The 246,175-nt window shown below is 34.3% G+C and overlaps 7 protein-coding genes across 15 annotated transcripts; 4 read left to right on the top strand and 3 right to left on the bottom strand.

The window, feature by feature from the left end:
* The first annotated feature begins 2,692 nt into the window (after positions 1-2,692).
* Positions 2,693-138,473, top strand: LOC128672118 (axoneme-associated protein mst101(2)). Of its 4 annotated transcripts, XM_053749041.2 has the most exons (23): positions 2,694-2,930; positions 14,362-14,887; positions 18,082-18,195; positions 19,178-19,261; positions 94,885-94,941; positions 113,394-113,462; positions 115,067-115,144; positions 117,714-117,863; positions 127,931-128,323; positions 128,508-129,029; positions 129,111-129,217; positions 129,628-129,760; positions 130,446-130,550; positions 131,049-131,218; positions 131,901-132,111; positions 133,193-133,402; positions 133,642-133,878; positions 134,124-134,309; positions 134,982-135,512; positions 136,064-136,249; positions 136,761-136,829; positions 137,384-137,462; positions 138,082-138,473. In XM_053749041.2, exons 2-22 carry the CDS (start codon positions 14,501-14,503, stop codon positions 137,438-137,440), a joined length of 4,056 nt encoding a protein of 1,351 aa, XP_053605016.1. In that variant the 5' UTR covers positions 2,694-2,930; positions 14,362-14,500; the 3' UTR covers positions 137,441-137,462; positions 138,082-138,473. The 4 variants fall into 4 exon arrangements, with proteins under 4 accessions (XP_053605018.1, XP_053605016.1, XP_053605017.1 ...); XM_053749043.2 differs by lacking the exon at positions 134,982-135,512 and having other exon boundaries at positions 2,693-2,930; XM_053749042.2 differs by lacking the exon at positions 94,885-94,941.
* Positions 14,889-17,107, bottom strand: Ir85a (Ionotropic receptor 85a). Its single transcript, XM_064436091.1, has 2 exons — positions 15,676-17,107; positions 14,889-15,572 (listed from the first exon to the last, which is right to left on the bottom strand). Exons 1-2 carry the CDS (start codon positions 16,918-16,920, stop codon positions 14,949-14,951), a joined length of 1,869 nt encoding a protein of 622 aa, XP_064292161.1. The 5' UTR covers positions 16,921-17,107; the 3' UTR covers positions 14,889-14,948.
* Positions 138,474-138,844: 371 nt separating the features above from the next.
* LOC128672031 (uncharacterized) lies at positions 138,845-146,983 on the top strand. Its single transcript, XM_053748921.2, has 7 exons — positions 138,845-139,036; positions 139,359-143,893; positions 144,379-144,552; positions 144,748-144,840; positions 145,589-145,717; positions 146,292-146,414; positions 146,749-146,983. Exons 2-7 carry the CDS (start codon positions 139,493-139,495, stop codon positions 146,968-146,970), a joined length of 5,142 nt encoding a protein of 1,713 aa, XP_053604896.1. The 5' UTR covers positions 138,845-139,036; positions 139,359-139,492; the 3' UTR covers positions 146,971-146,983.
* Positions 146,984-150,253: 3,270 nt separating this feature from the next.
* Positions 150,254-153,704, top strand: LOC128672026 (uncharacterized). 4 transcript variants are annotated; one of them, XM_053748914.1, is made up of 5 exons: positions 150,254-150,427; positions 151,023-151,193; positions 151,705-151,933; positions 152,494-152,739; positions 153,250-153,704. In XM_053748914.1, exons 1-5 carry the CDS (start codon positions 150,359-150,361, stop codon positions 153,672-153,674), a joined length of 1,140 nt encoding a protein of 379 aa, XP_053604889.1. In that variant the 5' UTR covers positions 150,254-150,358; the 3' UTR covers positions 153,675-153,704. The 4 variants fall into 4 exon arrangements, with proteins under 4 accessions (XP_053604889.1, XP_053604890.1, XP_053604891.1 ...); XM_053748915.1 differs by having other exon boundaries at positions 150,255-150,427; positions 152,494-152,718; XM_053748916.2 differs by having other exon boundaries at positions 150,283-150,419.
* On the bottom strand, positions 153,690-157,228 carry LOC128672028 (uncharacterized protein). Its single transcript, XM_053748918.2, has 6 exons — positions 156,953-157,228; positions 156,607-156,701; positions 156,022-156,135; positions 155,461-155,611; positions 154,838-155,040; positions 153,690-154,198 (listed from the first exon to the last, which is right to left on the bottom strand). Exons 1-6 carry the CDS (start codon positions 156,968-156,970, stop codon positions 154,096-154,098), a joined length of 684 nt encoding a protein of 227 aa, XP_053604893.1. The 5' UTR covers positions 156,971-157,228; the 3' UTR covers positions 153,690-154,095.
* A 462-nt stretch (positions 157,229-157,690) lies between these two features.
* On the top strand, positions 157,691-166,460 carry LOC128672023 (uncharacterized). Of its 2 annotated transcripts, none has more exons than XM_053748910.2 (12): positions 157,691-158,027; positions 158,803-158,909; positions 159,394-159,538; positions 159,756-159,968; positions 160,171-160,407; positions 160,492-160,677; positions 160,779-161,297; positions 161,459-161,554; positions 161,723-161,869; positions 162,094-162,336; positions 162,421-162,445; positions 163,846-166,460. In XM_053748910.2, the coding sequence occupies exons 1-12, from the start codon at positions 157,830-157,832 to the stop codon at positions 166,311-166,313; spliced, it is 4,584 nt and encodes a 1,527-aa protein (XP_053604885.1). In that variant the 5' UTR covers positions 157,691-157,829; the 3' UTR covers positions 166,314-166,460. The 2 variants fall into 2 exon arrangements, with proteins under 2 accessions (XP_053604885.1, XP_053604886.1); XM_053748911.2 differs by lacking the exon at positions 163,846-166,460 and adding an exon at positions 162,548-162,749 and having other exon boundaries at positions 157,694-158,027.
* An 8,067-nt stretch (positions 166,461-174,527) lies between these two features.
* On the bottom strand, positions 174,528-193,261 carry LOC128671975 (spondin-1-like). 2 transcript variants are annotated; one of them, XM_053748833.1, is made up of 7 exons: positions 192,949-193,261; positions 187,637-187,848; positions 187,228-187,332; positions 186,519-186,698; positions 178,765-179,033; positions 177,362-177,522; positions 174,528-175,798 (listed from the first exon to the last, which is right to left on the bottom strand). In XM_053748833.1, the coding sequence occupies exons 1-7, from the start codon at positions 193,133-193,135 to the stop codon at positions 175,605-175,607; spliced, it is 1,308 nt and encodes a 435-aa protein (XP_053604808.1). In that variant the 5' UTR covers positions 193,136-193,261; the 3' UTR covers positions 174,528-175,604. The 2 variants fall into 2 exon arrangements, with proteins under 2 accessions (XP_053604808.1, XP_053604809.1); XM_053748834.1 differs by having other exon boundaries at positions 177,362-177,510.
* Positions 193,262-246,175: the final 52,914 nt, after the last annotated feature.

Below are 246,175 nucleotides of genomic sequence, written 5' to 3'. Positions count from 1 at the left end.
CCACTTTTCTCTCCTCCACATTTACACAAAAACTATACTCGTAACTCATTTATACATCGTTCCACCACCATATATAATAAAGAATATAGAAATATAGATCTATTAAATACTACTCTAAAACGATTAAAACTCATTTTTCAATCTAGTTCATAATAACTGATAGTAATATAATTTTATAACAAACTTATAATTATATAACAAACCTAATTAACCTAACACTGTTATGTTCCCAGCAACAGCGGAAAGCTACGCTAAGTTAATTTTATTTACAAATTCCTGCCATGTAATTAACCCTTTTTATTATATAAATATAGCACTTTAGGGCACTATAGGTCTTTAAATTGTACTCATAGTTTATGTAAATTTCTATTTTTGTAAACGACTGTTTGTTGCCTAAATAAAGATAAAAAAAAAAAAAAATAAATAAACGCCCTCGTTAAGACTGATATTTCGTAATACAAACACTTGCTTGAGTGCATCTGTTTTGCATCACTTGTTTCCTACTATTCAAAGCATTCAACCACGTGGCCACTCGTATCAATTAATTTGTTTACTATAATGGGTAAGTATTTATTTATTTTGCTTTTCAAATTTCACAGAAGCGTCTGAACTTTGCCGTCGAAATCACCTTTATTTCAACTAGTTAGAGAAGTTTTTCAATAGTTCGAGAGGAAATTAATATTTAGCATTGTAAGGTGTTTATTTTAATTTTCACTTTGGGAAAGCTCTGGGGTAAAATTAAGGAGTTGAGTTTAAAAATAGTGGTGGGATGAGTAACCTATTGAGCGATATTTTTTTAAATCGTATGTAACTAATATACGATTTAAAAAATTGTGATGTATCTAAGCAACAAGTGCTTGCTAATTTGCTATCTAATCTTAAATCATGACAATGAATATTTGGTTCTCGCCGTTATGATAACCGACTAACAGAATGGTTTAATTGACTCATAACGGAGTTCCAATCGGTATTATTCTGCAAACATAAAAAACCGCACATTGGCTAGCATGGTTTTCACTTCGTTCGTCTTTGAGTATTGGGAAAGAGTTCAAGACATCTAGGTTAGGACTAAGATGTCCTAGCTAAAATTTGACTCTGAACTTTTTAAAAGCATTTTTTTAAATCATAATAAATTATACTTACATACACCTAAACCTTCTTCAGGAATCACACAATTTTACTTTTTTATAATATGGAATGGAATGAAATTAACGTATTCCTGCTCTTCCTCAGCCATTTGCTTTCCTACATAGGTACTTACTTGCTGCCATGCGGATTTCTGACCAAAATTGATTGGCAGGTATTATTATTCTTCTATCGCAATGTGCGTTATTATTATTATTATTATGATTTACTTATATCAAATGAAAAAGCAGAAAATCATAACTTTTTATCTTTTACTGTTTCTTACAAGATTATATTAGATAGACTAGAAAAAGCAAACATGCCACTTAGGTAAATGTTAATTGTTTTCATTTCGCGTGTGTTTTTTGTTGTCTGTTGATCTGTCACGCTCTACTACACTGTACTACGTTATTATTTATGCGTATTCTCAAGTTTAGACCACACGCCTACATTTAGTTCACTGTGTTTTAGCTGGCTAAATGATGTAAAACGGATTATACAGTCATGATAAAATATGTAACGAAATAAAATAGGTAGACATTCTTTCGATACATAAAATAAATAGGTACTTGCTCAAATAGTGCCGAAATAAATACTTAGGTAACTGTTGGAAAATGGTAATTTTAAATATGTATACGGGTAAGCACACAGACCATTTAGCCTTAATGGTCTGTGGGTAAGCACGACCATTTGTTATTCAACCTAAATATTTAATTATAAATCGGCGACATTGATAATATTTCCGATACTGCAACTTATAATTTTCAGTTATCTGTGACGGAGGGAGTGATGTCGTGACAATATGAGAAGCCATGAAAGTTGTATGGTAACGTTTACTGTCTTATGTATGAACTGTTGAGGCTCTTTATCAACATCAGCCATTTTATTGTCCCCACTGCTGGGGCTCTGCCCTTCCTCATAATATTATATGGATGATGTGATACAAAAAGAGCATATTGAGCCAGCCGCCTATATTCTTCGAACCTAATAGGAAAAAAGTAAAGTCTAATTTAAGGCACATCGACAAAGAAATTCCTTTTAATCCCTATTTCTCAGAATATTGCTAACATCGTTACGACGAAGCTCACCAGCACGATAGTAAACAATTCTTTCTCGCACACGTTATTTTTAGGTCAATAGCTTTTGAATTCGCTCATCGGCTCAGTTGTACCAATGAAAATGTTTAGTGTTAAGCAGAAACTAGCCACGCCACAGGAAACTAAACAATATAGTTTATGTGCTACTAGCTGCACCCTGGGGCTACGCTTCCGTGGGAATTTCGGGATGAAAACTACCCTGTGTGTGTGTGCTATCCAGGTTATATTCTTCCCGACTACCAAATTTCATCAAGTCCGTCCAGTAGATTCCTCATAATCTATATCAAAATCTATGAGCGAGACAGGTCCCCAGCCTCAAGACAACTCTACCCAGGGCATGAGACTCCATCGATGTGACCTTTTCTCGATCTCTTCAGGAATGTTTCATCTATTTTTCTCCCTGCTTCACTACCGAATGCCCCCGTCTTGGCTCGTCACCGGCGGCTGGGCGGCGCGCCGCCCACTGAAATTCGAAATTCGAATCAGTCTCGACGTCCACTCCGCGCGGTCCGCCTGTCGTTTACCGCGAACAAACTAACTAACCCTTAATAACATTCGAATTTTAAAAGTGTGTTTTTTTTATTTTTTTATTTTTCGGTTTTAGAGCGGCAAACGACGAAACGCGAGTTGTGTTTCGGTAGATGTTCGGTAGTGATCATTTTGGAGTATTAAAATAAAGGATTTATCAAGGATTCTTTTTTTTACAAGGTGATTTTTTTTAAATTTGTGCATGCAAATAATTTAACCTTAAAAAGATAATGTAAATAAGAGAAAACATATAGCACTATCCATAAGAAGTTTATTGGTTTACAACTTTAGGCGTAAAGTTTTAAACCCACGAAGTTATTTTGAACTTAAGAAGGACATAACCAAGTAGTTAGCTCCCTACTGTATCTAATTGAATCAGGTATTGGCTAAAGAAATGATAATTTTCGCTACTCAGTCAAGCGGTATCGGTACTAAGTATTTAAACTTAAGTATGGGATTCTTTCATAAGAGGAAGTATATTATTTATAAGATTATTATTATTTCTTGGTAAACTGAACTCGTAAACGTAAACTGAATCATATACGGTGATGGGTAACTCAGGTTAGAACCTCAGTGTGAACTAAAACCCAGATACGAGTATAACTAATATCCAGATTGACTTTCTAGCTAAACTTAGCTTTAAATAAAACTTAGCTTAAAAGCCAAGATTTGATCGCTACTCTTGGCTCTGTCCATCCGAAAGGGATGAAGACGTGATACTATATTACTCATCTCTCTCTATCGAAATATCATGCTCATCTTGAAAAAAGTCACTACATTCATTCTTCTCAACTACCATTATTACTTTGTGGGACACAGGTCCCACAAAGTAAAAATCCAAGGGTCCAACTATTATCAAACAAAATTAAAAAATGTTTTCGAATTTAAAATATTTTACACTAATATTAAATTAAATTTCGATTCTGTATGTCATTGGGCTGAAATTAATAAAGGTCAGTTTGTCAAAACGCGATATTATAATAAAGTTAGCAGTTAGAGGAATTTGTCACGAGGATTCATTACCATAATGTAAAGTGTAGATTTGCATATTATTTTTTAAGTTTATAACTTAAAAAATTTGGATATCGACAGGTCCTGCAGGTCAAACAGATGTTGGGATGTAGGTGAACCAGTCTTGCAATCAAAACTGATTAAAGTCCGCCTAAATTATGATAACATGTATATGTTACATTTTATTCACTAAAGCGCTAGTTTGATTTCACTATTTTCACTGCACTTCCTATGGTTTCCTTTCGCATCTGGACCATATGTGTAATGTGCCTAAGATAAACATATTATGCCGGCTACACATTATTGCCGAACTTAGGCAGAGGAATGAATGGATGAACGAACATTGAGTAGTTTGTATGAGAGTTTTTATTTGCCGCAATGAAAAACCAGCAATGTATACCTAATACGCCAAAGTTCGGAAAACTGTATCGCGATAATGTAGTGTTGCCATTAGACATAGCTATTATTATAAAACTGGCCAAGTGCAAGTCGGCGTCGCGCACGAAGGATTCCATATCTATAAAAACGGCAAAAAGCCCTGTTTGTCATATGGTATTAATGTTATCATGTTTTTTATTATTATGTATGTTGTTATAGCAAATATCAGAAATACTTACACCATTTTAACTATCACGGTTCATGAGATACATCCTGGGGACAGACGGACAGTGGAGTTTTATTAAGAGAGCGTCATTGCTCAGTCGTGCTATGATGTTTTATGTCCGGACTACGCAAATAATGCATAAATACCTATATTGTTAAAACCTATGGAAAATAGCACAACGGTGCGGCACGACGCAATGTAGCAATGGCTCTAAAAAGGTCCCGTATTTTCCTTTGGGTACGGAACACTTAACTAAAAGTGGCATAAAGTCTAAAGAAAATAGTAGAATCTTTACTGTGTATATTGTGAATGTGTATTCAGGGTTTGAGCACTTCGCGTGACTGCGAGTAGGGTTGTATGCAACCCTTATTTTAGTTGGCTTTCCCCACTTTTAATTTAGTGAGGTAGCGCCCCTACTTTCATGACAATCGATATTTTACGAGCCTAAACAAAAGTTTCTTAGATATTGAATTTTCTTCTCAGAAGTAAGAAACAAGTCTCGTAACAATTTTCCATAGTAATTTCGTATTCGGCTCAATCAGAAATCGGGAGTTGTAATTTTTGCGCTATCTATTAATAGACTTATTCATATATGTTTAATGTGAGCAACGTTTGAGTAAGATATGGTAAAAGTAGAATTTTAAATAAAATTACCCTACAAAATTAACATAAGTAGGTAGTTATAATAATTTAAATCCAGTCGGCTACAGGCCAGGTTTGACTACCAAGCTCACATGCCACCAAAATAAATAGAAAAAAGTAAATAATATAAAGGCACAATAAAGATAATTAATTCAGTGCCGACACAGTAACGTCATGACTTGATACTATTTTAACAGCTACAATCATAATTATACAAAAAAATAATTACACTCTACCGGTACTCGCCAGAATATGACATCCAAAAATCGTGCATAAGATGGAAAATCACAAACAAACGATTTCAAACCTTATTGTTTCATAATAAGGTTCTTACACTATCTATGATCACATTAATGTGATAGGTAAAAGCAAGAAGATTCAGCAGGTCGTTTGTCCACTGGCCGTCCGCCACGCCGAATCCGTCATTCGGTAAAAAACCGGAGCAATGAGCTAATATTCAATATGAACGTTTGTCTACGCAATCCGTTACAAGTTCGGATGCCGTTGCCGTTGCCGGATCAGGGAAGCGTTCTCTTATCACAAAAAAATGTAAATCGCACTAATTCAATTGATCGACTGAATATTCGAAAAAAATCGAGAAAATTAACATATTAACTTCTATTGCGTGATAATAGAATAGAGAGGATCAGTTGGAAAATTTCCGTGCAAACTGGATATTAACCCGGGCAAATTGCCAATACTTCCGTATTTTCCGGTTAATTCACGAAAATCTAGAATGAAACGTTTCAACTTCCTCGGTCCGGTTTTTTCTCAGTTGACGGATTCGTCGCGACGGACGCCATGGACAAACTCACTAAGGCATAGACCACGCTATAAAGTTAGTATTACGTTGAATTCCCGATGCGAAAGTTGTTTAAACATTTGAACACAGTAATGAGTTATTTCAATGGATTATTATTTTATACGCAGTATGGAGAAAGATAGGCTGGTGGTAAGTTTACTTATACATTATATATACGAGTATCATGCTGTTTTTAGAAGTACCTAACTTTAATTTGTATCATACCAAGCTAGATACCTACTTTTATAGCAATATCTATGTCTGCAAAAAATAAAGGCTCTTTTTCAAAGGGTTGAAATTTTCAACCCTTTGGGTTCTTACATATATAGGTCTTATTATAAAAAAAAAAAAACAAAAGTTGTAAACAAGTACTTTCAGGCTTTCATAATTGTAAACTTCAAATTTCTTTTAGCGTTCCATCCACGTCACTCGTGGTCGTCTCGAAATGTCCTACCATCTACCTACTTAGCATTTACGGGTTTCGGACGAAAGCTTTTTTTATAAACAAATAACGAAAACACATGCATGTATATGAAACATGTTTGATGTGCTGTGGTCAAAACACATGCATGTATCTGAAACATGTTTCATGCGCTGTGGTCAAAACACATACATGTATCTGAAACATGTTTCACGCGTTGTGGTCAAAACACATGCATGTATCTGAAACATGTTTCACGCGCTGTGGTCAAAACACATGCATGTATCTGAAACATGTTTCACGCGCTGTGGTCAAAACACATGCATGTATCTGAAACATGTTTCACGCGCTGTGGTCAAAACACATACATGTATCTGAAACATGTTTCACGCGCTGTGGTCAAAACACATGCATGTATCTGAAACATGTTTCACGCGCTGTGGTCAAAACACATACATGTATCTGAAACATGTTTCACGCGCTGTGGTCAAAAGACATACATGTATCTGAAACATGTTTCACGCGCTGTGGTCAAAACTTATTTTCTCTATCAAACAAAATCGCGCATCTTATGTCGGAAAGCATAAACATAGATTATTGCCAACAAACATGTGTAGTAAAACAATCTGTCATTGTATTGTAGACGATTTTGTTGATCGTTGATTTTGTTGATTGTGTAGGGCAAAACACGCGCTGTGTATTTTCGTACACACGCTATTGAATAAAATAAATTTCAGTTGAATGATGTGACAGAACTCAGGCAATTATATCTACCAGATCGGTTTTCGATTGTATATAAGTACATGTTAATTTACATTGACGGAAACATTTTACTATAATTTGCCTCCAGCATCCATTTCGGCTTTTGGCCTAATGCCACGAGGTTTCAGAATCGCGACGTTTCAAGGTCGTTCAGCCAAATTTGTGTAGGAGAAGCGATTTTCCTTAAAATAAAACAGTGGAAACATTAATTATATTTTATCACGGTTTTTCTACACGAATAAAGTTTTCCTAAATTAGTTCTTGAGGTTTTTTGTTCATCTGCTTTAAAATTGAGTAGTCATCACACAAACAAACCAAGTAGTAGGTACCTACCTATATAGTCATTCATCATATTAATTGCAGCTGGTCTGAATTCTTTTTTATATATGTAGGTATAGGATTGTACCGCCAATACTGAATTAATGAAAATTTATCCGTGTGAAAATTATCGCTGCCTTCAAACGAATTGTTTTGCCTTTTGGCTGTTGTTATTAGCATTATCCAATAATCCCAAAAAACATTGAGTTCATTGACCGTCCACTTTAAAAAAAAAACCTCGGCTAGTGTTTGTTTGTGTTATCCAGTTGCTCAGCAACACGGTTCGATGAACTATAGGTTCTGAGTAGAAAATGTAATTTACATAACGCATATACATAAACTGGTACCTACCTACTAAACTTGATAATAAATAATAACAAAAAAAGGGTACACTTGAAATTACATTATTTACCTAAGTAAAGCAATGTAGGGTTGTGCCTGCAGGCCTACCATCAACTTTTACAGAACGATTCCAATGCAACTCAGTTCAATTTAGGCACCTAAAATGAATCGCATTCATACAAAAAATTAAGTCGATGGTACGAATTTGCGATGCAGTGCAGTTTAGGTCGTAAAGTGGATCGCGTTACGAGATGATGGTAAGCCCCCTGGACTGGTCTGGTTTCCATGGACTGCATCAGGCAATCCGCTAGCTCGTTTGTGCTAATCCTACATCGTTCAGTATAGGATCTGCTAAGCTCTCTCATTAATTAATGACTCCCTTCCATACTAAATTTATTCGCGTGGATATTGTGGGCATCATCAATTATTGCGCATTTTTCACAATTTGGAATGGAACTTATCAGGTTTCCAAATTTGCCAGATGGACAGAATATTGTGTGTATAATTTTAATACATCTATAATTTAATCAAAAAAGTAGTTTACTTTGAAACTAAATATTGGACTTATTTCTGCCTCCCTTGAAGATGTTGACGAATGATAAATAGAATATAGAATAATAGGTATGATGGCGAGAGGCCGCGATTAGACTTGGACATTTTATGGGCCGTCTGCGGTGTTAACAGCTGATGATGTGTTCGATGGTGATTGATGGCCGTATGGGGTGGGGCCAGACCCGGGTTTTTGAACCAGGCAATAACATTTTGCAAATAGATTCAAACTTTTACGTGCCTATAAACTTTACTAAAATAAGATTATTAGGTATGACATCAACCAAGAAAAATTTGCTATCGAATAAAAGAAACCGCATCCAAATCATCCGTTGATGAGTTACGGTGCCAGCCAGACAGACACACTTAGCGGTCAAACTTATAACACCCCTCTTTTTGCGTCGGGCATTATGTAATCTGATTCTGGTAATTTGTAACTGATACTCATTCAGTAATAATTAATTATATTATGTGGTTTTCATAGCGGTAAATAAAACCACTCATACAAACTACGTAATGTTCATACATTCGCGTTGGCCTTCGAGGATAGTGTGGAGCCGGCATTAGAACTCTCTCCCCGTCTCGCTTTTTCCCGAAAAGAAACTCATTCTTCTTGTTTGAGACTCGAGTCGATACATGTTTCTATCATCGTAAGATTGTTTCTTCCTTCCTTATCCTATTGACGACCTCGGTGGCGCAGTGGTAAAGTTCTTGCCACTGAACCGAGAGGTCCCGAGTTCGATCCCCGGTCGGGTCATGATGGAAAATGATCTTTTTCTGATTGGCCCGGGTCTTGGATGTTTATCTATATATGTATTTGTTATAAAATATAGTATCGTTGAGTTAGTATCCCATAACACAAGTCTCGAACTTACTTTGGGGCTATCTCAATATGGTGTGTATTTATCGCAATATATTTTTTTTTTATTCATTTCAACTGGAACTGGATTTTCATCATTAGAACGTACATCATATGTAATGTAAGTAGGCAAAATAACAATGTTAGAAACTATTCTAGAAAGATAAGAGTAAGAATTCTAGAAATATATAATTTTAGACTAGACATTAATGCCACCGGACACTGCACGGGGACATCGTAACGTCAGCTCTGGTATACTTAGCGTATGAAGTAAGACGAGACGATATATTTAGCGTGACTTTGAACCCCTCTGTGCAGTAAAGTACGAGCGACCACAGTAGGTTACCTACCTTTTTAAGAATCATCGTTGAGTTAATATCCCATAACACAAGTCTCGAACTTACTTTGAGACTAACTCAATCTGTGTGATGGAATGGCTTCTTTACTTTTACTTTGAAAGATATTCGGCATCTTAAGTATGTCCATTGGCATAGCAAGCATATAAATAAATAAATATATAGGGACAAATCACACAGATTGATTTAGCCCCAAAGTAAGTTCGAAACTTGTGTTATGGGATACTAAATCAACGATATTATATTCTATAACATATACATATATAGATAAATATCCAAGACCCCAGGTCAATCTGAAAAAGATCATTTTCCATGTTGACCTGACCGGGGATCGAACCCGGGACCTCCAGTTTAGCAGTCCGGCGTGATGACCATTAGGCCACGGAGGTCGTCATATCCTATTAAATCAACCGGCTCCATAGCCTGGAACAGTTTTGTGTATGTTCTTGTGTTGTGAGATTACCTTCTGATTCTTCCAGATACGAGTCCTGTATTCCCTGTTTTACATTGATTCCCGTACTATTACGGGCGCGGCCGCGTCATGCTAACTGCATTTAAAATAAAGCAAACAAATCCGTTTCACTACTTCCTTGAGAAGGTCTGTGTAGGATTGCTATCTAATGAAATAAAAAGGCTAATTTCACGGTACGGGTCGTTAGTCAAACATAAAATGTAGTCGCCTGATTTAGATATTACTGTTGGTCGAAGGAAGATAATTACATTTAAGAGAAAAACAAAATTTGTCCCGAATGGGAAGTTAAGGGCTTCTGAAAGTATTATAAAATATGTGAAAGGGCTCATAAAGAATTAAGATAATGACCACAAAGAGGCACACCGACGTCACCTATTTTGATGTGAAGTAAAAGCTAAACAACGCAAAAATGCTACATAAGATAATCTTAGATAATCTTGTTATAGACACACAATAATCTTGTCATAAATACAACTCATACACTCTCTCTTTTTTATGAAAGGTCGAAATAGTAATAATATTATTATGTATTAGTCATGAAAGTATTTATTGGCTATGAGGAAAGATATTAATTGGCTTACTGAATAACCACTATCAGTAGTGTCTTTTTATGCTAGATTACTAGTCGCCCTTTCGCAAACTTAAATAATAATTCAAAGATACTAACTTAGATAAAAATTTAAATGATAAAAATTACGGAAACACATCATTACACTGCCACACTAGGACTGGCTTGTCTCGTGGGAGTCAAAATAAAGACTCATAAGTATCAAATTCGTCTGTGAAAGAAGTAGATTTTATTTACGATCTCATCTATGAAGCCGGCAGGATTCGCCTTTGACGGATACGTCAGGAAGGACATGATGATAAAGAAAGAATGAAGAACAAAAGAAGAAGTATCGTCGCAATTAATGATTTGCAAAATTTCACTCGTGGAAAATTAGAACTAGGAAAGGAAAAGCTTACTAGCTATTCACTCAAACAAAAAAAAGTGACAGAATGTCAGAAAAAAAAGTTTTGCTGATCAAATTAATTAAATTATTGTTTACTGTAATGTTTTCATTCGAGCACGAAACTCCAGACATCTGTCAAAGTAATCGATACAATGGTATAAAACATTAGTGCTTTTATCAATTAGGTCACTCATTCCACCAGGCGATGTTACAGACATACGTAGTATCACGTGTACGGGGAATACAGAGCCTAGGGTTGTGAAACTCGAGGGCTACATTTAGCTGTATGGCGTTATACATTTTATGATGTTCTCATTCCGCTTATCTATCAATATCGAAATCCTCACATGCTTATTACGTGTTATTAGTAGAATGATCGCGTGTTTTTAACCCCCGACGACAGGGGATGGAGTTACAAGCTTAACTTGTTTGTGTTAGTCCGTCCTGTCCGTGGCACCGTATCAGCCAAACGGCTGAACCGATTTTGATCTATTTCTTCTTAGTGGAAAGAGAACTTAATCCCCTAATAGTGATTTTTCTTAGCTGTGTTTGGAAAATGTTCGTTCAGCCGTATGGTATTCGTCAGCTCTTTTCTAGTCGATGACGCCAGCAACTTCGGAGTGGTTTCTTAAATTTTATTACATTTTTATTTTAGAATTAAAGGATGTTGCAATACATGAACTTAGTATACAATATCAGAATCGTTCAACAAGTTTCATTATGTTCTGCATGAGAGATATTTTAGTGTGTGCCGGACGAGTGGGCAACAGGAACGCGTGGATGACCTAATGCTTGGGATGTTAGTATCTCTTATAATATGTATATGTTGTGATGAGTAATTTTTATAGATAGAAGTTTTGTTTCTAAACGCTTGAAAATAATTTAGATTCTTATATAGATTAATTTAATTCAAGCCCAAAATATACTATTAAAAAATATTCTGTTGCTACTAAATATTTATTTATGGAATAGTATTTAATATCTTAATAGTTAGGTACTTACTGTATTTTTTAAAATTAATTCTCTATCTTTTGTTTAAAAAAGTTGTATTCTAAAAAAGTTCTGTATTCAAATAATGTTACCCTAGTAGTAATACAAGGGTTGCCAACTTTTTTAGTTTTCAGTGATGAGTTTTTTAGGTTAGATAGAAAGAAAGAAATGCTTTATTCGGCAAAAAAATTAAGTTATAGTTTTTACAGTTAGGATCAGTAGGAAGTAGGATCTCTCCTTATCACAAACTCGATCTATAATCATGCGAAATATCTGGCTGCACAGAACGCGGCATCCAATCCTCCAGGTCGCGGGTTCAATAAAGTAATTGACACAATTGTGAGCGTCCTCTGCATGAGTTTCCTGATTAAATTGTACCTTATTCTGTCATGGATCGTGAAGTTTGTCATTTATTATAGTTTGCAATATTGAATGGTTATGAATGGTGGATAAAGATGGCAAAGAAAACATTTCACTAATAGAGAAAATAGAACATAGTTGGTGTGAATGAATAAAAAATATTATTCAATTCATGTATATAATGAGATAGGGAGATGAAAGGTGTAAAGGCAATTAAAACTATTATCATTTAGAACTACCACAGTGCCTTCGAGTACTGAGACTTCATTGAGTATTTCCATTTCTGGAGTCAGAGGAGGAGAAATGGCATGAATACACAAAACAATAGCATTTATTAAATATTTATGTTATATAAAAGAATTACAATTAGGTAAGAAAAGTCTGATATCAAATTCAAAAAATATTATACAACAATATGTATTGTAATTAATTACAACCGAATTTTTATATTTATCTTCAAAGAAAAAGATGGGTTGTTAGCCAATGTTACAGAATTATAATTCTTAATTAGAATAATTATAATTCTTTGTTTGTAGATTTTTATTCTGACGGATAAATACATAATTATTGTCACTTATCGACTAAAACCATGCAAATATAATTCATAATCGATCTGTTATTACCATAGGAATCTATTAATTAATTCGATCGTAACATGGAACGCTGAGGCTGTATTTAAAGGTCTGGAGGCCCTGGGGCAACGAAACAGCGGTGGCCCCTAAATTTTCGAATAACGAAACAATTTATTCCGTCAAGTATTTTACATAGTAGCAATTAGTTGAAGTCACATTTAGAAACTAAATTACTGCGTAAACGAATATAACTTTAGGAGCTGTTTTCGGATGAAAGTAGCTGATTTTTTTTTATCGGTGTTATGTTATGTCTATCTCTTGTTTAGGTCTTACATCAGTAGTAGGTCTTTTTCCTCAAATCCGGCGCTGTGGAGCGCTGTCATTAAACTAATGAGGCTGGGAGGTCGGTGTCGAGTGACACGAACACGACTGGCCTCATTTAAATTAGCTCACTATTTTTGCACTTATAATCCGGGGCGACAGATCAATACATATAATAAAACAGTAAATCCTATATTTACATAAAAATAAAATTAGGCGATAGAGTCATAGTAACAGAGAAAGAATTTGAAAAAAGAAACTGTCTGTATGTCTGTTTGTACACGCTAATTTTCGGAACTACTGGACGGATTTGAATGAAACTTTTTTGTTATATGGCTATTAGGCCTGGGCATAATATAGGGTATAAATGATTTTGAAAACTAGAACACCTGATGGAGAACAATGATGATACAGCTAAAGTATAGGGAATATAGAAATTACGCCTTAACAAAAGTTGTTCAGCCTGATGAGCATTTCCCGTTGATGTATAAAAATCGAAGATCTGGAACACCTGAAGAAGAGTCACAATGGTTCAACTAAACTATAGGAAATATGTATTTCAGTCGTATGAGCATCTTCTGTATAGGTATCGTTACGCTTTGTCTGTACAGTCAAATTTCTCTAATCATTTTGATTCATTACTAAAAATTGTTCGGCCACGCGAAGGTAGTCGCGGGCATCAGCTGGTATATAATAAAACTGTAAGTGAACTATGTCTGTATATAGGAATTATTTGTGAACAGTAAGTATGTGGGGTCTTTATGGGACTAATAAAAGGCAATTTTTTTTTATTATGCATAAATTACTGCATGGAATTTGATGCGTTGTTGTGTTGTGAAGCCTGATAGGTTCATTGCCATTATCTGAAACCGTTTGCAACTTCTAACTCTAATGTAGATCGCGGTCGCGGTAATCACTTACCATCAGTTAGCTATGTCGTCCTATGACGTAAAAAAATTTTTTTTCATATCTTGAAAGAGTCCCAAAAAAATAATAATCACATATATTTAGCTACTTACCAGCCAGTACTAGGTAGTTCTAGAGATCGCATTCCATCAATTAATTTAATATACAAACTAAATTCATGATGTCGAAGAATAGTTATCTTCTAAGTACGCATAATGCCTATAAAATTATTCTATTTTAGAATATACCCACGCCTACACGGCTACTTTGCCATGACCTGGTTGGAATTACAGCTGGGTTTAAACAACTTGATTATTTATAATTTTTATTATTCCCTGCCCATTTTGAAATAAAGTTTTATCAAATTTCAGAATTGGCAACGCGTCACTCAACCGAAACGAAGAAACAGACAAACGACTGTAACGCGATCCGTACGAAATAGTACGAGGCCAAAGACCGCGGACGCTCGGGACGTCCCGAACAGAAGACACGAGTCGGTGACGTCACAACATGGCGTCCACCGACACTTCGACCTCCAGCAGCCTCATCTCCGCCGTCCAAGAGGACTCCAAGCGAACCGTCGACGAGGCATTCCTTAACAGACTTAAGTCCCTCGTCGAAAGGTTAAGACTGGACAATGCGACCTTGAAGAAAGCACTTGACATCGAGCGGAGCGAAGTCAGAGCGCTTAAGGCACAACACGAAGGAACCTTGAGAAATTTGAAGACAGAGTACAAAAAGAAAGAAGAATACTTAGAGAAGCAGCTGAGAACAGCACCAAAGGCTGATAAAAATGATGATTCACAAGTCAGCAACAGACTAGTGGAGCTAAAGAAATTGACGACTGAAATACAAGCTTTAAAATCGGCTAACAAGGGTCTTCAAGAGAAACTCAAGGTAAATTTCTTATTTTTATTAGTGGTAACCCCTAAAATTTCGTGGTAATGGTAATAGATAACTATTTTAATAATACGTTTTTGATGTGCTTTTTAATAAATATTTGACGAAAATGTGGCCAGAACAGTTCTACAATGAATACAAAAGAACTCAATAATAATGCAGACAGCCACACATAAAATATTTCTGAAAGGTTTTCGAAACTCAACGCTTTTATCTCTTTTTCATTCCGATATAGATTCTTATTGAGCTTATATTCCTCTGTTTTGGACCAGTACTCTAGAATTCCACTTTGACTCAGGCGGTGCAAGATATTGTTCAATTTGTCAAGATATGGGCTTCCATATCGCAGACCGTATACAATAAAACAAGGCAATGGGCAATCGTTCGTTGTGTGGTATACAGGTTTTCCATCATGCATATTTGATGGTTTTCTGCTTATATACATAGCGTCAGATTTTCTCAACAGTATTGCATACTCAAACCTTCTGTTGACAATTAATTCTTTAATTTTTTTGTCTGTTATAATTTCTATTCGATTTTTCAAAGCCGTGAATTCTGACTTGGCGAACATATTGATATGTCTGTTGTGGATCCCGAGAGTCAAATTTAAATTTTGCAAGTCAGAACGTGTATTTATTTCTGGTTTGTTTCTAGGGTATGTAATAGCTGAAGTTACTATACCCTGAAATAAAAGAGAATAAAAGTATTAAATATAATATACTAGAGGAGCGGTAAGAAAAGTTAGATTTATTGATTAAAATAAAAGAAGTAATAATAATACTTACATCCATAACGCAATCGATGATCAAGGAATAAAGCACAACCATCAAAATCATGCATCTCGATACAACACCACTAAACTTAATGTTAGCTGTTTGTCTGATAAAGCATTTGATTAAAATCATAACTGTGTCACCTTTTGACCACCTTTGCTTGTTTAAATTCTCCTCAATGCCACGAGCTAGCATTGACGTTAGAATCAATATGATCATATTAAACATGAAAATCATAAATATCTTGAATGATATAAGTTTCATGATAGTTGTAAATACAGATTGTTTGGTAGCTTTTTTGACTAAAAAACAAAGTTGATCTTGTGTTAGAGGATAGGTCGTGTCTATGTAGCCGTAATAAGTGTTTTTGAGGATTCTAGAGTTCAGTTCCATATCAGTGTAGCCATCCATCAAATCTCCTGTTACTCCAGTAGCAGTGCCATTATCTAGAAGATCTCCAACTGTATTTCCATCTCTAGGTGATAAAGCTTTACACGATGCGTTCAGTTCCTTAATAATAGTGGTAGTGAGCCTAGAACTACAATCGACTGGACTAGTTTCATCATAGATAAAAACTTTTCTAAACACACTAAGTCGCAATTCATGTTTACAAAGATCATTATACCGATGAGACAAAAAGCGGCCAATATTCTCCACATTTGTTATATCGATGACTTGATCATTAAAAGGATTATAAGAATAAACTTTCAGACTAGCAGATGACACAATAACTACCGAATTTGCTATATTCCTACTCCATAATAATTGGAAATGTGTCTTCATAGTGTAGAAAAAATAATTATCCATTGTAATCGCAACATTTATGACGAATACCACTGCACTTCTTGGTTTGAAAACTCCAGTTCTGACTAAAGCTTGTATAACATATTCACTGACTTCAGTAGACAAAGCATCAAAAGTAATAACATAAGCTGTTTGACCGTGTTTATCTATTCTTGGTTTAGTTTTTGTTCTATTAGTATCTGGACAACCGTTTAGCAGAAGAACTGGATATCCATCACCCATGTTTTCAGTATATTTGAGGATTCTATTTTCAAAGTAGGTGAAATCACAGAAGGTGATGGTAAAGAACCATTGCTTGAAGGCGTTGTAGATTTTACTGACGACCTCGTTCGCATATTCGGCCTTTTTGCGCGTTTCTTCGTGGTATTCGGAGACTTCTTGGAATAGGATGCTGGAAGTGTTGATACATAATGCTTTTTGGAATAATAATATTAGCAGAAAGAGCAGTACCATTTTTGCATCAATTAATTAGTGATTTCGATTTTATTTATGTATCAAAGTAATCTCGTCAGTATTCATATAAATGAGACTTACTTTCTCTGTCTCACATAATATTGGCTGCAATTCCAATGAAATATGAATAAAAAAAAGATAATTTTGGATAGCTCGACTCGTAATTTTACAATTTCGCGTGCTTTCCACGAGGTATTCCGAACTCATACTGTACAGTTATTGCTTCACAGACCTTTACTTTAGTTTCCCGTCCACACCATTAACTCTGACTCCATCAGCGACCATTGTTTGCTTATAAAAACATGTCAATTAGCGACTGCAAGACTAACATTCGCCTGTAATTTTGTCGTTGACATAATCAAGGTGTAGCAGGAAATTCGGTTAAAAATTGGCGAGCCTTCATTAAAAGTCAACAGAAATAATTGTACTTACATGAGCGAGTTATTCAAGTTCGTAGTATATTTAGTAGCCTCATCGAACTTTGTGTTTTTTTTTTGTTTGATTTTCACGATTACTTACACATTTAAGTTTAGCTAACACAAATATTGACAAATATTGGTTACCCGTTATTAAGTACTAGCTGCGCCCCGGGGATTCGCTCCCGTGGGAATTTCGGGATAAAAAGTACTCAGTGTGTTGTTCCAGATTATATTCTACCTGTATACCAAATTTCATAACAATGCGTCGAGTAGATTTCGCGTGAAAAAGTTAGAAACATACACGCGCACATATATCCTCACAGACTTTCACATTTATAATATTTAGTAGGATATGAATGGACTAACATAAGTAGTATTTCACATCTTGAAAAAAGTACTAGGTTCTGATTAGGCACCAGGACCACGAGGTGTGGCCTAGCAGTAGAAAAACTCCGCAGGCAAAATGAAAATATATCCAACGGGTACGGAATCCAAAAAGTGTGTGTAATACGTCAGATGCAATGCCAGGCCATCATTTAAATTTAGAGTTTATTTTGAGCCTTCTAGTACTATACGCCATTCTCTTTGGTCTTGTGGTTTCGTCACTCATCTCATTCCTGCAATCTTGACTAGATCCTCTGTCCATCTACTTAGTGTTTACCCACATTTCGGCGTCTGAGACTCTGAGATTTTTTAATATTTATAAGTAAATAAAATAACAAACAACTGTATTATTCGTCAGGTCGCACAGTCGGCGGAGTGCGCCCGCGCGGCGGAGCTTCGCGCGCAGGCGGCGAGGCATGCCGCCTTGGAGAACGCCGCGCGGAGAGATGCGCGTGCGCAGTGTCACAAGCTGGTGGGTATTATAAGTAGTTCTTATTAATGTATAAGATTCCAAGAATTATGTTCATCATGATATAATAAAAAATCTTTTGACTTGTTTTGCTCAAAAAATGTTCAATGGTTTGACGAAAACGCAACATAGGTAAAACAAAAACTTTAATTTCAGTATTTTTCAGTGGCTGTGACCACAATCTTTTTTGAGGCCTGGATCCGCGTCGGTATTTAATAGGTAGTATTTACACAATTTTTTTGACGATTATTCAACATTGTCGCTTGTCCAAAATATGTCTTCAGTCAAAAAATATTTTTGAATACCACTTCATTTTTTGATTTAACGTTTGTCACCTAAATCGTTTATAAATTACTGATTAGAAAAAAAAATCAATCAATATATGTAAGTCCTAGACTTGAATAAAGACTTGGATGTTAGGCGTAGGATGATAAATTTTCTGAATTATGATAATTATAGACTGTTTTAGTAGCTAGATAAATGTTAATAGCATAATAGTGAATAGTTTATATATTTTTTGAATAAGCGAGATGGGTTTCTAGTTTCCATTTGAGTTATATGATCCTACTAATGTTAATATATACCTATACCGTCACTATATTATTTATCGAAGCTTAAAGTTTTAATACTAACTAATAGTTACTAACTTGATAAGATTGAAGATGAGATATTCGAGTAGTGAAGGAACATTCAAAATCCTTCAAAAATTGTATTAGCAAAAACACGCATCTAAGTTTAGTCATTCTTTAGGCATATTTGGTTATAAAATATTAATGAGATGACACAAGTTGACACGACATGAAACGCGGTTCGTATTTAGTTATATTGAAAATTATAGGCCAAATTAATGATACTTCTATTCCATAAACTAACGTTAAAAGTAGTTCAGCTTACAAAAATTAATACAGCCGAAACGATAGAAGTATTTGCTATTCGTTATGTCAGGCGCTTTAATTTGCATGCTTTTTTTCTAAAATTGTTTCAGTTGGAGGAAATTAAATCGAAAGAGCGGGTTATTATACAACTAAGGAGAGAAGCGGCGCGAGTGGCTACGCAGCAAAATGATCAGGTAGGATTACGATAGAGTACCTAGGCAATATACTTCTTCAAATCTGGCGTGTGGTTCCGCCCTAGTATAGGACCACTCTATATCCTCCCGTGGATGATGTACGAGGCAACTAAGGGAAAACTTCATATTAACGGGTGTGATTCACTCAGGGTGTTTAACCTAAGATAAAACAAGTTATTTATTATTATTTTCATGTACATTTTTATGATTTCCATAAAAGCTCAAATATTTCAAGTCAGGATTTATGTATGAAACTTAACACTGACATTTTATAGCTTCACTTTATTGCCTCAAAACAAAGTACTTACTTTATCCGCTATTTGTATGCTTCGCGTGTTTACTTTGATAATGGTTTGAAGATCGGTTACATTTTGTAAACATGGTAAAATAATATCATTGTCGTATACCAGACACTCATATTAAAAACCTGCTTTATCTACACGAGAAGCTCAAAACCGATAACGTTCAAAATACTTAGGTATGTCTAACCCATATCTAACCAGTAAAAATACTGGAAAAGACGTAGTCAACATCTTACATTGTTCATTTCCACAAAACCAAATAAAAAATAAACAAATGGCTTCAAATAAAAAACACATTAAAAATTGGGATGGTATTTTTTTTTTACGAGGCGCGGTAGATGCGATGTGAACCGCCCCAGGGCAGCTCTCGGGGCTCCGGCCAAGCCCCGAGGAATGCCAGAAATTATTCCTAAAATTGTTAACCTGATGCACTAATTTAATGATTTAATGTTTCTGACACAGGTTAGGTTATTAGGGACATGCATATATAAAATATTTATAATACTCATTCATATTTTGGAAGTGGTTTTTTTTATATAATTGTCCTTATATAGTGTTACTGGTATCAAATGCAAAACCTCATAAAGACTTCTTGGGGTACATCAAAACAAGCAACTTGTATTCTACGACTTTTCGCGATTCGTAGTTTTTTTTTCAAAAAATACAATCTAATTTGCGATTCTACACATCTTAACTCTATGTAGTAGCTAAGCAACACGAGACAGTACAGTAGCGTTATGTAGCGGAGTCGAACATAGAGTTAAATTTTTATCCTTAATCCTAACATTCTTTAGTTCTATATTGTAGGGACCAACACCAACACTATTTCCTTTTTCACATTTCTTCAAAGCAGTTGTTGTTAAAAAAAGCTGGCCATAAATTAGTTGAATTTTATGACATACTTACTAGCTTTTGCCTTGCTTTTGCAGCTATACGGCTGAGAAAACCGCATCAAATTCCAACCAGTAGTTTTTACGTTTTGTGTGAACAAATAAAGCCCACTTACAGTTTTATTATAAGTAATAGATAATAGATAGTTATACATAGATAGTAATGATATAATATTTCGATATCCATAGCAAGGGGTGGTATCTGAAAATTACTATAGATGAGTCAGATTGGTATATAAGGTACGAATAGGGTTTGATTTTGGAAACCTTCACAGTCTGAACCACTAAGTTATTAGTAAGATTAAAAGTATTCGCATCGATCGCGGTGAATCGAGAGTATCGAGACACAATAGATAAACAATTGTTTGATCGGCGCATTTGCACTTCGTAAGGTAGACGTTAAGTAAGACATAGGAACCAGATTTGATAGGAAACATAAACCAAAACTTGAAATAATGTCGCAAACGATGATTCACCAGGGTCCCAGCAGCAGCACTCAACAGGAGACAATTAATTTTTTTTTTTTTTTTTTATCTTTATTTAGGCAACAAACAGTCGTTTACAAAAATAGAAATTTACATAAACTATGAGTACAATTTAAAGACCTATAGTGCCCTAAAGTGCTATATTTATATAATAAAAAGGGTTAATTACATGGCAGGAATTTGTAAATAAAATTAACTTAGCGTAGCTTTCCGCTGTTGCTGGGAACATAACAGTGTTAGGTTAATTAGGTTTGTTATATAATTATAAGTTTGTTATAAAATTATATTACTATCAGTTATTATGAACTAGATTGAAAAATGAGTTTTAATCGTTTTAGAGTAGTATTTAATAGATCTATATTTCTATATTCTTTATTATATATGGTGGTGGAACGATGTATAAATGAGTTACGAGTATAGTTTTTGTGTAAATGTGGAGGAGAGAAAAGTGGAATTTTACGTGAGGGACGTACAGGTAAACGCCTAGGAGTAACAAAGGAAATTTTACTCAGAAGTTTTGAAGAATCAATTAAATTATTAAGAATTTTATATAGAAACACCAAATCAAACATTTTTCGCCTGTCATTTAAGGAAAGAAACTTATGATGAAGCAAGGCCTTATTATATGATTCAAATTGTGTACACTCACGAAAATTTAAAGATTTTATAAACTTTTTTTGTACTCTTTCGATTCTATCTATGTGTACTTTATAATTAGGATTCCATACAACACTCGCAAAGTCCAAAATAGAACGAACAAATGCAAAGTATAAAATTTTCATTGTGATGGTTTGTTTAAATGGTTTACTAATTCTTAATACAAAGCCTAATTTTTGAAAAGCTTTTTTTATTGCGAAATCAATGTGTTTCCTAAATGAGAGTTCAGAATCCATAATTATACCTAGATCTCTAATTTCTGTTACTCTCTGCAAAATTTCGTTATTTATTTTATATTCGTATTTAACAATATTTCTTTTTCGTGAGTAGGTAATAATATAGCATTTATCTGTATTAAGATAAAGCTGATTAGAGGTACAGTAGTCTTGAAGAGCCAGCAAGTCCTCCTGTAATCTGTTACAGTCAACCACAGACCTAATTATTTTATATATTTTATTATCGTCAGCATATAAAAGGTGGTGACTGTTATTAAATATGTGTCCTATGTCATTTATATATAAGGAGAAAAGCAAGGGCCCAATATGGGAACCTTGTGGGACCCCGGAAGGCACAGGTAAAAATTGCGAACAGTATCCTTTAATACAGACGGCCTGACTCCTATTACTGATGTACGATTCAATCCACCTAAGGAGGCAGCCATGTATGCCGGCTTCTTCGAGCTTCAAAATAAGGAGTTTATGATTTAATTTATCAAACGCCCGGGAGAAATCGGTATACACGACATCCACCTGTTCATTGTTATCCATAGCTTGTGATAAAAAGTCAGTAAAAGTTACCATGTTACTTTCAACACAACGACCCTTGAAAAACCCGTGTTGTTCTTCTGCAATAAAATTTCGAACTGACAAAGAAAGATGATGAGTCACGAGTTTTTCAAAAATTTTGCCTAGAATAGATAATTTTGAGATTGGCCTATATTCAGTTATTTGTTCTTTGTTTCTATTTTTTGGAATAGGCGTAATCAAAGATTGTTTCCATTTATATGGAAATACACCTGTATCTATTGATTTTTGAAAAATAATTAACATTGGAATTGCAAGTTCTTCGGCGCAATTTGATATAAGCACAGGATGGATGTTATCGGCCCCGGCCCCTTTGTGTATATTTACTTTCTTAAATTCACAAACTATGGTTTCTAACTCGAATTTTATGTGACTTATATCAACAGTTGTGTCATGTGTTTTATCTTGTGATCTAGATGAAAAAGTGGTTTGTGAACTTACACCATTCGAAGAGATAAAAACAGAACCAAAACAATTATTAAATGCGTCACAAATTTTGTTTCCATCAGTTAAACACTCATCTTTATAGAACATATTTTCTGGAATGTCGTTATGATTCTTTTTTGATTTTACAAATGACCAAAATGAGTTAGGGTTTTTTCTAATATTTTCTTCTGAGAATTTAATATACCTATCATAGCAAGACCTTTCTAATTTTTTAAAACGTTTTCTTAAAATGGAAAAAGTATAATAATCTTGCAAATTTCCAAAGCACTTCCATTTTTTATGACATTTTTCTTTCTCTTTATCTAATTTTATCAAGGGTTGCGTGTACCAAGGAGGGAATTTATGTTTGCTATTAAATTTAGAAGTAGGTACATATTTTTCAATAAATTCGTCAAAAACACTATAAAAGTAATCTACCATAGAATTAACGTCAGACAGAGTGTTGAACTTACTTACCCAATTAATGGCATTGAGTTCCATTTTTATAGACTCGAAATCGGCTTTGAAAAAAAGTTTTCTCTTACTTTTCGCATCACTTAAGGAAGATGGAGAAAGAAAGTTAGTGTTTAAAATAATATTTAAGGATTTATGATTCGGATCTTCTTTTACTAAAGGAAAATTACAAGAGTTAACAGTGCATAATTCATTACTAAAAACTAAGTCTAACATTCTATTGTTTAAATTAAATTGATTATTATATTGGGAAAGCAATGAAAAGTTCAAAATATTTCGTAAATAATTTCGAAACTTCGTAATAGACACTGCGTTAAATATTGTTTCTTTGTTGTTGTAAAGGATCTAATGCTATACCACCCCCAAGAGAACTGAGATAAGTAGGCGGATGATGGAAACAGTTTATGTAATACTAGCTGCGCCCCGGGGATTCGCTATCGTAGGAATTTCGGGATAAAAAGTACCCTATGTGATATCCCATCTTATATATTACCTGTATATCAAATTTCAAAACAACCCGTTCAGTAGATATTCCTCGTACTTATACTCGTGTGTACTCTACTGGACAAACATACAGAACAAACACACACACATCATCACAAACTTTCGCATTTGTATTAGTAGGGCTCATAATGAGGAATGTACTCAAGTTTCTGTTTAATTTTGATTTTGATTTCGTACTCAAAATAATGGACAAGATTTGTGTATGATTATTACGCCGGCCCGTTATAGTCAGTACAAATTTAGTGTTATAATTAAAATTGGCAATCAGCATGTTGCCCTGACTCATACTTTCCAACAGAGTTATAATTTTACTTCTCAGAAAGCGATAAAGCTTTGTTTGTTGCCGTATTGTAGCTTGTAACTGCAACAATCACAAATGGCTGCTATAGACCTAAGTGGGACACGTGAAAACTTACCACGGAACAAAGTTGCGAAAATCTATGTAAATTATGGCCCGTATTACGCCCCTTAGAAAATTTAAGTTAGCAGAGAAAATTGGAATAAGAACTCTTTTTCTGCATTTTTTGAAAGAAAGGAAAAAAAAAATCTGTTTATATCGACCGTATTTTACAATATTAATGTCACAATACACATTACAGTTTCTTCATGTTGTCATATTCCTCATGGTTAAGGGTCGTGATCGTGATCGTTACGTGGAATCAAACATACACAACGACTTTCTTGACACAATTAATGGAGTGGTTTTCCCTTCACCACTTCACACACAAGTTAATAATCAACCAGAGTGCAGGTTTCCTTACGATGTTTTCTTTCACCGGAAGCCTGTGGTGGACTATGAAAACTACTATACATGATTCAGATTGGTATACAAACTCATATGGCACGAGTAGAGTTCGAAACTGCGACATTTCGGTTCATAGATGGAAATCTTAACCGTCACCACCACCGCTTCATTCATACATTACTTTTTACCAGAAGCAAATTGGCTGCCGCTCTGAATAATGTCACTGTTTAAGGTAAACATGACGCAGGTCTTTCACGGGTATAAACCATAGTAAAAATATTAAACTAAATTCGCATCCTCGGGTCATTACTCAGCCTCAAATAGTCGATCCAACTTTTTCTTCTTGACAATATCGACAATATCAAGCAAGCACTTCATGGATTTTCCCCTTTTGTCAGGATATGGTCGGAAGCGGCATGCGGAATTTGTTTAGAAGTCAGTTATTAAAAAATATATGTCAAGTAATGACAAGGTATTTTATTTAAAAACCCTGATGATATTATTACCTTCATAATAATAATTAATATCCGCTTTTAAATATATTTTCTTGCAGTGCCTTCCTGTCTGACAATATTTCTTCTGCTATTAGTGGTGTTACTATACCATAAATTAGTATTTGCCATCTTGTAGCAAATGTCGTCCTTCCTGCGGTTCTATTTTCGCATTTTATCCTCTTGCGGACTCATAATATCCTATAAATAATTTGCCACCTGCACCTTTAGTTGCGAGAGTCAGTGACATCTTGTAGGACATTCAAATGCATTTCGAATTTCAAGAAAGCCTTTGTTGAAATGAAAATATAATACTACTTTTCTAAACGGGCGTGTGAATAGTACAAAATTCATTACATATGCTTTAACTCTTTAAATCATAATCATTATAATATGCGGATGGATCATTGCCTGTGTAGGATTGTGACCTACAGGATAGCTTTAATTTTGTGCGTCCAAAATTGTATGCGATGTAAATTATTAGTTTTATTTTTCACAGCCTCGAATGAAACCGGGAAAACAACAGAGGAGAAAGAGAGAGAATCAGCACTCGGATCACAATCATAACCTGCTTTGATATACTTTTTGACTATGTATATTATGTACTTTTATATATTATTAGAAAAAAACATTGTAAGAAACAATAATGGTAGGCCGATCTGGCATGATAGGGGACCAACACTGTTCAAATGAGTTTCTTTAGGCATTTCTTCACAGCAGTGGTCGTTCTGAAATGCCAGTAGTTTATAGCTTGTGAGAAATAACTATAAATATAAAAATTGACGAGAACAAGTGCCTGTGAAGGGCTAATTTCTGAATAAATGGTTTGAATTTGAACTAGAGAGCATTATATTGAAACGAAATGTCATATACTGGTAGATGATATGCGTGGTTTATATAATGTCTTCATTCTCGTACGAATTCACCGTAGCCATAGAAACTGGAATTTACACCGTAGCCATAGAAAAGTGCAGTGTCCTGGCTATAGAAAACTAAATAGAATATTTTATACAATTACTAGATACTTGTATAAAATTTGTTTTTACCACATATCTAGTTTTGTTACTAATGAAAACATTGAAAAAAGGTAAGAAGATCTTCTGTTATGTCATAAGTTTTATTATTGTTTATTGTACTTGGTGTTTTTTTACATGATTCCAATTTTACCTAACGCGCCCCCCGTAATGAACTAAATCTTTAATATTAATGATAGAGACTAATGGCAGTACAACAGTACAAGGTCAGAACAATGACTCTCAATGTAGAGTTTAAGTAGAGTAGTATTCAATACACTCTACTGAAAAGAACTGATGATAGAGAAATCACGAAAATTTATAATTAAATTACAATCCACAGCGTCTTCGCATCAACTATTATTGAAACAACAATAATTGACATTTAAAGTAAATTTAAATGTCAATTATTAACATGATAAAATTGACAATATACTCGATAAAAACACGAGTACACATGTAACTGAAAGCGGACTATTTGCCCAGCTGAGTCTGGTTTCCTTCGCGCTTCACTGGACTAACATTCAGACCGAAGACCTGATATTATGGTAATCACCCTGCAAAAACCAACTACGGAATTGCTCTAGTAATTCTTGAAAAGTGATTTATGAATACAATAAAATTCATGACACGTTAGAAATACACTCTAAACGAAGACATTAACATCGTATTTGCAATAGTTTTGTGCATTCGACTGTACAGAAATTAAAAAATAAATAAGGATTAATAAATTAAAGAAGATATGTTTCAATTTTTATCCAGTGGAGACATACAAATTTACATGCTATGTGTTGCGTGATTTTTATTTTCAGAATCTGTGAAAATACTTTGGGCCCTTAAAGGCTATTGTAGAATATTACTTGACAAAATATTATCCGTACGTACTGAAAGATAAATCTAGGACCATTAGAGCTTTTCCATGATGTTTGCAAAAAAAAAAGTAAAAAAAAAGCTTGTGATAAGCAGAGCCTAGATCGTACAATAAGGTAGAGTCGAATATAAAAAATATCACAAAGTTTCTCTTAGATATTGCATACAGCAATAGAGCGAAAGGAGGTACAATTTTTATTAGATCTTTTTAGTACACTTACTGCGTATCTTATAGACCATGAACACAAAATGCAAATTTCTTTTCTTACAAATACTATACAACACTAAGTATATGCCTTGACCTAACACAATATTCAATCACTTCAACACCCAAGTGCTTAATCTAAGATTTATTGATGCCCTAAGTGCCATGGGAAACACAGAGGGGTCATGACGTCCACACACCGCCCGGCTCGATTCACACCAAGGTTCCATTTGGTGCATAATAGTTTACAATATTTTAAACGATGCGGCATCGAGATAAAAACTGTGATTACCATGGATCGGTGTGGTCGCTATGCGCGACGCAAGTTCATTCTGTACGCCAGACTGCCTCTAGTTGCCGCGCGGTGCGCACGCGTCAGCCATCTTGGAATCCCAACTGTCAATTTGGCATTCCAATTTTGAATTAACGTACGACTCGACCGTGTGAATGACTTGATTCGCAATTTAAAAAGTGAACAGTGACGTTCGTGTACTTAAGTGACATAGATAATATTATCTATTTTTTAAATAACTCTGTGACTGTGGAATCGTGATCTAACGTACTGCAGTGGGACTTATTTCGGATTTACTTTCTATCTCTGTAAGTACTTTACTTTTATTGTTTCTATTTACTTCACATTACGTTTAAAATCAGTGACGACTAAAGAAAGTACATCCGCTTCTTATTGTCTAACTGTTCTTGTTAATCACAGATAAAACAGGATTAGTGTTAGATTCTAGTTTAAGATAATGTTTAATTAACTCCGTCGTCGTCTAATAACGGAATTTTGATTTATGATTTAGCTTATCACAGGTCGATAGGTTAGCTAGAGGCCTAGCTTCTTGAATATCAGGAATTTCAAACTTTCTCTAGATATTTTATTACGATTCTGTTTATCTATTTTTTGTTTATCTATGCTTGTTTTATATATTAAGTTCTGATTAAATTTTTAAGTCCCTATAAATTTTATCAGATCATCTAGACAAATTAGTTTTAATTAATAGCTAAATGAAATTTGTATATAATTGAAAGTTTATACAAATACAGACACAATAATCATCAATTAAAACTTGTAATAGTTTCTAGGAACTTATAAAGTCGAAATTGCCAGTAGGTAACCTAATTACTCACACGTATTGCACGCAATTAAACAACAGTAATTTCAATCATACAATTATAAACGCCAATTGGATTCCAACAGAACAAAATATTTATCGGCAATGTAAGTATTTTGTCAGGAAACATGATACGATCTTTATCTACTTAAGTTAGCGTCTATCCCACTGTGCATATTATAACCCCAGACCCCACTCTCACAAAAATATTTCAGTGTTCGAAATTACATATATGTTCTTTATAAAATGACAATTCTAAATCAATTACTCTAATGACGAGTAGTTTGTAGCATTGGTAAATATGATTTAACTAGCATTTGCCTGCGTCTTCGCCCGCGGAAATTTCCCATGGGGACAGTTATTTTTCCGGAATGAAAGGTATCCTGTGTCCTTCTCCATACTTCAAACTATATGTATGCAAAATTTCAAGAAGATTGGTTTAGTAAATAAAGCGTGAAGAGATAACGAACAAACTTATTTTTGTATTTATAATATCAGTTAGAATTAAAATATAAAAATTGCTTGTGAAGGCCTTATTTCTGAATAAATGCATTGATTGTGATTTGTTATATGGCAACAAGATCAAAAGGTCGATTAAATTTATATGACAGAATTGTACAGAAATAAAATACACATAAATACCTATGTCTGTCTTTCTGTTGTCACGCATATACCACAGTATAATACTAAATGTACTTTACAACGCCTAAACCCATTACTCGAGATGTTCAAAGGAATTTGTCAAGTGTTGTTAGTTAATAAGAATATGGCAAATACTAATACTAATTATTATTTTATTAACAGTGAGGCCCTAAAAGAATATTGCTGTACGAAATTGGTTAGCCAGTTTTCCGATAACAGTACTTACTTGACGCGAATTCGATATTGGATTTTCTTTTCTTCTTGTACTTTATTATAAGCTTTTATTTTACTTGCTATGTATGGAAATGTATGGAATCTTGTAATACAATTTTAAAACAGATATCTTCAATCGGTTAAGCTGAATTTAATTTAGTTTACACACGTTTAAATGCAAATTATATAAATAAGCATGACTTGATGGTGCACCCAGGGACGGACCGACGATGGAACTCCTCAACGGTTTTTATTGTCCTCAATAATTTTTTTGTCACAACATTAAAAGCTTGTGTAAAAAATGTGATTGAAGTAAGAAAAAATATTTATTTCTTAGATTTGATAATTATTTCGGCAATTTCTTTTTGCTTCATTTCCACAATTTTAACAAAACACATTTAAAAATGTTCTATCCTAACCTTGCAAAGCAATCATATTCATCTAAAATTAACTATCGTGTGTATATAGTTATCATAATTTACATTTAATTACAAAGTTAGTAGTGCCTGGGTCGGGCAACCATTAACTAACACGAATATTCATGTTACTGGCAAGGTTTCAATTCGGAAATTATAATGTATGACTAGTAATGAGAGGTTCAAATGGACGGGTTATCAGATATACCTATTATGAAATTATTTAAGAGTACATAGTAAAAGTAGAAGTGTAAGGGAGAAGTAATAGGTTGCTCTCTCACTAGTCAAATCCAGACACTTTTTTTCTAATGTCAAATATAAAATGTTATATGGAGCTTGTATGACAGTAATGTATGGTGACGTCACGGATTTTTGAGTCAAAAAGTATTTAATATACTTTAACGAGACTGAAAAGTAATCTATACTATTATTATAAAGAGATAAGCGTTTGTGAGTTTGTATGTTTGAGGCGGGCAATCTCTGAAACTACCCAACCGATTTCAAAAATTCTTTCACCATTAGAAAGGTACAACATCCAAGATTGCTATAGGATATATTTTATCTCAAAATTCTCATGGGAGCGAAGCCCCGGGCAACATCTAGTAATTAACAAAACTGATCAATTAAAGTGATGTTTAAGTATTGTATTTGATTATTTAAATGCTTATATGCATTTTATTTTATAATTGCCGGACTCTATAAACTAACTGGATTGCTCTACTCATTATAATATAATATAATTTTATTTCTTTAAAAACACGTTTAATTTGGTTGCAATTTTTATATACGGTTCATGTTATGGTATGCATGCATCACATGAATATACATTATCGTCAACAGCCATTTAAACTTCCCCACTGCTGGGGCACAGGCCTTCCTTATGGATGGATAAGGAGTATGCCGCCATGCAAGTCCATTACGGATTGGCAGGATTAAACGACTGCAAACACAATCGAGAACAACAGCTTAACGTGCCTTAAGTAGCACGGAGGAGGATAGTGACAGTGACTTAACCGCCTCTGTCACAGGCCGAGCGCCTTAACCACTGCGTCATTAATTCCTTGATTGATGTATACTATATAAAAGTTAATTATGTGCAAAAAGGTACATAGGTATACCTATATGTAGTGGGTAAATATTGCTGATATTATATTTTGCGCAACATGCGAATTCCATCGGCAATTTCACATTTGCGTACACAAAATAATTGGTATTATAAAACTTTCTGCAACTAAAATGCTAACAACGCCTGTTCTAAACGCGGATTGCGTAAGTGGCCGTAAAACTTGACGCCTTTGTTGTAAAACATGGCATCTGACATAATGGCTAGGATGTGTTCCTTCTTGTTATTTGCCAATTTATTTTTATAAAATGTCTTATTCTGTCCGTGACAGGTTTTAATACTTTGTATTCTTTTAATTGGTTAAATTAATCTTGTTTTCCAAAACGCTATATTTTACTGCAATGAAGGCCCAAAACAAATGATTTTCTATTGTGTCTATGTAATTTATTTCTCATCTGGGTGCTTTCTTGGTTGCCTCCACAGCCAAAGAGCGACATCGGAGCTCAAATTCAGCATTCTTCCTTTTTTCGCCTCCGCTTGGTTTTTATTAATATAATGTGTACTATTTAAATGTTATTATTATTGTATTTATTTTATCCTAAAAATACAGTGGACCCCGAGGTTCAGTTAGTACAATTATATAATTTTGTCATTTATCGATAGAGAAACTTAATTTAAAGGTAGTTAAAATGTTATAACTGTAGTAAACATTTTATTGCCTGTATGACATTAGGTTACGCATAATAAAAATATCCACAATTTCATTAAAATATTTATTTTTAATTATATCTTGAAGCACATATTATTTGGCAGGAAATAACTTATTTTTTTTTGTTATATTGGTATTTCCTTTATTTTATTTGATAAAATATGTCACACATTCAAATACATGACATATATCTATTTATTTTTAAATTTCTTTTCTAAATGAAATGTTTTGGAGAATTAAAACTCGAAAGTTGATAGTGTGTGTATGGATATAAAATATATTTTATTTGGATTAGGGATAAAATTAGGCATATCTTATTACAGGCTAAATGCAATTAATATACCAAATTCGATGGATATAAATAAACATACATCAATTCTCACAATTTTTTTCAACTTTTAACTGGTCAATGCCATTTTCAAATTAGAGAAATATGCCTATGTCCTCAATACATATCATTACCTATATACATCGTACGACTCTATCAAGTAAACAAAGTTAAAGCTGTAACCCTAAATAGGTAAAGCGGTTACCAATATAAAAACTAGTCATAAATTACTCAGTAAGTAGTTAATGTACTGCGGCATACGAGTATATTATACCACGATAACCATTGTATACCACTCAGTCAGAGCGACCGTAAAGACTTTCTACATGAAGGCGCTATTGATTATCTCTGCATTCATAAGCTTTTACTCTATGGTTTTACGTGAGCAGCTTGTGATCGTAAAGTACCATAGACTATAATATTTAATGAATATGAATATAAACTATTCTCTTTGTATTTGTATGTCTATGTAATATTTGATTTTTGTATATTTGCTAGCATTGCCACGTGGCTTCGCTCTCGTGCGAAATTTGGGATAAAACGCATACTCTGGGATATTCCAGGTACTGTTATGCTACCGCAAAGTTCTTTATAATCTGTGGTTCTGCTAAAATACCAAAAATCTGAATTCTGTAATCGATTGAAGCCAATTTTGGGACCGACCACCGACCAAATTTTGGGATAAAAGTATCTATCCCAAGTTTTATTCTAGCGTTCTACCCGTTACCAAACTTAATCAAAATCTGTTGAATAGTTTTGCCTGAACCCTCGCTGCGCATAAAAACTTCGCGGAAATTTTAGGATATAAAGTAGAGTTTTGATCATCCTTACTCATGTCCGTATTTTGACGTTCATAATATTTAGAAGTATTAGTAATAATATAATGCATAATAGAAATTCATAAAACAGTACATTGGAATGCAAACATGTCAAACATATGAACACAAGAAAGCAAAATATTTTCTTTTTCGATTGTTTGCATATCGTATACAATACATACAATGAATCGAGTTTTATTAAACTCGTGAATCATATTCTTGTTGAACCCGGGTGAAAGTAATGTGCCGTACTTACTGAAGAAGACCATAAGACATCAAATGCGATAAGCGAGATAAAAAATAGGCAAGAACGAATCGGTTTTTCACACCGGGTTTTCTTTAAATTCGTTTATCAGTATATTTTTTTTTGTTACAATCAAAGTTTTGGAATCTTTCGTTACATTAAAACTTGAATTGAGCTAAGTGTTAGAGGACACCGCTTCAAATGTGATATAAATAGCCCTTATATTTGTTTTAACTGCATCCACGAGTATTTAAAATTAATTGTCAAGATTGTCTATCAATCTACGGATTTCTGAAAAAAAGAGTCTTCATAGACAACGAAATAATTCTAGAAGGGTTTTTACCTTATGCGGTACGGAACCCTAAAAATAATTAATTAGAGCCGTAGATAAAATGCAGCGTTACATCATCGTTGTATCTTATGCCTAATGTGTTGGAAAGCAACGAGGCACTAACCCGTTTAAGAGACAAGTTAATTAAAAATATTTAGAAATACAAGTATCTACTTTTACCTGCCTTTGTTATGATATCAAGTTATGTACTGTTTTATTAACATTTTCTAACAAAATATAAAGAACACGTGTATGTATGATACGCTCAAAAAAAAAAAAACAATGTCGATTTGCGAAATTTCGCTTTTAAATATTCAGCGCGATTCCATTGCTCAGTCGTTCGTGCTCCGTTATTTAGACGTCGGTGGACAACAACGTAGAAATTGTATGGGGATTCGACGTACGTCAAGCACACGTCAATTGCAAAACCTATGGAAAACAACTGAGCGGCACGACGCATGGGCAGCATGTAGCAATGGGCCTGGCTCTAAAACAATTATACACAATTTTTAAGATTTCAAAATCTATTTGTCATCATTTCAGGCGATTTGGCATGTATAAGTATATCGCATTTTGAGTTATTCCTTTTACATGTGTGATGTACAGAAATTTACGAATAGAAACACATGATTTGTACAAGAAGTTGAGCTAGAACATTGAGGTTACCATTCTCTCGACACGACCTCGTCAAGCGATTGTTATATCGGAAATGTATGAAAACACTTATATTGTTCTTTTTGCTTGTTGACTGTAATTGTTTGTTTATTTGCATTCAATGGGCCGTTTGATGGGTCGTTTGTTGTGGTATGTAGACTGTTTACAAAATTATATTTGCATTATTATTCTTGCTGTCACCAACTATAAGTTTATCAGATCGTCCGTAAAAATCACTTAGTTGTATAACGTATTTTTCTCACAATGTAGCGTTCGCTATTACAATAAAATTTGTCGATTTTGAAAAGATTATTTTATATAGTCATGATTATGATTGACTGAATTGAGAGTGATTCTACAAAAAGCAATAGCGTAAATCTATTTTCGTCTGCCGAAATAGTTTTATTTACTTGTGTATAAAGACTATAAAGACTAACATATCCACGTCACAGTGTGATAAAAAGTACTGGCCACATAATGATAAGTAAAAAAAGTCTTGGTTTAAGAGGAAAACGTGGGCACAGATTGGAGAAATAGTAAATCCGGATAAATGAATACGGCTGGGGAATTGAAATCAATCTGCCGCGGACGCACGGTGATTCCGTTACAGCACGGTACTCGGGTGATGCTGATCTTTCAACGACTGGTTTATAAGTACGGGTCTATGGCGTGGTTTCGCGCTTCTTTGGAACCATTAGCACGTTTGGCGGTGTCTATGGGCTGGGCACACAATCAAATTCTTTATTTTAATATAAATGTACAATTTGATAACATGTTAAAATTCACATTTCGCGCATATAACCAGACTATTTATATATAGCGAATCACTGTGTTTAGTGTTAGACATAAATGCTTTTCGAGTGTGTTATTGCTAACACTGGTGTCTCATTTTGTTTAAGTATCCTAAAGGCATCTTAAATGATTTTAAGACTTTCGACGTCCATTTAGTGTCAAGTCGAATAAACACTAGTGAACTTAAACTGTCAACCAGTGTGCAGGTTTCCTCACGATGTTTTCCAAATACAACTACAGTCTAAGATTGTGGTAACACAACACCAATAAAAGATATTCTTTACTTAACTCAATACACGATTTAAAAAATTGTAAAAAACTAAATCACGTATTTTTAATAAAAAATTGTAGAATAATATTAAACAGTAGTAAATTCAAAGTCAACAACCGTTCGCATTGGTTGGCGGAAAAATGAGCATCGCTAATCTTTTTACAGTCGACTCCGCGTCAAATAAACCTATAGATCTCTATGTGGCAGTAATAGCGACGAATTTTCACTGAACTCGAGTACACTTGTTGCGCTGACGACCGTACATCCAAATCAATGGCGATATAAATCGGGCGCAATAGGAACAAAAACTTTCGGTTGGTTCTATTGTCGCTATTCTTGTTTGTAATCGAGTTTTAGATTCGATTTTTATTTTTATATACAAGTAGGTACAGAATTATTGAGTTGTTTATGGTCTTGTAAATTTTTGTTCATTACTATCTGGTTTTTAACTATAAGACCACACGGAGCTACGTGTGGAAAAATGATTACTTATCATTATTTACATTACAATGGTCTTATCCTCTTTATCCTCCTTATCATCCTTATCCTCCTTATCCTCATTATCATCCTTATCCTCCTTATCGTCCTTATCCTCATTATCCTCCTTAGCCTCCTTATCATCCTTATCCTCCTTATCCTCCTTATCCTCCTTATCCTCCTTATCCTCCTTATCCTCCTTATCCTCCTTATCCTCCTTATCCTCCTTATCCTCCTTATCCTCCTTATCCTCCTTATCCTCCTTATCCTCCTTATCCTCCTTATCCTCCTTATCCTCCTTATCCTCCTTATCCTCCTTATCTACAAACCTTTTGGTAAAAAATACTATTCCCATGAGAAATACACGCGAGCGAATTCGCGGGGTAAAGCTAATCATACAAGAAAACACATACAGCGAAGCGTTGAAAATACGCAAGATATGTACAGTATGCGAAAATTATTATTGTTGATTCTAATTACCAACCCCGGTATGTCCGTTTTCCAACCGATTCTGAGTAGAAACGAAATTTGTGTTGCACGCAACCTACGTGAATGTGACTTCCGCAGGTTTAAGGATTAATACTAGTGTTGCCGACCATTAGTATGATAATACTTGATAACACTTGATAGACTATCGATATTGATCTTCGAAGATCGACATAATTACATGAGTGTTCCTGAATTTATAGTTATACCGGTCTCCTGGGAGAAATTGCTTTTGCGATAAGTACGCCTTTGTAAGTATGTTTCTTCTATAAACGATGCATTAAATAGTTCATCTACTTTCCGATTTCCATTTTCCATTATTATTCTTACATGGGATAATGCATGCCTTTTCAGTCAGTGAAATTCCACCTTACCTTGTACAGTCAAGGCCAATATGTAGGAAAATACATCTCAAGTACCTCAAGATAGATGCAGCTGCTGCATCGTCTCCATCCATCACTATAATTAGACTAGTCGGGCCAATCGGGTAAGATCGATTGTTTTAGAAATAAAAACACTTTTAGGTGTAAACATGATAAGCGTGCGCGTACGAGTAGCAAGAAATTCTAATGCAACTGTAAAATGTTGAAATTACATGATTTCGTAAAAGCGATAAGCGACAAAACAACTTTTATGCGCACAAAAATAACCGTTACAAGTTTTAGCGTCTGTGTTGTGTCTAGGTGCTAATTTCTGTGTTTGATTACTAAAGTTATGGAGTCGCCTATGAAGCTAAGAAAAATGATTACATTTTTGCCAGTGAATTTTCTTAAAACGAAATCCCTACAGATTTCTTTATATAGGTGCTTCATATTTAGTCCTTCAAAGCATATATTTTTTTCGTTTCTTTAGAGGAATGTTATAAAATAAGATTTAAGAAAAGGAAAATATTATTAATTCGTTTAAAATTAATTTAATATCGCGGTGGACGTCCCTCTTTACTGTGTCGTTACTAATGTCTACATGTATATATTATATAGTGTATATTAATTAAAATTTTAAAATAAAATTAAAAGTCTAAAATAGGTATTTTTCGTCTTTATCGTAATTTCAATAATTTCTCCCTCAGCGCTTCCCTAAACTCCTCGAGGAACCTTCATGTCAAATTTCAGATTTCCACGCTTTTGTGCATGCGATGTCTGTCGGTCATTTGGTCAGATATGGAATCCATTAATATTGATGATATTTAAACATCTCCCGATAGGAAAGATAATTCCTGATTATCTTTACGGCAATATTGAGACATGGTAAAGTCTATTCTCGGAAAACACGCTGCAAATATAGGTTCCATATACGGATTATTATAGGGTGTGTTTAGTGCCCCTGCGCCCATAATCTGTCGGCACTTGGCGCTTGTCAAGCAAACCAGGTAAGAAAGTTGTTAAACACATATCTATGTTAAACAGCGAGTTACACCACTTTCCACTTAGCTAGTTGTAGCAGGCAGCCGTAAATATTTTTTTTTGTTGTTGTTTTCATATTTTTATTTAATGCAACTATGTATGTTATATACCTACTGAGATATACTCGATCTGTGTATTTATTCTCGGCTGTTTTTAAGCGCAAGTTCAGTAATTAAATGATAATAAACATTTTAAAATGAAATGTGTAGGAAAACATCCTTAGGAAACCTGTAAATTAATGACTAACTACTAAGTTCACTAGTGTGTATGCTACTACTTGCCTCTAGATGTATGTAGGGAGTCGTAAAAGTCACGTCAGATGCCTTGAATATAATTATATTTGATGATGCGCCTTGAATATAATTTCAGTGTTAGCAATAACACACTCGGAAAGAAAGAATATTTTTAAAAGGAGGAATACTTCAAATTATTGAACACGCCAATGTAACTTGTTCGCGTTCATTTGTTCTATTCTGTTGTTAAAATAATTTAACACATTTTAAAACCATTATACACCTCCCTAACAACCACCTAACTACAACGAATCATTACATATATCAGCAACATATCTAAATGTCGAAATGCCATCGCACAAGCCCGATATATCACGTGCCTTCCATTCGAAATACGTCGATGACATAGAAATGAGTTGTCACTTTCTAGAGTTTGTATGCCATATGCCACTAACACTTTAATTTCCGTCCATTATGGTCATGGACATACTATTGTGGTTGATAGGACGGCCTTTTGCCGATTCGTAAAGTCACACTTTCGCAGTATCGACCTCGTCAGAAATGGCGATCTCCTAAGCGGTGCGGTACGTGCGCGTGCGGTTTGTAACAAGTTTTTGGCGACTGAAAAAGTAGCTTAGATAAGATGAAATCTTTCAGTTGTATTTTAATTTTCTCCTCTGCTTGTTCGCACTAACGCTTAACAAATATATATATTTTTTTGTATTGATCAATCAAAATCAAACCTTTATACTAAGCTATACATTTATTTAATTTATTTCTATCAATTTGTCTAATATAAGTTTCCATCATTGCATTACTTATTTATGTGCCAAAAAGAGTACAATTTTTGGCCACTTTTTGCACATTCCAGTCGTGTGTTTTGGAAGAGCTCTTAACACGACAGTCATTTTCTAAATCGTATCTGTTTATTTTATCATTTATATTGATGGTAATTATAATTACCATCAATATAAGTGATAAATTTTGCCTATAACCAACTTTTTGTAACGCCTAGTGTCGACTAGGGGTTACTCTTAACACGACAGTCATTTTCTAAATCGTATCTGTTTATTTTATCATTTATATTGATGGTAATTATAATTACCATCAATATAAGTGATAAATTTTGCCTATAACCAACTTTTTGTAACCCCTAGTGTCGACTAGGGGTTACAAAAAGTTGGTTATTACATAATCCTTCCATTCGACCATCGCAACCATTGCAGAATACCTGATGATTAAAGAACCAGGAAACAGTTATCGGACAGACAGTCAGCCAATTAGACTGATGTTACATTCCTCGTAATTGTCTAACACATCATTAGTTAATCACAGGTTTAGCCAATAGGAAACTATCACTTGTCACTACAGATTTTAGGGTTCCATGCTTCCTATGAAAGAGCGGAACTATTTTGAACTCTTGGTTTTAATACACTTAATAAGATCCACATTTGTCAATCGATGTCTTTATAGAAATGGCTGCGGTGAAGTTTGCTGCTCCTGGGTTACGCTGCTTCATATTCTTCACATGCTCTTTGGAAGTCGGCAGTAGACAAAGTTTAAAGTAAATTTTTGACCATCCTAAGTTGAGCAAAGAATTTTGAATTTGACTAGCTGAGTTGTTCAGGATTTCGTTCACTTGGGAATCATATTATAGTGAAGACAACGCAAGGCGACAGCATGTGTGCCACAATTTTATTGGATTTATCGGACACTTGGATATATTTTCTTTACTAATATTGGTATAAAATATTTTTTACTCCGTATTAGTACTATAACATTATTATGCGGATTATTTTTTAATGGGGATATGTCATTTTGAACCCACCAATCCACACTAATCACGTAGTGGGTCATGGCCAATACACCCTAACTATCCATATAGACGGCCCCTAGCTGTGGAGACATTAAAATGAAGGCTGATGAAGATCACCTGTGAGAAAATTCCCCAAAAGCAAAACATAAGTTTAAACTAATGCTTGATTTTCTCTTATATTGTTACTCGTGTATCGATTTAATGAATTGTTCACATGAAAAGTGGATAATTGATACTTAACCCAGATATGTAGCTGCCAATTCATGTATTTGCATGCATGCATGTATAGATTACTTTTGCCACTTAAGTGTTACTCAACATTTAAAAGGAAGTTACGGTCGTAATTTAAATTTTACGAGTTGCTGAATTATTAAACATATTATGTACTAAAATATATACATATTTACATTATATGAATTATAAGGCAGTGCAATATGATACGGGCTATGTATTTTCACCCGTAAATATAAATATATTCCAGTAATTGGCTTGGTTTTTTGATATGGCCGTGATGCGCTATGACGTCACGATTTTTGGAATCAAAATGCATTCTTAATATACTTTAATGAGAACAAAAAAATAGCAAATTACGTAATTAATAAAACTGATCAATTAAAGTGTGTGTATTTAGAAATCCTATTCTAGGGCGCCACCACGCGCCACCAAATGGGTTATTCAAAAATTGGTTTTGTCTAACTATTGATGGCAACTTATTCAATGTTATCAAAAACTTAGGCTGCCTTGTCATCGTCAATCATTTTCATCGGTAAATCAATTTTACGTAGGTAGGTATGTCCAACAGAACCCAAACGAAAATGCGAGTACGGCTAGTGTAAGTAATGATTGACAAATAAAAATTAATAAAAAATATAATAAATAAAATTAATTAATAAAAATTAGAAGCAAAAAATAATCTTCAGCATTATTTTTTATTTCTATTTGTTATTTAAACTAAGATCAATGTTTTAAACTGCCAATTTGCAGGATGAATACAAAATAATGATTGGCTTACATTATCTGTATCTCAGACATTAAATTAATCTTCTCGGACGTCCGTTCTATAGTTCATTACAACAGTGTTACATAAAGTATATTATTACAATACACTAGTTCTCCAGCGAGTGCAATGTACACCGTCTGATATTGAATTACACGCATAGCTTTAATTCACACTGGGCGAGTTATTTGGCGAGTAACGATTTTTTAGGCTATTCAAGTCTCATTGCCTGGCCAACCCCTAATTTGGTTAAATAAAATTAGGGGTGGCTACCCCTAATTTCCTCCGAAGGATACAGGAAAAGGGGAAGACTTAGGTCAAAAGTAACTAAGTTACCGGTCATCACCACAACAAATACAACATACAAAAGTTTGTAACAAAAGTTTTTTGTTAAATGTTTGTAAACTTTTTTTTACATGCAAGTAAAAATAGGTTTTTTATTGCGAGAGAGAGAACTAACAAAACTAATTAAAATAAGAAACACTTACGGAAACACATCGTTTTCATCTGGCTGAGATTTTATTTTGATTGTTGGATAAATATACTAGTTTTTTTATTTGCGGAATCTAAAACATTATTAGGCGAGGCCACATTTAAAATTGTATTGGTACAATTCATATGTGGTTTCTATTGGTAAATTTCCACATCGACTGGACTCAACTAAAAATTAGGTCCATTACTTCACTCGCCTATTATCTCCACTACACCAATGTGAACTTCATTTTAATATACAACAAAATGGTGTGAGAATATTATAATTACAACGGACGTATTGATTGATTAGGTTTAGCTAACACTTGTTTTACACTTTCGTAACAAATGGTGATTCTTTTACCTTTACGTACTTCGTAGATTAGCGTGTAAAATATGATTTTTGCATGCGACGTGAATTTGATATTATGATTGTGCAATGGTGATGGTGAGTTGCACTTTATCATTTACAATCTCAAATTCAAAATTCTTTATTCAATTTAGGAAATTATTATTGACGTCAAAAAATTACTTAAACTAAGTCTACTGCCGACTTCCAAAGCGCAGGTGAAGAAGTGCAAAACTTCACCGCAGCCTTTTCTCCAAGGACGTCAATTAACAAATATAGGCCTTATACATATATTAAAAATTAAGAGGACAATTTACCTGATGAATCTGATTTCTATATTAAAATAACTATATTAAAATGCCTATTCATATATGACAATGTTGCAATTTATAACAATATATTTGTCATTTTATGTTTTCCTTTTGTATAAAAACAACGTTTCCACGAATCATCAATTTTCTATAACAATGAATACTTATTGCTTGTAAATTCTAATCAAAATCTTTTACAAAGTTCATTGACTTGCTGTGTGGGCTTTTATGAATTTTTTGTTCCACTTGCTTACCTTCTGTAGAAAAAGTTTGAGAATTATTGTCATTGTCAAGGAGTCTTTAAATTTCTTGATAATTTAGAGGAGCCACCACCTTTATTGATTCTTTTTTTGTAGAAAACAAATTGCTGAAGAATTATCTTCTTTGAATATTTAAAACTATATAAAAAAATCAAAGCTGCCATTAAGATCACGGTGGGATGCTAATCACAACAGACCGTAAAGATATTTGTAACTTCATTATTGACAAATCTTACCAAATCTTTTTTTAATACAAGGGCTATTATTATCAAACACCCGGGATTGTCACATCTCAAAAATCGAGTTAAAATTAATCTTATCCGAGCGAATAGGCAGATCATGTCAGACCTTGTCCACAATACATGCAATATAAATCAACGTTGCAACTATTATACCAGCATAAATCTCATTTGATGAATGTCTCCCATGATCGACTGCTACGTTGCAAGCATCGACGATTTGATTGCAACCTCGCTCCAGTCTCACGATCAAACATTCCGATATAACAATAACCATTTGTTCCAACAAGCCACGTGTAGAAATAATTTAGACCAAATTTGTTTTGTGTGTAATTCGATGCGTGTAGTTTATTAAAATTAGTTATTGTTAATTAAGTACTGTTATTAGTAAACAGATTTTATCTCCTGAATATAATAAATATACTGAATGCAATAAATAGTATTTCGTTCTATCCTCATTTCTAGCATGAGACAAAAATATTTTGGTTCCGCGTTCTTAACATTTTAATTGAAACCGAACTGGTGTAAAATAAATTTTAATACAGTGATTACGACATCTCGGATCATTTTCCACCTGTCTCTAGCCATAATTTAAGTTCAATTATGTGGTCAGGTAGTAGTAACTAACAACCCTCTGAGATAACGACAATTTCACTTTTATGCTCCGTCAAATGGAACGCAGAACAGTGGTCTATAACATATTATAAAACAGATCGAAAGCAATATTTTCTTTCATAGAAAAAGGGGATCAATTTTGAAGATATGACGCAACAATAAGAAGAAATAATTATGTTTTAAAATGGAATGAAACATACTTAGGTGAAAGTGACGGTTATTCAAATCGTGCATCGTGTTTTGGGTGAATGAAACGAAGAAGGTATTAGATCAGTCAGTCATTCATAAAAGTACAATGGAAGTACAAGTTACGATTGCTATTCGTTTAAATGAGATCGGGCCAAACTTGGGAAGGTATGTGAGGGAATTAATTTAAGGTACTAAAGTATTTTAAATTAATTCCCTCACATATTTTATCTTTTTGGTTAACACAAATTGGTTTGATGTGACACTTTTAAGATAGCGAAAAATGAAAGGCCTATTAGGAAAGATAAAGACGATATGTTTTGAGGTTTAGAGTTGCATATCATTTGGACAAGCAGTAGCAAAGCAAAAGAAACAAGACCTAGACAGATCAGTGGAAATAAATCCTCAAATTACCGCAATCAGAACAAGGTTAAAATGCACACGTATAACCGTTTAAACATTTAAAACGTCTAATAAAGAAGACTTGAATTTCGAAATCAATTAATCGGTGTTCCATTGCAACATTCATAGATCCTCGGGCTTCCCATAAGTACACAAGACCTTGAAATGTTAGAAATGAAGTAACACCAAGAACTGGTCCAAATACTGGATGTAATTTGAATACAATGCATGTAATGCTTGCGACCTGTCAGCTTTGGTTTCGTAACAGAAACTCGTTTCGGATCCACATCTGATCGCCCCAGATATCCTTTCAATATAACGAATACCAATAATTAATTTAATTATACGGCACTACTTAAAAGAGGTGACTATGAAGTTATTGAATTTTAACAAGTTATTTTAAATGTGGAATGAAAAACAGTATTGAAACTGGTTATTCTTTTTATATTGCTAGTTGATAATGATTGTGATTACATAAACGTACATAGGAATCTATATGCAGGAACTAAGTTTATCCTAGTTTTTCTAAGTTTACTCTATAACTCACTCTTGTAAATAAGAATATAAGCGTGTTTTATTTTTATTATAAAAAAATTGGTTTAGAATTTAGAAACGAAATTTAAGCAAACAATATAGTGAATACAACTGAAATGAAAAAGAATTCGTATTTTCCAAATTGCAACAAACGAGTAAAATTATTATTAATGCTTTGCAGAAATGCTAAAAATTGTTAATGTTAAACATCAGCAGATCTAGATCAAGAACATCAACAGCAGAGGTTAGTTGGTAATGACGCCACTTTTCCTCATAACACTAATAATAAATTCATCATCATCATTGACCTTTCACTGCCTTCTAAAACGTTTTCCTTGCATATTATGAATGGCGCCAAATGACTTTGTCCTAGATGCTTATATCAGAATATAATTAGGCAGTTGAATTAAAATGAAAATTTTATGAAAATTTGACTTTTGAATTTTTTTTTTGACGACCTCGGTGGCGCAGTGGTAAGATTCTTGCCACTGAACCGAGAGGTCCCGGGTTCGATCCCCGGTCGGGTCATGATGGAAAATGATCTTTTTCTGATTGGCCCGGGTCTTGGATGTTTATCTATATATGTATTTGTTATAAAATATAGTATCGTTGAGTTAGTATCCCATAACACAAGTCTCGAACTTACTTTGGGGCTAGCTCAATCTGTGTGATTTGTCCTAATATATTTATTTATTTTATTTATTTATTAGGTAAAGTGTGACGATTGTGAAATATAATGTAGGATCTTGAGATAAAATGTCCATTATTTCCAAATTACCATTTTCCATAATTTAAAATGATCGAAATTATCTAATAAAACGAGTTGCATTTTTAAGTCGATGTTTTATGCAAGAAATTACGAATCAAAGATGTGAGTTCAGGAAGCCACCACAGACTGCGACAAGCGGATGCATTTCCTGCAATGTTTGCACCAGCGCAGTACTAAGAACCAACTCATTAAAAAACACATGTAATAATTGCTATAACAGTTAACCAATGTCGAGTGTGTGCTATTTACAGAAAGGTTCATCAGTAGACAGCTAGAGATATATATAGCCTCCTTTATACTTTACAAATACACAAATCAAGGTACATAACAGCATACAAGAGATAGCTATAGAGAAAATAATATAGACGCGTGATAAAAAAAATATTCCTCGTGACAAACAATAGAAATTACTTTTTAAAATTGTAATTAGGATTACATGCGTGAGAATTTGCCAAAATTACTAGTTGATGACGATAGGATCAATGATTTAAGGCCGGTTTCACGATCTGAATGTAGTTAATATCGTGTACCGTAAATTCTACAGATGTAGAATCAACATACAGTACTGTATTATTTACTGTTCGATTACAATTATCAGGCCTTGATTTTCTAATAAAAAATATACTTCAAAATTTTTTAACAATATAGATTACAACTTGGCATACTATCCAATATTTCTTTAGTTCTAACATTAAGCTTTTAACTTCCATAGAAATGTTATGGACAATCAAGGGACCACAAACAGATGGTAGTAGTTTCGAAATCGAGTCAGGTGTCTATTATGAGTTCCATAATGTGGTACTTCGTGACTGAGACCGAATGGCTATCGACGATTCGTCCGACTATTGAAGAGAAAGTGTGAGGTGAAGTTATATTCCAAATTGGTACAGTTAGAGGCAAGTGGTTTATTACAAACTACAAATCTTATTACTAGCTGATGCTGAATACATTTTGATGGTTTATTCCATTTCATACGGATGTATCCGTCAAAACTTTGGCGTAAATACTTATTAGACAATTGAATTGAATTATATATTTTGTTTGGCTTTTTTGTGTAAATTGATCTAGAACTAGACAAATGTGAAACAGGTCTATAGAATACCGTAACGTTGCTATGAAGTAAATGATTTTCTCAGGGTTAATTAGTGTTGTTCGTCAAACCTTGACGGATGTTATGGTATTAGTGCGTGCTTCGAGGATTTTGAAAGTGATTTAGTTTTATGACCTAAAGCTTTACAGATATGCGTGTTCTATGTTCTAAGTGAAGTTGTTAAGTCGAACCAATGAAATAATAAATGACCGGTTTTCGTCGAATGAGACGTTAAAAATATCGTCGTCTATGCAACCATGCCGTCGACCTTGCTATTTTACGATCTTTACAAAGACAATACGTCTCTAAAACGTAAACGTGTTTCCTTTAGAATTCTACCAGTGAGCAATATCTGTGGGAACAAGGGAAATATCATGAGACAACCTGTAATTTAGATGCAAAAGCAGTGTATGAATGGAGAAGTAAATGGTAAAAAAAATCCATCTATATCAACATTACCAACAATGTCGTTCCGGTGTCTTAACCCATCGACATGAGCATAAAATAGAAAGAAGAACAACTTCTAGTCTTTGATAAAGCTGAAATATGATCCCTCAATTCTATGCTTTTTAAATTAAGAAGCGTACATGATTATGTAAAGTGAACTGGTCCGTAATCTAGCTGTTATAGTTTCAATGTCACTTCGGGTCATCGGCCGCAGACATCAGTAATGGTAGCGCCTTAGCTATTTATGGCTGTATGTAAACATTTGCTTATTTAAGTACTGTTTATGGTATTAGTAGCGGTTGACTGATTTTCAATGAAATTGTGGTTGTTTTGTAAATAAGCGCTTACATTTTTATTTGTACTTTCTAGGTTACTATTATTTTCATTACTAGAGATATCTCTTAAATTTTCTTATCTATCTGTTGGGACTTCCTAAATCACTATTTTATGGTTGGTTAGTCCGGTGAAGTAAACATCAATGATTTATCAGTTATTGTGTGAAATGGAGAAGACCGTGGAACTGGACCGATTGTTAAGAAATTTAGTACACAGATAGAATATAACCTGGACTAACACTTTAGGGTACTTTTTATTCCGAAATTTCACGGAAGTGAAGCCCCGGGACGCGGCTAGTTCTACATAATGACCACCTTCAACCCATCCATATCAGTCAGTTAGGGTCCAATTTTATTGAATATCAAAAGAATCCACCGGAACTAACTATGGAATCCAAATGGACGCGGAGTCAGGTGCGAATGTGAGTGTGACTAAACGTAATGCGCGTTCCGTTAGTCGGCGCGTGCGCATCTCCTGTTATGGGAACTTCTCGTTGAAGTTTCTGGAACATCTGCTGTATGTTACTTGTTTTACTTACAAATATAGATCTGTCTACCCTACACACAAGGGTAGACAGAGCCAAGAGACGCAAAAATATATCGTGTTTCGCTGTATAACGGGATTATTGGTGATATGGTATTCTGAAATATGATAGGTCGCGAGCCCATCGCCTATGAGAGGAATCTCCAGTTTTTAGCCCTTGTTTTTATTAGTGTATAAATAAATAAATAAATAAGGACAAATCACACATATTGAGCTAGCCTCAAAGTAAGTTCGAGACTTGTGTTATGGGATACTAACTCAACGATACTATATTTTATAACAAATACATATATAGATAAACATCCAAGACCCGGGCCAATCAGAAAAAGATCGTTTTCCATCATGACCCGACCGGGGATCGAACCCGGGACCTCTCGGTTCAGTGGCAAGAACTTTACCACTGCGCCACCGAGGTCGTCAAAGTGTATGTATTACTTCTTTAACTCTAATAGTTTCTGTTTCGGTTTTGTAATCTTGGGTATCATGAAAGAGTGGAATAGTTTTAATATAAGTCCAAGTACTACACAAGTTGTTAGTGAACTTATGTCTAAACGTTACATTAATGACTTTTTTGTTGAAAGGATTATGGTCTATAACCTCTTCAATTGCATACGAATAGACTTGTACAAGGCTATGGACAATGTTTTGACAGAGTTGAGGTACTGGTTCTCTCGTAAAATGATAACAAGATAGACCTAAGAAGTTCAACCATTAAGAATATTGTAGCCCTTCATTATTTATTAAGTTCGACCAGAAAACTGAGTTGAAAAAGTGTCTAACTAGTGAAATATATCTTGTAGCTTAACGATGTACTTGAAAGTAATTAGAAACGAAAGCTTATAAAATGTAAATTAAAAACGTGATCAAGTTATTAAAAGATGCCATAACAAGATATTTCCCTTTTGTAACCATTATGTAACGAATTATGACTAACCGCACATTAATTTAACTATTAATAAATTTCCGATCCACGATTTTGATCGAGGCACACGCCTGGAAGCTAAATTAAGAAATAATCGATGGATGTATGACGCTCTTTAAAATTAAAGATGAAAATTATGATCTAAGATTATTTGCCATCACACAGACACAAAACTGACCTGACCTGACAATCAACCGCATTTTAAGGCTTTAATTTTCTCGCACGAACAACCAAACATACATCGGTCTAAATCAAGAACAGCATAGTATTATCTGTGCTTTTTTTAAGAAAAACATAACTGTGTAGTCTTCGGGTTAATGGAGCAAACAGAACAATGCATCAATGGTTTCAATGGCAACACTGACTTAGTAACGGTGAGGTTTGCAACACTGGGAAACAAAAACGGTCGCATTGTTATAATTTCGGAATTCATTCAATGAGAATTTTAATTAATTAACTGTATATCGCATTCTTATTCTTTGTATTACTATTATTATGGAGGCTGTTATAAATTTTATGTCTGAATCTATGTATCGTAGTAGGTGAGGCCTTGTAAAACCGGGTTCACTATTCTTGTTGGTACAACGCCATAACACTCCAAAAGAAGGTGGCTTGCAGTTACGTCAACTTCCATGTTTGACAGACTGGAGGAGGGATTTTGTGGTTTAAGACGACAAACGAACAAACATCTCACTTGATTAGTGAATGTTGCCTCACTGATGCCCCTGGTCAACCAGGGGCATCAGAGGAGAGTTGCCGGTCTTTTAAGAAGCTATAGACTCGTTTCTTGAAGGTTCAAATTTCGGATTGTATAGTTTGTTTATGTTACATTTAACCTTGACCAGTATATGTATAATTAATAATGAAATTATTTTTTTTTTCAGGTAAGTCAGCTAAGATCATAGCGAGCCGTAAGTATGGAAAATATTGCTGAAAATTTTATTGATTTGTATCAAATTCATAAAAAATAATAGTAAGTTATGGCCCCGGGGCTCCGGTACAAATTTCGAGATAAAAGTGCTTTTATGTGTTCATTGAGGTTTCAATCCTTGGTGCTAAATGTCATCCAAATTCGTCCTGCGATTTTGTCGGCGTGTGATTTCTGAATAGTGTGATTCTGAGGTAGGTCTATAATTTGTTATGAATTTACCCGAGCGATGCCGGAGCTAGTGAGGTAATAAAATAAGCTACGTTACATTATTACACGGCCCAACCTCTAACGAAACACACCCACATAAATATTCCAGTTTTTACGAAACTAGAACATTGCACGGCATGTAGGCGCAAAGTACTTGTAATTTTTCACCGGTAACCACTTAACGTATAGATTAAGCATAATGTCTCTCTGTTTACTGTTGACGGGTTACGAAATCCTTTCTATTGTTGTGACATTGTCAGTGTTACGCGAAGTTAGGTTAACGTTAACTGTAGGTGATTAAAATTTAGGTGACTTTAAAGTCCTCAGGAGTAAAACGAAGATTAATATTTGCATATTTATTTCTAAATTGTGTGACGAATTCAGGGATATTTTGTAATATAAGGCATCATATAGTTTAAATTGAAATAGGTTTATTTTTTTTCTCATCTGAGCATTTATTCTTGTTTGTGTGTTTGTAATAACTTTATTGCACGAAAATAAGTACATTAATCGAAATTAATACAAGAGAGATACATTGTACAACGGCGGACTTATCCCATGTAGGGATCTCTTACAGTCAACCGGCGATAGGTTGAGAGGACGTGTATACAGTAGCAGGCTAGTCATTATATTCTTCTTCTTGGCGAGTCGATGCCAATGATATATTAAAATCTTCTCTGAAAAGGGTTCTTAATAATAGTTAAGAGGATCATTATAGTTGTTTAGACTAAAAACGTAGAAAATTCCTAATTTTGGTTTGGAATCATGATTTATAAATTTTAAGATCAAGAAGTTTGATAATTGAAATATAAATTGTAAAAAATACACTAACAAAACTCGAACCCAGACTGAAAATGTACCTTTTAGGGTAAGTCGTGGAAAAACAAGTTTATTTAAGAATCCAGTTATAGACGTAACGCGTAATAATTAAATTAGTAGCATAACAGAACAGAAAGTACATTAAAACAGTAAGCTCTCCGGTCTATTAACCAGTACGTTGCTTAGCTACCAGAAGATTGACACCACTCTAAAGCCAATGATGCGTTCACGTATAGAGCTATTACTTTATAGAGGATCATCGTTATGTAAACACAACACAACACACACACTAACTGGAACACAAGAGTGAAAATCTAGAAGAAATAAATGCTGTAGATCTCAACAAACACTTCCAATAACTTTAGTTGTCTTCAAAAATCTAAGTAATTGGTACTTTAAGACAATTATTATTTTACTTTCTTTGAAATGGAATTTGGAAAGGGACATGAAGAAGAATATTTATATACTAATTAGCTTCGTCCTAGGGCTTCGCTCCTGAGGCAATTTCGGGATAAAACGTGTTATACCAGGTTATATTCTACCCGTGTATCCAATTTCATAACAATCCATCCAGTTGATACATACATTTTCATAAACTTTCGCGTTTACAATATTAGTAGGATCTGCTTGCTACTCGTATCCTTTCATTTAGCGAGCGAGAATTTAAGTATGAATTATAATCTCTTGTGTTAAATGTTGCACAACACAGCTATAATGCATTATCCTAATTAAACTACTTTGATATTCGATAAAATTGCGTTCCGTTTCACGCATTCTTTCGTAACTTAAATGCAACAGAAAAACCGATTGTAAAGGTGCATTAGAAGTTAATAATCATTGTTTCTTTTTTAATATAAAGTAAAATTTTTACACTCACTTATGACACGATTAAAGAATATTACAATTGCGTCAAACAATGGTTATGTTTATTTATATTTTATTTCATATATATATAATAATTTCTTATAATGTTGTTACAAAAAAAAATTCAAACAATTATTCTGTCTTTACGGTAAGAACTGTTAAGGAAAGTAGTAATTTTTAGTACAGATAATGTTTGTTGTCTATAGCTAAGCAAAAGAAGTAAATAAATAAAACATAAAGTGCTATATTCAGATCATAAACGTTCCGTTACAACATGTCTCACGAAGCGTGTATCCGGTCGGATGCTGCGCCTAGAGCGACCATTGTTCTGCCTACTCTATGGTAATCACTCTGTGATTGCTCTTGCTCTGTGGTCTATGTATGAACCATATTTTTAAAATTTATTTTATAGTTGCAAATGTTGTTTTTGGGTATAAAAAGTAGATATACCAGACTTTACGTTTAAAAAATTTGATTCGCTTATTTGCGTGAAAAAAAGAATAAAATTTCGGTAGTCGTTATGCCAAATGATTTTAGGCCACTGAGAGAAATTTCACGTATCTTAGTAATACACTCGTAATAGGAAATAGTAGCTCTGTCAAAAACAATTAAACATTGCAATTAATATAACGAAATATTTAAATTATGTACTCTAATTAGGTATGCATCATTCATAATGTTACGCTAAACAAAATCACAAACATAAATCTTGTTTGCAACTCATTACGGAGTATTACATAAGTATAACGATATCCGATAATCCATCACGTATTACTGTAATAACGTTACGATTATTGATTTAAATAAGTTGATCGCTGTAGGGCTCATAGCAATTGTAAATGTTTTATATTTTATTATTTAACATTGCCTTTGTGGGTAGTGGGTTATGTAAACTATTATACCTCTAGGTAAACATAGCGATAACGCAAGATTATGATGTAAAGTATGACATTACATCCTGCCTATATCACGTTTTTAAACTCCATACAACAATTTTGTCCCATATGATTTCTTATTTATGATAAATCTAGTGATAATATTTAACATTTACTGAATAATATTATAAATATTGTAAGTATTACCTTATAATTGACCGAGCGAGCGAAGCGAGCCAGGTCTACAATTCGACTTGGGGCAAAATTTCATTTTTTGTATGTATGTATATAAAGCGATAATTTTCGATCCGTTTGTCTGATTTTGTTGAAAATTAAAAAGTATGTAGAATCTGTCAATAGATTTTTTAAGTTCGTGGGGCATCAAAATCGATTCCGTCGTTTTTGAAATATTCACAATTTTGTAAAAATTTATTATGTTCGCGAGGTCTTAGTTCGCGGCGAATAACTAGTATTATAATTTGGAAAGTGTATTCGATTTGTTGACTTCTTTCACGTGAAAACGGAGCATGATTTAGTGAATTTTGGTGTGACAGTTGCATAGCTAAAAAGTGACTTTGGGCGGCAGGCGAAGACTTAGGTATATAACCTTTTATATACATACCTACACTTAGCGATAACATTATTACATAATATGTTTTTATATTCTGAATTGGTACAATTTTTACATAAATTATTATACTCATGCCTCGTGAGTTTATAGTATACATCCATACATACATATCTACAATCTGATTCATGTATAGTTTTATAGGTTTCATGGAGCAGTATTTGCTTGTGACGAATAAAACCATCGTGAGGAAACCTGCACTAGAGTTTTATCAGCTAGTGAGTAAAATGGAGAAGGCGACATGTGTGTTACATATTCCTATTATGTGTGTTACTAATTGTTACCGACAAAAGCATTATCACTAAATCCAAGAAGAGTTTAATGGACATAATAGGCAACGATATATCGCTTTATTTATCTATGTAATATCAAGAAAATACATAAATCCATGTTCAGTGGTTTGAAGATCATCAACTTTTTTTTACAGCAGAATTATTTTTAAAGTTTATTGATTCGATCGCTGCGATAATCGTTCTTCATAACAAGTGCAATAAATAAAGGCATGTTGAACGCTTTCTATAGTTCAATGAAGGCACGAACTGACCATATAAGTAGCTGGGGCCTTATCAGCTCTGATAACGATCATAGCAACTTTCGTCGACTGCTCTCTGACTATTGCTGCGAAAAACTGGTAACATTATAAAACAAGATTAATAATGTGGCTGCTATAATAAATAAATATATAGGGACAAATCACACGAGATTGAGTTCGGCCCAAAGTATGTTTGAGACTTGTGTTATGGGTTACTAAGTCAACGATACAATATTTTATAACTTATATAATATACTAGCTGCGCACTGGGGCTTCGCTCCTGTGCCTAGTTTCGGGTTAAAAAGTACCCTATGTGTTATTCCAGGTATGTTATTCTACCCGTGTACCAAATTTCATAAAAATCGGTCCGGTAGATTTTGCGTGAAAGAATAACAAACGTACATACATACACACATCCTCACAAACTTTCGCATTTATAATTATTAGATAAACATCCAAGACCCAACTCAATCTGAAAAAGATCATGTTATATCAGGATATTCTATCTTGACCTGACCCGGGGACCACTGAGAACCCGGGACCTCCTGTGTGAACAGTAAGGCATGATGATGATTAGGCCATAGAGGGCGCCAAAATAATAATGTTTTTAGAGCGGTTATACTTTAAATAATTTCAGGTTACTTAGTTTCGTATTGGGTGGGTGATTCCCCACCAATCAGATTTTCAGATCAGATCACCAATCAGTTTGGACCGGGTGGTGAGTCAAATCACCATTATCACTATACCAAAAATCATCTGAAAACAATGTCTCGTTTTGACGTGAAAGAAGGATAAATGAACCAATGGTCTGACAAATAGGGAGCCACGACCGTGTGGAGTGGAGACGAAAAAGTAGAAAGCGGATCCTGGGCAGCGACACTTAGCGGTTGAGGATGGGGAGGAGAAACTAAGAAAACGCTCCGATGAGAGAGAGAACGAGAGAAGGACAAACGAACACACTTTCACATTCAAAATATTAGTATGGATGGATACGCAGTCCATTCTTGAGTGGTCTTTGCACGGATTGTATCGATGTAATTTTCCGGTTTACGCAAAGCTGCCGACGACCGTGCGAAGTGGACGTTAAAGTGGGAAAGGATCATGGGCTCTAACGCTCAGATGCTAAGGAAGAAACCGGGAAAACGCCCAGAGAGAGAAAGATTGTAAATCAATAAAACTATCATGTTACCTTTCCTAAATACCTTTTAGGGCTAAACACTTAAGTAAATAGTTAATCTATCACCCAGTTAGTTGACTATCAATCACTATCACTATTTAACTTAACGAGATTACTCTATCATATCTCAGGAAGTAGTTAACGAACGCTTAAATTGATGGATGACGTGTCGAATTAAACGTTTTTAATCATGCAAAAATATTTTAAAACATCTCATTAATGTGAAAAATGTTTGTTTAAAAAATTACCTAGACTAGAACTGCCGTTAAAATGTCATGTATTTTATATTAGTAATAAAAATTTAATGTGTAAAGAGTATACAAGTGCTGTTATAGAAATAATAAAAATAATTCTAAGTATCGATAATCGAACGTAAACGAATTTGCCGGCAAAGGTAGTAAAAATAATAAAGCTATTGTTTTTTTTAATACGATTCAACACTGTCAAGTCACGGTCAAGTTGTCAGTATAATCTAGGTATTAGTATAATATACATATGTAGTAGTACCTATCATACCTATTGTAAATATAACAATGTATAATTTTCGATATCTGTGCCATTTTCTCACCAATAAGTAACCCTCACCATATAAGTATAACACATAAAAGTTTATGATCACTTTGTCATAATATACTCTTAGATATTTCACAATTCATGTGTAATTTTAGTTTAACCTCAATGTTTTTAATTGAGAAATACTTATTTGTGACAATGCGTGAGATACGTGGTCATTTTCTAAATAACTCTCAGGTTTGATGTTATCACAAAATGTTGTTAATAAAGGTCATGTAATAGCCGTTACAAACGTCCGAATATCACCATAAAATTCTCAAATACATCACATTACCACAGTGTAATCATGATATCAATGAATACGACAGTGTACCCATTAGTGCACTAAAATACAGTGACACAATATTCTGTACTGTGTGCTGTGTTGTTGCATTTGTATTGTGCGAATTCGGAATTGCGTTAGTTTCTTAATTTGAAATTTTGAAATCTGCGACAGTAGGCACCATTGCGTCGACCAGTATTTATTTCGTTCGAATCGAATATTAAATTGAACAAAAAATTCATTGAATTCCAATGTTTAGTTAAACGACATTATTAGAAATATGGAAGCTTTTGTAAATACATTTAGCACCACTGAATTTTTTTTTAATTAACAGTTTTTCAAGCTGATGGACAAGTATATACCAAAAAAGGCAGCCAATTTATGTATACCGTTACGAAAGCAGCACGTGGGTATGTGGCACAATTGGACGGACGAACGGACCGACAGACGCTTGCTTCATTATAGTGATTACAGCTAATTGTTGTCTAAATGTTGTCAACTTATATTCTTGTGAGGAAGCTGAAATTTCTTCTTTTGTAGTCAAATTTTTGTGGCCAGTGTTATTGCCGAATTTATTTTTTATATACATTTATAGATGAGATGGGAATATTTTAGTTACCGTTATTATATTTTTTACAGCTAAACAAAGACTAGAGTCTAAACAAAGGTTAGAGTTATCAATACATATTATAAAACAAAGTCATTGCCCTGTGTTTGTCTGTCATATGCTTACATCCTTAGAACTACGCAACCGAAATTAATGCGGCTTTTTTGAAATAGATAGTTTGATTTCTGAGAAAGTTTAAGGTTTATAATTTATTACGGTTTTACCCAAGGATGAATAATTTAATTTATACAGGTGCATTAAAGACTTTTTATGATACTTTGTGCATTATTCTTTTTTAATCGCAAGGATGCAGGACATCATGACATTCTTTTTGTTCCAGGTGAGGATATTTTCTTAAAAATGCGTTGCGGCGACGCGGAGCAAATTACCTAAGGTAACTTAAATATTTTTATTCTTGATTCACGGTTATTAAGGGAAAAAAGCATGTTCATAATAAAATTGCTATTGAGCTCTACTATACTGATGTTTGATGACTGATGATGTTTGTAAGTAAATCAATATTTGTTAATGCAATTGGAGAATATTTTGTTTTTCTGAAAACGATTTTCATATTTTGACATCTTAGATCAAAACGTTATAATAAATTGATGTGATTCTTGGTGAGGAGAAAATCAAAGGGCTGGAGAGTGACAGTTGATGTAAAACAATTCGAGCAATAATATTATAATTATAGGTATAATAATATCTGTGAACTGGTATTAACTACTAATGTACGTAATAATCTTTGTAACATAACTACCACGCAATCGAATCTAAGGATATTTCGATGACAATTTACACTGATTGGAAAGAATACGAATGGACAATCGAGTCGTGTCCGCTCGTCACGTTTGAACGATTATTTTCATTCGAATGGATTTCGCAAACATGTAAACTGATGTTACAGACAGAATAACAAACAAACTGATGAGTAGGGAGTAATGTTCACGTAGTCAAGCCAGTGGTTTACGTGAATTAGGTATACGTGTGTTGAAAAAGGTATTCGATTGGAGACTTGTGCGGTGAGTTTAGCGTTTTAATACTACAATATATTTATGTTGGTTTAATTATATAAAAATACTTTACACTATGCTACTTTTTACTTGCAAAGTAACTGTGAAATTGCAGTGTATGTTCGGATGGAATTTTGCAATTAAATATTGAAGAAGGTTTCTTTATGATACTTGAACTTGTTTTTATTTTCCTACTAGCTACTCAGCCCGGCTTCGCACGAGGTCTGTAAAACCTGCAGTAATAAATTGTCTAAGTAACATTGAGAACTGAATGAAAATCCGATGCGTTTAAGAGGAAAAAAGCTTAGAATCAGACATACGTGTAGAGTGACTTTGTTTTATACCTTTGTTGTGATGAGAAAAACATTGTTTTTTCAACAGATGAGCGAAAATTTCTTTTAAAACTGAAAAGAAATTTGCATAAACCCAAATAAGAAAAATTGAATAAAAACGAGCTGATAGACAGCATGCGGTTAATTAGGGTCGCCGTCCATGTTATTAACATGTAAAATGCATGTTTACTCAAAATAAAGTAGATCGCAGATTATTTCATAATAAGCACGTACGTAATAGGCGTAGCTAGGTAATCAAATGCCCTGGTGCAAAAAAGATCTGGGCCTCCACCCCAATTAATCTTGACTATGGTTATAAAGACGTGACGACACAAATATCGTAGTAGGATGGCTGTCAATGAGTTCAAACTCAGTGGGGCAGATCACGTGGGATGAAGGACGAATCCTGAATACACTTTATTGAAGGTGACTGAAATCTTGTATAAATATATGTTTAGTTTGACTGACAATACATTTTTATTTATGCATGATCCGATGGTAAACTCAGGATTGGCTCCCGATGAGGTTACTCCACAGTGGTTTCCTGCACGAACATGTGCTGGACGGATTATTATGAAATTTGGTACACGGGTAGAATATAACCTGCAATAACACATAGAGTACTTTATGTCCTGAAATTCCCACGGGAGCGAAGCCCCGGTGAGCAGATACCGATAAATAAATAACATTTTCAGTTTTATGTGTGGGAAAATTATAACCTTTGTTACAATTTGTTTTCAAGTACTTATCATAGGGCCTCTGACATTTACCGACAGCCGAATAAAGAGGTTGCGTGTTCTTCGTGGATATTTAGAATGGTTTCCTAATAAGGTATTAGGGCATGACTGTGTAATTTTGTTGTCAAGATTTTGTGCCTTAATGATCATTATTTGATCTGTTTGTTTGTTAAGCAAGTGCAGTTGGAAGAAATCATTGAATGTGATTAAGGTTATTTTTGTATTAATATATTTTTGGCGTACCTTTCGCATTCTCTGTATGACACTATGTTTAATTGTCGGATAATGCTTTTAGTATTAAATCCATCTCGATTTGTACCTTTACGAATTGTATTTTGTGGTGCAATGAGATTAATAAATAAATAAAAGTGCAGCTTAAAAAAATAAGTAAGATGCAAATAAAATTAACAATACTTAGCTCGGGTAAAATGATAATAAACACACATAAACATTCTTCAGGAATGACACTATCTATTAGGGAAAACACTACGATTACAGAACTAACAAATTCTGTGGGAAAAACGGGGCAAAAATCCGTCCGGTAGTTTTTGACCGAAAGACCCAGACGACAGACAGAATGATTTTTCATCGATTTGAAATAAACTTTGATTGTCTTAAATGTCTAGTGACAAAATATTCACTACAATAATGACACTACTTGCCAATATATAGCGGTAAGTAGTCGTAAAAGTCATGTAAGATACCTTTAAGCTACTTGAATGTTAGCAATAACACATACCTATACGATAACAAAGATTTAAGCATTTTACGGTCAACCTTGTAAAATATTAGAAGAATACAACGATCATTTAATATTAACCAAATGGGATGTTACGTCGAAATTTCTAGGCAGGTCCATACAGTTAATAACCGCTGTAGTTAATTAAAAAAATAATGTGTTATTTCAACTATTACTCAATTATCGTGTCAAGGACGCAAATTAATGTGTTTTATACATGCGGTGACGAGATAATAACATTAATGCAGGAGTATGGTATCACTCTTGTAACGTGACAAATAAATATATTAAATATATAAGTATATAAATAAATATATAAGGACATTACTAAATCACACAGATTGAGTTAGGCCCCAAAGTTCCAGACTTGTGTTACGGACTAACTCAACGACACCATAGGTATTTTATAACAAACCAGCTATTGCCCACGGCTTCGCCCGCCGTAAGTTTATTTTTCCTTGATGTACTGTACTAAAAGTGCTTTGTCCTTCCTGCATTTATGCAAAATTTCAAAAAGAATGGTCAAGCAGATAATTGTTTGCCCGGTCTTGGCCGAAATGTTCTCGGGTGTAAAGCAAGTATTTTTAAATTAAATCTAAAGTACTTTTGAAAAAAATGTTGTGTTGATTATAAATTTCATATTACTAAAAAATATAGCACTAGCTTAAATTCATTTCAATCAAAATTACAACTGCAAGAAAATAGACATACACATAGGTAAGTGCCACAAATTTGGATGAATACATCATGTATATCAGTAACACAATCGATCATATTTACGTACGTCCATATTTCTATTGTGATCAGAATGATCTTGACCTCAGGCTGGTGACTCACGACGTCAGGCAGACAACCTACACACCCATTTTTTCTGAACAGATGTAGCTGTGACTCATAAACATAATTCTCATCTTAAATAGAAAAACGCAAGATGCAAAAATCACATATATTTGTAAATATTGTCTTTTTATCAAATAAGAACAAGTTATCAAATAAGATCATGAAAGAAGAGTTATACGCTCTCTCTCTCATCTGAGCGTTTTCCCAGTTGGAGCCGTGGATCTACTGACCTACTTTTTCGTTACTTCGCACGGTCGTCAGAATCACTAGTTGTCTGACTATTGGCGGTCATATCATCCATCGAAAGCGTATTATGATAATATCAAACTAGCATTTTTCGGATCAGCAGTTTTTAACTATTCACGCAGAATAAAAAAAAAGTCATATACTTCTTATACATTCATAAGAAAGGCCTGCGACCCAGCAGTGGGGACGTTTTCTGCTCCAAATAGATCTAGTAATTGACACAGTATTCGCAAATGATATGACAATTTACGGACGTGCCGATGCCGACGAACGAACATGCCATTCTTATACCTCACTATCGGATTGACTATGACTTAAACCAACAGTAAGATAACTGTAAGACATTATATGTTTAAAGTTATTGTGTGTTTGTTTGTCTAATTATCATCAATCAGTCTGTGCCGGTATTTTGTTGATTCTCGTGCTGGTTATCTGATTGAGGTATTTAGCTTATGCAAAGTGGGATTTTAACACAGTAACAGCTTTGCTGTTACTGATAGTGTTGGTTAGCCCAACCAGATTGTATTTTATTTTGTTCACAATTTTAAAATGTTATTCTTCTCCAAGATCCAATCAAATTCTATCTATAAACTATTAAGTATCCATAACATAATTAGTGTCCATTAGATTAAATGAAAGTTGCAATTTGATATCAAAGAGTACACATACTTTTTCCCTATCCCAAATATTGTCCAATGTATTTAATGAACTTGTTTCTTTATTTCATATCCTAGTAAGAATTATCGTTAGCAAGTTACAGCTCAAAAGAAATAAGAGACCTTTAATTTCCTGCCTCTCAAGGCGCTGCCGCTGCCTCATTTCTCATCACCTGTATTGAGATCTTCTCGCTTGGCTGGTCACGTCTCGATCATAAAATCAACAGTGAACAGGAATGCTTCACTATAGAATCCATCATTATTATTGGTCAAAAAATTACAGCAAAAGTCATTGTTAAATCTTTTCTAAAGTGATAAGAATTCTAAAAATTTTACGTAACTCTTCACGGGAGTCCAACTTGCACTTGATCGGTTTTTTAAAATCTGTTTTATATTCATTGTATCCACAATAGCGCTATGTTTCTACTGTGGCTGTTGTATGCCAAAGCCTCGAGCAAGCCTTGGCCGAGAAGAATCTTTGTGACGTCAATGTCTGTTGATGTAGAAGCGGTCGTTATTGTGATTATTGTAAATAGATCTCGTGACTCGTAAATAGACGTCTTTCATGATTAAAGAAAGTGGCTGTAATGGTCCCATCCATTAGAAGTATTGTATATTTACTGTCTTTTAATCAGTGGATGTCTAATATAACTTAAGTTATGTGAGTGTTGTCTGTTGGCCCACTTCTTAAAATCCTATTGGTGGTACTAAATTAATTGTTTCTGATTCATAAACTCGTGTAACGCATTTCCCATCTTTAAGGCTAATAGACATTTTCACTTTACAAAATTCACAATTTTTTTCTGAAATTAACTATTTAATACTTGATTTTAAAGTGGTTAGTAGTGAGTAGATTAAAAACATATGCCTACATAATCCCGGATGATTTTATCCTACGATCTGAGGCTAATTTAGCTAACTCACATCTTAATGGGACGCCCTAGCTTCTAGTTTTGGTATGATGGCGCTTCGTGACTCCAAAATTACGGTATTTAACTAAATCTTAGAGATTAATCGCTTGGAGATAAATACATTTTGCTTGTTACTTAGGTCCACTTGCATATCTGGTCGGGATAAATAACCTACTTAGGAACCATTAAGGAAAAATCCTATCTAACTTGGCGGTGAGGGCATTACTACCACTAGAGAAGGACTTTGGACTTAAATAAATTCAATATTTATATATCTTTGTTTCTCAAAAAGTGCCCACTTTCCATTTATTGACTTATTGAACAAGTTATACAACAGTAAGTGATATTACGAGAGATATTAAACCTATCTCAGGTGTAGATCTAGCCGTGATTATAGTTTCAATTTCCATCCGTAGCGCAAAACATCTAAAATGCAGAATCCTAAAGTTTTTATTACTTGCCTTCTCTTAAATTTTTATTTTGTTTCATTGCATTGCAAAAATATAGGGATTACTCTACCTTACATATTCTCAAAAGTTTGGGAAAAAACTGAGCGCAACCCATATTTGATTGTACGATAATTTTGGGTTTCTCACTTGTCGATTTGCTGAAATTTTGTAGCATATTTAAATCGTATGATCGAACGACAGCGTATTTACATTAGGAAATTAGTAATATGTGATCATAGATTCTCATAGTCTGCTCGTTTAGTTGATTTTGACGAAGTCTCTTGTCTCTTAGGTCAATAATAATTCAATAAACATTATAAAATACCAGGGATTGTGTCCGTCTAATGTTTGTGTTTGCGTTCACATTACACTAATAATGCATCTCCCACAGAACTTGGATTATTTTATGCCTCTTCTGCACCTTCAATGCTGTGTACATCTGGCGTCGCGACTAATTTTAAATTAATTCCCATACTTTCTCGTCGCATCCTCAGTGCAATTTCTCCCTCGTCTATCCACAAGTGAAATTTATGTCGTGTACATTCGGCTTTATTTTCAAACTATCCGCTCTTACTTTTGTATTTTGGACTGACTAAATAACTCACATCATTATCATCTACAGCCATTTAAACGTCCCCACTGCTGGGGCACTGGCCTTCCTTACCCATCCGTAAGGAGTTTGGGCCACGACCCATCACGCGGGCCCATTGCAAATTGGCGGGTTTTTACAGCTGCAAATACAACCGGGACCAACTATATTTTTTTACAAACTTTTTAATTTACGTGATTGAATTAAAAATTAAAACTAAAATAATAAATATTAAATAAATTTAAATAAAAAATTGACACTAAATCGCCGTCGTCGTGCGGTAAAGTTCCCAGAAGGCTGGCGACATTTCCTCTTTGTATGGCCAAACTCAAACGTTGGCCAAAATAGTCACCAGCCCTTGGGTCCCCAGAGACATCGACCAGGTGTGAGGAAATTTCCTAGGAAAGGTCCCAGGGTCTCTACAGCAAAAAGCATAAATATGTATGGCTCTCCCAGAGATGCATATTTACGCCTTTTGCCGGACTCTGCCGCCAACAAAAAAGCGACTCGTCCCAGTTTTGTATCGATCTTGAATTTTTAATGGAATTGACCAGAATGCGGAATTTATTTCAAATGTAGAAAAACAGTTTACAGTTTTCACCATTAAATCTTCAATCAATGGAAATGGTTGTGACTGAGGAACAATTAGTTTATTTAAATCTCGGAAATCTATACATAACCTTGTTCTTCTATCATTTTCTTTTTTATATGCAAGTGTGACTGGTGCAGCAAAAGGGCTATAAGATTCCTCAATAAATTTATTTTCTAAAAGTTTTGAAATTTGATTTTCTATTTCCTTTCTATCCTCAGTTGTGCATCTATATGGTCGTTTGTGACAGTATTTATCCACCATCAAGTCTATGTGAGCTTCATAATCTCGAACAGCGCCAACATCATATTTATCCTTAGCAAAGACTGGTTTATAATTTTCTATCAACTTATTAATTTAATTTTGTTGATATAAATCTAAATGGTTAACCGACGTTTCAAACATTTCCGAATTTTACAAACTATTGCGTTTATAATAACTAGAATTAAAATTCCTGTATTAAAACCTGTCTCGCGTGCTTTAGATGTGATATACCCAGTTTCCATATAAGTTGTTCGCCATTTTGAGCACCGGAGTCATCCTGGTTCAATTGTATCGGCACATCGTTAATCAACTATCTGTGGGTTGACGGTCGCTAGTCTCAAGGTTGGCACTTAATTTAGCTAGGCATGGAGTTCTTTGAATTAGTTATGGAGATGAAAATAATTACAACATTGGAAACCATGCCACCTGCATATAATCTAAAAATCTGAATCTGTTGGTGACTAAACAATATATCAATGATAAAAACAAAATGGTAGTCCATTCTTGTGTATGATGCAATTTTAAGTTGCATCTACGAAATAAATAACATTGTAAAAGAATTTTTAAAATTCATAACGGTGACAAATTTAAGGTTAAACTTTTTGTCCCTCATTGAGCTAAACAAGAAATATAACAGATTAAAAAAACTTTAAATGTTGAAGATTCGGCTATGATTTTACAACCGACCTGCCTGAGGTCAATCCTCCTTGAGAATACTATTGTTGCCTATCAGCTGCCAGGCTGTGTCCCTTAGTCACCTCGTACGACAATCATGGTGGTCCTATTCCAGGGCGGAAAAATCCGAGGCTTCAAGAGTCTGAGGTGAAGCGTTACTTGTATAAACAGCAAATTTAATGATGATATCGTGAACATCCAGTTGGATAATGCACTGTTCACTTCGCAAATCATCAATAGTTTCACATTAGTTTTCCACGCCGTCATTGTCATCTAAAATGGTCAACAAATCAACAATTGCATATCAATGCGGCTATAAATTAGTACAGTCGGTCGCTCGCTTTCATTGCCTGTAGCCACGTCGTAAGGAGCGACTTTCGTTTGATTTCTATTATCTACTGATCTAATTGTCTGATTATTTGTTACGCAATCGATGCGATGATTATATTTGTGTTCATGTGTCCGGTCAGTTTTACTCGGTTGTTTTGTAGTATGATTATCGGTAGACAGATTTCAGTCACATAATCTTTTGGCATGACTTCATACATGTTCATCTCAATTCATTACATTTATTTGATGCATTCATTTTATCTAATGATGATGATAAGATAAACATTATTAATTAATAATGTTCTGTTTAGATTAATTTGCATAATCAATAAATATTTAATAATAATTTGCTTAGACATTTAGAAAGTATTGAAATCGTGTTTGTTATTAACGTTACTGTGATTCGGTCATACTCTGTTCTTACTATAATTGTTGAGAATAGCATGACTGGAGTCATCCCACCATCGTGCTATAAGGTCAAATATGATGTTAGGTTTAGATTGGAGTAAGATTTCATTTCACTTGAACGAGATGCATCGTGAAACTGTACTTTGGTATCAGGCTAACGCAAGAATTTCACAACTGATCACACACAAATACACGTTAAATTTACTTTGAATAACAGACATTTCAATAAACCTTGTATCAATTAAAAATATTGCTATGCAACCTTCACATCCAGTTACATTAACAAATAAATTATAGTTTTTTGAATACATTTTAGTTATTAAGTTCATTTTGTGAATCATTTAATTAGTAATAAATGACATACATCTGCAGAATATCATAATAATAAAATATAATGTGTTGTTTAAACATTTAGGTGTTTCTTTTTTCTTTTGCTTAACCAATTGCCAATAATAAACTTTTTAAAGACTGTTCTACAATATTATGGCTAGTTGCTACAAGCGACAAGCATTTGAAACTTTCCAACAAAAGGTGAAACAACCCCTTCGACTTCGCTACTATTTGTCGAGTATTTTCATGAAATTAAAATCAAAATCAAAATCAAATCATTTATTCAGAAATTAGGCCTTCACAGGCACTTTTTCACGTCATAATCTAAATTAAATTATGTTTATCAAAGCTACAACTACTAGCATTTCGGAATGACCACTGCTGAGAAGAAATGCCGAAAGAAACTCATTCAAACAGTGTTGGTCCCTATTATGCCAGAAGGGCTTACCATTTTTTAAATATAAATATAAATATAAATATGCAAGTGGCATTTAGATATTGCGAATCAAATCTTAATTAGTTATAATAAACTCGTTCGACTTGCCATGACTCGCGCCCACAGTTAGCCAGCACACGCATGTTTTAACATAATTTAGTGCTAATAACTTCAGAGGTGCTGTATTGACGCAATTACATATCTAGGTCAGTTTGTGGGCTAGATTTTACTACACTAACTAGCAAAAACTTACCTATAATATAATATTTAGTGAGGCTTAATCGGCATAGCATTCTGTCTATAAAAAATAAATAAATAGATACAAATAACACAGATTGAGTTAGCCCCAAAGTAAGTTCGAGACTTGTATTATGGGATACTAACTCAACGATACTATATTTCATATCATACTATATAGATAAACATCCAAGATCAGGTCAAGAATGATATTTTTCGAATTGGCCTGGTCAATTCGAAAAATATCATTCTTGACCTGAGATCGAACCCGGGGCTTCCAGTATAGCAGTCCGGCATGATGACTATGCGAACTAACACAAGCCAAATTATTATAGAAATTACCTCAACTTTGATTAATTATACTCAGAGAGTAATTACTTTATATGAAATTATTTGGTTAGTACCAAAGTCATTAATCTTTTAATATATATTAAGTTCATTAAAGAAATTTTAATTTTAGTTATTCGGTACGGTCACCTCACGTTTGGTGTGACTGTGTGGTAGGTGTTTACACTTTGGTACAGCTGACCACATAATAAGGGTTGCAAGACTGGCAAATTTATTTCCATCGACCTGATTTCTTTCCTGACTTGCAACCAGAATTGACAGGGCAGTATAATGAATATGTATTGTATTAGCAGTCATTGTTACCGACCTGTTGACCTGCAGACGTCTTAATTTGGACCGTTCAACATGTTCGGCAAACTGAATCACTTGATCATATATATATATGTGCATTGTCGAAGTGTGAAGATAACACTATATTTATGTAATACTTGGTATGATATTGTTTCAATTTATGTAGGTTTGTAAAATATTTGTAAAGAAACAACGACCCATAAAATGTAATCCTTAGATATAATAAAACCTTAGTCCTTTTGTCGCATTTGTCTGTCTGTCAGTATGAACGCGATAAACGAAATTCACCCGAGCGAAGCAGGGACGGGCCGTTTTATATATCTAAATGTGTTTTTCTTTTGTTTCAGGTAAATGTTCAAAGTAATTCTTCAGTGGTGTAAAACAAGGATGTTCAATATAGGTACCTCCAAAAGTAAGTTTTTAATGTGTCTTTAGGTATTGTAAAATAAAATAGGCGGTTAAGGATTAGTTACTGTGAAGAAGATTAGAAAATAGATAAATATAAACCCGACTTAGACATATAAGGTAGAATCTCGTTGCGTTTTTTTTACATATCGCTAGTAAATCATAAAGTTTTCTTTGCGAATTAGTCATTATTACCACAACATAGAGGCGTTAGAGTAGCTTTACATGTAGTTTGCTGTACCTAGGCTTGCTGGCTATTCCTGTAAAAGTAATAATTACCTGTCTTACCGGGATATTGAGGACCAATACTAATGACTTCACTTAGCATCAGCCGTGTCTAATAGTCAGAGTAATTGCTGGACGTCCGGTCGAACCCTGTGTACTTAAAATAGACTTATAAATGTAACTTTTTTAGATATTTATCTGGAAGTGAATGATCTTTGCCATATAAAGTCGACGGCGCCGCGCGCCGCCATATGAAGGCGAAGCAAGTGCTCAGAAATTTCTTCTATCATCTCTTATACTCAAATCTAATCAAATCAAATCATTGTATTTGCTTAAATAGGGTTGGTAATACAATATTCACATAATGGTTTAGAACAAGCTTATTTAGCCGTTGTCAACAGCATGCATTGCATATGTGATATTTAAAAAAATATAAAATGACATCAGATTAAATTAAGATAAAATGTCACTTACAATCTACATGTATGTCAATTAATGTCATTGTAATAAAAAAAAATCTTTGATTGTGTAAAAACATTTATCCTGATAAAGCCATTAATTTAATACATATATGTTCCCATGTTGTATTCGTGGCTGTCATGCCTGTAGCTCGGGGTCCCGTAGATCGACAAAAAAAGAAGAAATAGAGGTCCGTGAAGGAAACAAATGAAGATTCTTCTCTGATTGTATGACCGCCTGGGCGACACGGCGACTTCTTTGTTTGGGAACGCTGTTGTGGTTTATCAGCTGTCAACGCTTTATATCCCTTAGTCGCCATGGATGGACCCCACATAGAGCTGGACATGATATATGAACTCTCATCAAAGCATTTTAATTAAACTTCTGCGAACTATAGAAAGTCAAACAAATAGGCGAGTAGAATTAACGAGGGATTTGCATAGGATTCGCAGGGTTGTCCAGGATCGTGTGAGAATGATGCAGATTTGCTGATTGAATAGTCATTCGTCCCGGATTAGGATCTACGAGTGTTGTGACTTTGTGGCGCCAAAGCTCGGAGTGGCAGGATATGCAAATATGCGTATATATAGATTTTATTCGTTCGTTTTAATCCTAATGGTGAAAAGAGGTTCTCAATTTAACCCTGTTGTAGACTATAGTTATTTAGATCTTCCAACGTCGTCACAACCCTTTGCGGGTCTTGCTTTACCTTTTCTATGAATTTGTTCACCGATCGCGCTTATTCACCTTCATTTTCTTCTTATATGAAATTTGGCCAATTTCTTTAGGTTTTCTGTAATACAATACATCCAACGCTTCCTTGGTCTGCCTTTAGGTCGTTTCTGCTGTGGTTCTTTATATTTGTTAGTTTAAAAAACTTCGGTCAGATTACTGTAAAAAAGGAAAATTAAATTTCACTTTTTTGCTACTGCTAGTGAAGAAAAAGTACATGTTCCTTGACGATCTATGAAGATAAAATTCACGTACAAGAAACTAATACAAACTAACTAATAAATATTACAATGTACCTAACTAAATAAATAATTTTCATTTTTTCGTTGCTGAATTGTCATACAACTGTATCGTTTGTACATAACCTAATTATAGGTACATACAATAAGAACTTAGTAGTCATAATTACAAATTATAATTACAGTGACATTTATGCGTTCAGTCACGGCTTCTCAAACTGTCACGTACTTTCCTAATGAAATGATTGGCTTGACTAATCGCGCGCATGTCACGTCGCTTCGCAGCACGTTGCTTTGTTTTATCTCGGGTCAATGCATAGATCACATTAAAAATACGAGGGTAAATCAAAAAGTTCTTAGAATCACTATAAAAAAACCAGGAGATGTGTACAAAAATATTTTATTTTTCAACGTAATCTCCTTCTAATTCAATACATTTAGTATACCGCTTCTCTAACTTTCTAATTCCTTCCAAAAAAAAATCATTTTCTTGACTCTCAAAAAAGTCGTCTACGGCAGCCATAACTGCGTCGTCATCACTATATTTAGTTCCACGGATGTGCTCCTTTAATTTTGGAAATAGGTGAAAGTCACTAGGGGCTAAGTCCGGAGAATATGGTGGGTGATCAAGAAGATCGAAGCCAGCACTGCGGATTGCCGTGAGCGCAACTTCGGACCGATGCGCAGGAGCGTTATCGTGAAGAAACAACACGCCCAATGACAGTTTTCCTCGCCGTTTTTCCTTTATATTTTCACGCACTTTTGGAAATAAATTAGCATAGTAGGATCCAGTAATGGTCTGTCCTTTCGGCATGTAATCGATAAAAAGGATTCCTTCACTATCCCAGAACACAGAGGCCATAACTTTGCCGGCGGTAGGAGCAACGCGAAATTTCTTCATTGGTGGCGATGATGGCCGTTTCCAAGACATGCTTTGTCTTTTAGTTTCGGGATCAAAATGGTGGACCCATGTTTCATCCATGGTAACAACACGACGGCAAAATTCATCCGGATCGGACTGTAATATTTCAAGATTGCGCTTTGAAATTTCCAAACGACGTTTTTTGTTTTCTTCTGTTAACATTCGTGGTACCCAGCTTGCCGACACTTTTCTGAACCCCAAGGAATCTGTTAAAATGGATTGGATGCTTCCAAATGAAATCTTTAGGACCTCGGCTAAATGTTTTATAGTTATTCTTCTGTCTTCCAGAACTAACTTCTCGACCTTTTTGATATTTTCTTCTGTGATGGAGGTTGACGGCCGCCCGGAACGCAGATCATCTTCACAAGTTGATCTACCCCTTTTAAATTCCGAAACCCAGTAAGCTACTGTAGAATAGGGTAAAGCATTATCCCCTAATGTCTCCTGAATATCCAAAAAAATTTCCTTAGTGGACATTTTTTTTAGGCACAGATACTTTATCACCGCACGTAATTCGTTTTTTTCCATATTTCAATACGTTGGAATACCCTTGGCACTTAATAATTTATTGCTTGTAAACGATACGACCGAATCGATTGTAACTGAGCATAAACATTATACGATAATCACTCTTTAAAAATAATAATAAACTACCCACAAAAAAAATATATCAATATGTAATTCTAAGAACTTTTTGATTTACCCTCGTACATAGCTAAATTAATGGACAGGTCATACGCGTGAGCCTCGTGTTTTATCGAGGATACCATCGGAAGCCAACATTTATAATGGCCACCTTGCTGGGAATAATTAGTCCTAACGCCATTGAACTTATTGTTGATCGAGGTTTTCTTTCAAAATATTTTTTACTGATACTAAATTTTTCATTTTGTACCATATCACATAAAAATGTGTATAACTCCATTACAAACACTCGCTTCAAATACAAACTCACTTTCAAATAAGATGTAGTTATTGGTTGAATCAATTTGGCCGTGCGGCCTTTATTGCTCGTTTTTCAGAGCTGGTTTGGAAGAGATGTGGTTTCGAATCCCACTCAAATCTGAATATTTTCTTATACCTCTGCTTCTACTTCTTACTTGCTACGTCTTTCCCAAGAAAATAGATAATTCCCGCGAATAATAGACAAACTATTGGCTTGTGTCACTTTCCACTTAGTTTATGATATTGAAATGGTTTTACTCTCAAAATTCAGATATAGATAAAGCTTTTGTCATACCTGTTCGTTGTAACTTTATGACTTCTGACTGCTCATCAAAATAACAATTACAATGAATTGTTTAAAACGTCAGTATCGTCAGATAAACGAATGCATACAGCCATCTTACGTGGTACGATTGTTAATTTCTGATTATTATTTATTCATAGCGAGCAAGTATTACGTAGGTACTAAGAAAGTCGGCTGTCTGTTGAATAACAATACGATCGAAAGTGCACTTGGACACCGGAAACAGCGAGTAAAATCTATAGATATAACTATTACTGATGTACGGTGAATGATACGACACAAATATTTGGTATTATGATTGTTCAGACAGCCGAGCAATATAAAGGCATGCGAAAGCTTGGGAACCGTTGGAACTTGCCATTGTTATTTTATTAAATTGAAAAAATAAAATATACTTTTACTAAGTACTTTTTAATTTATATAAATAGAGTGTTTTATGAACTAAGGTTTACAGAAGTATATCCGCAACATAATTGGAATGTATTTCAATCAATGATTTTTTTATAATATGTTTAAATCGATATCTGTTTGTAAAACCTTTTCTGTTCCATTAATGTACCTAATCTTTAGTAGTAATTCATAACTTATGAATCTATCTATATCTATACAAACAATAAAACTGTAAGTGGGCTCTGTGTGTTCGCCTGGAATAACACACAGGGTACTTTTTATGCCGAAATTCTCACAGGAGCGAAGCCCCGGGGGCGCAACTAGTTTTTTAAATAAATGAATAATTAATTTCTAAACTTTGAACCGGTACTGTACTTAGTTTGTTTCTAAAATTAATTTTAATTTTATGCAAATATTCGCATGACTTACTAACATAAACCGTGTAAACAATCAGTGAACCTTCAATTTTTATTTTATTTTGAGTATTTTTAGATATTCATTGGAGTCAGTGAGTACCATATCAGAATATTAAAAAAGGTTCTAATTCATTGACTTTATTAATCTGCATTTTACCGTACGCTAGTGTGAAATATTTACTTGTTTCTATTGTCCATTGAATTCATTTGTAATTACGTATACAATACAAATCAGTCGCTGTTACAAAGATGAGAGATCTCATCGTTATAATATCTTACGATGTTTTAATAACAAAGGGTCGCGTCTAAGAACTAGATCTCACGGAGAAAAACCATTTCACAACAACCAGGAGTAGCTTAAAAATAATTTATAAGTGATTCCTAGGGCTGTGAAGTGTATATAATTATTAGTTGTGTGAGAATGTATGGATACAATCGTAGGGTCCAATTGTAATGCTAAACGGGTGTACACATAGTTGTGTAACTGCGAATGTCTTCCGCGTTTTTGATGAGTGCTCTGACCTTGCTCCATCATCAGGAAGAGCATACGGAACATTAAAAAGTGATCTAATTATATAGAGTGTAAAACTACCTCCGACAATAGCCGTTAGGTATGCGTAGGGTATTCCAATTAAAGTCACTTCAGAGTAAAAATAATTTGACTGGGAAAAATAATAAAAATATTTAATAAATAATAAAATAATCAAAATCATTTTTGATAGGGAATTCTTTAAAATTTTTATGAGGTTTCTTTGGATGAAATTACATTTACACGATGCAAAAAAATGAGAATTTTCAATTCAACTGTGAAGTTTATTATCCAGAAAACTACTGATTTCCCAGGCATGGTTTCTTGGGGGAAAATGTTCATATTAATGACTCCCCATTATTACGTGGGTTTTGGTTATGTCGGGGGTAATTTTACATGTACCTGTATATCGTAGTGAATTGTTTTTTGCGAGTGTCTTTCAGCATTTCTCAGCAGTTCCTTTTGAGATAGACTTTTTGAAAATAATTTGAAATAGGAATTGAAAAAGAAGGTCTAATTTCTTTATTTGAATGCTTTAACGTTGACTTTAATAAATAACTTAGATAATATTGGTTACTACTTGCAAAGTCTTATGATTTCAAAATTATACAGTTTCGCTACCCACGGTACCGCCCGCGTGTTCTTCAGGGATGGTTCTTGTCCACAAAGAGAACCCTCTGTGTACTTCTACATAATTATGTATTTTGCATGATAGGTATATTGCATGATTTAAAAAATATATATATTTAGATAAAATTAGTTTTTATTCGTATGTGGGCTGCACAAATAAACCTACTTATTTAATTTATTTACTTGCAAGTGATATTATCGCATACATTATAACCTTATCAGTATTATGAAATGGCGCCAACAGTGATAAATTAGTTTATATAGGTATGTCCTGGTTCCATGCTGTCGACATCAACTATGTAAGTTTTTTAATTTTGGGTTATAGATAAGCTTTCTTAGGTTATAGATAAGCTCTCTACCTCCTCAATATCTTTAAGTATGTCCATAACATGCTTTCAAACAGACAGACTTTGCATACTTATACCAACGCATGATCGATATCCGGTTTAACTGTTATTGTAACTATTGACAATTGAGCAGCTATTATCTAAATAAATAATCAAAAGTCACATGATGTAACTGAACTGGGACATGACACGTTCTCGGCTAAATTATACAATGTTAAGCCTACGATAAATGTTATAGCTGTATTTTAAGAGGAGTGTACACAATATTCTGTCAAGAGATTTAAGAATTTATTGTTAAATGCCTTAGCATAGGATCCCTTCAAAATCTTTTAAAAGACTCAGACACGTATCCAATACAGCTCATAAGCAATAACAGCGTCCCCAAGGACAGGTGGCCGACAGATAGTCAGCCGGTTGTAAAAAAATTCTAGGTTAATCTGAATCTTCTTCAAATTTTTTTGGGTTGTTTTTTAGGCTGACTATGGGCTCCATCACAGCGATAGAGGTCCGTAAATAGCCGGCAACATGTGAAAATATGGGAAATAAGATTTTGTACGTACGTATACTAGTTAGGTAAGTGTTCCCTAACGAGTTACCAAGATAAAAAATAAAACTTACTCTCGTGGTGTGGGAATTTAGAAATCTCTATTTAGAAATTTAGTATCTCAAGTTTTCACACACGCAATCATTCTAAAAGTTAACGTTTATATAGGTCGGTAGGATAAAATCATCGAGATAACTTTACGAACATTTCCTAAGAAGTTTGTAAAACGAATAACCAAATTCAAACACAAACTTATGCCTCCCTAAGGTTGATAACTCACGAAGCTGCGTGGACCATGCGGGTGGAATCGCTTACCACCAGACCACCATGTGCCATTGTCTGCATTTGCATAGAAAGGGACCACCTACTCGTATGTCTACAGGGTGTACTCACTTCTTCAAAATTAGACCCAATGGCATTGAGATCATCAACAAAAAAGTAATTTACAAAAATGTCATTTTTGACATAAGCTTTTATTGTTGTCAGAGAGATCTCAGTAACCCGATGAGGAGTTCGAGTCGCTCGAAATCTTTGAGAAAAGCCTATGGACTTCCTGCGCATGATGACGTTATTTGATAGTACAATAAAAATAAAAAAATAGAGAAAGTGTCAAAATAAATTTTAAAAATTTATTGGCACAATAAGAAGGTTATATGAATAAATTGTGCCTTATGCCCGATGGATAGCTAGTTAGACCAAATGGGTGATGAAAATACTTTTACATGAGAGGTAGATGAATGAAAGAAAGAAATCATTTATTCGGCAAACATATAAAATGCAAACATACAAAAGAGTAACGAATATAGATCGAATACAATATGTAAGCCGAAATGGCGACCAGCTCAGCATGGTGCCATGGTATCGAGCCAAGGCGCTGATTTTCAGCTGGAATCAAGTACAAAAGTAGGTAAGGTGGCAAAATAAACAAGTTAATATGTACGGAAACAGAAACAAACAACAGCAAACAATAGTATTAAACATATACTGACTTAGGAAAAAATGTAAAAAAAGGAAAGGAATAAAGATAATATATTGTTGTATTGATAATAATGTATTGCCCTCAATTTGCCGCAATAAAGTAAACTCTTTGATGCGTTTACGGAACATTGATTATTATAGATGTTTTATCTTATAAGTACGTCTTGTAAGTACAAAAATCTATGTACTAATTATTTTCTCATTAATAAAGCATTTGATGAGGTCGGACAAAGAGACAATTACGAAACACAGTCGGTGAAGATTAAAGAAGGACAGTAGGTGAGGCCAGGTCAATCACCGTGGGAAATCTAATAACAATAAAACATACTATGTACTCGTATAAGACACGAATCGTTCTAGCGGTTAACGTTTAAAATTGCTACTAGTTACATACAATGTTTAAATGATTCTACGGTAAAGAGGTTATATTAAAGATGTTAATCTAACAGTTAAATTAGATGATCACAAAAAACTAACATTCTGTACTAGTGCCTAGTGGCTGGAAGGTTGGACGAAACCTACTATTTGTAATAAACAAATAGTTACAAACATTCAATTCATAGTTTTCGATTAAGAAGAAAAAGAATACGAAGAATTTAAACAATAAAATGAAATCACTGATTATATTCCCGATCACGTTTTAAATCTGTCTGAAGTTGCTGCATTGTTACGCAAATAGCATTTGTATATCAGCGAAAAACAATAAATTATGATAACTAAGATCAAACAATGAAACTACGAAATATCATACTTATAAATTTTTTGTAGTATTAGAAGTCTTTGAAGTTATGTGCCTTGATTCCGCAAATGTTTACCTTAATTTTGATATTAACTAAATAGTTTGACAGTATGTCAAGTCAATTACTTAATTTGCCTGAGGACTAACAATTCAAAGAAAAGTCACATGTAAGCTGAAAAAATATTACAAGCATATAATGCTATAACTTTTCTTTAATAATTTAGTGAAGTATTAAAAATGTAGACGCCTATAGTTATCTCGTTTCAATGATTTATTTATCCCTTGCAACAACGACTGAGAGGATACAAACGATACAATACTGTACTACTAATTACCTGACCATTATGTCTATTGATTAATAGTCTACAGAGGATTCAATGAGCAGAATTATAGCCCCGATCTATTCCCAATCACGCGTGTCTTGTCCGTCTGTTCACCTCAAAGTTATTGCACTCTTGCGCAACTCTTGCCGTCATCTTGGTGTCTGCATAATACAATTTAAAATTGAAACCTAAGGTTACAAATATTATGTTCCGTATTTTTAAGTTCTCGTGCTCGTTGGCTGTGCTCTTAACTTTATTTCGAAACACAATATTCATATTGTGTTTGTTTATCCAGCTTTCACATCAACTCGAAGTATATCTATAGTGTGATCACAAATAAAAGCTCGTAATAACCAGTGCCATGTTCTCCCACCTATAAATGACGTTACTTTTACAACCTTCTCTTTTCGTATTGAATGTGTTATGAGTTATTCACTTCAACGGTTGAACAAGCAACTGAGAAAACATTCAGATGAGAGAGAGAGAGAGAGAGAGAGAGAGATCTTTCAAACATAGGCGGCCGTTTTACGCACTGAGCCATCACGGTTCGTCCTGTTATACATACTTTTCTTTTCTTTATTCTGTTGACGTTGTAACATTTATTCTAAACTAGTAAGGAAAAGATAACAAAAATGACTTCGTTACAAAAATGACAGAGATTAATTTTAGAAAATGTAATAAAAAGGAAATGGAAGAATACCGTTTAATAGGTGGGTAACAAAATATTAACACATCCCGATTGATAAAAAGGTCACTAAACAAAAACACCACTTCCTTTAATCCTCCAAATCAGCCAGACATCAAGAATATCTTTAAAGTGCGGTCGTAGGATGAAGGGGAATCCGGTACCGGAGCGTAAATCCCTATGGGAAGAAAGTAATTGCATGCTATTAATTAGCTACATGCTATTTAAAATAAAGGGATGGTAAATAGATAAGATATTATAGGTGATTTGCTTACATATAATATTTATCTATGATGAGGTTTTTCACATAGAACTATATTTTAACAAAATAACAGCTTCTATAATAACAAAGAATAAAAGTAGCTCTTACTACAAAATATTAAAATTTATTTTAATCTTTACACATTAGAATATAATCTACCAATCTTTCAGTTTGACATACAAGACCATGACAAGACATTATCAAGAACCAAAATAATAGACAAACATAATGAAAGAGTTCCGAAATGAAAATAAAAAAATAAAACGTTAAAACATAAAAGTGTTACAACGTGAATGCATCTCTCTCATTAAAGTCTGGTTTCTTTATTCATTTTGTGAAGCTATTGATAAACAGAAGCTACTACGATGGAAACAGTAACCTGGATGCCATGTATTCATGAATGATCAAGACTCCTGAGGCTAGATAGTTTGCTTGTCGGGCCGGACGTGGGAAGGGCAAATAGAGAGCCTGTTGGCAAACAACGCCTTCCTAACTGCTTGGCAAAACATCGTGACACCCATTCACTAGAACACGTGTCCGGGCCGTACTTTTAAGGGCATGAGCTATCTCCAATATATACTTCTACATCAGATGGTATTTAATATTTTGGCTTTACGATTTTTTTTTAGAAAAACAATGATCTCTTCATCGTCAATGCTTAGATAGACAATGATATAGACAAGAAAATATTGATGTCTTAAAATTTTACTTATTTGTTTTATGCTATGAGAAGTGTCTATAAAATCAATAGACTTACGACGGACGAGTTTCAATGGTGAATGGTCAGGCTGTATACGATATAATTTGTACTGAGTTTGTTGTTGTATTATGGTTCAGTTTTCTTTAGTTATCCCCTATTTGTATTCTTACAATGATTCGAAAGAAAAAAAAAAATTTACAGAAAGCCTTATTCATAAACCACGATATTAATTATAAATATTAATAAATAAATAAATAAATATATTAAATATAAATATATTAGGACAAATCACACAGATTGAGCTAGCCCCAAAGTAAGTTCGAGACTTGTGTTATGGGATACTAACTCAACGATACCATATTTTATAACAAATACATATAGGTAAAAATAAACATCCAAGATCTGAGCCAATCAGAAAAAGATCATTTTCCATCGTCACCCAACAGGGGCTCGAATCAAGTCAAGCACTTTACCGCTGCGCCACCGAGGTCGTCAAAAATTATGTTGTACTTAATCTCAAATACTTCATTACAATTTCATTTTATTTACAGTCCTGTTATAATGCTATGTCATAACACAGTAAGTTGTATAAGCTTTCACATAAATTAACGGTTTTCTGATTTATCATAAGTCGTGAATCAGCCTCTATATTCTCTTCGCACCTACAATAGTGTGTATTTATCACAGTTTCTTACAATTTCCGACAAGGTGCCACATTTCTAGCAACTTTGAATGGGTCTACGATTATTTGGCTTGTTCATTATGAGTGCTCCATCGATTCCTGGTTCAATATGTTTTTCTATTTCGAGATGGTTTATTTAGGGATCGAGAGAACTATAAACACTTCTATGCCCAAGAGTGATATAGGTTCACACTTTTTTAAAATCGCAGGATTGAATTTCCAAAACTCATAATAAAAAATCAGAATATTTTTGAATAGAAAGAATATAGGGTGTTGGTGTTGAGGCTTGATTAGATGAAGTTGATGATTTGGACTGCATAAGGTGCTGAATTATGGAAAATAATTTGTTTCAATTAGTTACCGAAATGCGTAAATTGAGCAAGGGATCCACATGAAGTCGTCGAGTATCCGTCGCGATGCCTCCCACGGCTCTGTCCAGGTTTGGTGTTGCCAGGAATTGGCCGTATCGCAGGGAATATTTATAAATCTATGTTTACATTGTTGTCCAAATTTTTCTTAGTTTGTTGTTTCGTGAAAGCTAGTGCTGCATGTGTGATCTACGTTATATATGTATGTATGTAATCTAGATAGTACATACACCATTATTTTGATGTTTTAAATAAATATCTTATCGTTGTTTCGATGTTTTAAATAAATATGTTTTACATCCTTATCTAAAATTACAAACATAACCAGAACAATAATTGCAATTGTAGTGTATTTCTTTATTTCTCATAAAGTGTAACAATTAAACAGATTCTGTCACGCAATTCTGAGCTAGAAAGTTAGTGACCGGCTTTAGAGTTCAGACTATTGAAATAGTTACTGTATTTATCTATGGCTTATTTATTTAAAAATTTGGATACCTACTAGCCTTGTCCAGGAAACAGCTTGGTGGTGCTTCAGAGGTTAAGACCATTTGATCAAAAGGTCCAAGGTTCGAATCCTGCTCCTGCATCCTGCTGAGTTTGTGTACAAATCTGACTCGTGTAACATTCCTAGATCACTCGATACCCGTGAAGGAAAACTTCGTGAGGAAAACTGTACACTGGCACTCACCAGCGTGCATGCGACTACTTTCCACAATTATAGTCGTAAAAGTCATGTGAGATACCTTTAGGCGACATGAGTAAAATCTGACACCAGTGTTAGCAATAACCCACTTGATAAGAACGCGGCCCCGTTGCTCAGTCGTGGTCCGTTGAAAGCAATGCAGAAATTGTGTTGTGAAAATATTCGACGTACGTCGACGCACGTCAATGTGAAACTATAATAATGTTTATCTTTAATAAACTATGGAAAACAACGTAGCGGCACGACGCAACGTAGCAATGTGGTCTGGCCTGTGGGTCTGGCTCTAAGAAAGAAATAAAAAGATTTCGATGGATTATGCCCATATGAATCCATTCCTAGAAATACATTCGAACAAAAACATAATTATGAATAGTCAAGCGTACTTTTCAATATGAATATTACGCATGTCAACTATTTGCACTTGACCCAGTGACGTGTACATTGTTTCTTAAACTTTGTAGTATGAGACAAGTTGACTGTTTGTATTATGACATCATACTTTCGGTTTTATAAATCTTTCTCATGAAAAATTTAAACATAACGAAGTATGTATTACGACAATACAAATGTTTAGATAGATGGATGTATTTTACACAGCAAAATCTATTGGAGGAATTAGATTAAATTTGGCAAAGAAAAAAAAACATATATATAATATTATGTTCTGTTCAGTATTTATAATAATTCTACATGTTCCGTTCCTGGTTTAGCAAAACTACCACTGAAATAGCATCTCGGAATAGTAATGCTCCGTCAATATTTAAGTATTTTTCATCCAGTTTTGTATTTAACACCACGATTGACTACTGGATCAAGGGCGTGTGAGTGGAGTCCACACCTATGATGTCGTGTGACCGCAACGATCACACGCTTGCCATCTCGACCTAACATACTTTGATGGCGAGATGAATCTGTGAGTTCAGGGACATTCCTTTTCTATTGTTGGTTCTTTTTATATTCATGTAACAACGTATTATGCGACATTGGTAGGTTGTTGTTGTTCCGTAAGTGCCAGTAGTTTGTAGCTTTGGTAAATATTGTTTAATTTAGAATATCACCTGAAAAATGATTTGATTTTGATTTTGTAGGCAATGAAATCGATATCGTCTCAGGAACATGTACCTTTTAATGAATATAAGCATGAATTTAGGACTGAAAAAAGAATATGGTATGCTAAAAAAATCTTGAAAAGAAACTCGTCTGGAAAATTGTATTTTGATTATATAAACTTTCCAACGATAAATAGAACAGTGTTGGTATGTATATTGTATTTACGAAACCATTGAGTTGTTCCCATGCTCCGTGAGATGTCAACAGTTTTAGCCAAACAAAGAGAGAAAACGTCAACAATTTCTCCTCGAAGTATATATCTATATAAGACCTACCTGATTTTATTGCAAATTCGCCGTTAATACCATTGCATATAGCTCCAATCGGCAGTTGACTGTAAGAACACCCAGGTATTTAGAAATTTTGTTCCGTCAAGGTACACATGTAAATAGTTATACATGGCATCTCTTATGCTATACACCTATGAAATCAATTTGTATAACACACATTCTCATTTCTGTTTCTCTAGTAATATTTATTTCACCACACATATTATTTTTATAACTTCATTTATGATTAGGTTGATAACGGGGGTCATTGTTGTGTAAGGCTTGTGTTGATTTTAGATATATCCGATTCCTCGTTTCACTTTTATTTTTATCATGCCCTAACATTATATTATTCAAAGTTATTTATAATTCCAACTATTTTGTATACTATGACTGGAAACTAAACTTTGATATTTCAGTTTGTGTTTTAATTTCATTTTAATAATTCTTTTAACTAATATCATTGTCTTGCCCGGTGCTTCACTATGCGATTATACACCTAGTGTTTATATAAGTTTGGTAAATATAAAAAATAGATATCAATAAGTAGTATTGTTTGTGCTATTTATAATACCATACTACAGTTTTTAACCTGGTCAAATGCGTGGGTCGTTATAATCATTACGATTACCATAAGTTTCTGTTACGTGCAATATGTTATGCAGATTCAAAATTAATTCATATGTTTATATTTACAATGATTGATGATCACTAGCTTTCATATTATTTATTGTAAAGACACAATTTGTTGTATTGTGTAGTGTACTAGATTTTTATTATGTTAGAATACATTAATATTTAAAATGCTTTATTAATGGTCGTTAGCTCTTTTCATGTTGCGTTTATGTTAAGTTCCTTTTGTGATTTCGTTATAAGGTCATAACTATAATTTTATGATTTATTTTATTGCCTTTTCACTGGCATTATATCGTAAGCTTTTGCGAGAATATGTCAGTTTCCTTCATATTCCATGTGATCTTCTGTTAGTTAGTTGGAATCGACTAGTTAAGCTCAGGGCTAAATCTACTAGTTACCTCTTTATCCATCCAGATATGCTGTTCTAAGTAGAATCCTATAATAACAGAACTTTATGTAACTGAAATTTCGTTAAAATGGTCAGTAATGACCACATCCAAGCCAGTGTTTTAGTCATATCGTAACAAACGTCATCATCATCATCAGCCTACCCTTATCCCAATTTATGTGTGGTCGGTACAGCATGTCAGATGTTAACCGATCTGTGACTTCCAAACAAAATGTTGCGTATACAAATAATCAATTGAAACTGTGTTTTTGCTAGTGTTTGAACGTTAATTTATTTCTCTTATAACAAAATACTTAGAAATAACCGTGCGAGTTGTAGTAAAATACTACAGGTAGTCACACACATGAATTAACAAGAATGCTCATTCAGAGTTCACACAAGGAATAAATATTCAATGGCCGTATGTATTGTAATGTACCTGTCTAGTCCATATGAATGGCGCGCAGAGTTAGGAGAATTTCTTGTACTTATAGAAGACTTGCTTCTATTGTTTTGCTTATTGTCCGCTGAAAACTGTTGATGATATTGTAATGGAAATAACAAAGCGCTATAGTGATCTCATTATCAATGTTCAAATGAGTTTCTTTCGGCATTTCTTCTCAGCAGGGATCGTTCCGAAATGCCGGTAGTTCGTAGCTTGTGAGAAATTAGTATTTAATATAAAATTTAACGTGAAAAAGTGCCTTAAAAGGTCTAATTTCTGAATAAACGATTTGATTTGATGTGATCACTTCTTACTTAATAACAAATTTATCAGAATTTAAGATTTTATATTAAAAATGACAGTTGGTCCTTGATTTTAATATTTGCCACACATTTGAGACTAATTAAATATTTTTTTTATATTCTAATCAAGATCTCTTACTAATTAATAAGTAATAAACTAGTTTATACAGTCTCTTTTTAAACAGATAAAAAAAACTGCTGATACTAGTCATTTCCAGAAATACTATAAGAAAACCTTAGAGCTTTATTACCATCAAAGTACTTTGACCATCAATTAGAAAAATCGCTATGTGGAAAGAAGCCTATTCGACCAACGGAATTTATACGGATGAGACGGCTCTCTATACAAGTTAGTCTATACGATGTGAATCATTGATATGCGACCAAGGAGACAGTCGGTCGACCGACAGACAGATTTACCGAAGGCGATGATTATAGATCATATTATTTACACGTGTCTATTGTGACGCATCTATATTGCACTTTTAGTCATAGCCATTCTATTGTCTTGATGGGTGCCTTGTTTTAAAAATGCGGATGAGGTTTTTGGAACAAATGATGAAAGAAACAGGTTTCTTTGGTATGTAGATACCTAGTTGCATTTGTATAAATTATGTTTTCTATTTCTGCTGTCGCTTAAACATTTTTCATGTTGCTAAATATTTTATTCTAACATGTACTCTTTTATATTCAGTCCGTGGCTAGTCCTACTAGTGCTCCTCCCAACTAGTTGGACCACTGGTCTTCACTAGGGGCAGTAGTGGTACCAACTTAAAAAAATAGTTTGATTACAGCACCATAGTGTTACTCTAATAGATTTATCTATTAAAGTTCATTGTTTGTCTGTCATTAAGGCCATTACACCTGACGTACTTGTAGTACATTCAACTTTACGAAATGCTCGTAGAATTCGCATGCGTAATTTTCAATTCTATCACGTCTCGAAATTCACATGGTGTGCTTAGAATCATTGATGTCGCCATAAGCCAGTGATTTGGCCAATGATCTATGAGGATCGTAAAGATTTTATCTTTAATACTGTCTCAAATTTAATTAACACCAAATACCTAGTTCTTTTTTTTTCTAAAATGTTTCTGGAGAGAGTTTATCGTTTCGGGATAAAAATACCTTACGTAATATGGTCCAATTTATTTTTTCCTTAGTCCTTCCATTCACGTATTTGCGCGTTTAGGTACATTGACATTCACATCGAAACTTTCGGATCTATACACCGGCTCCCGTGGGAATTTCGGGATAAAAAATACCCTATGAACACTAGGGAATAACAATTCCAGGTTATTCTACCCGTGTACCAAATTTCATAATAATCGCTCCAGTAGATTTAGCGTGAAAGAGTAACAAACATACATATATACACACATCCTCACAAACTTTCGCATTTATAGCATTAGTAGGATTTTAGTGAGGATACTATAAGTAGATAATCATATTAAATTATTACAATAATCAATCCATTGGTCAACAGTTATGGATATTAACGATGCGGTCTAAGAGGTGAGGAATACATCAGTGGTTATTTATATTTCCCGTAACTTGATGAAGGAAGGCATTTGATACCTGTGTGACGCGGACAGGTTTAAATGATTGGTTACTAGGAAGAAAGAAAAAAAAAACTGAATTGAATTTAATCGTATTAAGGTATTACATTTTATTTTATGCTTTGCCTTGCATTGCACTGTATATATAGCATTTAACATGCGAGAATATGTAATTATTTAGTTTCTTGTTCTTGGTATTTAAGACTGTATATTCTCCGAATAAAATAAAATAAATAAATAAATAAAGATTTGCTGCTGCAATTATCACAGTTGAACATCAACTGTAATCGCTTCTTAGTCATTACATATAGCTCAGCTGGAATCCATTTAGGCACGTTGTTATTAGTATCAAGCAAACTGTATGCCTAACAATCGAAATTTTTGCCGAATATAGTTTTTCTTTCTTTGGTCAGCCGTAAAATTTCTTTGACTGAAATGATGTATTTTTATTCCCCCAAATATTTGTTTTGACAGATTGGATTTTCACTTGCTACGGTGCTTAGAGAATTCTCTGAATCTCGCTTCCATCTACCTTCTACTTTACTACTATTATATCTACTGCAATAATTTGCTGAATTTCCCCTCCTTCAAGTTCACTAGTCATTGTCCGTCGCCTTGATAATAGCACACACACCACACTGTTTTATAACATTCTATTTCTACGAAGAGAGTGTTTCACTCTCTAACTGTGTTTTAATGGAGCCATGCTGTGCTCATCGACTGTTATAATTCTCTTAAACTATTACGCACAGTGGTACTTTCTGCCGGGTTATGTAACACTAAAATCATTTCTTGTCACAAATGGATAATTAAATAGTTGTGATTTCAATAAATGACTAATCGTGATTTGGACACAAAAGTGCTGATTGCTGACTTATCTTATACTAGTTCTTCAATATTGTTAAGTTTAATGACTGTGTTGAAAACTTCACAAATTATTATAATATATCTTGATATCTTACTACTTGGCTGTTTAATATAATCTTATTCTATTTTCCATCCAAATCCTGAAACTATTGGTTCCACTTGTTATAAATGAACCAATGAATTATGAACAGGTGAACATGAGCATGTTCCTGACATTAAACACATGTGCCTTGAAAATTGTAATGCCTGAGAACTGGTATCTACCGTTATGAAACCGTAACCTTTGCCAATATTAAATTGTTGGTTTCTTTCAAGAACGAACAGCTTATAATTGCTGCCCGTGGTATTTCTCAAAAAAACCTAATGATCTATTTTCTATGAAGAAATAAATAGAAACCACATATTGATGATTTTTTTCGCGATTCTGTCTAATCATGGATAATGGTAATTACAGATTTTCTTATTCTTGTCTCATCACTTTAGATTCTGAAAGTTCTTTACTTCATCTAGGCTTTTATATTTAGGACAAATGTGGTGCAATCAAGTTAAATCAGAAATTGGTTCTAGAACTTCTAGGACCAATTTCTGATTTAACTTGATTGTGACCAGAAGCGGCGTACATCTGAAGTTGTTCTAGCTGGATGGCTATTGGTTTTAACGACGATTTTTAATGGAAAAGGCAACGGGCAAAATCACCCCATTAACATTAACAAGAGCATAACTTGAGTGTCATGACTTTAACGAGAACATAACTTGAGTGTCATGACATTAACAAGGGTAATACTTAAATGTCATGAAACTAACAAGAGCATAACTAGAGTATCATGATATTAACAAGAGCAAAACTTGAGTGTCATGACATTAACAATAGCGTAATTTGAGTGTCATGACATTAACAAGAGCATAACTTGAGTGTCATGACATTAACAAGAGCATAACTTGAGTGTCATGACATTAACAAGAGCATAACTTGAGTGTCATGAAATTAACAAGATCATAACTTGAGTGTCATGAAATTAACAAGAGCATAACTTGAGTGTCATGACATTAACAAGAGCATAACTTGAGTGTCATGACATTAACAAGAGCATAACTTGAGTGGCATGACATTAACAAAAGCATAACTTGAGTGTCATGAAATCAACAAGAGCATAACTTGAGTGTCATGACATTAACAAAAGCATAATTTGAGTGTCATGAAATCAACAAGAGCATAACTTGTGTGTCATGACATTAACAAGAGCATAACTTGATTGTCATGACATTAACAAGAGCATAACTTGAGTGTCATGACATTAAAAAAAGCATAATTTGAGTGTCATGAAATCAACAAGAGCATAACTTGAGTGTCATGACATTAACAAGAGCATAACTTGAGTGTCATGAAATCAACAAGAGCATAACTTGAGTGTCATGACATTAACAAGAGCATAACTTGAGTGTCATGAAATCAACAAGAGCATAACTTGAGTGTCATGACATTAACAAAAGCATAATTTGAGTGTCATGAAATCAACAAGAGCATAACTTGAGTGTCATGACATTAACAAGAGCATAACTTGAGTGTCATGACATTAACAAGAGCATAACTTGAGAGTCATGACATAAACTAGAGCATAACTTGAGTGTCATGACATTAACAAAAGCATAACTTGAGTGTCATGAAATCAACAAGAGCATAACTTGAGTGTCATGACATTAACAAGAGCATAACTTGAGTGTCATGAAATCAACAAGAGCATAACTTGAGTGTCATGACATTAACAAAAGCATAACTTGAGTGTCATGACATTAACAAGAGCATAACTTGAGTGTCATGACATTAACAAGAGCATAACTTGAGAGTCATGACATAAACTAGAGCATAACTTGAGTGTCATGACATTAACAAAAGCATAACTTGAGTGTCATGAAATCAACAAGAGCATAACTTGAGTGTCATGACATTAACAAGAGCATAACTTGAGTGTCATGAAATCAACAAGAGCATAACTTGAGTGTCATGACATTAACAAAAGCATAACTTGAGTGTCATGAAATCAACAAGAGCATAACTTGAGTGTCATGACATTAACAAGAGCATAACTTGAGTGTCATGAAATCAACAAGAGCATAACTTGAGTGTCATGACATTAACAAAAGCATAACTTGAGTGTCATGACATTAACAAGAGCATAACTTGAGTGTCATGAAATCAACAAGAGCATAACTTGAGTGTCATGACATTAACAAGAGCATAACTTGAGTGTCATGACATTAACAAAAGCATAATTTGAGTGTCATGAAATCAACAAGAGCATAACTTGTGTGTCATGACATTAACAAGAGCATAACTTGATTGTCATGACATTAACAAGAGCATAACTTGAGTGTCATGACATTAACAAAAGCATAACTTGAGTGTCATGAAATCAACAAGAGCATAACTTGAGTGTCATGACATTAACAAGAGCATAACTTGAGTGTCATGAAATCAACAAGAGCATAACTTGAGTGTCATGACATTAACAAAAGCATAATTTGAGTGTCATGAAATCAACAAGAGCATAACTTGAGTGTCATGACATTAACAAGAGCATAACTTGAGTGTCATGACATTAACAAGAGCATAACTTGAGAGTCATGACATAAACTAGAGCATAACTTGAGTGTCATGACATTAACAAAAGCATAACTTGAGTGTCATGAAATCAACAAGAGCATAACTTGAGTGTCATGACATTAACAAGAGCATAACTTGAGTGTCATGAAATCAACAAGAGCATAACTTGAGTGTCATGACATTAACAAAAGCATAATTTGAGTGTCATGAAATCAACAAGAGCATAACTTGAGTGTCATGACATTAACAAGAGCATAACTTGAGTGTCATGACATTAACAAGAGCATAACTTGAGAGTCATGACATAAACTAGAGCATAACTTGAGTGTCATGACATTAACAAGAGCATAACTTGAGTGTCATGACATTAACAAAAGCATAACTTGTGTGTCATGAAATCAACAAGAGCATAACTTGAGTGTAATGACATTAACAAGAGCATAACTTGTACGTAAGAAGATATTTTTTCTAATTATTATTTAAATGAATTAAAGATGCTCGCCAATTACACAAATTCTTACAACCAAGATGCTTCACGTTGGAAATTCTATAATTATAGATAATTTAGTGTTTGCGTGTCTGTTTTTAAGATCGATAAACTACATGTGAGCTAGACAGATGCACTTTCACCTGCAACTGTTTGACAGATGCAGGTATCATGTGCTTAATTATTGGTCAATGGGATCGATTAATTTCAAAGAAATACTAGTTAAAGTAATATTAGTAGTACTATCTAGTATGTCAAACTTGCAATACCCTTTCTGGGCCCAATATATTTCACAGACTCATCGGAATATCTCAGATCCATAGTTGGGTTTAAGCCCAGTATATTCAGAATTTATTCCCAAAATAAACTTGAGAAGAAACTGGCAAATTATCTAAGTCAGATATCATTCTAAATATTTGACTCCTTTTTAGTTAAGATGTATTTGATTATAGATAAAGTAAGCAATTAAAGCGAAATTTACCAATGAAGTCAAAATGGAAACGAAAAGCTAATTGTTAGCAGATTTCTTCCAATGGTCCAAACAAACTAGGTTGGTTTGGATCCTGCATCCGATGTGATAAAAACAATCTGGCACAGACATAGCGAAAGTGAGGAAAGTTGCACAGGAAGTACATAAGCATTATCCGAAGTAGGCAACATGGAAACCCTTTCAATATTTTTTGTAGACACATTATAGAGTCAAGCCACTTAAATCCTGCTCGGCACTTCCTCAGTGTAGGAGAATTAATTTGTGACTTTGATTATACTTTTAATAGAATAAACTATCTAAAATTTCTTGTTTAGTGGCATAGGTACCATGAATGTCTTATCGATGACCTTAACTTAGACTGTTTTAATGAAAACATTACCAAAAATTTGCTAAAGATATTCGTTGCAGCGACTCAGGCTAAGGTTCGTTCCAATTGGGAGAGTCTCAGAGGATGTCTCAATTCCGTACACGGCTACAGATTTGCTCGAATGATATTAACAAAATATCATTTGAGCAAATTTTATTAGAATTCGAGTTGTAATTGACTGAGAACTTACTAACATCAATTTAAAGTCATATAACTGACTACTCATTGACAAAAAGTAATAACTTAAAGTTACCGTTAGGGAATGTTTTCAATTTGAATATTATATAACAGAATATATTTGATCATTCAATATCAATTTAAATAAAAGCAGACCTTAATAAATTTGCATTACGAATCATGATTGAAGTGCTGAATCAGTTGTGGTTCAAATTGAAACCTTATTGTGAATGATATATAATTTAAATTATCAAAAGTGAATAATACCGGTGTGTGAGAGGAGTTCATCTTGGAGTTCAGTGAAAAGCATACCATGGTAGTAATTTGTAATAATGATTCTCATGATGTGTGGGATTTGGATTTGCAATGGTGTTTGGTTTTGTTAATAATAATCCATAATAATATTTTAAAGAGAAAAGTTTGTATTTTTGTTTGATATGATTAAACTTAAAACTACCGGACCGATTTTGATTTGATGAAAGGCACAGAGACAGACGAAACCTTCAGGAGTGACATAAACTTCTTTTTTTATTATGGTTTTACCCGAGCGAAGCCGGGACGGGCCGCTAGTTTTCTAATATTTTTGTTACCTAGGTGCAACTAACAAATAGGGATGATATTACGCCCGGGGTCAAACTTGGCATAAACTTTAATAGAACCAATTAGATTTGATTTGTTTTAAAACAATTTTTGCTCACAATTGATGATTACTAGCAATAAACAAGTAACAAAGAACACCATTGATTTGTCAGAGACCAAAACATCCATGGAGAAGACGTTGAAATGGATCCTATCATTATAATTTTACCCTTATTATTATAGTTTGACGAGCTCTAAATATTTATATTTAAAAAATGGTAAGCCCTTCTGGCATAATAGGGACCAACACTGTTTGAATGAGTTTCTTTCGGCATTTCTTCTCAGCAGTGGTCGTTCCGAAATGCGTAGTAGTTTGTAGCTTTGGTAAACATCTTTTAATTTAGAATATGACGTGAAAAAGTGCCTGTGAAGGCCTAATTTCTGAATAAATGATTTGATTTTGGTTTTGAGCTCGGTGGCGCAGTGGTAAAGTGCTTGTTTCTGAACCGAGAGGTCCCGGGTTCGATCCCCGGTTGGGTCATGATGGAAAATGATCTTTTTCTGATTGGTTCGGGTCTTGGATGTTTATCTATCTATGTATTTATTATAAAATATAGTATCGTTGAGTTAGTATCCCATAAGTCTAGACTAGAACTTACTTTGGGGCTAGCTCAATCTATGTGTTGTCCTAATATATTTATTTATTTATATTTATAATAAAGTCCATTTCAACGTCTTCTCCATGGCCTTAGAACTGCCGAAAATTATTTCTTCATTCTTATAATTTCCTGGACATATATTAACTAACATCTGTCAGTTACGTTATCGCATCAAAATTATTTTTCCAATGATAAAGTAAACCTACTTCTGTCGTGGGTGCGGTCGCTTTCTTCCTTACATAATTCAGTTTTCGTCACCTCGTGTTGTTGCGGAAAGAGAAATTTATCCGATTGTGTCAGGTGATATAAGGGCTAAAGGTTGTTTCTTATTACCTTGTTGTGGCAAAATGACGAAGACATTAAATCCTGTGAAAACATTATTTACAATGTTATCGAAAATGTTTACTTATTTTACTTTGAATTTTTGTCTATTGTAAATGTTTGAATGACTCGTCTAATCAACTTGACTATTGGCAAATTTTGCAATTTTTCTGGAAGAATGTTATAAATAGTATCTAAAACAGAATTATCTTAGGATTGAGAAAAGGCGGAACTAGGGTACCGATTTTTTATGTCAGGAAATCGACGTATTATATATTTCAAATTCTCGTTCAAATGGTATCAGTTATATATAATTTAAAGAATTCAGTTAATTAATTAAAATAACGGCTGAGAGAATTTCTACTTTCCGCCATTTGCCCAAAACAGACTAAATAAATTAGCTGTAAGTGCCTCGTTTATTTCCGTGAGAATTTCGTAATAATATTTTCCAAATTAAGTATTATATTATTCTAGTATCAATACTTTATAGTACTAGTGGTATAAATAAAATAAAATAAAGTATTTATTAACATAGGACTAGACCTAAAGACAAATGAAAAAAAAATACATTATGTGGATGTTAGGAAGAAATCGAGAGCACCTGATGGACTGTAATAAGAACCCAAACTAGGTCTAGATCTAGGTCTAGGGGGACTCTGTCCTTTCGCCAGGCTCCATCTTCCTCCTACCAACCAAGTTCAAAACTAAAATCATTAGTAGTTCGAACAAAACAAATAATTAGCCGTTTTGTACTTGATTTCTTATTTACTGATTCTTTTTATTTCACTGTGTAAATAATCTGGTAAACTCTAGTGATTTATAATAATAACATTTTAGGCTATCTGTATGTTGACTCTCCAGTTGTTTTGTCAGTATACGACATTATTAGCGACTATTTATGGTGATGTCACCGGAAACTACAATGCATTGTGAATTTATGGTTATTTATACGTTTTACATTATGCTTTATGCACATTTATGCGCGTAACACTATGCTAATGAACGGAAGTGAGCATTCGAGATGTGTGCTCAGGTGTCGTCTTAGAACGGGTTTTTTTCTGGTCTTGTGTAAGTTTTAGATGCTTGCTCTTCATTGTTTGGAATGTTATGTTTAGGGCACAATATTACATTGGTCATAATGTCTCAAAAATTTGAAAGAAACTCTGAAATGTCTGAATCGGTCACAGATATAAAATTGAACGCTGACCAGTTAATAATATAACGTATAATTTTGGAAATGTATAAAAAAGGGGTAATTACGAAACATACATGATACTTATTGCCGCATAAGATCTTTGTCAACATTTAATGAATAGATACAATAAAAGCCGTGGAGCTACTAATATTCTACACTAGATTTTTCCTGCGGCTTCGCCCACTTATTTTGGTCAATATATCGGGCTCTAAGCAACGTATCACTCAAGCTCAACCATTCAACATATCGCGACGATACCTATACCAGATATTAAGTTAGCATCAGCTTTACAACTGTGAAGACTGCAACAAATACTCGTAGTAGCCCACTCACGTTTTCATTATATGTATCGATTATTCTTTTGTCAAAGTTACTGTAGCATTGATTATGAGAACAGATGAAAATGAAATGAAACTATAGTAATTATAAAGTTCTGCTATATTGCTGGTATTGCCGTAAAGATGTATCATCAGATATGTTTCGAAATGGTTGCGTGTGTGGGGACCATAAGGCACGCCATTCCGATTGGGGCCGCCAATTGGTTTCCAGATTTCACGCCTCAGACTAAAAATAAAAAGAATACAGATGCTTTGTTAAAATGCATTGAAAAAAGAATAATCTAGGCGGGTTTCTCTCATCTGAGTATTTTCCCGGTTTCTTTCCAGTCGTGAAACGTAGGAGTCAAAGGTCCGCTAAAATCTTCGCGGATCATCTCCGCATCGATACTGGGATCAGATCGATTTCTTCGCGGATCAATTTGGCCTTTTTAAGCGAAATTCGCACTAATCTAACGTAAAATAAGACACCGCAATACTTTTTATCTCATCTAGTTAGTAGAAAGAGAAAGTATTTGAGTGAAAATCCTGATCTCACATCATTTTGTGTTTAAAACTTATCCAATCTTTTAGATCTCGTATTTCAATTGCCGAAGTTTCTGTTTCCTCCAGACTAGCGTGTTGGAACTAGATTGTTTATATTTATTACTTCCGCATTTAAAACAAGAAACTGTATGATTTCTGCAAAGGAAGTAACAAATGTACCTGCATTGGGTATCTATAATACATTTTTTATGGTGCTTTCAGATGACTAGCGCAATCTCCTGGAATTCATTCATTCAAACTCTTATTATAAAGACTCAATTATTAATAATAATCAATTTAACTTTGATAATTTTCACTAAAGAACTTTAATTGTGGGCCAGTTTATAAAAAAATAATATTTTCAATTTAGATATCATTAGATACAAATAATTTGTTAGTAACAATTTTAATTAACACTATGTTAGTTAAAAAATGCCGTGAGTCAGTCTCACAAGCTATGTGACAGCACCAACCAATACCAGAATGAGAGGACATACTGCTATCACGATGTCGTTGCTAGTTTATTACAGAAATAGAATATAAATATAACAAAAACAGAAAAAAAAGCAGGTGCACTTGAGCAGACCAATGTCACGCACTATTTACCATTACGGCTGATACACTGTAGCTTAATATTGTATAATTAAATTTGGAGATATTGATACTATTGCATTTGTTCCGCTCGTGATGTGATGAAATCTGTGGCCAATATGTCTAGCTTTCTATTCGTTTGTCTACGTTTGAAAAATACTATTTTATTTTATCATTTTAATCTAGTTGGGTAGTATTTTCCTCGGTACGGCGTTTTTCTTTATATTATTTCCAATCTTTTCTCTCAATTATTTACTTTTTGTTGATCTATGAATTTTATCAATGATATATGTATATTAATATCCACTGGAAACTTGACTTTCAGATGAACCAATTTTTTAATAACGATATAAATTATTTCTATCATTTTGATTTGTTACTTTCAAGACAAATGACTAAGCTAAAGCAGCTAAGTTTGCTTGTCTTTGTGTGGTCGAAATGGTTGCAAAGTATGCGCGGTGCATTGTAATTACAAATTGGAGTCTTGCAAGGGTTTGTCACTGTGCAGTCACGCGTATTTTTAGAATCGATTGAATATTAATGATTGTTGTTGTGAAACCACAATGGAATCTGGGATGACCCTGTAAAGTTCGAGAATGAGAAAATAAAAAATATTTTGCTAGCTTAAACTCAAGCTCAACCATTGATTCTATTGCATTTTATGTGTTTATAAGGTAGTGGTTTAATTAAAACTTGAACTCTGTAAGGACACAACAAAAATGAATAGCCAAGTAATGTGCTATTAAATTAATATTCCATCTTCATTCTTATCGCGCGCAGGTTTCTTTCTGACATTGTCCTTTCCGAACCGGTGGGGGTTTATAAAAACTTCTATATATGAGTCAAATTGGTATACAAACTCATATGAGTAGGAACTAGGATTTGAATCTAGAACTTGCCCGTTTCCATAAGGCCCTTATGGAAACGGGCAGGTTCTTGGTTCTAAATAATTTCAAAATGTTGATCCTAATCGTTACACTTCGAGAATCGCCGACCTGTTTTTGCAGCCCATACTGGATATTATGTGAGACATTACTGTGACAATGTAAGTGAAGCCCGATACTTATGATCTAGTTCGCTGTCGACAGTCCTCGGACAAGTTGCTTGGCGTTGTTAATCCAGGTTGCGCATAACATTATCGTATGTTTGCTCGCGTAGACCAATAACGTGTTATTGTCTTTGCACTTAAAATATTTTTGTATGAAATATGATTTATTTTGTAAGTTATTTAGCTCTTGTATTTTATTTATTTATTACTATCTATCTACAAGATGGAAGTTACCCAAGGCTACATTGCAAGGTGATGCTTGATAAATTACATATTTATAAAACTATTCATTGTATATTAAATCAATCGTCAAATTAATCGTGTCGAAACTTTGTTGAAACAATGGTTTAAGTCATCAAATAAAATTGCATTGTATCGTCCGTAATGAAACATGTCGATGATGCCAAGGATATTGATTCGATTGACATTTAAAATCTAAACATAACTTTTCTTTGTAGGTACAACGAAATCATCGTAAACAATGTGATAATATTATAAATGCGAGAGTCTATCTGTCAGTTATACTAATTAATGTATCGAATGACTACGCTATGTCCGACAAAAAATATTTGTCCATGATACTACGTTCCAAAAAGAACTTATAAGACCTATAAGAACTTAATTTTTTGATGCTAAATGTTCACTCGTAAAAGTAGTAAAGTACAACGCTTTTAATGTATGTACTCCAATCATAAGTAATCAGAAACCACACATTTTGTTATATATAAAGTGAAATCAAGCAAAATCAAGAATGTCAAATTGCGCAAAAAACTTATAAAAAACACTGTTCAAATGAGTTTCTTTCAGCATTTCTTAGATAAAGAAAATATGAATGGTCTACTTATATCGGAAGATAGTGAAAATGGTGTCTTCCCTTTTACTCACGTTCCTAATTATCGTACAAATTACCATATGTTATAGGCTATCTTACATAAACGCATACCAATCTCACTTGACCACCATTAGTGACATCTCGACAGTAACTCATTTCTCATCTGCCTTGGCTTTCCATCCTTCCACCGCATATTACCACTCTATTTTCGACCTTATCTTTTCACTTGCAAAGTTCAGATCTAAAGTGCACTTGTACCGGTCAGTTCGGTTTTTTGCAATCTTCATTGCCTCTTATTACAAAGTGATAAAGTTCAAATTCACAGCTGTCAGCAGCCGGATGCATTGGCATGTGCTTTGGAGCGGATGCACCACAATCTACCTTCGCTTTCCTGTATCTCTTCGTTTGATGTGGTCGGTTGTCTTTTTTTGCAGACTGTACTTAATACACTGCAGTCAGAGCTATCGTTCATTTATTTGTACTCGTTTTGTGTGAACATAGGAAATGAAGACCTCAAATTCTATTAGCTTTTGTCAGCGGCAACCCCAGTGGGACACATAATGGGAAGACAGACCTCTAATATCTACAGCTTTTTCCATACTATATAATATTATAAAGATAAAAGATTTGTATTTTTGTTGTATTTGTTCGTAAAGAATAAATTCACTGACAACAAACTCACAACTGGACAGATATTGATTAAATTCGGCACAAAGATGGACTAAATCTTCAGGTGTGATATAGACTACTTTTTTATAGTTTTATCCAAGCGAAGCCGGGGCTGGAAGCTAGTTTGTCTGTAAATGTAATTTTTATACTTCACTTTTATATTTTTTGAGCGGATTATTGCAGCCTACGGACGCCTGCAGCACCAGTGTCACATGCGATGCGCTTTGCCGAGACTTGAGCTAATGCCTGAATGTGTACCCTTTTTGAAGAATTCATGTTGTAGTCTCTGGAGAAAAGTATAATAGAGACTCATTCCACAATCTCAGAGATATAAAACGAATAAATTAAGGTGTAAAATCATGATCAAAGTAATCTGAGGCTATTTTTTTTTATTTCAGGCACAAAGAATGGAGTGCGGAACTGCCGATCTCAGCAGAAAACTGCGTATTGATCAGGTAACAGTATACTTGAATCAGCATAAAATACATTGATGTATAGAAGCTGCAACTGTAATTACTATAATGACAGAGATAATCATTATTTGTGATTGTTATTTTATGCAACAAAAACTATTCGTAATCGGTTGTTATTAGGATCTTGTGATTGTCCAGAGAAGCACTTTTTGGTAACGAAATTTTAGGCACTATTACAACTTCTTAGAACCTCTAATGGAGCTAAGTTAATTTATATTACAAGTATATCACTGCAAGACTCTTTCTAGAGGTATAAGTTTATAGTATTTTATCATTAAGTGTTCCAAATTCCTGACCTTAGCAACAACGACATGTCTGATTTCATTCTAAAGCCTGCTTTCCATCAGTCAAATACGCTCCACGCTGTCATATCAACCATTGAGATCGTTTTGATCAACTCGACTTCAAAGTAGTTTTGCGCACTATTATCAATCAATGTCGCTGACCAACAGATTTGTTTCTCACGTCTCTGCGGATTTCGTTCCGTGACTGGTAATAAAAAATGTGCGTGAGGTTCCACTCTAGAGTAGCTTCATATCGTCCTGTGGGTGTCGTATGAAGCGATTAATAGTAATATAGCATAGACAGCTGACAAATAACAATAGCATTATTAAGGACTGTTGACGTCGACAGGCGGCTGGTTGCAAAATCACAGTCTTCAGTTCAAATCAGAATCTTCACATTATAGGGTATTTTTTTACGATGTCTGAAAAACTCTTGTTTTACAGTACTGACTGGTGCCTGTTTTGGTATAAGAATATAGCATTAATTTTAACGTATTGGCTTCTGAGGTTCTCCCCACCATATCTTGTGGATCCAAACGAAGCACATCAAATCAATCAGTGAAATAATATTCTGACAGGCGTAGATGAAGTTTGGCATCGGCCCTTCGAGTAATGGTCCTGCTTATTAGGACTATAAAATTATATATGTCAGTTGATTTACATAATTCATTTCTAGTCAATTGATACAATTCTAGTCACGAACTTATAAATTCCTAAATATTTTCTGGCTCATACTAAAAAGCCGAAAGATTTGAAGAAATTGAAGAAAGAAGCGATTGTTATTACATTTTTAAGTTGTTAAAAAAAAGAAAATGGCTGTTGAATTATGAGGTTACTTACATAACCAGTTTGATGCCAATACACCTGCATTAAAAAAACAAACATCAGCTGTTCTGTTTTACTTTTAAGAGCAATTATTGTCCGCTTTTTATGACTGGCCAATTACCTCTCGTTATTTTAAATATCGAATGTCTTCTTGGTTCACCGTTATATTTTTTATCTTGGTTATTTATGGATGAACGTATTTTGCGCACTAATTTCCTTTAATAGCATGACCAACTGTAAAAATATGTGTAACTATATTATTATTTTTACAATACCTAGTTTAATTTTTGTCACAAATTGTTCTTGTCGCCGTAGTGTGAGAGAAAATGTTGTGTAAAATTAATATCAATATAAAAGTTTCAACAGGGCAAATTTTTTATAGTGCTAAACAACATAAAGCCATTCAGATCGCATAATATTTAAGGGTAGAAAAAGACTCTCTTTTTGTATTGCAGAATGGCCGGTAGACGTTCCTCTGAATAACGTTGAAGAGTTTAACTGTATGAGATTAATTTAATACGAGTAATAGCAATAATAGCTATGCGAGTCAGTATAATATGCGTCAGTAGAACAAATCGAGTGGCCGGATCGAGAATATCGATTTCAATCGAGCAAACGATTTACGTAACGGTTCCGCTCTACGTGTGACGTGCCGAATCATCGATACATCGATTGTGCTGCCGACAATAAATTGAATCGGTCACAGCACAGGTGTTATAGAAAGACAAGATATTTTTATAACTTTTACATGTGTGGGTGTATACGTAGGTGACCATAGATGCTATGGACATCGGCATAAATACAAAGTGTCTCTTTTTGAAAAATCTACCTATGTTGATAAAATATAACTTGCTTAATAACTTAAGACAGAAGGTCCCTTAAGTAGGGACTAAATAAATAAATCTATTTGGCTAATCATGGATCTCACAACTTTTTACGGCAGAAAAACTGAAATTCATCTTGAGTTAACTCATTAGGGGTAAAGACTTTGTATGTTTGGAAACTGGAATCGAAAGCGGGATGGGAATGAGCACAAACTACTGGTCGAAGAATCTGTCGTAAACCCTATGAATAAGATGAATGCAAGACTTTGTTTAGTGTCGTATTGTACACGTAGAACCTGGCTGCAGTTCAAGCAACGCGATAATTTTAAAAGCAAACATTTTTTAGATTATTTTGGGATGACAAATAGAAGTAGCTACTCATATAATATTATCTTTCTGTAGTATTTCTGGAAAGAAATGAAATAATTATTTTCAATAAATCCCACTAAATATTAAAAATGCGAAAGTTTGAATGTGAGATCGTACTCAATCACACAATTTCTAATGTACAGATTTCTATAAACATAGCACACAGTAGCACTTAAGATACTTTTCATTCCGACAAAATATCTCACGGGAGCGAAGCTCCGGGGCTAAGCTATATTATATTATCGCTTGAATATAGACAACAATCATAAGATGAAATGGTAAAGTGCCGCGATAGGACTTCGTGGGAACCCATAAAGAGCCGACTCACCGCCACTGAGATTTCTCTTGAGAACGAACATTGCTTAGTTACAATGTAATCTACACGTTAGGACAAGACAAAACGACGCAATGTACGGCGATTGGCAGCAACATTTATATGCGGATTTATGTTTTGACCATTTAAATAGAAGTTTTGATAAAATCAGTGGCTTTGTGTTTATTTATCTAGTCATTTGTGTGGATCTAGTAATGTCACGTAAGGATGGATTTTGTAAAAGTACTAGATGCTTTTTGTTTGAGAATGAGGACAATTTAATTTATTGTAATAAACAATATACATAAAAAAAAGAAAAAGAAATTATTTATTTATCGATTCTTAACAAGCTCGTTTGTAATTTTTTATGAGAACGAAAATTAAATCGATTGTAAATTAATCGGCAGTTAGTCACTCGTGTAATCCATCATCGAAACCGGACTGCTGCGAACCGTACAACGCGATTTCGGTAAATCGATTAAGGGAAAGTATTTTCATAAGTAAAACTATTATCACATATTATGCCTAAAGTGGTCGTGAGTCGTTTTGATAGTTTGCACTGCTCTAGTTTATGTTATTACGTGGAATGAAACACGTCCAAAGAGCAACACACAAGACTTCCATGGCAATGTTAATTAGTGATTAACTATAACCTTCCCAATTTTATATGTTGGAAATTTTAAACCTGGTCACTAAGGGTTTCATGAAGACAGGCACATGCCTGTCTGAACATCGAATGTCATATGTAAACTTATTTACCATCTGATCTATTGTTTCTGAGGTTAGCACTTCAATATAAATACACAGATTTACCTGATCTGGGAAGTAGGAAAAACAAAATACAAAAAACGCTGGATATACCCATAAATTAAACCATGCGAAGTGAAGTAGGAAAGCGGACCTGACTCCCCTAATTCCAAAGCTTTGTGTCTGAGGAAAGAACCGAGAAAAAAAACGGGTTGCCCTCCAGGAGTGCCGGCAGAATTGAGAACTTGAATATACGTCGTGCATTTCTGACGTCTTTCGATCGAATTTTCGATCAGTGACGCGAGTTTAACATTTTTACCCCTCACAAAAAGTGTACAGCACCGTTGTACACAATGAAGGTTTCACTTCAAAAACATTTCACTAATAAGTATAATATTCGTAAATTATAGTTTTACGTCTAACATGATAATTCAGCTACTTACTACGCCCATTTATCCGTTAATCGAGAAAGGTTTCCGGAGACTTGCCCTTAACAACCGCTCTGATCAGGTTATACATGTTTGGATATGTGGAGCATTGGGTTAAACGCACCTCGCGAACTTACGAGCATCATATGTACCTGTAGTAGTACCTGTGCAAGTTTTGGAGTGTCCGAAGTATATTTTTGTATCGGTATATATCCAACGTTTCAACTGATACGTAAGATCTTAGTGCTTCGTATCTTGGATGATAAAATTATAAAAAACGAACTTTATTTCACAATACATCAATCAATTTATTTATTTGTAAGTACAAAATTACAAAGAAACAAGTCGAAATCTAAACCCAAGTCATTCATAAATCGAACAACAGGAATCTGTATTCCAAAATCGAACTAAAAAGAACGAGAAACTTCTCTTTTTTGCTTTTTTTTTTGGGTCTCGGGTTCCTCCCAAATCATGTCGCCGAGTCCCTGAACCATACCGGTGGAAACTGGTTTGGGCCGGGTTCATTCAGAGAACTATAAAAAACTCGTTTGTAGTCTCGACATAATTTTTAGGGTTGTGAGGAATAATAATGGAACAGTATTTTTACACGGACACAAAGTCGCGAGCAAAGCTAGTCATCGTCATCATGGGGTGCCATCTTCGAGTTGAAGTTTGGAGGTCAGCATACGGAAACCTTCGCGGCTTTTGGCCGCTATTTTCAGTTGGAAAGTTGGTTAGCTAGTCAAATAGTTAAATAATAATTTAAAAAAATATATAAAAATCCACCATTTCAAATAATGCACGCTTTTTAACATAGCCCTTTGTTGGGATACGACGCTTTAGTACTAAGGGAGAAACTAGGAAATTGCTTAGATGAATGAGAACCCTGTTAGTGCCTTTTCAATAAAATATTTGTAGGGAACCCGTACAGCGTTGATTTGATACTCGCTCGCTTTGTGTATTGTATGGATGCGATTGTTGTAAGAAGAATACAAAATTCTTAAAATTTTATTTCTCTTTTATGTCAGGGTCAAAAGTTAACAAGTCCTTTTCATATTTTTCTTTGTTATATTTTTGGTAGAATTTACATTTTGTTGTTTAGCGAGGTTTTGGTGTTTTTCTAAATATTATCTTGTATTTTTGAATTTCGTTTGAAAGGCGTTCTGTAATATGATTTAATTTTGACCATTATTACTTAAATTATACTCTGTTCCAAATAGATATAATATAATAAAACATTATTGGACACTTGATACTCGTGAGTGAAACGCTTTTAGCAATATCTCAAACCACAGGAATCCGTATGTAGCCCTTTGCAGCCCACTTTAAGTTCTTCAGTCTATACCGGCCGTGTACCACAGCAGATTTAGGTAATGGAGGAAACTTGCTCAAAATTTTTTTTGGTATTTAGGATATATAATTCTTTCCTTCTGATACTGAGCTTAGATCGAGTTTTCATTGAAAAAAATCCTATAAAATATCTCTGAGCTCAGTGTGCCTTTTGGCAAAGGCCTCCTCCACTGGTCTCTGTCTAAGGCCACTCTAGATTTTGAACATAGTATTTCTTTATTTCTATTAAACTTTAAAAGGTTACATTATTTTAATGTTGCTAAACTACTTAGTAGTTAAACGTCAATTGACTACAAAAGAAAGTCCTACGTAAAATGTTAGTTTGCTAATTGAATTGTCTAGATAAAGTCAATAGAATAGAAGAATAAAACTAAATTAAATCATATTCTGCTTAGTTCGATCTTGGGAAAATCGATTTGGGAAATTAAACAAATATTTAAGGTTTGTCTATGTTATAATTGAAGGATATTGTGGGAAGGATACATTTTCGCCTATTATGCAACAGAATTTATATTATGGCACTATCCATTCTGATATTTTTCAACACTCTGATTTTGGTTTCACTAATGTAAATCAAATATTTTTGATTTTAAATAAAACACTGAATGTCATTTTTTAAAAGCACTCAGATAGTCTTCAGTTTGACCCCCAGTCGCACAACTTCTGTACTATCTAAAAATTTTGTCCGTTTTTCTCTTCATTCATGGTAACATTATTCACAGCTGCGTGCGTGTCTTCCTATCTCTTTACACGTATCTGCGAGACGCATAAGGTGCTTATTGCCTTAAACAGCATTAATTATGAACATAACACTCAGTAGCTCTGATTATACAATGGCATTCGCAGTACAGTGATGCGTGTAATTGTCGAGAAATCGCGAATTATGAAAATGATATTGTCGTAATTAAAGCGAGGTTAGTTGTTAACAAGTGCGATTCTGCGTTTCCTTGTAAGAAGAGATATCATCATCATAGTCATCTGCAGCTCTCTGGGACCCACTGCTGGGTATAGGCCTTCTGTTTAGCCAACCTTATCTGTCATGGGCCATCTTTATTTTGTTGTTGTCAGGAATTTCTTTTACATCGTCGATTTATCTAGCTGCCGGATGTCTTATGAAGAGAACTGAACAGACGGTAAAGAGTGACAGAGAGACTTTCGCATTAATATATATTATTAGACTGGATACATACGATCTGAAATAATGATTTAATCACAATGATAGAAAAAAGAACTAAAGAAATTAGTGATAATAACTACTCAAATACGACATAATTGCAAACCTAGTATGTGAACCTGGTTAAATAATGTTCATAGTAGTAGTAACAAATAAATACTTAAGTTTATTTCTAAGTAGAGCATGCTAAATAGCATAGATTAAATTAATTAATCATAGTTACGTATCTAATTGTTATTTATAGATAACATATTGATTCGTAATCGACTTTCCCACAACACAACACTTATGGCTTCAAAATGAGCGCGCGTGACTTTTGACCCACCGAGGGGCCGATCTCTGGGAAAGTGGCTATAGTGGGACGTGACCCACATATCCCACGTGGGTGGGACACCTGCCCCACGAATCAGATGACACGATAATGTGATAGAATTGGTTTGATGTTGACGTTTCAATTGCGTGAAAGTTAAAATGTTTATTCTAAACAGCTTTCTTGTATGATTATTGTAATTATATTTGCGATCGATGATTGTATGGATAGTAATGTATGTAAATAGGTAATAATTATAATAAATCGTTCTACCATTAATCTGATTTTTTGTTTTATTTATTAGAGTGGTTCAGTGAGGTATTTACAATCTTGGACCGCGAGTACTTTTAATGGATCTGCATTTGAACTTTTATTTCTAAAAAGACTGATTCAAATATCCTACGTATGCTTCCGTGGAAATCGTATGGGAGTCGTATTATAAGTGACAAAAACCTTCACAGCTGAGAGGCAACAACAGCACCTCTTTAGGCAGACGGCCGATCGTAAATCTAAAGCAAAATCTTCAAGTTTTTTTTAAAGGACTCAAATGATAGATATTTTTTTGGAGAGGTGAAGAGAGGATACTCTCAGATGACATATAGAGAGATCCTATGTGAGAAAGTGCCAAAACTTAATAAAAGTTTCGATTCTCAGTAATTACTAGATATATACCTAGTCAAGATTCTGAGTATGATGTATTTTGTCCCACAAAAAGGTTTTGTGTGGGTCACAGTTATGTAGCTGAGCTCATAATTAGATACCGTATCCATTCAAATGATCCATCAAGTTGTTTACTGACCAGTCACAGGAAATGAATACCGATGATCTCTCGAATTGCGCAATCGATAGTATAATCGATTCAGAACATCGATGCATTGTGGCCTGGTGAAAGCTGACCACTTGCACTTCAATTTTGGTGATGCGACCCGAGCCTACTTATAAAGATTAACTGACGCTGCGCAAGCGATGACATTTTTGACAGATATACCTTTTAAATTATTGTTGTAAAGTTCATGAGTCTTTCGTTATTGATGAATTTGTATGGAATTTATATTTAGGATTTCGTGGTAATTTTTTTGATACCTTTCTGATTCGTCAGAGGAAAATCGTCGTGGAATAAAAGCAATTCAAAGAGTGATTTGCTGTTGCCTCAGTTATCATGTCCTTTATCTGTGTGCCCCGTCGCTTTTGCATGAATTTCCATACATGTAGTTTGAAGTACGGAGAACGGGTACCTCCTTTTCAACCTAGAAAAATCAATGTTCCAGTGGGAAATTTACGCAGGTGAAGCCACGAGAAAAATCTAGTTGTTATTTAAAATAAAAAAATACTTTCGCCTATTATGCATCAGTAATTTTCTGATACTTTTTTTAAACTTTTGGAAGTATTTACGGCCTGTAAAGTAATTTTAAACTTTTAACCAGTTTTTGATTGATACAATTAATATAATGATTTCTTTTAAAAGTTTCAATCCCACAGACACGGAACCGGATATAGTTTCTATTATCAAATAGATTTTGATGAATTTTTGCAAAAACTTTTTATCATCTGCAGCATCTGTTTAGCATACTCAGTTAATTGACTAATTAATTAGTAAAATCACATTTAAAAAAATGATTTATTGCCGAAAGTTGTTCATTTACTTTGATATCCATACAAAACTCTGTGACGCTTTCATGGCTAAACCGCTGGACCGATTTTGGAATTTGAAATAGATATAGTTAATGGTCCATTAAAATTCCCACGGGAGCGAAGACCCGGGCAACATCTAGTCAGGCATGATTTAGAAAAGATAATCAAGAACTATTCGTATAACCACAGACTTATATATTAAGCGCATTAACCATACTTGAAACTTAAGTGTCTAGAGTCTAGATCCTAGACTATGACATACAGGCGCTGTTATAGTGAACGGCAGGTCAAAGGTGTTTGTCCGTTTGTACGAATTAGAAAGGACATGTTGCCATTCACCTTATATGGAAGGGCGGTAGGGACTGGGCTGCTATCTGAATGTATGGTCTACAATATCTAAATATCTCTCTTAACTCATTAAAATTTGAAACACACAAAAAGAGGGGTGGTATAAGTTGAACGTGTCTGATATCTGTCTATGCCATCGTAGCTCCCAAACGGATAAACCGATTTTCGTTTAGTTTTTATTGTGTGATAGATAATTTTATCTCGAGTGTTCTTAGCCATGTTTCATGAAAATCGGTTCAGCCGTTCAAAAGTTGTAGCGAAATGAATATTGAAAGTCTGGGGTTTTTTAATTAGTCTAACAAATAAACTTGTTTAGATAGTTTGGTTAGCTTTCCAAGACTTTTTAGACTCTAACTAAATCTTATCAAACCGATGGGAAAATCCTTTATTTTTGTGTTAATAGCATTCTAAATACGATACTACAGCCTTTGTTAATTACCTACGTTTAGTTTAGATCGTTGTTAAATCTTAGGGCTGTGTGGTTCCCGCCCTAGAATAGGACCACTCTATATTCTTCTGTTGAAGATGTACGATACAGATTACATATATCGATACATAACTATGGCAACAATAGCATTCTCAAGGAAGATCGACAACACATCCTGAATCTTCGATATTGATGATGAACAGCCCAATGGAATCGCGAATCTGTATCTTTAAATGTAATCAGTAAAAGATATTAAGTTCTACCTTATTGGTAGCTAAATTTTAATACATACTAGCTTTTGCCCGCGGCTTCTCCCGCGTGAATGTCATAGCAAAATATCAGTATTTTTTATCGCAAATTTTAAAGTAAATCTGCTCCGTGGATTTTTATTTTAATTTTCCTACAGGACCCTCCTCATTTTCCGAAATGAAATGTCTATAAGATGTTAGCCCGGGATTCCGAGGCATTTTTGATTCATATCATAATTAGATTCATATCAATCATCCTACGGGAACCTGACCATTTACCGGGATGAAATGTATCTAAAATATTAACCCGGTATATAAGGTACCTACATACCAAATTTCAAGCAAATCGGTCCAGTAGATTTCGAGTGACGCGCGTTCAGACAGACAGACAAATTTTTCCAAAACTTTATTTTCGTTATCTATATCAGTAACTAAGTATATTCCATGAAGAATTTAAAAAAATATCCAATGTACAAATTTGGGCTTTCTTCAATTTTATTATATGTATTGATAACGCTCTGACAAATCATGGGAAATAATAAAGGAATTAATTTTATAGCAAATCAAAATAAATCATTGTATTACTTACCACGATATTACAAATTCCTAAATAGTTTGCAAACGTGAATAGTTTCTATTTCTTGCTTCTCAGACGGATTACAAAACCAGATCCGATACCTCATTATTACAAGCCTGGCGCCTGCTATCGATAACGTTACAATTTACAATCGAGTAGATTTTATCGATGGTCCGGTAAATTTATCGATATTAGAGCTTTATCGCGGGCGGTTGTAATTGAGGATTTTAACATTAACCAACGGTATTTCACACTGATCATGAATTTATATTCGGTTTAAGATTAATTGCTTTAACCATTGCTTCAGATTGTTATTTTTATAATTATTCCACTTACGTAAAAACTTAATAGTACAGTCAACAGTATATAAACCTACTCAAAATCAGTGCAAATTTGCCACTATTGCCCCGGCATAAAACATTTCCAAGTATCGGTCAGAGACGTTCCTAACCGATGACGTCCCTAACCGATACTCGTAAATGATTTAAATTTAAATTACACAGATTGAGCTAGCCCCAAAGTAAGTTCGAGACTTGTGTCATGGGTACTACTAACTCAACGTTACTATATTTTATAATTCATAATTATATAGATAAACATCCAAGACCCGGGTCTTGCCAATCAGAAAAATATCATTTTCCATTATGACCCGACCGGGGATCGGACCCGGGACCTCTCGGTTCAGAGGCAAGCACTTTACCACTGCGCCACCGAGGTCATCATGATGGATCCCTCCATTCTAGGACCATTTCACCTATTTTAGGGGTGAGACCTTTTTTAAAGCTGGTGACTCACTGGTACCACATAATATTAGCTTCAAACTATGTCCCCTATATGTAACGTTCCACGAGAGAGTCCAATCCATATTCTCCCGTGGATGTTTTACTTACTTACTCGTAAGAAACTAAGGAACACACAGCCTTGACAACTGATAATAGGCAAACGATTGCACTCCTAAGGACGGTCGACGTCAGGCAGGCGGACGCTTGTAAAATCAAGGCTGAATCTTCAAAATTTAAAGGTTTATTTTTTACATTAATCTCGGGCTTCGCGGGCTTCACAGCCTCAATAATGTGATCGGAAAGAAAATGAGAAACTCAACATAAATATGATCTACGTATGAGTATGGTTGTTTTTAGCAGGCCCATCATTTGCTACAATGTTACAACACTAGGCGGCATAAGAATATCTTAATTTCCAATCGATATAAATCGATACAGCGGATACGACCATGCGTCGATATATCAAAATTAATAACGCAATAAAAATAAACAATTCAACAACTGTACACGTTTCCTATACTTCCTACAGCCGGGCATGAGAACTGGGGCAGTTTCTGCTGACAATGTGCAGAGGAAATCCAACAGAGTTCAAGCTGTATGTAACATTATAATTAATTAAATAGCGGATATGACAGCAATATCAATTAAGAGTGATGTTGTTGCTCGAAATTAAATTGGATATATACTTAATAAAATACTTATTAAAACTTAATTTTACGTAATTAAAAATATTCTTTGCAACTAGCAAAACGTTCAGATGAGAGAGAGAGTACCTACTTAAAATAGTATTAAATCAGGCATCAAAAAGATTTTTTTAAAATTGATGAAATTGCAAATCTTGAGGTTGGAACTCCTACGGTAATCGATCTCCATAGTCGGCGAGTCTAATTTAATTTGAAAAAATATTTCAACAGTGGGCGGAAAAGGGCTGTACCTAATTATTGATTTGTGCCCTAATTTTAGTGACTCAAATGTTCTTTTGCGTCTTTTGTTAAGAAACGAGCGACTACGACGATACGCAACTACCGACTTAATGTTTTTATCACACACCAACATATTAATCTTAAGTCTTTTCTCTGTATGTGAGATGTAAATTTATTTGATAAAATTAAAGTTCTTTAACTACATTTCAAATTTAAAACGTACAATAACGGTCATCGTGAAACTAAACAAACACAAAATTCTACAACAGCTTGGTCTCTCGCATTCTGTTGTAGTAGGCCCAACAAATAGACAGACAGACATACAAGGACAGTGCATAATTGTGCAAAGAGTCATGGTGAATTGGTGAATGGGTGAACCTAAGTCTTACTTTTGTTGCATATTGAATTGACAGTTGTCCATTAAATAAATTATAAGGGCTTGCGCAGTTGAAGGTCCTTATGTCAGTCTATTAAGGCAGGTGCACAAAGACCGTGCGCGTGCGCATTGTATGGAATTGTAACGCGATGCTTGCTTAAGCGCGAGTACACACGCGTGTACAATTTCACACCGAAAGCGCAAGCAAACGCGAGTCGGTGTAAACTGGCCTTCAGAATGTGACGGTTTGCCAGTTTTTTTATAATATCAACAAACGTATAAGCGTTGGATACCTGAACATGCTAAAAAGCCAGCCGTTTTAGTATATTCAAGATTTTAATTTTTTTTGTATGTAGAATAAGTCCTGGATTTGCAAGCTTTTGTTTAGACACACTTGCAAGTTTTTGCTTGCTCATACTACAGTCGCTTCATGGAAACCCATGGCAATGCATTGATAATATTATTTATGACCTGATGGTGCACCCAGAATCGGGTCCCAACGAGGGAACTTCACCGTTGAGAAGTTCCCTCCTTCCCTCCCTATTAAACCGATATGATATTTTAGGCGTTGAATTCAACAAGATCTCTCTGACGACAATAAAAGATTGCGACGAAAATTACACGTATGTAAAAAACTCTGGAGATCTTGGTGTTTAGTAAACACTTGGTACCTTGACATTAGATTCGCATATTTTAAAGACTATGTGAATTATGCTAATTAAATCTAACAAAGCCAAAACTGTTTCGACTAAGCTAATCCAATTATAATTTGTGAACTACTTGCACTTTCGCTAGTAATAATCTCCTGTTAATTGCAAGAACAATAGTGAAAGTCCCTTACACATTGTAGGACAACATTACACCTGATATTACCACAAACATGTAGCTTCTATTGCAAGGGCATAGAGTTCATAATGGTATGCATGAGATGAGAATTGAGAACAGATTTACTTTCGTTGAAACATGAAGTGGTATCGCTTATTTTGAAACTAATTCATTATTGTAATACATATAACTGTGAAGTTATGATGTTTTGGTTAGCATATTATATTAAATGCGAAAGTTTGTTAGGATGTATGTGTGTATGTATGTTTGTTACTCTGTCATGCAAAATCTACATGACGGATTGTTATAAAATTTGGTATATGGATAGAATATATATGAAATGCCCACGGGAGGGGAGCAGCTAGTTTTTACTAGATTTTGTTTATGTTAATCTGCTATTAAGTCGTTGTCAATGGAACTTGGAAAGAAAATATCATTGTTTTTTGATATTTTCATTATAAGGGTCCCTCAAAGATATATACGTTTATTTGAAGTAATAATATAATATTTGCTCGTTTCTTGGCGGAAATAACTCAAAAAGAAAGTATCTATATGGATCTGTTGATGAATCGCATCGTGTTTTCATCATTCGATTCCTTTGTACTTATATTAGATCAGCGAAAGCTAATAGAAAGCAGAAGTCTTCAATCCCAGTACTTCAATCCAAATCTGAGAATCGTATCTGCTCCACATCGATTCTACCATCTCGAGATGAAATCGATAAGTGGTAATCTATTAATGTATTTTTCGGTCTCATTAAAGTAGGTAAGTATATTAAACATAAGTATACAAACAATAATTTGTCTCAGTATAATTCGGTGAAAAACTCAATGGGAAGAATTCTGGATCTTGTTGTAACTGACATGTGTTCTTGTGATGTTAGTGAATCTGCTGATTCTTTGTGTAACGTTAGTCCACTGCATCCTCCTCTTCTAATCAAGATTCCAACCTCCGTTGAAAATACCTTAAATTACAATGGCAATAGCAGGCCAAACTTCTATAAAGCTAACTATAATGCAATTAATCAACACCTAGCGTCTGTCGATTGGGTGAAACTTTTTTCAAATATCTCGGATATAAATCAAATTGTCGATATTTTCTATCAGCAACTACAAGATGCTATACAAAAGTTCGTTCCAAAAACTAAAAAGCGTAACAACAAATTCCCACCCTGGTTTAGTCGAGAATTGATCAATAGGCTGCGGGAAAAAAATAAATATAGACAAAACTACGCTAAATACAAAAACCCCCGCGATTTATTTTCTTTTAAATTACTGTCAAAACGTTGCAAGACTCTCGCGAATGAATGCTATAAATCATACATAACACGACTAGAAGAAGATATTGCCAAAAATCCAAAATCTTTTTGGAGTTTTGTAAAGCGTAAGCGCGGTGGTGCAGGGTCTTACCCAGGAACTATGTCTAATGGTACTATAACAACTTCAGACGGCACAGAAATTTGCGATCTCTTCGCCTCATATTTTTCATCAGTATATAACGAAGGGCAGAGTACGAGTACGTCTAATAATGCCAATAGTGACAACTCGCTCGGCTCCTTCGAGGCCCATGGTGATAACCTGTCATCTATAACAATCACGAGACAGGAAATTTTGAGTCAGTTAAAAAATTTAGATTGCTCAAAAGGCGCTGGAGCAGACGCAATTCCTCCAATTTTTCTTAGACGTTGTGCAACCAGCCTAGCTGATCCAGTTCAATTTATCTTTAATAAATGTCTCACCCAGGGAGTATTTCCAGAGGTATGGAAATTGGCTAAAGTCGTTCCTATTCATAAAGCTGACGAAAAACATCTTGTCAATAATTACCGACCTATTGCAATACTATCTTGCTTGGCAAAAATTCTGGAACACTTAGTACGTCCGCACATTCAACGGCACTTTGACAAGTACTTAACCGAGAGACAGCACGGCTTTGTTAAGGGCAGATCTACCTGTACTAATCTTGTTGAATTTACTGATGAGCTAACTAAATCTATTGATAATCAAAATGAAACAGATGTAGTCTATACAGATTTTAGCAAAGCCTTCGACAAAGTCCCACATAACGTCGTACTAGAAAAGTTAAGCATGTATGGATTCAGCGGAAATGTACTCAAATTTTTTGAAGCGTATCTGTCTAACAGGTCATTTTATGTTGTAGTAAACGGATTTGTCTCATCACAGTACATCTCTTCTTCAGGTGTTCCTCAAGGGTCTATTTTAGGTCCCATTATCTTCACAATATTCGTTAACGATCTTCCATCCCAGTTTCTAAATTGTTCATCGTTTATGTTTGCTGATGACCTAAAACTTGCCAAAGAGATAAACTCCGTCGACGACAGCTCACTCTTTCAAAAAGACATAGACGCCCTATGTCAATGGTGTTCTAAAAATGGAATGCATTTGAATGCCAGTAAATGCTGTTTGATTAAGTTTACACGTAAACAGAACATCCATAAGACGGAATATCATATCAACGGAAATAAAATACAGGAAGTCGAAGTTGTCAGAGACTTGGGAATATTACTAGACAAAAAACTTACTTACGTTCCCCATATTAATTCTGTGATAAAACGAGCTTCCCAAATGCTGGGCTTCGTAATTAGAAATGGCAAAGTTTTTCGCAAACCGGCAACTAAATGTACTCTCTACAAATCCTTAGTACGCCCAATTTTAGATTACGGCAGTGTAGTTTGGCGCCCCCATTTCGCGACTCATGCATTGCGGATTGAACGGGTACAAAGAAGGTTTACACGCAGATTATACAACGGGATCAGTGGATTGGCAGATATTCACAATTTATCTTTAAAAAAATTCCGCACTTCAATTTTGAGTTGCTTGAGTACCTAATTAACGTAAGTAAAAGTACCTAGTTATGTTGTTTTTAAAAAAAAAAATTTTATTATTTTCTTCTTCATTTCTCATATCTTGTAATACTACCTACACACACATTAAAAATATGGATTGTTACCCATTGCATGCTGGGTTTACCTTTAATTGGTCGATCAATTAGAACTAATTCTTTTATACATGTATCATCTTTGTATAATATGTTGTTTCGATTGTTGGTGAACTAAATAAATAAAAAAAAAAAAAACATGCTTTTTGACTTCAAAATCCGTGACGTCACATTACATTACTGTCATAATAAGTTCCATATAAAATGTTGTTTTTGACATTAGAATAAAGTTAGTGCGGGATTGTATTTCACTTCTCACCATCGAATCGATTCGAAGTATGACGCAGCGAACCAATCATATTGCAGTGTGGTTGTCGTTACGTCACAATAAATAAAATAAATAAATAAATATATTAGGACAAATCACACAGATTGAGCTAGCCCCAAAGTAAGTTCGAGACTTGTGTTATGGGATACTAACTCAACGATACCATATTTTATAACAAATACATATATAGCTAAACATCCAAGACCCGGGCCAATCAGAAAAAGATCATTTTCCATCATGACCCGACCGGGGATCGAACCCGGGACCTCTCGGTTCAGAGGCAAGCACTGTACCACTGCGCCACCGAGGTCGTCAAACTGATTGACAATGGCGCAATGTGATTGGTTCGCTGCATCTCACTTCGAATCGATTCGATGGTGAGAAGTGAAATGTAAACCCGCATTTCGCCCACTGATTTGACTAGTTGGAGAATAGCCAATTAATGACTCCATCAGAACGCCCTAAAATCTTACTAACACATTAACTGTCCATAAAATTGCGTCGTAAATTAGAACCTTAACAGTTTTCTTCGTATGCCGTTGCATAATTTACCAGGCTAGGTGTGAAGGTGTTTACGATATGCGTGTGACCTGGTCCCGGTTATATGGGCTTTTCGTGAGATCGCCGATAAGTATCTATATACATGGCTTCTATCACTCTTTGTATGGTGTTGCTTTTGCAATTCTTAATTGGAGTTGTAATCTATATTGATTGGTGTTAAATTGTCAATATGTCGAAAATATATCGATATGGTCAGATCATACTCCATCGTCCTGGGGTCTAAGTTGGTAGCTCTAAATACTTACTAGATTTCGTGTGATTTGTGTGAGGTCTTGATAATAATGTGCTATTGTCGCTTTGTTTTTCAAATCTACTTACGAGTATCTACAATTTTCTTATGATCTTTTTGATTCAATTAATCTCATTTTATCTCACAGTCCGTGTATAGCTTGCATTAATAATTTCTAATACCATAGCCTGGTGTTATTTTTTCTGTTCTCAAAATATGTTCAGATCACAATTCTTTAGTTTTTTCATTCAACTGCAACTTGCAAAGAGATTTTTCATTATATTTTTACACCTATTGGTTGATTGATAGAAAAAGCCTCAGGCTTTAAGTCCGCCTTTTACATGTTTTTGTAATAAAGTTAAATAGGTAATTAGTTAAAGCTTCATTTGAAAATTTAATGCAATTGCAGCATTTGTAACTTTATAATTTGTTCGCTGACACCAATTTTAACAATGTCAGTAAAAGTACTAGACGTTAATCCAATAATCACTGTTATATCATACCAATTTGCCGATTCTACGCAGATTATAGACATTCGTAATCGATTGCTTACTCGATTGTAATTCTAACAGGCTCAACTACGGCTATGATTGATGGTTGGTATTACTTACGCTAAAATTGAATAGCTGCGTAATTGCTTAATTTTTAATGTGTCAAGCTGGGCTTACGAACTTAGTCATTATTTGAATGTGTCGTAAATAGATACTAGGTAACTTATTTGCAAAATTAATGTTGATTGATGAAGAAGAAAGATCTACGAGGAAACCGGCTCCCAGTGCTATTCAATTATTTATCTTATTAATAATTTGTCACTAAATGTGATAATTAGGCGTGAAACATAACCACCATAACATATTTCAAATCAGGCGAGACTAAGTAGATGTAGGTACTTACCTAATTTCGCTTGTATTGTTATGTTACGATTTACTTTAGATAGGGTTTACGACCATCCTCTATTGAAGTCATAGATCTATATTTTAGTTATTAATATATATTAGTACTTATTTCTAGAAATTTGAAAATAAAATTATGTCAGTACGAACTCACAAAGGAATTTGAATTCTTCTACTTACTCCTAGTGAAAATAAATAGCAACAATCACGATACTAACTTTGCTCTTGACTTCTTACAGGAAAATATTTTTTATAATAAAAGGAAGATCAAAATGTTTTAACTTGGATTGTATCTGTTGGTGAAATAAACCTGTTATTAAAAATTTCAAGAAGAATTACTAATGGTTCTCTGAGAAAGTTGTTGACGACAGATGTTGGCCGCGGCCTTACCATCGTAGGTAGGTACCTGCTGGCTTACCTACCTACTGATTACTTGTCCGAATTTAATGAGTCGTGACATGACTCATTAGAGTTGAGGTTAGGTCAACGTGTGTTAGAAGTTGTATTGTGTTCGGTAATCGTAATAGCCTTCGTTTTGTTTAGCCGTTGTCCACCCAGGGGGACTGGTCAGGTGGACTACGGATAGAATGAGATTTAAAATTATATATGGTTGTGACATTTTGGCTTAGACCAAAACTATGGGAAAAATGTCAACATTTTTCTTTGTCTTATTTAGGTAATAGGTAAAAGTGTACTTTACTCTTCGTATACAATGATTATAATGATACTTCCTATTTGAATAAAATATAACTTTTATTTGTTGCAGGGTAAAGAGAAAACTAACCGCGAAGATTTGAAGACTGACATACAACATAGGAAGGAGACGTTTTACAGGGTAAGTTAAATAGATCTCTGGGTAAATGTGCCTATAGAGGACATAAGCCTTTGGTACTTTTAATACCTTTATACCTGCTTCCAACCTAGAGATATCTCGATTACTATATTCGCATGATGTCAACTTAACCTAGCAAACTAGATCACTGGTGACAGTGAGCATATATTTCATGGTAGATGGGACAGACAACTATGGAAACTGAGTGACCACCGCTTGATGAAGATGCCGCTTCCGACCTATGTAGATATTAACATGCCTAGAAGAGATGTAATTATGCAAAATATTTTAGTTCTGGACGACCTCGGTGGCGCAGTGGTAAAGTGCTTCCCTCTGAGCCGAGAGGTCCTGGATTCGATCTCCGGTCGGGTCATGATGGAAAATGATATTTTTCTGATTGGCCTGGGCCTTGGATGTTTATCTGTATTTGTTATAAAATATAATAACCATTGAGTTAGTATCCCATAATACAAGTCTCAAACTTACTTTAGGGTTAATGCAATCTGTGTGATTTGTGCTAATATACATTTATTTTATTTTTTAAGCTATGTATATGTACTTTTTGAGAATAAACTAAGGAAAATATTTAGTTTATAGCATAATAATAAAGTAGTCTCAGGACATGCCTCTTCTGAGGCAATCTACTTATGCGATATGCCCATAATTTTGAATGAGATATTTTTTTTATGTATCTTTAATCAAGTATGTAAGGTGCGTATTATATAAATTTAAAAGAAACAAAGCCAGTCAGTAAAGATTATAATTACGCCAACTGTGACGATGAGGAAGGAATTACAACACGTATTATGTGAGATATTATCGTAACATGTAAAGTTGGAAAATATCAGGTGCACTTCCATCAAACAGGTGCTTCTTTACATAATAATAGCTTTTTTCAAATCCTGCACACACATCCAGAGGTGATTCATTCTACAATTCATCAAATCTAAATAGATCATTAACTATATCTAATCCAAATTTCATCAAAATCGTCTCAGCGGTTTAACCTTCACAGACAGTCATGAGCATTTATAGCATCAGTATGGATGTTATAGTTATGGAGAAACCCAGAGCCGCTGGCAGAACTAGAGATTTTTGACTATGTACATTATGTACTTTTATATATTATTAGAAAAAAACATTGTAAGAAACAATAATGGTAAGCCGATCTGGCATGATAGGGACCAACACTGTTCAAATGAGTTTCTTTCGGCATTTCTTCTCAGCAGTGGTCGTTCCGAAATGCCAGCAGTTTGTAGCTTGTGAGAAATAACTATAAATATAAAAATTGACGAGAAAAAGTGCCTGTGAAGGTCTAATTTCTGAATAAATGATTTGAATTTGATAATTTGATAATTTGTAGTATTTTTCAAAAATCCTGATCAGAGCTTGGGTGAGACCTTAAATCAAAATCAAAATCAAATCATCTATTCAGAAATTGGGCCTTCACAGGCACTTTTTCACGTCATATTCTATATTAAATGATGTTTACCAAACTACTAGCATTTCGGAACGACCACTGCTGAGAAGAAATGCCGAAAGAAACTCATTCAAACAGTGTTGGCTTACCATTTTTTAAATATAACTTAACGAGCTGGTGTTTTCAGGAGGCGCCGTCGGATGAAGACTCGGCGGTGTCGTCAGCACCCGCCTCTCTCTCCCCCCAGCCGCTCAACGACATGTGGGTAGGTGTCAAAATGCAACAGTTACTACTGATTAACGTAGACATATTAACACAGTGCGGTTGGATTTTGCTGAAGAAGGATCGAATGCGTTTGGATACATCCGAAATGTGCTGCTTTGAGGCGCATGGAGAGAATCAGCTGGATGGATAAAAAAACGGGTTGCACTCCCGGAGTGCTGGCAGAAGTGAAAACTTGAATGAACGTTGTGCATTTTTCATTCACGTGTCCTGACGCGAGTTTGACATTTTTTTACCCATCACAAAAAGTGCACAACGCCGCTAAAGAAGTTTTCACTTGAAAAAGACTACAGATATTTTTGTTCTCGTTAAAGTGTAATTAAAACTCTTTTTAACTCCAACATTTGTGTGTCCTCAAGTCATACAAGCCCCATAGAGTTTTCGTTTTTGACACATGGAAAATTATTTACATTTTTGACACATGGAATACATAATAAATGTATTTGATTGTACTTGATGGCAAATATCCTATTCATCCGCCCATGCAGATAAAATGATTATGACTGACATTTTTCCCACAAAAGAATGCGATATACCTCAGTCAACAACGTCCTTATAAAAAAACAAATATAGTCATACCCATTTATAGAGTCGCCTACACGTAGTAGGTGTTTATTTAGATTTAGATACGTACAGTCAAAAGTAGATTTCTCTGGATTCCGATGACCATGCGAAGTGGAGACGAAAAATTAGAAAAGCGGACCCTGGGCTCCGACGATTAACGGCTGAGGAGAAAAAGTTTAGGTGGGACAGAGAGTCAAAAGCAGATAGATACAAAAGATACAAAAGCCACCATCAACTAAAGCAGGTGGGACGTGTTAATCTGCCCTCGACTGTACATAACAATCAAGTATATCGCGCCCTGGTCTCGCTCCGTGAATTTCAAAAGCGTGTCAAGTTACTTTCTTATAGTTATTTACAAGCTTTATAATATCTTCTTTGAAATTCAACGTAATGATAAAACTACTTAATTAATTTAGAATTTCTATGGTTTCTTAGATTATCTTGAAGGTTAGAAGGAGATTGTAATAGAGGTTAAAACAAAGCCTTCGAATATACTGACAATATAACAACTCATCACTAATAATATAAAGCAAATTTTGGATGTTTGTAACTCAATCATAAACTAACATATATAACAAAAAATACTAATTTGATTTTAGAATAAAATCAAATTAGTATTTTACTCCAAAACTAATGAACGATGTACCTAAGCACATATGCACAATTTACATATGTACCTATGTTATTAACCATTTTCTTGGCAAAGTCGTTTTTCCTTTTTTCGGGATATGATGTGTCTTATTGTAGACATACTGCCAAAGGTCAGAAAGAAATATATCTATACGGAATGTAGATTTAAATGCACACTGGCAAGAAAAGGGAAACATCGATATCGATTTCAATCGTCAATTAGAAATAATCGATTCAAAACTGTTCATGATCGTTTCCCTGAAACAGGATAGTGTGACCACGCCTAAGAGCCTTGGCTTGTAGATTTCACAAGTTACTCGTATCGGTTTAAAATGCAGGAAATTAATTATGAAAAATTCAGAACGAAGTTCTGTTTTTTTTTTCTTTAATTACCCACTCTTCAGTGTTAAATCCACTTCGTTTATTTAGCGTTACAGAATTTCAGTACATGTCTACAAACACGATTTTCACTTACGATTATAATACTTTGGTCCTCGACATCCACAAATTGCCGTTAGAGGAAGATGCAGCATAAAATTAGAGTCATTGTTATCTATTTAATTTTATATTGTATCACTTTTATGTCTTTTTATATTTGCTCGTGAATTCGCCCGCGTGAATTTTCTAAGTAAAAAGTATTATTTTAGGTAGAAAACAAATTTTCATTAATATTACTAAAACTAGTGGGGTATGATCGTGATATTTGAATTCCGGTGATTATGTTTTGACATTTATTTAAAAAAATATTTTTTTTTCTTAAAGAATGAATCTTAACCTTGAGACACAGCCTCTTAATGCCAGATAAGTTGCATGGTAAACATTTTGTCACCCAGTAAACTATTGGTGCCTAGACTTGCGTCATATGCATTGTGTTTCAATCTATTGTAGGGTGACCAGATAATTGCAGGGAAAATATTGCTTTGTAAATAATAACAGCGACCGTAGTCTAAATGGTTTTTAGTTAAAAGCTTAAGCTCGACTGATTATACAACGTCAGTTCAAATTATAATTAATTTGAACTAAATCGAATAAATATATAAAAAATATTTGTTAGATTAGTCGTGGGAAAATAACCATCATAAAGAACAAACATCCTAAATGCCGTATTAATTGTACAGAAAGATTAAATCTTACAATTAAGTATTTAAATATAAATTAAATTTTAATTTTTTCATCACAAGTTTTAGACTAAATTATCACTTTAATATTTCACTAAACTGGACATATATCTCCCCCATTACTTTTAAAACTCATATAACCAGTATTATTTAGTTGCTTCAGCTCTATTGATTGTTTAATTAAATTGTTATTGAAGCAATCCGCCAAACCAAAACATTAATGGTGACCCTATTCCCCAGTCATGCGGGCAGTGCCGCGCGTCGGCAGAACGCGCGTCGGCGGCAGAGCGCGAGTGCGCGCGACTCGCCGACTCGCTCCGAGACGCGAGAGATCAACTCGAGCTCATGGAGTTTCGATTATTGGAACTCGAAGACGCGACCCCTGAAAAGGTGAGAGTGAATAGTGATTTGGTGTAGTGGCAATTTTTGTTTTTGGAACAATGCTGGCCATCGACGACGTGGAGTTTGCGAAGGTACGTTCCGTTTTTAAATTATTTTGTTTCTTTATCGCAGCGATTAAATATATTTTATTTTTTTATTTTGAAATGTTTTTTTTGCTAGTACTTAATGTATTATTTTTACGGTAACTTGCAATAAATTTGTACATAAACGATTGGCTGTATCTTTTTTATAATGTTTTTGGAGAGCACGTGACTCTATAGATATCGGAATTAATTAAGATTGCGATAAAATAGTATCTTTATTATCTTAAGTACTAAATTGTGTTTGTGTTAAAAATCTGAAAATATGGATACGTTTATTTTTTAATTTTGAACGCTTTTATTTTGAGCAAAGACTGGTTTTTCTTATTGGAAATTGTAGTTTTCCTAAGCAAATAACGATAATTATACCAGCAGTAATATAACAAGTTTACAAGGATTTAGAATAAATTAGATACTTGCATATCGAGTTATTCATAAAATTTGAATATCTACGTATATTACGCTCTATAATGGTAAATGTCTTTAACGTATGGAAGAGTTTTAAGGCCATATCGGTCACGATCGTTTTGTATGTCAAACGTTTAGAGGGTCGTTCTTCTTTTTAACCTACAAAAAGGTGTCTTCGCCAGACAGTTAAAAAAAAAACAAGTAAATTATCAATATTTTTTTAAAATTATATTTTGACATACACTGTACTATACATATAATGATCGCACATATTTAAATAACATATTAATTAAATAATTTCACCGTAAAAAGTAAGTTACAGAGTTGTGAATCCGCGTGACAGAGATGTATTCATACAAAATCATTATGTCTCCCGCTACATGAGCGTGCGTGTTATCTATAATATTACGAAAAAAATATATTATGACACAAAATGTAAAAATATCCTATATCTCTTTAATATATTACCTATCGTGTAACAGTAATAGTTATTTTTTAATACTATCAATAAAATTATTAAAAAATTTCAAATACTCGTCTCCCTCTACCTAATGTTTTGCGTGGTAAATTCTGTCACGTGGGTTGTCAAACGAAATACGCGCTGTTGCCGCTCGTCCTTGTGGCATGCGAACCAAAGTTATTACCCCTTCCCCCCCTCCGTATGTGTTCCCCTTTGCAAACAGAAGGCAGCGCCTCAGTCGCCCAAACGCAGTGTCAGGGTGCGCGTGTGTTTATTCGGCTACCGCTTCGTTACGTAAGTAATTGATTCAAATTCTAATGATCATTGTTACTTTTTGTTGTTTACTCTTACGTAATAAAAAATATTTTATGCCCGACATGTAAATTATCAAATTCTATGTTAACTTTTAAATATTATCAACTTTTTAACAAAAATTTACCCTTCCGTCACACGACAATTCTGTCACATATTTATTGTGACCGAGTGGTAAGTACGTGACGGTGGGGTAATATAAATTTTGTTTTTGTTATATTTATGCTTAATTCAAGAAATACTAAAAAAGATTCATTCGTTTTGGTAGTTATTAGAATAATTATTCCCACGGAATCTTCTGTTATCATTTAGATAGTATCTAAATGATAACAGAAGATTCCTTATTTTCTATTACCAGATAACATCATGGTGAAACAAAAGCCATTACCAGTAGCAGAAAAACAACGGATTTGTCGCGCGAAACGAAATAATGACCCTGAGAAAGTAGCTGAAGTAAAGCGCAAAGATTTAGAAAGATACCATGCTCGAAAAAAGTTAGTGGCTGATATGAGCGAGCGAGAACATCGAATTCAAAAGCGAAGATGGCAAGAAGCTAATAAAAAAAGAAGGGAGAAGAAAAAGATACTTGAAGAGGTACTTTTGAACACATCGGCTCCATCACCAATACCAGAAAGTCCAAGAGTAACTCCATGTGCAACACCGACTCTTTCTGAAGTATCAATGCGCAGTTCCAGTGGAAGAAAAAAAATGAAAAGAGATAGAACAAAGTTATACAGAGATAATGTTAAGTTTCAAGAAAAAATAAAACAGAGAAAAAAATTCGAAAATATAAGAAAAGATTGCAGAGAAAATCAAAAAAAGACAGCAGCAAAAAAGAGGAAAATAATAGTCAGAACACAAAGAAGTACAACGATCTATCTAATGCCATTAAAGAACGATACAAGACTGTCAAAAGTCGAAGAGAAATACGCCTCATTCAATCGGTTTTCCAAACCCGTATCGTAAAAGAGTCTCGAGTGCAGATCGAATTAGTAAGAGATGCAATAGGCGTAGACCGACCTTTAACATACAAGAGCGTTCTACCAAAGCATACTGATCTTGTACGAAAGATTCATCGGTTCTTTTTGCGGGATGATGTAACGAGGGCTACAGCTGGCAAGAAGGAAACTGTTACTTACAAAAAAAAAAGAAAGCACAGAAAAGATTTTTATTGGACTCCATGAAAAACCTGTATAAAACGTTCTTGAAAGAAAATAGTGGCCTCAAATGCCACTACAGCTACTTCACTAAACATAGGCCATTTTATGTGAAGCCACCTACTGTAGATGGAAGAGATACATAGGTTTTTCGAAGAATACGGATTTCGTAAAATATCCTGGAACTTTTTTGAATTAGGGCATGGGAAAGGAGCTGCTGATGGTATTGGAGGGACAATCAAACGGCAAGCTGATGCCATAGTTGCTAGAGGAAACGATATTGCAGATGTGTTCCAATTCTTTTCCGCGATCAAAGATGCCAACAAAATTACACTGTTCATGGTGACAGGCGAAGACATCGAAAAGGTAGCAGCAACGATTCCTAGTAACATTGTGCCCCTAAAAGGAACAATGCAGGTCCACCAAATGTTCACAGAAAATCGTGGAATCTTAAATCCCTATGATTTAAGATTATTAAGCTGCTTTTGTGATCAATTCTGTTCTTGCCATGCTCCTAAAACTTATCGACCGCTGCCTGAAATCCAAGAACAACAAAATACTGTGGACGAGTTTTTATCTAATGAAAAAGAAGATGCTGTAATTCACAATAAGGAAGTTTTAATGCTCGCAGATATTACAAATACAATTAGGATGTCCCGTAAAAGTATTTTCGATACTGTATATGGCCCAGATGAATCATCCGATGAAGATCAACCTTCAGCCACGCTTAAAATGAAAAAAGATCTAGCTGATCAAACTGCCGTCTGTGGTACTTCTTATCAAACGCTCCAGCCTGAAGATATTCATCCAATGAATATAAAAGACGGAGTTTATGTATTGGTTAAAGTACGTAGCTCGCGGAACATTCAGTACACTTACGCTGGAGTAGCAAAAAGTGTTGTCGATGAAGAAGGCGAAGTCATGGTAATGTTCCTAAAATCAGTTGATGACAGTGGAAGGCTGTTTAAATTAGTGGAGAATGACATATCGGATGTTCCTTTTGATGATTTGATTAAAGTCTTACCGGCTCCAAATGTCATTAAAAAGGGGAAGAGACAATTTTTCCAATTCGAAGAGCCACTGTCAGTATTCGAAAAATGACTGATTAATTATTAAGCTATTGTTATGATGAATGTTTTATTTTTTGCGAATTTAAATTTGTTGTCAAGTTAGACTGGATTTTTTATTTAGTTTAGAGTGGATAGTCATTTAATTTACCAAATTACTAATTACTTTTGAGAGGCTCTCACGAGTCTAAGAAGCTCTCATCTCAAATGTGATTTCATTAATTGTTTAAGTTTGATCTCACCTTATTATATTATATGATAATGTTGAAGACTGATTAAGATATAAATCTTAAAAATAAATGATTCTATAAAAATAAATGTATTTTATTGCAAACTATTGCAAAAGAGAGTCTGGTATCCCCTAGAATAACAACTCCGTCACATAAGTTACTACTCTGTCACAATGTTGTCTCCTGTTAGGAAAATTGTTTTGGTCGTATATATATTTAGTTATAACTAGTGCAACAGTGGAGTTTTTTTATTTACAATATTTTATGAAATTGCCATCTGTGCAATACGTATTTATTTGTAAATAATACTAAAATTTTATTTACAACAAAAACTTACTTTATATCAGCAGTAAATGTGACAGAGTGGTATTTGAAAATCAATAAAATATATTTATAAATACAAATATATAATATTAATATGCTTTTTTAAAAGTTCATTTTGTTTAATTTATGTTTTACAAAAGTAAAAGTTATTTAACGAAGAGCAGTTAATAGAATAAAATAAAAGATTTCGTGACGGAAGTGTAACTTTTTGAGTCGATTCTTTCTTAAAAGTCATGAAAATCCTACAAAAATCTGTAATCTTCGCGGCCAATAACTTTTTCTGATAGAGTAGAAAGTCGTCTAATAAAATATATGTATATGAAGACGTGTATGCAATATATATTTTTTTTCAAAACTATGCAATTTTTTTTTCAAATTGTAGGTTAAAAAGAAGAACGACCCTAGAATACTATTTATAATACGACCGATGACATATGAACCTGTTTCTGTATGCACTGCTATATCCTAAAAATACGAGTACTTTATATAGTAATGGAATACTTAGTACGTATAAAATGCGTTGTATGGTTCTACTTCTGTGGGAATTTTGGGAATAATTAAGGGTCCTAATACTAGCATCACTCCATATCATCTTTCGAGGAAATTAAGGAACACATAGACTTGGCAGCTGATATGAAACAATAACATTCCCAAAGAAGGTTGACATTACGCAGGTGGCCGGTCGTAAAATCACAGCCAAATCTTCAAAATTGTTAGGTTTATTTTTACGCTGACGCTACTCTGGGTTTCGCGGCCTCGCAGCCCTGTATGTGACCAGAAACGTGAGGATGAGAGAAATTAGAGAAGAAGTGTTCTAATTATAGGCTGTTATGATAATAATTATACCCCTAAATGTAATCTATACTTAGGTATTGGTGATATGAATCAAATCATTCAGTTCATTTGATTGATTTATCATTCTTATCACAATTATTTGCTATCATATCTTATCACAATTATTTGCTCTCCATTTAAATTTGCATACCCGTGGACGGTGAAACATGTAGGATTAAGTTTTTCTTTTAACACCACATTGTGAAGAAAATGTGAACTCATGTTTTTGCAAATAAACAATCTTTGTCTTTGTCTATGTTTTTACCAGAGCGAAGCCGGGACTGTTTCATTGTTAAAGCGATTATCTTGTGATTTATTTAATTAAACGAATAAAGTGACTGTAGTCCAAAAGTGGTAGATATAATATGATTTCGGTGGCACCCACCGGCCAGCCTACTCAACTTTCCAAATATGCTATCGATACATCTAGTTAGTAAATTTATTGATAATAATTATATTACGCTTTTATAATAATATTCATTCAGCTCAGAATGGAGTTATGACAGATCGTCAATATATGGCGACCTCGGTGGCGCAGTGGTAAAGTGCTTGCCTCTGAACCGAGAGGTCCCGGGTTCGATCCCCGGTCGATTCTTGATGGAAAATGATCTTTTTCTGATTGGCTCGGGTCTTGGATGTTTATCTATATACGTATATGTATAGAATATAGTATCGTTGAGTTAGTATCCCACAACACAAGTCTCGAACTTACTTTGGAGCTAGCTCAATCTGTGTAATTTGTCCTAATATATTTACTTATTTTATATTTATATGTGACTGCTCAATCATGACGCTTTGTATGATTATAATTTGGCTGTAGCTATCTAGGGGTTTACGATCATCTCTTAACGCGATCCACTTAGCGACATAACAAACTCGTACAGTCAATATCAGATCTCATATATCAGTCAGTATCTAGTTACCCTGTATGATACATGGCGCGGAAATACCGGCGAGTTTGCAATGAATTTGGATAGGTTGATGTGCTGTTGACTGTACCATCGAGTTAAATTTTAGTATGAATGCGATTCATTTTAGGCTCGTAAATTGGACTAAGTTGCACTGGAATTCATCCGGAAAAGTTTATTTCAAAAGTATAACCTATGTGTCGAAATCTTAACTGAATCGAACACCAGAGACACAAAATACCTACCTAATATGACAATATACAAATTAACAATTGTACTCGTATATAATTCAATATCGTGAGAAAAAAAGACTTCGTTATTCCTTAAGAATAAAACTTTTCTTATGGGTTATGGTCTGTAGGGTCAAGTACTTAGTCAAGTACTATTTGGTCAGCTAGTGTTACTAGGAAGTGGCTTATTTGGTGAGCTATAAATTTATAGTTGAATACTTCCTGTGTTTGCAACCGTATTGCGTTTTATTTTATGCTTTCTTAAACGAAATATTTATCTAGACAAATATACCTATTTTATGTTTATATCAATTTATTCGAGTTTAAAAATGAATTATATAGACATTTTCGTGCATCACATCAACATCGCACTTAAATACATTGAATTTTCGCACTTATTACAACGGCTTAGAAAACTTTGTACTTACGTACATGATACATAGACACGCCGTTTGACTTAAGTGCTGTACTTATTGTTAAACATATATGTTAACAACAGATAACTGCGTAAAAATATGCTTAGTTACGACGGCACCATAAAAAATATGACTTGTGTGTTGGTGGAAAAACACAAATGATTCCATGATCATCCATTCATCATACGTCAGTACAGTCGTCACCACATAAAATGCTAAACGGATATTTATGCTTTTGCTCTACTCTTGGTTGGACACTCGGGCGCTTAATATAGAGGACACTCGGGCGCTTAATTATTCTTTTTTGTTGACAGTATATTATAGGGGATGATAGATGGCACAATAATCAAAATAAAAATGTCAGTGGGTCTTGCACGGTTAAAATATTTAACAATCGCTAGAACAAAATAATACGTAATGGAAGACTGAAAATCGAACGATTTGAATGGAGCCGCAAGTTTGAATTTATAAGTCCTATTCATACGATATGTCTGTCGTCGACTTTGCCACTTCTATTTAGGTTATATTATTCCAAATTTTGCGCTATTGTCAGTGTTGTTCTTACTGTACACTAGGTGGCGGTAGGCAGTGGTAAAAGTCATGTCCGATGCCTTTAGACTTGAATAATACCTATCACCAGTGTTAACAATATCACACTCGAAAAAGACTTAGAAGTATTCTTCTTGACGTGGACCTATTACGTCACTTATCAAGTTCATGTAATTTTGCGTACGAGTGTGGAGTATAATTATGTCCGATACCTGGCTATTACTCGCGACTTCGTTCGTTGTTCGTTTACATACCGAATATTAACTGTAAAATCTCAGTTTCATTGTTATGTTTGCATATATAATATAATACAGGTATAAAAGTATACCAATATTGTTCTACAATATCGTACAGCACGATTATAATGTCAAGGTTCTGTTTAATCAGTTAATATAAACTTATCTGCTGGATTACGTATCTGTAGTATTTCTATTTTATTACTAGTTTTTTAGATATCGTTCGTTCAATATTGCGTTGAACAAACCTTTGTGAGGATGGCTCGATACCTCTTTCTGAATATTATATTAATATGAATAAGGTACACTGGTAGAATATTATCAACACATAATAACGCAGATATCGATACAGAATTACATCGTCGACGCACTTTAATATCTAAACCTATGTAAAACAAGGGATCGGCAACGCGCTGCGACGTCGCAACGGAGTACGACGGAGCACCGGAGCCGGGCCCTATGCAAGCCGAGCGAAGCAGGATAAGTTCGTATATGGTAGTTCAGCCACCTCCGCGCACCATAGACAGACGACTTCCTGAGACAATCGCCCATTTATATTCCATAAAGTTAGCTTCTTTATAACGGTGTTGTAAGCAATGTCGTGATTAGTGATCTGACTTCCTTACTATAAAACAAAGTCTTCTACAATGTCTGTGTGTCTGTTGGCGATAAACTCAAAAACTACTGCACGGATTTTCATTTGTTTTTTACTAATAAATATTGTAATTCCTGATAGGAGTATAATTTATTATGTTTTTACCCGAGCGAAGTCGGGACGGGCCGCTAGTTGTCGACAAATCAAATGATGACGCTTATTTAAAACTAAAAGTGATTTGTAGTTGATCGTCCTTTTGAATAATGAATCACTATTAAACTATTAAAATCTCAATTTCAACTAGTGCCTTTGCTACTAAGTTGGTTTTCTAATCACGAAAACTCTGCCAATCTCCTTGAAATTACTTGAAATAGTACCTATTTAGCTAAAACAGCGTATCATCTACATAATTTCATTGCAAATTCACCACTATTACTACGAAATTAAAGTCTAAGTAGGAACTTAACTATACATGCCTACTTGCAATTTTGCATGGTTTTTTAAATATCGTACCTACCTACATCGTATAATGTTAATACGACTATCAAAGTCATTTATATAAAAGTTAAAACGAAAATTAAAAAACAAAACTATATACATTTTGCAAACATAGCTACGAACACTCCATGAAATTTTATTTCAAATAAATAAAATTTGATCCAAATCGGTTCAGTCGTTTGGCTGCTACGATGTCACGGACAAACATACAGAAACACAGGCACGTTAAATTTATAACACTAATATTGTAAATGTATACTATATACGTGTTTTTTTGTTCAATTGTTAGTTTGTCTTACTTTCTCGTCAAAATGTGATTTCTGATGTGGGGATAGTTGAAGAGCTGGGTAGTGTTATAGGCTACTTTTGCAGGCGGAGCCTAGGGCAACAGCTAGTATAGAACAATCTTAACAAGCTTGATATCCAATCACAATTGTACATCCGTATCCATTTACAAAGAACAATAGCGAAATATTTCTAGTATGTTACCAGCTCGACACAATGTTTCATAGCAAATTCGCCTCTATCGTAATCGCATTGAGGTCCATGCAGGGTAACTAAACATGCAGTAGACTGTACAATAGTACAGATAATAGGTAGTAATAGGAAACTACGACCATTGTCATAGAAAAGGTAATAACCTTTTCTATGACAATGGTCGTAGTTTCCTCTGTAATGAAGTAAATGCCGTAAAATTGTCATTCAATAAACAGCTTCGTTTACACAGCAAGGTCGAAACATTTTTGTTCAATGAAACAAGTGGTTGGGTGCTATTCTGGTTTATGGACAAAGGAAATACAGCACGTGTCAGCTGTTTCTTCTCCCGCACGCATAGTAAAAGTCAATCAAGGGAAGGGGCTGGAAATTGCAGATTCTTCACATAGGCTAACCTGTCACTAACTTCAGAGTCATAACTTCTCCCTTCCAGACTACTCCCTAAGGGAAGAACGATCTTGATTTCCGTGGATATTACAAGAAGCGACTGAGGGATATGAAGCCTTGATTGAGGTGATTATCAACAACCACATTCCGAAAGAGAGTACTCAGGTGGCTGATCGCAAATTCATAGCCGAACCTTAAAATTTAATCCCCTGGGCGTCTGATCATCACAGCCGAAAATTAAACTTGAAAGTATATTATGTAGTAAACAGTTTCACTAGCACGGCGAAGGTCAAAGATTTAATAATTACCTTTTAGTAGAACAAGTGTTTGTAGTAATTCAATTAATCGTCACAAGGGCGCTGTATGTAATGTTTGGTCGATAGTTGTGAAAGGTTTAGCGAAATCAATGGGTGTTTTCATGGTGTTTCGACATTTTGCATGACATCGCATCGCAAAATATCGAATCGCCTGATCAAAAAATTTTAGGTTACGTTACGTTAATTTTTTTTACCACAAATCTTATTTTTTGTACGTAAACCGTGGAAAGTTCATCATATTGTAATTTCCTTGATTAGCCCAATAGTATATCCGCTTTTTTTGTAGTTTAAGTAAGTTCCGTGTTTACTGAAATTGTGCTAAATAGAGGCCAATGTAAGAAGTAATTCACGATTACGAGTTTATTAATTGATGAAAATTTGGTTATAATCACGACTACGTAAATATTACCGTCTAAAATTGGTACTGTTATTTCCAAAGGCAACGACAATTTTCTCCTTGGCCATACGATACAACTTTCCCAATAAATGGCCAGTAATTTGGCAGAATATTAGTGAAAATCAAAACAATTCTAATTGTGAACATTTTTCCAGGGCCCCAGAGACAACCTGACCGACTCGGACTCAGGCTGCGTGTCCCCAGGGTCGCGAATCAAGGACTCCGCATCCCCTGAGCTGAAGCGAATGGACTCAGGATACAAGTCTCCCCACACGCCAAGTAGTCCTTGCAATACCCGGCGACATCTCGGCACACCACATGACGATTTCAAAGAAGACTTCGCGAAGGCACAAGTCCTAGCTGATATACTCGATAGGAACTCAGAATCTAGTGATTCGTTGAAGAGCAACCCGGTGAAGGATCATCTGGAACAAATGATCTTGAATGCAGCATCGGTTGAAGATAGGACGTGTTTGGAACAGGTGCTGATGCTCTTGTATAATTATCAAGCGCTGAGCAGTTCCGTTAGCGAAGATGAGTGTTATCAGGTTTGTAACTTAATAAAAATAGGTAAGAGATTTAGATATGAAAATATGAAGCCTTCTTGATGATATTTTATTCTTTTTCTGACAATCTTCTTGCTTAAGTTTTTGTCACTGACATTTAAATTATGACATAGCACGAAAACAATGTAAAATAAGCAAAATAATTCTAAATTAATCGTTATTACAGGCAAAACCGAAAAGAATATGTGATCTAAAACTAAAATCTGAAACAGACATTCCATCGCACAAAACTCAGAAAGCAGTCGCAACAGTCACACCATACCAACAGAAAGGGTACAAATGCGAGTCGCTTGAGAGTCTTTGTAGCGAAGAAAGGAAACCAAGTAACATACTACAGGAAAGTGGAATCTTCGAAGAAGCTGAAACCGAATCGAGGAGCACACAGACAGATGTCAACGACAGTTTTGAATGTACCGGTGAACTCAACACTGAAATACAACGACTGAATAGTATTAGGGAGAAACTTGAAAGGCAAGGCGTTAGAAATAGGACTTTAAGTACTAAGGAAGAAGGTGATGGCCTGGAGTGCAGGTGTGTGAAGCTAGGGAAAAAACATAAGCAGTATTATGAGAGGAGGCTAAAGTTTTTGGAGGGGAAGATCTCTATTTATGAGGCGGCACAAGACGTAAAGGAATCCAAATTAGCAGAGAGATTGCAAAAGGAATTTTTGCTCGAAAATAGGATACAGGTAAAGTTTATTGAAAAATCATGACTGTTTTAAGTCTTCAAAAAAAAAGTTATTACTAAATATATTAATGATTTTTAACAGGATCTCGAATCGCAGTTGTCATTACTACAAGATAAATATGAGAGGCTAGAAGAGGAATGTTGTGAGCTTGAAGAAATCGAAAATGACACGCGTTTACATTGGCAGCAGTGAGTATTTTATATAACCTTGGTTCGTTTTATTTATAAAGTATATTAGTTATGAACTAATTAGTAGAATGTTTCGAGAGACCTTTGAAAATGCATTTTTGTGTGCGCAATTAATGAGATTAAAATTGGTATTGCGTACAAAAATTTTAGATATAGTATTTTTTATACAATTTTAGGCATTAAATCGATCAAAATAATATATTTGCTCATGTTTCGGTTTTAGTAATAAGCATGTTTATTATCACCGCGTTGCAATTACTATGCTTCGAGTACAGACTGATTCAATCTGTGATAAAGGAAAGGATTCAAATATCTGAAAAGAAATACATTTTATTACTTTTAGTTTGCTTTTTTTTGTATTTTATAGGCACAAATGATTTCTTTTTTCTCTAGAAAATTTATTTTTTTAGGCTTGAGATGGACTATGAGCTCTGCTCTGCTCAACTAAGAGACATGACTGAGCAGAGGGAGTGTTCGCGGGCTCAGGCCGAAAGGCTTTTGGCTGAGCTGACGAAGAGAGAGTGCTCTTTGAAGTCAAGAGAGGTAAGTTACTATAGACACCGACTAACCTAATTCCAATATTACAAATGACAAAATGAATTTGTTTGTTATCTCTTCAACGCTTAATCTACTCAACCGAATTTTGCATACATGTACTCGTAGTAATGAAGGGAGAAGGACATAGCACAGGATACTTTTCATTCGTCCTGGGAAAAAGAATTGTTCCCGTGGGAAAAACACGTGATGGCAAACAACAGTAATACACAAATATAAAACATACCATCGCACGCTAAACTTTGGGTCCGATGGACATAAACAAAAATGGAACACACTTAAAACTCCAGATACATCGATATTTATAAAAACAAGTAAATATAATTCATCATTTAATTTAAGAGCGAGATTCTTGTCGGTGGAGTTCCTTCCATTGTTCTTTCTCCAAAGCCAACTCCTTCATTTCTTGATACGACACGGCACCCACTTTTTCATTTATATGCCTGGTGTAACTATCTCTTGGGCTTCCTGCCTTCCATCTTTCCTTCTATAATATATCTGAAGAAGGCATCGATAAATATAAATAATGTGGATAAATGCCTATGTTGAGAATCGCATTCAGGCCAGGAGTTCACATTGAAACTCTCCTGGGGTGTCCACCAGAGCGGATAGGAAATTCGAAATAGATTCCATAGTTCGAGATTCCAAGTTAATGTGACCTATTTATTTGCAGAGTGAGCTGAAGAATAGGCTGAGCAAGCTTGAGAAGGCGGTCCCTGCTTTGATAGCATGGAATGTGTGTCAGGCTATTGGGGCGAACCTGTCATTCGGCGGCCAGGTGAGGATAGTATTCGATCTTTTATTGAGGTAACTTGTTTGTTTGTGATATATTGTTTGAGAGGATATATTATCTTTACAGGAATACTATCTTCTTTGATACTTATCTATATATTTTTTGTTATTGAAATATGGAACAAACAGGTTAGAAAACAAAAATTAATAGTAAAAGTAGGAATGAAACCTCTGACAGCATGTGTAATTTTAATGACAGCGGTCCAGAATTAGCAGAAACCACTCAAATGAACTGTGTATTTGAAGATTGTGTGTTTTATGAATAGGAACTTCACAATTCTTAATAGTATGGCAATGTAAATGCTTACTTGAGTGTGGCTATCATACTAAAAAAAAAAATCAAATCCGCCCAGTAGTTCTCCAGATAATAAGTGCTTACAAATAAATTCCAGTTTATTGATATTAGTGTAGACAGGCAAGGTGAAGGGGAGTCATGGGACACGACAGACTAATGAATAAACTCATCAAACTGAAATATTTTCAGCGGGCGTTAATAAATCGCATGGCACCATACAGTCAAGAGACGAAGGCGTTCATATCGCAAGTGCGTGAGGAGTCGAGCAGGAAGACCACATGCAGCGCGCTGGTGGCGTGGAATGACATCAATAGCGAACCGCCGGAGACTTCGCGCCAGATGCAGGCACAGATTACAAAGTGAGTTTTTATTTGCACATCTTCTACCATGTGGCGTGTGTCTCGTCCAATAGGACCACTCTATGTTCTTTCCTGGATTTCGTACGAGGCGACTAAGGGATGAAAATGTGAGTAATTTAAGCTATTCTGTTTGGGTAAATTCGTTTTTCTTTTCTGCAAAAAAATAACGGTACTGTATCTGTTCCTAGCTTGTTGTCAATTTTTAAAAGACCGATATAAAGCCTATAACGGAAAGGAAATGGACTTCGATCAGGCTTCAGCCCTTCTATTAATTCACTTCAGTAGGTCAAACCTCATTAATAATGTACCGCCAAGCAAGCCCAAAATGGGTATTTAATCACGCGACCTGGAAACGTATTCGTGAATTAGTACAATCGATTTTCGGACAATGCTAGTTAAAATTATATTTCGTTTACATAAAATAAATTCCAATGACAGTTGATTTGTTTTATACACATATTTATATGTATAAACCAGTTTATGATAGGTTTGAACTGAAAACAATAAATCAATTTAAATTTCATTAATATGGTCATACTATTTTGGAACTTTCGCATTTTGAATATTTCGACACACGGTAATAAGTAAAATTTTTATCGTTTCTGCAAATCCATAATCCATATAACGTTGCTTTCGAAACAGCAAAAGAAATCTAATATAAAAACACTTCTGTCCCTTTCAGATTACTAAAAGAAAAGAAGAAAGTAGAAATGGATGCATCCAAGCTGACGAAAACTCTAGAGAAGAGAGTGAAAGAGCTGGAAGAAGAGTTGGAGACGGTCAAAAGACAATTGGTGGCTACAAGTTGCGGCGCTGAAGCGAAGACGATTAAGCTAGAGGAGAAGATTGTGGAGTTGGAAAAGAAGATTCATGCAGGCAAAGAGGAAGAACAGGTAAATTAATCATAGCTCGATCGACGAAAGACAAGCCACAAAGTACGCCACCTCGTGGGCAATATAGAAATTGCCCGAGAATTGAACCGAGAGGTCCCGGATTCGATCCCCGGTCGGGTCATGATGGAAAATAATCTTTTTCTGATTGGTCCGGGTCTTGGATGTTTATTTATATATATGCTGATCGTTGAGCTAGTATCACATAACACAAGTCTCGAACTTACTTTAGGGCTAGCTCAGTCTGTGTGATTTGTTTTAATATATTTATTTATTTATATTTATAGTTCTCACACATAATGCCAATCCATATCCATCTGTGGATTTCGTACAAGACGACTTACGAATTAAATCATAAATCATAAATTTTGCATTACTGTGCGTATCAACTGTAAATACTGTAGAAAAAACTTAAGTTATTAAGCTAGACATATTCATACAATATAACCTGGGATAACACATAGAGTACTTTTTATCCTGAAATTGCCACGGGAACAAAGCCTCGGGTCCCAGTTAGTGTGTTATAAACTGGCAGGTAAGATTTTCTATTGGAACGTAAAAATTAAATAACTGAAAAAATACAAAATTTAATTTTAGAAATGTGCAATAATGGTACGTTTACGATCGAGATAGTACACTTAGCTCTCAGAGATCTTGAATGGTACACATCACAAGTAGGCCGTATGAAGATTGCGCTTGTACGTAACCGCGTTAAAATCTTAACCATGACCATACCTCTGATGAAATGGTGAGACAAGTTTCACAGTGAGCTATTAAACTGTGCATTATGCGAATAATCGATTTAAGATAATTCTTCGGATAATTTATTGTAATCTTATTCGCGAAATTACCGGTTAGGTATACATTCATATTTAGATATATTTGTGATTGTGATTGTAATGTGAAACCTGTGTGAAACAAAACTATAATGGAGCGGTTTGCCATTTATAAATTCAATATTCATAGATAGGATTTGAATCTGCAACTATCAAATAACTTATTGTTTGACATAGATGATCCCATAGATTCACACTTCAGTAAAACATTAGGCAATATTTAAAAAATATAATTTATCTAATTACAGCAACCAGTAGATCCGGCAATAGGCAGCAAGATCCACGCGTTGCTAATGAACGAACAGGAGTTAAAGAGCAGAGTCGCAGAACTAGAGAGAAGAGAGACAGCATATCTGGAGATGTTGACGCAAGCTGATGACATGTGGGCGGAGATGGAAGGAGGATATAAGAAGAAGATCCAGGAATCACAAGCGGTGGAGACGCAGCTGAAAGGACAGGTGCGAAAAGAGATTTATTTCTATTGAAATATACTGCAAATGCAAAGTATACCGACCAAGAGATCGATGAAGACATACAAATAGTCAACTATGTGTTAGTGAAAAAGACGGGTTCTTAACTTAGTTCAGTCACAGATATACGCAATCATCACAAATCTATTAATGATGCAAAACGTGAACTCTTACGTATATACAAAAACCACGCCTTGTAATTAAAACACCTTAATTTTGATTTTCAGTGTAAAAAGTTAGAGTGTGAACGCGATAAATGGAAGCAATGTTTAGAGCCAATGAGGAAGAAGCTCAAAGAATTAGAAGAATCAGAATCGGGATTAAGGATATCGCTAGAGAAGGCCCAACGAGACACCAAAGCGCTCAAAGAACAGAACAGCAACTTAGCAGCCATGTTTTCGAAGGCGGATGCCGATGCTAAGAAAGCTGAAGCTACCTTTCACACAGTAGATAGTAAATTTAAGGTAAGATAGTACAACAATAAGTTTAATTGAGCTCCTAAAACTTAAATAAGGTTTAATTGAGATTTGTAATTATCTATAACAAAAGTAGATACCATTGTGTTATTTTAGTTACACAGTATGTATAATTAAATCAAGCTAAATACCCCTCGGTGGAAGTGGAATATAATATCAGCCCTCCATACCAAACTTGTGTAAACTTAGAGAACTATTTTTTTCTCGTTAATAATTTTTACTATCATTTGCAGAAAGAAGTTGAACAGCTGCGTAAGATCAATAAAAAACTGGACGATGACTTCAAATGCCACAAGGAAACGTCGAAAAAGAATGAATTAGAGTTCCTTGGAGACCTGGAGGCTATCAGAAAAGAACTGGCTCGTTGCAGCAAGAACAACCAAGAGTTAGAGGTTACTAACAGCGAGTTGAAGGAAGAGGTAAGTATTTTTATATTTTTATGGGTTTTGGTGAAGCTAATGAGTTCCAAAACATACATTGCGAAAACTGGTAAAGGTTTCGTCTCGACTGAAATAAATTATGAAAAAGAATATGTAGGTAGGTGATATTAAAAAAAATTAGCAATGAGAAACATTTTGGCTTAAAATGTGTCAGATTCTATATATTGTATAAACTTTATTTACATAATTTATTTCGTTGGGATTTCAATTTTATTTACCAAGGTGTAAGTGTTCTAATAAAGGGATATAATATTTATTTTTCCTTTGGAATATTTGGCTTCACATAGCGAATGTTTTCACATTAGATTTCTTTTATTGTATTTTGTAGTTTCTATGTGATGTTCCACTGGTAACGGTTGAATAGTATACATATGTACGTTAACGACAATACTGCATGACTGGTTTGAAAACGCCTGAAATAGTGAAATGTAGATAGTAGCTGCTTTGGTTTGTTTGTTGTTAGATTTATACGTTACGTTTCGCTACTTTATTTGCTTATTCGTTAAGCGTTTCGCATGTTTTGCTTGTCCCACACGTTTCACCGGTATCTATTACATCGCTCGATTCACGCATGCCCGGAGAAATGCCATGTGAAGTGTACATATGCATGAAGTGACTCAGAAGATTTTTCAAGGAGACATGTTTTCTCAGGTCGAATCACTGGAAAAGCAGCTAGCTCTCACCCAAAAAGCATTAACCCAATGCAAGAGGAAATGCGACGAGAAAATCAAAACTATAAGCCACGAATTGTCTATAAAGACAGAGGAATTGGAAGAGTTGAGAAGCGAAACGTTGAGGCAGACATATCACGCGTCTCGCATAGAATTGAAGCCAGAAAGAACGGAATACGTTGATGAAGGGTATTCGATATACACTGCTGTCCCAAAGAAGGCAGAATATGGAAGAATGCATCATAGCATGAGTTACATAACGTCAGAATCTCGATGTTCTTGTCCGTCAATGAGGAGTCAATTAGTCAGTCAACTTATTGAGGATTTGTTCCAAAGGATCCACAACACAGCAGATGATGATCTGACGAGATTGTGTAAAGAGATTAGTCCTACGAAAGGACGGGAAGTGAATGCAGAAACCAAAGCGAAAATCACGAATTACCTCTTGATGGCGATATCTAAGGAGCTCGTTAGGTCCATAGGGGACGCGGATGCTAAGACTGATACAGAGGTATGGTATGCCGCTCTTTTACTACTAAATCTCTTATTAATATATATAATCGTGTGACTAAACAATGATAACTGCTTAGAACTTGAGATGTTTTTGACTGTACTAATTAATTCAACAGCGGTTGTGGTTGACTACCTAAATTCAAATATTATTTACAAAACTTTAAGGATTTTGTCAAGAAACGATTTTAACATATCATGTATCTTTTAGTGAATTCTGATTTTTGATAAAAACTCAATCTTCGTATAGTCATATTCCGTTATCTGTATAAACATCTTGGCAAATCCATTAGGTACATAGATATGAATTTTATGTTGATTTGAACTATAAATTATTGTTATTGTTAAATATTTCTTTAGATATCTCTCTCGTTTCCGCTTGATCTTGGCTTGTTCAAGGCTTTAACGCCTCGAACTTAGGTTCCGTGTGAAAAATAATCCTAAAATTTGGATGACTCGTCTGTCATTTTACAACCAACTACTCCTAAATATTGTTTTAGACTATATTTTAAAGTAAAAAATTAGATTATTAGCACGTGATGGAACTTTTAGGAATGGCAACGCGCCGTCTCGTCAATGTCGTACAACGGCACCAATCGCAGCGATTTCGGCCTGAGCGGCAACGCGGGCGTGCTGCACGGCGCGTCGCGGCTCGCGTCCGTGAGCTGCGCGTGCGCGGCCGCGCGCCTGTGCGCCGCGCTGCCCGACCTCGCCGACAGCGTCAAGCTGTGCCAGGAGGTTTGTATTCATTCACAAAAACAAAATAGGTTGGTGATGCTAGTGTGCGTCTAGATAGGACTTAATGAGATAGGGTTAATGCGATTCAGCAGATTCAATTCGGTCTTCAATATTAAAGGCGAAACAGCAGCCCGCGTGTACAATGCAGTCAGGGTTGTCACAAAGATGAAAGACGTGATAATGTCATTATCATCATCTGCTCTGTGAGCCACTGCTGGGTTGTTGGTATAGGCCTCCTCCACACCAACTTTATGGGCCATGTCCAGTCTTTACTAGCAATTTGCCTTATATGGTCGACCCATCTAACTGTATGAACTTTATTTTCCAAAAGTTACAGCCATTTATTGAGCTCCTAACGTCAATGTAGCGTTTGGAGCGATAGACAAATTATAAATATTTTTTATCAAACTTTAAGTTTAATTCGTGCATTCGTTTGTGGTGGCGGCTCCGTTCACTTTAAAGTATCAGATTATATTAAGCTCATCATAATCGTCATCACCTTTGTTTACAGGAAGTCTTGGATCATGGTGACGTTAAGATTATGGAGGAACAGTTAGCAAATGCCATTGAAAGTATTGTTGTAAGTTGACTTAATTTATTGTTGTTTTAATTTTATAACTAACTTGTCGGAAGTAAACGAAACATACGTTATTAAATATAAATAATGTACACTATTAAACGTGCACGTACTGTTTACATCAATCGTTATATATATTATAAGTTATATATCTCCTTCTTCACTGTTAATATACACACACACCGTTCGCACACTGATTCAGGTCTCATCTGAAAACCAGTGTATCGCCCCTCTGGGTGATATGTGTACTGAGATGGGCCTTTTTGTACTCGTATTGCTGCAACACAGTACACTTGGTCAATTGTGCTATGTGAATACTGTGTTTTATTTTGTGTTTTTAGTCTGGTTGTGTATAGTGTTGTTGTTTTACAAATAAATGTTTTATCTATCTATCTATATTTCGAATGTTTCGGATCCGTGTACATTATTTAAAGTTAATAATGAAACGCGAATGTCTACCTGATATACAAAATTACATATCTTTTTGAATTTCTACATTCAAATGCTGTATTCTTATTACATGCAAAGTAACAAATGATTTTTTGATTAATTTACAGAATTGTCCATCTTGTGCGTTGGGTACAAATGCGATAGTTTGGAGCACGGACGTCTGAAGCCGTCATTTGTGCAAATTATGTAAGTATTTATAAATGTATAAAGAAATTAAAATCTCAAAAACTGCGAAGAGTTTGATGGATCTTACAAAAGTCCAATGTTGTCTACCATCGTGAACTATTTGCAAAACGAAAAGTAAATAAATAAATAAATAAATATATTAGGACACATCACACAGATTGAGCTAGCCCCAAAGTAAGTTCGAGACTTGTGTTATGGGATACTAACTCAACGATACTATATTTTTATAACATATACATATATAGATAAACATCCAAGATAAACTTCGAAAATTTTGATTTTTGAGAACAATGTAAAGATTATAACACAAGCTTTTGCCCGCGGCTCCGACTGTGCGATTATTGTTTGTAATTATCCCACGGGAGCATTAGCATTTATTTTTCCGGGAAGTAAAAAAAAAAAACAAACTCACTTTCGCTCACTTTATATTTATAAGCTCACTTTATATTTATAAGCTCACTTTATATTTATATTATAGTTAACATTAAGATAGGATTATGAATTAAATATTCTAGTCTGTCATTATCAAATGATTGATATAATTTGAAAGAAAGCCAATTTTAATCGGCATAGATAGGTTCATAAATTATTATTTTTTAATACAATTATTTTGTTCCAGGTGTATACCTCCACCGACCTCACTCTGGTGCCTTCATTAGTTTATCCAATAATTTTACGAATGTAAATAATTTTGTATCATAATAATACTCTTATATTAATCATAAGCGACACATATCGAACAATCTTATTTTTTTCTCGAAATTAAGTTTATCGATAACGAATCGAAGTGTTCAACGTTTCCCTTCACTAGTTTTCTCGTCATAACCGTGCCAATAGTGTTTGTATATTGTTTTTTTTTTGTAAATATATAAAATTTAATTTTTCCGTTTTGACAGATGTAATTTGCTAACATCACTCACCAACGAAATTTGACTTTCTTATTGAAATGTATTAAAATATTTTATTTACGACGAAAATGAATTTCATTGATTAAAAGAATTATTGATTTAACTTGTTGTTTAATTTAAAACCTTACTTTTATATATCCTGAATTATCAGTAATATAGAACAGTAGAAATGGTATAAAATTAGACAGTAGATATCCAGAATATAGAAATATTAGTAGAAAATAGTTGTACTTAATAGTTTTACTGTATTAAAGTAATGTTTTTTAACAAAAGTTTGAACGAATTGAATTTGAATTCACGAATTGTTCGCTGGGTATTCTATTGTGAAAACATTCTTCAAGAATTTTCTTCACAGAAATAATAACGATCTGTCGTTTTCTTTATATATATCATGGAAATAGGTACCGGAATACCTACTAATTCCATGGTGAATATGTAGAATTAATTAAAAGCTATCTGTCAAATGATAAGGCAGGTATTTACAGTATGAAGGTAGCATTATTGGGATAGGTGTTATAAAAAAGAAGAATTTGACTTCTGTCAATGTCAGCACGATATAAAATTCGAAATAAATCAAATTAGATAAAGAAAGAAAACTTCGTAAAAATGTAAAAAGAATACTGTGAGTTCGGTGAGCACTAGTCTCATCATCTGCATTAATTTTAGGTAAGTCGATAGACCAAAATTTGGAGAATAGTGTGGAGCGAATCTACTTTAAAAATATATATGTATAGCGACACACAGATTAAATTAGCTCCAAAGTAAATTCGATACTGCTATAGAATACTTAATCGGTTGTATATTTTTATAATTTCAGTCTGACCTGGGTCTTACATAATTATCCCATATACATATTCATCTAAGAACCAGGTCAGGCTGAAATATCCAAGTCAGGAGGATCGAACTGGAGATCTCCAGTATAGCAGTTTGTCATGATGACCATTAAGCCATAAGAAAACGATATACTTATTCGCTATTTTATCCACAGGTCGTAAAGTCATCTAATTTATGCTGCCATAGCTTGATATCTGTTTACCCTACTGCTTCAAATTCTACAACAGGACCCAAAAAACATAAATGTAATTACGAAAGTGATAACTAATTTGATATTGTATTTGAATCATGGACCCCGAAACATCTTCAAAGAAAACAAATGAAAAAGCATCCGATAAAGCAGAACTTATATCGTTATGCTCTTGTAATGGATGTGAAACATTGCGTTGTTATTTAACAAAACAACCGACGAATAATACAGATGATGAAGAGCAATTCTCAAAAACTTGCATTTATTTTACTAATATAACTATTAAAAATAGTCGTAGTAACACGGATACGACAAATTCAACAAATAAAAGATCGTGTGAAATTTGCAGAAAAGAAAGTGAGCTTAAGAATAAAGAAAATTTAAATAAGTGTGATTCCCTACCTAAAACGAATAAAAAAAATACAGCATGTAAAATTTGCAAAAGAAATATTCAGAGTACCGGGTCAAAAGAGAATGCGACCAATTCGGTACGTGAAATTTGGGAAAAAAATATACAAGATATCGGTGATGTGATTGCCCGGAAATACAAACCGACAAAAATAGGACATGTAATATATCTTACTGGCGAGGGAAGTAATAACAACGATACTGGTAAAAGTGACAATGTACCTGATTTGAACGAAAAGGAATCTGAGTACAATGAACGAAATACTGCACATGGATTTGGTTTAAAAAAAAATAACCAGGTGGATAATCAGCCTGTACCACCAGATAGAATAGATAAACTTATATCTGAGTGGGAAACTTGCAGACAACATATCATGAACGATTTGGCTAGTAATAAGTCTACAAATTTAGACACAAAAAGATCTGTGTGTGATATGTGTTTAAGAAATATTTATAAATTAAACAATGATGTCGACATATTTAATAAAGAATTAGTTGGAGAAGCTTTAAGATTTAATAATTTTATCAATAGCGCAGCTGAGTTCAACATTACATTGCCAGAAAATAAACCAACGTGCCCTAGTGATATCCAAATCAAGTGCAGTACTTGTGCCTTAAAAAATAATACGATACCAAAAAAAAAATTGGTTGATACAAAAACTTCTCACAAACAAGATTTTCATTGTAAAGGAGAGACTTACGGGACAAATAATATATTGACAGAAATAAATAAACAATCTGATTGCAAAATGTGCGGACAATATCACAATAAACCGAAACAAATTGAAAAAACTGATACTAGAAAATTAAAACCATCAGATACCATTGATAATGAATCTAAAAAAGAAAAACTTAGCACAAGATCATTTTGCAAGCATTGTAGTAGAGATATCAAAACAAATAAAATAGATACTACAAATAATGCACCTAAAGTGCCTCAAGTAACTGCTGAGGTAAAACAAAAGTATACTGCTAATTGTGCAAGAAAGAATGAAACTTATAGTAAGGCGTCACCTACAAACTCAAAGTTTAGTAACTTTGAAATATATGGTGTGACAGATGGTGCAGGAAAAAAAAGGTGTCATAAAACAAACAATGAGAAAGGTACCAGATCAAAGTCCAAAGAATTAAATAATGGTTGTTATACAAGATTTCCTAAGGATAAAGCACCAAGTACTTGTAGAAATTCTTTTATATTATGTACTTGCAAAAATCATGACAACTTTAATCAAGCTAATTTAGCACGTGAATCACGAATTATAAATGTTCATAATGCGACAGTAAATTACAGAAATAAAGACTTAAACCCAAGTGCTGCAAAGTTAAGTGCACAAATTATGAATGTACCTTACGAAGATTTTCAGGAATCTTTTAATAATGTACGTCAGGATAATGTCATCACGAAAACTAAATTAAAAAATAATTTATCAGAAGAAATAATTAAACGTATCAAAGACGTATATAAGGCTTGTAGTTGTAAAATTTGTGAATGCATTGCGGGTAAATCTTTTAAGTTAGATGAATGCAATTGTAAACCATGCAATTGTGATGATTGTAAGTCATATAAAAACGCCGAGCTTTTTGCTGAATTACACGATGAATCTAAACTAAGCTGCACCATCAATAATTGCCCCGCAGAAGTATGCTTTAGTACAAGAAAAATGCAGAGCCAATATTGCGAATGTACACCTTGTGATTGTATTAAATGTGTACCGACAAGAACTTTTATTGCAGCTAGGGCTTTAGAAAATCGCCAAGCGAACAATTGTTCTTGTACTCCATGTCGTTGCTCTGAATGTGAACGAAATTTTTTTTCATTATCAACGCATGTAACACGTGAGATGTCGACGGGTATGATAAGAAATTGTGGTTGCGATCAGTGTTTGGATCAACGTTGTAGAGGGGCGGGTGGTACAGAAGACTGTCGTTGTGAAATGCCAAGTAAAGCCATATTCAAACCAGTTGATAAAGACTCGCATGAATTTGATATACGTCACGCCTCAGTTTGTCATCAAAGAAACATGAAGAAAAGAGATATGTTCGATACAATAGCAATGTACGCTTCAGTTTCATCAAATTTTGCTCCATTGGGAACTCTAAAAGAAGCGTGTAGTTGTGAAAATTGCGAGTGTTTTGCTTGCAAAAACGAAGATGACAAACTGTCAATAGAAACTATTTTAAAACCTCAATTAGAATTGCACGCGCAACCTATTAAGACAAATAACTGTGTTTGTAAATCTTGCGAATGCGATATTTGTTCTCATAATATAACAGAGTGTGATATAGGATATCAAGATGCAGAATGCACTTGTACTGAATGTGATTGCATTAATTGTCAAACTATGGCTAAGTCGTCTACGAATATGAAATTAGGCAATATTGTTAAACCTATGGGTAAAATATATTACAAGAAAAGCTACAGTAGTGGATCTCAAGAATGTGATGATTTCGGCTTTGAAACTAATAAGAGTCTACGTATTCCCGGTAATAAACATGGCCAAGGCCACCATGTTTGCATGAGTGCTACTTTAGATAAGAATTGCCTTATGAAGAACAATAATTATGACACTCTACATTATGGTTATAACAATTTACATGTTGAACAGTATCAGAATAAGAACTCGGACACATTTTTGTTGACTAAAACATTTTGTAATTTGCGAAATACAGATAATAACCAATGTCCTGCGAGGGGCACTTATATGTGCCACAAAAATACCCATGACGATATTTCTAAAAAAATTAAGCAATATAACAAAATTTTAAATAACTTTAATTTCACTGATAAAGACGATGTAGTCAAATGTAATGAACAGTTTCAGACAGATGTAGATAAGATAACGAATAAACATCATAGGTATGACAGAGATTCTGTATATTCCTTGTTTGGTACAACCAAAATTAAAGGAGAACATGAAATAGATATATCACAAGTTCCCCTGTCAAATTATAAATCAAATTGTTCTAAAACCACATCACATTCATGTTTGAAAGATATATTCACAAATAACGAAGACTTCAATTTGCACCCTTTTAAGATAGTACACGATAATCTGAATAGATCACAAGCAATATATCCGACACAAAGTTCTGAATCTGATGAAGTTTGTGATAATGGACAAAAAATTAGACCATTATCAAGTTTACATAAAAGTCTGTACGAAAATAAATTCGAGAATGAACAAATATCCATGTTTGAAAATAATACGAAAGATTTAAACTGGAATATTTCAAGTAATGATAAATTGAATTTATCAAATGAACAAATTGATTATGAACGAGTTCACAAGACTCTCAAGGAAGCTAAAGATTTTTCCGGACAATTGATAAAACTATTAGAAAAATATGAAAGAGCAAATAAAGATTTTCAAAGTGTTTCTGAAAAACTAAAACTATCACACGGGTTAAATATTCGCAGCAAATTAGGTACGGTTGAGTTTGAATTTGTTGTAATTGACAAACCAATCAATGATCATGGTACATTTCAATATACAGATAATGGAAATAATAAAGAAAATGATCATAAAAATCACACTAAAACGAATTTATACAAATATCAAGTACCAATTGATGAACTACCAGATCTTTCTGGCTTAAAATCAACAAACGACAGTAATATTGAAATGTCAAATGAAGTGGGTAAAGTACAAAACGATCTAGGTTATTTAAGAACTACGGAATCAAAAGAATTTTCAGAATTAAACCAAAAACCCGCAGAATATTCATTTTTAACAAAAGAAAGAGTAATTGCAAACGCTCAAACTTTAGTGCAAGTAAAACTAAATAAAAATATAATACAACCAATACAAAAAAATGTAATTATCCAGAGTAAAACTTCGAAGCATGAAGAAAACAATAATACTAATCAATTAAACGGGCTAAATGAGATTACTTCACCGGACCTGGCATTAGATAATTGTACCGAATTTGCAAATAGCACAGAAAATAAAATAGACAATTTGACAAGCCAGTTATCACAGATGATCAAGGAGAATGTATTAAAAAAATGCGAGGAAATGCTTTCGAGAGATTTTAAAACATACGACAGATCTGTTAGCGTATCTAGCATTTTCGACGTTCTTAAATCACAAGTAAGTGTATTTATATTTGAACTAACCCTTTTTTTACTTTATTATGTACTTACATGTTATATTACTGATAAAAAATTATACATAAATTTATATTTAAAAAATGGTAAGCCCTTCTGGCATAATAGGGACCAACACTGTTTGAATGAGTTTCTTTCGGCATTTCTTCTCAGCAGTGGTCGTTCCGAAATGCTAGTAGTTTGTAGCTTTGGTAAACATCATTTAATTTAGATTATGACGTGAAAATGTGCCTGTGAAGGCCTAATTTCTGAATAAATGATTTGATTTGATTTGATTTTATTAAGGAGTTCTTGTATATTGCCAAAATGCCAATTGTGATACTAAAGACTCTCAGAGAAATCACTCAATCAGTTTTTACTAACCTATATTATGTGTACTTGTAGAACTGGAGCTACCAACCTTACCAAACAAGCTCCTACAGCAGAATAAGTAGGATTGTTACTTTGAAATTGTTTTTTTTTTTTCAGGAAAATATAATAATGGAATATAAAGACTGGTCAGTCAGCAAGAAAAACTATTATTTAAATAATAGTCACATCAGAGACACATTCACTTCGCCAATTTTCGAAGTAGTGCCAAAATTAGAAACTCAATCAACTTCAGCTCAGACATCTGTAAAGAAATATATTGATAAAACATATGTAAGTATATTACTATATAACTGTAACTTAAATGTTCCGCGCATGCTTAGGTACCACTTATCTTATACAAATTAACGTTATACGGCATATACAGGCATCATTAGGCAAGAAAATTTGAATCACAAAAATTATCTCTTTAGGAGGTACTGCATTAGCACTATAAACTTAATTAATATAGGTTGTTTAATTTTGCAGGTTAAGGTGATTAACGTTAAATCAGCTTCATCCTCGCCTCGAAATAAAACTACACAAGTGGAAAAAGAAAGTGACACTAACTGCGGTATCACGGTAAGTTACATTGCAGTAACAATTTCAAAGTTTATAATTTATTGCTGCTTGTAGAACTTGTCTATGGCATCACAGCCATGAAGCAAATACAGAGAAAGAAATGTCCTATTGCTGTTTCTATAGCAAAAGTTTTGTGACGATACGCGGGTCGGAAGGCAGACGTGTGGCGCCACCGCCAGCTCTCCTACATCTAGTTCGTCACCCAAAGTCAGACAGAACAGTCTTTTACCCTACTTATTTCATCACCAACCACCGCCTACCAGTAAAGGAAGAACTTCGTAAAAAGCTTGCACACTGCTGATATGTCCGTTGGTCCGTTCAGTACGATTACAAGTACGGGCTCCTACAATAGTCGAATGTGGTCGTCGTTATGTCAGTTGCCTATAGGCGAGCTGAGTTTTTAACACTAGTTTTATTTGTATTCTTATCGTTTGCCCGGTTTCTGCCTTTACTGTAAAGCGTCAGAGCCACGGAGTGCCGCAGCTTTTCGGCATCCTTAGTTGACAGGTATTATTTGGATAAAACTGGTGGAGATTCTTAAACATTATAAAAAATTTGCCCGAATTGAAAAATCTCGAATATTGGCACTCTTGATAAAGAGAAGAGAAGAAAGGAATTGCTCCATGCAGTCAAGACTACTTTCCAGTTGTCGTTAAAAGTTATAGAAGGCTTTAGGCGACTTGAATAGAATGTATAAAAAACAGTGAAAAAGAAACAGTACTCTTATTTTCCATAACAAAATTTTCAGATGAACAAAATTATTTGTATAAATAATGACCAAGAAAAATCACCGAACAATGCACTAAAGAGCAAGACCGAAGTCAGACAGCAACCACACGTGAACGTGGCGCATTGCAGTCGAGTTTGCGAGTTAACCGTAAGTTTTAAGTAGGGCTGCCTTCCAATCGCGCTAATAACTTCAGCAGCACAGCAATCGGTTTTCTTACGTACGATGTTTTTACCATTTTGTTTATAAGTTTCTCTTCGAAACTTGTAATGACAACGTTTGTAAACGGTTCAGTATTGGTTGACAGGTTGATGTCAGAATTTGTTAAACTATTTTCGCAATACTGGAACGGTAAAAAAGAATTGCAGAAACATTAAGCTTGGGCCAAAATTATTTGCGCGATTGAGGGCATACTATTTTGGTTTGATTGGAAGTCGGGGGCGTTTTAGTTATAACATGTTCCACTCCTCACACCTTGGAACCAAAAGTTTAAAACGCTTCAATTCGTTGATGATGATGATAGTGCGCTTTAAAAGGAACTTTCTCCCGCGTTGTTCCTAGCCCTGCCATGGATTTCCCCAGAGACTACAACCATAGGATTCTTCAAAAAAATTTATTCTTTGTTTAAAAAGATTTATTCAGGGCTGGCAAAGCATATGAACACTTCCCATCAGGTGGGTCGCATGTCTGTTTACTTGCTGAGTTGTAAAAATAAAAATTGCAGAGATCAAAATGCAGCTGTGAAGACTTGAAAGTGTGCTCACTCAGCGGTCGCAGGGTGTCGGACCATACAGTTATGGTGAAATGGGGCAGACCTAAACAAATGGATGGCGTACTGGGTTATGAGGTAGGTAGTTTTTATTAATAACTAGGTTTTGCCCGCGGCTTCCCACGGGAACAGGTATTTTCTGCCATAGAAAGAGAGAGACGTCACTGAATATTTCTTTAATTTTTCTAATGAATACTTTGATCTATCTAATCCATTACAAGTACAGGAGCATTCCTCACGCGGACATCGTACGAGGTAACAAGGGGATAAACAGACAACAACAGCACTTAAAAGAAGGATGTCTTCACGCAGGCAGATGTAAAATCAGATCACAGCCCTATCTAAAAAAAACGGTTTTAAGCGAACTCCTGATATGACAGACGATAAAGTTTAATATGAACATCACTTTCAGTTGCTGGTAGATGGCCGACCCGTACAGAAAATCATTGATTCTACTAGGTACATGGCGGTGGTGACCTGCCTGCCCAACTGCGAGAAGGTTCTATTGACCATGCGCACGATACTGGACGCTCCACTGCGCTCAGGCCATAAGCCTACTGTCACCATCATCTACCGTCCGCGCTTGAGGAAAACTAAAAATAATGAAACCGCTATTATACAAGAAACTAATTAAATCATGGAAAGTGCTTGTTGTTTCATTTCATCATCATCTTTATTTGCTTAATCTATCGCAATATCAAAACAGATTAATAATTCACTTTATTAGCTGCGCCCCGGGGCTCCCCTATGTGTTATTGTAGGTTATTTTCTACCCGTGTACCAAATTTCATAACTATCGATCCAGTAGATAATGCATGAAGAGGTAACAAATTTACTTTCACATTTATAACATTTAGTTGGGATTAAACCACCATGTAAAAATTTTTTATCTATTATGTAAAGATAATTATTCTGCCGCGTCTTGTCTGTTCGCTATAAACTTAAAAACTAAGGAAACTACGCACGGATTCTCATACGATTTTCACCAAATGTGATTTCTGAAAAAGGTACATAGGTGTAAATGTTTTTTCCCGAACCAAGCCGGGTATAAAACAAACGGGTAATAATGGTATTATACTACTGGAGGTAATGGTATTATTCCCAAAATTAGTCCGATCAATCGGATTAACAACTACAGGAGGCCGAGAAGAAATGCCGAAATAAGTTAATTTGAACAGTGTTGGTCCCTGTCATGCCAGAAATTGTTTCTTAAAATGTTTTTTCTAATAATATATAAAAGTACATAATGTACAAAGAGCGTTGTACGGTAAAGCATTGGACTAGCGGAGGGATCAAAGTACCTATCATAGATAAAAGTACCAACCTATACCTACCGGAGTACCTACTAATTCCATGATGCAATGCCAAACTTGTTTATCTCAAGCTTGACATTTGAAAAAACATTGTTTGGCTGAACGGAAAGGAAAAAAGGTACCATCATACACTGATTCTGAAATGACATTACAGACACGACAATAACAAATTTCTCCGTACCTCCTAAATAGATAAGTAAATACAAAAATTGAAACTTATTGTGTTCGTAACCATTTCAACGTAATCTCTTAAGAATCTAAGTACCCATTCCATGTTATCATTCCTTTTTGAACAGTCGTGAAAAAAAAAATGAACAAAAACAAACGCAAATATGTAAGAGTTCCTGCGATGTCCACACCTGTGAAAAAACTAGCAAAAAATAAAAAGGATTTTGTTGAAAAAGTGAGGTTCACGCCTGGCAAAAATCCAGCTAAAAATAAAAAGGTTTTTGTAGGAAAAGTTTTGCCACCTAAGGGCAGGTTTATAATACCGTTTAAGACTTTGAAATGTAGGGTGAACGTGACTCATAAGTCTTGCTCCATAAGTCCAGATATGCAAGACTTTGGACAACAACATTCCGTAGAGAGGAAGCGCTTGTCGAATTCTAGTCGAAAACTCCAAAAACAGTACCAAGACCAGGGAAATCAGTCCGAAAAATTGCAGGTAAGTGAATTGCAGAAAAATTTGAGTTTCTTACCACAGAAGGAAAAAACGGAGATTCTTAGAGATTATATTGTTCTACTTATAGCTATTGAAGCGGTGGTGGTGTAATAATTAAGACGCCCGCCTGTGGATCGAAAGGTCTCAGGTTCGTATCCTACTCGTGAGTTTGTATACCAATCTGGCTCATAATATACGAGTAGGTAGTAGTTTTCATAGACCACCACTTGCTTCGTGAGGAAACGTGCAGGTTTTCTCACGATGGTTGACAGTTTAGTTTCCTAGTGTGTATGTGACTACCTGCAACTAGATGGCGGTAAGTAGTCGTAAAAGTCATGTCCGATGCCTTTAGGCGACTTGAATAAAATCTGACACCAGTGTTAGCAATAACACACTCGATATGATGATTGTTCCATAAAGTTTGTCTGAGCCTGTGGCAACAAGCGATATCTTACAGCACTTGTGTAGGGATAAATATGAAAATATTAATTTTCTTTTCGTGGATCTTCTCTCGTTGATATAGTACACATATGTTCTATTATAATGCCAAACTCTGCGTTGTGTCGGTAATAATTTTCGTTACGTGTCGATGGCATCCGACAACGGTAAACTAATATTTCTTAATTAAATTATTTTCAGTACCAAAAACTAAGCCTTGATCCAGTACTACCTTATACAATAATCCAATTGAAAGAATTGAGGAATGAGCTATTTGGCAATAAAAGGCCTAAGGTTGAAAGCAGCTGCCAGTATGTTAACCCAGAAGAAACGTCAGATCTATCAAACTATTTAAAGAATGACAAAGGTGGCTTGAAGGGCCAGATGATGTTGACACATATCATGTTATACACTTTTCTAATTTTGTACGTAATTTTCAGCTGATTTTGTTATGTATGTGTTTATAACATTTTGGCACGTGCCCGTCTACTGCGAAAGTTATTTAGGCTATTTGTGTACTTACTACAAAATAATGATACATTTATAGATATTAGAAAAAAAAAGAAAAAAAAAATGGAAAAACTATATTAAAAAAGGAACTAAGTCTTGGAACTCGAGATCTTTTTGCATAAAGAAACTAATTCTACTAATAAGTATCTATTGTTGTTTTCTGTCTATTTAAAATAAACGTTTTTCAGACGTTCTATTTAGTTTTTTTCATTTCGTGTCGCGATAGTGCGAGAATAGGTACGGATGGCCGTACAGTCAACAGCACATCAAGTTACCGAATTTCTATGGCTCGGTAATAGCGGCGACTTTGCAATGAATTAGTGTAAGTTCGTGTGCTGTTGACTACTTGTACGCCCCTAATGTGAGTCCACACCGTGGAAGGACGATTTAAGATGCATTAGTTACTTTTTTCAACGCGAACACCAACACCGCAATGTGCACTGCCAGGATCAGGGACGCGGAGAATACCGCGCAAAGATGCTGGCCGCATACGAATAAGTATGCTCTGTATAAAATATATTATGATCATTGCATGATCATTATAACAATTCATAGAGTAGATGCTGAAAACTCAACCCTTTTTTTTGCACTTATTTGTATTGCGTTAATTTAATGATTTCCCTATATCTTAACCCCCGACGACAGAAGGACACGAGTTATATTAAGTTTAACGTCTCTGTGTATTTGTATGTCTGTCCGTGGCATCGTGGCGGCCAAACGCCTGAATCGATTTTGATCTATTTTTTTATTTGATAGTGGTCATGACATGGTCTTAACTGTCAGTAAAATGTTGGAAACCATCAGCTTTTATAGCAGATGAGAGGGTAAGCAACTACCACAGGTCAGTTTGTGACCTCGTGGTCAGCAGGCGGGGGCATTTTAATTAATTTTTCTTTATTGTGGGTTTACGTGATTTCCCGAAGCACAGATCATAAAATCAAAAGACCAAAGAGGAAACCAACAAGACACCATAAAAGTTGTAAAAAAAAAGCAAACTAAACAGTGACAATTTCCGAAATGACATCACTGATACGATAACAATGAGAATCATTTGTCGGTAATATAACAAAAATTCTCCGTCGAATATGAACAGGTAAAAAATGAACAGAAACCAACGCAAATACGGCCAACATTCTACGAAATCTGAAGAACAGGCGAAAAGTAAGCAAGTATGTCAGACTCATTTTGATAAGTCTACTATTTCGAACGATAAACGAAATTATATTCTAAACAGTACTTAAAGTATTAATAAATAAGAAAACAAATATATGGGCAACAGTCAACGGCTTTCACTAAACACTAAGCTTGTATCACGGGTTCGATGGACACAACAATCCCAAAATATTAACATCTGTGTGATCACAAGAAGAAATGTTTGAAATTCAACCCTCCAGTCGAACCAGCGAACAGCTGAGCTTCTTTCGGCATTTCTTAACAGCAATGATCGTTCCGAAAACGCAGTAGGTTGAAACTCTCGTTAACTATCAAGTTTACACATCATAATTATTAGCCTACCCTTATCCCACTTTGTGTGGTCGGTACAGCATGTCAGTCTCCACTTCTTCCTGTCTGATGTTAACCGATCTGTTACTTCATTTTTAGCCATATCCTGCCTAACGCACTCAACCCACCTCTTCTTCGGCCCTACGTCTTTTCCCATTCAATTTAAAATCAATAACCCTTCTTACAACGTTATTCTCCAGTTAGTGACCATACCATCTTACACATATGAAGGCTACATTTCTGAACAAATATTTTTTGCAGGATGCTGTTGAGGAGGTGCTTGCCCCAAAGGTTAAGTCTCAGGCAAAGCCAGCGAAACCTATGGCCAATAGATGCTGTTTCATAAGCCCAGATTTGCAAGACTTTGGGACACAGCAGTCAGTGGAAAAACAACAGGATCCGGGGAAACAGTCATTTGTGCAGCAGGAGCAGGTTATATGTTCTGTTTGTAAACCGTATTACTGAACGATCGCTAAAATGGAAGTTAAATGTATCATGAATAGATGAAATTATTAGAGGTGGATGGATAGTATAAAAGAAAATATGAATAAAAAGTGGCGTAAAAATGGAAGGAACAAAGAATGGTACTGGAATGGAATGGAATGGAAGGAAGTTAACATACTGTGCCGACCGCACATGAGTGGGGTGAAGGTCATATAGAAGAAGAGCTATTATAAATCGTAGGGACCAAATTTCGTGCTAATGCGGATACCTACTGCAGGGTCAAATTAGGGTCTAAGTAAGTGGGTATTTGGACATTGTTTTATTCAGGCGGTACAGAAAGAAATCCGTCGTGTTTCTTTTTCTTTTGTACCTATAGCTGCGTTCCTTTCTGTTGTCTCGATCGGAGAGTACGTAGCCGGCCTATCTCCATGATTCAATGTAGACGATATTAAATTATACTTATTCTAATAAAGCAAAAGTAAAATAAAACATTCTCCAGTACCAAAAACTAATTCTGGAGCAGTACGGTTTCGATCCAGTACTACCTGACACATTAAACCAGCTGAAGGAATTGAGAAAAGTGCTCTGTGGCAATAGCTCCAAGGTCGAGAATAGCTCGCAATATGTCTGCCCAGACGAGAAGAATGTCGATGTGGCGTCGGTCAACTCCGGATGGCAAAACATTGAGAATGCTGACGAAATTGATAACTTCATTAAGGATGACAAAGGTATACCTATGCTATTTTTATTTATACACCTACATTTTCTCTCTCGAGCCTAGCTCCGTTGATACGTTGCGCTGCGTTGCTACGACGCAGCACGTTGCGGCTCCGTTGTTTTCTATAGGTTTTGACATTGCAGTGCCTCAACGTGCGTGGTAACTCCATACCATTTCTGCGTTGATCCGTCGGCTGAAGTCAACGTCGGAGCGCAACGTAGCAATGGGACTGGGCTATTTACTGTGTTATTTCTAACACTGGTGTCAAATTTTCCTAAAGGCATCTGACATGACTTCTACGACTACCGATCGCATACACACGAGTAAACTAAATAGTCAACTAATGAGCAGGTTTCCTCACAATTTCTTCCTTCATGTGAAAAATTCCTAATATTATACATGCGAAAGTTTGTTACCTCTTCATGCTCTATCAACTCAACCAATCTTCTTGGAATTTTGCATACGTAGTTTGATGTATAGAGAAGGACATACACATCTTTCATTCAGGAAAAATAACTGCTCCCGTGGGAAATTCCGTGGGCAAAAGCTAGTCTTTTATAAAATTCGCAGAGAAATTGGAATCGGACACGTCGCTCCCTCAAAACGTGCACATATCCGAGATACCGCGGGTGAAAATAATCGCTGAAAAGTATTCAAAACTGAAGAAAAACAATGTGGAAGTGAGACAACTTGACGAGAAAGTGGTGTGCATTGAATATGACATCTACAAGGGTAACAACACGGCTAAGCCGAAGCAGAAACTCAGAGCGTTTTTCGCTGTTAAACCTATTAAAGGTAGCAAAGATTACAGCATAGGTAATCGTAGTCTCAATCTCATATGATTTCTATAATAGAAAGAAAGTTTGTTTATTTAAAAATTCAAAATATTTTTTTTCTTTATTTACCTCTTCATTTACTCAAGCAATCTTCATAAAATTTCTCCGATACGTAAGAGTACGTTTTAACGTTTGTACGTAAAAAGTACAGTTCCCGTGGGAAATTAATGCGGGTGAAACCGGGAGTAAAAATAGAAGTATAAATAGGTGAACCCTGGGTCTCGAGCCTTAACGGTTAAAATCGGGAAACTATCAGATGAGAGATTAAAAATACGGGAAATTTTGGATGTGTGTGAGCGAATCAGTTTTTTTGTAGTCATGCCGAGCTAACGGTAAACGGTTTTTACCTATTTTTGTCTGTGAATTTAATGCACAAAATAATAATAATCTTGCAAAAATGTTATATTAGAATTTGTATATAAGTCTTATTATAGTTTCGATAAAATAGAAGTGTCGAATTCCTGCCTTGAATAATTTTTAATCTTTACAGAAAATATTCAACAATTAACAGACAAATTTGATATAAAGAATGAGGACTTGAACAAACTGAATCGCAAAGAAATCGAAATAATCGACAACAAGATACAGGAAAACAAACCGTATCTAGAGGACTTACGACGTATTCTCAAACGCAACCAGGCCATTTACACAAAAAAGAATAAAACTTCTTTAGATTTATTGTCTTTGTATGAAATGGCTAAGAAAGAGAGCCCGCCGGATGAAAATTTTTCGCATACGAATTTTCTGTCCAAAGCGGAGTTAGAGGAAGTGAAACAGCTGATTTTGAAGAAGTGCACATCGAGCGTGTACGGTATAAACAGGAGAAAAGTGAGGTCCGATAACAATATGACAGAAAAGGACACTGACAATACCCTTTCAAATAGCTTACTACAAGTTTTGCTGCAAGAATCATAGACGAATAAAAATGCGTTTTTTCCTGTTCAATATTGTATTTTTATTTATACAAAAATAACTGTTAACTACTAAGTATACTTTCATATTCGAAAGACACTGATTCCTAAAATGTTTTCATATAAAAGTTAAACTTAACAATATATATTCAGATTCCTATTACTTTCAGTAATAAAAGTTAACATTCGAGAAAAAAATCACACATATTCGATTTTTAAACTTTTTCAGGGCTTAGTAGAATTCGAAAATTGGTAAAAAATACATTTGAGAAATATATACTTACAACATTGTTACATTAACTACAAAAATATACTTAACATCGCAAGTTATAAATTATTCTTCTGAAAGTTATACTTAAAAATATATTAAACAAAATATTCCAACATATTTTATGTACATACCTACTTACATACATCCCATACGTTTACGATTTACCATTTTCTGCCGTCTCAGGGTTGAAGGCTGGATCCAGCCCAAGTTTCTTCATCTCCACTGCCATTTCGAATAAATAGTCGTAACATTCGGTCCTGTAATGAATAAGGTTATATTTTCAAACGTCAACATACGAAATTTGGAACAAAATGTCTGGCAAAGTAGAAGAGACAACGTGGAAATTCTGATCCAGGGTTCAGACGCTTTACAACTGGGGAAGAAACCAGGAAAACGCTCTGATGAGAGGGACAAAGAGATACTTTTCGCTTTTAAAAATAATTTTGGGTAGTAATTATTAAAAACAGCTTTATTATTACATAAAATTGTAGGGGATTCGTCATATGCTCATTCTGAGTGCGTTACAATTGTATACTATTTGTTCGCTGCGAACATAGACCTCGCGAAGACAATATTTTTTTAATATATAGATTGAGCTATACTGCTTAAGAGCGCTGTCATGGTTAGACAGGGGCAGGTTCAATTTCACTCGATTCCTGGTTTTATTCATAATTAGCTTTTGCCCGCAGCCTCGCGCGCGTTTCTCATAACTTATTAGTATTGTCAATATCTCTGGTTCTAATCACGATGAATCCTATTCAAGATTGCAAGTTAAACCGTCCGCTATACAACTGTAAAAACTGCGTCAAATTCCATCCAGTAGTTTTTACGTTTTGCATGAACAAACATACCCCATTTACAGTATATATATATATAATTACTTGATTTTAACTTACATAGTCTTAGCGGCCTGCCAAGTGTCTCCCCAAACATAGACACCGTGCCTCCTCACCAATACCGCACTGGTTCCGGGGTATTTCTCTATGGCTTCTGCCAAACTCCCCGCTAAGTCTCGTTCAAATGGAGTATTCTCTATGATAGGTACTACTAGCTTCTCGTCGTAGCGGAGGTAGCGATCGAGTTTCGCGTCTTTTATGCCCTGGAGTAGTAAATAAATTTCATACGTAAAACATTTCGTATTGACGTCAATAACTAGAGATGAAATATAGCCGGGTATCCGGCGCTTCGGCCTCGTAGTTTTACAAATATCCGGTGTCTGGTTATCCGGATATCCGCTGAATATCCGGTATCCGGTTATCAGGATATCCGCTGAATATCCGGTATCTGGTTATCCGGGTATCCGCTGAATATCCGGTATCCGGTATTCGCTTAAACCACTATACATTTCATCTCTACCAATAATTAAAAAGCTCTTACACAAACTACACAATACTCATGGATTCGCGTCAGAACCTGTTTTGAGTTCATATGTAGCCAGCATAAAACAATTTTGCAATACAACGATACCTTTGTCTGCGGTTTAAAACTCATAAGGGTAACAGAGTGTGGCTGGCCGCACCTTAATCATCTCCTGGTGTGTGATGACGAACTCCTTGTCATATAGCAGTGTGCAGCGCACCGCGTGCGGCGAGTGCGTGTGTATGACTGCGCCCGCGCCGCGATAACGATACGCTAACATGAAGAGCGGCGTGCATTGACTCTTCTTTAGCCTGTAGACATTCATTACTTTTTTATTTATTTATTTAATTATTTAACCTGTTAAGTGTTTCATCGGTGGGCAAAGGTTTCATAGATTTCATTCCACAATACCAACTAGTTGTTCGCCGCGAACTTAGACCTCGCGAACACAATAAATTTTTGATGAGTTTTTACAAAATTTTGAATAACTACTTTTTTGGTCTATGAACTTAAAAAAATTAATAACGGATTTTTTAAATTTCATCAAAATCAGACCAACGATTCGAAAGTTATCGCGTTACATACATAAAAGAAAATATTATTGTTCCAAGTTGATTTGTAGACCTCATTCACTGTCAATAATACTGGTTCCTTTAGAAATTCACATAGTGTCTAATAAAAATTTTTACAAAAATACTAATTATATTTCTATTGAACTTACTTTTTGTCAGGCGGCGGTAGTTCCAGGTCTTCATCATTTATAGTTTGTACAAATAAATCGTCAGGTTTCATACGCTCCTTCTGCACTCCTGATGGGGCTATGAAGATTTTCTCCCTGGAATCATAACATTACATTTTGGAATCACCACATTAAATTTTTACAAATTTTTTTTTGGTATCTTCATGTAATAATGAAATTACCTACACTTAATTTATTAAGCCAATATTGTATTGGAATAGATAAACAGTGAAAGAATTATATAATTTGAGGATAATTAACCCATTTCAGTTATTGATTTTATGTTATACATGTTATAGCATATCCCCATGTAAGATTTAGCATATTTTGTTTACTTTTTTTTTTAATTTAGAGCAAAGGTAAGGGGTTTTATACCATGAATACTGTGATAAATATGAGACTTAAAATTGGCAATGAAGGAATAAAAGAACTATGAAATCACTCCCTCATCCAAGTGTGCATTTATGGTTGTATCTATTCTCTATGATGTCTTGAAGTTTTCAGATTTAGCTGTGTTTTTTTTTTGCCTGATTAATCATGATTAATAAAATAGTAAAAGATATTTACCCTTCCTTAATAGAAATACCTCCTCCAGTGCCGGTGACCCATCCTAAGTGATAGAACTGGTTGCATAGCTCTGGGATCAAATTTCTTGGATGCTCCTGCAAAGTCACAGGTTAAAATGTAAATAGGTTAGATTACATTTCTGTCGATTTGAGTAAACATTTTAATTAAAAACATTGCACATATTATAACACAATATCTTTTATATTAGCCGTAGCTGTTTGTGGGTACTTTTTTAATAGGTATTGGTCATAATTTTGATGACTTTCATCGAATATTTTTACACTACTGGGTATTGTGTACGGCACTGGCAAAATTTTGTAACGATATTAATTTAGCGAAAGCTTACCGGTCCGTACTTGGTCATTGTAATGTAATTCGATTAATTTACTATTAAAGCGAACTGTTACAATCAAACAATTTAAACAAATTGATACTGCGCTTATCACTGTCTCAAAATGATAGGTACATCCTCTTATCAACTCTGAAATGAGACAGCATTCACGCAGGTCTATAGATTTATCTAATTTACATGAATGCAGCAGACTATTCCCAATGATAAAGCAATGTAAATTTATCAATGTATGTACATAAAGGACGTAGGTACCTAATAAAAGTATTAAAAACCATTCAAAAACAAACACTTCATTACATTTTGTTTATTTGACATTGACATTCAAATGACAGTGACTGTTACGTCCTCATAGCGTTTTGTTTATAGATTCCATTGAATTTTTCACATTGATTTGGTTTTGCCACCTCCACCACACTTAGATACATCCTGACGTAACTGCGTGAACATTGCGTAGTTAGTATGAATGAGTGCTTTTATTGCATATAGCATAGTATACCGAAACGACAAAGACAGTGTGGATTTAATTTTACCCTATTTAGATTTCCTTAACCTACTTTAGGGTCTATTTCACAGATATAAGAACATTACATAATATTCTTATATCTGTGGTCATGGAATTAGTAGAAAGGTACTCCGTATAACGAAGTAAATCAATGATTCTTATTCATAAAAATATTATTTTGATACTGGCTGATAATTCTTTTATTTGTTGATAACGAGAAAGCAATAACAAAATTTTTTGTCAACATGACAATAGCAAAAATTTAACGCGAACAACTTTCTGCAAAAATAAAATGACATAATTCTAGCACTACAGACAGCAAAATTTTCTGTGATTTTCTAGCAGGCCATCTCAAAAGAATTCATCAAAATGTTTCAAATGCCAGAAGTACCGGATTGTTTGGAAAAACGATATAGAGCACTGGATAATCTTATAGAAGAGCTGTCAGCCAGAAGATTTGCTCGTAACTCTGACCCCAGTTGTTCTAAAAAACCCGACAATGCTGGAATCAGACTTATGTGTGATTTCTGGAACATTCTCAAGGATGATCCAGAATGTAATTTGAAGGTACAAGTACAAGATGTAAATAGGTGCCTAGTGTATTTTGACCGTGACAGACACGACAGACTTAACCGCAAGGTCTATCTAGGTGTTGATGCTGCAATTTGCGCTGAGCTTTCGGTAATAATAGAGATATTGAGGCCATCTAATGTCCGAGATCCGTCATAAATAATATTTACTACCTAGACAACGTCTACATACCTAATATTACAGAGCGCTTCTTCGGTCCAGTTTTCTCTCGAATAACAGGTGGACGGATCCAGTGAGAGCAAGATGGACGCCATGGACAAATGGGTTTAGTTATGAGGGACTAACTTGCAACTTAGAATAAATAAATCAATAAATATATTAGGACAAATCACACAGATTGAACTAGCCCCAAAGTAAGTTCGAGACTTGTGTTATGGGATACTAACTCAACGATACTATATTTTATAACAAATACATATATAGAAAAAACATCCAAGATCCGGGTCAATCAGAAAAAGATCATTTTCCATCATGACCCGACCGGGGATCGAACCCGGGACCTTTCGGTTCAGAGGCAAGCACTTTACCACTGCGCCACCGAGGTCGAAAAAAAACATTATGCGGTATACTTAGGACAGATTCTGTGATTTGACAGAGTATTGGATTCATCAGATTCTCCTACTTAGCGAATCTTTTCTTTGGCATGAATAATCTGTTTAAATGATAGGTTTAATGAGTAGATATGCCAAGTACAAATATTAGATAAAACGAGCAACACTGCAAGCAAGTTTGTGATTTTGTCTGTTATCAGAAAGAGGTTCAACAACGCATGGGTCTAGTCTCCACTCACAGCTCGTTCGGGCCTCATCTAGTCACCTGCTATATGTCTGATAGAATTGAAAAAGATGACAAAAGCAAGTAAGTTAAAGTTTGTGCCAATAAAATCACATCGACGACGGTTGTGCAACGACCGGATGGTGCTATGCAACTAGCATGCTATGCAACTAGTATGCTAACTATGTTTAGGCTTAAGTTCTTTTCAAAACATCCAGACTTTTTTAAAGAAAATAAGCTAACGAAGTTGATGCTGGCAGAATATATAATAAATCATTTTCAATTCTTTAGAAGGAAAACACTCACGTCTGCCGCTTAAACACGGAAAATAAATTCGTTCAACGATTTTCAAATTCGCAACGTATCTAGACACCGTCGGGCATGCATAGTTACTTATGAACTGAGGAATTGAGTAGTAGGTAAAAAATTATGTTAATTTTTCTTTTCTTTTAAATTAATTTCTTGAACACCAATATTTTCAAAATCCTACCTACTCATTCTCTTTCCATTTTTTTGTGACAGTCTGTCGAATACCATAAGCCATTTAAATTTTAAATCATTTGACTAGCTCGTGCTGCAAACGTGTTGACACACAACCACCACCAGAAGACAAGTCTACATCACGTAGTTGCTGTGCTTCCAACAAGAATGTTTCTTCGAAGGCGGGCAGTGATATCTTGCCTCTTAGCAAAGTGCTGTGTAGTTTGAAAGACGTAAGTCCTTTTTGCAGGATTTTCACTCTCCCCAGATTTTGTAAGTTTTTTACCAATTTGAATTTTATCTAGCCTAAATCTACATAAATTATGATGGTTCAATAATATTATCAAGACATATCATTATCATGAGCATTTATAATAAATGCTTTCCTCTCGCTTATAAGAGGAAGGAAGAATTGGTAAAAGTTTGTTTACAAATTTGATCTGTTAATAGGCAGCGTCGTTTGATAAAAAATGCAGTGAAAGAATCAGTGATTTGATGGAGGCACAGAAACGGTTGCAAGAGCAGATTCAGCATCTTGAGCATAGGGAGAAGGAAGGTGCAAAGATGCTGAAGCAAGCTGATTGTATGTGGTCGTGCATGGAGCAAGCTTATAAGAAAAAAGTAGCAGAGTCTTTGGAGAGGCAGAAGAATCTTTTGAAAGGGGTATGTACAATGAAATTTGAGAAGTATATAGAGAAGTTTATAGCTTTATTTCAGACGCGCTTGATATAATATTTATTAGCTGCATAGGACTATCATTTAGAGGAAATTTCGTTCTCAATCAAAATTCCTTACGATAAGAATGAAAGTTCCTTTCGTACCTATATTTGTTAGAAGTATGTACCTACTCTATTAAATATTTCAGTTAAAAGTAGCCGAAGCTGAGGTTGCTAAATGGCGCAAGAGCAAAAAAGAATTAGAATTCCAACTGGACAATGTTAATAAATGTCAAATTGAAATTAATGAAACTAATAACCGCAAGCGAAATGATATAAAAGGCATGAAGACTGAAATAGAACATTTAAAGAAAAGAATTACAAATGGCAATAAGGATGCCGAAGGAGCATCTAAATCAATATCCTATAGGAAAAAATCTTCAGATGTGAGTAATCTTTTCATGAATACTTACAAAAATATGTTTGTAGCTATTTATTGTAAATGTCAAAATTATTTTTTATTTTTGTAGAAAACAATCACTGGAATAAATGAAGAAATATATAGAGCACAGAAAGTATTAGGAGAAGAAAGAAAACACAAAAGTCAAAAAGAGAAAGAAGGTAATGATTACATAAAAGAAGCTAGAGAAGAGTTGCAGAAAATATGCAGAGTATTACTTCAAAAGAAATTAGAAAACGAAGATGCAAAAGCAGAGGTTAGACAAAAGTGTAGATTTTGCTGTTTTGATAATGTTACTATATACATATATTTCTTACTATTTATAAGTTTATCTAAAATTTACTTTGCAATTTTCAGAGAGATGCATTATTACTGGAAATTGAAATGTTGAAACAAACCTGTGAACAATGTCAAGACAAATGCAAAAAGAAGCAAATATCAGTCAATGATGAAATTCTCAAAGTGGAGAAAGATATTGCCAATTTTAAAGTTAGGTGTATAAGATGTCACGAATGTGTGGACACATCAGATGTGAGGAAGTACTGTACTGATTGTCCCAAGTGCCTTGGAGAGAGAGATTGTATTACTGAAGAGGGCCACTGTTCTGCTGATCCTGCGAATGTTTGTGTCTGCATGAGTGTGAAGCACAAATTTATGGATAACGTATTTGAAAACATGTATACAGTACTGGAGAGACAAGTGAAGACTCGCCAAGGAAAGTGTTTGGCGGAGACAGTAATGCAAAGTCTCAAGAAGAGTAGGAATGGTAAAATAGACGAAGAAACAAGGAAAATTCTCCAGGAGTTTATTTTGTGTGTTGTCAAGAAGAATTTGAATTTAACAATTATCGGTGGCGCAGTAAAGACTAGATGTGAGGTAATCTTTTTTTTACGAATACAACAAGTGATGAGACAAGACAGTGTCCTTATGAAAACAATATTTATCTACGTGCTTTCCTACTTTCTTTTTTTTTATTTCCTTAACTTTTTGTGTATAGGTTTTAGTGGGGATTTAAATTTAATATATTTTGTATTTAGATGGATCCGGAAACTTACAAACAGTTGTCGCTTTGTTTGAAACAAGTGAAAGTGACTCGCCCGCCGAAAGTCGATAAAGGAACGATATCTAAGAAGGTAACTATTGCCTTGGATATACTTACATCAAATATTACCTGCTTATGTAATATATTTATTTCTTAAATTATAAACAATATCAAAAAATCGATCACACTGTTGTTGTTATGTTTTGTGATAATATATTGTAACAATATTTTTGTTTGTTCAAAAAATAAAACATTTCAGGACCCTTGCACCCGTTGGGGCGGAGTCAGTGAATGTAACTGCCCTGGTGGTCCTAAGACATGCGTGTGTACTACGAAGGCACCACCGCCTCCTCACGACCCAAAGCCGTGCCCAGAAGACCCTGAAGACAAAGCAGAGAACGCCAAAGTGAGATTTGAGTAGTTTTTTGATTTTACATAATTACTATCATATCAGTACACGTATAATATTAGGCAACAAAGGTGCCATTAAAATAAAACCTGTTGTGTAACTGTCGATAAGAATATGATATTTCATCCAACTGGACTATACTCGTAAATGACTCAGATTTATAGCATTTGTCTTTTATCAATAACACGTCATCTAATGTTGATTAAATTGTAAAATTTCAGAAAGAATCAAATATTTGCCCACATAAACAAAAAAGTATTCCCTGTGGCACCGAGTGCAGCACGCGTGGTATGGATAGTTTAGTTGGAACAGATGTCGCTCCATGGGTGCCAGACCCATGCAAGGAGAAATCTTGTCCATTTTCCAAAAACATGAGAGCTGCACAATGCGTACTTGGACCTGAAAGACTATCAGATTTAGGACCAGTAAAGACTATTATACCAAATTTGGGCAGTTTTGATAAGGTAACACATAACATTATTATTCTTTTTTTAAATCTTATGATTAACATGTACCTCTCTAATAAAATAAATAATACTTTTTTACAGAACCAAGCATGCAGTCCTAAAAGTGGTAAGTGTTAGTCAACTAAGTATTTATAGTTATAATACGTGAGAGTACAAATATATTTTATTATTTCATTACAAAATGCAGAATGAATTTTCATTATTTTAGATGTAGAGGATCATCCGCGTGATCGTATAATAGAGGAAGTTATGGGAAGATATACTGAAGTTGTGCCAATCGAGAAAGTAAGTTATACTATTATGAGTGAAGAATCTATCAACTTTAAAACAACACTTTAGATGGTTACATTTTTAATGTATATTTAGACATTGTGAACTGTTATCATAATGAAATAAAAGCGTTCAAAAAGCATGGTGGTTTTCATTTTTAGATTAGATTATGCAAACCACCATGTTGGAATCTGTAAGTGATTCACTCTAAAAATTTTACCTTAGGTCATCATCGAGAGAGAACAAGACAAAATTAAAATGACGGAGAGAAGATTGTCCAAAGGAGAGAAACGCTATAAAAGAAATAAAAAAAACAAAGGTTCAAAAGATACGTTAAAAAATCTCACACCCCATTTTTTTACTTACGCTCCAATTACTATAAAAAACGACGAGTATTACAACATTGATGTATCCCCAAAAATTGATACAATTTATATGTCTCAGAAGTACAACGATTTGTGGCCATCGAATGATAAATTTTTTGTTGAGAAAAACTTCGATGACAACAATTTTAATTTTAATGAAGTTGAGTTTGCATTAATATCAAATGAAGCAGGCAACAAATGTGGTAAAGACTTGAATTTTGAAAAATGTGAAAAATCAGGAGATAAAGATGTTGAACGTGTATCAGCTGAAAGCACTGGTAATTCTGATATTCGAATGTTTGGAAGATCTGTAAGCAAAGATGTAAAACAAATAGTTAAAGACATGATAAAAATGGATGTAAGAGCCAAGGATATACAGTATTCATCTAGTGTCGAATTTGTTACAGTAAAATCTTTGCTAAAATTATTGATTTCTAGAAATATTCAGAATGGCAGTAACGAGACAATTAATGAAAATGAAATAAATTCCTTTTTCTTTTATGATTAACATTAAATAAGTTTGCTAATAATTGTACTGAAATATGAAATATTTCAAAACGCATGAAAGATATCTCTTAATATAACGTTAGGAAATATACCGATAACGTGCTAATATAGAGCAACGTAATAAGCGGATTAGAAATATTGATATAGGTAGTACACGGCGCTATACTGTTTTGACTGTCATTGAAAACGGAAGTTTACAATCCTCTAAGTACCTACGTGATCATGTGTAATAAATAGTTGGCAAGTAATAAATAAATACTTACATGAAATAGATTTTTGATTGTACTCTCACGTATATATATTTATAAATCATATGGATCAAATTTCAGTATTGAATAAATTAAAGCCGTTTATACATTTGCAGATACAAGATATAGAGAAAAAGTTGATAAAAGAAATAAAATAGACGCATCAACTCTTACAAATGATAATATTGGCAAAAAGATTGGATCTAAGCAAGATATACACGAAAAGAATAGTTTTGAGAAAATGGAACGACCAAGTGAAAAAGATGCCTTATTAAGACATTTATATGATCGTGATACAGCTAATTGCTCTTGTGAAACAGCGAATCCATTAGCGACGATGAAATTATTAGTACAAAATGATAATGGTGATATTGTTGATTATTGTACAGAATTAGTAAATACACCATCAGGTCAATTGGGATTAGAGTTAGATGATGATTTTTTCCACTTCATAGAAAGAAAAGCCAACGAACATCCAAATAGCTCAGCAGGTGTTTTGATAAAAGAAAAAGCGGGTTATTATACATTAGATTTCAACCCCCAAAACATAACCCGTGATGATTTAAAGATCAAAGTAAAAAAGACCTCTTCGGGATCAATGTCAATAATTTTGGACAAGAAATTTATAGATGCGATTAAATCACATGGCGTTAAATCAAATGATCATTCAACCGATCCATCTGTATCTATTGAGATTATTAAAAAAACGGAATCTGTCATAACTTCAAACAAAAGTGTCAACTCTGCATGCACCCAATTCAAAGAAAATTCCAAAGCAAAAACACACAATATGGAAAATGATATCATAAAGCGTCTAGAATACTTGTGCGCTGAAGGAATCAGCAATATAACTTTGAAAATAATAGGAAATGATGAACAATTCAAATATGTAAAGGCAAAAGTTATAAGAACACCTTCAAAAAATATTGCTTTAGAAGTACAAAATACGAAAATAATCGATGAAAATTTAAAATATAAGGATGATGTAGGTTTACTTCATTTATCTTATTCAGATACATTTTTACTTGACTTTAGACAAAGCACAATAAATATACCTCGGAATATTTTAATAAAAAAGGATTCAGATAAAACTTTGTTAATAATTATGAATAAGATGTTTAAACCAATTGTAAATAGTAGAAATGATTATTTTAAAATCAAAGTAAAAGGGGATAGTGATACCATAATTAATCCTCCAGCAGTTTTAAAAATTACGAAATCAGATAATTACTTAGTCGTTGTTGATAAAGAATTTGAGGATAAATACAAAAATTTTATGAAAACGTTTGCCGATGATAATACTTTGGGTTCGGGCCTTTTGTCAAAAACTCTATCTGGTGACTACATGTTTACTCTAAACAATGATGAAGAAAATAAGGATTGTAATGCCTATCTATTGAAATCCACCTCAGGCAATATGAAAGTTGTTGTTGGTGGTTCTACCTTCAACACAATCAGAAGTTCGTTTTCTAAAAGAGAATCAAGAAGCTCTATTTCTTCTTCCAAAATGTTGGAGATTTTAAAGCCATATAACCAAAATAGAATGCTTGCAGATCAAAAACACCGAAATCTGGCTAAAAATATATGTAACAGTGATTCATCATTTTTTGATAAATCTAGAATACAAAATCAAGAGAGTCTTATTGTCAAGTCGGGTTCATTGAGAAGAACAAATTCGGGCCGATACTCTGTTGTATTAGATAAAGAATCAAAGAAAAAATTTGTCAAAAACCTAGGAAGTTATTTAAAGAAGAATTCTAATAGTTTGGTTCCTATAAAAAGAACAGAATCCGGTGGGATCTCAATATTATTAAGCAATCAGGAGAACGTCAACGATCAATATGGATCCTTGAAAATAAGTCCATCAGGAAATGTTTATGTAATCATAGATGACAAGGAAAAAGACTTAAAAAAAGAAAATGTTTCGAAAACATTACAAACAACCACAAATAGGCCTTCGAATAAAGCAGTGGCCACAAGTTGCTGCGCAAATCCTCGTGATAGTTATTGCAACCTCTCTAAATGCGTATGCAATGAGTTGCGAAATACTACAAGCAACTGGTTTTATTCCGAACTGGAGAATGATATTACCAGTAATCCAGAAAATTTGAATAATCACGAATCTAGTTGTACTTTGCAAAATTGTCTAAGAAAAGTAGGTTTTGATATTACAAAAGACGGAACTTGTATAAATAAATCGCCACCTCATATAGTAATAAAACCGTGTGATAATAATACTTGTAGTTCAAGATCTAAGTCGCCTAAAAGTAACCCAAGTAAGTCTAAAGAAGTTGGGAAAAGTGATTGTAAAAGTGAACAATGTTTTTATGTATTTGATTCTGTTTGTCCTTATCACAAAGATAGATACGATACAGTATCTAATGAGTTAATTGAAATATCAGGGTTTTGTAATAATGGTATAGATTCAAAAGCACCGCTCGATTTGGTTGAAACCCAAGTGTTAAGTGAAACAAAATCATGGGCTACGGCCAAAGATAATTCCGTAACAAGCTACGAATTTGATTATTTAGATACTATGCCACCACAGTTACCGTTATTTTTGAGAGATTTTAGTATGTCCTAATTGTTATTTTATGATGGCTTGAAAAAAGAAATGTTAGTGTTTGCGAACATCCATAGCTTTTATGGATGTTTATTTTTTGTTATATTTTCGAGTTTTCTTGTTTGTCACATTATATTATTGTTGAAATAAATAAAAAAGTAACATTCATATTGTATTTCTTTGTAATCACAATATTTTAATTCTTCAGCGAAGGAACTCTTCAACCATACGGGCATATTTTTCACGATTTTCATGCATCTGCCTAAAATTTATTATGGTAAAGACATTACTAATACCGTAAATCTCATCTCACTATTTATTTTTGAAATATTGTCTTCATCTCCTTTGTTCATTATTATTGCATCTGTTTACCCACATACATTATTAGAGTATACATGATTGTTTGTTTGCACCTACATCTTTACATCACAGATCATTACATCCGCTACAGGATATAAGTTCACTCCAGCCATACATCGGCATCGTCAAGGTTGCGGGTCCAATTTGTGGGGAACATCAAAAAACCGAGCACATACCTACATATACTCTAACTGTCCCACTTAAAGGCGAAAGTTGTAAATGCTTGTTACTAGTGTGAAGAACACTTAAACGGTTTGGCAAATTTTTATGAAATTATTGAGTGGTAATCCACCTCAATACCTAATTTCATAAAAATTACAAACACATAGGTCATTTTTATCCGGAATGTACGCGATTCCCGTCGAATTTGGTCAAAAAGTATGATAATATTTGGCGCTTTATGAAGTAGATGGTACTACTGTGCGTAAAAACGTAGGATTACCTAGACTAAAATGGGAAAAAAATCTCAGGCACTTAAAAACACTTCAAGCTTTATATTCTGTGTTTAGACTCAAGTATGACTCATAGAACAACAATGTTTTACACAACATAGTTATAACAAATGTTGTTATATTTCCTACCGGGCTGTAGGTAATAGTTGCAACGCTTTACGATAGTCGCAAACAAGTTCATTCTGCAGGATATATGACCCGCGCCATTACTCAGCGATCAAAGTTTTCTTGCGTTCAAAATTGTACACACGTATTTGAAGCAATTTCGGATTAATGAATGTTGTCCCCGACGAGTTTAGTTTGAGATTTTGAATTTCCTGTATATTTGATCTATTTTATAAATAGAACTAGCTGTGCCTGTTTTTTTATGGTGTTCTCTTCTTGTAATTGAATGATTATCAATACAAATACCTATATCTAGATCAGCTTTATGATTTAGCCAAAAGTCGTGTCTTTCCACACCGTAACTAATTATTAATTTTATAGCCTTCTATGATTGATTTTTGCTTAAAACTGATAATAGATAAATCTGAATGGTTTTCTCATAGGAAAATGTTTTTTACAAAATAAATTTATATTGATGAAGTTACAAAATTGTCATGCTCCATTTCGAAATTGGTCAATGTTAAATTGCGCTTTGAATGCCTAATACGCCACACAAGTCAATGTGCACTCATTTTTATTCACGAAAGTAGAGACTCAGAAAAATATGGCGTCTTGATGTCTCCGAGGATGCATTATTTTTGGCTAATGGCCTAAGTTTCGGACCGTAACTTACCCACTATTTCATATGAGGAAAACTCACTGCAAGATATAATGTCCTTGACGTCAATAAAAACACAAAATATGCATAAAACATGTAAGTATAAATTAAGTGAGGTTCGAATTGAAATGCAAGTTATTAAATAAAGATTTTATTATTACTAATATATTATATTTGATAGGCACTTTTAAATTCGTGTCTGTAAAAATAGAACCGTTTCGGTCTGATCGATCCCACAACAAACATATATCCTGTAACTTGATCTTGCAAGGAGCGTCTTCAATTTTTCGCCTTCGCGCCGAGGGAGGTTTTGTTTTTTTTAACCCTCCAGCGGTCAGGGCTGATTGATTTATGACCAGCCAGTTCGTTTGAGATTTTTGGATACCACAATCGAAAATACCGATTTTCCCATTGATAAGACGTGTGCAGGCTGTCCTGTTATTACGTACTGAAAGATAATACAGCCTGTGTATAATGAACAGAAAACAGATTTTTAACGAACTAAATTGAGATTGCTATACCAAAAATGATCAAGATTTGTTGATAACAGTGCTATCAGTCTAGGACACGGCGCCTTAATTTATTTTCTAGTCTCTGTAGACCATGGAATTAGTAGGTAGGTACTACGGAGTACCTACTAATTCCATGCCGTAGACATACCTACAATGGTCGACATAGCATATAAACTTACGAAAATATTCTACGAAATTTCAATAACTACGTCCTTCGTTCTATAAAACAGGTACCTTTTTCTTTATTTCGACTCCAGCTGTAGAGATATTGCTCGTAACGCCGATAACCTTCGCCCGCTGACTCAGCAAGTATTTTATATTTTTCTGGAAAATATGTTTTACGGCCAGGATATGATGATTTCCGGCCTTTTGTTGACGAATGCTGAATGGGAATTGAATTATTTGCCAGCTCAAGATAAAAAAAAAACGGGATTTCGTTCTAATGATTCAGTACAAAGAAGTTTTGTTCTGAGATTCAGCATATGGGTTTCATTGCCTTCGACTTTAAGATAGTAGTTTATGTGCGCCAATAATAATTATATTGGTACAGTCAACAGCACATCAACCTACCCAGATTCATTGCAAACTCGCCGCTGTTACCGCACTATAGAGGTTAATTTAGGGTAACTTGATGTGCTGTTGACTGGACCTACTTCCTATTCAGCAACATGTAAAATACCTACAAAGGAAGACCAACTTTAACTAGTAACAAATGATATTTTATTGGTTTATTTATGACTTAATAGTTAATTAACGAATGTAATAAAATTAATATGTTCGGTGTTACTTTGTTTAGTACAATTTTGACAAATTGTCTTAGTTACAATTGCTCTGAATTTCCAAATATTCTATGTATTCGCAGGCAAAAGAAAAGTTAACATTAAAATTAACATAAAGCCATTTTATTCAGAAAACAACAGATTGGCCGGAGCCTTCATAGGGGCGGTGTGAAAAACTGTAAAATGCTTGGATTTCAATTTTCCGATACATTAGAGAATGGCTGGAACTACGACGGTGATTGATTTCCGATTCGCAGCAAGAATTTGTTAGACCAAATATTTTTAGATATTTCTTCGTTAGGAAGTTTTCTCCTACTCCGACTTACCTTTCGACATTTAGACTTCTGTGGCCTAGTAGTCATCTTATCAGGCTATACATACGGGAGGTCCCGGGTTTGATCCCGGTCAGGCCAAAATGGAAAAAAATCTAAGTAAAGTAAGTAGATAAAAAGGGGAAAATCCAAAAGTATGTAGTCTATAGCTCGTTTAAAAAAATTACCGTTTGATGTCGCCCGTTTTGTCCCACTGTTACTCATGGTCCCACGAATCTTAAACACTAGGGTTCGTGGTCCCACTGCCTAGTGGGCCCACCAGTCATAGGTATAAAATAGGGTTCGTGGTTCCACTACTCAGTGGGACTACCAGTCATAGGTATATATACGACTATAGTTACTATATAGACCTTAATATACACTTAATAAAGATAAAAAATTTGACTATTTATGTCGCAAAATTTTCAATTTTACAGATAAACCAAAACCTAAGGGGTACTTCCCATTGATCCTGGGTACACCATCAGGTCATGCTTATCATATTAATGCATTGTCATGGGACATTAATATACTCGAAGTGCGGCTGGCACTCGTAAATTAAGCGACTGCCCTGTAAATAAGGAAGATGAGCGAGGTTGCTGCCCATTGTGTTTTAAGCACGTACTTAGAAATTTGTACGGAACTCTCGGTGCGCGAATCCAACTCGCACTTGACCGGATTTTTGTCTTCACTTCGCACGATCGTCGTCTTTAGATTTCAGACCATTGGCACGCATATCATTCCTTATGACATCAAGTTAGAATTTCTTCGGCGGCATAGCTATACATTTGTTCTCTAACCAACGTATATTAATATATGTATAAACCGCAAGATCAATATCCTTTATGATATCATTGATAATCTAGCTGCAAGCCATTTAACTGGGTAATTACTGCAATTCCTTGCATTACGATCGCATTCCGCACATACGAACCATAAATAATAATTTTCCAAACGATTTAACTCCTTTAAGTACTAGTTTCTAAGCCAAGCGGACATATGGATAATAACCCTGGGATAATCTATCTCTGCCGTTTCAACGAATAAACCTATCGCGTTCGTACTTGAGGTCATTGTTGGAATTTATAAAATGGAACTGTCAAAGATTTAGCAACTTACCGCTGCATACAAATCTATCTCATTCCCACATGTTCCAGGCTGCATTCGGAGCTGTGACGCTGCGAAACCCAGCGCTAGCGTAAAGTAACCTAAAATTTAAGAAAGTATTTCTGTGATTTTACAACCAGCCGGCTGCCGTCAACCCTCATTGTTGATGCTATAGTTGCTTATCAGCTGCCTAGGTGATGTATTCCTTGGGTGAAATTATAATAATCAGGATGGTTATATCTAGGTAATATTGTTTTTATGGCACTTTTCTTTAGATTGACTTAGTATAGATATCTCATGAGGAGAGAAAACGAACATCTAAAATAATGTTGAACATGAAGGTTACTAGATGAAGAAGAAGAGGGAGACCAAGAAAGAGAAGGATGGACTGTGTAGGGAGGATATGAAGGAGTTGCGAATGGACTTGAGTATAAACATTAAATATAATTATATGGAGAGAAAAGACATATTGCGCTGAACCCAAATGAGGATGTTGATGAGTAGACACTTGATGAGAAACACGTACAAAATGACTATATTAATATGTCCAATAATTGTACGCCCTATAACAATGTTTAGATAGACTCGTCCCTTGAGCACAAAGAACACAATAACTGATTTGAATACACTCCTATTGAATACAAATCAATTCGCAATGAACGAACCGGGGACGCAGAAATTTTATCACAACATCGATAATATTGTTTCCATTCGATGTGCCTCAACTTTTAACGACGGCTGATGAGACAATCGAAAACAGGATATAAGCAATAGTTTTTAGAGTGAGTACATTGTGATTTTAATTTAACGATAGCTACACAAGAAAATAAAATAGATTTTATATTGGGAATCTTAAAATTTAAAGAGAACCGTAATTGGCTCTCTTCCCAATGTAAAAAATATTATCATTGCCATCCTGTGAGTATTTCTGAATCTAGATTCTCACTATATATATATGTATTATCCAGCTGAATGTAGGCTTCACGGGTGCGCTGAGTTTCGCGACTTTTTTTGTCTACCTCAAAAGATATAAAAAAGGTACTTATATACAAAGTCAAAACGTGTATTAACGTACGTAATTTTTTTTCTCTTGGCCGAAATTGAGATCTATATTTCTTTTCGTTCCATTTATTCTGATGATTTTATCTATTATACACTTTTTGTTTCACTAGTTGTGTGCACATCCCCAATCTGTATTCATAATAGCACAATTAGTTGTTATCCAAGATAACCTCTTTATCATGGATTTAGTAATTATTTCATAAGTACCTACTAATTCCATGGGCACTACCTACTGAAGACAATGTCAGTCAGAATATATTAAAAAACACAAAACAAAAACCTATTTTTATTTACCTACCAAAATCTTACGTTCACATCCCGAGAGCTTTGCCGGTCATTCTCGGGTCCTTTCCGTTTTTCACCCCATTCCGGCTAGTTTTACTGCCGAGACGCGGGTTCTCTCGTTTTATTCCTTTCCGGTCGCCTCCCTTTCCATTTTATGTACTGTTCGGTAGATCTGTAAATGTGTTTGAGGATCGCAGGTCGGGTGTTAAGTTTTAGAACCCATTCTAGTGCTAGGGATGGATTGACGAATTGAGACGCTTGTGCTTTGTAAGTTGAGATGTTGTATGTCGTTTTTATGTTAACGAAAAATTGATTCTTTTTCGACTATTGTCATAAATTTCAATGAAAATTTAACTGACGTTTACCTTTAACTTGTGGGCCGCTGGTGTTGAGACAAAATAGAGTAAGTACTTGCGAATTTGTGGCCAGGTTGAAGTTGACGTCAAAGTTGACTAGTGCATTATTCTTAATAATAATTCAGGAATAATATCATTGTAATACAACTGTCTGTCTGACAAAGGACGACGTTTCAAGGAGATGAACTGTATCACTTGTATCTTATATTACTGGGTGATTGTTATCAAAGTGATTTTGCATGATTATGTCTTTGATTAGCAACTCAATGGCTAATAGCAAATTAATTGAGTACATTCAACACATACACGCCGCAATTACCACCACATAGAAATCTACGTACGGTAAGGGCCCGGCTCCATAGCTCTGTTGCGTCGACGCAGCGCGATGCCGCTCCGTTGTTTAAGATTTCACATTGATGGTGTGTTAACGAACGTCGATACAATTTCTACGTTGTTCTCTGTTGATCCATCGGCGATGCCACTAACTTAACATGTCAGTTTGTTTTTTCATTCATTCATTTCAGACCATTCACTAACTGTTCACGTAGCACGTCATTGCGCCCACACGTTCAATCTCAAAGAGATTTTTTTTCTTTATTTTGTTTATAATGAATTAGCTCAAAAACTACTGGGCCGATTTTGATGAAATTTGAAATAGAGACAGACGAAACCTTTCGAAGTAACGTAGGCTACTTTTTTATGGTTTTACCCAAGCGAAACCGAGCCGACGGCTAGTCAGATATATATTCTAAATATATCGTTAACCACATTGACCACAGACTTACTTGAAGTTAACATAAGTGTTACAATTTAGTATAGAAATCACATATTTAGTATAGATACTGTGTCTTTAACATACACATCCCATATACCATGTAAGTAATTCCAAAATTATCTCTATACGGATACCGTAGTGTATAGAAATCGAATCACATACTCCTTGATTTTGAGAAGACGCGACCCGGAATACTGATGAGAGTAAGTCCTACCAGCATGCCATAGATATTTGCTAGAATGGACAACAATCTACAGGAATCAACATTACTTTAACAGGCAGGAATATAATTGACCACTGATGACAGAGATGAAATATGTGATGGACAAGGTAGACTATGTCTACACCCTTCTAAAACGGCATTACTCAGTAAAAAGTATTATATGTATGGCATCTAAAATTTATAACAAAATTCCACAATAACTTAAAGAACATATTTAAATTTATTTAAAAAGCATCTCAGGTCCTTGCTGATTGATAAATGTTATTATAATTTGAACGATTTTTTTTAATGATAGATTTAGATAAATTTAGTTAATTTAGTTACTTTTATTTATTCGATTTTTTTTTGTGGGATGATAGCATGCTCTCCATTTAAATTTGAATACCCGTGGACGGTGAAACATTGTAAAATTGTAAAAAAAATGTAAACTCATGTTTTTGCAAATAAATAATCTTTGTCTTTGACAAACATCGGCATTATGCCTATAACCTACTAATTTCATGGACGATCAATAGGCATAGTCTATAAAGACACATCTATAAAGTCTCTATTATTCCTTCTATTACGTAATATGTAAGTAAGTGGACTATGTTTGTTCGCGCAAAACGTAAACATTTTTGATTCGAATTTGATGTGGTTCTCACAGTTGTATAGCGGATGATCGAACTTAAAATCTGGTATAGGTTTAATCGCGATACGTTGCTTAGAGATATTGACGATAATATTTTATGAGCGGACGCACAAAATAATCGCGGGCGGAGTCGCGGCAAAAGCCAGTATACAATACAAAACAAGATATTTTATTGCAGAAAAAGAATCAGTGCTTATCAAAAGAAACAAATACATGTTCACAGTTATAACATTAGGTACGGACGGATAGTATGGACATGCTGTAGACAGAACGAACCCAGGGCTTGATGTTTTATGGAAAAACGCTTCGAAGGAGTCTATTTTCGATGCTTGTCTGTGGAATTGGTCCACGATCGATGCTCAAGATTTCTCGGCTGGCATAACGGGAAAATACGCTTTCCTCACACACTTTTATTATGAAAATGACCACGCAGATAGCTAGTTCGGAAACTAGGTAAATATTTCCTGATTTTCTGTGAGTAGGACAACGACTTATTCCAGCGAGATTTTTTTTTATAATAATTTTATTGAATAATAAATTTGAGATTTTTAAAAATAAATTATAATAATATCTTTTATTTTATTTTTTTGAAATAAAAAATTATCTAAACCTATATTAAAGGTACAGCAATTTTTTATCAGATAGTATATTGTTTCTTTTTAATTTCACCTAAATGTTTTAGGTATTTGTCACCATGGAATTAGTAAGTACTGTACACGGAGTACCTACTAATCTCATATTTAAAACCTTTTCGCCCTCCTAAATTTCAAGAAAGGTTGTACTGTAATTCGCATCCGTGAATTTGCGTGTCTGTCGCCAAAAAATAACTGCATACATTCTCTTTCAAGCCTCCCATTTTTCTATACATGAATAATTAAGTCAATCATATGAAAGTTGTAAAAGAGGTCCGTCGTAAAGCAGGCGCTTTATAGCGGCCTACAAGTGCGATAAAACGGACGGCAAGATTACGAATGAAATATTAAATACAGCGAACGTAAACCCTTGGCTTGACCTGTTTTGGTACCTAACTTTTATATTAGGCTGCACAGAGATTTTTACTGCTCACATCTTATACATGTTTTAGTTTAAGATCTCACTACAATTTGTGCTATATAAATGTATAAACTATTAGGTTCTTCATCCGGGGTGCAACTAAATATTTTCATTCATTGAACGGATACAAAACACACAGAAGTGTGGGTTTGGAGTATAATGTACATTTATATCCATTTATAACCTCTCATTTAAAGAATAATATTGAAAATGAAGGTTACATATGGAGAAGAAGACCAAAAAAGTGATAGATAGACTGTGTGTAGGAAGATATGAAAGATTTGGTCAAGAGTGGACTGGACTTCGGGAGAGAAATGACACCAAATGATGGGACATGATAAGGAAGATAATGAGATTTTTGTTATAAATATTAATTGGAAAGTATGATATCCAATGGATATCCTACTTTCTAACTAATATTTAACGATATCCACATATTCAATACACACATATAGGATATCCAATACACAACTGCTTCAAATAAGTACCTAGGTACTCATCCATTCTAGCAGTTGTGTATTGTCAATTAATTGACCTCAGTGATTACATTAAAAGTTTGTATTTATAATAATGACCATAATTACTTTTTGTTTTAGCTTCATGTTAGCTATTTAATGTATAACTTGTCTAAAATAAGTCAGAATCACCACTCAAAATAATCGATATGTGCGCACGAGTTGACATCACCGCAGTGCTTCCTCTCCTTCAGTGTGGGACAGTCTCTACCGCCTCGAGACTTTTGTCTCAGGACAGTTCTGGATCGAAACTGGTCTCCGAAGCCACAGGTCTTGGAGCAAGGAGACCAGTCACTCCATTCTGATACAAGACAGTCATTGGCTGTGGGCAGAAGATTTGATACACAGATTACTTTTAAATATTTTTTATAATATAATTTCTTCGTCATAGTCGTATTCCTCATGGCTGAGGGTTATGGTCGTTACGTGGAATGAAACACACGCAACAACTTTCTTGGCATTATTGATGGAGTGGTTTGCCATTACCTTCCCCATTTCACACACGAGTTAATAATAATCAACCAGTGTGCAGGTTTCCTAACAATGTTTTCCTTCACCGGAAGCAAGTAGTGGCTGATGAAAACTACTATATATGAGTCAGATTTGTATAAAAAATATGGCACGAGTAGGTTTCGAACCTGGGATTCACAGGCGGGCGTCTTAACCATTACACCACCACCGCTTCTTATACAAGCTTCAATATAATTTAATTACGAAAAAATTCCCTTTGTTGACAAAATATTAAGGATTAGTCCGCTGCATGCTTCGATTCAATTCAAATTTATCATTAATCACAACTTTTAAGAAGGAAATAGGTAGTGATGCCTTACAAGGCCCGGAAACACGTCTCAACAAAAAATACCCGGGGGATTGGGCATTGACGTGTCTGTGTACCGTCGTAACTCACGAATGAACTAATTTATGAAGGATCATTTCATCAAAAATGTGCTGTTTTATCGTAACTCTTTTGGTTAATTTTTTTACGTAAGCATACGAAAGTTTTAGTAAGCAAGGTATTATAAAAATAAATATGCATTTAGTATCGATCGAAGTATTTTTCGGGATTTCTTATTAAGTAAATGCAATAGAATACTCTCTTTGAAAGCATCTTCAAAGGATTCAATAAATCCACTCAGCGGTTAATTTCCATTCAATATTCGGATTTTGTTCAGCAAACAGCCTGTGAAATTAGTACGCACGTCGGATTCTGTTTACGGCGCGCGGCGTGGAGCGACGTGACTCGGAAAACCTCTGGCATTAGTGCCGGTTCGTAATTCACTTTCCACTATCGTTTATGCAGTGAGACGCAGCCAACCAATCACGTTGCGGCTTTGTGACACGACGACAACCATACCGCAATGAGATTGGTTGGCTGCGCATCACTACGAAAAGATTCGATAGTGAAAAGTGAAATGCAAACCCGCACTAAGGTCTCTGAAGGCGGCTTATTTGCGGAGGGATTAGTTCAATAGCTGATATAATATTGTGGAGACTGGCTTCCGGATTTGATAAGGTGTCAGTTTTGACCCAATTTTGAGGTTGCGGTTCAATGGCATCTAAATATTCCGTTATAAGCACACCGGTCAATTCAGGTGCTTTTAGAGGTATACTAATTAAAAGGTGTACTAATCAAAAACCATTCGAAAACTCGTGCCATATGAATTTCTATGCCAATCTGATTAGTTTACCACCACTTGCTTCCGACGAAGGAAAACTTCGTGACGAAACCTGTTTGACAGTGTAAGTTTACTAGTGTGTCGATACGACTTGCCACTAGATATCGGAAGGTAGTAAAAAAACGTGTCAGATTCCTTTTAGGCTTGATTAAAATTAACATCAGTATTAACAATAACATACTCGAAAGGAAGAGATTTATATTAATTACGTTGTATCCTGTTGACGGCATGGTGCAGTCGTGATCTGAAGTGTCTGGGCAAGTGCTTCCCTAAGCCCAGTCTCCGGCCCTTGGCTACGGCCAGTACCACGTCATCCATATTTTGAAGGTCACTGTCGAACTCGCCCTCTGTTGTCGTTCTGAAATTAATTCTAAAATATATTTTGATAGTATTATTTCTTTTTACTTCTGTTATCTGAGCGTTTTCCCGATGTTTCCTTAGCCGTTGAGCGTCGGAGCCCAAGGTACCCTTTCCTAGTTTTTGTCTGCGCTTCGCACGGTCGTCTGCATCCCTAGTTGTCAGACCATTCTTTCATTTTGTTTATCTTTATTTATAAAAATGTGGAAAAGACTTTAAGTCCGTTAAAGCCTGAGGTTTTTCTATCAGTCAACCAATAGGTGATAGTTATTCTGACGTAACAAACTGTTATGTATCGAAGTATATATTATATATTATAGAACTATCCTCCTAGCTTCCTTGTCATGAAGCTATAGGTGGACTGCAGCCAGTATTATTAAGAACTGTTTGATCCAATGTTACTAACCCATTAATCTGTAGCCCAACGATTTTTTTCTTAGATGAAGCTCAATATTTCGTTCAACAAATAAACATTATCTTAGAGAGGATGTGTCTCATAAAAGCATTTTTATTTGCGTATTATGATGCTACTAATGGAAAAGTAACATCGGATAAAGCTATGAATTCTACATAAATCTTAATGTATCCATTAAGTACTGTTTGAGTACGTATATAATGTTATTTTTGAATATAAAACTTTGCGAGTCTACTTAAAGAATACAATAACAGAAGAAAATCGTAAAAAGTGAAATATACACGGAACTTATCAAAAAATTAGCAATTTGAAAATTTATTACAAAGTCGAAACATACAGACAGATACAATTATCTCATACGTAAGGTAGTCAAAGTAAACGTTAACGACCTAATAGTTATATATGTATAATAAGAAAAATGTCCTGGAGATTCTCCTTGATCTACTTTTACAATATTTGAAAGTAGTGGTTTACTTTATATGCAGGGTCAATGTTTCAAGTTTTATACGCAACGCAGTGTTAGCTGTAATTTCGCGTTGGATTTACTGGACTACGGTAGCCCATTGTCCATTCACGATAACCCGTCTTACTCTCACACTAATCAGTATGGAGTTTAAACCTTAATCTTTCGTATTTATTATATTAAAAGTAATGTTATAAATGCGAAAATAAGTGTGTTACCTCTTCACGCTCTACCTACACAACTAATCTTCTTGAAATTTTTCATACATGCAGTTTGAAGTACCTTTATCCCGGAAAAATAACTGTCCCAGTGGCAAATTTACGCGCGTGAATCCGCGGGCAAAAGCTAGTTAAACTATATTACTATAGATAACTTACGTGGTTGTCATTGTAGTAGTGACAACGACCACATTATTATCTGGCATGTTTGGTCTTGGTGTACCGAAAGGCTCTTCTTCCAAATCTGTTAGCTTCTCAACACTTCTTTCTTTTTCTTCTTCATCGGAATCTTCTTTAACTTCATCATCTTCTATATTCGCTTCAGTCGTAGTTTTTGGATAACCTTTGTGTTTATTTTTCAACTTCAAAAGGGACAAAAGTTTCTGTTTTGCTAATTCGTTGAGGTCTTTGATAGAGTATTCCTCAATCTGAAACGAAAGTATTGTTATTATACATAAACTGTAAAATAAATAATAGAAACGGGCAAGAGCGAGTCTGACTCGCGCACTAAAGGTTCAGTACCATTATTTATTACAGTACAACAAAATAGTATTATTACATAATAACATATTTTACATTTTTTTAACGAACTAAGAGATCTTCCTCAGCTTGAAGCATGATACAAGGACATGGCTGGTTTTCGTTTTCCATCTTGACCTGAGTTAGCATGCCATAACCATGCTAAGTTGCTGACGCAGCCCGCCAATTCAAGCAATCGTCGTCGGTGCGAACCGCCGACTCAGCCATTACGCCATAACCCAGTTTTATTGCAGTTGTTTTTATTTTAATATCTAAAATTAGTCTTGTATTGAATTCTCTTGAATAAACACCTAATTTGTAATAATAAAATATCTTTTTTAAAACGCCCTTCGCGACCGCCTATACGTAATTGGCGCAGTCGGTAGGATCGTGGCACCCTAGGACTTTCGGTATAAAGTCCCCTTCGCGAATAAACTCTTTGTGAAGATTCAGGGTGAACGGTTTTAATCGTTGTTAACCGCGATAATAAGAACTCTACGGCGGTAACAGTGAAGCGGCTTATCTCGCGGGAATCCGGAAAATTGGAGACCTGTACTCTGCAAGACCCGAGCAGGAGATGCAGACGATGCTGTGTTGGTGAGTACTTTTTGCTTTCCAAGTACATCCTATATGCTCTATTTCCTGTCGTATTAGATGTAAGATAGTGTTCACGTGTGTCTGTCTATAGGCTTTGAATCGCTATAGATTATAAACTAAATTTAAAATCAAATAAAAGTTTTAGTATACACGTTTTTTATATTCATTTACTATTTTTAAAATGGAGTTCCAGACAGATTTTAAGATGATCTCGGAACTTATGCCTAAATTTGATGGTAATCCTAAAAGATTACAGTTTTATATTAAAGAAGTAGATAACTTAATGGCACTTATTAGACCTAATGATGGAGCAGGTCCTTTCGCATTAGTTTGTTTAATTAAAAGTAAGTTGAGCGGAGCGGCCATAGATGCCCTCGCTCACGAAGATACACTTAATAGTTGGGTAGATATTAAACGTGCCTTATTAACACGTCTAGGAGAGCCTAGAAACGAAATTCAAGTTATGCAGGAGCTCACACGCACCCATCGCAATAAGAACGAGGATGCTGAGTCCTTTGGTAAACGTATTAGAGATGTGCTCGATACTTTATATCAAGTAGGCAGGCATTCAGATAAATCTTACTATGAGAATATGGCTATAGAGCAATATGTAAACCAGTTAGAATTCCATGTATCTGTAGGTGTACGTATTAACAAACCTTCCACATTAGAGCTTGCAATAGTCACTGCACGTCAAGAAGAAGCAAAGGTTGACTACAGACAGGGCTCAAATTATAACAACCCTTCTAGTAGCCACCCCCAAAATAAAAAGCCAGATAGTAATAATAAGCCTGGGAATAATCAAAATCATTTTCAGCATACTTTTAAGAATAATCCACATTTCCTTAGACCATTTAACTTTGCACCTCAGCCACAAATTGCACCCCATAATAATTATATACCTCAGCGTAATAACTTAACCCCCGAACAGAAACAGCAGTTAGTAAACTCCGTGCTACCGTGGAAAAATAGACAAGGTAATTTTAGAAATAATTCAGGCAACTTTAGAAACACAGGTAATTTCCAAAGGCCTAATATACCCCAACAGCATGTCAACCCTCAGAAGTCATCTGACGTCACTATGCGATCGGTCAGCAAGCCAGCGCCACCGCAATTTGCTTTCGAGGAATTATTTTATTCCCCTTATGAAGGTAACATAAATTCGCCACAATATTATTATAACCCTGCAGACTACTACCCTTCCCAAGATGAACAAGAGGTCGACTACGCCTCAGCGATTCAGGAGGAAGACCAGCCAATCACACCTCAGGATTTTCAAGAAGACCAAGAGGTAAACAACCACAGTTGATAAAATTAAACCATCAGGATAAGGATCATCTCCCCTACATAGAGATACCTGAATTTCAAGGTAAATTCCTTATCGATACAGGCGCGTCACGCTCAATGATATCCCCTGACGTAATTTATAATACCCCCTTTCAACAGTGTGTAGGTTACGAGCCATTCGAGGTTAAAACAGCTCACGCGGTAACTCGACACTCATACATAGCGCATTTGCCCCTACCACCGGTCTTTAACAGTGACAAAACTCACAAGTTTCTCATCTTCGAATTCGATAATAAATATAAAGGACTAATTGGCTTAGACCTTTTGAAGTCTTTATCTAGTAATATTGATTTACGAAGTAAAGTATTACGAACTTCATCTGCTATAATTCCTATTCATTTTGACTACCCCATTAAGAAAATAAAAATCGAACCATATTGCAGAAAAATTGTAAAAATAAAAACAAATTATTCCGATGGTACCTATATTCATGAGGACCATGAATGGATTAAAGGTCTAACAACCCCCGCAGCTTTAGTTAATGTAGTTAATGGTACATTTCTAACTGAGGTTTTAAACTTAAACTCTGATAAGAAAACTATTAGTAACAAACCCCCAATTGTTTTAACACCATATGTAGAAAAGGAAACCCCCGATACTTATTGCGAACTAAATTCAATACGATCGCAATCAAGTACTGATAAAGAGTATCGTGAGAATTTAAAGAAAATAAGAACAGATCATATGAATGAAGAAGAGAAACGTGAGATAATTAGGTTATGTTATCTGTATAGAGATATCTTTTATTCTGAGAACATACCTCTGACTTTTACACATGCAGTTAAACATGAACTCAGACTAACAGACGCCACTCCTATCTTTGTCCGTAGTTATAGGCAAGCCCCTCAACAGCGAGATGAAATTAAAAGGCAAATAGATAATTTATTGAGACAAGGTATCATACGCGAACGCGTGTCTCCTTGGTCATGCCCTGTTCATATTGTACCTAAGAAGCCAGATGCTTCTGGCAAGGTCAAATGGCGCCTTGTCATAGACTATAGACGACTGAATGACAGGATTATTGAAGACAAGTACCCCTTACCTAACATTAGTGACATACTTGACAGACTAGGGCGCGCTCAGTACTTTAGCACTATAGATTTAGCTAGTGGCTACCACCAAGTGGAAATGCACCCCCGTGATATTGAGAAAACAGCCTTCTCAACTGAAAGAGGTCATTATGAGTTTCTCAGAATGCCCTTTGGCCTAAAGAATGCCCCAAGTACCTTTCAGCGATTGATGGATCACATCTTGCGTGGCTTAGATAACGTATTTACGTACCTTGATGACGTAATTATCGCATCAACATCCCTTCAGGATCACATGCATAAGCTTAAACAAGTATTCGACCGTTTAAAGCTTCACAATCTCAAAATTCAGTTAGACAAATCAGAGTTTTTACAAAAACATGTACAGTTTTTAGGTCATGAGCTTACATCAGATGGCCTTAAGCCTAATCAAGACAAAATTAAAGCAGTTCTAAACTTTCCTATTCCTAAGACTCAAAAGGATATAAAAACCTTCTTAGGATTAGTGGGTTATTACAGGAAATTCATCAAAGATTTCGCAAAGCTCACTAAGCCCATGACTTCATGTCTCAAGAAAAATCGTAAGGTAGAACACACTTCTGAATTCCTTGAATCTTTCAACAAATGTAAACAAATACTTACTAATGACCCCATCTTACAGTTCCCCGATTTTGACCAACCTTTCATACTTACCACAGACGCATCAGACTTTGCCATAGGTGCAGTCCTTTCTCAAGGTAAAATAGGCTCTGACAAGCCAGTTGCCTATGCGTCTCGTACTTTATCAGACACAGAGACTCGTTACTCTACCATAGAGAAAGAACTATTAGCCATAGTGTGGGCAGTCAAGTACTTTCGACCCTATTTATATGGTCGTAAATTCACCATCTATACAGATCATCGTCCCCTTACGTGGCTTATGTCTCTGAAAGACCCTAATTCAAAGCTAACCAGATGGAGGCTTAAACTAGCGGAGTTTGACTATAATGTCATATATAAGAAGGGCTCACAAAACACGAACGCAGATACCCTATCTCGAGCTAAAATATTTCATAATAGCATAGATTCCCTTGCAGTTAATTTTGAAGATAACGAGGATGATGAAATCATCCCTAGAATTTTTGAAAACGTTCGTCGTGAGATGGAACGCGAAGCTGAAAATAATAACAATCAGCACATTCCCGAGGAGCCTCCTGCGCTACCCCTATCCATTCCAACTGCTACTTCAGATAGCATGAGCATTGTTTCCTCTGACCCTAATCAGTTAGTCTCCACAAACCATACACAAGCCGATAACGAAAACAACGGCATCCCTATTATAGATGACGCTATTGAAAGACAACAAAAACAGTTTTACATTAGATCTACCCCCGGTTCTACCTATAGAGTTGAAAATAGGACGACTAACTCTAAAGTTACTATTAAAGATGTTTTTATTCCGGTAAATAATACAGAACAGGAAATAATTCGATTTCTTAAAGAACACACGATAGCTGATAGAGTTTTCCATTGTTACTTCATAGACGAAAGTCTTTACCTAACTTTTTCCCGAGTTTATACCACAATATTTAATGAAAGAGGCCCTAAGTTAATAAGATGCACATGTCGAGTAACATTAGTAGAGAACAAATCAGAGCAGTTAGATATAATTAAAAAATACCACGAAGGAAAGAACATACATCGTGGTATCCAGGAAACGTTTAAACATATACGTAGGAATTATCATTGGCCTAATATGTTACTAACAATTCAAACTTTCATTAATAAGTGTGATACATGCTTGAAAGCCAAGTATGAGCGCAACCCCTTACGACCACCCCTTATGGTAACTGAAACACCTACCAAACCCTTGCAACATCTCTTCATGGATCTGTATTCCACAGGCGGTGGAACATTCCTGACTATCATAGATAACTTTTCTAAATTTGCGCAAGCAGTCCCCATGCTAGGCTCTAGTAGTGTTCATGTAGCAGATGCCCTCTTAAAAATATTTTCTATATTAGGATTACCACTTAAAATTACTACCGACTCTGACACTAAGTTTGAAAACGATGTTCTTAAAGAAATATGCGCATCTCATAACATAGAGATTCACTTTACCACCCCTTACAACCCTAACTCGAACTCCCCAATAGAACGCTTCCATTCGACTATCGGTGAAATAATAAGAATTCAGCGTATGACCAACAAAGATGATACAATACAAGTAATCATGAGATACGCTGTAATAGCTTACAACAATTCAATACACTCAGCTACAGGTTACACACCACATGAGCTACTCTATGGACATACAGCAGCTAGAAACCCGTTAGAGCTTTATTACCCTAGGGAATTTTATCAAGATTTTGTTCTCAAGCATAGAGCGAACGCGGAAGCTATACAGGAGTGTGTAGCAGCCCACTTATCTAAAAATAAAGAACAGGTAATAGCGAAACGGAATCAAGCAGCAGAGGAGACTCAGCTAAAGGTAGGTGAAACGGTTTATAAGCAGGTAGCGAAGACAGCACGCAACGATAAAACGAAACCTGTATTTAAAGGTCCGTATAAGATCATTCACCGGCTCAGTTCTTAGACAATTAGATACATTTAATTTAGTCTGTACGTATAATATAACTTACCTTTATGCAACCACCTTAAAACTAGCAGACTTATATGTAAGCACTAATATGTTAGACCCTAACATCATCTCCAAAGATTTGCATAAAACTTACACAGATCAAATTGAGCATAAAATTGATATCATCTATAACAAGCTCACATTTTTAGCACCACCTAGTAAGACAAAGCGTGGTTTGTTTAACGGTATAGGTTCTGTAGTTAAGTTAGTAACCGGAAATTTAGATTATAATGACGCAGTTAAAATAGAACAACAAATTTATAATCTTAGAAATAAAATTCATAGTATCCAAGAAAAATCCGTTGTAATAGCTCAGAACGCTATCTCAGAGTTTTCAACCCAAGTAAATAAAATTAATGAAAACGAAAATAAATTAGCTGAGATAATAAAAAATGTTAGTATGCACTCTAACGCAGTTTATAGACATTTTAATCTATTACAGGTTCATATACAGATCGATTTTAGTTTACAGATAATTTTAGATAAACTTATGTTACTAGAAGATGCTGTGGCATTTGCACAGATAGGTATCATGCACCCTAGTATAATTCATTCGAAAGATCTTATTACAGATATGTTGGATCTGAAGAGTAATTTTAGTTTTACAGCTGTTGCTCCCATTAGCTTAGAAAATATTCAAAAAATAGAAAAATCTATAGAGGTCAAGGCTTATAGTACCGGACATTCGTTAAACTTTATCTTAGAAATACCATCCGTAGATTCAACTCCTTATAACCTAATCCATATATACTCCATCCCAAATGATGAAAATATTACTATTATTCCTAAATCCCAATACCTAGTACTTGGTAGCGGAGAGTACACATACATCAATGAAGAATGTCGCCACATCTCGGATGAAACACAAGTCTGCAAGCAGTTGATCATGAAGCAACTTGAAGATAACGGAGACTGCATAACATCTATAATTCAGCATCAACCGGCACACCCCAAATGTGAATATGCGAAGATGAAGCTGACCAACGGAAAATTCCAGAACATCTCTCCCAACAGTTGGCTCGTCATCACCAACAACAATGAAGTGCTGAAATCAACGTGTGGAAGCGACGTCACTTACCATACTCTCACTAAGACGCAACTCATCTCAATCTCGAACGAATGCCGTGCCGAAGTCCTCAACATAACACTGCAAACACATAGTAGCGCCGTGACAATACATGACGTCATCCCGTTACCTGAGCAACAAAGTAAACCGAACAATGAAATAAAATATGAAATACAACTAGAAGACATTTCACTGGATAGCTTACATCAACTGAAAAATAGAGCAAACGATTTAGATGAAGATGATTACAAGGATCAACTAGTATCCTTCACTCCAAGCTGGACCACCATCTTGCTGTACTGCATTGGAGCTGTATTTCTGATCTGGAAGACATACAAATACTTCACATGTAGAGAATCAACACCCCTGCCAGCAGCATCAGGAGATACCCCCGAGCGAACCAGTGGGACACTGTTCTATCTTAAGGAGGGAGGAGTTAGCATGCCATAACCATGCTAAGTTGCTGACGCAGCCCGCCAATTCAAGCAATCGTCGTCGGTGCGAACCGCCGACTCAGCCATTACGCCATAACCCAGTTTTATTGCAGTTGTTTTTATTTTAATATCTAAAATTAGTCTTGTATTGAATTCTCTTGAATAAACACCTAATTTGTAATAATAAAATATCTTTTTTAAAACGCCCTTCGCGACCGCCTATACGTAATTCCTGACCGGGTAAAAAACCCGTGACTCGGTCTGCCAGTACAACTACAAATGTCGCAAAACTTCTGAATTACCTTAGAAAACTCAACGGTAGCAATCGTAGGCAGCTCCTTCAAGTCAGGGTAGTAGAAGCCTGCAGAGGGGTGGTTGGGGTACTTCGGCGCGTGTTTCCTCACAGCCTCTGGAGGTGTGGTCTTCCAGCGAGGAGCTGTGAAGGTGAGACCGCTGGCTGCACCGGCGTCTAGTGGCCGGAGCTGGGAAAAGCAAGCCGGCTTAATAAATCACTATTATTATAATTTTTTTCATTCATTTTCAAATGGATTCACGGCTGGGCGTCACTATTTTTAAGTTTTGTTAAAAAAATGAGTTGTGTCGAGACGCTCTTGTTGTACTTATAATTAAAACTCTTTGAGTTATATGTTATATTGTCTAGTTACATAGTAACTTTAGGCTGACTTCTTGTGGATTAGATTGATAACGTTATTGTAACTTTGCCCAATACAAAATGCTGAAGAAATGAATAATCACAAACATGAAAGGAAAGGATAAATAACTTGTACAATAAACTATACACTATATAAATACACATAACACAGTATATAAGTATATACTTAATTATGAAAATGTAATCAATGAAAGGGTGAAAACAAAAGCAATAATTATTCAAGTGCGTGTCGGACCACATGCAATTATATAAGGATATAATGCTTTTAGCCATTTGTTTAAAAGTTTGCTTTTACTTGGAATAATAAAGTTTAATTAATAAAATTAAGAGCAGCATACATCCAACGTGATCTGGTCCACCCAGCCATCCTCGAGGCACAGATTCAGAGCATCCACTCCTACGAACCAGTCGGGCGACGGGATGAGCCGACATATCAGAGACACCTGCGGAAAATTGTTGTTTTATTTAGATATAGTTCTGAAAAACGCAGTGAGACTAGTATTAATGGAAATTTGATTTTTTTAAGAGTTGTTGATAACGATGTATTTCTTACAAAGTGGAAGTTATTTATATTGGCATGCAATAAATATTATGATAAGCATGACTTGATGGTGCACCCAGCATCTCCGAACGAGGGAACTCCTCAACTCAACTGTTTACAGCACGGACTTTATTGATAACAAAACAAGTTTGTGTCAAAAGTGTATTTTTTGTAAAACATCTTGTAAAAAGAAACTCGAAACTCGCCAAGCTATGACTGCCGTCGACGAAGACAAAATTGCTAGTTTCTCCTGTGCCTATACCCAATGCAGGCGCCGAGAACTGATCATACACTCGTTCGTCTCCATCTCCTTCAGTCACCAGCTCGTCTATCTTGCCGAATTGTGAGAATTCTCGTACTGTTTCTCTGGATACGTCTCCCACGTGGTACAGCTTGTAGGAGCTGTTGTGAGATTGGCCTGAAAAGAATAAAATCTTCACAAGCCTTTGATAAACTAGGAATATCAGTGCTAATTAGGCACCTAGAAGTAGTACCTAAATTACAAGTAACGCAGTAACAATACCTACAGCAGATCGTCTATTGCGTGCTTCACACTATCTCATCATATTTTAACAGATTCGGCATACATTGCTGGTATTTCATTGCGATAAATAAAATCACTCATATAGATGTTCATGCATTCGCGTCGGCGTTCGACAATAGTGTGGAGCCGGCGTTACATTTAAAATGCCACTGTCTGAACACCAAATTCGCCAACAATTAGCTCGGCTAGAAAATTAGTTGTCTGATATATCACGTGGCTATCTCGTTGGAATATTGAATTAAAATTTTTAATTTTGTATAAGTCGTATGCTATTTGTTTTAAAATTGAAGTAAAGGAAAGCAATTTCTAGGTTATACGTTTATCCAGGCCGTCTTGTAAGGATACTTTATTAATATCCCAAAGTCCAATCCAGCGCAAAAGCTTTCAAAGGTAAACAGCTTCATCCGATCGTTTCACTATCGACTGGGTGGAGGGCTATTCTCATTTCACTCAATAATATAATTAATAAATTCAAATTCAAATCATTTATTCAGAAATTAGACCTTCACAGGCACTTCTTCTCGTCAATTTTTATATTTATAGTTATTTCTCACAAGCTACAAACTACTGGCATTTCGGAACGACCATTGCTGAGAAGAAATGCCGAAAGAAACTCATTTGAATAGTGTTGGTCCCTATAAAAATAAATAATGTGTTACCTCTTAACTTTTATATATTTACTATATCCAAATTGCATAGCATAACGGAAGAGAAACACAAAATGTACTTGCAATGTTAATTTGCACAATGAAATTGAATTCTATTAGTGAGCTAAAGTTTAACAAAACTAAACTAAAATGTATCAATAATTTACTAGCAAACTTAGTACTAGCGGCCAGCTTAGCTCGTATAAAAAACATAGTAAATTGTTCACCTAAATCTTATTCTTACTCACACTATCTGTGCAAAATCTGTGCGGCACCAAGTTTTTGAGTTTATCACGAACAAACAGACAGATAGACGTGGCAGACTACTTTGTTTTATGATATGTAAGAATAAGGATATCGAAAGTGTAATTATGTTTGGTAAAAATAAAATATAAGTGTTATTAATATTATGTGTGTGTTGTTAGTATTATTTTATAACTAATTCAGTGAGAACGTTACTAGAAATATTATAATAGAAATATGTACAGAATAGTCCAGCTACCTTAGCCTTTATCGACTCATTTTATAGTCCATTTGGCTCAGAATAACCAGTGAGATATGCAAATAAAGCTTTTCCTTTTATACGTTTATTCTAATTATGGAAGGTAATTGTTTCAGCAATAACCCGTTTGTGATAGCAATTACCAGTCTGGTAGTAATGAGTTTGTTATCTAGAATTACCTTGTGTATTATTAAATTATGCCATATATTTCTATCTGGGATGTCGACAAGGATGATATGCGTGCCAATGGTCTGACAACTAGGGATGCCGACGACCGTGCGAAGTGCGACGGTCAACGGCTGAGGAAGAAAACGTGAATACGCACAGCTATGAAAGAGGTTAGCGTAAAAAAATGATAATATATCGAGCAGTGCTTTAGACAACTCCTATTTTTATTTAATGATACAATTTCCGCAGTGATTAATGATTTTACAAATTCATTAATTTTTTCTCTATAATTCTTCATTTTGAAGCATCAAGCATTTAGATATTGCATTTCCATAGAATAAAATTTTAGTTTATTGTACATAAAATATTTGTATTTAAGTGTACAAATATCTCTGGAGAATTAAAGCGTAGTTTTTTTTTTCAAAAGTGTCTCTACGGGGAGAGTGTATCTCTACATCTTTGATTTTTTCCCTCCTTTTCCTTTCCCAATCGCGAATTTTTCACTGGCGTAGTTTTCGCTGGATCGTAGTTGAACTTCGATTGTTATGCTTTTCCGCGGCCGCCTGTCTGTCATCAACCCTTGTTGGGAATACTGCTGTTACCTTTTAGGTGTCAACGTCTAATAAAAATACGAGAATATTATAGAATTTTATAAACATGAAAATTACTCTTTCACGCAAAACTCGCTTAACATATATAGATGAAATTTAGTATACTAGTAGAATAAAAGACATTTATACAAATGTGAGTATACATTGTATTTCAAAATTTAAAAAAAACGGAGATGAAATTAGTTTTCTCTTTCTACTTTAATTCAATTTATTTAGTTGATACACAAACAGATTACAATCAAAACAAGTCTTAAGTATAGGCATGAAGTGAAGTTAGGCATTACATTGTATACAGAATCCACAAATTAACTATCAACTGTACTCGTAGTATCGATTGATAGTGTAAGTATAAAAAATAATTATAGTATTAATTATAATTATTATAAACTTAGTGTTGTTCAATTTGACGACCTCTGTGGCGCAGTGGTAAAGTTCTTGCCACTGGACCGAGAGGTCCCGGGTTCGATCCCCGGTCGGGTCATGATGGAAAATGATCTTTTTCTGATTGGCCCGGGTCTTGGATGTTTATCTATATATGTATTTGTTATAAAATATAGTATCGCTGAGTTAGTATCCCATAACACAAGTCTAGAACTTACTTAGGGGCTAGCTCAATCTGTGTGATTTGTCCTGGTATATTTATTTATTTATATAAAAAAAAAAATTTCGTCTGCGCAAATACCAATCTATTCCATCTGCAACTTCAAATGTATTTGCATCTAGTAAATTCTTTTTTGATACGTTTTCTCGTACGTAATAGGCTTTCTGAACAACAAAGGAAAAACCTCCGCGATCGTCGGGCAATGCTATTACATATTATCACAAAGGAACTACGAGAGAATAAGTGTTTAGGATTATTCAATTCTAATTCCCAAAACTAGTAGTACTGGTACATTAAAACTATTTATTTTTGCTTTTCGGATAGCAATTTAAAATAAAATTTTCGGGTTTCGAACAGGAATCGTTGTTTTGTTTCTTTGGGTACATAACAATATTTAAAAAAAAACATAGGTATCACACATATAGTACCACGTATTTAACCCTTACGGGGTATATAGAAGATTTGCGAAACTCGAACGCCACCCTGGTCATAATATACCAGGTATATATTGTCGGGCTTATTGATGAAATTAGATTGCCTTTATAAATAAATAAACGTATAAACTACAAATAATAACTAGCCCAATAAATAAGTATGTAAACGTTTTCAGACTTGGGAAAAAAATAAAAAGAGAAGACACCAGTAAAATTGTGCAAAGCGGCTGGTAGATCCGCGCGTACACCGTGCATCGAGACTGTAGATGGATTAATAAAAAAAAAATTAAGCTTTGAAGAGAAAATGTTTAATAGCAGTAAGTAAGCACTTTTAAACTTCAAAGTGTACGCATTCGTTATATTCAGGATGGGGAGGCATTACAGTACGATAATAATAAAATAGGTACCTCACTTTTAACATGACAAGTAGAAAAATAATACCTCTAATTCCCCGTCAAGGACCTAGTTAATCCGTTTTCTAATATCGTCAGAAAAAAAAAGAAAATCTACAACCAACATTTTTAACACCACTCCATAAAAGACCTTATCCTCTCACAATATATCCTAAAATCGCTTGTCTACCCCAATATCTCTACATAACACTTTAGACCAATTTTGTAAAATATTTGGCAACCCTGACCAACCTTCTTTTTTGATTGAAAACAGACAAAAGGATTTTTTTGCGCCGAAAAAGGACAAATGCCTTTCAAATGCCGCTGCCGAAGATTTATATCCCGGGAGATAATTCAATATCGCCCACTCTTATTATAATGGAGATAACTTTGTTTTCTGGTCACGGATTGGTATATCTAGTTATATTGCTTTTGAGATTGGCTTGTCATATTATGCTTTCGTAAAAAAAATTTGGATTGTCACAGATTTTTTTGGCGTGTCATATTTTTGTATTGTCCTTCAGTCGTAGCTTTATTCTTATTTGAGTTCCTTCAGTAGTCTATTTAGAACAAAATCTTGTATGAATATGAATAAATTTATTAAGTTAGAGTTATACTGTTGTTAGAGACGGAGTGCCATAATCAGGCGATGTGAAAATATGGGACATAACTACAGGTAGTTCAGAAATGTGTGAGAGACAGTTATATGAATCCCCTTTGATTCGTTTTTCTATTTCCTATGGAATACGCAATAGGAAAAACGCCTTCACGAGTACAATCTAATCTCACAATAATTTGGGAAAGAGCCAGTACGGGACAATAAAATAAATGTGCGTTATCTGTTACGAGAGAAGCCGCGAAACGTCACTAAGCATGGAAGATAACAGAAAAGTCTTTAGGTGTCTGCACCACAACACTAGAGCGATGATATAGTAAACGTTTTTCCGTGAATTTTACCCGTTTACGGCGTTGTACAGCGTTGTAACGCTGTACAACGCATGGGAGATTTATTGACAAAAAACGTTAAAACTTATAACTAGTGTCATATCGTGAATGTCGTATTTGGCTATTTACTTACGCAACCATTAATTCGAATCCTGCTCGTCACCTAATCACCGGTAGCCGGCTATAATATACCAATTGTTTACACAATGTGTCTCGCTTTTTCGCCATCGACAGGCGACAAGAAACATGAGATTTGCATCTAACGTCTCTTTAGTTCTCTTTTGTTTTAATGTAGCGTCGACTTTACAAGAGAACTCCTTATTTTCTACTTTGCCATTGTTTTTTCCTCGACCATTGTCTCAAGATATATCTCGCAATAATTACGCAAATAAAAGTTCTTAATTTGCTAACTTGTGCCAAGTGGAAATGTTACATTCGCTATCTTGCCGGTGTGAATCTTAACAAGGAAAATAGGTCGGATTTTCATGAATAGCAATAGTAATCACCTACTTGCAACATTATATTAGCCATTAATTTTAATTCGGATCTTATTATATTAGTTCCTTTTGAAATTATCTCTTTTCTATTAATAAGGAAATAAATATTGAGTTCAATCAACTCTAAAGTTAGATAAATTTTAATATCAAACTACGAAATGAATATTAGACACTAACCAAATACCGTTGACCATTGTGCTTTAGGACGGTTTGTTGGATAGTCCTTTGGGAACCTTTCTTCACTCCATAACATTTTCAGTTTCACAGAATAAACCGCAACATCACTAACATCACAACCTATTGCAATACTAAGCCATGTTATCGATAAAATCAATATGGCGGCCATTCGTTCATTAGCACTCATCGTGACTAGACGCGTCTTGAATTTGAGTTCAAATATCGAACGTAGAAAGGGATATTGAAATGTTTATGTTGCGTTTAAATTTTGCCGTTTCCACGTTTGCCGTACGTGCAACGCGTCCGCGGAGATGTAGAAGACTTTTCTATTTTGGATTCACGCTCCTCTTCGACAGAAATAAACTTTGGTGACGGTTGGTATGCGTGCCGATGACTTCTGCATCTTGTTTATTTATACTTACAGATCCATTTTTGATATCTATCATATCTGTTCACAATTAAGTATTAAAATTATAAATAGTTAAGAAAAGGACGAATATTTAAAAATAGGTCTGTATTATAGTATTAATTTTTCACGCTGTGATTTTATTCATTGTAAAATATGTAGTCTTCAAGAAAACGTAATCAATATTATAATTAAACTTAGCGTAATTTCCAAACAGATGCATGTTAGGTGTTAAGTTTCACAGCTTGATTATGTTTCTTGGTTTTTTTTCTACTACACTTTCATTTGTTTTGAACGTTATCCAGGATAATGTTACAGTTTAATTGTTTATATTAGCTGTGTGTACACAACACACTAGTTGCGGAAGTTTGTTAGTATATGGCACAGTTTTCCAGCTCTAACAGATAGATTAATCTATATTTAGGAACTTACAGAGTATAATAAATTTAGAATTTTCAAAGACTATTTCATATTTTTTGGAAGAGAGAATGCACGGTTTTTGTCCATCAACAATTTCAAATTCATAAACAATTTAAATAGGTTTATGAATTCGAAAGATTCATTATATAAATTATATAATTGGTGTTGAAACTAGAGCGCACTCAATGCTCTTGTATAATCCTGAAGCATCTTAGTGAAGCATAGAGGATATGTAAAGTAGCATAAAACGCCATTATTTTTATTATTCTTTAAACTTTTACTGGCATTCTAGACTCCACAACCGCAGTATAAAAAGCGATGGAGAAACTTTCTAGTGCATGAGATTAAAGTTTTTGATTAACTATTAAGAGTAGGTTGCACCAGTCAACTCTGACGGTATCTTTAACTTGCTTGCCACAACCAATTAGATAAAATTGCGTACTTGGCGTTTTTCTGCGCAGGTTAAAGTTAACGTCAAAATTGACCGGTGTAACCCACCATAAGTCCTAATAAAAGTAAAAATCTTCTTTGTTTTAACTCGGTACGCGTAAACAGCTTATCTGGATGCAGATTCTATTAACATTTTCAAATATTGTTTCTACATTACACGTTTTGATAATTAAGAAAAATAGTAATTTTGAATTATGGATTATAATATAATGAACACTTAATAGTTGATTCTTTTAGGTGAATCGACAAAGAAAAAAAATTAACCATCCTTGCGTTATTCTATCCAATTCTCGACAGGAGGTTTTTTTAAGAACACTTATACCGATTCGAAAATATTCTCCTAGATTTACAAAAAAAAATGGCCACATCCAGATTACCATTACCAGGTAGTTGACTGTACAACAAACACATTAAATAAATGAGGGTAGGCTGAGAAACCGGGTAGAACGTTCGAGAAAAACACATGTATTTCTTGCGATAACATCTTAGCGTTTGCCGTATACCTAAACCTCGTACGGCCCTGATTGATGGTGCTGTGAGGTTGTTTGTGACGGCTCCGATATACGGCTTGGTGATGGGTTACCTTGTTTATGTATGTAAATAAGTTTTACCAACAAGAATAATAATAATCCTTACATATCATAAAACTAAAGTCCTCTACCGCGTATGTCTGTGAAATCGCGACAAACTCAAAAACTACTGCACGAATTTTCATACGGTTTTTACCAATAAATAGAATGATTACTGAGGAAGGTTCAGGTATATAATTTATTAATGTTTTTATCCGAACAAAGCCGGGACCTACGCTAGTATGGATATCAAGAACAATGTTGTCTACATACAACTATGTTAAGACTCCCGGTGATTTTGTATTTTTTATTATAAAATCTGCGTATTATTTAATCTACAATTAAATATTATTGTAAAACATATTTACATTTAATATTTGCTTTTTTATTTAATACAGTTCTTTTTAAAAATGCACATAAGTAAGTACTTTTTATTGTGAATTACAAGAACTAAAATGTCATCGACATATAACAAATATGATGAGATGTTGAAAGCCCTCTAGAGTACCACAACTTTATTAACCGTTTTTCAAGTTTCAATCAAAATTGAAATAAAATCTCATTCAGAATTAAAATAATACTTTATTGATATCTCCAAGTGTCAGTATTTTATCAAACTTCGGATCACGTTCGTGTGACGACTCAGCCTGAAATTGAAACTCGTTCGTTCCGAGACGGTTCAGTTCAGTGGGTATATCGCTAAACTTGAATAATATGGCCGATATTGAGCGTGCAAAGTTTGAGTTGAACCCGATGTGGATTGCTTTATCGACGACCGACTGCATTCTATTTTCACTTTATTATTAAACTAGATGTTGCCCGGGGCTTTGCTTCCGTGGGAATTTTGAGATAAAATATAACCTACAGCAATCTTGTATAATGTACCTTTCGAATGGTGAAAGAATTCTTGAAATTGGTTTGGTAGTTTCGGAGATTACTCGCCTCAAACATACAAACTCACAAATTCATAAACTCACAAACGCTTACCTCTTTTTAATAATAGTATAGAAAGCTGTAATTGTATGTAATAAATTTGCAATAACAATATGTTTTTTCATCTTTTGACATATGACACATGATAAAATATTAAAGGATAATTCCATTCTTGGAAAACTAATATAGCAAAATTAGATTTTCTATATTTTCCTGTTTCCCTTCTTGAATAGAATGTAATTTGAATATCTAAATTAATAAATCCAGTTCTATGCCAAGGCTCTCGGGAATTTCTAAGAGTCTCTTCTATTTCTTTTACCAAGTCACAGACCAAGTGCTTTAAGAATCGTGTCTATCGGGTTTTCAATAGCCATTCATATTCTACGAACCCGCCTTCTAAATATTTTTATGTTGAATCAGTTCATATCTAAATTATGTCTTATTATTAGTCCTGAAATTTGAAATAAAACATTGATATTGTTCATGCTACGAACTGAAAACGGAAACAAAGGAAAATGAAAAATCTGTGGCCAAAAATGCTACGTAGCATTTTTGGCTACTGATTTTTCAGTTTTGTTTATAAATGTTTTCGAGGCTAATTGAGAAACCAATTTCTCTATTGATTGAATCGTTTTAATTAACTTTGCACTATACTGACTAGGCATAAACGAAATTTCCTGTCCAAAACTTAAAAATGCATCAGAATCCACTAAGTGATTTAAATATAGGAACATTTAAATATTCACACGAATTTAGGAGTTCATTTATCTCTAGCCTAACAAATCAGAGACAATGACGGCTACACATTATTGCGGAACAGTTCGCCTAACTTTGCCAGATTCAGCATACATTGCTGAGTTTCCATTGCGGTAAATAAAAGCTATCATTCTAACTACCCGATGTTCGTGTATTCCGGCAGTTGAATTTCCAATTTTTATCTAGAATTTTCTACTTCCCGTGGCACAGCTGCCAAAGTAGTTTCAGCGCCATCTTCAATTCCTCAAATAGTTCCGATAAATCGTACACAAGAATGATTTTCCGGCTGTCTACTTCTCCATTCTCCAAACAAATGTGACTTGACGCCGATAGAAAGGATAAAGTGCATTCTGAAGCTATCGGTAGCCATTACTAGGGGTCGTTGAACTATTTTATTTCGTTGTATCGCTGTTTATTTGAATAGTATGATTTTTATGGCTTTTGCTCGACCTCGCCTGCGTGGTATTAGGTTCACGTATAATTCAATGTTAAAATCAGTAAGAAATTTGTATCAAATTGCATATATAATGATTTTGATATTAAAATTAATAGGAGTATTTTTTATTTTTGTGCATTGATTGAAACAACTCCTAAAAAAGTAAATAAAAACATTCGATTTTCGAGTGAAAGATCAAGTCATAATAAAAACATTTTGACATCGGATTTCTTTGGATGCCTAATTGCCGACTTAGTTTCAACATCCGTATGTTCACAAAATTTGTGTAGTGTAAAAAATTATATACCAACTATAACTCTATGGCTGAAGATAGACGGCCATAAAAGTCACGTCACGGAAAAAAACAATGTTCTTAAATTAAAAAAGATATATAACTGGTCAAGTGCGTGTCGAGCCAAGTCCAATGTTAGGGTTCCGGAGAAATGAAATAACTATCTAGAGAAACAATAGATCAAAAACTTGTGATCCAGCACATGTTCGCAACTTGTATCAGAGGTCAGAAACAGTTCCCTGTGGCTTTAGATTTATGATCAGTGAAGTTCACAAACAGATGCTACGTTTTGAAAAATATATACCTACTCGAGTCTTATGGTCTAATTTCGATTTGAAAATACAAAAATATGACCATTTATTTTGCGATTTCACATCATAGAAATTGAGCAGCTAGGAAAAATGCATAATCTTAAAGAACTGAAAACCCTTAATTTTTCGAGTCCTATTCATTTGGCCGGCTGTTTTCACAGTTTCAAAATGTGTTAATTCCAATTGGTACCCTGGTGAATATGAGACCAATTGTGAGATTAGTATGAACATTGAGACAAGAAGAGTGATGAGGAAAGTAGAGCAATCATTACGGAAATAAAGGAGACGGATTGAAAAGTCTAAACCTTCAAAATAGACCAAACGGGAAAGTAGACTAATCATTCCTGGAAGTATTTATCATTTTGGATCTTGGATGTTCATCTATATGTGTATTATTTATAAAATATATTATCGGTGAGTTAGTATCCCACAACACGAGTCTCGAACTTACTTTGGGGCTAGCTCAATCTGTGTGATTTGTCCATAGGTATATATTTATTATTTATTTCTTTTCATCCATTTCAAATAGGATTATATCTGAATTCATAACGAAAATGATTATTCGCGAACTAAAATGTGTCAATGTGTCAGACGAAATGTTCATTGTGATATAAACGGGACAAGTCTTATCCGTGCCAAACTCCAGAAATCCGGTACAAATCCTCATAATCCGGCCCGGGTGACAGCCGAAACTTGCAAATGTTGACACGTTGCTTCTAAAACTGAAGAGATCGTCCGCACGGGCGTAATTTTTATGTTGACTTGGATTCCGCGTTGGCAAATATCAGCTTTGTAACCGTGCGTAAAACGTGTAAAACTCAAAATGTTACGACTAAGTGCATAAAGATTGGATCATCATCAGTCATTTAAACGTCATAACTACTGGGGCACAGGCCTTCCTTAATGATAAGGAAATATGCAAACCTGTACCTAATTAGCCAGTTACTTCTATGGGAGAGCAAAACATTTAAGCATTTTTTCACTAGTTAGTTAGTTTACATTGTCTTCAACCTAACAGCAAAAAAGCATGGTCATTTAAGACTTAAGTTCGGTTAAATGCTAATGCGAAATTCAAAAGTGACGTAAAAATTACGCCCGTTCATTTAATTCAAACCTGTTGTGAAAATATTATTGGAGTTTAAATAGTCATATTTTGTTAAGTTATGTCACTGTTAATAAAAGTCATATGATTATAAACCTAGACATATTTAGATATGCGAGCGAAGGCGCGGGCAAAAGCTAGTCTACCATATAAATATATATTTTAATTTGACTATCTGCTAACGAAAATTAAACTCGTCCAAAACTTCAGACATTTTTAAGCAAAATCGAATTAATTAATCTAACTTTTTAGTAATTAAATGAGATAGAAATATATCATTTTATGCAAGTAGACTGCTAAGCTGAAAACTTTACTCGTTGCACGAACGCCGTAATTCAGGGTTACTTAAGATTTAAGTTCGGTTAAGTGAGGCTAAGTTGAAGTTAAGTGCTAAGTTAGCCAGTCCAGCGTATTAAATCGATTACTGCCAAAAGCACAAGCGAATTTCAATGATATTAAATTTTGGGGATAAGTTACAATCTTTAAGTTTAAGTAAGTTTTAGAAGTTACATTTTAATTTAGGGTGGGGTTCGGAGCGGAATTAAATTTGAACTCAATTTATGTACTAGCAATTTTAGTTTATTTTATGTATATAAAATAGACTAAAATTGATTTGAATATGTGTATATAACATAAAACAGAATTTTATAAATTAAAATTCGTTTCATGAAATATGTATATTTTCGTTTAAATTGAAATATCAATGTTTTTTTCTAAATGTCACAAAAATCATTGTAGTACAATGTGTGATGAAAAAGTCAAGCTCGTGCTGTAAACCGTTCAGGAGTTGCCTCATTGGGAGTCGATCCCGGCTCCACCATCAGGTCATACTATCAATAAGATTGCCATTGAAACTGAAGCGACATCGAACAATTAAATTTTGTAGGACAAGCGAAAGTAGCTGAAATTTCACATTCAAGATTCGAAAACAGACAGAACGATAGACAAAGAAGCGGGAAAGATGATAATTCGCCATTCGCCTTCACATCCATCACATGGTCTTTGAATCACAAAATAACTACAAAAGCAACCGTAAAAAGGCTGAAAATGCTTTAAAAAGTTTTAGGGCTAAAGGCTTATAAATTCCCAACGCTCACGTCACGAATGCAGGCCACAAATAATTAAAAGTACCAGATTAAAACCGCTCATACATTATGAGAAATGCCGCCGAAAAAAGTCAACATATTTTTCATTAGGGTTCCGTACTTACATGGATTTTTTGCTACCATTTATTCTATACACATCACGAATAAGTTAATATAATATTTTTTTAATCCGTAAGGGTTAGATAGAGCCTAAGATTGCAAATCTTGAAAGCGAAGATATTAAGTTACCTAAAATAAGAATCTCCAATTTATTTAGTTAAATCCCTTGATTGACTTTTATAATCTGTACAGAACAAATAGCATTTATTTCTAAAAAAAACTGTTATTTTCGATTCCAGATCAACGTGGTTTTATATTATGTGCCGTTCATAAATAGTAAACTGGTAAACGAATTGGCTGAAGTTGAGTTCTAAACGAATAATAGGCTTAGGTATATAACCTGGGACCACAACATGGTACATATACATGGATATGGTCCTGGGGTGGCTTTCTGTCTAAAAAGACATTATCTATTTTGTTTTTTCAAAAATATATTTTTCCAAGTAAATTTGGCAAATGAATAAAATATTGTACGGAACTCATGTAAATTTAAGTCAAAATATACCATACCATATAATTTAAACATGAAAAGGTGGAGTGAAAACCCAGTACTATGTCGAGAATGTTTACCATTTTTTTGTAACATTTTAATTTTATTTGTGACGTTGTAATTAAACGGATTCATTCAAATGACATGATTGTTTTTGTTAAGCGTTTCAAACTGAATTTTGTTTGCGATGCGTGATGCGTTTTCAACAGAAAAATTACGCTTTCTAAAGAGTTCGTAGTAAATACTTTGATAAGATGGCGGGTGGAAAATCGAAGTCGAATAATATAGAGAGTTGTGACTATTTTACGGGATAAAGATTGAATATGAAGTTAAATAGGAGTTATTTAATCAGACAACACAAATGAATGATTCAGTGCTTCTTGCTAAATTAAACACCAATTTTAAAAAGCCGACAAATAAATAATAGTAATGCTCATTCTATAGTTCGAGCATTACAAACACAGCTAGTAACGAACACATTTGGCCGAAATTTAAAATCAAAATCCTGGAAATATCGCCAATTAACTAAACAAGGACGTCAATCACTAAAATACTGGCAGGTGGAATAATGCTAATATTAATTGGTGTCCGTCAGTCCGACAGTCCTGTAGTCGTATCGCACCGCATCGTATCGTAAATATGGCAAATTGGCAATTAGCGAGTCTTTTGTGGATTGTTTGCGGCGAGACCCGAGTTTAATTTGCTTATCTTTGGACTCGGGACGTTTAATTCGATCATGACTGTTGAATGAGTTCATACTTTCGAGTATTCCAACGTGAAATTCGAATTGGGCTGACCTCGCAGAAAATATGGAAAGGCATCGATCAACTAAAAGCCAATGAAAAATTATATTAGTTTAAGTTCATTTATTTATTACAATATGAAAGATGATAAAGAATATTATGAAGAAGATTTTTTTAGTAGATTTAGAGAAATAAACAGAATTATTGTTATAATTGTTTAAATATGATTCAGTTTGAAATTCCTTTTTAGTAATTATGTAATAAAATATCTCTATATATAATTTAACAACGCTAAAAAGTTAAGTTAGTTGTTAATAATTTTGTAAATGGTAGCTATATTCATGAGGAAGGGTGTGTCTATACAATAGGATCCTGTGGGTCTACCATCATCTCTTAATGCGATCAAATTCAAGACCTAAACGGACCTGAATCGCAAATTCGTACCTTCAAGATATTTTTTTAATACTAATACGATTAATTTCAGGTTTCTAAACTGAACTGCGCTGTATTTGCATCGTACCGTTGAGATATCAAGTTCTAAAACATTTTCGTTTAGACTGAAATCGGAACCGATTACACACGCCATTCGGAGCCCTCATTACATTATAAATCTAAACTGGTATGCCACTCTGAGATAATTCTACGTCGTCCCTACTCAAATAACTTGGGAAAGACGCGGAAGTACATTTAATGGAGAAGGCGCAAGAAAACTCATAATATATTCCACTAGTAAGTGATTCTGTGTATTGATTAACTGAAACTGTTCCACAAGTGCTTAATATCAAATTTTAGCAGAAAAACACTTTTCTACAATGCTTTACTGGAAGTGGAAGAAAAATATATAATAAATAAATAAAATATTTCTTGCTTCTCGTCTTGTGTCGATTATAATAAACTATTTAAGAAATACTTGAATAAGCAAAATAAGTATTCAGTTTATACATTTAATAATTTGATTACATTAAGTTGAATAATTCGAATAATATTATGCTTTACATTTATTATGCATACTTTTATTATGCGTACAAAGAAAAAAACATGAAATACTTTTGATTTTATTAAATTATGTACATTTGTGACCCGTGAATTACACACAAAAACAACATAGTAATAAAATATACATTTATTTTCATCCACAGCCATTACAAGTACTAACTAAAGATTGTAAAATATCGCAAGTCGAGCAAAAAAAAAAAATTAATTTTACCAATCAGACGGGGCTATCGAGTTTCGCTACTTTCTATTGGTTAAGGGATGTATCTGTTAAATAAACGGAATAATAACAAAAAAAAGTCATATTAAAATTAACCCAAGAAATAAAATTAGAAAACATTTCTTTAAAGCCAAGTGATAAATTTAAAACATCTATATCAAAAACATACCGCATCCAATGTTTTTTAAATTTATCGTTTAACCATCTTCCTATATCGGGGTCCCGGCCTGTCATACCACATAACTCCGCGCAAAGGACACAGTTTATAGGGTTAACGACACAACTTATAGGTCGAGAGTTCTCCACAACTTTCCTGACCAAACTTTGTCTAACTATCTTGTAATGTGGCCGGGAACTCTTCAGTAATCTTACTATAGTACGCCTTGATTCAAACTTGCTCTTGTAGCAAAGGTTACTAAAGGTTTAGCATATTTATTCTATATTTTATTGAAAAACAATGAAATTGGTTTGGTTACTCTGCTGTTTGAGCGCGGTAATTTTCTTAAGTACCTAAGTATATAAATACTTAATGTATTTTCGACGACCTCGGTGGCGCAGTGGTAAAGTGCTTGCCTCTGAACCGAGAGGTCCCGGGTTCGATACCCGGTCGGGTCATGATGGAAAATGATCTTTTTCTGATTGGCCCGGGTATTGGATGTTTATTTATATATGTATTTGTTATAAAATATAGTATCGTTGAGTTAGTATCCCATAGCACGAGTCTCGCACTTACTTTGGGGTTAGCTCAATCTGTGTGATTTGTCCTAATATATTTCTTTATTTATTTTCAAACGGTTCATATTATGTAATCTATACGGCAAAGCTGCTGATGATAAATAAATGATAATGATAATAAAATTGTTAAGCGACGTCATATATTTGTTTTATAAAATTGAACTTTAAACACAATTTTTTGACGTATTATATTGGTCACTGAAACTAAAAGTACACAAATCCAAAATGTCAGCTGAATCAGTTAAAAATTCAAGTCGCAACATTCTACTTTCACATTACTACTTTTCAACTTTCGCGTTGCAAAATTTATATATTAAGCTACAGGTATTAAACGCGCACATACCTTTTTAATTTCCCAGACGTTTCGGACCCTGTTACAAAGATCCGTGGTCACTTTCACGTTGTAATGTAAGTAAACGCTTATAAAAAAAAAATTAAAAAAACAATGTCGTAATATAATCTTTATGAAACCGAACCTTAATTTTTATGAAGTTGGTATTTTTCTCGCAAATCTGAATATTAAACAATCACTTTGCCTGTTACAAAACAAAATACGATCGAAACCTTTTAAAGTAAAGCCGAAAATTAATGTCCCATGCAAACGGACAACAGAACTGGAGAGGGTGTTATGAAGAAAAAGGTTTGATCCTTTAGCTCGCTCTATGGTCACGTTTTCAGCCAGTGTTTGTCGTCAATTACATCTTAATCCGTGGTTGATGGATTAGCCTTCTTCTCTTTTTAAATTTTTTCAGAGGCTTTCCTTTTTATTACGCCTTCAAAACACTGGCACGTAAAAAATAAATTTTGATATATTTGATTCGCTATGTTTTTAATTTCGATTTTCTATTATGTATATTAACTACCGATTTCAAAAGGACGATTTCAATTGGACCGAGAAAAATAAATTTTAAGAATCCTCTCAAAATCTTTCGTTTTTGTGGGGAAAAAATCTCCTTTCACAACTAGTTACCAAATAGGCTAAAGAAATTTTTTATCTTGTAACTGGTTAGGTAAGTTTAGTTACCATAGTGGAAGAAGACAAATTGTATCCATTTTATAAAACGAAACATACAAATACAATACAAATATACTCATAGGAAATGTATAAATAATTTAAAAGTAGTTATAGAATATTTCAGAAATCGTAATATTGAAATTAATTTAGTTATTTTTGCAAAATAAAAATGAATATTTTGCCTAATCAAGCATTTCATAAATATATTTTTTATATTGGACTCCCAAAAGTTCGAGGGAATCCACATAAAAACAATTGATTTTCGCCGTGGTCGTAAAATGCCGAATTTACGCAAATCGACCGGTGGACAAATTGGAAAAAGTCACGAGATTTACCCGAGCTTTAAGTATAAGTTTATGTATAGTACAAAGTTGGCTTTCCACCAAAGAACTCTAATATTTATTGAGGATAGACACTTTTGAGACAAGGCATTTAATAAATAAGATAAATTTAATTTTAATGATTTTCTCACTAAAGATATTATTATAAAAATGAATAATTTTTACAAACTTTTTCTAATGAAAGATACCTTGTTTAAATAGTATATCCCATATTACTTTACGTAGATTTTTATGAAATATTTCAAGTATATACATAATATTTAAAGGGTATTTATTTTTTGAATTGTGGTTTTGTTACCAACCTTGTAACAAATTTATTGACACGCCTCTTGGTATTAACGTTTGCGGTTTATAACGCAGTATGCATATTAAGTCCAATTTTGCAAACAATAATTTTATTAGACTTCACATGTAGAAAAGATTAAGATGTATCTTTATATCGAAATATTTTAGGATTTCTAAATATATTATGTATATAAGACAAGAACTTTTCCAAAAGAATGCAATTAAAAAGAATTCTAACTAGGAACAGAGTGGGTCGACCAAACAAACACTTCATAATGAAGTGTTCGTTTTGTACACTTCATAATGAAGTGTTCGTTTTGTAAATGAGATAAAAATATTAATTGAAATTTTAGTCCGACATGCACCGACCATTATAATAATCACTGCACATTTTGGTTATAATAAAAAATATTGAGCCAAATTATTACAAGAAATAAAGACGGATACAGGTAATACACAAATCTAATAACGCAAATCTGTCTAATTTATTTATAGTTATGTAGCAATGTGAATGTCCAATTTTAAATGATTGTCAAGAAATAAACTTTAAAATTTTGAGTTGTCAACTTGTTCTAACAATAAGGTATTTTTAAATGGTTTTCAGATACAATTTTAAATATTTTTTTATAATTTGGCCAGTCACAACAATAATTGTAAAATGCGATAATAAATTAAACAATATATTGACTGAAAAGAAAATAAAACCCATTAGGTTTTTATCTACGACCAGTATTTTTACAGTACCCGCTGTGGAGATAAAGAGGAACGCATTCGAAATTCAAACAAGCGAACAGTCTCTCAGACGTTAATTTGTATGTAAAATACTTCAATATAGCGGAGTTGGGTTCCGTGCCAAAACTCGATGTAATGGAACGAAAATGAGTACGCCGTCGAATATGTTCCATTGTGTAGTACAAATGTATGCAATGTTTTGAATACAGAATCTTCATTAAACGAATCTAGGTAATTTTAATTAGTAAAAATATCACAGCGTTTGGTTTTCCTTACCTTAAACTTTTGCAATGTTATAAAAAACGTTACGTTACGTTACGTTGTCGTAAATACATTTAAAATATTATTATAACGTTTTCAACATTTTGGATCAGGAGGTTATGGAAGAAATGTTAAGTGCACATCGACATATAATTATAATATTACAGTCAGGAAGTTAATCCCGAAAACCGTATTTTAAATGGCCAATTTTACTCTTTCTGATATTGAATTTTAACAAAAATGTCATTTACTTAAAAACATGTAGATTATATCGCCGAAATATCGATAAACTATGCAATGAAAACACTGTAACATTTTATTTATGTTTATTCGCGTTCATTCGACGTTTTCCGTGGAATTTATGTGGAAAATAAATTGATATTACAAGCGTGGAACAAAATGTCCATCCGACGTCTGATGCAACGTAAGCGCTTCAGTTTTGTTGTCACTTCGTTTTTGCGTGTTAATTATTTTTCACATAAAGTCTTCGTTTAAATAATGTCTAAAATCTTTCATGCAGGTCTGGGTGCGAATAAATATTATGTAAAGTGTAACTTTTAACGGTAAATAAATAAATTTGAATATTAATAAACTATAAAAAATAAAAAATGCGCTAGCTGTGTAGCTTTTCTCCCGCTCAGATTGTAAAATTCAATCAAAAGAAAGGGCTATTAATTCTCATAGGCAATAGTCTAGACACTAGCTCTCTCTCTCAAGAGTTCCCGGTTGCTATCGGGGCTGTGACGCAGCAAATCTCGATGTCGGCGTAAAAAAGAACTTTTGAAGATTCGGCTGAAGATTTTTCAACCGGCCGCTTGCCTGATGTCAATCCTCTTCTCCAGACCCAGGCAGCGGAACTTGGCATAGTCACACATAGCTTAAGAAACATAAGAACCTGACACGTATAAATATTTGAAGAAAAAAACATTTGACTTTTAATCCACACCCAGAATCGGAATTGAACAAATGGCATCTGAAACCGGAAAATAAAATGGCAACTAATTAAAATTATGTCTAACACAGATACGAAAATACAAAGAAGTTGATAATGCTCAACAATAATTTATAATTATAACAATCTTTATCTCCTTTTGTATACTTTTTAAAACTCAAGTGCTTATAGAAAAAGGTTACGAAGGGCATTTATTGATCAGTTGAAAGAAAAGGCAAGGGTCGTATTGTATAGGGAGGTAAAATCAATAGAATAAGACCTAAGGGAATGTAGGCTGCTCCTCTAACAGGAATGACATTGTTTAACTATGATAATATTTCATTGCTGCATCGCTATCCATAGTATAAAAAAAAAACTTCCAACCATTTTCTCCTCAAATTATTTCAGGACTTCGCTCCATGTTATCCGTGATCTTTCTTTCTTTCAATAGCCACAAATGTACAACAGAAATAAAGTTTGCCAGAAAAGTGAAGATCTTGGAAAAGAGTTAAGAGGAAAACATACTTTTACCAAAGTGATGTTAATACAAACGAAAAGTTTAGACGCGAATCTTGGATCAGATGATGAAATAAAACAAAAATTGATACGAAATTTTATATATTTGTAACATCTGATCAGAAAATGTAGATGTCTCTTATAAATGTAGACAATGTAGATTAATATAGTCAACACTTTATAGGTATCTAATTAATGGCCTATGAACATTTGCAAAGCAATGGTGGTGCAATGGTTAAGTTGCCTTTTTTTAAGCCTTTATTTAAGAGTCCGACTAGTGCCAGAGTTTGTATACCAATCTGACTCGTGTATCTTCAACTTTTACTTCTTGCTTCCGATAAAGGAAAACATCGTGAGGAGACCTGCATTCTGGTTATTAACATCTGAGAAAGCAATGGCAAATTCATTTGAAAGCAAGCATTTGATAAAATCGCACCTTAACTTATAAAATCTTTCTCTTACTATGTTTTTATTTTCCAATGTCAACTTAGGGTGATGTAGGTATATAAGAGTTTCAGAACTTCAAGGACTTTCCTTGGCCTAGACGTAAATGTTTTACTGTCCACATCCAATCAGAAATACGATCTTCCTAACTCATTGTCTGTTAATTGAGGCATGTTAGCTCCCCGACTAAACTTTGCGGGTCCAGGCTTGTTAGGGCCAACAAATTCGGAAATCGCATCCAAATGTTAACGAGAACCAATTTGCGGCCCGAACGGCCCCCGGCTCTCTGGGGATCACGAAAACATCGTATTTTATTAGGGGCTTGATTAGTTGCTTGTTTTTCTATGCATTGCCTAGCAGTGTCGCTGAATTGTCCGTCGTTGGCTGGATTACCATTTTCATTAGACTTTCCGGCATTTTTCTTTTTTTTTATGGTATAGTGGGCAAACGAGCATGCAGATCGCCTGAATGGTAAGCAAACACCGCAGCCCATGGACACCGGCAACCCGGTACGGGTCATTGGTGCGTTGCTGACTTTTTAAGAAAGCGATAGACTCTTTTCTTAAAAGATCCTATGTCGAATAAAATATAAAATAAACACTGAAATTAAAATTATAATACCTAACAGAAACTAAAAAAAAATTTTATACTAAACTTGCTTACCTAAAATTGACTAAATTTAAAATAATAATAAAAGTATATTTACAAGTTATATAGCCTATCAACGGTCTTCTAAATTGAATTCAGTAAATAAAATAAATATTTATTAACATTAAAAGCAGTATACTGTGCAATTTTACATACTATATTATGATGTAGTCTTCAATTTCAGAAAACCTTGTTTAAATTAAATTTTCACGTTCAATTTCACAGTTACTGCGATGATGACATGTACGTGTAATTCAATATGGCGGCGGCGGGAATATAACCTCGAAATCGCATCACCTCCCTTAACCGGAAAATTAATACACGACATCCATTTTGTCGCCTAGGCGCCTATTTAACTAACATGTACTCTCAACTGCATGTCAAGAACTTTCTTCAAGGACATTAATTCGATGGTAATAAGGTCGATGTTACATTGATATTGAGTATATTGAAGCGAGTATGTTGTGGAATATATTTAAATATTAATTTCAGTTTTGATGGTTCATTCCTGTATATTTTCACACAATTTACTCGTGTTACGCAAACGGAATTTTATATGTAGCAATTACATCAATATGAATTAAATATCATTAGGATGGAATGTCATTGTTATATGAACACTGTTTAATACTGTATATGAAAAAAAAAGAAGACTGACAGGTAGCTAGATGGTTAATCAGTACACACTCTCGGGAAGCTCGCACAAATTACGTACATTGCGTAATTTATATATGCGATTTTTTTTGAAGAAAAATCCATCCAGCAATATACGATGATATCACGAAAGATGGCTAACTATAGCCGGCATTATAAGTGAGATCTAGTACAGTCACCTGTATGTAAAGTGGGTCACCTGCATGGGTGTGTATGATTTAAGTCATAATGGTGATCTTATAATGATATCGTGTTTTTGACGTTCAGGCGGGTCTTTGGTCTATAGTGAGAGATTTTCAAAAACATTCAACATAAATACATACACAATACTTTCATGTTTTTTTACGGATGCTGTAGCCAATATTGTTTCACTAGTAAACAAAATGACGCGTGTTACCTATGACAGTTGATATACAAAAAGACCATTTACAAGAGAAGTTCTATAATAAACTGGCAGGATATATTATTCATCATAAATAATTAAACTTGATAAAAAAAAAACAAACCATTCAACCAAACAATATTCAAAACCAAATTCACAACTTCATAAATTCCGCTCCGTCAACTCGAAAATTTAACTAAGAACAGGATTCGCGTTTTAAGCCTTTACACAATTGCGTGGGTAATAAATTAAAAGTAGACATCTCTAATTTGAATACCTTTGAACAAACCCTGAGGATACAAACCGAGGGATGTTTTTACGCCTTCATTTCAGTTACAAAAGTAGCAAATCTATTATTGTTGTCTTATCTCTCTGAAGCGAGTCGACTAAACTTGGCACTCCCTTTATCTAGTTATCCCATAAATCATTTTATCCTGTCGCTTTTTATTAGGACCCTTGGTGGTCTAAAATCGGGGATTTGTATTCAGAGAACAGCGATTATTGCAAAGGAAATTATATAAATATTTATTTTTAATAACAACTTATACAAGACTAGATGTTGATAAAATAAAGCCTATAACAATCTTGGATAATGTATCTTTCTAATGGTGTTTTGTAGTTTTTTAAATCGGTTCGGTAGTTTCGAAGATTACCTGCCTCAAACATACAAACTCTTTGTGAGCTTACCTCTTTGTAATAAATAGTATAGATTTATCAAACTTTGGAAGGAGTTCGCGAGACCTTTGGCCAGTGTCAGTGAGACGGATATTGTTAAAAAAAATACACGTCAAATTTAAAATGTCAACGTTAATTATTTTAAATAATCTGTTTAAGTTAGGGAATTAGTAGACGAGTCCCTTCTAATTCCACGGTTTACGCTTCGTGACGTCACAGCCCTGAATGTAACCGGAACCCCTGAGAATGAAAGAGAAAGAGATTCTGAAGAATCGAAATCTTACTTCTTCCGTATTCTATACTATCCATTGCTATCACTTGCCATTTCAATTCTGCTCAAATTTTATGTTTCAAATATCGTTCACTATCACTACATCGATGAGATCTTTAAAACTAAATACGCAAGGGATTTTGATGCGGGTTTTTTTAAATAGATAGTGTGATTCCTGGGGAAGGTTTGTGTGTATAATTTGTTACGGTATTTCCCTAGCGAATCCGGAAAATTTTCAAATTGTAATTGTGAAAGTTGGCATTTTATGTATCGTTATTACTTATTACTTGACACGAAAATCGCATCGCTTCAGCGTGTGACTTAGGCCGCCATACAAAAGTCCTTTGTTTCCCTTATCTTAATGCGGTTTGATTAAGCCATTGTGTATCGCGAAGCCATTTGTTAGTTAATTAAGAGAAAGCACTGTCAACTTTTTACGACTTCCAAGAGTTCCACTTTCACAACTTGAAGCGCCTTTTGGCCGCGCTCCCTGGCCGCTTCCCGTTTTTCATACTTTATGGTTGTTTTACCGAACTAAATACATAAAATAAAAATATTGCTCTATTTTTAAATTCATTGCCTTTTCTTTTGAAATAACTAAAGAATCAGGTTACAGTTCTTTTTTTATAAAAAACTGCTTTCAGAACATGTATTATGGATTGTGTGGCTCGATTGTTAATTTTTTGACGTTTTTATGAATAACTAGCCGCGCCACGGGGCTCCGCTCCTATGGGGATTTTGGGACAAAAAGTGCCTAATGTGTTATTTCAGGATATATTATACCCGTGTACCAAATTTCATAACAATCCGTCCAGTAGATTTCGGGTGAAAGACTATCAAACATATACACATACATACACACATACATCCTCCCAAACTTTCTTTTATTAGAGGAACTAGAAAATGAAACTAGCACGAGTATTTGTGAGTATGTAGTCGACAAAATATATGGCATATTAACAGCGTGTATGTAGTCGACAAAATATATATTAACAGCGTCTCTAACTATTAAACTTCCATATACCTAATTTTGTCGTCGATTGTGTCCTCGCGAATACTCATACACTTTGTAGAAAATAAAAGGAAAAATCCAGATATTAACTAAATTATATTCAATTTATTCTCAAAATGATTAGTATAAACAGATCAGTCCCATAACAATTGAAGAACTCGAGTGTCCGACAAACATACTTCGTTTTATTAAAACCATCCTCCACGGGGAATTAAAATGGGCAATGTAGTAATTTATGCACCGGCACGGTCCCGTGGGAGCGGTATATTGTACCGGTAATTGAATACATGTAATTGATTTTATTAATTTTTATACAGAATATCCGGAAATGTGTCGCGGTTTAAAACTCTTGGGTTGTACAGTAAGTAAATCATTGTTATGGAAATGTTAAATTATACCAAAGAGCTAATTAAAACATTCAATCGCGAAGACACAGCAAAAACAATTGCTAACCTATTTCAGTCAGTGTATAAGTATAATATAAATTGTAGGCAAGAGTATCGGAACTTTGTTACAAGACAGACATACAAAGTCGATATTGATTATCTGCTGCAAAATTAGTGGATTGTTGACTTAGTTAATAACCTAGGTGAGCGGAATTTGGGCTCCAACTTTCAACAGCGACGAAAGTAACCGAGGAAACGCTAAGATGAGAAAGAGATGGAAATAAAAGAAGAAATCTATGTCACGTCACGTTGAAAGGTTTTCAAGCAATCACAGGTATAATATTTTTATTCTACCTGTATATATTATACGTTTTTAATCATATGGCTAATATGATACTAGATATATTACTGTTGCCCGCGGCTTCTCCAGCGACAAGAAGTAGTTTATATCCTCCACTCTTCTTGTATCTTCAGAAAAATCACTGCTTTATTTTGACGTAAAAGAAGAACAAACACACGTTTCAAATATCAGTAGGGATTAATATGTTTATGTTTATTTTTATCATATTATGTTTATAATACAAATTGAAATATTTACCTTACCGTTTGAATTACAATAACACACCGTCATATAATAATAGAACGGAGTTTCTCTCGAAATAATCAAGTCGAAACTTATTAAATCGAACAGATTTTTATCAAGCAACGCAATTTTATTTAATAAAATTCAGCGAAAATACCGAAATGAAACTTGGCAGAAGTGAAAATATTTCACCGCTCTTATTTTTGTTGTGCGGATCAAGTTTCTTGATCGTAGCGATCTGTGAGGCCGAGGAAAAATTATCCTTCAAGGATTTGTTGAGTTTTTAATAAGGTTACTTGAAATATTATAATCATAACAGGCACGTATTTAAATGACATGTCGATAGTCAAAATATAAAGAATTTGAGACAGAAAAGTGGATCTGACTGTAATTGATTAATTATGTAAGTGTTGTCGGTATGATTTATTTTTGTCAGTAATTTTATGTTTTAGTAGTTAATTTAAACTATTTAAACTGCAATATGAGAACGGGTGTTCACTAGTTGATTTACTGGTTAAATAAATAATAAAAATAAATATCTTTATTTCTTTGTTCAGTAACTTGTTTACAATTTCTGTATGTAATTGGAAACTCCGTTTAAGTTCATAAAATATTTTATGTTAGCCTATTAAGTTTATAAATTAGTCCACATATAGGTACCAATTGGCATGCTGTTCAAATAAAGACAATATTACATGACATTTGTTAACTCGAGCACGAGTTTCACTAATTGATTTACGCGTTAGCCATCGCAAAGTTTATTCAAATTCAAATTCATTTATTACTTTTCAACAAATCGGTACATGTACCGAATCCGTACCGTAATACCGAGCAAGGTCTCACCATTTAAGTTTACAAAAACCTGTGGCTGGTGAGTCCCACTCTTCAAAAACAATGGTATTACCTACAAAACAACATTAAAACTATATTATGATTGCTTATATTATACAAATAATTTATGGAATATATTGTAGGTACGAATATGCAATCGTATATATAAATTTAATAATATGACCTATATTTATTTCCCATTTAGAGAAACAATATTACAAATATATAGATATAAATTTTATGACTTGGACCATATTCCAATTGGTATGCTGTCCAAGTAAGGAGCATATTGGATTACCGTTGACAAAACCCGCTGACGCAGCGGCCTTACAACGTTTCTTTGTTTTATCGTCTTTATATTAGTTGCTTTTATTAGGTGTTTTCCCGATTTCTTCTTCAGCAATAGAGATGCGAAGCTTAGGATCTGTATTGAAAAAGTTTCATATTACTCCTTACTATTCGCTTCACTCCCTAGGGAATTTTTAGATAAAAAGTAGATGTTATTCCAGGTCAGGTTGTCTTCCCGTGTACTCAAATTTCATAACAATAGATTTTGTTTGAAACAGTAACAAACATACATATATACACACATACATCCTCACAAACTTTCGCATTTATAATATTAATAGGATAATAATTACTGTGAAAAAAGGGATGTATTTCCGTGTTGACTTCATTTTGTGACCGGATATTCAAACTGCTCATATTGCAGTGCCAGGTGGAGGTGACACCAAAGGAAATAGATGCAGGATTATTAAAAATATGTGTAGATCAATTGTATGAATAAATCAACAAAACATATTTTACCTTGTAATTTAAATTAGAAAAAGAATTGGATACTTACTATTATTACTTATAGATTACTTTTGTATCCAATTTATTTTACAAAACAAAACGTAACTAGGTACATAACGTTTCTTAGATAAAGCTTTTCAATTATACTAAAATCTCTCTACAAATTTGGAAAGCCTATTTCGTTTCTGAAGATTATCAAAATGGAATAAAACCATAAAATGATTCACCAAAAGGATATTTTTCAAAGCTTTTGATAAGTAGAAAATTGATGTAAACCTGAGCTTCGACGCTCAACGTTTGAGACAGATTCCGGGAAAACGCTCAGATTAGTGATATATATAAATTTCTCGATGCTTTACAGATGGAGTGGAGAGTTTAGATATTTTATTAAAAAAAGAAATTTTATTTTAGTTAGTTACCTAGTTGATGGAAGAACACTATTAATAAGTAACCCATCGAGTAGATTTTGCTTTGTTGACTATCTATCAAATATAATATTAAATATATACTAATCTCACTTTCAAACGTTCGCGTTTTACAGGATACACTCAAATAAATGAATTGAAAATTAATACAGAATATTTACAGCAACATATAAATCTTATTACATAGATATATCTACTTACTATTTGGAAAAAGGATTAGGTAATTTTGGCGGGAAAATAATGGGCGTAAAAGTGCTAGGTCACGGCTTGGAGCGTACAGGCGGAGAATTCTCGTGGACTGCCCGTCATTATGGGCATCTCGAAATGTATTCCACTGTGGACTACAATTATCATCATACATATATTTTTTTTATTTAAGGTGACCTGTATTAGCTACATACTATAGCCGAACTTGAACGGTATGCATGAACATTGCGTAGATTGTTTGAGTCATTGTATTTACCGCAATGATAAACCAGCAATGTATGCCGAATCCGCCAAGCTCAGCAAACTGGTCCAGTGTGAAGCCGGCATTAATAGTAGTTTATCGTATCGTATGAGCATAATATTTTTTTATTCATATATTTTTAAGGACGAAATATACTCATGCAATTTCTAGAATACAATTAATGCATTATTATCTTTTACTAATCACAAATTTCATGTGTCTCACGTTAAAACTGATGAAGCTTCATACAAAGGTGCACCCCATATTTCCTCAGATTAGAAGTGGATTTCCGGAATAAAAACTACCTTATGTTATGCTCCATAACTTTCTTAACCTTACACTGAAAATCCCATTAAAAAAATTACGCAAAACAAACAGATGGATAAAAATTAAAAAAAAATGTTTAGGTAATGGAAACGGGTTATTAATACAATTCAATTAATAAATGCAGTTATTTTGAAATTATAGACAGACACTTAAATTTTATTTTTATGTATTTGGTGCTACAGTTGGGAAGAGCGTTGTGGAACACAACAAAACTTGCCCCAGTGATCCACGAGAATTCAGCAATCGAACCAAAGGTTTTTGTATACAAAATTACTTTTTCCCTTTGTGGCCAAGACGTAAATACAAATAACTAGCTTTTTGTTGGTCTGACCATTATTCTCTCTTTTGTTGGTTATTTACTTACGTATAATGGACGCCTTTAATATCCAAAGAGACGAGCCTCCTCTCACGGAGGCTCGTTTGTGCTCATTTGGGCGATGAAATATTGCTAGAAATGCTGTTGTTCGGGACTGGACATGGGACGTTCAGTGGATGAATTGTTGAAGAGAAGATTGAGATGTTGAAAACTTAAAATTTTTTATTGTTAAGTCTCGTAGTTATACATGAATAAATTTACTTAATTATTGGAAAAACACTTATTGAGCGCGCAAGCCAACGTTGCGTCGGTTGAACGCCGAGATCAGAGAGAATCCTCTACTTTTTTTTATTTGGCTGTCGTGGTCAATATTACCTACATATTAGAATAGAATATATATATATATATATATTTACTTCGAAACATGTGGGGGCTTTTAATGAAGCACTTCGAATATGCGCAATAATAGTACTCGTAGTGTACGCAATACCGCCATCTTACAATACTTGTATTTCATTCATTAATTTGATTTTTATCTTACCACGGAACCAAGTAGGAAAATGGACTCTGGGCTCCGACAATTAACGGTTGGTAAACAACTTGGAAAATGCTAATATGATAGAGAAATAATACGGTCGCAATAACAAAGTAATATGTATAATATCGAAATTGATTTAATTTAATAGTATTTTACAAATTCATTAAAAAGTTAGATTTACTTGTTCAAAATCCACGCAAGCAAGCAATACAGAAAGTTGTCCTTCTCTTATCTAGTCCAAAGTATAATACTAGATTTAACCGGAATATTCCTCCCAGGGAATCTCGAAAGATCTTTCCTTAGTGGATTATTACGTCATAAAATGTTACGAATTTCAGCTCCACTCTGTTAGGTATCATCGTCTCACGTATCTGGTGTATCTGAATACTTTTACGATGGCATCTCAACTGCACAAAGTTTTTCTTCGCCTTCCTAGGAATATAGGGTTAAAAATATCATAACAATAAGTTAATAAAATTTTATTATTGTAGCTTCTTAGTGGTAAACAATTTTGGAGTCCTGTTGAGTAGTTTCGAAGATAACCACATACAAACAAACTTATAAATACAAATATTTCCTCTTATACTATTAGTATAGATGTAGATTATTGAGGTATAGCCTTTATGTATTCCATCTAATATTAGGTCTTTACATATGTAATTGGCGTTTAATCACAAATTTCTCCTTGGCTGTTGCTTCCTCCTTGGTTAGGAATACCAAATTCAAATTTATACATCTATATTTACACATGTATTTGTGTTTCATTAACCGTCATTCATTTGTTTTTTTTTTCTTCTGATTTTTCTGTTTGCGTCAATCAGTTTACAATTGAAATATCGCGTTATTTACGAGTACGAGTTCCACCATGGCACCAGTGCTGCGGAAACGGCTCGAAGGGTTAATGATGTGTATGGCGGTCGTGTCGCAAAAGAAAACACACTGCGTTTTTGGTTCCAACATTTTCGTTCTGGAAATTTCGATCTGCAGAAGAAGCCCCGTTGACGGCCGGAGACCCTAGTTGATAATGAAGAATTAAAGGCTATTGTGGAAGTGAATCCATTGCAAACCACGTCCGAGTTAGCTTCAGGCTTCGGTGTTAGTGATAATACTATTTTAATCCACTTGAAGCAAATTGGGAAGATTAAGAAACTTGAAAGGTGGGGTGTGGTGTCACGAATTGAGTGAAGCAAACCGGCAAACGCGTGTCGACTGCTGCGTTACATTATTTAACCGGCACAATAATAAAGGGTTTTTAAATCAAATCATTACCTGTGATGAAAAGTTGATTCTCTGCTCCAACAGATTACCATTTTTTTCGACTTACTTCTTCCAAGGGAAAAAATTCAATTCCGATAGGGCAGTCCAAACTGCCTTCAAAGATTTTATTGATTCCCGTCCGAATGTTTTTTTTAGTAAAGGGATCAATGACCTACCTATGAGATGGCAATAGTGTTACTTATATACGTTACTTATATACAATAGTTCTTACTTTGATTAAATAAATATATTATATCAAAAAATATTCGACTTTTTGTTCCTCCCATACCAAACTCCAATTTCATATGTAAGGACCTAATATCATTAACTCGAAAATGATTTGAAAATATTGAATATCAAGTGATGGACAAATGCTTCTCTCCAAGTCGTTTTATCCTGGAAAAACTATCATTTCCGAGGGGATTTTACGCGGGCCAAGTGCTAGTAATAAATTCTGAAGGCCTACCACTAAACATACCAAAAACGTAGGGCGTTAAAAACGTCCAAATGCTCTTTTTCGCATATCGTATAAGAAAGGAAGAACGTGTGAAACAAATCAATGCAAATCATAATAATATTGCTTTTACAACTAACATTTTGAAAAAAAAGCTTTGGAATTGCATAAACACGCTAAGAATGAGACAAAGAAGGTAAGAATTACCATATTCAAACCTCTGGATGCACATTTGAAGTTGAAAATAGTGCTTAAAACTCGAGATTTTTTGTAACAAAATACTCCGATACGAAACAACAATTCGGAGAGATTTAAGCGAATTTTTAAATTTACCAAAGTGAGTGCATTTCCAAATGGAAGTTAAAGAGATTTACACGGATTTGAAATGCAATGGTGCAAGCCGGCGTGTACTTTAGAACAAACTGTTGGTGTTAGTTTCGCCAGTGTTCGTAGTTTCTACGTAATGTTATTTTGAATGCGGATTTATCTCTTTTTGTTTAGTGTTTACTTGCTTTGCTACAGCTGAAGTTATGGTTCCTCTTTATAGATATTTTCGGCTTTTCTTCTACATCAATTCCTGCAATATACTTCTCCCTATATCAACCAAGAAAATTTAATTATATATTTTTGCTTGGTTAACAGCTAACTTAACAGTTTATCCATCTATATTTTAGAATTTATTAAAAAAATATAGCATTAATGTGACTCTAGACCATTCAAAGATTGGAGTGCCATAAGCCAAACTATTACAAGTTTATAATATTTAACTTGCAATGTAATTATGTCTCGGTTGGTTTCTTGCAACTAAATTTTGAAGTAGATATCTTCAAGCGATTGAGTTGAAATTTTGTACACACGTTTAGTTTGGATGACAATACAGTAATATGATTAGCATGATCTAATGGTGAACCCATCCTGGGTTGCACCGTTAACTTTAACGTGCGCAGAAAAATGTAAAGTACGCCATTTTGTCTAAAACATCAGCGGCGTGCCGGTTAAAATTAACATCAAATTGGAAGGTGCAACTCGCCTTTAATGGTCTCTGGACCTTGAAAGTTATGAAAACGACGGTTTCAACTGTCATATCATCCACAAACTGTCGACTTACGATAATAATATCAAACTTTCTTAGTTAAATTAAGCGGTGAACTGTTGTTGTAGAAATGTGAAGGCAAAGATATGGATTAAGCGTAAACTGTAAGCGATAGATTGTGAAAATGTCCAAGTTGTTTTCCATGATACACTTGACTCTAAAGGAAATTGGCACTTTAAATAATGTACTAACGGTTTACTAAAACCAAAAACGGTCTCCCTATACGTCAAAATGTTTTGAAACACTTATCCAACAACAAAGGAAAGATGAAAAAAAATCATTCCCACGTCACGTGTAAGTGAAATAGGTAACCTAAAATTTTGTTTTTTGTTTCAAGATTTTTTTTTGACCACTTTGTTTGCGTGATTAATGTGTATTCCCATGCCAAAATACATTATTCTAATAATAATAGTTTTTGAGATAGACCGCGGACGGATAGACGGACATGGCGAAACTAAAAGGATTCCTTGTCTACGGAACCCCAAAAAATATCTGATTGAAAAAAAAACCTATCAACCACACGCAGTCAAACTCTCGACCGCTTCAATCATGTAATTACTTAATATATTTTATTATTTAAATAGTCTCGCTCTACAGTTTGATCGGTCACTTGTAACTTAACATAGCTTGCAAAGCCTGCGGTCTACAGGGATGGCACAGTTATAAATTCCCTATTACCTTGGGGTCCGATTTAACTACCGCCATTTTGGTAGGCAAGTTTGCATTTACCTGCACTGATAGATAAATTGTATTGTACTTTGGATCTGTATTTGTTTTGAAGCTCAGTATTAAAATTTCTTTGCAGTCTTTCTATGTGTGTTTTGGGATGTATTCAATACATATAATAAAACATCCCGAATATGATAATCCGAAACCAGGGTCCGGGTACTGGTAACCTTGGATTGAATTTTAAAGATTCGGCTGTGCTTTCATGACCAGCCAGCCTGTCTGAAGTCAACCTTCTTTGGGAATGATGTTGTTACCTATCAGCTATCAAGACGCTATTATTATCGCTTAGTCGCTTTGTACCGTTTCTATAAGGCCTATGAGGCAATAGTGATAAATAACTTTGAGAAAAAAGTATGGATATTGTATTGTAGGTTTATTTTATTTTCATGTGTAAGATGTATACGAAAACTCGTTTTTAATCAGCAGAAAGAATCTATTTAATATTTGTTTATGACAAAATGAAAATAGGAAAACAAACAGGATAAGAAAATTCCAATTATGAGTATAACTAAAATAAAAGTAAAGAAAGTTAGCTTAGAGACATAGGTCCTTAGTATTTCATAGGGATACACTCGATTTTTCATACAAAAAGTTATGGGTTTATATTGCGCAGAAAATTTGCGAAAACTTGCATTTATCAAGTGCATTCTGGAACTAGCAACAATAACGGAGTGGGGGGGTACGAAGTAAGTAACTTTTCGGTCGTTTAGATAAAGTCTTCTTCTCGAAAGCGGCGCACTAAAGCCTAAGAAGGTTCACACTTGGCCAACTCATTTCAACTTTGTTAAATGACTCAATAAGTCAAATATTTTATAGTATAATTGCTTTACAATATATTCGATTTTAGCGCTTCTTTCTTATCAAGTATGTTATTCAATTATTATACTTATTAAAAGTTGATTAATTATTCATATATATATATATATATATATATATATATATATATATATATATATATATATATATATATATATATATATATATATATATATATATATATATATATATATATATATATATATATATATATATATATATATATATATATATATATATATTCCTTTCATCAGCACTCGATCACAATCGTAATTTGTCGTATGTCTCAGTATACCTTTTGACTGAAAAATGAAGCCCTTCTGGCATGATAACCCAACACTGTTTGAATGAGTTCTTTCGGCATTTCTTCTCAGCAGTGGTCGTTCCGAAATGCTAGTAGTTTGTAGCTATGGTAAATATCATTTAATTTAGAATATGACGTGAAAAAGTGCCTGTGAAGACCTAATTTCTGAATAAATGATTTGATTTTGATTTCATGTCGTCTGCAGACACATGATATGCATACAAGTTAGTAAACTAAACAGTCGACTATTTTTTTTCTCATGATATTATTATTCACGAAACCTGAGGCCTTTAAATGGACCATATAAACCATTGGACCACAACACTCGTCCCTAATACTCATTTACCACTCTCGCCACTAGACTCGTCTATTTCTACCACCAATTGTAAACTGAAAACCGTTAGCGCCTTTGTGGAGAGACAAGGAGAACTTCTCACACTCTTAAATCTTGAAGCATAGTGTCGAAGTGCTTGAGCGCTTTTAGCGTGAGGTGCCGAGGCTTTGTTGCTAAGAAACAGCAGATTAAGGTCACAATTTTGAGTTTAATTTAGCCTGCCGCCATCTTGTTTTATAGATTTCAAATGTTACAATATTTTTTTGTTTATTTTATTTGCCAATCTAACCGGCTCTTACTACAAAAACAATCAAAAGTTGGTCATATTCTCCTCCTATTTTAAGTTGTCAGTTTCTTTTCATTTTGAGCGGTTTAGCAAATATGTTTAGTATGAACACCGATCGAAAATGGATCATGTTTTACACACATGCATGTCCAACTTTTGCATGCATGTCAAAACTTGTTTTTTTATTTTTATTGTTATTATCCTTTTATTTCACTAAATTTCTCCTTTGATCACCATTAAAATTATTTCTAGAATATAAATATAGTTACTACATATGTATGTGTTAGTACATTAATGTTGACTTTGGAAATAAAAAATAATGGAATTAAAAAAAAACTACAAATATTTATCTACAATGTTAGTGTTACTAACCAGTTTTATTTTAAAGACTTTTAAATCGCTTTATTCCTAACAACGTGCTCACACCCTATCCGGCTTATGCATATCGACGCTCGGTTTCAGTTAAAACGGTACTGAAGTCTGAACATGCATACTGCAGTCTCACACAATGCATTGCGGTATGGGAGCCATTGTTTCTGATACTACACTCAAGTGAGGCTAGCTATTGACATTATGTAGGAAAGAGGGTTATTTAGAGTCGCATTTAGATACTTGACAATGTGGGAATGCCACGGAGTGAGGAAATCCTCGCTACGCTGTACTGACCAGATAATATCATTTGCCGTCCAAGCATATCTTCAAGACAAATGGAGAGCATCAGCGCTACGTGTCTCCGAACAACATGTCCAACCACGACTGCTCCGTCATGAGCATAAGAAGAAGAAAAAGAATTGGCGACTGCGGTGCTCTGAAGCCCAAGGACCTGCATATAACTAAATTTATTATTATAAATAAATAGGGACAAATCACACAGATTAAGTTGGCCTCAAAGTAAGTTCGAAACTTGTGTTATGGGATACTAACTCAACGATACTATATTCTATAGCATATACATATATAGACGGACATCTAAGACCCAGGTCAATCTGAAAAATATTATTTTCCATCATGATACTATAAAGAAATAGAATATTACGAAGACTTAGGTACCCTTCATTTTACAATCGGTCACCACGCTGATCTGACAAATATGACAAATCTGTATTATACTAACGCCGCGATAGACCACCATATTCACTTAGGGGGATAAAAAATTGATAACAACCTATTCCTAACAGACCTGCTGAATATACATATAAAATTTCATCAAAATCGGTCATGTCGTTTCGGAGGAGAATGTTAACAGAATCTGTGACACAATAATATTATGCATATTTAAGATTTATTTGCAAAACGATGTCAAAAGCTTCTACTAAATAAAAAAAAATAACATCTTTAGTTCAAAAACACTAATGCATGTTTCAAATATAATATGATGTTAATGTCTTCTGAAAATTTTGCTGCACATAAATAAGATGCTTTTAGTGTTAATTCTAGAACACCTTTTAGCACTATAATAGATAGTTGGTTCACTACACTCTGTGGCAAACTAAAAAGAAATCTGATTGTGGTCTAAGTATTAAAATATTTTTCTTGTTAGATCTCAAGAAAAGATAATCTGAGATGAAACAAATTTATTTGTTAGACAAACATTAAAAAAACCCCGACTTTTAATATTCATTTCGCTACAACTTTTGAACGGCTGAACCGATTCTGATCAAACATAAAAACTTGCTATCAAATAAAAAAATACTCATCCAAATTGATGAGCTACGGTGCCACCCACAGACAGACAAACACACTTAGCGCTCAAACTTATAACACCAATCTTTTTGCGTCGGGGGTTAAAATCATTTTGATACACTCCATATTAATTTCTTTCTTAGTAACTAAATGTTATAAAACTTTCATAATTAGGAATCGATCACATAAAATATTTATGTTTCAAACTGTCCTTGCAAAATGTAATAGGTATTTATATGTTGTGGCTTTTAAATAATTTAAAAAATATAAGTACTTATTTTATGATACATGCATTAGTAACTAAATATCTTCTCCATAGTCATATTTCTTATGACGCAGTGGTAAAGTTCTTGCCACTGAACCGAGAGGTCCCCAGTTAAATCCCCGGTCGGGTCATGATGGAAAACGATCTTTTTCTGATTGGCCCGGGTCTTGGATGTTTATTTATATATGTATTTGTTATAAAATTTGGTATTGTTGAGTTAGTATCCCATAACACTAGTCTCGAACTTATTTTGGGGTTAGCTCAATCTGTGTGATTTGTCCTAATATTTATTTATTTATTTGTTTATGACTGAGGGTCGTGGTCATTATGTGGAATGGAAAACACACAACAACTTTCTTGGCATTATTAATGGAGTTGTGTGCCATTGCCTTCTCCATTTCACACACAAGTTATTAACAATCAACCAGTCCTCACGATGTTCTCCGTCACCGTCACCGGAACTAAATTTATGCTAATTATATTAATAAGGCATAATCATAGGCCCTAATGTAAAAGGTTTCCAAAATGTTGGCAAAGACGGACAGAGGGATATGATGAAACTATAAGGATTCCGTAGCAAAAATTGCAAAAACGGAACCCCAAATTACGTTCAATGATAAGTGCTCGCCACGCTTTCTCCTGTATAATAAGGCCACAATCGTGCAAACACACAGTGGTAAATATTGAATGAACTCCTTACCAGTACCTGGAGAGCACCTGCACCGATATTTGGCAGTTCTTATAGGCTTCAGATAGCTAGCACATAGTATATCGTACCCAGAACCTGACGGCTGAGGAAGGAACCTGAAAAGGTTGGTTTTCAGTGCGTTTCGACCGCTGGGTGATTTTCGCGACTGTTTTATTAGTGTCGCACATTTTTAAAAAATATAGAATCATTTTTTAAAATTAAACATTTATAAAATTAACATTGTACCAGTACGTTACTACTTATTTATAAAATAGAATAATTAAATTGATTACTGTGTATGGTACAATTTAATAAACACTTTTACATTTAAAACTTAATAAAAACTATTAACAGTTAACAATTTAATAAAAACGCTCGTGAAATTCTCAACGCTACGGCCACGCTGTCATTACAAATTTCAACAAAGATAAGAATTTGTTTTAATATCAGACAAAATCATTAATCTTTAATGTGGTAAGTCAATTTTATGAATGATTAATATTGGAAGTGATTCCTTTCTCAAGAAAATTGACAGATCGTAATAACAGCACGGCCGCAGCAATCGAAATGTTCTGAAAACCACCCGAAAACATTCAGATGGGAGATTTGAGTCAAAACATGATACAATTTTCTACCAATACCACACACTGTACAGCTAAATGTCGCCTTCGAGTCAACAACTCATGGCTCTGTCTACCCCTTAAGGAATAAATAATATTAATCAAAATATATCCAAACTTGATTTAAAACTAGCTTTCGCACGCGGATTCGCCTGCGCAAATTTCCCACGGGAACACTTTTTTTAAGTTTAAAGGTACCATTTGTCCTTCTCCATACTTTAAACTACATGTATGCAAAATTTCAAGAAAAATGGTTAAGTATATAGAGCGTGAAGAGGTAACAAATAAACAAACAAACTTACTTTCGCATTTATAATATTAGTTAGGATATAAGCAGGATCAAGATAAAGGAAATTTACGCACACAATAGTTAAATTTGATCATGGCTGAAGTTGAAACAAATTAGCAAAATGTTCACTTGAATTTCAATGAGACTTTGTTAGTTAAGACTTTAGTTCTGTGCTTTAGTACTTCTACGTAAGTCTATATGGAGCCTTTGTTTTACTGTCAGATGCACGTTTTTGAACTGAACATGGTAGGGTGGGCAAGGGCTGGCATAAATAAACATTTGTTTACTTTACGAGATTATTACTGTATTTTTAGCGTACTAGCTTTTGCCCACGGCTTCGCTGGCGTCAATTTCCCACGAGAATAGAACTATTTTTTCGATATAATAGTTATTCTCAATACTTCAAACTACATGTATGCAAAATTTCAATAAGATTGGTCGAGTACATAGAGTGTATTTTCGGATTTATAATATTACTTAGGATTTATCATGTTAATGATGTCGATGTTGATAAAGTGGTGTCGATGGTTGTTTTCTTATATTAATTAATTTTATTTTTCTATTAAACGTTTTTCCATGTAGCAAACAATGAAAAAAATATATTACCTAGGCGAGCTTTATTTCAAGAAACTGTACACACTTTTTACATATTGTTATATAAAAACGAAACAAACTTAAAACTAAATAAAAACTAATCATAATGAAAAATAAGTTTTATTGGTACCTTTCTTGTAGAAGTACATAAGTAAGTACTTATTAGCTGTAAATATTTATTAATACTTTAACTTTCATTCTTTTGATTGATTTCTTTTACGATCTGCGCGGGATGGAATGCAGTTATTTTCTCTTTGCAAAACGAGGGAGAAGTCCTTGGTATTTTTTTTTAGATTCAGTCTATTTCTCGCTTATTATGGAAGCTGCAACAACCCTGAATTCACAGAGGACATAGAAATAAATTAATTCCGTCAACACAAATGCGGAGTTTGAGTCGTACAATGCGGGCCTGTAACAGACCAGCTTCATAAACCTTTTATAAAGCAATGCAATTCTTCTTGTAACTATTATTATCGCGATTATTATTTGCTTCGATGAAATCGTACTTTTATATTATTATTTCTAGAATTCTTACAAAGGTGATTTATTTACAAAAATACGAAATGTAAACACCATTTAAGTATAATGCTAATAAAATTAACTGTACGGTAAGAGAGATACAGGGTTTTTAGCAGGTTTGGAAGATCTTATAAAAATAAAATTGACTTAATTCCATAAAAATTGAATTTGTCAATTAGTATTTGAAAACTCGAAAATTTGTGTTCGTTTTTCACTATAATTTCTTCATCGGAAGTCGATATATTCCATCGTCAAAAAGGCTGGTATTTAGAAAGCCACTCAGAATATATGAAATACCAAACCTATGTAATGACTCAGAAAGTAAATAAGGTAAGGTACTATATATACATACATATGAATACAGCAAATTTTTTTAATAATACATTGACTTTCTCATTTCAAAGGGACGAAATAATTTCCACGATAATATAATCGTAAAACTTTTTAGTTAAAATTCTTTTAACGTCGCGTATCGACCTAGCACTAAGGACACACGCAGTGAGCACCGGTTCCAAACAGTTTATAAAGTCGTTAGCAAAAATGTAGTCAAATCTAGATCTGACTTCGGATCGTCCGATAGTGATCTCCAATTTAACTTTGCCGATTCACAACTTGAGCACAATACAAATGCAACTGTTGTTAACTTTTCCAATATATTCGAGTTCAGAACAAAGTGTTCCCAAGATATACTGCGGATTACCTCCGAGGAATAAGACCACAGACATAGTAGTAATAGTATACAAGAGTACCTTGCTTCTTTCGAGGATTAAAATTCTACTAATTATTGAAAATAATAATGAGATGAAAAAAATCTGGAATCGAACGGGAAATGAACCCGCGCCCCTGTCTATCCGGGACAGTGCTCTTGACCTCTGAGCTATCGAGACCACCCCAGTTCGGCTGAATCAATTCATCTCTTTACGTCTCACGCCGACGATGTACAGTATTTTGACTGAGCTATTTCCTGATTGTACGACAGGTTTCGCTCATGGTCCCTGGGTTATCGTAATATATATATATATATATATATAGAAACTTCATAGCTCACCCACACACTCATTCAAAACAAAACGGTATTTTCAAGTTTTTATAAGCAAGGAACAAATGATACCATTTATCTCGGATAAAAACAGTTACACACACGGGTATAACTGTTTTTATGTACAAAAGCTAATAAAGTACATGAAAACAACCAGTGCCATTTCTAGTTTGGTTAAATTATTTCGATTTCTGTGTTTCTATGGTATAAAACGCTGCAGGGGCCCGAGTTTGTGCAGTGATATAGTATTTGCTTTTATTTCTTTGGGATTCGGTACCTGAAAGTTTATTTTGTAGGTACAAACTCTCTAACATCTCTGTATATTCTGGTTGAGTTCGGGGTGGTGAAGCCACGAAGCCAGAAAAGAAACGAATCAAATAAAAAACAACCATGCTGGTAGTGCATATTATTTATGGTATAAAGTTATATCGTAGATTTAAAAAATGTATATGTGTGACGCATATGAAATAAATTTTTAAAGCTAACCGGTTTTGTTTTCAGTTTTTTAAGGAAAGTGTTTTCCAACGACACAAAATTATATTCCCAGCAAGAAAATCGAAAAATACCTTCGCAATGTTGAGTCGAGACTCCTCCCAGAGGAGGGTGCAAACGATGAAGTTCTATTCTCCAGACACATTTACCTTGCACTTCGGGAGGAATCGAATCTGATGCTTTTAACGCCGCGCCGCCGACGGGACCAGCGAAGGGATTTAGGGTGTAGGTACTTATATATTTTACTAGCGACCCGTTCCAGCTTCGTTCGGGAAAATACGTAATAAATAATACCCAAACTTTCCTCAGAAATGGCACTATCTATTGGTGAAAGCCGTATGAAAATTGTATTTTTTTAGTTTATCGCAAACTGACAGACGCGACAAAGGACTTTGTTTTATAATGTGTAAGGTTAAGGATAAGGATATTAGTTTATACAATGCATGTCATACATACTCCTCTCTATTAAAATATTGCAGCCAGAATTATATTCAAGGCACTAAAAAAGTATTTTTTCCTAATTAAAAAAATATTTTACAGGTAACAATATTAACACTTATTAACATACTAATAAATAAATTTATTTTTTTATTAAACTGTATGCATACAGGTGCTATTTCCATTTCTATAAATCTAAAATTTTATGAAGCTGTTAAAGTAAAATTTCCTCTGTACAAAAATACAACATTGTTTTTGAGCAGATATTCTCTGAGTCGACTGAAATTAAATTGATAAAAAGAATGGCAAGTCCATCAAGACATGATTCGGCTGGGTAGGGGAGATAATTAACAATTAGTTAATGGAAACGCAAGCTGTTTGCAAACATCCCCGGCTAGAGTAGACTGGGGAAACATAGCCACGGGTAATATTTACCTTCTAGATACCTCTACCTATGCTTATTTATATAGCAACGAATCGAAGGTTACATCTTTTTTAAAACAATTGTAGCCATCCAAATCAAAAGGGACCTTATGGCGCCCGGCAATTACGCCATTATTGCCGTTGTTTTGTATTGGAACAACAACAATAAAGACCTAAGTGCCAGCCGCCATAAGGTCCCTTTTGATTTGGACGGCCACAATTGATCACATGAACATCATAAATAATATAAATATAAATAAATAAAATTACTTAATTATGTTTTTTATTCAACACGTTCATATTGCGGAACGAAACTGGCGTTAGTGAAATCCCAATCTAGATCTTCATATTTTAGATTAATTTTAACCAAAAATACACATAAAACATAGGGACCTGTCCCGGCTAAAACCATAAAATGCTAATACACCTTGACCTTTTTTTAAAAAATTACAATATGTATTTGTAAACACCGTCCGATAGTTTTCACCCCGTTCATATGAAAGGGAAGACTTCTTGTATATGAAAAGATTACTGTTAAATTCTCCTTAATATTATGTATGTTTGTTACTCTTTCACACAAAAACTACTGGACCGATTATTACAAAATTTTATATATAGAGATAGAATATTACCTGGATTACACATAGGGTACTTAGGAGGCAGCTAGTAAACCTATATGTATGGTTTACTCGTATTCAGGCTTTCCAAAACCGAGTTTAAAACAAATATTTGACTCCGCGTCTAAATAACTTTCCAGACAACATCTATTGGATTGCGACGTTAATTTATAAGAAAGTAGAACGGATGACGATTATTTGTCGAGCTCTCGTCGGGGAGCAGATTCCGAGGGAACCACGAGAGGACGAATTCACTCTACGGGAGTAAACAGAGATGTCACGTATAACTTTTTGTTTGCGATGCGTCGGAGATGATTGGTGGGTGTCATTTACAAACAATTGTTTATGGGGTGGAGGTATATTCTGTAACAGGATACAAGTACAACCACTATTCAAATACAAATTTAAATATATTAAATATATTAGGACAAATCACACAGATTGAGCTAGCCCCAAAGTAAGTTCGAGACTTGTGTTAAGGAATACTAACTCATCGATACTATATTTTATAACAAATATACATATAGATAAAGATCCAAGACCGGGATACCAATCAGAAAAAGACCATTTTCCATCATGACCCGACCGGGGATAGAACCTCTGACCTTTAGGTTCAGAGGCAATTAAGTATCACTGCGCCACCGAGGTCGTCAATTACTCTCACTATCGTATTTATTATAACTAATTATTGTAATTATTTAAAGATCTTTAGGATTTAAAATGGAAATTATTCTCATAGACGTACTCTGAGTGAACATCAGGCCGCGGCCCCATTGCTCCTTTGTCCTTCGTTGCGGCTTCGTTGTGTACATAGGTTAATTTGAATTGTTGAATTGTCATGCGTTGATCCGTGGTCGGAGATCAATTCAACGGAGTACGACGGAACCCAACGCAGCAATGAGGTCGGGGCTCAAAGGTGAACAAAATGGAATAAACCGAACGAGCAACTCAATTAAACTTTGTTACTATGCCCGTTTATTCTGAGCTCAACTATCAAGTAACTTATCTGTCGTACGAAATAGTATTTATACTATTTCGAACCGAAGCTATTATTTGTGAAAGCGAAGTTTGTTCGGTTACAATTTTTAAGGTGAGTTGCAACAGTCAACTTTTTAGACGTCTGGATAAAATGGCGTAGGTACTTTGCGTTTTTCTGCGCAGGTTAAAGTTAAATACAAAGTTGACAGGTGCAACCGGCTCTTAGAATGGATTACACCAGTCAACTGGTGAAACTCACTTTTACCTTTTATTTTCAACGTCCTTTTATTTTCAATAGTTTTAGTTAAGTGTAGGGAAGCTAAATGAAATTTATAGTTCAGGTATGTTATAGTATTAAAAGTAGGTACTGTAAATTCGTTTATTGTGAAAACTTTTAAACAATGTCTAATTGTCTATGGTTACTTAAAAAAAGAAAATTTAAGAAAATAATTAAGAATAATGTTATTATATAAATTTTCATGTACTATTTTAATTAAATTTCGATAATTTTATATATAAACGTTCTTTTATGTTGCAATTTGATTAATAAAAAAATACGAGAGACAATGTGCAAAATCCTCTGAAAAGATAAATTAGGCTCAGATTTAAGCGTTGCATTTTTCAAGTTAATTTAAAATGCCCCCTCACAAAAATGTCTTAAGTATAAGTTCCACTGCTCTGGTTTTATTCTGTTAAAACTATAAAACAACAAAAAGGAAAAAAATCTGAAATCAAATTGAAGGATGTTAAAAAATGTCTACAATTTATTCTATTTTTAAAAGTACCATAACATATTTAAGCGCTTTACACACATACCAACGCAACCGTTTAGACTGCTTAATAGCTCCAATATTGAATTTATTTGTATATATAAATATATTAAAAGTGTGAGAGTTATTATATAGGTACGCCAAAAAATAGACGACAGGGAAGTATATCGTAGTTATTATGTTGATTTAAAATATTTTCACAATTCCTAGTAAAGTAAAATCCATACTAATGTTACAAATGTGAAACTGTATTCTTTGTCGTTATTTCACATCCGGAGCATCGAATTAATGTGATTTTTGGTATTCAGATAATAGGAGAGCTGGAATGGGACATATGCCGATTTTTGCAACAGACGGAGCCACCAGTAACCGCTAGTTCAAAATTCAATTATTTTCAAAAATTAGTTATTTTTCACTGTCCATGTGCGGACAGTTATGGAATTGTACCTTAACCAAATGGCGACGCATCACGTTGACGAGCGGAAGGCTTACGTTAGATTTATTTTAGACTTTATCTAAATTGGATGGGGCGATTTAAAAGGGTAACATGTATTTTAAAATAGAATATAAATTTTGTACGTAACATGAAATGAAACGATGAAACAATTCTATTTAAAAAATCATAGTAAATATTTTGGTCTTCAAATTTTTGCATACACTTTGTTATTTATCACATCATAAATTTATTTTTTTGTGATTTATTTGTTATTAGGTACTGAAATTTAAAATCCTTGTCATACCACATGAGTTTATATAATCAATCTGACTCATTTGTTAGCTATATTAGTTTTAATAGACCAATACTTGCTATTGCTACCACGATATAATATTGCCTAGGAAATCGTGTGTGTGCATTGCATTCCATATTAATATATCGTGTCGTGCAGGAGGTCGGTCCACGGAGATCGTAAATAATCACTACAACCACAAAACACTAGACAAAAACTAAATTATCGAGAATATTTGAAACAATTTTCCGACAGAAAGATTCAATCTCTCTCCTTTCAGTGCACTTCAAGTAACCCTTCAGGTGCTAAGGGAGTTATTATCATCCCCAAAAAGGTTTCGGGTCATTGACCTCCCAAATAGAAGTACTTTATAGTACTATGTGCATATGTATTTCGTCTGCTTGTAAGTGAATGGAAGTCGAGATATGAGTTATACAGAAACGGACTAAATTACATATTTTTGAGACCTTTGTTCTTTTACTAACTTTATACTAAGTCATTTTTTAAATTGCACAAATATAAGTAGATTTAAATGATAAAGCTGAGTTGGATTGAAAATTAATCAAAATAATAATATGAACGGTTTTTTATAACATAGTATATTTGCATTATATGACAATAGATGTTGCCCGGGGCTTCGCTCCCGTGGAAAGTTTGACATAAAATATAGCCTATAGCAATCTTGGAAAATTTACCTTTCGAATGGCGAAATAATTTTTGTAATCGGTTCGGTAGTTTCGGAGATTACGATAACGTTACGTTACCTCTTTACGATAATACGAGTAGTATAGATATAGAATAGCAAACCTGACTTAATGTTAATAAATTATCATTATAAACCGACATCATAGCTTTTATAATTTATTCCATTGAACTTAGGCTTACTGTCTAAATGTCAAGGAAATTGCTGGCAACAACTGGATAAGTATGGCTCATGACAGAGTTGACGTAGACGAAAGGAGAAATATACCCAGCAGTTGGTCACAGAGGCCTAAATATTTCTAAATTCTTCCCCCTACTAGGGGATTTTGTGGTGTGGTTTTATAATGTTGTTGGTTATTGTAGATTGTACTGAATAAAGGATTTAATAATAATAATACATCCCGACTTTGTAATAAAGACGAACTATGTGGTACAGTCAACCACATCAACCTATCTAAATTCATTGCAAACTCGCCGCTATTACCGCGTAATAGAGGTTCATGTAGAGTAATTTGATGTACGTGAGAATGACATTGTGGGTGCAGTGTCTTGGTAAATTCACAATTTTAAAGTAAAAAGGTGCATTAACTAATATATCAAAGGGCGCACAAAACTTTTTGCCGATTTTGTCACTGTTTTGTAGGGATAAAAGGTAACCCGCGCCGTGTACCGTTTGAAAACTATACGAACGGATTTTTCTGACAAACCCGGCATTTTGTGTGACTGTGAAATTTTTGTACCTACCGGCCAAAAAAAAAGAATATTCTTTTCGTAGGCTGAACACGATTCCTAAATTACATATTTGAATAGTATTTTGTATTACTTTTATATAAGTATTCATTGTTAAATAATGAAATTATAAACGATATCCTCCAAATTAAATGGTATTCGTCATGGCTGAAGGTCGTGATCATTAAGATGAATGCAGCAAGACTTTCTTGGCAATCTTAATAATGGACCCTTCTCCATTTCACACACTACATGATACATTATTGAAGATGATGAATTAGGTTTCCTCACGATGTTTTCCTTTAACGGAAACAAGTGGTGGTCTAAAACATTTGCCCTTGGCCTTTATACATGAGTCAGATTGTTACACACGTGGCATTAATAGGATTAGAATCTGGGACCTTTCGGTTCACAGGCGGGCGGGCGTCGTAACCTTTACACTACCACCGCCTCATCATACACGATATAAAATTTAAAAGTTGCATTCACTACGAGATGAAATTTTATATTAATGTACTGAAGTTAATTAAAATTTTTGTGATAACGATAGTATAGAAAAAGTAGCGCTTAAGGCAAATTTTGATAATAAATCTATTAATAAAACTTCGTCTAATATCTTCGATGAATATAATGATTCGGAAATACAAAGCATTGTATTCCAAACCATAGTTTTTTGTTAAAAGTGAATTTAAGCTATTCCGTGAAAAGCCGGCACGGATCCCAAGTGATTTAATGAAGTAGTAAAATTTATAGGCTCACGGTTAAATGCGTGCATTTTGCACGTATTTATGCCGACATAAACTTTAGTTAATTTCCAATATAAACGTTTTATGATTAATCCAGTGTTTTGATTAAGAATCGTTACATTTTTAAAGCCAATTCAGTTCTAAACTAATAATGAAAGAGAATTAATTAGTTATAAAGCAATAAATGTCAAATTGAAATATTTTAACACATAGATTTAGCCATACAATTAGCTATTTCTTCAAAATAATGTTGTATGATTGACTAAAATGAATGAGTTTAGAGTGAACAGGTAGGTATATTGCTGTGAGTGAAAGGACAAATGTTAGAGCAAGAGAGAAGATATATTTTCTTAGGATTAGCTTGATAAAATCTTCCATCTCTATTTTTATTATATATTCTAGTTTTTTAAGAACTAGTATATATAGAGAATAATAATTATTTCATCAAGCGTGTTATTATTCTTGTAGCTCAGTCAAAATTTTTTATTATTTATTTTTTTCTTAAGAGAATAAGAAAAGAGTATTTATACTCACAACAGAGGTTACAATTTACAACAATTATTAACACTGGAGATAGACTATATTCAAATCGGCTAAAGGCTGATAAATAGAAAACAATATTTGTAAGAAATACAAAGTATTCCTAGAAAAAAAAAGAATTAGTGAAGTTGTAGATCCACTTAAATTTAAGAGTTGAATTAGTAAACTTCCTTTTCGTAGTGGGTTAAAAGCGATAGTATAGTATGAGGCGTTCCTCTTGAACATTACTCACTCAATGGGACAGTGGTAGGTGCGTCCAATCACCATCAATCCGTGTAGAATGTCCGTCCGATTAATATGGACAAAACTAGTACTGGCTGTTGACTGAACTGCATAATGTACAATGATCTTTATGCGTCGGTAATAAGCGACGTATTTGCATTACACTTACTTGATTGTATAGTTGGTTGTAGTCATAGGTGGAGCTAACAAAATATTTTTAGTTTGAAAATTCTTTCTTCTATTCCTCTATATTATATGGTCTGATAAATAATTTAATCAAGGGATTCCTCCCTCCTCTGCTTTCTATTATTGTATCTTAATATATTTTATAATATCTTATTGTGTGTGTTAACTTTTGTTTTTATCTTCTTCGTCTTGCACGTCATCCCATACATATTTGTCAAAATTTAATTCAATTCATTTAGTTCAACTCGCCGACGACTTGCAAGTGTAGCGCTAGTGCTTTTACAGAATGCAAATTAGCCATATCCGCGCGGAATCCGACGTGAGTTTTTAGACGTCTCTTGCAGAATCGAAACACTGTGCTATCTTGAAATGAAAACAAAATTTGATCTTAAAAGAAAATACTTTACGAAATATAATAACATCTCTGATGAAAGATTTATTATTATCTTGAAAGCCAAGTACAGCGAGCAATACAGTTCCCGCAGACTTTTACATAGTTTCGTATGCGTGGCGAGTGCGACGCGGGTGTCCAAGATTTACGGCGTGTCCGGGACTGTCCCGGACACGGTGGACGCCGGACAACTCCGGAAGATTAATGGCCACCCTTGCCACTATTTGGACACTGCTGATTTTTAATCCCACTTCTGATATTTTCTACTTCTGAATTTTGATTTTTTCTAGTTGCTGGTGAATATTTACGATGTTGTGTTAGTCAAAAATTTTGGAGTGATATTGGAACTGAAATGGAGTTAAATATTATTTAACTAAGGGAGAATAAGGTTTTCATTTTGCATATACAATTTAAATTTGTTTTTATTCTATATTTGGCATATTTTTTTCATCAGAGCAGGCATATGTAATATAATATTTAGATATGAAATATAGGCTTTTGATTATAATATTTACTTTTAACTATCATTACAATACATACGTACAAAATGAAGTTAACATTTTACGAATTTTAATTTATTTTCATGCAAAAAACGAAGAAAAATCATAGTGAATCACTTCGTTACCGTACTATCCGGTGGCAATTGAAATCGAGCTGCGAAATCTACGAAAATTCCTCCATCGCCGGCGAATAATTGGAATTTCCGCCGATCCAGATTTTTCCTCACGTACGATCCGTCCGTACTGATACAAAATAAATAGAGGGCAGAAGGTAACAACATATTTTTTGGCACATTCCCGCTTGTTCCACTTCCCAATGTCAAGCTACTGCTCAGTAGAACTAATGGGAACAAACCTTTATAGACTGTTTATTTTAAAACAGTTTATAAAGGTTTGTTCCCATTAGTTCTACTGAGCAATTAAAAAAAACTAATTGAATTAGACTTTAGACGTATGTGTAATGGGACGAACTTGGATAAGGAACGCTCAAGAACGTAAGGAATGACGTGTATATAAGGAGACACTCAGCTGTGGGTGTTCAATGATTGAAGAAGAAGAACACAAAAACAATTTTTTTTTCACTTGACGGATCACTCACATTAAGTAAGTTTCATTCTGTATAATCCATTTGTATGGTATTGGAATGTGAGATTAATTTGAGTATTTAGCATAAGCATTGTACCGCATTCGCATTTTACATAATTGAGTTTTGTCTTTTTCGCCTTTGAGCGAAATGGATACGGCGCGGGTCGGGAAATCATAAATTTTTCACAAGGCCGAGAATCATTTGATTAAAAAAATCAACGGTTTTACTTTTGTTCTTAGAATAACTAAAGGAAAATCATTTTCTTTTTGCTGTTGAATAAACCGTTTTAATAGTCGGCCACGTACTGCTTGGGGCATTAATAAGGCTCATCAATTGTCTAATGTGCTTCCCTTAGCCCTTGTCTTGTGGTTCCGCCCAAGAATAGGACCACTTCACATTCTCCTGTAGATATCAATATATGATGGCAGCTGATAGCAACCATAGGAAGGTTGACGTCAGACTGGTTAGAAAATCCCAGACGAATCTGAAAAATAAAGTTTGTTTAAAATGATTAACCTGCGGGTTTCGCGGCGTCACAGCCTGGAATACAATCCGCAACACACGAAAATGAGAGAGGCTGCTTCAGATCGGCGCCAAGTATTAAAAAGATAAAAGTACCTACTTACTGAAAATATCTTATTTTGGCCGAGAAGTCTCTGCAGGTTTTCTGGATTGTAACAAATGGTTCCAAGAAAACAGTGAAATTCCAGAATTTATCGAGGAGCAATTAAAAGGTGAAGTGAACATTGAAGTATGTGGTGGAATAGAAAGTATATTACGACTTAATTTTTTAAAGGTAGGTAATGATAAATAGGTATATAATCAGTAGGTATAATCAATAGAATCTCAACTAATCATCTCAACTTGAGATAGATTTATGTACATATTAAAATTAACAAAATCATCCACAAAACTGGAAGTTACTCAAACAATACAACGTATAAGAAGCTAATGACAGAAAAATTAACAACAACACAAATCACCATCATTAATTACGTTTCAACCTCTTCTCTATTAGTAAAAAAAATATGAAATAAATAAATAATAAATATATAGGGACAAATCGCACAGAATGCGTTAGCTTCAATGTAATTTTGATTGTAGTGTTTTGGGATGATAACCAACGATACTATATTCTATAACATATACATATATAGATAAACATCCAAGACAAAAATATCATTTTCCATTTTGACCTGACCGGGACCTTCATTTTAGTCCGGCATGATGACCATTAGGCCACGGAGATCGTGATTATTAAGAAAATAATAATATATACTATAAATACCTGAAAATATTTATCAAAAATTAATGTTGTATTCTATTCGAATTCAATTGAAAACAGTTGCATAAATTACATTCATACTTCGAAACTTCGTGATTTCCTATCGTAGCGTTCTTACTGAGCTTTGGCACGACAGAATTCATTTAAATGATAATTTATTGTCCCTATCTGTAGTTGTGGTGGATAGTCAACATACTCGTAAATAGATACCGTGACACGAACCATTTGGTTTTTATTATTAAATATTTAATGCTACAGTCTTCAATTTAACCTATAGTTTGGGGTATACAGTTTACATGTGGCCGTCCAAATCAAAAGGGACCTTACGGCGGCTGGAACTTAGGTCTTTATTACCGTTGTTCGAATATAAAAATGTTTATTGATTTTGTACTGCATACAGGTTTATAATTTATTAACCTTATTTCAATATGAAGTTTTCTTATTGTATGTGTCCAGGTTATAATCGTGTATTTGATATTCTACACTTTAATATTAATTGATGATAAAATCGGCACCGTATCGGGTTGCTGGTGACCATGCGCTGCGGTGTTTGCTTACCATCAGACGACTCGCATGATCGTTTGCCCACTATTCTCTTACTATATTACAAAAAGAGGATGTGAATTATATTATATGCTAATCTGGCCTAGATTAGATAGAGTTTCGGATACTAAATTGCATCAAAATATTATTTAACAACGAATGAAAAACACCATTCATATAGCCGACTCTTTTTTTTTTTTTATTAAACCTATTTAAGGATTACTTTGAAAATAAAAATAGCAACAACAAAATGTTAACGTCCACAATAAGCAACAATAGCGCGATCAACGAGCGATCCATTTATCCGTTTAAATCAGTGCAAAACGGCAACAAAAGTAATTATTTTCGAAAACAATTAATCAAAAGGAGTGTTTCAGCCGTGAAAACAGTTAAATTAACTCAATACCCCACCACCCACGCAACGGCATGTAGAATGTGGATTAATCTATGCGATCCGTCACACGAGGCAGTGTCCGTAGGGTGACTGGCAGATCTGTATATAGCTGTGGGTACACTATGTCAGCTAATAGATATTTTTTACTTAGTACTCGTGGAACTCACACAAATATTATACATCATTATAAGTAAGTTAAGTTGATGTTAGTAAACACACTTCCCGTAAAACATATTTTCTTAGAAGAGATCTGCTAATCAATCCATTCAATAAGTATTATATTGTGTTTTTATGCACGCAGCTTCGCCCGCCCGCGATTATTAGGTATACCTACCTACACTATTTCCTTAGTAAAGATTTTATGTACACAAAAGAAGCCATCCTTTTTCTAAGCAGCAATCTTTTTTAAACATATCTGTGTGTCACATTCTTTTTAAATTAGCCATTTTATTAACGTAAATAGATTTTAATAAAAACGTAATTCTTTGAAATATTTACATCATAGGAGTATATATAAACTAGATTAATATTATAAGCCTCTTATATGAAAATTCTTTTAAAATGAATATTATAATAAATGCCCATAAAATATTTCATATTTTCGTGCAAACTCAACAATGAAAATCACTGATATATTAAAATGAAACCATTTCGTCAAAAGCGATATTGTTTGCTCATTACACTAGTTAGCCGAGATTGTAAAGGGCAAAGGGCAAGCGGTCTGTCTGCAAAGTTTCGGGTCTATGGCGAGCCACGACAATGACAGACAAACAAAATACCTTTATTTATATTATGTAGCCGATTTAGTACATCCCACTTAATTAAAAAGGGTATATGAAAATTTACAAAAAGGGGACTATGCGCACACTTTTTTTTTATTTGAAAATTACGAAAAGGGACTTTTTTGCGGCGCATTCATTTTTTTATATATTCTGTTTCCAGTCATTGACCTAGATACTGCTAGACGCTGGATGCTGGTCTGCGTGAATTGGGAGCGATCAACTAAAGAACCTTAGCGGAGAATAGACTCTAGTTTTGGAAGCCAAGATTTAGGAAATTAGTATTCAGTCTAAAAAGCGCATGAATTATTTTAATTTTAAAGCATCTATGACCGAATACATTTAGATCTAGCCGGAGGTAAAAACGATACACCTCGATGTAGCCGCATTTCGGGGTTTAGCCGTAACATTATAACACAAAACCATATAATATTCGTATATTAATTTATGCAAGTAAACGACACATTAAAATGGCATAATGTGCCGTTTACTTACATTTTTTTCGGTCTTTCCCAGCCGTTGAGCGTTGGAGTCTAGGATCCGCTATAGCTTTAGAGTTTATTTTATTAGCTGTCTTAAAATATAATTACCTCTCTTGATATCTAATAAGCCTCTATTGAAATAAAAAAATCTATATAAAAGCTACGCTATTTGAAGTCGTTAAGTGGCGTCGAGACGTAAGTATTTAAGTTATAAACTGCCTGAAGCGTATTGCCCCGCTCGCTTCAATGCAAATTAAATGTCTTGGACTATCTGCACAGTTTTCTGTGTGCTCTAGAATATTCTACGAATACAATTGGACATTTTAAAGGCGTCATGAAACCTTGTTTTACTATTTAAAGCGCACAATAAGTTTTATAACAGTATAAAGTGATTTTTATTTATATTATACACTTCGAGGTCTAGTTAGACCTCGAAGTGCGGCATGACTTAGGTTTAGCCGGCTAGAACTAGATGTAGCCGGCCTTAGTTACATCTATGTAGCCTACTTATCTTTAGAGGCTAGATCTAGGTCCAATCCAAGCCCACTTGAGCCATTATCCATCCGTCTAAACCTAGATGAAGTCGATTGCAGATGGTTATACCTAGGTTCGGCCTGCTTCCCTTTAGCTAAATCTAGCCGTTATCATTCTTCCTAAAACTAGGTATAACCGCTATTAGACGCAGCCGAAGAAAATTTAGCTGTATTCATCCTGGCTGTAAAATTCATGTAGATACATACCTATGTGTGTATGAAATGCACGCATTGAGAATGGAACTATGTATCTGGTAGTAGGAGAACTTGTTGGAATGTGGCGATGGCTATACATTCTGCATACTCGTATTGCTTATCGAAAATGTGTATAACAAAGACACTAGTACTGAAAATTCTTTCCGCAGACAGAAATTAATATACATTTGTAAAACGTGAAAATATGTATCGATTGTTCATATTTCCAATACAATGGAGGCTTGGGTATGTACGACAACATGCATTTCGTGACCAGAATTTGTATGTTACTAGTTACTTGAGAGTCATCACTTATCCGCCCGGGTCTAGTTGAGAGGGTAAAGCCAAAAAGTGCAGTCTTGTTGTCAACATTATTTCGGCATATCTTCTCAGCAGTGGTTGTTCTGATATGCCAGTAGTTCGTAACTTTTGATAAATACTCTCCTTCTTCATCCCTTATGCCACTTCACAGGGGTTCGTGTACACCTGTGCCAGAGAACTCTGGTCCGTGTTATCATTATATTTTGCCTCTCAATCTCTTTTTGTATATTGGTGCACCAGGTGAAAGGAAGACCTACGTTTGGGATTAGGCCTTTCGGATATATTAAGAACCTGTCGTATGGTTTTCGTCTTTTCTCATTATGTGTCCGTACCAATGTAGTCGACTTTCTGAGAAACACTATTAGAGTTTAATATTGAAGGTCTAATTTTGGAACAAATGATTTGACTTTGATTTCATAGAATGCATGTCAATGGTCTGATAAGTTTGCCAACGACCGTGCCAAGTGGAGAAGAAAAAGTAGGAAACGAACTAATGTGTTGAGGAAGAAAACGCTCAAATGAGGGAGGCTTACACGAGTCTCGGTTCTCTGAAGGATCAATTCAATTCAGAAATGAAAAATACTCTTCTGTAAGGAATCCTAATTACCTTTATAAATTACATTCTTAATTAAAATTCATGATAATGATTCCTGAATATAATGATTAGAAAAAAACAAAAGGACATACCAATCTATAGAAATTCTCAATATCGATAATTTCATATTACCAGTGGATCTTAATGAACGACTATAATTAGCGATTAATTAGCTATTTAACGTTATAACTGTCGTTTAACGTTATAACGAAACGAGGGTGACAATGTCCTCATTAATATCAGGCTGTAATTGCTTTTGACCCTTGTCTTCCCTTAATTAGATCATAGCGTTCAATGGCAGAATTATTTTGTTACTAGATACAGTGTTACCCTCGTAATATATATTTTTTAAACTTACGTTTTATGCACAGTAGCGCCATCTCCTTTATAATGCGCCATCGACTATCTAGCTTTTTGACCAAAATCTAAAAGAATCGCGTACTTTCGGGATAAAAAGTACCCAAGTAAAAAGTATATGTTAATCTAAGGTATCAGCTACCACAATAGCAAATTCCATAAAAATTCGCCTAGCCGTTAGAACGTGAAGAAGTAATAAACATACTCACAAACTTTCAAATGTAATTCTTGTAAGAAATAGATATAGTTAATGTACATTCTAACACTAAAATAACAACTATCCATCGCTTTAAAATTAAATAAAATTCACCATTACATTACAGCTGGGAACTAGCGCAATTTTCGCAAATCCACTACAAATATTCCTCGGCGGAGTGGAATTTAAAATGGCGATATAAGGCAACATTAATTTAATCTATCGAAGTCACTATAAGGGCTGGTTTATACAAGAGAGGAGAGGACAGGATATATTTTGGATACAGGATTCAGGATACATCTCTCTCTCACTCTTCTTCGGGACTGTGACGCCATGAAGCCCGGTGTTCGGTGGTGATTTAACAAATAGAAAACTTAAACGCAAAATCTACACACTTACATATTATAAAACAAAGTCGTCTGCCGCGTCTGTCTGTCTGTTCGCGATAAACTCAAAACTCTGCACGGTTTTTTATGCGGTTTTCACCTAGATTAATATTCACCTACATTAATAGATAGTGTGGTTCCTGAGGAAGGTTTAGGGGTATAATTTATTATATTTACTCGAGCGAAGCCGGAACGGGCCGCTAGTACTTAAATAATTAACCAAACTTTCATTAATATCCAAAATCCCAGAACACATTTACTTTTACAAACTTACTTTGAGTCAAAAACTCACTCTGTGTAATTTGTCCATATAAACCTTATTTATTTTTACTGCAATTTCAGAGCTTCATCGCTCCATACCTCTTTTCACAATTTCAGAGGTAGTTCTCGCTTCAGGCCTCATTTCAAAATTTCAGAGCTAGTTCTTGCTTCAGACCTTACTTCAAAATTTCACTATGCTGCGCGCCTTGTCAGACCGGTGGGACTCGCCGATGCTAGCTCGGTGGATACGGCTACACGCAGTCACGTAGACATCTGGCTGGTAGCGGTGGATCCTATATTGTTTATGTCTATCCGTAAATGTGTTACTAACTTTAATTCTGAAATTCTGAAATTTTTATTATTATTATTAAATTATTATTATTATTAAAATTTCAGAGCTAGTTCTCGCTTCAGACCTCATTTGGCGGTGGAGACCTGCCCTAACAAAGCCCTGTGATCGCAGTCGAATCAAATTCTTGCACGCCTCGCGCCCATCCGTCTACGTCACATGGTGCTTGGAAATTGAATCCGATATGTTGGTATGAAAGTTTATTTTGTCAGAAATTGCGAGCCGTTGAAATAGATTGAAGTAAAAACTAGTTAGCTCACAACTGCTCGAGCGAGATATTTCAGTATTATATAATACTGAAATATCACGCTCGAGCAGTTGTGGCGTGCTCCACTCTAGAATAGGACCTGTCCAAATGCAGGTGGATGCACAAGGCGACTAAACTTGGAAGTTTTTAATCAACAGTGCAATTCTTTTGGAGTGTTGTCGACAGAATCACAGACAAATATTTAAAATTTGAAGTTACATTTTTACATTGCTCCCGATCTTCCCGGCGTCACAACTCCGAATTCAAAGATTTCTCTGTCTCATCTTTACGTATTCCCAATACGTAAAGATGAGACATGTTGTGGGGGACGAGCTGGTAAAGACATGGGGTCTTTACCAACATGTCCCCCACAACACACATACATAACAGTATCGATTTCACTTATATTTGTCATTTTCAAATATTATCTTATTGAGGGCTATGTTCATTTGCATCGTATTTGAAAGTTCCGTATATTGAAAGTTATTTGCAACACTTACGATACAAATTATGATGAATCAAATGTTATGTACGAAACAAATCAAAATGATTCAGGATAATTTTTGTTGCGTACATTTTTAATAGTTACAGACGTGTCAGCGAATATTGATAGGAATTAAATAATCATGATAATTTAACCTGTTTGCGAGCTATAATGAGTGGGTTCGAGGTACATCACCTCATCAGTTCTCCACGTCATCATTAACTTCGGATCCGGCTGAGAATTAACTATCGGCAAACAACGAACGCAAACACACGCTTCATTCAATTAGCGTTGCCGAGCGACCGTATTTATGTGTTGGTTAATCCCCGGAATAACCACAGTGCAGAAAATAAGCTGTGGCCAAACGAGAAGTGAAGAAAATGAATTGTTAAGTTATCTTTAATTTCATATATTTGAACAAACGATTTGTTCGCAAAATATTACGTATATGTAGTTTTCGATCAGTTCTATAATCAGTCTGGGCAAGATGGAAAAATACCTTTTTCAGATTGGTTGTATATCTTATTAGGCTATATAGTAATTTGTCTATATTCAATAATTTAAAGCAATAAACTATCAACAAAATGCATTAAACAAACAAGTTGTTATGCACACTGGCATAATTCGTGCAGGTGACGCGTATCCAGGATTAGAGCTATAATCTCAGTGTGTTCGAAAACGTATGAAGCGTATGGCTGAACTGTATGAAGGAGTGAACGTTTAAATTACTTAGACGTGTACTATTCTAAGTAATAAAATCAAGTATATTATTAAAGATACTAAAATGAAAAAAAAGTTGATATAATATACATCGTAACCTTTTGTTGTTTCAAGCAGATCAGACATTGTTTTAATTTCACATCATTAAATTCAGATTGTATTGACGCTCTTCTAGTGGTTATTGATCTTCAATACAGTCGACGACATATTAACCTATGTACATTAATTTTAAAATCGTCGCTATTACCGCGACATAGAACTCCATCCTCAGTGACTTTTTTATGTTACTGATCTAGTATTCATATGCAAAAAATCCTAAGCTTTACTTCTTTATCATCAATAGTTTGTATCCTACTTAAGTTATGGCTTACGCTTACTATCTCACGTTTGTTTTTTGCCACTAATTACTTTATAATTTTCGTAACATCTATTTACAATTAAGTTTTGTTTTCATCATATTTTATTGATAAAACAATACAAACAATACTTTTAAATATAAAAGTTATGTTCATTATAGCCAACTAACAACCTCCCTAACAACAAAAAAAAATATCCAAGTACCTGTTATAATATTTTCAACAAATTTTAAAATACTCTAGATCTAGTAAGGTTAGTTTATTTCAAAGCCCAATTACTTTGAAATTTACAAATACATTAAAAATTTAAAAGCCCTCAAGCATTATGATTTGGTCATCTCAAAAATCATTCAACTCAACACACTCCAGCGCCGTACACTGGCGGGCAGATTTCCCTGGAGACCGGCGACTGTTATGAGCAGATTGCACGCAAGTGTACCGACGTTTATTTCTTCCTTTTTCACTCATACTGTCTGCACCTGAGACCCTGGGTTTCGTTGTAGTGGCTTGATGGAGATTTGAATTCTTAAAGGAAATGCCGACTTTTCATAATAAATATTCAGTTTCTATTATATTGGTATAAACCCACTTAGTAACGAAATTAATATCTCTATCATATCCCATAAATATCATAGTAGTTTGACTTTCAGATCGTAATAGAAATATATGTTTGAAAATTTGAGAATTATTGATTGGTTCCCAATAAAATATCTTCGGTATGATAAAATACCGATCGTGCAATTTCAAAACAAAAATCAATTTCAGTAATATTCTTAGCTAAGCTGACTGAAGCTAAGCTGACGCATCGTGGGAATAAATTATAAATTAAATTCTCGGGGACTGATATGGAACATAATAAAGGATGTCCAGAAATTTCCATTGGAACGGGATAAATCAGTATTTTTCGCGCAACCGAATTCATAAGTCCCTATCAAATAAAATGCATCATAATTTTAAATCTCTACAAATGTAACCCGAATTGAGTCACTGCAGGACTTCGATGGAAAAATTACGCATTCATAAAGAACAATAGAACCTATTCACTATATAAAACCATCCTTTCCTTTGTCCGTGTATGCTGTCACCGCGACGATCGATTTTATTCCCTTTATAACTTTTACTTCGACTTTTTTGTAGCGATGGTGGTAGGTCTGTCTGTTTCATATGATCCGATATTATGTTTACAATTCCACCTGTTTCCTATGAAGGAAAATCGCGTGGAAACCTCGGCATTCATACAATGTGGCTGTTCGGTTCGCTAGTGTGTAAAATTACAATAGAAATACTTAATTGTAAAAGGTGTCAGGCAAAAGGTTTGACTGAAACTGAAAACAAACAAAATGTTATACCGTTTGGTGTTAGTGATTATGAATAATTTCATGATTTTAACTCAAGATAATATAATTATGTATACTTATTACGATAAAAAGAACCGCATATGTACCTTATCGAGATAATTATTATAACTTGGCCCAAGGAATACAACAAGGCAAATACATGGACAAGAATGAAAAGGCATTTTATGAACTTATGTGTACCATCTAAATCTCATCGTTTTTTTTTCAATTGGGCTAGATTGTAGTTTAACGCACTGAAATTTATTATAGAAAATCTCAAAGTTAAAAGCCAACAAGTAAGTGGGTCCAACGGGAACAAATCGATCAATTTATTGGATAAAGTCGTTAGTGACGCCTTTTGTTGTGCGTAACATCGAAAATTTATTTAAAAAGGGTCCAAATTGTTGGCAACACAATGGCACAGCACTGCCGCAACATTTTGTCATAATCGAACCATTATAGCAATTTGGCTTGTTTTAAACGTTTACATTGTTCAGTTGATCGGGACGGAA

The sequence above is a fragment of the Plodia interpunctella genome, chromosome 8 (genome assembly GCF_027563975.2).
Source record: "Plodia interpunctella isolate USDA-ARS_2022_Savannah chromosome 8, ilPloInte3.2, whole genome shotgun sequence".
NCBI lineage: Eukaryota > Metazoa > Arthropoda > Insecta > Lepidoptera > Pyralidae > Plodia > Plodia interpunctella.
Note: the sequence above shows the minus strand (reverse complement) of the source record. Positions and strands in the feature narration are given on the sequence as shown.

What these genes read in the sequence shown, in the direction of transcription:
- LOC128672028 (XM_053748918.2), bottom strand. An exon ending in CACACCAGGAGATGATTAAG is followed by an intron (nt 155,041 to 155,460) that starts GTGCGGCCAGCC and finishes TTACTACTCCAG; the next exon opens with GGCATAAAAGACGCGAAACT. An exon ending in TGGCAGGCCGCTAAGACTAT is followed by an intron (nt 154,199 to 154,837) that starts GTAAGTTAAAAT and finishes TATTCATTACAG; the next exon opens with GACCGAATGTTACGACTATT.
- LOC128672031 (XM_053748921.2), top strand. Translation starts at nt 139,493, where the DNA reads ATGGACCCCGAAACATCTTCAAAGAAAACAAATGAAAAAGCATCCGAT. An exon ending in TCGACGTTCTTAAATCACAA is followed by an intron (nt 143,894 to 144,378) that starts GTAAGTGTATTT and finishes TTTTTTTTTCAG; the next exon opens with GAAAATATAATAATGGAATA. An exon ending in ACACTAACTGCGGTATCACG is followed by an intron (nt 144,841 to 145,588) that starts GTAAGTTACATT and finishes CAAAATTTTCAG; the next exon opens with ATGAACAAAATTATTTGTAT.
- LOC128672118 (XM_053749041.2), top strand. Translation starts at nt 14,501, where the DNA reads ATGGCGTCCACCGACACTTCGACCTCCAGCAGCCTCATCTCCGCCGTC. An exon ending in GAAAACTGCGTATTGATCAG is followed by an intron (nt 94,942 to 113,393) that starts GTAACAGTATAC and finishes TATTTGTTGCAG; the next exon opens with GGTAAAGAGAAAACTAACCG. An exon ending in ATGCAGGCACAGATTACAAA is followed by an intron (nt 131,219 to 131,900) that starts GTGAGTTTTTAT and finishes TGTCCCTTTCAG; the next exon opens with ATTACTAAAAGAAAAGAAGA.
- Ir85a (XM_064436091.1), bottom strand. Translation starts at nt 16,920, where the DNA reads ATGGTACTGCTCTTTCTGCTAATATTATTATTCCAAAAAGCATTATGT. An exon ending in TCATCGATTGCGTTATGGAT is followed by an intron (nt 15,573 to 15,675) that starts GTAAGTATTATT and finishes CTTTTATTTCAG; the next exon opens with GGTATAGTAACTTCAGCTAT.
- LOC128672023 (XM_053748910.2), top strand. Translation starts at nt 157,830, where the DNA reads ATGTTTCAAATGCCAGAAGTACCGGATTGTTTGGAAAAACGATATAGA. An exon ending in CAGTAAAGACTAGATGTGAG is followed by an intron (nt 161,298 to 161,458) that starts GTAATCTTTTTT and finishes TTTTGTATTTAG; the next exon opens with ATGGATCCGGAAACTTACAA. An exon ending in AAGGAACGATATCTAAGAAG is followed by an intron (nt 161,555 to 161,722) that starts GTAACTATTGCC and finishes AAAACATTTCAG; the next exon opens with GACCCTTGCACCCGTTGGGG.
- LOC128671975 (XM_053748833.1), bottom strand. Translation starts at nt 193,135, where the DNA reads ATGAGTGCTAATGAACGAATGGCCGCCATATTGATTTTATCGATAACA. An exon ending in TGGACCAGATCACGTTGGAT is followed by an intron (nt 186,699 to 187,227) that starts GTATGCTGCTCT and finishes TGCTTTTCCCAG; the next exon opens with CTCCGGCCACTAGACGCCGG. An exon ending in CTACCGTTGAGTTTTCTAAG is followed by an intron (nt 179,034 to 186,518) that starts GTAATTCAGAAG and finishes CTTTCGTTTCAG; the next exon opens with ATTGAGGAATACTCTATCAA.
- LOC128672026 (XM_053748914.1), top strand. Translation starts at nt 150,359, where the DNA reads ATGAACAGAAACCAACGCAAATACGGCCAACATTCTACGAAATCTGAA. An exon ending in AACAGGCGAAAAGTAAGCAA is followed by an intron (nt 150,428 to 151,022) that starts GTATGTCAGACT and finishes TATTTTTTGCAG; the next exon opens with GATGCTGTTGAGGAGGTGCT. An exon ending in TAGCAAAGATTACAGCATAG is followed by an intron (nt 152,740 to 153,249) that starts GTAATCGTAGTC and finishes TAATCTTTACAG; the next exon opens with AAAATATTCAACAATTAACA.